This window comes from Phodopus roborovskii, unplaced genomic scaffold, assembly GCF_943737965.1.
Source record: "Phodopus roborovskii unplaced genomic scaffold, PHOROB, whole genome shotgun sequence".
Classification (NCBI taxonomy): Eukaryota; Metazoa; Chordata; class Mammalia; order Rodentia; family Cricetidae; genus Phodopus; species Phodopus roborovskii.
In genome coordinates this window covers 577,588-865,945 of record NW_026125804.1, presented here as the reverse complement: position 1 = coordinate 865,945, position 288,358 = coordinate 577,588, and the positions used below count along the sequence as shown (strand labels likewise).

The 288,358-nt window shown below is 42.4% G+C and overlaps 4 protein-coding genes and 1 long non-coding RNA gene across 15 annotated transcripts in view; 2 read left to right on the top strand and 3 right to left on the bottom strand.

Annotated features, from left to right (window-relative positions):
- The window catches only part of LOC127217697 (uncharacterized), a 13,528-nt gene extending 3,740 nt beyond the window's left edge, over window positions 1-9,788 (top strand). The window contains exon 3 of the long non-coding RNA XR_007834112.1: window positions 9,728-9,788. This is a non-coding gene — a long non-coding RNA (uncharacterized LOC127217697). The remainder of the gene's footprint in view (window positions 1-9,727) is intronic.
- LOC127217696 (60S ribosomal protein L37) lies at window positions 7,999-8,368 on the top strand. Its single transcript, XM_051178707.1, has one exon. The coding sequence runs from the start codon at window positions 8,024-8,026 to the stop codon at window positions 8,315-8,317; it is 294 nt and encodes a 97-aa protein (XP_051034664.1). The 5' UTR covers window positions 7,999-8,023; the 3' UTR covers window positions 8,318-8,368.
- A 39,587-nt stretch (window positions 9,789-49,375) lies between the features above and the next one.
- Window positions 49,376-86,546, bottom strand: Kdm5c (lysine demethylase 5C). Of its 7 annotated transcripts, none has more exons than XM_051178699.1 (26): window positions 86,059-86,545; window positions 82,304-82,381; window positions 79,878-80,000; window positions 79,425-79,595; window positions 77,878-78,012; window positions 74,688-74,811; window positions 74,408-74,589; window positions 72,839-72,997; window positions 71,753-71,872; window positions 71,470-71,628; window positions 66,814-66,995; window positions 66,554-66,716; window positions 60,811-60,930; window positions 60,509-60,703; window positions 56,824-57,005; window positions 56,621-56,745; window positions 56,313-56,460; window positions 55,533-55,638; window positions 54,622-54,980; window positions 53,870-54,008; window positions 53,246-53,425; window positions 52,948-53,085; window positions 52,189-52,770; window positions 51,829-51,907; window positions 51,493-51,692; window positions 49,376-51,207 (listed from the first exon to the last, which is right to left on the bottom strand). In XM_051178699.1, exons 1-26 carry the CDS (start codon window positions 86,206-86,208, stop codon window positions 50,842-50,844), a joined length of 4,665 nt encoding a protein of 1,554 aa, XP_051034656.1. In that variant the 5' UTR covers window positions 86,209-86,545; the 3' UTR covers window positions 49,376-50,841. The 7 variants fall into 7 exon arrangements, with proteins under 7 accessions (XP_051034656.1, XP_051034658.1, XP_051034657.1 ...); XM_051178701.1 differs by having other exon boundaries at window positions 51,838-51,907; XM_051178700.1 differs by having other exon boundaries at window positions 77,878-78,009.
- A 6,560-nt stretch (window positions 86,547-93,106) lies between these two features.
- Iqsec2 (IQ motif and Sec7 domain ArfGEF 2) lies at window positions 93,107-174,591 on the bottom strand. Of its 5 annotated transcripts, XM_051178694.1 has the most exons (16): window positions 173,617-174,591; window positions 151,801-151,830; window positions 138,338-138,433; window positions 116,405-116,666; window positions 115,205-115,606; window positions 109,666-110,561; window positions 107,949-108,110; window positions 107,366-107,488; window positions 106,016-106,182; window positions 102,697-102,836; window positions 101,834-101,959; window positions 99,117-99,216; window positions 97,900-98,061; window positions 95,906-96,079; window positions 95,373-95,422; window positions 93,107-94,785 (listed from the first exon to the last, which is right to left on the bottom strand). In XM_051178694.1, exons 1-16 carry the CDS (start codon window positions 174,321-174,323, stop codon window positions 93,820-93,822), a joined length of 4,563 nt encoding a protein of 1,520 aa, XP_051034651.1. In that variant the 5' UTR covers window positions 174,324-174,591; the 3' UTR covers window positions 93,107-93,819. The 5 variants fall into 5 exon arrangements, with proteins under 5 accessions (XP_051034651.1, XP_051034652.1, XP_051034653.1 ...); XM_051178695.1 differs by lacking the exon at window positions 138,338-138,433 and having other exon boundaries at window positions 173,617-174,590; XM_051178696.1 differs by lacking the exons at window positions 151,801-151,830; window positions 173,617-174,591 and adding an exon at window positions 140,259-140,351.
- Window positions 174,592-243,596: 69,005 nt separating this feature from the next.
- Smc1a (structural maintenance of chromosomes 1A) lies at window positions 243,597-288,131 on the bottom strand. The gene is made up of 25 exons (XM_051178692.1): window positions 287,961-288,131; window positions 281,938-282,126; window positions 281,729-281,841; window positions 278,618-278,821; window positions 278,288-278,526; window positions 276,810-277,068; window positions 276,574-276,714; window positions 275,063-275,145; window positions 274,713-274,920; window positions 270,659-270,844; window positions 270,394-270,573; window positions 270,147-270,293; window positions 269,917-270,054; window positions 268,801-268,917; window positions 268,586-268,692; window positions 264,736-264,877; window positions 259,491-259,636; window positions 259,244-259,397; window positions 258,278-258,388; window positions 247,410-247,566; window positions 246,655-246,809; window positions 246,381-246,532; window positions 244,564-244,633; window positions 244,208-244,318; window positions 243,597-243,860 (listed from the first exon to the last, which is right to left on the bottom strand). The coding sequence occupies exons 1-25, from the start codon at window positions 288,067-288,069 to the stop codon at window positions 243,777-243,779; spliced, it is 3,702 nt and encodes a 1,233-aa protein (XP_051034649.1). The 5' UTR covers window positions 288,070-288,131; the 3' UTR covers window positions 243,597-243,776.
- Window positions 288,132-288,358: the final 227 nt, after the last annotated feature.

Below are 288,358 nucleotides of genomic sequence, written 5' to 3'. Positions count from 1 at the left end.
CCCGATGTATCCCTAGTGAATGAAAAGACTTTGGGATCACATTCCCCATGGAGGGATACTCCCTTAGCCTAGAGGCAGGAGGGAGGGCCTAGACCTTACTCCAAATGACTTGACAGATTTTAATGATCTCTCCTGGAAGGCATCACCCTCCCTGTGGAGTTTGGGTGGGAATGGGATGGGAAGGGGGTTGGGGACCTGTGAGGGAGGGAAGAAGAGAGGAAGGGATAGGGAACTGGGATCAATACATAAAATAAGAAAATATATATATATATATATATATATATATATATATATATATATATATATATATACACACACACACACACACACACACACACACACACACACACTCTTTGACTTGACCAGGGATCTAGTTTTCCTCTGAACATTCTTGCCCACCTTTGCAGTCTCATACTCTACTAGTGAAGAGTGGGAGTAGATATCCTTGATTCTAGTTGCCCTTTCCATGCATTTTCTTTCTTTCCTGTTTAACCCTGTTTTTGTTTTCTGATTATTTTCAGTTCTGGGGAGTGAACCCATGGTCTCTCACATGCTAGACAAACACTCCACCACTGAGCTATTTCCAAGCCCTGTTTTCAGAATTTTTTTAGTATGTTTTTTAGATTTATTCATTTTTATGTGTATGAGTGTTTTGCTTTTCTGTCTATACATGGATAACATGTGTGTGTGGTGTGAGAAATGGTCAGAAGGGAGTATCAGGTTCCCAGATCTGGATTTAAGGATGGTTGTGAGTCACATAAAGGATATGGGAACTGAACCTAGGTCCTCTGAAAGATCAACAGGTGCTCTCAACTTCTGAACCATCTCTTCATCCCTTTGTTTTCATAATTCTAAAAAAGACTTATTTATTTTTTATGTGTTTTTGCCAACATGTGCATGCAGAAGAAGGCATAGTAGCCTCTGGAACAGGAGTTGCAGGGTGGGTTTTAAGAGCAACAAGTGCTCTTAGCCACTGATCCGTCACTCCAGTCTTTGTTTTCAGAATTTTTAAACTTTCAAATGTTTAAACATTTTTGGAAGAGTTCAAGATATGCATAGTCAAATTACCTAAATGTTGAGAAATTATATAACTATAGTTTACTTGTCAAAATTAATAGAGAACAGTTCTTTTAATCTTTCTTGTCTTTCATTACTTTGGTTTTTGCTTTTGTTTTTTAAGACAGAGTCCCTCTCCATATAGCCCTGGCTGTCCTGGAACTCACTCTGTAGACCAGGCTGGCCTCAAACTCACAGAGGTCCACCTGCCTCTGACTCTTGAGTACTGGAACTAAAGATGTGCGCCACCATGCTCAGCTAGCTGACTTTGATATTTTTGAAGTATCCTGGCCAGTTATTTTATAGAATTCAGACTTATGTAAGTTTCATTGTGGTTATATTAGTTTTAAGTCCTGCATTTTGGGCATGAATACCAGAAAAGATGTTATGTGTTCATTATCATCAGGAAGGGCATAATAACATTTTGCCTCAATATTCTTTTTTTTTTTTTTTTTTTTTTTTTTTTGCTTTAACTATTTGTTCACTGTGATGCCTGCCAGGTTTCTTTACTATAGTTACATTCATATGCTGTATCACAGTGTCTTGGTCAAGGACAAAAATATGGCACTGATTCCATAGACACTATGTATGTATAAGTACATTCTGATAAAAATGAACTAACAATGAGTTTCTTAGAACATGTCTCTGCTATTAAGCAACTTAAAACTATACTTACATTGCATTTATTTATCTATCCATTTATTTGTTGTATGTATGGGTACACACAATTGACAGCACATGTGTGGAAAGCAAAGGACAACTCGTGGAAATCACTACTTTCTCTCCTTACCTTATGTGTGATCTGGGGATCAAACTCAAGTTATCAGGTTTGGCAGCAAATACATTTACCTACTATACATTCTTGCTGGCCCCAAATTCTGCGTGCATGCATGCCTGTCTGTGTGTTTGTTGCTAAGGATAGAATCCAGGGATGCTGAGCAATGCCACAAACCTGTAGTTTTTCTTCTGTATAATTGATAAGTGACTTATATTAAACTATCCACTACTCCTCTGTGTTAGTTGGAAATATACATAGCATACAGCTACCCCTGCCACTCTTCATTCCCTGAAGAATTTGACAACATGAACTCTCACTTCCCTCCTTCTCTGCTTGGTTCTGGGCATCTAATCGAGGGCCTTGCACATGCTGGTCAAGAGTCTTTCTACAATGCTAATCACTGTCACCCACTTTTTAAAAATACTCTTCTAGTCTAACTGTAGATGATTTTAATAGTTCCATAGATGGTCTTTCTCATATTCTCATCTCTCAATTCTGTGACCCACTCTCCTATCATCCAGAATGACAATTTCATAACATCTCTCTTCTGAAATCTCTGTGGTTTGGCCTTCATGCTCAGGCTTTATGCTCACCTGAAAATGTAAAGCTATCAGAATAAAATGGCCATCACTCCTGAGGTTGAGGCATGAGAACCATCAGTTCCAGGCAAGACTGGGTTAGAGCAAGATTCTGTCTCATAAAAGAGGAGGAGAGGAGGCCCATCTACCACATATTGTTTGCATTCATTTACCTTGCCTTCTCTATTGTTATGGATTAATCATTTTTGCTCTCATTAAAATCTAATCTTTCCACTTTGTTAAAAAAAAAAAAAGATCCATATTTGCTGTGTGTATTTTTTTCCAAGACAGAGTCTCACTATACAGCTTTGGATGTCCTGGAACTGACAGAGATCCCTCTCTACCTCCCAAACGCTAGAATTAAAAGTGTGTGCCACTACACCCAGCAAAAGCCCCTCTCCTTACCTTCTTGAGGACATTCCTTTGCCCAATTCTCTCTTCTCTGTAAAAGAAGTTATCAATACCAAAATATTCTATTATTGTTTCCCATTTTTCTTTCTGTCTCATGTTTCTGGTGCTGCTGCCTACTTCCATCTTTTTTGTTACAACTTTATTGAGGTCTATTTTACAGACCATAAAAGATACCTTTTTGAAAGGTATTTAGAGGTTGTAGCATATTCGTGATGATATCCAACCATCACCATGATCAGTTTTTGAATGCTTTTATCCTTGTTTCATGCTAAAGATGCTTCATAATCAGTAGTATTTCCTTCCCTGGCCCCCAGTCCTAGGCAAACACTAATACACTTTTGGTCTCTGTCTATAGGTGTGATTTTTTAATTTAAATTTGAAACAAGGTTGTTTTACATGTGAATCCAAGTTCCCTCACCCTCTCACCCTCCCCCCATCACCCCCACCACACCCCAGCCCATCCCCTTTCTGTTCCCTAGGGAGGGTGAGGCCTTCCATGGGGATCTTCAAAGTCTGTCATATCATTTGGAGCAGGGCCAGGTCCTCCCCTATGTGTCTAGGCTGAGAGAGCATCCCTTTATGTGGAATGGGCTCCCAAAGTCCATTCATATGCTAGGGATAAATACTGATCCATTACTAGAGGCCCCATAGACTTCTCAATCCTCCTAACTAACACCCATATTCAGGGGGTCTGGGTCAGTCCTATGCTGATTTCCCAGTTATCAGACTGGAGTCCATGAGCTCCCCCTTGTGTGATTTTATTTTTATGTGCACTGGTGTTTGCCTGCATGTTTGTCTGTGTGAGAGACTCAGATACCCTGGAACTGGAGTTATAGACAGTTGTGAGCTGCCATGTGGGTGCTGAGAATTGAACCCAGGTCCTCTGGAAGAGCAACCAATGCTGAGCCATCTCTCCAGCCCGTATAGGTGATTATTTTAAACATTTTATATGCATGATTCCATGGTCCCAGCTTGTGGGAGGCAGAAACACAGAAACAGGCACATCTGTGTGAGTCCAAGAGCAGCCTGATCAACATAGCAAGCTCTAACCCAGCCAAGTCTACATAGTGACTACCTCAAAAAGAAAAAGAAAAAAAGAAGAAGTGATTCCATGTAATATACTGCACTGGCTTCTTTCACTTAAAAATAATGTTTTTCAGAAACTGGAGAGATGGCACAGTAAAGGGCTTGCCATACAAACACGAGGACCTGAGTTCAACCCCCACAACCCCATATAAAATAGCCAGGCATTGTGATACACACGTGTATTCTGGCCACTGGAAAGGCAAAGGTAGGCTGATCTGTGTGTGGATGTCAATGGCCAGCCAGCCTAGCTTACTTGTTACTCCAAACCAGTGAAAGACTATCTCAAATACAAGCGGAAGAGCACCTAAGGAATGACACACATGATTGACCTTTGACCTCCATGTGTGCATGAACACATATGCACATACACAAAAAAGAATAATTTTTTCCAAGTTCATCCGTGTTTTTGCACATGTTATTTCTTTTTATTACAAAATATTATTTTTAATAATTTACTTAAATTTATTTTATGTGCATTGCTGTGAAGGTGTCATGCTGTGAAGGTGTCAGATCTCCTGGAACTGGAGTAACAAACAGTTGTGAGTTACTATGTGGATGCTGAGAATCGAACCCAGGTCCGCTGGAAGAGAAGCCAGTGCTCCTTTTTTTAAAAAAGATTTATTTATTTATTATGTATGCAATATTCTGCCTACTTGTATGCCTGCGGGTCAGAGGAGGGCACCAGGTCTCATTACAGATGGTTGTGAGCCACCATGTGGTTGCTGGGAATTGAACTCGGGACCTCTGGAAGAGCAGTCAGAGCTCTTAATCTCTGAGCCATCTCTCCAGCCCCCAAAATAATATTCTATTGTATGGACATTCCATGGTTTGTTTATCCACTGGTCAGTTGACAGGCATTTTGGTTGTTTTTATATTCTGCAGGTTTTTCTGGATATCTGTGTGGAAGTGTTTGTGTGAATATGTTTTTTTTTTCTCCTGAATAGAGCTGCTGTATTTAACTTATGACACCTGTATTTAACTTTGTTGAGGAAAAATTGTTTGCACAAATGGCTACACTATTCTACATTCTCACCAACAATGTAAGCATGTGCCAGTTTCTCCACCAGCACGTTTTTTGCCTTTTATTATACACATCCTACCAAATACAAAATAGTATCTCATCATAGTTTTTTATTTCATTTCCTAATAACCAATGCTTTTAAATACCCTCTTGTGCGTTTATTCTCTATTTGTGTATAATCATTCAATCCTTAGTCTTTTAATTGAATTACTATCATCTTTATAGTCTTGAAGTATAATAGGTTTTTGTTTTAGTTTTGGGTTTGGTATCTGAATACAAGATCCTTCTCAAAAATAGGAATTGCAAATACTTTGTCTTCTCTGGGCTGTCCTTTCATTTTCTTCATTGTGTCCTTTTGTTTTTGTTTTTTCAAGACAGGTTTCTCTGTGTAACAGCCCTAGATGTACTGGAACTTGTTTTCTAGAATAGGCTGGCCTCAAACTCAGAGATCCACCTGCCTCTGTCTTTCTGGGTGCTGGGATTAAAGGTTTGTGCTACCACCGCCCAGCTTTATTGTGTTCCTTGATGCACAGAATTTTTACATTTTGATGAAGTCTGATTAATCTATCTTCCATTGGGCTGTTGAGCTTTTGGTGCTGTCCAAGAAGGCATTATCTAAGTCGGTATCCCAAAGATGAATTCCTGTGTTTTCTACTAGGATTTATAACTTTAGCTCCTCATATTTAGGTTGATGACCCATCTGAGTTAATTTTTCTGTTTAGTGTGAAGTAGGGCTCTGTCTTAATCTATTTTGTGTTGCTACAAAAGAGTACTTCACAGTAAGAAGATGCTCACCAAATGTTGTCCCTTGATTTTTTACTTCCTGGTCTCAAGAACTGTGAACAATACATTTCTTTTCTTTGTAACTTACCCAGTTTCAAGCACTCATTATATAGACCCAGCTGGCCTCAAATATATAGATATCTGCCTGCCTCTGGCTCCTGAGTGTTGGGAGTTTTTATTAGAAAGGGGTACTGAACTTTGTCAAGGGCATTTTCTGCATCTATCAAAATGATTGTGTGCCTTTTTTCTTTAACTTATTAGTATGATGTATTACACTTACTGATTTTTATGTGCTGAATCATCTTTGCATTGCTGGAATAAAGTCAGTTTGGTTATGTATATATTCTTCATATGTTCTTGAATTCACTTTGCAGATTTTTTTAATTTTTTCAATTTTTTTGAGAATTTTATATATGAATACTATACTTATATCATCCTCTTCTGACTCTGTTTATAATACCCACTTCCTCTTAAATTCTTGGCCCCTTTTTCTGTATTATTCTTAACATATATGTACGTATGACTATATAAGTACAAGTTGCTGAATCCATTTAGTGTTGTTCAAATGTATGCTTTTAGAAAGGACTGTTATTAGTCTCATAGGTCCTCCTGCCTCTGCCTCCTAAGTGCTGAGATCAAAGACATGCATAATCGCATCCCATTCAGTATGTGTTCTTACCTGCTAAACTATCTCTCCAAACCCTAAAATAAAATCTTTTTAGAAAATTTAAAAATACCAGAAGGTAAAAGATAACCTTCGTCTCTGGAGAAAATGGATTCCTTCTCTCTGCACTGCCTGTAGTGATGGTGGGTGTGGGTGTTGTGAGATTTCCCCCTTTCACGTTGACACATCAACTGGTATTGTCATTTTCTAGTTCTTGTTTACGCAACCATACTGTTGAGATTTCATAGGTGTAGTTCACCTATCATGTTTGTGCACACATGCATTCATGCGTGTATGTATGTACAATCTCACAGCAGACTTGCTGGTCCTCTGCCCCCTCTTACAGAATGGTCCCTGAACCTTAGATATGGGAGTTGTTTCCATTTTGGTGGGTTTGTTTGTTTGTTTGTTTAGAGGGTTTTTTTTTTTGGTTTTGAGGATTTTTGTGTCTGTGTTCATCAAGGATATTGATCTTTAGTTTTTGAGTTTTTTGTTTTTTGTTTGTTTGGGGGTTTTTTTGTTTTTGTTTTTTTTGTTTTTGTTTTTCTTTTTCTTTTTTTGTATTGTGTTTTTATCCATATTGGGTATCAGGATAATATAGGCATTATAAAATGAGTTTAGTTGTGGTCATTCCCTTTATAGTTTATGAAAACAGTTTTGGGGCCATTAATGTTAATTTACTTTAATAGTTAGATAGAATTATCCAGTGAATACATCCAGTTTGGACTGTCTTTGTTAGGAGACTCTTTGTTACTGTTTCAACTTTGTAAGTTATTATGGATCTGTTTGTGTTATTAAATGCCCTTAATTTCATTTTCTTATCATGTGTCTAGAAATTCATCCATTTGTTCTAAAGTTTCCGGGGGGGGGTTGGAATATAATTGTGGTTTGAGAGTGTTTAATCTCTTGTTAGTTTTTAAGACAGGGTCCCTCTGTGTAGCTCTCACTGAACCAGAACTTACTATATAGATCATATGTTCATACATTTACCATTATTATATCTTTGTGGTGGCTTGAATGAGAATGGTCTCCTAGGCTCGTATGTTTAAATGCTTGTTCCCAAGTTGATGGAACTGTTTGGTAAGGATTAGGATGTATGGTCTTGTTGGAGGCTTTGAGGTTTCAAAAGCCCACACCAGGCCCAGACTACCTCCCTCTGCCTGTGAATCAGGATGTAGCTCTCAGCTACTGCTCCGATCATGCTGTTAATGGACTAAACCTCTGAACCTGTAAAGAAGTCCCAATTAAATGCTTTCTTTATTAGAGTTGCCTTGGTCATGTTGACTCTTCACAGCCATAGAACTGTGACTAAGACATTCTTGTTGAATTGTTCCTTTTATTGATATGCAATATCCTTTATTTTTCTAATTTTGATTTGAAATATACTTTATCAAAGTTATAATAACTATGCCAAGAGCTGTAGAGACAGCTCAGTGGTTAAGAGCACTTGCTGCTCTTCCAGAGGACCTGGGTTCAGTTCCCAGCTCAGGTCAGGAGGCTCACAAGTGTTGCTAACTCCAGCTTCAGGGGATCCAACACACTCTCTGGCCTCTACAGGTACCTGTCCCCCATACACACACAAACTCAAACACAGAAAAAAAAAAAAAAAAAGAAGTTTATTCTTTGGCCTCGGCGGCAGAAGCAAGATGACGAAAGGAACGTCATCCTTTGGAAAGCGTCGCAATAAGACGCACACGTTGTGCCGCCGCTGTGGCTCCAAGGCCTACCACCTTCAGAAGTCTACCTGTGGCAAATGTGGCTACCCTGCCAAGCGCAAAAGAAAGTATAACTGGAGTGCCAAGGCTAAGAGGCGAAACACTACCGGGACTGGGCGTATGAGGCACCTAAAGATTGTCTATCGAAGATTCAGACATGGATTCCGTGAAGGGACAACACCTAAACCCAAGAGGGCAGCTGTTGCAGCATCCAGCTCATCTTAAGGATTTCAGTCAGTCATAAAATAAATGTTCTGGTTTCGAAAACAAAAAAAAAAAAAATAACTATGCCAGCTTTTTTCAGCTTCCATTTACTTAACAAATTGACCTTCTTGCTTTGGCTCTCAGTCTGTGAGTGTCTTCTCCAGTGACACCAGATACTTGAATCTTGTTGGGGTTTTTGTTTTATTTTGATTTTAATTCAGTCAGCTAATTCTCTGCTTTTAATTGGAAAGCTAAGATAATTTCTATGTAAGGTTATTTTCTAATTGTTACCATTTTGTTGGGTCTTTTTCTTCTGGCCACTTGTATTATTCTTTGTTCTTTTCTATTTCCCTGGTTATTATTGGGGACTTGCTGGTTGCTGTACTGGCATAGAATTCTTTTCTAGTTCTTTGTTCTCATGAAATTTATTCTCTGCTGTACTTTCATACTTGGCTGTATTTCTTTCTCCTCTGTGTTTAAGATTCTTTTAACATCTCCTGCAAGTTCTGGCACACTGGTTATGAATTGCTTTCGCTTGTGTTTGTTTTGAAATAACCTCCTTTCTATTTCAATTTCAAAAGATAGCTCTGATGGGCAAGTAGTTACTTCCTCTCACAGCCTGAAATACATACATACATTCTTCTGTACTTCCATGCCTTTTAGAGTTGATTAGTGGTTTGATGTTATTTTAATGTATTTCCATTTGTGAGTGAGTTGAGGTTTTTCTTACAGCTTCTTTGTGTTTTGGTTTTGTTATTGTTGTTTTGAGAACAGGTTCTCATGTAACCCAGGCCATCCTTGAACTCCCGAACCTACTTAATCAACTTCCCAAATATTGGGATTTCAGAAATGAGCCACAGCATTCACCTCTAATTTTCTTTAGAAAGGTTTTAGTCATATTAGGTTAAGACTTTTTGTTTTGTTTTGGTTTTTGATTTTTCAAGACAGGGTTTCTCTGTGTAGCCCAGGCTGGTGGAACTCTGTAGACCAGGCTGGCCATGAACTCACAAGGTTCACCTGTCTCTGCCTCCTGAGTGCTGGGATTGAAGGTGTGTACCGCCACCTGCTGGCTCAGCCTACTTTCTTGTAGGACCACCAGCCCTAAGATGACACTGCCCACAGTGAGCTGGGCCCTCCCACATCAATCATTAGTCAAGAAAACTCCCCCCATAAGCCAGTCTGGTGGAAACATTTTCTTAATTGAGGTTCCCTCTTCCCAAATGACTCTAACTTGTGTCAAGTTGACGGAAAACTAACCAGAACAGAGTCCCATGCCCTTTTCTGTCCTCTGTGAACACCTATACACACATGGCATACACTCCCAGGCATGCACACATATACTTAAGTAAAACTAAAGGTAAATATTTATCTGTTTATTTATGTATGTGTATGTGTGTTTCTGGGTGTGGGTTTGTGCTTCTGGTTACAGAGCTTGTGGAGGCCAGAAGAAGGCATTGGATCCCCTGGAGTTGGAGTTAGAGGCAATTGTGAACCAAGCAAGGTCGCTGGAAATTGAATTTGGGGTCCTCTGGAAGAACAGTATGAAGTCTTAACTGCTGAACCATCTCTCCAGCCCCAAAGGTAAATCTTTTTTAAATGCATTTAAAATTATGTTCAATAAATGAAAAAAAAAGAATCCATATTATACAGATGGGTATAAAGATAATTTATAGAAAACTCATGAATTCATCACTCCATGTAAGAGTGGTATTAATGACAGCATGTCCCTGCCTGTCTGCCCCATCAAAATCACCACTTCTAGCCAGGCTTGGTGATACTTGTCTTTAATCTCAGCACTGGAGAGACGAAGATGGGTGAATCTCTGTGAGTTTCAGGCCAACCGGCGCTACATAGTGAGACCCTGTCTTAAAAATAGGTTGCTACTGGGGCTGGAGAGATGGCTCAGAAGTTAAGAACACTGGGGGATGCTCTTCCAGAGGACCTAGGTTCAATTCCCAGCAATGACATGGCAGCTCGCAAATGTTTGTAACTCCAGTACCAGGGAATCTGACACCCACACACAGACAAACATACATGCAGGCAAAACAACAATGCACATAAAAATTTTTTTTAAAAAAAAATCATTAAGCTGGGTGTTGATGGGCACACTATTAAAATATTAAAAACAAAAACAAACAAACCAAAAACATGGGTTGCCACCCCTGAATTTGTGTTTCATGTTATCATGCTATTTTGGATATGCATTTTTTTTCAAATTTGTGGGACTGTTTAACCAGTACATTGCTTATTTGACTTGGTTGTAAGTTTCTGGTAAAATAGTATCATAACTTGTGTGACCTTTTTCTTGGAGAGACATGAATAAATGTTTCTTCATCCCCAGTAGGACACTGTCAATGGACTAAAAAAACTATTCCACCCTCTCTATTTCTTTGTTTTTGTTTTTGAGACGGTTTCTCTGTGTAAAAGCCCTGGCTGTCCTGCAACTAGCTCTATAGACCAGGGTGGACTTGAACTCACAGAGATCCACCTGCCTCTGCTTCACAGTGCTGGGATTAAAGGTGTGTTCCACCACTACCCATCTAGGCAACCATTTTTAAGAGACAAAGTCTCACAGCAGACTTAGTGATCTTTTGACTCTTGCAATCTTTTTGCCCCTTCTTCTGTAATGTTATCTGAACATTAGCAGGAGTTGTGTTGAGGATGTATTCATTGTGGCTGGGTTCCCTATAATCCATTGATATCTGCATTGTGTCCAGAAAAATGAAATTTTCAGGTAAATTAATGGAATTTGAGAAGATTATACTGAGTGAGGTAGCCCAGCCCCACAAACATGTTCTCTTTTATCTACCATTCCTAGCTCCAAATCTTCATATGTGAGTTTATGATATGGAATAAGCAGAGAAACTGAGAAACTATAAAGAAACCACAGGGTAAGGAGGCTATGTGGGGAATGGCAAGATATAGGGGAAATGGGGAGGGGTCCTGTAATTGGGGAGAGGGAAGAAGATCAATAAAGATAGAGGAAAGAGAAAAGTAAAACCAAGGTTATTTGATAAAGCCTTCAGAAATTATAATACACACATACATACATATATATTTAAACAAGTTCTGCCATCTTTGACTGGCAGTGCTCCCCACAAGAGTCATAGACTACCTAACAAAACCCCAGTAGTAGGCATGAGAATCCTCCGTTCCAGTTGTTGGTCAGGGTAGTCCAAACAACTCCAAAAACATATAGACTATTGCTCTTGCTCTTAGTTGCTTCTCAGAGGTTGAAAATAAGTCCATATTGCTGAAGAAACCACACTCTTCAAGACAGGACTTGGATTATTTGAGTTGGGTCTAACCTGAAGGCCTCATTCCTGAGGTCTGGCTTTCATAGTGCCAGAAAGTACTATGTAAGGTGCCAATGGAGGGAAACAGTCAATAGTCTATCCAGCTGTGGTGCCTGTATACCACAAAACTGACCATAATGGTATGATAGACCTAAAGGGACAGTATTCATATCTTGGGAGTAACTCAACAACAGTTGTTTAATTGGACTTAAAACCCCCTCAACACAAGAAAAATAACAACTGTTACTAGAAACCTAGCCAACTTCCTAGGGCTAGGAAGGTCATGAATCTTAGAAGAGAACCTTCTACCACTTTACTAGACCAGCGTAATTCCTAACTACATTCTAAGTAGTTGTCCTGTAGCTCTCATCCCTCAAGGAAACTTCTCTTTGCAACACATGGAGACCATTACAGAAAACACAACTAGGCACAATGAAAAGTTCAACAAACCACTTTCTATACAACTCAGGACCAACTTCCCAGCAGTAGTCCTGCCTACAGTGTACTGGCACACCTCCTCCCACCTCAATCACTACTTAAGAAAATGTACTACAGACTTGCCAACAGCCTGATTTTATGGAGGTTTTTTCTCAATTGAGATTCCCTCTTCCCAGATGTCTCCAATTTATATCAGGTTAACAAATTAGCCAGCACCATCATGGAGAGGAAAGCATGGCAACTGCGCTTGGATTTATTTAGTTCAGGACCTAGCCCATTACCATGCTTCTACCCACATTTAAGATGAGTCTTCTTACCTCAGGTATCTTAATCTAGCTAATCCTGACAGATTTGCCCAGCCTTGACTCTTCAGTGGTTCCACATCCTGTCAAGTTGACAATCAATTAATCACCACAACTCCATCCCTTGTCAACTTGACAGCCAAACATTATCACTTTCAAGTGAATTTTCCACCCCTTGGCCCTAAAGTGTTGTGGACATCTCACAGTGCAAAATGTATTTAAAGTCCCCAATTATCTCTAACAATTTCAACACTGCTAAAAAGTCCAAAATCTAGCCAGGTAATCGTGGTACATGCCTTTAATCCCAGCACTCGGGAGGCAGAGGCAGGTGGATCTCTGTGAGTTCAAGACTTCTTGGTATCACTTTTCTGTGTTAGTTATTTATGACATTGCTGCCATGAAAGCAACCCAAGGAAAGGTTTGTTTTTGTGAAATATAGTATTTTTATTAATTTGCTTAGTATTTCATACATGCATACAATGGCTGGGGGTGTGTTGTTCTTTCTTTCTCTTTCTTCCTTTCTATTGAGAAAGAGGATCTCATTATGTACCCTTGTCTGGTTTGGAATTTACCAGGTAGAACAGGCTGACCTGGAACTCACAGAGACTCACCTCCTACTGCTTCTTGCATGCTAGAATTAAAAGCTGTGCACAACCACACCTGCCCCACATACAATGTATTTCAATCATTTTCACCCACCACTCTTCTTCCTAACTTTTCCCAGGTCCATCTCCATCCAACTTTATATCCTCTGTTTTTAATATCCCACTGATTCCAATTTATACTGCCCATATACTCATGGTTATGGGGCCACCTATTAGAATATGATCAACGTACCCAAGGGGCCACACCCTTCAGGAAAGCTGATCCTCTTTCTTCCAGAAGCCATCAACTGTCAATAGCACCTCCATTAGATGTGAAGGCTCTTGAGCCTTCTTCCTTCCATGCTGGAATGTTGACTGGCATGCTCTTTTGCAATGAATGAAAGGTTCTATTGATTCATACCCTCACCTACTTGATATAATCCCACCTATATATAGTATAAAATACTTCAATATAGACTCAGCATCCTAGTTACCATCCATAACTGATCATATTTTCCGAGTTATTGATCATATTTCCTCTTTTTGCTAAAGAACTATTACTATCTTTCATACATTTGAATCTTTAAAATAAGTTTTATTGATTTGTAGGATTCTTTTGTTTTGGATTCTCATAATATGTCAGGTTGTTGTGTGTTAAATCTTTTCTCTCTGTCTTGGTTAGGGTTTCTGTTGATGTAGTAAAACACCATGACCAACAACAAATGGGGCAGGAAAGGGTTTATTTGGCTTACATTTCCACATTGTAGTTCATCACTGAAGGAAGTCAGGACAGGAACTCAAACAGAACAAGAACCTGGAGGCAGGAGCTGATACAGAAGCCATGGAGGGGTGCTGCTAACTGACTTTCTTCCCCTGGCTTGCTCAGCCTGCTTTCTTATGGAACCCAGGACCACTAGGGCAGGGTGATACCACCCATAATGGCTAGTCTCTGCCCCATAAATGACATGTTAAGAAAATGCCCTACAGACTTGCCTGTAGCCTGAGCTTATGGAGACATTCTCTCAGTTGAGGGTCCCATCTCAAATGACTCTAGCCTCTGCCAAGACATAAAACTAGCCAGCATACTCTTCATTTGTGGCTTTGTGCTTTATTGTGTCTTTCCATGAGCAGATTTTTCCCCCTGTAATGCTAAAGAGTGAAGCCAGAGATCTATAACCTCACCAGGTCTACTAGGTCTACCTACTAGATAGGTAGTACTCTACCCCCAGCTCCAGAAATTGTTTTCTTCAAGTAGTTGAATGAATCAGTCTTTTCTCCATTACAGCCAGAAAATTTCTAGAGTTCCTTGGTCCATGGTCATATATATGAATATACATATTTATTATTTTTCTAATATAAGTTTGACTTTTATACTTAAGTCTTTAATCCAACTGGTGTGGTATAAGGTAGGGAGCTAATTTCATTATTTTCCACATGGATAACCTAGTGGCACTTCTGTCATATATCAAAGCTCCTAGATTAGCTACTTTTCTCATTGCTAGGTTCAAATACATGACAATAAGCAACTTAAAGGATGAAGACTTACTTTAGCTCACAAGTTGGGGATGCAGTCCATCCCGGGAGCTGGAAGCTGTTTGCTCACATCTCAGTGGATCAGGAAACAAGAAAATGTCAGCATTCTGCTGGCTTTTTTTTTCCCTTTTTTTTTTTTTCCCTTTTTTAATTAGTCTGGACTCCAACCCATTGGCAGTGCCACTCACATTCAAAATGGGTCTTCCCTTCTTAGTTAAACATCTCTGGTGTCACTTTCATGACCACAACCAAGAGATGTACCTCACTAATGTTCTAGTCGAGGTAGAATTTAATCTAATAAAGTTAGCAATCGGTATTAGTTATACACTATCTGCATAGGTCTGATTATAGACTCTCTTTACTGTTGATTAACCTTTTGTCCCCAAACCACTATCACACTCCCTAAATTATCCCAGTTTCCTAATAAATATTGGTATTTAATAAAGAAAAAATCTTTCCAGAGTTTTTTCGCCCAGATATTCTTTCTTTGTTTTTATTTTTATTTGAGACAAGCTCTAATTATGTAGCTCTGGCTGGCCTCAAACTCATAGAAATCCACCTGCCTCTGCCTCCCAAGTGCTGGAATTAAAGATGTGTACAACCGTGCCCAACCTTCTTCAAATTTTTTTAAATACACTTCCGAATCCACGTGTTACATTTTATAAGGTTTTGAGAATTACAGTGACTGTATAAATCAGTTTGAAGATAAATTGATGCTTATTAAGTTGAGTCTCCTTAGCTATAAATTTGGTATATCCTTTTACGTTAAATAAATTCTTGCATGCTTTTTTTCCTAAGTGATAGTTTTTTTAAAAAAAGAATTGTATTAAGCCTACAGCACCCAGCATTATTCCCAGGCAATTTCCCATCCAAGTACTAACCAAGCCCAACCCTGCTTAGCTACATTAGACAAAATCAGCCTGTTCAGGGTGGTGTCACTGTTGATGTGTTAGGATTTTTCATATAAAGCCTTTTGTATATTGTATGAGATTAACCCTTCATATTTTGTAGATTTGTTTGCTGTAACAGGTGAACTTTTTAATTCTCATCGTATTAGGTATTAAATCCAAAACCCCATAGTTGTAAACCTAGCTATTCCTTCAACCCAAGATCTTTTCACTTAGTATATTTTATCCACTTTCTAGGTATGTAAAAAGAAATGGATTTTTATTGATAGCATAATCATTCACTGTATAAACTATTATCATTATTGCTGCCACTGTCGTTATGGTTTTTGGAGAGAGTCTTACTATACAATCCAGGTTGGCCTGGAATTTGCTATAAAAAGCCCAAGCTGATCTCAAACTGTGATCCTCTTGTCTCAACACCCCCCCCCCCACCCAAGAATTGGAATTTACAGGTATGCGTCTCTACATTCTACATGTCTACACTTTACATTTTTGTAGTAATTCAAATTGTACAGAAAAGTTGGTAAGTTAGTAAGCAGAGAGTTGCTACAGGAACTTCCTAGACCTTACTGTGGTATTTTTTTTTAACTAAGAGAGCAACATCAATATATCCCTATTAACTAGAGATAAGACTTTTACAAGAATATATCACTGGGTGGTGATGGCACGCGCCTTTAATCCCAGCATTCCAGAGGTGGAGGCAGGTGGATTTCTGTGAGTTAGTAGCAAAACTGGTCAACAAAGCAAGTTTCAGGCCTGCTAAGGCTACACAGAGAAACCCTGTCTCAAAAAAGAAAAAAACTTTGTCAGTTGTCCTACTATTGTCCAGTTCAAAATACCACTTTGTGTATACTTGTCATCATATTTCCATAGTGTTCTCTGACCTAAGACAATTCCTCTATTGGTCCATTTTTTCAATTAGTTTTAGCTTTTGAAATTAAAATAAAATTACATCATTCTCTGTTCCCTTTCCTCCTTCTAACCCTCCCATGTTTCTCCCACCATTGCTCCCTCTTTAATTCATTGCCTCTTTTTCTCTGTTATCCTTACCTGTGCAGATATGTATATGCATAAATACATGAGTACAACCTAGTCAGTCTATTTAGTATTACTTGTATGTATATGATTTCAAGGCTGACCAATTGATATTGGATAACCAATTGGGGGCTCATCCCTGGGGAAGACTATATTCTCCAGCTCTCAGCATTTCTTAGTCATTGTGTAGTTCTTTATTTAGGATGGGGCCCTGTCTGATCTCCCACTTCCATGTTAACAAGTCTATTGGTGTTGTACTTGTTCAGGTCTTATTTAGGCAGCCATGTTAGTTAATGAGACTTTGTGGGTGAAGCCTTCATATGATTTCTGGGTGACACAATCTCACAGCAGGTTTTCTTGTCTTTGGGCTCTTAGAATCTTTTTGCCATGGTGTTCCCTGAGCCCTAGATGTGCAAGTTGTATTGTACACTATCTACTGTGGCTGGGCACTCCATGATCAGGTTTTTTTGGTTGGTTGGTTGTTTTGCATTTGGTATTCAGTTGTGGTTTTCTACAGTGCTCTCCCTGTGCTAGAAAGAGAAGTTTCTTTGATGAGGTATGAGAGCTACACTTATCTGTAGACATAAGGATAAGTATTTAGAATGCAATACGAATTATGCTGGTTTAGTAAAGTGGTAGGAGATTCTCTTGTAAGATCCATAACCTCACTAGCTCCGGAAACTTGGGTAGGTTTTCAGTATCAGGCATGATTTCTCTCTGGTGAGTGGGCCTTAAGTCCAATTAGAAAGCTATTGGTTACGCCAAGATGATGAATACCATTATCACACTTTTAGGGTTATCTTGTCATGCTGTCAGTGTTTCAGTGTTGTGGTTCATAGGCATCACAACTGGGTAGGACTATTGATTGTTTCCCCTCTCTTGGAAGCTTGTATAGTACCTTCCAGTCCTAAGGGAAGCTAGTCATTAGGAAGAAGGCTTTCAGGACAGATCCAGCTCAGATCACACAGATCCTATGTCCAAAGCATAGGTGTCTTTTTTTTTTTCAAGACAGGGTTTCTCTGTAGCTTTGGAGCCTATTCAGGAACGATCTCTCTCTCTCTCTCTCTCTCTCTCTCTCTCTCTCTCTCTCTCTCTCTCTCTCTCTCTCTCCCTCTCTCTCCCTCTCTCTCCCTCCACTAGGCTGTTCTCAAACTCACAGAGATCTGCCTGTCTCTACCTCCCAAGTGTTGGGATTAAAGGCGTGCACCACCACTGCTCAGTTAAGTATAGGTGTTTTTAGCAATAGCAATTTAGCTTCAATCTCTGGGAGGCAACCAAAAATTACACAATTTAAATATTCTCCTCATCACACATGTCAAGGAGTACATGGTATCTACATGGCATGCCTGGTGATGTGAACTATAATCCCTTGGTTAAAGTAGTGGCATGCCTGGTGATGTGAACTATAATCCCTTGGTTAAAGTAGTGTTTGCTGTGTTTCTGCATAGGAAACTTGCCAATTCTTTTCCCTTTTAATATTCTGTTCTTTGGAGGAATCTAATTCACTCTCAAGGAGAGAAGGAGCAATTGAGCTTTAGCCCCTAGAAGAGGGAGTATACGGATGGTGAGGTGGCTCAGAGGTTAAAAGCACTGATTGCTCTTCCAGAGGTCCTGAATTCAATTCCCAGCAACCACATAACTCATAACCATCTGTAATGAGATCCGGTGCCCTCTTCTAGCCTACAGGCATACATGCAGACAGAACACTGTATACATAATAAACAAATAAATCTTTAAAAAAAAAAGAAGAGGGTATATCTATGTATGTGTTACTTGGGATTCTTAATGATTTCTGTCCTATCCTTTATTATTCTGTCACTTGTTTATGTTCATATGAACTTATGCATATTTTTTTAACAATTTGAGTTATAAGTCCAATACACTATTCTTTAGTTTGATACTCAAATAATTACACCTTTGCCCCATGGCAACACTTTCATATTAGCTCCTGTGTCCCTTCGGCATGTTCTCATTCCTACTGGCTGTTTATATGTATGTCTAGTGCCTGTGGGCATATATACCACAAGTATGGAGATGTCCATAAAAGCCACAATATAGGGTGCTGAATCCCCTAGAACTGCAGTTACGGGCTGTTGTGAACCACCTGCTATGGATGCTGAGATCTGAATTTGAGTCCTTTGCAACAGCAGTAAGCACTCTTAACCTCATTCTCGGTTTTTAAGGATTTCTTTGCCTTCTGGTACTACAAGATAATCCAGAGTCATCATGTTGTTTTCCAAGGCAGTCCTTGAATCAGCCATTTCTTCAAAAAGACCTGTTCCCTTTAAGATGTCTTCTTTTGTATTTTGTTTTGTTTTGTTGTTTTTCCAAGGCAGGGTTTCTCTGTGTAGCTTTGGTGCCTGTCCTGGAACTTGCTCAGTAGACCAGACTGGCCTAGAACTCACAGAGATCCACCTTTCTCTGCCTCCCGAGTGCTGGGATTAAAGGCGTGGACCACCACAGCCCAACTTCTTTTATATTTTCTATGTTGACAACCTTGTCAACTATAAATAATGAAAGTTTTTTTTTCCTTTTCAGTTTTTGTGCCTTTAATGTATTTTTCTTGTTTTAATGAGATGTCCAGGACATCTAGTACATTTTTGAATAGAAAGATTATAAAGGCATTCCTCAATTGTATATTTTCGAGGAAACATTAAGTTTTCCTTATTTAGAACAATATTGCTCATCTGATTTGTACAGGTTTCATCAGATTAAACAAATTTCATCCTATTTCTCTATGCTAAGAAGTTTTTATTGTTTTAAACCATGAAGGGGTATTGAACTTTTTTTTTAATCAAATACCTTTTCTGTTTCTTAGAATGAACATATTTTGTCTTTAATAGTCTGATATTGTGGCCCAATAAATTTATAGACTTTTTTCATGCTAGAACAATTTTGCATTATGTTTTTAAGATTTATACATAGGGACTGGAGTAATGGCTCAGTAGTTAAGAGGACAGTTGCTCTTCCAGAAGACTCAGGTTCAATTCTAGCAACCACATGGGGGCTCACAATCACCTATAACTCAGGGAACCAAAATCCCTGTTCTGGCCTCTACAAGCACTAAACAAGCACATGGTGCATATACATGCAAAACTCTAATGAACATAAAATAAAAATTAATTAATTAACGAAGTATGTATGTATGTACACCATGTGCATGCCTGCAGAGGCCAGAAGATGTTTGTTGTATCCTCTGGAACTGGAGTTACAGTTTATAGCTGTCATGCAGGTCCTGGGAATGGAACCTAGGTCCTCTGCAAGAGCAGCAAGTATTCATAACAGTTAAGCCATCTCTCCAGCTCCTCCCCTTTTCACTGTTTTAAGTGAGAAATTTGAAATGTGCTTTCACAGCATGTTTTATATAACATTGTATATTTGAAATGGATATATACAAATACTAACTAAGACTTTGTAATAATGTGTCTATCAAATTTTTAACAGTCACTCACCAACAACAGAAACTTGTAATACCAGGTGATAAGATACTTAAAACCAGTTCTTAAATTGTGAACAGCTAAAATAATGCAAGATTTTCTCTTGTTTCACTGACAAATACATTGTTGGGATTTCAAATCCATTTCATCTCTTTTGTATTAACTATTTCAAAATAATGATAAAGCTCTTATTTGCAGAACCTTCACCATTATTAGAACCACCACCCTGCAGCTAGCTTGGATGTCATTAAAAGGGATCATCAGGAGTACCTGATATTCATGAAGACAGAGTTTCAGGGTCTCTGCCTAGAGCTACACACTTCAGAAGCCCCAACTTGGCTTCCCTGCACCCAACCCCATCCCAGCCAGTTAGAACTTGGTGTTTCTTGGAAACTGCAACACAGACTCCAGACTCCTCCGACTGCTCTACTGGCCCTCTGTCCTCAATGAACAGAAGAACACAGAAGCTGGTTCCTGAAGAGGCCATGCAGATGGCAGAGAGCCTCACTGGCCTTGCTTAGCACTGAGTGCTGAATCTGTGCTCACCACTTGCAGGGATTACAGAGAGCTTTGTGGGCCCAACTCACTAAGGGCCACCCTCTAGGGATCCTTCCAGAGAAGGCTCCACTAAAAAAGAGGTAATTTTCACTGCCCTGAGTCCTACCCGGACATCTCTAGGGCTGCAGAGCTCTGTATCTCTTCACCTGTCTCTAACCCACATCCCCATTGGAAAACTCAATAAACTAGTCTTATTTTTATTCTTTTAGTGAGAAGAGTTTTAAATATTGCTTCAGTCCCTTCGGTGATTATAGTACTACTACTATTTTTGTCTCTTTTGGATACAGTTTTAGATACAGTTTCTTAGGAATTGTTCCATTTTGTCTGTGTTTTCAAATTCACTGACCTAAAGTTCCATTTTGAAGTTCTCTACTATATATAATCTGTAGCAATGTCGCCTTTTTCATTGCTAATACTGGTTATCTGTGCCTTCTCCCTTTTTTTCTTGATCAATCTCACCAGAGGTCTGTCTATTTTATTAGTCTTTACGAAGAACCAACTTTTGGCATTGTTGCTCCTCTCTATTGTGTCTTTGTTCTCTATTTCTTTAATTTCTGCTCTTATCTTTTTTGACCTCCTTCCTTCCACATTTTTTGGATTTATTCTGCTGTTATTCTTCTGATTTCTTAAACTGTATATTAAGCTCGTTCATTTTCAGTCTTTTTCTTTTTCCTGTTTCTGTTTGCTTGCTTTCGAAGTTTGTATTTCTTTGAGACAGGGTCTCACACTATAGCCCAGGCTAACCTCAGATTCATGATAGCCTCCCTGGTGCAGGGATTATAAGCATGGGGCACTGAGCCTAGCTCTCAGCCTTTCCTGTTTTCTCATTTATATATCTAAAAACTACAAGTCTCCTGCTAATGCTACTTTCCTACATGATCATATATGGTAGTAATTTCATTGTTGTTCAGCTCTAGTAACTTCAGCTTATCTATTATCTTACCTCTCTGACAAATTAATTATACAGAAGTATGTTTTTAGTTCCTACATGTTTGGGGGATTTTTAAGTTTGTTCTACTATTGAAATCTATCTTAGGTTCAGATAATGTGGTCTATGTGATAACTGCAATTTATTGAGACTTGTTCTATTGCTTAGTTCATGACTGATCATTGTTTCCTATGTGCTCTATAATGTGTGTTCTCTAATTATAGAATATAGTGATCTAAACGTGTCTATTAGCAACTATCTTATTCAAGTTGTATTTATCTTAACTGGTTGTTTTTGTTATGATCTACCACTAGTTTTTAAAATGAACTCTGACACTGGAGTTATCTGTTTTCTTCTTATAGTTTTCTTTTTTAACGTAAATTAAGAATTGTTATATTTCTGGAAAATGTGTAATATTCCTCCCTATTCCTAATAATAGAGGAATTCTGCTAGATTATCTTGTATTAATGTAACAGCACAAGCTTTTCTTCTTGTTGGGGTTTGTGTGGCATAATTTTCTATCTTTTTACTTTTAAGAATTTTTTACACCTTTGTGTTTTAATTAATTATATCTCTTGAAAACAGCTTATGGCTGGATATTTTTTAAAAAAAATCTAATCTAAGGCTGGGTGCGGTGATGCGCACCTTTAATCCCAGCACTTGGGAGGCTGAGACAGGTGGATCTCTGTGCATTTGAGGCCAGCCTGGTCTAAGTAATGAGTTTCAGGCCAGCCAGAGCTATACACTGAGACCCTGTCTCAAAAAAAATTATCTGATGACCTCTGCCTTTAAAAAATTGGCAAGTTTAGTTTAAACTTGCTGCAGGATGTTTGAACATGTTACTACCATCGCACTTTGGTTTTCCACCACTTTTTGTATATTTAATTTTCTCACCTGCTTTTTTAGTTTCTCACCTGCTCTTAGGTTTTTTTCTTCCTGTTAGGATTTATTTTTCTATTTTTTGATTATCCTTGAAATTCTAGTATGTGTGTTTAACTTACAAAGCTTAAACAATATTTTCAGTGTATCTTGAAGAATGTGAGAGTCTTAGAAACTAGCAATTTTAGTTATTTCTCTCTTGACCACTTGATTTTGTTTGCAAGTATGTAAGTTTATTCCTTAGCTTTTGGGTTTGGTTTTTTTGTTTTATTTGTAATCTCACACTTATGTATTATCAGTACTATTGTATGTAGAGTGGCAGTATTTGTTCTGATTTATATGTGTACATCTTGCATCTCAGACCACCTTAATGCCATCTTCTTTCATTGTGAATACGGTGTTTATTCTGTTAGTTCAGATCTCTTGATATTAAACTCACCAGTCTTTATTGTATGTAAAAAGCTTTATCTTTCTCCTTAGAAGAGTTTGCACAACTTTAAAATACATGTATCCGTTCTCTTTGGCTGTGAGACGTATGCCTTGTTGCCTTTAAAAAGCACACCGTCAGTCTAATTGTGGTTTGCTTTCATTTAGTTTCTGAGTGGGGTGAGCAGGCAGTGCTGTGCTTTCGTTCTAACATGTTTGGATTTATTTTTCTTTATTCATTCTATTTTTGAACTGTGTTTCATGGCTTAATAGAAGCATAGTTTTTATATAATTTCTGGAAACTTCTCAATTATTAGCTTCTGGGTTTTTTTTTTTTTTTTTCTCAGAATCCAGTTGCTCGTATTCATTTACTTTCTAATCTGTCTAGCTAGCCCCAATTAAGTCTCTTGTTGTTTGTTCATCTTTGTGATTACATCTACTATTTATTAAGTATGATTTTTTGTTAAAGTGGTACTTTCTTCTTTCATGAGTATGACATTATAAATATTGTGTAAATCTGAGCTACATAGCACACTGATAATTGCATCTTTATTGTGTAGCACCTGTTACTTTTTCTTTTCTTTTCTTTTTGTTTTTCAGGACAGGGTTTCTCTGTGAAACAGTCCTGGCACTAATTCTTAGTAATTCTACAAGAATTAAAAATTCTTCTTAGAAATGATTTGTGAGATCCAAATCAGATTATGCCTCTATTCTGCTCCAAAATTTCCCATGACCCCCAGTTCCCTCAGTAAAAAAGTCAGAGTCATCTCTATGGCCCAGATGTTCCTACACAGTCTAGCTCCTTCCCCTCCCTGATCTCATTGCTATCAGTCTCTTCTCTAGCTGTGCTGGCCTTTCTCCTATTCCTCAAGCATGCTAAGGACCTTCCATTCAGGACCTTTGTATTTGCTGTTTGTACTCCCTGGAACACCCTTCCTCTCAAATAATTTGATGATTTGACCAAGTATTTCCATTATGTTCAAGTGTTACCTCCCCAGAGAAGTATTTCCTAATCAATATATATAAAATGACCCTATTACTATCCATGTTGTGTCTTATCATTTATGTTAAGTCTTCTACAAAGCACTGATCACTACTTGATATATTTTATATTTATTTATTGTGGTTAGTGTTTGTGTCTACCAAATAGACTGTAAGCACCTCAAAGCAGAAATTTCTATGTTGTTTACTGCTGTGCTGCTAGTGTCAAGAACAATGTGTAATAATATTCAGTGAACATTCAATAAAATATTTGTGGAATAAAGTGAATGAATGACTGACTTTACTATTTAATATGAAAAACATAGACAGAAATACTTAAAGAAGTAAGGTAAGCTAAAGGCCTTTATTGGCACATTAGGGAGCATAAATGCCATTACTCACAAGGGTGGTGGGTAAAAAGGCACATTGAGGACAAGTCTTAGGTTATCCGGAATAGCAAGTTCACAAATGGCAGGATCATGCAAAGCCTTGGGCAGGGGGATTCCCCCAAGACAGGGTTTCTCTGTAACATCCCTGGCTGTCCTGAAAATCACTCTGTAGATCAGGCTGGCCTCGAACTCACAGAGATCCACCTATCTCTGCCTCCCAAGTGCTAAGATTAAAGGCATGCACCCAACAAGCTCTGTATTCTTTGTGACTGAATCTACACTACCTGCTCCTACAAGGTGGATATCGTCATACCCTCCTGTTACTTTGTGCAAACAAAGCTCTCATCTTCCCTTCTCTTGCCTTGTGAAGAACTGCTTCTTGGTTCTCAGGCCAAGCAGATCATTCCCATCAGACTTTATCAGTGGTTCTTGAGAGGAGAGGATAGTGTATAATGTCTGGTCCATAGTAAGTACCATGCTACAGGTAAACACGACAGAAGGCAATTTTCAGCTTAAAAGGATTCCCCTTCCCTATGTCAAGGTAGCAGTAGGCTATGAAGTTTTAGTCCTGATTTTACTCCTGACTCCTTGGGCACTAGGCTAACTTTATCAAAATGCTAATATACACAGTCATGTAGCATGTCACTAGAGACCACTCTTTCCAGGCCAATTCAGTTCAGTAACCATCAGCAAACTGGGTTTACCTGAATAGTTGTACAAAGTTTGACTGACCTCTTACTACATTTTAGGCCTTATGCTCCACACTGACAACACTGAGGTGATAAAACATAATTAAGATATAACCCTAATTTCAGGGTAAACAGTATGGTAACAGGTAATGGACACAGTAGATCAAGAATTGCTACAGAAAACTCGGCCCAGCACAGGATGCCAAGGAGGTTTCTTGGAAGAGATGGCATGTGGACTGAACCTTAAATGAGTAGGAGTATTCTAGTTGGTTAATAAGGGGGAGAAGGGCGTGTAACTCAGGCAAAGGACACATTATGTGCAATGATACATAATTGGAAAACAGTACAGTATGCCAACTGCCTTGCTACAATGACCCTTCACCGTTATTTCTATGAAAGCATGCTTTGATACATACTAAAATTCAGATATGAAAAAGTGTGGTCTCTGGCATGCTAATATGGTAGTTATTAAAAAGTTAATGGCAAACTTTGCCTGACGTGACTGTCCATGAGTTTGTCTATATCAGCCTCTAATTTCTAAGACCTTGGAGTTTATGTGACAGGCATCCTATAGATGCACCCTGGGGCTGTGACAATCCTGGAGGTTACAGTCTCTCCCAGCCCCATGTGTGGAAAGGAATTTCTTGACCCCTGACACTAGCCATGGAATAGAAATTTTTCAGGGAATGGAGTTAGCCTTTCCATCTTGTCCTCAAATATTAGGGTGCATATCCCTTTGAAGCACAAACCCTCATATCAAGGCTGGACAAGGCAACCCAGCAGGAAGAAACGGATCCCAAGAGCAGGCAAAAGAGTCAGAGACACCCTCACTCCCACTGTTAGGAGTCCCACAGGAAGACCAAGTTGCACAACCATAATATAAATGCAGAGAACCTTGCTCATGTTCCCATACAGGCTCCATGATTGTTGTTTCAGTCTCTGTAAGCCCTTAAGAGCCCTGCTTAATTGACTCTGTGGGCCATGTTCCTCTGACCCCTCTGGCTTCTACAGTCCTTCCTTCCCCCTCTTCCATGGGGTTCCCTGAGCTCTGTCTAATGTTTGGCTGTGAATCTCTGCATCTATTCCCATCAGTTGCTGGATGAAGCTTCTCTGATGGTGATTAGACTGGGCACCAATCAATATATAAGAATATCATTAGGAATCATTTCATTGACTTTGGGGGGGCAGTTGTGTGTGGTTCTATTCTAGGTTTCAGGGCTATCATGTCAGACATGGTCTCCCTCTCATGGCATGGGCCTCAAGTTGGACCAGTCATTGGTTGGCCACCATTACCCCAGCACATCTTGTAGACAGAACAAATTGTAGATCAAAGGTTCTAGGGCTGGGTTGACATCCCAGTTCTACCACTGGGAAGCCTTGCCTGATTATAGAAGATGGCTGGTCCAGGTTCCGTATCTCCCATTACTAGGAGTCTTCACTAAGGTCACCTTCACAGATTCCAGGGAGTTTCCACTGCACTAGGTTTACACACACACACCCCAATATCCTCCAATTCCAGTCATCTCTCCCAGTACTCTCTCCCTCCATCACCTCTTTCTCCCGATCCCTCCTGTTCCTATCCCCACCTGCCCCCAGTCTACCTGCAAAATTGTCCTATTTCCCCTTCCCAGGGAGATGCATGTGTTCTCTCCTTGAGCATTCCTTGTTTCTTAGCCAGAGGATAACTTTCAGGGCTTAGTTCTCTCCTATGGCTTACTGGCTTCAAACTCAGGCTTGTGTGGCAAGAGCTTTTACCTGATGAGCCATCTCACCAGCCCTATTATTATTTGGTTTGTGTTTCTTAGAATCAAACTCTAACGCTAAGCAAGCACTCTAACACTGAGCCACCTCTTCAGCCCTTAGTATCTATCCTCCAACAGGAGACAGCAACCTGTGTTAGCCTGAATCCAGAATTCCCAGGTACACAGTTAGTCTTGACCATATGCAACTCCGGCCCACCCCTCCCTCCAGTGCTGAGCAGGAGTAAGTGCAGACAGGCCTTTGTCTCACAGTAGTCACCCATAGACTCTCCTAAGGATAAAAGCTGGCAGTAGGAAGACTACAAAGTAAATCAGAGCAGCCTGTTCTTCACCAACCACACACTTACCCGCTTACCAGAAGACTACTTTCTGTTCCACATACCAGTCCTGCTGGTGGCCTGGCTTGGCTCAGCCATGGATGTATTTCCCCAGACTCTGTATTTCCCCAGACTCGCCTGCCACTGAATTTCCCAAGAAGTAGCTCTTGTACATTTTTAGGGAGCTGAACTTGATGCTGAACCAGATTTGTTGTCTATCCTCCCCTGGGATTCTTCACTTCATCACACCAACAGTGCCCCTTCTGTAACCAAGTAGGTCTGTGCATCCTACCTAAACTAAACAAGGGAGGTACATGACTTTAATCCCAGCATTTGAGAGGCAGAAGCAGTCGAATCTCTGTGAGTTCAAGGCCAACCTTGGTCTAAAAAGCGAGTTCCAGGACAGCCAGGACTGTTACACAGAGAAACCCTGTCTCGAAAAAACAAACAAAATAAAATAAAACAAAACAAACAAAGTGTTATTTAGAGATACATAGATTTGATAAATAAATTTTCATTAAAAGCTCCTGGTCTTAACTGCTGAGCCATCTGTCCAGCCCCACATACTTTTTTAAATAATTAAAATATTTTACTATTACAATTTTTTATTTGTGTGTGCACATGAATGAGGGTCAGAGGAAATCTTCCAGTAATTGCTTCTCTCCTTCCACCATGTGAGTCCCTGGAATTGAATTCAAGTGCTCAGGTTTAATGGTCAGCAACGTTCTTCGCTGAGCCATCTCAGAGAACCTCAGTTTGGTTCCTACACACACCTCAGATGGCTCAGAACTGCCTGTAAGTCCAGCTCCAGAAGATCTCAGGCCCCCTGCTGACCTCCACATACCTGCTCATGCATTCATAAGCCCACCCAGAGACATACACATATATACATAGTTATAAACAATAAGTCACTGGGCATGGTGGTACACACCCAGTATTAGAGAAGCAGAGATGGCAGATCTCTGAGTTTGAGGCTAGCCTAGTCTACATAGCAAGTCTCAGGCTATCCAGGGCTAAATAGTGAGATCCTATTTCAAACAGACAATAAAATTAAAAATAAAACCTTTTTAAAGAAGTATATGAAAAATATTTAGAGAAGAAGGAAAAAATATTGCATATTAGGAGAGAAGGAAGGACTGAATTCAAGTAATAGACTTCAGTTATGAAAGAGGACAGAAAGTTAACTGTTCTTCCAGTTCTGTCAGGATTTTATTTTGATTTGGTAGTGGATAACTGCATAAAATATATTTGATAGTGAAAGTATAAAATCCAGTGTGAAGTTCCTCAGCTTCCATTTCAGATGGCTACTCTGCCTATATAGAACTTCAATGAGTTCTATAGTCTTTGCATCTGGTTGTTGTCAGAGTGTAATCATATTATTATTGTTACTATCATTATTATTTGCAACGTTTAGATAATAAAGTTTAAACTAAACCTTTAAAGATACTCTACATGACCACACATACCGTCAGTGAAATGTAAATTAAGATAATAATGACATACCACTATTACCTACTGAAATAATGAAATCCAAAATGCTTACACCAAATGCTGACAATATGGCACAACCAGAACTCAGGGTATTTATTGTTGGTAGGAATATAAAATAGCAGCATCACTTTGGAAAAGTGCTCCCTAAAGAAATAGCCTCTAACTGTTCACTCCAGCAATATAATTAACTTGTGAGTTCAAAAGTTATATCCACAGAAAAATCTGCACAAAATGCTCATAGCAGCCTTACTCATAATTGTTCAAACTTAGGCTTGATGGCATATACCTTTAATCCTAGCACTCAGGAGATGGAGAAAGAATTACAATTTTGGGGCCAAACTGGGATACATAGCAAGTGTTAAATTGCCTTTAGGTACTGTGTAGTAGCAACGACACAAAATAACCAAAATTTGAAGCAAGAAAAGCATTCTTCAGTAGATAAGTGGATGAAGAAATTATGGTGTATCTATCTAAAAGAGTATTAGTTTTTTGTATTTAAAAAAAGCAGGCTATCTAATCATCAAGAGACATAGAGCAATTTTAAATGCATATTGCTAAGTGGCATCAGATTACTTACTAAATTCTTTTTTATTTTTAATTTTTACATGCCAAATTCTAAATCATGTTGTTCTCAAAAAGAACTATGAGGACAAGAAAAAGATGACAAGGTGAAAGGATTGACCAAGGATTTGGGGGAAGGAAAGATGGATTGCTGGAACACAGAGGAGTTTTAGGGCAATGGACTCACTCTATGATATTATAAATGTGAATATATTAATGTGAGACAGGGTTTCTCTGTGTAGCCTTGGTCATCCTCGAACTCAAGAGATCCTCATGCCTCTGCCTCTGCCTGGCAAGACCAAAATTCTTTTTTTTTTTTTTTACTTGTTTATTTTTGATATAGAGTTTCTCTGTTACTTTGGAGGCTGTCCTGGAGCTCTTTATGTAGATCAGGCTGGTCTTGAACTCACAGAGATCCTCCTGCCTCTGTCTCCCAAGTGCTGGGACTAAAGGTGTGCGCCACCAAAACTCGGCTGAGCCAACTTTTAATGCAAACTATGCACTTGGTTTATATGTCCATGTAGATAAATGGATTTTAAGAAAATGAACCATTGTGAAATGGAGATAATGGTGGAAATTGTGCCTTTGTGTGAACAGTAAATGTATGGAAACTCTGTACTATGTAAAGTTTACACTCAATTTTCTATGAACTCAAAACTGCTTTATTTGCTCATTCGTTTATTTGTTTTCAAACTTTTTTTTTTTTTTTTTTGGTTTTTCGACACAGGGTTTCCCTGTGGTTTTGGAGGCTGCCCTGGAACTAGCTCTTATAGACCAGGCTGGTCTCAAACTCAAAGAGATCCACCCGCCTCTGCCTCCCTAGTGCTGGGACTACAGGTGTGCGCCACAAACGCCCAGTTTTGTTTTCAAACTTTTGAGAGAGGTTCTTGCTGTGGATCTCTGGCTGGCCTCAAACGTATGGTTCTCATACTTTGACCTCCTAAATTCTGGGATTACAGGTGTACATCACCACACCTAACATAAAACTGCTTTTTAAAACAATGTTGATTTAGTCTCTGTAAGCCCCTATTGACTCTGGTTAGCTGATTCTGTGGGTTTCTTGTGGGGCTGTCTCTGGCTCTTTTGCCTACTTTTGGAACCCTTTTCCTCCTACTGAGTGACCCCACCCAGCCTTGATATGAGGGGACGTGCCTAGTCTTATTGCAACCTGACATGTCATGTTTGGTTGATATTCCTAGAAGACGGGTACCCTTTTCCGCAGGGAAATGGAGGAGGAGATCTGGGGAAGAAGGAAGGTTGAGGGAGGGGCTTGGAGGAGAAGAGGGAGGGGAAATGGCAGTCAGGATGGAATATATGAGAGAAGACTAAAAACAAACCAGAGATCAGGGTGATCACTCAGTGGGTAAAGGCTGACAAAATGAGTGCATTCCCTAGGACCTGTATGATGGAAGGTGAGAACCAACCACCACAAGTTGTCCTCTGACTTCCACAGGCTCATTATGACAAGCATACCCACACAAGTGCACACAAAATGAAATGTAACAATAAAAAAATAAAATCTGAATTGGGCGTAGTGGTTCATGCCTGTAATTTCAGCATGGGGCTGAGACTCAAACATTGCCCAGGGTCTAAGGACAGCCCGAGCTAAACAAGACCATCTCAACAAAGCCCAAATCCTAAAGTTTTAAAAGAAATACAAGTGTATTTGTAATAGCAAGAACCTGGAAGCAACCTAGATGCCCCTCAATTGAAGAATGGATAATGAAGATGTGGCACATCTACACAATGGAATACTACTCTGCAGAAAAAAATAATGGAATCTTGAAATTCGCAGGCAAGTGGTTGGCTCTTGAAGAAACCATCCTGAATGAGGTAACCCAGTCACAGAAAGAGGAACACAGTAAGTACTCACTCATATATGGATTTTAGACCTAGAGCAAAGGATCACCAGCCTATAAATCACACCACCAGAGGAACTAGGATACAAGGTGTATTCTAAGAGATTCATATAAAGTCCCTCACAGAACCGGGAAGGGACAAGTCCCCCAGAGCTCAGGTGAAGTGGGGGAGGACAGCGAATGGAGAGAGAAGTAGGAGAAAACGAGGGGGGGGGAAGGAAAACACGTGAGACTAGGAAGATTGAGCCCGGTTAGGAATAGAAGACAGGAAAGAGAGAGAGAGAGACAGAAACAGAGACAGAGAGAGAGAACATAAAAGAGGGAGCCAATATTGGTTTGAAGAGAAAATTGAACACAAAGAGAGGTCTAGATAACTACAAGACTGCTGCCAACTAACGATTTGAGCTTCCGTGGCAAGGCTACCATAAATGCCCTTCCCGGATAGTGAGATCAAGAACTAACTTATCCATGGAGCCCTCATCTAATACCTGTTAGAAACAGGAGCAAACACCCATACATAAACATTGAGTTGAAGTAGAACCCAGATGCAGATGGAGAGGACAAGACCAGGCGGCAGAAACACATAGAGACAGCTGACCTAAACAAGGAGGAGCTAACGGCCACTAGACTGATAGCTGGGAAGCCAGCATGGGACTGACTCAGGCCCCCCTGAATACGGGTCTCAGCCAGAAGGACTGAGCAGCCTAAGGGACCTCAGACAGTGGAGCCAGGATGTATCCCTGGTGCACAAAAGGACCTTGCTAACACATCCCCCATGGAGCAATAACTGCCTTAACCTAGAGACAGGAGAGAAGCCCTAGTCCCTACTTCACATGACCTGTCAGATCTACATGACCCCAACTGGATGGCATTGCCCTACATATGGAATTGGGGTGGGGGGATGGGAGGGGAGGGTGTTTAGAGTGCATGTGAGTGGGCAGAGAGGGTAAAAGGGAGGGAGGGAGAGAGAGGGAACTGGGATCGACATGTAAAATAATAAATTAAAATAAGAAATACAAATGTTTATTTCAAGGAAAGGGTGATAGAATGCAGGTAATATGAAGGGAGAAGGGGGAATAATAGAACAGGGAGGGCTAAGTGGGTGTAGGATGGAAGGGAAGTATAGAAGAGGGTATATAGGGAGGGGTTAATAACATTAAAGACATTTAGAAAAGCCATACCGAGACCTACTACTGTAGAAGTTCCCTAAAATATATACATATGCATATATGAAAGGGATTCGAATGGAGTTATCCTCTAAGAGAGGGACAATACCTCTTCCAGCCCTCCTGTAACAGAGATGCTGGTAGTCCACTAGAAGATTGGTGACCTTATTCCCTGGAATGGACAAAAGCTTAGTTCTAGCTCAACTTGATATGCCACGTTTTGTTGATACCTGGAAGGCCTACCCCTTTCTGAACAGAAACAGAGGAGGAGTGGATGGGGGGCAGAAGGGGTGGGAGGAAGGAACAGGAGGACAGAAGGGAGGGGAAACTGTGGTCAGATTGTAAAATAAACAAATAAATTGAATTAATAATAATTTTAAAAAGAACATCCAGGAAAGAAAAGAACAAGCTGAAGAGGAAAAGAAAGAACCAGCTTTATCCTTTTGGGACCCTAAGGCTCAGAATGCTTTCCTGACATTTCTCTTCACAGCATCTTTCAGGAACAAGAAGTTGCTATCTCAGAGAGCTGGCTCATTTTCATTTCCTTTAGGTGGCTATGTCCTTAACTTATCGATATCCCTCTGACTCTCCTTCAGGTCCCACTCTCAGAGATCAACACTGAATGCTGTCAGGGAAGGGTGCCCTTTCTAACTGCTTTCATGCTGAGGGTGGGACATCTGTCCAAGAGAGAAGGGATTCTTATGAGGAGGGCTCCTGAGGCCCACCCAAGGGGCCATGGTAAGATTCTGGTAGGCTGTGCTTCCTAGACTTCATCTGCAGGACCATCTGGAGGAGCAGAGGGGCTGATGGAGTATAGGCGAGAATGCTAAGGGCCATTATAGTATAGGCCTGAGTAGGGCAATGATTTCCAGGAAAATCCCTCATAGCTATTGGTCCAAGGCTGTTCCCAGGAGTGTTGAATGCAGCATGTGTTTTCAGGCTCCTTGGCAGCTGTTAGAGTGGCTAGAATTACAGTTATGTCCCTTCCAGAGAGGTAGACAGAAAAGAAATTTAACCATCATTTGATTTGTAAGCAAAAATAATGGGGGCTGGCTGGTGATGGTGTGTGCCCCCCTTTTGATTTTTTTTGAGACAGGGTTTCTCTGTGTGATAACCCTAGCTGTCCTGAAATCCCAAGCACTAGGATTAAAAGCATGCATCACCATCACTCAGGAGGCAGAGGCAGGCAGATCTCTGTGAGTTCAAGGCCAGCCTGATGTACAAATCGAGTTGCAGGTCAGCCAATGCTATGTAAAGAAACCCTGTCTTGAAAAAAAAAAGGAAAAAGAAAAAGAAGGGAAGGAAAGAAGGAAGGAAGAAAGAAAAAAGAGAGAAAGGAAGGAAGGAAGGAAGAAAGGAAGAAAGAAAGAAAGAAAGAAAGAAAGAAAGAAAGAAAGAATAGTGGGCTTGTCTTTCCTGATAGGCACTGCACTAATTAACTGAGCCAAAGCCATGATGCCCTATATTTAGGCAGCATTTAGGTATTTAAGACCACACAAGTGGTCAAGATTAATCACTTTTTTATTGTCAAGGCCAATTGAGGGTGTAGCCCTCTGGGGTCACTTGGACTTGAGAGGAAACCTCTTGCTCTTTGAACAAGAGAACAGTAGATTCCTTACAGTTACAGAACAATTTGAGAGCTGTCCCCACAGTCCCCTGGGACCTAGTTGACCTTAAAGACAAGAGGGAAAACATTCTCCATTTTAATCCCTCTGACCACATTAATATAGCTTCCAACTATCACTATTGAATACAGGAGGTCAGTTAAAACAGTTGGAACTTTGAACTACTGTATATTTAGATAAAGCTTAGGCAAAATCCAAACACTTAAATAAACTTTGATTAAACATACACTTTTGTTCTTTAAGCCAGTTCTTGTAATTGTTTCAGAGAGTAGACCAATAACTCAACTGATTTAAGCAGAAGTGTGACATTAATATATTGAACATACCTTATGTAGCTTGCTCAGGCCTTTGTAACTTCCCTAACCTTTACAGCTGTCTTTCCCATTCTGGAGAAGGCATCCAGCCATTTCATGAGACAGAATAACTTTAATGAGTCAAGAGTCAAGAAGCCTAGCCATGATGTGCTTTTGTAGTGCTCCTTAATAAAAGAAAGTTGAATCCAAGCTACATTCATATTACCAGAGTATATACTGTTAGATTACAGGGCTTGGTAAATTCCCAGATAAACCTTATACACAAGACAGTCTACATACAGTACAGACAGTCATCTACCATAACTGCTTTCGATTTGGAATGACCATAAATGGCAGATAAAGAGAGAGCTTTATATTATAAGATAAATAATAGTCACAATGCCTTTTACTCTTTGGCTGTTTTCTGTTCTTTCTCCCTGTCATGGAGTCAGGGATCTAGGCTCACTCAGGAAAGGGGTCTTTGGAGGACATTTTTGAGACAAATATGGTTGGGTTTAAAGTAGTAGTGCTGAATGCCATCTCCAGAGCCCACTTATCAGTGACCTCAAACATCACATGACAATTTACACAAAAGGCATTTGTTCCTCTATAAAACTAAACTCCGTGGTTACACTGAATAGGAGACTTGCTGTTGAATCTAGTGACAACTGGCTAAACCCAGAACACCTGTCCTAACTAAGTGGTTCTCAGCCTTCTGAATGCTGTGACACTTTATTATTAATAGAGTTCCTAATGCCAGTGAGATAGGATTTCTCTGTGCAGCTCTGTAGACCAAGATGTTCTCAAACTAAGAGATCCTCCTGCCTCTGTTTCACAAGTGCTGGGATTAAAGGTGTGTGCCACGTTCTGATAGAGGCTTCCCCAGAAGGCATGGCCCAGATTTTAGAGGTGTGTTTTCCCAGCTAAAATGATTTGGAATAAAGGCATATCTTCATACCTCATTGATCCAGATTAGAAGTGGATCTTCCCACTTCAAATTAAGCAAAAATCCCTCAAAGGTGTGCCCTTCTTTTTTGGGTTTTAGTGAATTACAGATGTAGTCAAGTTGTGAATCAAGATTAGCCATCACATCCTCCCAGGCAAGACTTGGGGTGACCAACTACTTAAAAGCTTGTACCTTGTGACCTTAATGAATTATTCACCAAAGCTAAACAAAATCCCTATAGAGTAAAAATCTCCTTTGATCCTTTTTTTCCTCAAATCTATAATCTGCAAGCAAGTACAATAAGCACTCAGGGTGAATAATTTACCACATGTACCCATAATCTGGAGAATATGGAATGCTCTTTTCCTTAGCCTGTTTATGTTGCAACCAGTGGGAAAAGACAACAAAAGCAGCAGATCCCAGACCACCATGAGGCAGAATCTGCAGCAAGAAGGCATATTCTAGCTCAATTAGAGAAAAACAAACTTAGAGATGCTGGGCAGGAAGAGGCAGCATTAAGATCCAGCAATGCCTTCACCTCCAACTTCCCACCAAAGCGGGCTGGTCCTTTTGTGCTTCTAATGGTTCCCAGAGCAGCTTTCCTGAACTGCTGCAGATTTTGTGAGCTTCCCAGTGATAGAGGCACATGGATGTTGCAATGCTGGGGATCAAACCCAAGGCCTTGCATTAGCTTAGGCAAGCCTTCTACCGCCGAGCCCCAACTACAACCTGACAGCCAACCCTCTTGCTGTTTTCTTCTCCGCTCACCCATGGACTCGGGGACCTCCAAAGCCCAGTATCTTTTGCAAGACCAGCAGAGAGCTTTGCACTACAACAGGGACATGGGGGAGCATAAGGATGTGTGTGGTGTGTGCACATGTCCTTATGCTCCCCATGTAGTACCCTAGCAGTAGCCATGTGGGTTCTGGGCAAACCAGTTAATGCCCTTCATGAGTGCCACCCAATGATTAGTGCCTATACACAGGCAGAAGAACTTGCCCGCCTACCTCACTTGTAATCTCCACCATTTGAATCTCAGGCACTTCCCACCTCAAATTCAAAGCAAGTTTGGTATCCTTTCTTTTTTTTTTTTTAATTTTTTAAAACTTTTACTTATTGATCCCAGTTCCCTCTCCCCCCATCCTCCCATGCACCTCCCACTCCCCCACCACATTCCCCATTCACTCCCCAGGGAGGGTGAGGCCCTCCAGGAGGGATCATCTAAATCTGTAGGGTCATTTGGAGTAGGGACTAGGCCCTCCCTCATGCCTCTAGGTTAAGGGAGTATCCCCCCATGGGGAATGTGCTCCCAAAGTCCTTTTGTGCATCAGGGATACATCCTGGTTCCACCATCAGAGGTCCCTTAGACTGCCCAGGCCTTCTAACTGAGATCCATGTTCAGGGGGTCTGGGTTGGTCCAATTCAGGTTTCCCAGCTATCAGTCTGGGGGGCCATGAGCTCCCCCTTGTTCAGGGAAGGGCATTTAAGGCAGCCTCTCCACTGCTGCTTAGATTGCTAGTTGGGTTCATCCTTGTAGATCTCTGGACATTTCCCTGGTGCCAGTTTTCTCTTCAAACCTACAATGGCTCCCTCTATTATGGTATCTTTTTTCTTGCTCTCTATTCCTCCCCTGACTCAATCTTCCTTCTCCCTCATGTTCTCCTCTCCCCTCCTCTTCACCTCCCTTCTCCTTCTCCTAACTCCCTCTCCACTCACTGCCTCCCCCACTCCCAATATGCTCAAGAGCTATTGTCCCTTTCCCCTTCTGTGGGGGACCATGTATGTCTCTTTTAGGATCCTCCTCATTTCCTAGCTTTTCTGGTGGTGTGAATTGTAGGCTGGTGATCTCTATGTCTAAAACCATATATGAGTGAGTACATACCATGTTCGTCTATTTGTGACTGGGTTACCTTACTCAGGATTGTTTCTTCTAGTTCCATCCATTTGCCACATGGGTGGAGAAAGAGATAATACTAGATTGAGCCCAGCATGTTTTTGTCATTTTAACCATTTTCAATTGTACAACTATGTGGCAATAGTTATATTAAAAAATTTTTGCACCCATCTCTATTATCTAGTTCTAAAACTTTTCATCTCCCCAAACAGAAACTCCTCAAACAGAAACTGCATGTACCAAGCCATCATCCCACCACATTCCGAGTCTCAGGCAAATTTTAATCTACTTTCTGTCTTTGTGAATTTGCAAGCTCAAATAATATCACTTAAACGAAGTCACATTTTTTCCTTTAGTATCTCCATTATTCCATTTAGAATGTTTTCATAGTTTATCTGTGACAGATCCATCTCTCCCCGAAATCCTCAAGTGAGGTGTTAAGCATGTTTAAGCATTATAAAATATTAACAATCCTGTTAGATGCTATTGGAGTTGTTGAGTCCTGTTAAGTCTTCATTGTAAATACCTTTAATGTTTAATGTTTTGTGAATTGTTAACACTTTCAAGATCAAGCTGTTTGAGAGGCCCTTCCTTCCCTTATACCTGGCTATGGCAAAGAGACAGCCAAACTCTTTGGCAGCCATATAATTTACCCTCACCTCAGCCTCTTTGCTTTGAAAACTCCATGGGTGCCTAGAGGAACCTACCTACACTGTAAGCACATCCACTTGCTAGGCAAAGACAACTCCAGCCCCAGAAGACACTGTTCTGTCCAACAGCTTTCAAATAGTTTGTGCTGGTCTTTTTATTATCACAAGCCTTGGTGAACTTCAGCAGTTATCTTCACCCACGCCAGAAAGGGAGCACCTCCTCTAGAGTCTCAAGTAAGATGCCATACACCCTCTGTGCTTGTTGCAAACTGTTTGACTCATTTTTTAAATTATCAGGGAGAAACCTTCATATGCTGTCCCTCTAGGGTTGCAACATTAAAAGTAGTGGTGGGTTTGTTGTTGTTTGCTTGGTTATGGTTGTTGTTTTTGGACCTTTATCATTAAGAAAGTGGTCAAATTAATAGCATGAAGAGGAGACAGTAGAAGGAAGAAGCAGTAGAGTCATGATAGTGGCAAAGTACATGCTGTCTCCATAGCAGCAGTGGTAGCAGCATCAATAGTAGTAACAGGACAGCTGAAAAGGTTCAGAATGGCTTGTGACAAGATGTCAACTGATTAATAATGCATCTATCTTATGATATGTTCCTGAATTCGATTCCACATTCTTCTTTATGCCTGAATAATATTCCAGTATTTGTACATAACATATTTTGTTTCTACATTTACCTGTTGATACACGCATTTTTACCCTTTGGTTATTGTATATAATACTGTAATGAACATTAGTGTATAACTATTTGTGTCACCCTTTTCAGTTATTTTAAGTGCATACTGGGAAGTGGAATTGTTGTCTTATACAGTGGCTGCCTCATTTTATATTCCCACCAACAATCTCTGTATCATCTTCAGTACTTACTATATTCTGGGTTTAAAATTTATTATAGCCAGGCAAGACAAACACATGCTCATAATTCTAGCACTTGGAAGAAGCAAGAAGATCAGATGTTCAAGGCCAACTTGAGCTATATACTGAACTCCTGTCTCAGAAAATAAGAGTAATGTATATTAGAACTAAAAATGTGCCTGTAATCCCAGCATTTGGAAGACTGAGCCAGAAAGATGCAAGTCTAAGGCCAGCCTGGGATACACAGCAAACTCCAGGGCAATCAGAGCTACACATAGAGACTTCATCTCAGAAAAAGTGTGTGTGTGTGTGAGAGAGAGAGAGAGACAGACAGAGACAGAGAGACTAAGAATCTTTTAATGTGCCTCTTGGTATTTTGGAGAAATACTTATTCAAATTGTCTGTCTTTTTAAAAATTAAGATTGTTTTAATTAAAAATGACAAAAAATAAAAAATTGTTAAATCTTTGTGTATGGGTGTTTTGCCAACATGTGTGGCTGTGCATCATGTGCATGCCTGTTTCCTTCAGAGGTTAGAAAAGGGTATCAGATTCCCTGGGACTGGAGGTACAAACAGTTGTGAGCCACTTTGTGGGTGTTGAGGATTGAACATGGATATTCTGGAAGAACAGCCAGCATTCTTAACTGCTGAGCCACCTCTCCAGCCCTATTTTTTTTTTTCACATTTATTTATGCGTATGAGTGTTTTGCCTGTCTGGATGTATGTATGTGCTTCATGTGTGTGCTGGATGCCAGTGGAGGTCAGAAGAGGGCATCAGATCCCCTGGAACTTACAGACAGCTCTGAGCCACCTTGTGGACTCTGAGAACTGAACTCAGGTCCTGTGCAAGAGCAGCCGGTGCTCTCAACCACTGAGCCATCTTTCCAGTCTCCATCTCCTTTTTATTATTGTGTTTACTTATTTTTTGTTTGATTTTGTTTTTTGAGACAGGGTCTTACTGTGTAGCCCTTCCTGGCCTAGAACTTGCTCTGTAAACCAGGCGGGCCTCAAAGTCGGAGATCTACCTGCCTCTGTGTGCCATCAGGCCCTGCATGCCCTTACTTTTGTCCTATGTAGACCAGCCTGGCCTCTAATTTGAGGTCTTATTATTTCTTCTTCCTGAGTACTGGGATTAGTCAAATGCTGCTATGCCCAAATTTTTTGTTCATTTTAAAATTGTAATGTATTTTTGCTGATAAATTCATTTCATACTCTAAACACTAAATTCTTAGCAGATATATGGATTACAAATATATTTGAGGGGCTGAAGAGATGACTCGGTGGTCTTGTGGAGGACTGAAGCTCAGTTCCCAACACCCACATTGGGTGATTCATAGCTGACTGTGACTCCTGCTCCAGGGGGATCAGGCAGTCTCTTCGGGTCTCCAAGTGCACCTACTCAGACACAGAATTAAACATGAAACTTGAGGGCTGGAGAGATGGCTCAGAGGTTAAGAGCACTAGCTGCTGGCAGCCCTTCTAGAGGTCCTGAGTTCAACTCCTAGCAACCACGTGGTGGCTCACAAACCATTTCTAGTGGGATTTGGTGCCCTCTTCTGGCAAGTAGGCATACATGCAGACAGAACACTGTATACATAATTAATGCATAAATAAATCGGGTTTTAATTAATTTTGTTCAAATTAGAAACAATCCAATTTTACATATCAATCCCAGTTCCCTCTCCCTTCCATCCTCCCATGCCCCCCAACAACCCTCCCATCCCATCCCCCATTCACTCCCCAAAATTAAAACAAAAACAAAAACAAAACACTTGCTCAGGTGGTGGTAGCACACACCTTTAATCCCAGCACAGGGGAGGCAGAGACAGGTAGGTGGATCTCTGAGTCTGAAGCCAGCCTGTTTACTGAGTGAATTCCAGGACAGCCTCCAAAGCTAGAGAAACCCTGTCTCAATCCCCTACCCCCCCCAAAAAAAAAAACGTAAAAATCACACACACACACACACACACACACACACACACACACACACACACACGCACGCACACACGCACGTACTTGTGCACTATCCTGTAGGCTGACTTTTCACTTCTTTAACAATGTCCTTTGCTGTACAAACAAATGCTTATGAAGTGCAAGGGTTCTATTTTAGGGTTCTATTTTAGAATCCATTGCATGGTGGCACACAACTTTTATCCCAGCTCTTGGGAGACAGAGGCAGGTAGGTTCATAGATCTCTGTGAGTTTGAGGCCAGTCTTGTCTACATAGTAAGCACCAGGCTAGTCAAGGCTATATAATGAGACCCTCGTTCAAAACAAAAACAAACAAAAATGTATTGCCAAATTTAAGGTCATGACCAACTACATTTCCTCCTGAAGAGATATTTTGGTTTTATATTTTGAATTTACATAATTGATCCATTTTTAGTAAATGATATATGGTGAGAGGTAGGGGATCCAATTTCATTATTTTGCATGTGGAAATCCCCAGGATTGTATGTGAGCGAGGCTATTCTCTTCCTTATTGTATAGTGAGTATACCTTGCCAGAAACTAACTGGCTGGGAGAATTTAGATGAGTTCAAACTCCAGCATCTTTTGCACTTTTTTGAGATTATTTTGGGTGTTTATTGTACTGATCTTTTGCAAGTCCATGGGGATTTGAGAACTGGGTTTTCTATTTCTTTTTAAATTTAATTAACATATTTTTTCATTTATTTTACACACCAACCACAGTTTCCTCCTCTCCTTCCGCCCCTTCCCCATTCCTATCTACCCCCATTTCCCATCCACTTCTCCCTCTCCATTCAGAAAGTCCCATGGACTTGAAAAAAAAGCATGGGACATGAAGTTGAGGTGGGACGGAGCTCCTCCTCACTGCATAAAGGCTGGGTCAGGTAATACAGCATGGGGAATAGATTCCCAAAAGCCAGCTAAGTACCAGGAATAGGTCCTGATCTCACTGCTAGGAGCCTTACAAACAGACCTAGTTATACAGCCATCACACACTTGCAGAGGGCCTAAGTTGGCCCCATACAGGCTTCATAACTGTTGGTCCAGAGTCTATGTGTTCCCATGAGCTTAGGCCAGCTGTCTCTGTGGGTTCCTCTACCATGACACCCCTGATTTGTACCCTCTTTCTTCAGGAGGACTCCTGGAGCTCGACCCAGTGCTTGGCTGTGGATATCTGCATCTGAGTTCATCAGTTACTTGATGAAGGCTCTATGATAATAGTTGGGGTATTCACCATTCTGATTACAGGGGAAGGCCAGTTCAGGCAACCTCTCCACTCTTGCTAGGAGTCTTAGCTGGGGTCATCATTGTGGATTCCTGGAAGTTTCCCTGGTACCAGGTTTCTCCTTAACCCCAAAGTGCCACCCCTCATCAAGACACTATTTCTTAAACAAAGCTGTTTGAATTGTCATAGGGACTGCACTCAATTTGTGGCTCACTTTGGCTAGTATTACATCTTAACATTGTCTTCCAATCCATAAATGAGAGTTTCATTTCTTTAGCCCTTTTAATTTATCCCAGCAACTTTATTTTTCATTTTACATGTCGATCCCAGTTCCCTCTCCCTCCCTCCCTCCCTCCCTGCCCCCTCACATGCACCCTGACCACCCTCCCCTCCCATTCCCCCACCCCAATTCTACATGTAGGGCAATGCCATCCGGTTGGGGTCACATCTAAATCTGTCAAGTCATTTGAAGTAGGGACTAGGACTTCTCTCCTGTCTCTAGGTTAAGGCAGTATCCCTCCATGGGGGATGTGTCTGCAAGGTCCTTTTGTGCACCAGGGATACATCCTGGCTCCACTGTCTGAGGTCCCTTAGACTGCTCAGTCCTTCTAGCTGAGACCCATATTCAGGGGGGCCTGAGTCAGTCCCATGCTGGCTTCCCAGCTATCATTCTGGGGGCCGGTTATCTCCTCCTTGTTCAGGTCAGCTGTCTCTATGTGTTTCTGCAACCTGGTCTTGTCCTCTCCGTCTGCATCTGGATTCTAGTTCGACTCAGTGTTTAGTTATGGGTGTTTGGCTTCTGTTTCAAACAGGTACTAGATGAGGGCTCCATGATGGTGGATAAGTTAGCAACTTTTAAATAGTTTTCAGAATGTGTCTTAGTATTTTATGCGTATTCTGCCTGTGTGTATGCCTGTGCACTTGTATGCCTGGTGCCCTCGGAGGCCAGAAGAGGGCATCAGATCTCCCAGAACTGGAGTTACAGACAGTTGTGAACTGCCTTGTGGGTGTAGAAACTGGATCCTCTGGGAAGAGCAGCCAGTGTTCTTCACCAGAGTCATCTCTCCAGCCCTTACAATTTTTTCAATATCTTCTCCATAATTAAGTGTACTCCTTTATTCTTTCAGATGCTACTGTAAATGGAATTGCTATAAATTTCATTTTGAATCATTAATGTATAAAAACTGATTTGCATGTATTACTCTTGCATCCTGCAACTTTTTGGAATGTATTAGCTGTGCATCTTCCCTGCATCTGAAATGTGTTTTCTGTATGAACTGAAGTGCTCATGTTTTTCCCCTTGTTCTATTAATGTCATGTTCTTACGATGAATCACTATTGCATTTCTAGAGTAAATTTTACTTGTCATGGTTGCTGGATTTGACTGAAGATTTTGTTTATAGTCAATAAAGATGTTCTCTGTAACCATCTTGAGTTATCTTTATGTTTTTGATGTTTATCAATATGGAGATAGACAATAGCAATCCTATATACATTACACATATATGCTAAGTATAATTTATTAGTTGAAGCAGCTATGAGTATCTCTGTTTTCTGGGGGGCGGTTTCATTTGTTTGTTTTTGAGACAGGGTCTCACTGTGTATCTTGCTATCCTGGAATTTTCTATGTAGACCAGGATGAGAGATACATCTGCCTCTGCTTCCTGAGTGCTGGAATTAAAGGTATGTGCTACCATGCCCAGCACTATGAGTATTTCTAAAAGTTGCTTTATTGGTTATCCAAAACTTACACTCAACAAGTTTGTTAATGAGTCATTTTATTGGCCCAAGTTTTTCCAGTTTTCTGGGTACATTATTTAAATATATACAATATACACAGCATAAAAGAAGGGCCCTACTTGGGGGATCATTTCTCCTTCGGGGGTATGTCCACTTTTACATTGCCCATATTCCAGTAGTTGGCCCCACACTCATCCACATCCAGGCAGCACTAATTATAGTCAACTTTTTTTTTTTTTTTTTTTTTTTTTTAAAGATAGGGTTGGAGAGATGGCTCAGCAGTTAAGAGCACTTAGTGCTCTTGCAGAGGACTTGGCTTCATTTCCCAGCACCCATATGACAGCTTACAATTGTTCAATTGTCTGTAACAATGTTTGTAAAATGAAGTTAAGATGCCAAACTTCTGTGGGACAACATAGAGAAACGCAAATGTTTAAGACAAAAAGAAATCTTAGGAGTTGATTAATCATAGTAAATCACTCAATTTACTCACTATATTAACATTCCTTTCACAAGAAGTGTGAAACATACATTACGAAGCATAGTCGAGACTGGCCTGGTAGTCATTAAGTCATTTTCCTCTCCTTGCTGAGGATAAATTCAGACATTTCAGTGTCCCATGCAATTAGGGATGCTTGCCCAGTGTCTGACTTCCTAAAAACCCCTCACTTGGCCATTTCCACTTTCGAATGATTAGGATGTAGATGATAAAGACTACAATGCCATACTTTGAAGGTTTCAGTGGAGACTATAGGATCACCTCCAGAAACAGGTTGAGTTTGGTTTCTATACTAGGTAGCAGAGACATGCAGTAACCAGAATTTATTAATCTGTGTATATTTGTAGTAATGGTTTAGGATGATGTTTCCTAGCAACAAAACTGATGGCAGCCTAAGGGAAGTAAGTCCTACATGTGCTCATCTTTGCTGGCCCAGACTATCATTTTACTTTACCAGTTAGAGTGGGATCAGATTATACATGAAGTTTTGTCCTGAGTCATTTTATTAGCCCAGGAGATTTTTCCAGTTTCTGAATACATTATTTAAATGCACACGATATACATGACATAAAGAAGGATCGTGCTAAGGGAGGAAGAGTCATTTTTTGGTATGGCCACTTGTAGGTTGCTCATGTCCCAATGGCAGCACTAATCATATTGAAGTTTATTTTTTTAATTTTTTTTTTTTGAAGACATGGCTTGAGAGATGGCTCAGCAATTAAGAGCACTTACTCCTCTTACAGGGGACCTGGGTTCCATTCTCAGCACTCACACAGTGGCTCACAACCATCTGTAACTCCAGTTCCAGAGGATCAGATGGCTGACCTCCAAGGGCTCCTGCACACATGTGGTGCACATACATACATACACTAAAGCACACACATGAGCATAAAATTTAAAAAAAAAAGATGTGAAGCTTAGAGGTGGATATATTGGGGGAAGTTTGAGGGAGTAGTGGAAGTGGATATAATCAAAGTATATTGCATACATTTATGAAGTTCTCAAAGAATAAGTAAAAACATATTTTAAAAAAACAAACACAAGGGGCATGGCTGAAAAATAAGCAATGAGTTGAAAGATTAAACTAAGAATTTCTGGGAATTAACTGAAAATAATAAAGAGATTCAACATTTAAAAACTGTCTTTATTATATCTACTTATGTGTGCACACACACGGAGACCAGGACAGCTTGCATGACTTGATTCTCTCTTACCACGTGGATCCCTGGGATTGAAATCAGATCATCAGTCTGAGAAGCACTTTTACCCACCAGGCCATCTCACCGGCCCAAGATACAACATATTTATAAGACAAAACAAAAATGGAGAATAAAACTGCAAGTGGCAAGATCTCAGAAGCAAAGAAAAATAGAAAATATTTTTTGACTGAACGTCTAAGCGTATGACATCAAATAGTAATCTGTGTTAACTGTTCTACCAGGGCCACTAAATTATGTGCAGTTCTGGAAGCCCACGCCTGCTACATTGCCATTCTTTTCTCACCTGAGAAAAGGTCATCCAATTCCTCTTGGGGGTCCCTCAAGGTCAGACAACTAAGTGTTACAACACTCAAGCTTACAGATGCTCTGCTTGACCTGCTGGCATGTGCTAGAAATGCTAGGTTTCAGAGTTACAACTCCACTTTAGGTTGATACTGAAGAAAAGCAAGAAGGAAATCCTCTCAGGAGGAAAAATAGCATCACATAAATGATCAAAAGCATAGAGAGCTGTCAGCTGATTTGTCTGCTGATAGTCAAGGATTTGGAAAGAACAAGATTGGAATGCTGAAAAGACATCTGAGGGAAAGGCCCATGTGGACAGCTGTCCATTTTGGAATGAACACACCTCATGAGACTTTTCAGGAACCACATAAACAAGCACCCCACTACTGAGGAAGATCTCAGAAGAGATATTCCACTCAGTGAATGTGGCCAATCTCTATCCTGTCACCTTTATCCTTACCAACAGGTTACTGAGCAAAGTGACCATGATGGCAGGCATGAGCTCTAAGGGCTGCTCTGAAGGCCAATCTGGTTATAGTTATTGCTGAATGTTCACCATGCCAAAAGAATTCTAAGCACTTTGCCTTGAATGGTAACTGATTACACTACAAGAAGCCACTGGTCCTCCAAAATTCTGTCTGGAAAGAGTAGGAGAAACTCTCAGTTGCAAACATGTACTACTTCTCATAAAAAAGGAAGCCCAGGTGGGACCAAGAGCCCAGAAAGCAAAGCCTAGAGGATGAAAAATCATCTCCAGGTCTTGGAATCAAATCAAGGAACTTCATTTGCCCTGCTGGATTTGACTTGTTACAGACCAGTAGCTCCTGCTTCCAACAGCCACAGGTATACACACATCCTTTCCTTTTTTGATATGGAATGCCTGCATATGCCTTTCTCACCACTACATATTAGGAAGTGTTAGGGATGAGGAACTTGTTTATTTCTAAGTCCCACAGTTCTACCCAGAGAAAAACAGCACTTGAGTTGTATGTAGGGATTATGACCAAAGCAATTCACTCATATTAAGTACCTTAGGGGGGGATGCTGTAATGGGATGTGACTTAAGGAATGAATATATTTTATATATGGAAGAGATATGGATAAGTACCAGAGAATGAACCATGGTGATTCTGCTCTAAGATGACCCCTCAATGAATGACACCCTCTAGCATTTAGTCTTAATTCCTTCCTTCTGAATATAGTCTAGACCTTCCCCTCTTCTCCCTCCTAATGAATATTGTCAATTGCAAAAACCAATGGAATGTCATTTCTGCGATTAGATTATAAAGACTCCTTTCTGTCTCCTGCCCATCTTAATTGATCTCATGAAGCAAGACGTCACGATGTGAGCTGTCCTGTGAAAATATCCACCCCCCCATGCAAGAAACTAAGTGAACCCTGTCCAACAGCCAGCCGGAAACTTAATCCTGCCAGCAGCCAATGACAGAACTTCTAGATCTTTCCCCAAGTAAACTGGAAATGACTGAGGTGCTGTCACCTTGATACTTGTGAATGACCCTAATAAACTCAGCTAAATTGTACCCAGATTTCTAACCCAAGGATATATGAGCCAAATGTTGCTTTGTGGTAGCTTTGGCTTTTTGTTTTTGAGAGAGGGTCCCACAATACAACTCAGCCTAGCTTCAAACTTGGAATCTTCCTGCTCCTACCTCCAAAGGTTTGGCCAAGCTACGGTCTTACAGCAATACATACCTAGCACAGAGAGGCATGGGAATGCTTACTCAGAACCTTAGCCATATGGGCTTTTATTTATCAAGCCAACATTGCTGAGTTCCCAGTTTATTAACAGTAAATTTCCACTATGAACAATATTCTGGTGGTATACCAATTACTTAGAGCCCTTGTGATGTGAAGAATAGAGCTTTAAATTCATAGATTAAGAATTACTTGGAAGGCAGAGGCAGGTAGAGTTCTGTGAGTTTGAGCAAGTTCCAGGACACCCAACACTGCTAACACAGTGAAACCCTGCCTCAAAATACTAAAGAGGGTTAAAGACAAAAAAAAAAAAAAAGAAAGAAAGAAAGAAAAAAGGATGAATGAATCACAACCCCACTGGGTTTTGCCTGGCCCAACCTATTTCCTAGGTGTCTATTCCTTCTGTGCTCACTAAGAACTTTGCCAAGTATCTTACATGGAGCATGACACCCAGGATTTAAGTGCCCAGGGGCAAGGACTCTCTGCTTTGCTTCTCTTGCCACTGTAATTTCTGGTCTTCTAGGACACATGATTAATGTTTCTCCTTCAGGGCTCTGATGACCATGGCCCAGACCCAGGCCCCACTTCCAGAGGTCATCCTGAACCAGTGGACTTCATACAGAAGAAACAGAATTCGCATGGAGTGTAGGGTTGTAACTGTTGCTTGTAGCTGTCCCTTTCTGAACTGACTATGCAAAACTACCACCCCACCTCCAGCCTTGAAGTCTCAGAAGACTCAGGTCTGGTTCTTGCTTTTTTCCTCAAGGAACTCTCAATATAGGAAGTTTCAGGTTGGAGGGGAGAGACTCATTAGACCTAGTGTTTTGGCCATAATTTAAGGCACAGTGGAGGCACTAAAAAGTCAGAGGCAGGAAGAAATGGACAGTTGGGACAAGAGAAGAATTTAGATGCTAGATGTGGTGGCACACAACTTTAATCCCAGCATTCAGGAGACAGAGGCAGGTAGATCTCTGAGTTTGAGGGCAGCCTGGTCTAGAGGGCGAGTTCCAGGATAGTCAGGACTACACAGAGAGAGACCTGTCTCAAAGAGAGGGGAGGAGAGGAGAAGAGGGGAAAGGGAGGGAGAAGAGGCAGGAAAGGGAGAAAGGAATTCTGTCTGCAGTAGAAGCAGTACCTCTTTCCATTCCCTGCATACTCAGGTGCTATCCTGACAGGAGTAGAACTATCTGGTAGGATGTAGCAGCAAGGTGGTTATCTGTAAACTAAATGACTCTGAGGTAAAAATTTCCCGCTCATTTGGTGCTTTCTTGAGGGAGGAGGGAAACAATTGAGAAAAACGCCCCCATCAGATTGGTCTTTAGGCAAGCCCATGGTGCATTTCCTTGATTGATGACTGATACTGGAGGACCCAGCTCACTGTGGGTTGTGCCATCCCTGGGCTGGTGGTCCTGGGTGCTATATGAAAGCAGAATGAGCAAGCTATGATAAACAAGCCAGTAAGTAGCACTCCTCTATGGCTTCTGTGTTGGTTTCTGCCTACTTCCCTGGATGATGGACTACAAGCTGTAAGATGAAATAAATAAACCCTTTCTTCCCCAAGCTGCTTCGCCACAGCAACAGAAACCCTAACTAAGACAGTTTTGCATTGATGATGGCTACATGTACACTACGAAAGGGGCAGAAAGTATATAAGGCAGGAAGTGCCAAGCTGAGAAAGGCTGTCTGAAAATTGGTAAGCAATAGATCCATACCACAAAAGGACCCCTACACCTTGGCCTGATCAGTTCACTAGCTGTGGGTTGTAGGCACCATCTTTTCTTCTTTTGGCTGCTGTTTCTAGTATCTGGCTACTTGGAGTAGAATGGCAGTGAAATGTCAAGACCCAGCTCCTTTGGGTGCTTTTCCCAAGTGTCTCTTCTGCTACCTTCAACTCCCACTGGAAACCATGATTAATTCCAATGGGTGGGCAAAGGACAATCTTTTCCCTTTGATCACAACTTATTTTCAAAATGGACCCAGGGCAGGGGTATTTATTGTTCACTGGTGTTTACTTTTCAACATAGACTAAAAGAGTGGACGAGGCAGGTCTAAGCCATGCTCCCACCAGAGAGCCACCAAAAGAGGGTGAGACATCTCCTAGATTTTTAGCAATCAGAAATCCTGGAAAGGGGAGAAATGGAGCAAAATGGTCCATCTAAATACATAAACTAGGAAGGGCAAACAAAGTAAGAGTGCTGGTGCCCTGCGTTCCTGAGCTTGGGATCAAGACTTGACTTTAGCCTCTAACACCTTATACAACCTTAAGAGGAAAAACCTTGGACAAGTGAGAGATGCCTGGAAGCTAGCTAGTGAGGCAGTGCCTCCAAGCTTTTGCTTCCTCCTCTATTCCCTAGGTAAACTCTCAACATAGAACACTCAGAACCACAAAGAATGCTTCTTGGTCTTTGGAGGGTTATGGTCCCTTTATAAATATGATGCAACTTCGTGGGTCTCATCTGGGGGTAAAATGCATACAGATACCCACAAAAATCATGTATAAACACACTTCAGGAAGACAGCTCTTTCAGGTTCAGAAGGGTGAAAAATCTAACTACTGTAGGACTATTAGTAGGCTTGAAGCTACTATGCCAAGTCAAAGAAGTCAGACACAAAAAGATCATATATTGTATAATTTCATTTATATAAAATGTCCAGAAGAGACAAATGGGAGTGGGGAGGGAACACCTAGGGGAATGTGGGGTTTCTTCTAAGGATCATAAAAACATTCTAATTTTTTTTTTTTTTTTTGCACTGAAGGTTTATTCAATGACTAAAATATACTAAAAGTCACTGAATTTTATACTGAATTGGATGAATTGTATGGTACCCAAATTTCATCTCAATAGAGCAATTTAACAGTAACACAGAAATTACAAATTAACCACACATTCATTGGGGCAGAAAGAAACTAACAGAGAAACATTAAGGATGGTCTAACTCATCAAATTACATATTTAAAACAGCTCAACTTTATAGCATGGAAACTATACTTCAATAAAGCCATGAAGAAAAAGTCCCCCAGAGAATAGGAAAATAAGAGCACAAAGCTAGGGAAAGCTGTTGTGCAAAATCCCAAAAGGGACCAGTGCCCACCAGTCTGAAGACAGGGAAATGGCTTAGGGGGAGGAACAAGATATCTTTTCCAAGGTTAGAGAGAAGCTGGTAAGTTCAGATTCAGAGTCCTAACTCCCTAGACTTGGCCCTGGCACTACTGCTAGCACTAGAGCTGTTCCATTAACAGGCGAGGAAGGTTCTGCTCTCCTTTTGAAGAGAAATGCACTTCAGAAACATGTTTCCAAAAAACATTCCTAAGGGTTTTATTTCTAATGAGGAAAATAATAAAATAAAATTAAAATAGGCTTTAGTTGGAACAAAGTTTGTTTTGCTTTTTTCTCCTTTTGAACAAATTAATTACACACCAACAATCTTCTTTTATTACAGCATGAACCCAGGAGGAGGAGACAGGGGAGGATGGGCAGGAAGGGTTGAGGTGGGTGTGTGGACAAGCACCAAAAGCCTTCAGACCATAGGCAGCCCTATTCAACCCCAATAGAATTCATTTAAAATAAAAAAGTGAGGAAGCTATGTGAAGTTTCCTCCTCCTGGGTGGGACAGTAAGGGGAAGGGAAAAGATGGGGGGGGGGGGAGAAGGGAAGTAAAAAGGAAGCGGGAGGCAAAAATGTGCGCGGGGGGGGGGGGTTAGTGTAGCATGGCCTGACCCAGGGCCGGAACTGGAGAGAAGGGAAAGGTTCCCCAGTTTGTATGTGCCCTGGATTTGTCTCTGGAATGGTGCTGGCCTAGCCCCATTTGATCCCCTGCCCACCTGTCTATCTGCCTCTGGTGTCTGGGAATGCTGGTTAGAGGTTACCAGGGACGCAGGACTCCAGGGGCCGGCCCCCAGGAGCTGAGGTCTGAACAATACCTTGGAGTCAGAATATAAAAGTCACGGTCTTGGGGATGGTGGTGAGGGGGGAAGACTCTCCACCTACCCACCCACCTCCAAGAAGCAGGCTTGATGGTCAGAAAGGATCCTTGAGGCCAAGGAAGGATCTTTGTTGGGGTCTGTGCTAGGCTCAGCCACTGTCACAATTGTTGCCGAGATGGCTGCTGTGGGCAGGACATCAACAGCCGGGAAGTCAGAGTAGAGAAAGGGGCTGAGGTGTCTGAACCAGCCTCTAACACTGGTTCTAAGCCATCCTGGTCCTCCTGGGTGCTAGGACTGCCATTGGAGGGGAAGGGTACAGGAGGGACCTCACCCCCAGTCTCCTCCTCCAGCTCCTCTTCCTCCTGGACTTCTTCAGCTTCTGGTTCTGAGCTCCGTACCCTCTTTGGCTCTAGCTCCTCTCGGGCTGGATCATCAACCTCTCCACCCCGATCCACCTTCCTCCGCCGCCTCCTCTCTAGGGCTCGGCCTCGTGTCCGATTCCCATGGCGCTCTGCCTTCTCCAGCTGTGAACAAGAAAGGCAAAAAAAAAAAAAAGACAAGTTTTTAAAGTGAGGCCTGGTGTCACATGATTGTAATCTCAGCACTTGCAAGGCTAAGGCAGGAAGACCACCATGAGTTCAAGGCCAGCCCAGACTATATATATAAAGTTACCAGGCCAGTCAGGGCTACATAATACCATCCTATCTACCCTCCCCCTCCCAAAACACAAGAACAGGCAAATAGTCAGGGCCTTAGAGTTCCCCGCCTACTTGGCCTGACCTGGTCATGTCATTGACTCCTCTCCTTACCTCCAATAGTGTGTGGACCCTCTCCAAGTCGGGAGGCTGCCCAGCCTGCAGCAGCTGCCAAATGCTATGATTCTCATCTAGGGTCACCTCAAGCAGATCCCCTTCCATCATAAGTTCCTCCAGTGGGATTCGGGTTGCCTCAGGAAGTTCCAACACAGGGCCAGTCAATTGTGGTAATAGTGAGGATAGTAGTTCCAGATCTGGAAGTTGTGGGGATAGGCTGGATTAGAGGCTGTCCTTGGTCTTATCCTATACCACTATAACAGAGCTGAGGACATCAGGGGCCACACTGGTAATATCCATTCAACATCCCACTCACACTACAGCTAGACCTACCTCTCTTACCTGAGCCCTCCTCTGTGGCTACCTTTTCAGGACTGGTCACACTGTCCCCATTCTCCAACAGCCCCTGGACCTATCAAATATCAAGATCAGGAAAAGGCAGGGGGTAACTGAACTGAAGAGCCAGGCCCTAATCTTCCTTCACCCACGCCAAACCTGAAAGACTACCTTCTGGAGGAAGGGCGGACATGGGGTACCAGAGAGAGAGCAGGGTCTAGGAATGTGGATAGATAAAGGATGGAACAAAAAGGCAGGGCCAAAGGAGTTAAAACTGGAGCACAGGGAGAGAGCTGGAGCCTATGTACAGGCTAGGGGACAGAAATTTGAGATTAAGAGCTGGGCTAAGAAGCTCACCTTAGGCATGTTGCCAGCGCCCTCTCCAGCATCTGAAGAGTAAGCAAGGGATTCCTCAGGCTTAGATTCAGCCTGTAGCCTTTGGCGGAGTTCAGCCAGCTGTCCCAACAGAGCAGTCACTTCCTCGGAGGCCAAAACCTGTCTGGCACGGCCTTGCCAGCTAATGGCTCTCTCTGTGAGACACTGTAGAGCCTCACCCTCAGGCAGCCGAACAGGCAGTCTCTGTAGGGCTACCAGCAGCGCCAGGATGGTTTCCAAGCGTGGGCGCCTTGAGCGCATACACAGAGGACACAAGAATTTGGTGTCCCATTCCCACCAGGCCAGCAGTGGGGATGAGGTAAGACTGGGCCTCTGGGAGCCGAGGAGGCGGGGCACTGTCACACACCGCCCATGGAACCAGTCCTGACACAGGTCACACTGCAGAGCTCCCACCCCAGCTGGCACTTGCCCACACACGCAGATAGAGGCTGTAGAGGAGGCTGTGCTCAATGATGCCAGTGGACTTGGCTTGGCTGAGTTGGTGCGACGAAGCTGCAGGATCCCTTCCTTCTCCTTCTGCTCCCCCTCTTTGAAGGCCACGATCTGCCGTGCCCAAGAAAGGGGAAGAATGGAAACAAACTGATTCCTTCATTTTCTGGCCTTAATACCCCACTCCCAAACCAGGAAAACTGAGCTCAAGGAGCAAGTGGTCTGCCCATGGTCACAAAGTTCAGACAATCATCACCAGGCTCTTAACCCATCTGTATCTAAGCTTCTTACCACAGAGCCTGGGTCCCTGAGGTCCTGCGCAGACAGCCCCAACAGCTCTGTGTCAGATTTGTACAACCCCAGCTCCTTCTCCATCCACCGGCTGCGTTTGGTGCTGTCTGAGCCGGCGTCTGCACACGGGCAGAGCACCTGAGGCAGGCAGACAGAGGCAAATGACCAGGCTTCCCTACCTCCCATATCTTCTCCTCCCCTCTCCCATACCCCCTCAAAAACTCTTATTCTTATATAAACTACCTCAAAACAGCCAGTCCAGGCAAAAAGAGGATGTAGGTAAAATACTAGGCCTCACCTCCAATAATGTGTAGCAGGAGTTCTTCTTGAGGAAGGTCTTGGAGGCCTTCTCTCTCCAGGAGTGTGCTGTCAGTACCTGTAGCTCTAGCTGTCTCAGTTCCTCTAGCCCCACAGGGAGGTCCCGACCCACAGCTACCAGGCCCTCCAAGTCATCCAAGCAGGGGTAGTGGTCACCATTCTAAGCACAGGCGAGAGAGAAAAGCAAGATGAATTTGCAATTATCCACTAATTCTCCATGTCTGGACTGAGCAGAAACATTTGATATGTGAAATACCTTCTACCATGCATGACACCTGCATCTACTGATTGGCTCTGTCAGAGCAGCCATCAGTCTTCAGGGATAGCGGATCAAATATGCTTTTGTGGTCTTCCTTTTCTCTCTACTACCTGACCGTTTCCATTCTCATGTTCTACCATCCTTACCCTGACCAGAACCCCACTTCCTTCTGGTCAGCCTCCTAAGTCCCTATCTTAAGAACACTGCTCTATAAACACATTTCGCCTCCTCAAATATCTGCTACCTCACTCCTCTCTCTAGCTATGCAAACACAGGACAACCCTGTATATGATCTCTTCCAGCTACATAGAAGGTCTAGGTGTGGATGGATGGAGAGGTTCTTACTTGGATCTCATCCACATCAGCAATCCACGCCCGGGCCTTAGCCAGAGCCTCCTTGAGAGACTGGATATTGGGCAGGTGAACAGGGATGTTTTCTGCTTCATGGATTATGGCCTCAAGTGTGGCTGGTGGGTGCTTCTGCCTAAAAGCAACAACAAAAGAAGGGGCTGGGGGGAGCAGGCTGGTTTGGCATAGCCTATGGATCAGAGCCCAGCCTGAGCAGTAGCTATACACAGCTAGCTAGGCTCTTGTTATTCCCTCTTGTTATACTTCTGTGATTTTGTGTTGGTAAAGATGGTTGCCAGGCTCTGCTTTCCTCAGATTGCATGCACCCATTATATCCTCTACCATAGCGCTTGCACCTATGTTTGCCACTGTCAGCTTACTAGAAGCTCACATACTAACCACTGTGTATTCTGTGGCTGAAGTCTGTCAGACACCCATGTGTGTGTCATCTTTTTACCTATATCCACCCATTCATTTGTTCCCTGTGCTTTTGAACAAGATACATGTACACACCCACACATACTGTTCTCTGCTTTTCCATCAGCCTACCTCTGCCTCTATGTATACAGACTTAAAAAGAAAAAAAAAAAAAAAAAAAAAAAAAAAAAGAATGAGACAAGAACAAAAGAGCAGAGAAGCTCAATATACTACTTATACAGGGATAGGTGTGATGCCCAAGGCCACCCACAGCTATTCTCCACTAAATTTTGAAGGTAAAGAATGGCAGGGAGGGGAAGGGCCGGACTTACCTGGCCTCCAAGCAGAGGTGGGCTTTCTCTTCCCAGCGTTCAGCGATGGTCAGCAGCTCCTGAAGCTCTGCCTGGGCCTTATCCACAGCAGGGCTAGGGGCTACACTGGCGCCCGCAACCAACAGTCCCCGCATGATGGCCAAGGTACCCCTTCGGGCAGAGGGAGCCAGCGTGCGTTTTACCTCATCCAGCCACCGTGCCTGTTCCACCTGACGCTGGAGCTGCTGGGCTTCAGGTACCTCCACCCCAAGCTGCTGCCCTCTCTCCAACAGGGACTGAAGCAGCCCTGGACTGGAGGGCTGGGAGACCAGGGCCTCACGGGCCTCAGACTGGTAGGCTTCCACCTGTTCCAGAATACCCTACCAAAATACAGGATGAAGAACAAATCCTTCAGCTGAGGCCACTTAAGAGGTCCCACCACATACTCGCTCCAGCACCTCCCAACTCAACCTTCTGAGAAAAGGAAATCTACCATGGACTGAATTCTAAAACAATAGTTCTCTGAACACTTGACTGTTCATAATGATGCCCTGGGGAATGTATTAAAATGCACATTCCTAGGCAGTTTTATACATGATTAACAAAAATTTGTACTTTTACTTTATCTGTTCTCAAAGCACTTAGAGATCCTCTACCCTAAGAAGTACTGTGCTATATAAACCCTCATGCTCATTCTGGGGTCCTCTGTCTTCTCCATTTTTTTGTTTTTATAAACTTCATTCATTGTTTCAAGCCCAACAAACACCCTTATAACCTCCTCTTTTACTTCCTTAAGCAAACTCTCTCTTCATTCAGCATCTTGTACTCATATCCCTGCTACCTGCCCAAGTCCCAAATCTATAACCTTGCTCATACTTCCCACTATTTTCTCACACATGCACTCTGTCTTACCTAAGCCCACCTCTCCTCACCTTGACATCCCCAATCTGGTGCATGGCACAAGGCAGGTTGTTCATCTGGCTCAGAAAAGCCCGTAGCTCTGCCAGGGTCATCTGTAGACCAGCCACCCTGTCGGGGCTATGGAGTTTCATGTGTGAGATTTCAGATTCAAACCCAGGTCCCTCCTTCCATTTGTGCCAAAACCATTCCTCATCATATTTGTTCTACTTTGATCTTATACCTCAATGTTCCCACACTTGCCCAGGCTACAAGTAGAGTTTTTAAATCTAAGATATTCATAGGTTGAAGGGATAGGAGAGAGGGAAACAGTTGGAGGTGATGGAGCTTAAAAACTAGCTTATAAGCCAGATTTTACATTCACCACTGATCAACATGGAGTCAGAGATAGAACCCAGAGCCTCATATACTAGGTAAACATTTAGTTACACTGCCAGCCCTTATACTTTATAATCCACTCTCTACTGCAACTATGTTCAGGTTTCCTTGTATGTGTTCTATTGTAGTCCTTAAACTTTCCACAGTCTACCCTGCCCATAAAATCCCTCAACCTACCTCTCAAATCTTCTAGACACTGATAAAATAAACATTTCTAAGTTTTCTTATGGCTAAGGCTCTCCTCCATGAAAAGCTGCCTGTCTTCCTTGCACTTTGCAGTACTTCCCAGGCCATCTTCCACTTTGCAATTTCCTGCTAATGTTTCATGGACCCAACTGTATTTAGAACCCGCCCGTTGTGACATACTTTTTAGTAGCAACAAGCTATCAGTGCTGCAACACCTCACACCAACATACCCAGCTTCCTGGCCACTGACCAGTCCCAGAGCCCGGGACACACAAGCCTCTGCCTCACTTAGGCAGTTCTTCAATCGCTGTAGCAGCTCACTGTTAGGAAACCTTCGCTCACGGGCCTCAGATTCTAGTGCTCTAAGTTCTTCAAGGCCTGGAGGAAGAATGAGAGCAACAAGGAGTAAGCAGAGGGAAGTAAAGCAAAGAGTAAATGCAGAGGGAAAAATCCAGGAATACAGAAAAAAAAGAGAAGAAAACTTGGCTGTAGAGTCCCTCCAACCCCACCCTCACCATCCTATCCTGCAATTACTCACTGCGCTTGCGCCCATCTTCCACCTCCAGAGCCACTCGTACTTTGTTAGCCCAGGTGTCAAAGGACTCAGCTCGAACTTTCAGTTTATGCAGCATGGCAGGGAGCTCATCCAAGGTGTATCGATACCTGGAAAAGGACCAGAAAAAGCACATTTTAGCCCAAGTTTGCACTCTCCTACTTTCTTCAGGTAGGCCCTACACTTACCGAAGGTACTGCCGGCTACTGGAGCACTTGCAGAGGTCATTGATGTGAGAAAGGCAGACAAGGCCATCTGGACAGTCATAGCAAGCCAGGGCAGATAGGAAACATGTGGTCTTGCACTTTATGCACTGACGTTCATCATCTGGAAGCAGCTCAAAAGCCTCTCGCTCAGCCTCGGTGATACCCTGGGGGCATTCAACCCATACATTATTCAGAACCAGACAGGGTGGCAGAAACCTCCATCTCAGCCATCACAGAAGAACTTAAATCCATGATGACTGTCATGGAGATAGGAAGGTCAAACTTCACATCACATCTGCCCCCTGTCAAGTCCACAATCTCAAAGCAGGGGTCCTGATGGATCACAATTGATCAGATCAAGGTGGACTTCAGGAAGAAAAATTATAAAGAGAAAAATCTGGGTAAGATTCAGATTAGGAGGCAGTCATTGTGGCTTGTAATTTAGCATTCAGAAGGCTAAGGCAGAAGGATTACTGTGAATTCAGTGCCAGCTAGCTGTTGTCTCACAAAACCAAGGACAAGCGAAATGACTCAGCAGGTAAAGGCACTTGTTGCACAAGTCTGGTAATTTGAGTTCAATCCAGAACCCATGTTTTTAGAGAGAAGGGGAAAATAGATTCCCAAAAGTTGTCCTCTGACCTCCACAGGCTCACCACTGCACATGAACCCACCCGATATGAAAACACAAAACATAGTCCGTCATTGGTGGAGCACACCTTTAATTCCAGCATCCAGGAGGCAGAAGCAGGAGGATCTCTGTGAGTTCAAGGCCAGCCTGGTCTATGGAGCTAATTCCAAGACAGGCTCCAAAGCAATACAGAGAAACCCTGTCTCAAATAACAAAAACAAACAAACAAGCAAAAAAAAAAAAAAAAAAAAAAAAAAGAAAGAAAGAAAAAGAAAAGAAAGAAAAAAGAAAGAAAACACAAAACACTTAAAACAAAAATAAACAAAAAAAATTAGAATGAGAACAAAGGAGCTGTAAGTGACAGATAAACAATGTGGACCTAAGCAGCAGAGAGGTGGAAATACAAGGTCTGTCCTAGGAAACAATGCTGGCTTCAGTCATTCAACTGTTCCAGTATGTTCCAGACTCTACTGCTTAGCAAATGGAAACACTGTGCACCAATAGACCTTATAGAAACATAACTGCATAGCTTGTTTTGGTTTTTATTCAAAGAAAAAAAAAAAAACAATCCTTGCCTAAAATGAAGAAAAGCCAAATATGCAAATAGGTTGCAGTCACTGAAAGACAACAATTACGAGCAACTTTAGGAAATTTACCAAGAAATGTTGGCTCCAATAGTTCTGTCTTACAAACCATCTTTAAAAACAAACTGCTACTAATGGGGCTGTGATCACAAAAATTTTTAAATCTTTCCGTTTGCTTCTCTTGTCAGCAGTAACTATCATCCTTGCTCTATCATTCTAAATATTTCAATTAAGGACTTAATACATTAACACTATGAATTAAGAAATACTCAACAAATATTAGTTTCAGTTTTTAGGTAAGAATATGCATCTCATAAGCACATGTCATTTTACTAAAGGATAACAGAGAAAGCCAGAAGCTTGTCAAAGTGAGAATTTGACTGTAGACAATTCTGAATAGAAAGCTAAGGAATGTTGGAAGGGTGAAGCCCTTAGATTTGTTGCTTCAAATCACAGACATGTGTACATACTAAGTCATCTCCATAAAAATACTAAATACACATCATATCTTAAAGCTATCAAGATTAGGGTTTCCAAAACCGATCTCTGAGCTAAGTGCCAAATGTACAAAATTCTATCCAAATGTGAAGGTAATTGTCTTTTCTTCCAATCTTGATTTTGTTTCTTCTCATACTGTTGTACAGCATGGGGCCATCATTTAATAACATAGGGTAAGTACATGATAAAGCCAAGAGATTTACCAACTAATACAACAAATGAGAAGCCCCAGACTTTTAACATTACTATAGCTAACACTCACAGCAAAGTTATAAGTGTGTATCTATGTGAGCATGTTTTAAGACAAGCCTTGCTATGTAACCTGGGCTGGCCAGAAACTTAGGGCAATCCTATTCTCCCTGCTTGCTAAACGCTTAGATTATAGGCATGTACTACCACAGTCAGCCTGTATATGAACTTCAAACTAAAAATGCATCACCCCAAAGAACAAGTCTCTCAGGTTCCCTTAAAACCAGCATTCCTTTGTAATCTTTTCTTTCTTTTGCAATGCTGGGGATGAAACCAATACCTTGCACATCTAAGTAACACTCTTGTCACTAAGCTATAATACTAAACCTCCTACACCATCTCATGGAGGATACTCACTACAGCAGTTCCCTAAACAGGCAGGTATAGCAATAGCCATGCTTAGGGAAAATCTATTGATGTAGGATCACTTTCTATAAGACAACATTATTCTACCCAAGTTGATGGAATATTGGAAATTAAGAAAATAGCTGGGGGTGCTGGAGAAATGGCTCGGCAGTTAAGAGTACTTAAGTGTTGCAGAGAGCCTGGGTTCAGTTCCAACCCACACGACAGCTCATAACAGTCTGTAACTTCAATTCCTGGGGATCTAATACCCATCTTGCATACCACATAGTGCACTCACATATGTGCAGGCAAAATACCCATACACATAAAAAATAAATAGAACTCTCCCCCCCTTTTGAGACAGGATCTTACTATGTAGCCTTGGCTGGCCTGAAACTCACTATTCATAGAGATTGGCCTGCTTATGCCTCTGGAATGCTGGAATTAAAGGTGTGCACCATTACACTCAGTTGTAAATAAATTATAACAACAACAGCAAAATATCTTAAAAAAGAAATTCAAGAAAACAGCTAGGTATAGTGGAGTATACCTATGAATCTCAGGACTAAGGAAATTGTGAAGAAGGATCAAAAAATATCCCATCTCAGTAAGTAAATGAAATAGAATTTTCTAAGAAATATCCTATACTTCATTTTCTTCATGCATTAACTAATAATACTACTAACATTAGCAGCTACTACAATGCAAGGTTAATAATAGATTCTTTTACAAATATCAACTCACTCAAGCTTTACAACCACAATTACAAACACAAGCTTAAGCTGGGTGTGGTGGCCCATGCCTTTGATCCCAGCATTTGGGAGGCAGAGGCAGGCAAATCTCTGGGTTAGAGTACAACCTGGTTTACAGAGCAAGTTATAGAACAGCCAGGGATATTAGCAGAGAAAGTCTGTCTTGAAAACAAACAAAATCAAGCTTAAGAATTTATTGCCATTTTACAGGGTGGGAAAGTGAGATTATCACATTTCAAGTAACTTGATGAAATGACCAAAATGATCAGCAACAGGGGTTTCGTATGCCTGTCACTTTAGTGGGTCATTTGCATAAGGGTAATAGCTGCTATTATCATAGCCTACAATTATTGAACACCAATATCTGTACCTGAAAAGACAAACAGAATTCCATTTTTCAGATGAGGAAGCTTACCCTCAGGTAAACTGACCTGTATAAGGTTGCCAGGCACTGAAGCACTGACAACAGAATGCGGGTTTTCAATTCTGGTATACCTACCTCTTTTCACTACACTCCAAGAATAAAAGCTACATCTATCCCTGGCAGTTACTCTGGTCTTCCCCAACCTTTACCAGGTTAGGATGCCTGGATCAAAAGCACCACCACTCACCTTTTCCAGTAGAGCTTTTCGTAGACGCCGCTCCTCCTGTACCATAATGAACATTTCTTTGTGTACAGCTGCTGCTAGGTTTAGATCCAGCTTCTCTGGACAGGCAGCCATCTTGCAAATAAGCTCCTCATGAGAAAAGACACAGTATCTTCGTAGCCGGCGGTAGTGCTCAATGCACTGGCGCCCAGCAGGCAGCTGTGGACAGGTTCAAAATTGAACTTGTTCAAGCCTGAAGGAAGTGGTATCTTTGCTTCCCCACAAACTTTCTGCTTCTCTTACCGACCACCACACTCCAGACTCACCCAGTCAGCAGTGCAGAAGTTGACTGCCTCAGCGAAGTTATAGCCTTGGTTGAATCCACTGTGGTAAGCACGAGGAAAAGTGATGACAAATTCTCCTGCACACTGGTTTGTTCGAACAACCTAAGGGAGGTAAAAGAGACTAAGACCACTGAGATAAATCAAGGCTTTCTAGTTGCCAGCAATCTGACCTAAAGCAGGGTCCTAAAGGAGACAAAGGAAAGCTTCAAGGAAATGAGTATGACAACAGAATCCCACGCCTCTGTTCTGAAAAGTAATTGAAGTCACAAGAGACAGGAAACATGCATCAAATCACTTCAACTTTTTTGTTACTAGTTTAATAAAATTGTAAGTATCACTTTGTACTAAGATGATGATGATTTTACATTAATATTCATTTGTTTTATTATCAAATACTTCTATGATACCAGTCACAAAAACAGCAAGTGATGTTATTCTTTCTTTTCCTGGGTCCATATTCATCTCTTCTGTTATTTGAATATTAGCCTTAACCATTCTAAATAATATGGATCTGAACCGGGCAGTGGTGGCACACGCCTTTAATCCCAATACCAGGACAGCCAGGGCTACACAAAGAAACCCTGTCTCAAAATAATGATGATGATGATAACAACAACAACAACAAAAATAATAATATGGATCTGAACTATATTAAAAGTAGCATTGTCAGCCAGGCATAGTGGCATGTGAGTTTAATCCCTGCCTTAAAACAACAACAAAAAGTAGCATTGTCTGGCTAGAAAGATGGCTCAACAGTTAAGAATGTTCTTGCAGAGGGACTGAGTTGGATTCCCAACACCCATACTGGTGGCTCGTAACTGCCAATAAGTCCAACTCCAGAGGACAGCACCCACTTTCTCAATTGGCTTAGTTTTCTATACATAAACTAATTTGAGCCTTAACTTTTTTGGTAGAAGGCCAAACACCCTTTCCTATACATTTTTTACCTTTCTGTAAGTCTCTCAGCTTTGTTTTTGGGGTGTTTTGCTTTTGGATATGGGGTGATTACTACATATGTAACCTAGGCTAGCCTTGAACTCACAATCCTACTTCAGCCACTCCAGTGCTGGAACTATAGGTGTGTGTCAACATATCCAGCTTCAAGCAGACTTATCTTTCTCGTGTGCATAGTAACATGAGATCTTATCACTGTATTCAGAATAGCATGTCATTTTAAAACAATTGTTCATTTCTGGAATTTCTTACTAAATATTTTTGAACTACAATTGACCATGGATAACTAAAACCACCAAAAAAAAAAAAAAAAGATATTTGAAGGTATTCTGTTTTCCTTTTAACGTTTACCCCTTCCTGCCTAGCCTATTTCTCCAAGTTGCTTTCTTACTATTTGGTTATTTTTTTTTTCCCCTAGGGTTTTTGTTTCATTTTGATTACTAGATAATTTTCGGTTGCCTGCTTATTTTTAAGAGACCAAAAAATGCTGAATGGAAGCGCCAAGAAAGTACATAGGTGGCAATTATCAACTTGTAAGCTTCAATGAAGGATGAATGATCTGGCTAAACCATTTACTTTGGGAAATTCTAGAGGGTTTTTTTTTTTTTTTTTTTTTTTTTCCCTTACACTACTCAGATTCTCAAATTCCCCTTCCCCCCTAAAAAATACTCACACTTTCTGTCTGTAGTAAAAAAATACTCATACTTTGTGTATGAGTTTTTCCTGCACACACGCACACAAAGTATTTTTAAGATGTCAATTTAAAAAAAAAGAATGTTACCACTGTCTCCTGTTTTTTCCACCTCTATGATTTATCTTTTAAAATCCTTTTTTGTCATTTTATTGGGCTTCAATAAGGAGTGGAAGTAACCATTTATATGTTTGATCTCTTTCTTTCTCTTCCTCCCTCCATTCCTTCCTGGCTGGCCTTGAACTCACAGAGATCCACCAGCCTCTGCCTCCTGAGTACTGGGATTAAAGTTGTGAGCCACCATCACCAGCTGCTTAATTTGTTTCTATAACCAAGAAGTTTCACAAAATGTTTAAAGATGAACATCCAATGCTAGCCAACATGGAGTAAAAGGATTAAGTGCCAGGATAAGAACCAAATTCTTGCAGAAAGGTACTTTCTTTCTTTTGTTTGTTATTATTTATTTACTTGGTGCTAGCAATTAAGGCAATGACCTCTGAGCTATATATACATCTCATTAGCCTGCTAATACATATTCCAGAATAATTTGAGGCAGATCAACATCTAATATAAATCATCCCATTAATAGTGTATCACTATCATTTTCTTCTTCTTAAAGCAGTGAGTTTTGAAACATTTCTTGCTTTTGTTACTGCTATGGCTTCCATCAGCAATTACCAGAATTTTTTTTTTTTTGTTTTGTTTTGTTTTTTAACTTTATTTTATATGCATTTGCATCAGAGCCCCTGGAACTGGAATTACAGACACTCAGTGAGCTGCCATGCCAAGGCTGGGAATTGAACCCGTGTCCTCTGGAAGAGCAGCCAGTGCTCTTAACTGCTGGCCCATCTCTCCAACACTCCAGAAATGTTTTGCAAATAAATAAACGGTGACCACGGCATGCCTTGCCAAAATTCCTCTGGAATAAACTCCTTGATCACATGGATAAAGAAGCCAGGAATCGGGCAAGAAATTCTTAGTATCTTACCAAGGACTGAACATTGGGCACTGACTGTTCATCTTTACAATTGTGAAACTTCTTGGTTAAGGAAACAAATTAACCATATATATACTTTTACAAACCTGGTCCAGATACTCCAGTACTAAATGGCCCAGTCTGGTGTTCTATGATGTCTCTCGATTTATTTTAATTGTTTACTGTTGTCTTCCACTCATGGGTACACACCCAAGGCAGGAATTCTTTATTGCCCATCAGGGTGGTGACCAGTGTCCTTGTACACAGAAAGAACTTCAGCAGTATTTGTTGAATAATCTATTCCCATGGATGGAAAAGCCAAGTTCCAGAGAAGCTCTAGACAGCAGACCTAGGAAAATAATGCTCCTGATTTCCTCTTAAGCCCATTTTGCCAGTGTTACTTTATTGTTTCCTATGTGATGATTAAAAAAAAAAAAAAAAAAAAAAAAAAAAAAAATCTATCTAGATGTGGTGGTACCTGCCTACAATCCCAGCATCTAGAAGGCTGAAGCAGGAGAATCTCAAGTTTGAGGACAGCCTGAACTACCTAACAAGTTTAAGGTTAGCCCAAGCTATTACATACTGCAGTAGTCTCTGAACAACAAAATCAACAAGAAACAGTCATTCTATTTTCTTTTCTTTCTTTCTTTCTTTTTTTTTTTTTTTAAGTTATTCGAGACAGGGTTTCTCTGTATTATTTTGGAGCCTGTCATGGAACTCATTCTGTAGACCAGGCTGGCTTCGAACTCACAGAGATCCACCTGCCTCTGCCTCTCGGGTGCTGGAATTAAAGGCATGCACCACCAATGCCCAGCTGAGTCATTCTATTCTACAGCTACTGAAAAGGAGTAATATGGTTCTTTTCTTCCATCATGTGGGTCCTGGAAATTAAATTCAGGTCTCTAGGCTGGGTGGTTAAGATCCATTAAGCCATTTCACTGACCCAAAAACTGAGCAGTATGAATAAATAACAACAACAAAAATTTAAACCCAAAGAGTGAAATGAATATTATTGGGCCATAACAAGAATGAAGTTCAGATACATGCTGCAACATGGATGAACCTTGAAAACCCACTGAGAGAAGCCTCCCATAAAAGATCAAACAGTATTCTACTTGTATGAACTAGCAAGATAGACAAATCTAGAAGCAGAAAATAAATTGCATGGATGCCTAGTCCTACAGGTTAGACTGGAGAGAGACTGTACATGAGTATAAAGTGTTTTTCTGGGGTGGCAAAATGTTTTTTAAAATTGACTACAGTGAGGACAGCAAACCTCTGTAAGGACACCTAGATTATAAAACTAAATTAGGTGAATTTTACAGAATGTAAACAGCAATAAAGCTGTTTTTAAAAATGACAATGGCAGTCATAAAACCATACTAGAGCAGCACTGTCCAAGAGAAGTATACTAGGCACAAAGGTGCTTAGAAAAAAATGTTCTTCCTTTCCTGGTACTGAGTACTGGAGCCAGGGCCTTGTGAATACTAGACAATGTTCCACCAAGCTGCAGGCCTTGAACTTAGGCTCCTCTTGACTTAGCTTCTCAAACAGCTCAGATTATAGGGTACATAACAAGAAGCCTGGCCACGTGAAAATTCTTTAGTAACCACATTAAAAACGTTAAAAAAAAAGTAAAATAACTTTATTTTTTTATTTATCATCATTTATCATGTGTCATCATCACATTGTGTAGGTGTTATAGAAAAGTATTCATGAGATACTTTACTATGTCTTGAATTCCAATATCCATTTTATACTCAGTACATTTCATCTGGGACTAGACACATTTGAAATGGTCAGTGGCTACACGTGGTTAACAACTATCAAACTGGACACTGCAGTTCTAGAGCATATATAACAGACAAGAGATTATAAAAAAAAAAAAAAAAACCCACAGAAATATAACAAATGTTTAGGATAGAGGGACTAGGGAATGACCTATTTGCCATTTTTTGGAAAGGAGGTGTACTTCTTTAAAAGAAATGACCTATCCCAAAGGGAGCATAGTGGGGGACAGGTGCAACACACACAACATGACATGACACAGACATAAACATAGCTTACTAAACTGTAGCCTGCCAAGTAGGAACATGAAACTCACAGGTGATTTGAATTGAAATGTATACTGCCAATCTAAAGAGCCTAGAGGTACTGAGAATTACACAGTCTATAAGAAGGGCAAGACAAAGGCAGCAGCAAAGCAGCAACTGGTTAAAGAAGCTGGTAAGCCATCAACAAGAAAAATACTGTGGGGCTGGAGAGACAGCTCAGTGGTTAAGAGCACTGGCTGCTCTTCCAGAGGTCCTGGGTTAAAGTCTCAGTAACCACATGGTGGCTCACAACCATCTGTAATGAAATCTGGTGCCCTCTTCTGGCCTGCAGGCATACATGTAGGCAGAGCACTGTATACATAATAAATCAATCAATCTTTTTTTTTTTTTTTTAAATGACTTCTACTTTATGAGCAGAAAAACAGAATACCTTTTTTCATTAAAAACATGACCTCCAATCTGTAGGTAGTATTTGATCATCCAGAATAAGATCCCATTTCCCAGTATTCTTTTTTCTTTCTTGTTTTGGAAAGATAGCACAGTGGGTAAGAGCACTTGCTGCTCTTGCAGAGGATCTGAGTTTGGTTCTCAACATTCACATAGTGACTCATAATAACCATGTATAACTTCTGTTCTAGGGGATTTAACACCATTCTCTGGCCTCCATGGGAACTGCATGCATGTGGTACATATACAGACACTCAAAGACACACATACACACATAAAAATGAATAAAATTAAAAAGAAAAGCAAGACTTTCTAGCCCCGTCCTTCCTCCATTTCCCTTTTCCACTAGCTGGAACCTAGATATGAAAATAAGGCATCCCTAAGGTACTTCCCTCAAACACATGGCCCAGAGAACTCTATCACATTGTATGTTTAATCAACCATGATAACCACGGATCTCAGAGCAATCAGACCTACAGCCTAGTCAAGGAAGAACAGAAATAAGAAAAAGCAATGATAAACCCCAAGTGAAGACTACAAATACTACCACAAAAGTCATCAGTGCATCATTCCTACCCCTTGCTTCTGTTTCTGGGTACTCACCGGCACACCATGGGACATGAGGGTGTTAGGATTCATGAGGGTAACAAGTTGGTGAAGAAGATCAGGCTGACTATCAAAAAGCTCAGGTGTCAGCTTCTTCATCACTTCTTCCAAGTGTTCTGCTGCAAGCGATGGGACCCCATACCAGGTTTTTGGCTCACCCCTGCTCAAGTTAAAAGGGGATACATACAGAATGGTCATATAAAGTTATGTAGAGAGCCCACTGGACTGCCTCCCCAGCTCACCATGGTCCCACTCACCAGTGGAGGTAGTTAATGGAGTAACTCCAGTGATCCTCAATATGCCAGCAGAAGGCTGAGAACACCATGCCCACATAGAGCCAGGGTACCTTCATGCCAGATATATCTGCATTGATGTGGCACAATACAGACTGCTCTAATACAGGCATCACGTTCAGGTTCCAACCACTTGTAGCGTACTCCTGTCAGATCAAGCATTTGTACAGAAGGATGAGGAACAGAGATTCCCCCCCCCCCCCCCCCCCGCTACTAAGGACTGAACCTTGAGCTTCACATATTCAAGGCACTGTTCTACCACTTTAGCCTGAGTCTTTTCTATTTTTATTTTGAGATAGGCCTTGAGCTTATGATCCTCTTGCCTCAATCTCCTGAGTAGCTGGGATTACAGGCCTAAATTACCAAGAGCAGAATTTTTATTTTGTTTTATTTACTGTGTGTGTGTGTGTGTGTGTGTGTACGTACAGTGTATTGTATGTTTTTGTGGGTACATATGTGTGACATGGAGGCCAGAGGTCAACATCAGGTATCTTTCTCTATTATTATCCATGTTAGTTTTTGAGACAGGATCTCTCTCTGATCCCAGAGTTCACCAATTGGCTAAAATGATTCTGCTTACCTCCCTGTCTCTGTCTACCTTCCCTCAGCACTAGAGTAATAGTGACAAGCTATCATACCTGGCTTTTTTATGTGGTTACTAGAGATCCAAACCTGGGTCCTCATGCTTACACAGCACTCACTTTACCAACTAAGCCATCTCCTCAGCCCCATTTTTTAAATTTACAACGGGATCTCAATCTGTAGCCCAAACCAACAAAGTTACAATACTGCCTGAGCCTTTTAAGGGCTGAGAGTGAGTGATCACACTCAACAAGAACTTAAATTTTAAGTTTTTTTTTTTTTTGCTTTTGTATACCATTTGGCATCATACCTAACAATGTATGAGTCTTCTACACTTCTTCCCCCCAAATGCACACATGCAAAATTTCAACCGAAATCACTTTAACTTCAGGAAGCTTATGGATATATATCTACCATAAGGCCTGCTCTGCCAAATGTTTTCAACAAAAGTCCTAGAGATATGATGTGACATATACCTATTAATGCTAGCAATTGGGAGGTTGAAACAAGAGGGCCACAAATTAGAGGCTATCCTGGGCTACACTGAAATACCATGTCAAAAAATAAAATGAAACTGGGCATGACAGTACATGCCTTTAATCCTAGCACTCAGGAGGCAGAGGAAGACAGACCTCTGTAAATTCAAGGCCAGTCTGGTCTACACAGTGAGTTCTAAGCCAGCCAGGGAGATATAATGAAGCCTAATCTCTACAAAACAACACAATAAATAAACAAATAAAACAAAAGAACACTTTCTAATAAATGATGCTGGATAAAAAATTAGGCCCCCATCTCATTTTAACTCTAAACAGGTTAAAACTTCAATCTACGACTTAAAACTATGAATCTACAAAACAAAATGTGGAAAATGCTACAGGACATTGAAATGGGCAACACTTTCTTATACAAAAGTTCAGAAGCACAAGAAACAACAATAAAAAGATAAATGCCATTGCAACAAACTAAACAGCCTATGTATAGCAACGGAAACAAAGGCAAGGTAGGTATAGAGACACATGCTTATAATCCCAGCACTCAGAAGGCTAAGAAGAAAGAGACAGACTGCCACAAGTTTAACAGGAGCTGATGCTGAGAACCAGACCAGGGCTACATAGCAAGATCCTATGACCTCTCCCCACATTAAAAAAAAAAAAAAAGTGAAAAAAGCTAAACAAACAAGCAAACAAAAAAAAAAAAACAATAACAATAACTATTTGCCTAACAGAATATAAACCATGGGAGGGGGGAGCAGATAACCTGATTTTAAAACAGATAATAGGTAGATATAAACGGTTATCAACAATGGAAAGATTCAATAATTGTTAAAATGACATAAAAGCAACAAGAAACTATATGAAAAATGCTCCATCATTAATCATCACAGAAACATAAGCCAAGCCCACAATGAGATATTACCTGACTTTGGTAAAAATGACTCTTATCATAATCACAGTTCTGTGTGATTACTTTTATTTATAACTATTTTATAATAAAGTTTTAGTAAGTAAAAAAAAAAAAGACAAATAGACAAGGGATGAAAAACAGGTGGTAGAATACTTGCCTAGCATGCACAAAAGCCCTGTGTTCAATCTCCAGTATAGCGAAATGATAAACAACAACACTAGCAGTGATATGGAATAAAGGGAAGGCCTGAGTATTGTAGTAAAAATGTAAATCAGGGGGGCTGGAGAAATGGCTCAGTGATTAAGAACACTAGCTGGTCTTCCAAAGGATCTGAATTCAATTCCCAGCAATCACCTGTAATGAAATCTGGTGCCCTCTTCTGGCATGCAGGCATACATGCAGGCAGAATGCTATATATATATAATAAATAAACCTTGAAAAATACATAAATAAATCAGTATAGCCATGCTGAAAAAACAGTATGGAAGTTCTTCAAAACCATGCTGAAAATAAAACTATTATATAATGGGGGCTGAAGAGATGGCTCCATGTTTAAGAGCACTGGCTGCTCTTCCAGGGGTCCTGAATTCAATTCCCAGCAACCACATGGTGGCTCACAACCACCTGTAATGAGATCTGGCATACACAATAAAAATTGAAAAACAAAAACAGAAAAAAAAAAAAAAAAAAAAAAAAACCCAATATCATATAATGTAGCAATTCCACTACAGGTTATATAACCAAGAGAAACAAAATCAGTATGTTGCAAAGCTATCTGTACTACCATGTTTTACTGTAACATGGAGTTTGCTTTTTATTATTTGTTTATTTACAAAACAGCCAAGAAAAGGAAACCAGCCTAAGTTGCCTATCAACCAAAAAAATGAAATATACAAATACATACATACACACACACACACACACACACACAGGAATACTATTCAGCCATTAAAAAGGATGAAATCTTGTTATTTGTGGCAGCATAGATGGAACTGGTGATCACTACATTAAGCAAAATAAGCCAGGCACAGGAAGGCAATGTGGAATATTAAAAAAAAAATTGATTGCTTAGATATTAACAGTAAAAAGCTGGTTCCTAAAAACAGTGGAGTACAAGGGAGAGATACACAGAAAGATTAATGAATACTAAGTTAAAATTAGAAGCAGAAAATTCTAGTATGTTAATGCACAGTTGGATAACTAGAAACAATAATTATATGCTATATATTTCAAAAAACTTTATGAAAGGATTTTAAATGTTTTTTATGATAAAATGTTTTAGAAAATATTTACTGATTACACAATGTATACATGTTTTAGAAACATTGGCCTTGAACTCATAGAGATCCACCTGCCTCTGCCTCCTAAATGCTGGGGTTAAATGTGTGTGCCAATACCACTCCACCCATCAGGATTAATTTTTACTGGGGCTGGAGAGATGGCTCAGCAGTTAAGAGCACTGACTGTTCTTCCAAAGGATCTGGGATTAATTCCCAGCATCCACATGGCAGCTAACAACTGTAACTCCAAGATCAGATACAGGTAAAATACTTATGTATATAAAATAAAAATGTAAAGACTAATCAAAAAAAGATTAAATCTTATTTTTAAGTAAGTGTATGCATATGTGCCCCCTAAGTACCCATGGAGGCCAGAAAAGAATACTGGGTCTCCTAGAGCTCTAGTTATAGGCAGTTGTGGACATTGGGATCAAATTTGGGTCTTTCGTAAAAGCAACAAGTGCTGTTAACTACTGAACCATCTCTCCAACCCATACACACACACACACACACACACACACACACACACACACACACACACACAATTTATTTATTTATTTATTTATCTATCTATCTATTTATTTATTTATTTTAAACAGAGTTTCTCTGTGTATCTTGGGCTATCCTGGAACTCACTCTGTAGACCAGGCTTAGTCTGCCTCCCAAGTACTGGGATTAAAGGCGTATACCACCCACCATGCCTGGATAAATATTAGGGTCTTTTTGGATCTTCAAGGCAGGGTTTCTCTGTGTACCTTGCTCTCAAACTCACAGAGATCCATCTGCCTCTGCCTGAGTGCTGGCATTAAAGGTGTGTGCCACCACTACCTGGCTTATTTTTATGCACCAATTTTTTAAGTTTAAATTAAAACCTAACAAGCCAAAAATAAATAAATAGATAGATAAATAAATAAAAGGAAAAAAAAAGAAAACAAACAAACAACAACAAGACAAAATCCCTGAATCCAAATACATTCTCCCCTCAGTTTAAGCCTGGACTCTCAATTCTACCTGTGTACACAAATCCTACTTACTAAAGACATATGAAACAGCCAAGCACTCCTTAGGTCACTTCATTTACTTTTCACTTAATTCTTATAACAAATTTGCATGGCAGGTATACCCCCATATTACAAATTAGGAAATAGGGCTCAGAGAGAGGAAAAGCATCTTATACATACACACTTCAGATACTACCTCGCCTGTGTTCTTTATATATAGCACTTCACCTAAATCTCAAAGCAACTACTTGAGGCAGGCATAATTATCCAAAAGACACAGTTCTTTCAGACACTAAATGACTTGCCCAAGTTCATAAAGTTGACATATACAACCATGATAATCACCCACTCACCTCCTCCTCTGGGGTTAGGTGTCGCTTACTGTCACTGACAGGGAAACCACTGCCAAATTCTTTGGAATGGATGTCAGCCCCATACTCAACAGTCACATCTTCCTCAATGCTATTCACCAGCCGCCAGAACTCCTTCTCTACAAGTTCTGTGGGTACCATCTGGGGGAACAAAGAAGGTAGATGATCCGAGCTCATTTTATCCTGTCCACATTAAGTCAGGGGAGGTACAGTACCAGTGCCCATAAAAGTAGCCCCAGAACTACCCCAGCCCTCCATCACCTACGTGCACAGGCATGTTGAAGTAGTCAGCTTTAAAGGAGTCAGCCATCTCCCCAAAGCTCTGCAGTGTATATTCCCGGGTAGCTTGCTCAAAGCCAAAGGCTTCAGGGGGCCGCTTACACTCCTAAAACCCAAAGGAGAGAGAACAAGTCATAAAAACAGAGGCAAAGAGAGAATCATCTCAAGTGGAAGGGAAACATGGGATACGAGTAGGGAAGGAGAATAGCCTTCCTTACTTTATAGCTCTACCTTTTCCTTCTTAGCATCTCAACTTAGCACATCTACTCATGCCACATAAGCATTTCTATCACACCTCTGCTCATTGTTAGGGTTTGGATATGAAGTGTCCTCCCGCAACGTTCATGTATTAACGACTTAGTCCCAAGGTGGTGGTGCAAGCCCCTAATTCCAGTTTCTACAAGTTTAAGGCCTGTCTGGGCCACAAAGTGAGTTCAAAATAAAAATAAAAAAGTACTTCCTTAGCATGCTCAAAGCCCTAGGTTCAATGAATAGCTATAGGGTCTATCATAGATAGTTAACCCTATCACTTAAAGCTCATTCTTGACATCTTCCCTAATCACTAGTCTGAATTTTCCTTTAATGTGGGCATGGTACCTCACACCCATAATCCCAGGCTCTGGAAGGCTGAGGAAGGAAGACTGATTGACTGATGTGAGTTAGAGGCCTCCAGTTGTGCTATACAGTGAGACACTACCTCAACAAAACAAACAATAAACCAAACAAGCAAAAAAAAAAAAAAAACAAAAACAAAAACACCCACATTTACTATCTTGTCAATTACTACAACTCAGGGTTTTTAACATCAGTTTTAACATCAGCTTACAAGTCAATACACATAGTTCATCACCACACAGTCCATCTAATCATAATACCCCATAGGTAATCTGGAGTTCCCACAGTACAGGAGTATAAATTACATTTTCTCTTCTTCTTTCAATAAGGCTCTGCAAAGCCTAGACTTACTCTGAAGTCCCAAAACATAATACTACAGCTTAGGTGGGAGGCTCCCCTTAGACTATACAAAGGAAAGCAAGATATCCCATGTGGACTGGGACTGAGGAGGCCTTACCGCCATGACACACTTTGGACACCTCCAGACACCTTTTGGGATCTCAGGCAAAGGAGGGAGCAGGCAAAAGATGTGATAATTGTCATCACAACCATCACACAGCAAAAGTTTGTCATCTTCATCTCCTCGGGAACACATTCGGCACACATATGACTCAATCTGCCAGAGAGAAGCAAAGGGTTATCATATAAGCCCTAGGAAGTCATTAAACACCAGGCCCTTCCCAGACAATATCCTATTCCAGATTCCAAAGAGTTCTCCATTGGAAACCAGAGGTGTTTGCTGGCTTGGTTGTTCATGGCTCCATATAAGCTAATCATTCAAGACCTGGGGTTCAGCTGCATGCATGTACTAGCTCCCTAAGGCAAGTAGACATGAGAGCAATCTTTTTCCTTTTCTCTTTATTTTTCAAGATAGGATTTCTTTCTTTTCTTTTTCTTTTTTTTTTTTTTTTCTTCTTTCATTTATTGTTTTTTAAGACAGGACCTCTTTGTGTATCTTTGGCTGTCCTGAAACTAACTCTGTAGAAAAGGCTGACCTTGAACTTAGAGAGATCTGCCTGCCCCTGAGTGCTGGGACTCAAGGTGTGCATCACCAACGCCCAGCAAGATCAGTTTTACTAGTCTTCAATCTTCCCACTTTAATAATAAGGAACATTGCATCCCATGGCACAGAGATGAAGAAGATCTGGCATCTGCCTTCAAAGGGCACAGTACTCTAGAGTGCTCATAAAAATAGAAAACTGCCATAGCAGCCAATAAGAAATACTGTAGGAACCTAGAGAAAGGAAGCAGCACTCAAAATACTAAGAGATGAGGGAGGACTTCCAGGAAGGAGACCTTTTTTTTTTTTTTTAAGATTATTATGTAAACAGTATTCTGTCTACATATATGCCTACTTGCCAGAAGAGGGCACCAGATCTCACTACAAATGGTTGTGAGCCACCATGTGGCTGCTGGGAATTGAACTTGGGACCCCTAAAAGGGCAGCCAGTGCTCTTAACCTCTAAGCCATCTCTCCAGTCCCCCTGATGGGGACATTTGAAGCTAACTGAAACGTAAAGGGAAGCTTGTGCTTGGCAACTGGAGCAGAGCATAAAGAGAAATTCTTTGAGGCAGAAGAAACCGTATGTGCAAGGAATACAGGATTACAAAAGAAATAAAAGCTTGTCTCTTGAAGAAAGAAAGAAAGAAAGAAAGGTAGTTCAGAATAGCTATAGCAGAGAAGGTAGGCAGTGCTAGACAATGAGGTTAGAGACCAGCAGGAATTGGACCATGCATGATAATGAAGATAATGAGGATTGAAGCCTTTATCCCCAAACACTGGACAACATGAGTCTTCTCTGGACTCTTCTAGCACTTTATGTGGACAGCAGTTGTTTACTCATTCTTGTTCTTTGTTCCAAATTAGCTGGCCTTATTTTCCCCGATTAAGAAGCTACCTGCAGGCAGGGCTCTCTAGATCCACTTTCCTACTTAATGCAACCTAGTCAGTCCAGTGCCATGCTGGAGAAATGCTCACTGAAGGAATGAGAAGCAGAGCTCTAGGAAGTCAGGGCTGGGTCCTTACAAACTGGGCATTGTTGTGGTTCCTTCGCAGCCTCATGGTCATCTTGGTGCAGGGCTCAGGGCTGTGACTCAGTTCCTCCTTGCCTTCTAGGAAGGTCTTGGGCGAGGCTGATTCCATCTTCACATCCCCACCTAATTCCTCCTTTACTACCACAGTGGGGGGGCACTCAAGGCCTTCTTTATCTGTAGGAGAGAAAAGTGATTCCAAATTTAAATCTGAGACATTTACAGTCCTGCCTCCTGCCTCCATATGAAGCCATCCCCAGTATCTTAGGCCTTACCTTTTTTTCTCAGAGTCTTATCCTTAGCCATAAGGCCCAGCCCCATCATTTTGGGGCCTGCCCCATATATCTGTAACTTCTTCAGTTCTGGATTTTTCTCAATATCTTCCTCTGTGGGTTCCGGCTACAAAGAAAACAGGAAATGAGTCAAGACTACAATCTGGAGCAGGTTGCCCAACCCTGAAAGCTCAGACTATTATCTATATGTCTATATACACACACACATACCACTATGTTTGTGGCAAGAACTCATGCACAGATGGGCCAGAGTTTCTTTTTACTAGGAATGAGCCCTAAGTCTTTTCTTAATGGTTCAGAAAGATGAGTCAGCAGGTTAAGTTGCTTGCTTGCCATCAAGTTTGACAACCCAAGCGCTAAATCTCTGGGGCCCAGGTGGTAGAACTCCAGTAAACTGTCCTCTAGCACGTTTGCCAAAGCAGAAATACACAGATATGCACATGTACAAATACATACATACACACAGAAACACACCAAATCTAATAACAAGAATGAAAAACATTTGGGGATTCATGAGGTCCTATATCCAGCCAAGGAGCTATTAGTAGTTGACAGCTGCCAGGGAAAGTAGAGAGGTGACTGGTAGGTCCCTCGTGTCAACACAAGTTTGAACTTGGTGGATTTTTAAAACCATTAATTAATTAATTAAAAAGTATAAAAGGAAGACATGAAGTTGGGAGATGTGATGAAAGTATCCTGGAGGAGACCAAGAGGTGTGTATGATCAAGATACACTGTACACATACATGAAATTTTCAAAGAAATAAATATAAAAATTTTAGAAGCTAGAGAGATGGTTGAATGATTAAGAGCACCCATGCAGGCAGCTCACAATTAATCACCTGTAACTCCAGCTCCCAAGAATCAGACTCTTCCCTCTGGCCTCTGTGGCAATTGAACTCAAACTCATACTTGTCCACAGAAATATATGTGCATATACATAATTTAAAAAGAAATCTAGGGGCTGAAGAGATGGCTCAGTGGTTAAGAACACTGGCTACTCTTCCAGAGACTCAGGTTCAATTCCCAGCACCCATATGGCAGTTCACAATCACCTGTAACTCTAGTGCCAGGGGATCCAACACCCTCTTCTAAAACCCATGAAGACCAGGTACACATATGGTGAATACACATACATGCAGGTAAACATCCATGCACATAAAATGTTTTAAAACTATAAAAAGAGAAAAAAAAATTTAAAGACTTTATAAGAAAACTGAAAACTGAAAAGAAATTAAAGGCAGAATCCCAGTTTTGCCAACTATAAAATAAAAATATTAACTTCTATCTTATAACTTGGGGATAACATATTTTAAGAAGTAGAGTGGTACTCGACCACCTTTTCCAAATAAGTGTAGTAATTCAAAGAAGCTACTCATCCCTTATCCAGTAAGCCTCTCTTTACAGCAAATGGAAACCATCACAGAAAACCACAACTAGACACAATGAAGAGAGATCAATGGATTGTGGGGAGCCTGACTCCAGTGGATAAATCTGTACCACAGCTCTTGCATCTATGGCTCAAAGAGGGATGGAAAGATTCTAAGAGCCAGACCACCAAGAAGTCTGCTGCAAAAAGTCTCTCCTAAAAATGGCTGCAAAAGCCAGGCGTGGTGGTACATGCCTTTAATCCCAGCACTTGGGAGGCAGAGACAGGAGGATCTCTGAGTTCAAAGCCAGCCTGGTCTACAGAGTGAGCTCCATGACACCCTGGGCTACAGAGAAACTCTGTGTCAAAAAAACAAAACAGAAAAGACTAAATAAGCAAGACCAGAACAATGACAATATCAATGGACATGTTAACATGGAAGGGGTGAGAAATTTCATGGTGTCCCATCCCTAGACAAAGAACTACAGGCAAATACTGATTGCTAGAAGAATTAGCTTCTCCCAGAGATAAGCCCCTTTATTTGGTCGCCCAATGCCAAGTGATCAGTTTTGAAATCATATATTTATATGTATATTTGTTGTGTATATGCATGTATATTCACAAAAATATAATCAAAGAAAAAGAGGCTATCAATTTGAGAGGGGACAGGCTTTAAAGAAGGATAACTAGAAGGAGATGGAGGAAGGGGAAGGAAAAAATGATGCAATTAAGTCAATTTCAATTAAAAATATTTTTAAAAATCTAAATAAATAAATGAGTGAGGAAATGAGTAAATAAGGAGTAACATTATTGCTGGGTATAGCAGGTACATGCCTTTAACCCAGCACTTGGAAGGCAGAGGCACGTAGATCTCTGAGAGTTTGAGGACCTCCTGGTCTACATAACAAGTTCTGGGCCAGTCAAAGCCACAAGGTGAAACCCTGTCTCACCCCCACCAAAAAAAAGAAAACACCATTTGACATTAATATGGCCTGCTAAATTAATATCCCTCAATGAGCACATAGTGTATATATTGTTTTCTGTTGTCCCATGCCAAAAAAAAAAAAGAAAAAGGTATGGTATATAATCTTCTCTGACTGAAGGTAGAGTATAGAAATAAGTTGACTTATGACTTCTGGGCTAGAGAGATGGCTCAGTGATTAAGAGCACCGGCTGCTCTTCCACAGGTCCTAATTTCAATTCCCAGCAACTACATGGTGGCTCACAACTATCTGTAATGAGATCTGGTGCCCTCTTCTGGCCTGCAGGCAGAATACCCTATATATAATAACTATTAAACAAACAAAAAAGATGACTTCTACTTTATGAGCAGAAGAAAGGAACAAATCAGGTACACAGGGCAGGCATAAAAAGTATAGTACAGAGCTGGAGAGATGTCTCAGAGTTTAAGAGCACTGGCTGCTCTTCCAGAGATCCTGAGTTCAATTCCCAGCAACCACATGGTGGCTCACAACCATCTGTAATGAGATCTGGTGCCCTCTTCTGGTCTGCAGGGATATAAGCAGACAGAACCCTGTATATATAATAAATAAATAAATCTTAAAATATAAATAAATAAATATATATATAAATATATATATATATATATATATATATATATATATATAGTACAAACAGATCTCCAACTCAACTGGGGTAGTGAAATGATCGATAATGAAGCCAGAGAGAAGCATGCTAATGGTTAAGAGCACAAAAGAAAAGTGTAATAGTGTACAGCTTCAGTCAGCAAGCGGCATGCTTTCTACCCCAAAGCCCCATAAGTGGCAAGAAGAAAAGTACTCACATCAGGCTGTAATCTTTTTGCCCGTCGTCCATAACTGTTGAACTTAGAGGGCTGCACAGACTGTCGGAGGGGGATGCTGTGGGGTTTATATTCCTTGTCTTTCTCCTCATTATCAAATGGACGTGTGTTACACTGCTAGGGATAAGTAAAGAGTAATGATCAGGACATGGAATTTCAACCCTCAACATAAGACCTTCCTTTCACCTTCATACAATAGCCAAAGTTGTGGCCTATACCCCTGTGGCCTATATCCCTGACCAACACCAATAGCCCCCAGTTCAACAGGTCTTTATCACTAACACCTTACATACTTTGGGAATTCCTTCTCCTTTTCTTTTTAACATTTACTTGTTTATGTGTATCTATGTTATGTGTGTGGCATTCACGCCACAGTGACTATGTGAGGGTCAGAGCATGCATTCCAGGTGGAACTGAGGTCACCAGGCTTGGAAGCAAGCACCTTAACCTAATGAGACATCTTCCTGCAATTGATAAGACTTTTTCGTCTTTTTTAGTTCGGACTGAATTCAGGGGTTCTTAAAGATAACTAACTAGATATAGGACCTTGACAATAGACACTATAAAAAAACAAAAACAAAAAAGAATCACTAGGAAAGGGTAATGTCTAGTTTCCCAGTATGTAGCCCATGGAACCAGTCCTACTAAAAGTAGTAGTATGGGGTCTGGAGAGATGGCTGGAGCTGGAAAGGTGGCTCAGAGAGGTACTGGGTGATCTTTCAGAAGTCCTGAGTTCAATTCCCAGCAATGACATGGTGGCTCATAGACAACAATAATGAGATCTGATGCCCTCTTTTGGCATGCAAGCAAAACAACAGTGTACAAATAAAAACTAAATCTTAAAAAAGAAAAGTTAAGAGTAGTAGCTTGTGGTGGTACACACTGGTAATCTTAGCACTTGAGAAAAAGTCAATTAAGAGTTCAAGGCCAAGAGACCAGCGAGATGGTTCAGTGGGTACCTGCTGTCAAGCCTGAGAACCTTAGTTCAATCCCAAGGAATCACATGGTAGAAGAGAATGAAGTACTGAAAATTATCCTCTGACCTCTACATGCATGCAGACACACATCATAAATGTAATTTATAACGTTCAAGGTAGGGATGTGGGGACAAAGCCAGAGTTTGATCCCCAGTACTGCTTAAACTCAGCATGGTGGGTTATGCCTGTAATCTCAGTGGAAGCAGGAAGATCAAGAGTTCAAACTTGTTCTTGCCTACAAAGTTTGAGACCAGCTCAGGCTATAAAAGGACCCTGTTTCAAAAGAAAATAAAAAAGAATCTAAGACAACAAGGGCATGGCAGTTGAACTATCCTACTTATTAGTAGTCACCAAAAAGGAGTTTTAAATTCAGTCTGAGGTACATCGTAAGTGGAAGTGTAATAGCTACATGGTAAATTCTAGGCTAGCCTGCCACATATCAAGACCCCATGCCAAATATAAATAATAGTCTTTTAAATCAAACAAAAAAGTGTGTCAATATGTGCCTGGGAATAAAGACTTTGTTACTCCACCACAGTCTGGCATCCTTACCACAAGGTTGGCTCCAGACTGGTACATTTCATAGGGATAAACAATGCGTTCATAGTGAGAGCGTAGCAGGGAACCTATGTTTTTTCCAGGTGGGTAGTTGAGGCGTTGGGCCACACGGGCCCATCGACGGTCCTTGCAGATAGTTTCATAACCACCTTCTTCCACCACAATCTGAAAGGAAGATCAAGAAGGGACATATTGCACTAGGTGTGTGAACATGCAGAAGCAAGCCTACAGAAAGGGTAAGGAAGACAACTGCAGGCTCTCACTTCATTAAGAGCTCTTCTCCCAATCTCAAACTGCTGCAAGAGGTGGGAAAGCATGTTGGTGTGCTACCAGTCTACCCCTTCCATTATAGCTCAGAGACAAAATATCCAAACCAAAAGGGGTCCTAGAATAGCACAGGTTTACTGAGGTAGGATTGGGGAATATTTGAAAAAAACCTGTTCTTACTTTGCTGAGGCTATAGAGGTCCAAGATCCGCCGCTCTACATTGGGAATCTTTAGAGATGAGCCCTGGATCTCCCAGAATTTGGCAATCTGGTCCAAATAGTTCAGTTTCACCCTTGTCTGGGCCTAAAAAAGAAATGATTCAAAGACACTGGCCACCTCCTACCACCACCCATCCCACCCATGCCCCTACTCCACAGTGTCCCACCTTCTGACTTCCAGTGAAATAAGCTCTGGACTCTAGACAGCGTGTGGCACCCCTGTTCTCTCATCTTGCAGAAGGTCATAATAGTCTTTATACATATTCTCTCTCACTCCCCTGACATGGTTGTTTGTGTATTATTATCTCTTGTACAGATGAAGAAATGGGGCCAGAAGTCACATAACAAGTACTAAGAACTAAATATCAAATAGCTCTAAATATCAAATAGCTCTAAGCTTAGCTTTCTTTCTGCTACTACTGATTTGCTGGATTTAAGCAAATGAGCACTACTCACTGCATCCCCATATGCTTTTATTAGAAAATAATTGCTAGGTGTGGTAGATCACTCCTGTAATCCCAGCACTTGAAAGGTAGAGGCAGGAAGATGAGATCAAGTCTGGCCTCCATTACATAGCAGATTTGAGACCTGCCTGGGTTACACAAGACACTGTCTTAGAAAACTAAAATGGTCCACTTACCCCAGAGACACAGGCTTAATTAAGAGTAGTGAAAGCCCTCTGGAAATTTCAGAATTATAGCTAGGTTCTACATAGGGCTCCAAAAGAGTACATTCATCTCCTTTTGTACCACAAAAATTGTTTTGTAGTAGCTGAATTATGAGAATGGCCTGAAGAATTAAGATGGCATAAACATTACCTGACTAATTCAAGACCTGTTATGGATGAAAGATCCTAGAAACAAAGCTTCCTAAGCTTGCCTAAAATCTCTCTGGCCCAAAGGTTCCCAAAGGTCCTAAGTCTGTAACATCATCATTTGAGACAGATGCACTTTTCTAGTCAGTTCTTTGAGTCCTAGGTAGAAAAGAAGTAAGGTCTAACAACGGTAAGAAATGAACTAAAGTTCCTTGGCAGTGAGAATCCTTAAGGGGCTAAGAACACCTTCTATATGAACCCTTACTTTTCCAAATTTGGCTTCATCCCTGCTCCTCCTTCCCCTCATTAATTAGCATGAACTCTCTAGAAGACCGGCCTTTGTTCAGTGCTAGGTAATACCTGGCCACAGATGTACCAGCCACAGACTTGGTCAGATTTATTTCTCCAAGGAACTCATATTACAACAATTACTCTAATTCTGACTGGAATAATATCTAGACTGAGTTTAGAGCAGTAGTGTTTTTTTTTTGTTGTTTGTTTTGTTTTGTTTTGAGACAGGGTTTCTCTGTATTGCTTTAGAGCTTTGGAGCCTGTCCTGGGACTAGCTCTGTAGACCAGGCTGGCCTCGAACTCACAGAGATCTGCCTGCCTCTGCCTCCCAAGTGCCGGGATCAAAGACATGCACCATCAATGCCCAGCTAGAGCAGTAGTTCTTAATAGGGAATAATTTTGTGCTCCACATTCACCCATACACAACTACCCCATAACTAAAATAAATAAATGAATAAATAAACCTGATCCAAATTGTCAATACTGTCAATGATGAAGAATTCTGGTCTCAAAAACAAGAAAATTTAGGTTATTGGTATCCCAATACTCCCCTAGAATATTTTAAAAGGTTCAATGATACATATTAATGGGGGAGGAGTAGGAAAGGAACATGCACCTAACTTGTATCTTCTATGAAAAATTCCAGGACTTTACCTAAAGTTCCAGCTTCAGGACACCCACTCTCATCATCCCAGAGCATTCTCAAGCTCCAGTGAAAAATAATACCTGTTCTAGGGGCCCAGACTTCCTGTTCAGAAGAAAAGGGAGAGGGAAAAGTCTACCTGCCTGACCCCTGTCCATGTCTCTAACCATTCTAGCCTCTAACCAGACCAGTTCTTGTGTTGATTTTGTTCTTCAACCCCACCATCCACTCTACCAAGTATCGAAGAAGGAAGGTAGGAAGCACAAAGCAATGGATAAATTAGATATATGAGGCCCCACTGAGCTGGTCAAGGAAGGAAGAGATTTCAGCCAGCCACATACAGCTACATTTTGTTGACCCAGGTGGGTAGGCATTGACAGGGAAAATTCCTAAGTAGAAAAGTTTTGTGGGAAAAGAACATGACACAGAAGCAGGTGAATTTCTCTGAATTCAAGACCAGCCTGGTCTACATAGTGAGTTCGAGGACATCCAGGGCTACACAGAGAAACCTTGTATTGAAAAGCCAAATTAAAAAAAAAAGTGATTTGTCCTTACCCTTACACCTCGAGTTTCAAAGCTTCTTTTATGTCCTGGGCACACTTAACTCTCTCCAAACCCCACCACCAGCCACCAAACTCACCTCCAGCTCATTCAACCTCTGGATTCGAGGAGTAAATCTGAAGTTGTCCACTTCCACAGCAAAGGGTGGCTGCCAATCCTAGGAGAATAGAAAGGGGAAAGGAACTTGCGTTATCCCACTTTAATGCAAGGTCAGAGGGCACCTAAAGCAGCTCAGTGTTCCACTAATACTTCCTAAAACTTCTAGACACCTTATACTATCAACCTGGCAAACATCCAAATGGACCCATTCCCAACTTACCCCAGGACTTCTAACAGTTCATAAGAGGCCCTCAGGACCATATGCAAGGCCTCATGTACATGCCCTGGTATACTTCTATGTTTTTCTCAACAGTAAAGTGCTAGGATTTTGAGAAGTATAAAAAACTCAAATAAGTTAACCACAAACCCTCCATCCATATCCCCACATCATCACCCTTCTCTAGGCAAGACACATAGTCCAGGCTCCTGGCAAACCACAAAGGACCTATAGTCAAAAGAACTGGGTTCATGTTGTATCGCTATTAGTTACTAGCTATGAGACCTTCTTCTCTTTCTGAATCTGTTATCTTATCTGTAAGGTGGGCACATGAATTCTGGCCCTGGTTTCCTCACAGGACATTTGATCTCTAAGTCTGATCCCACTAGTGAATACTCATGCAGGATAGCTCAACTCTGCTTCTGGCAGGGATTAACAGTTAAGGCTGTCAATATCTGTTCTCTGACTCAAAGACTCACAGAAGATACTGCAGGGAAGACCAAGGAACATGAATCTGCATCTCTTACTCACTCACCAGGTCTGAAAGGCTTCCTGTGGGTCCTCTCACATATACTTGGCAGGGAAGGAAGTCTGGGAGTGGGAAGCCCAACAGTTGTGGCAAAGAATGCAAGGATTTACAGAGGGGAAGCCAAGAAAAATTAATGAAAGCAAGGAAAGCTTTACCATGCCAAGTTGGAGCTTTCTCTGTCCTACCTATGAAGATTCCCCTTCCCAATAGCCTCATGAATAGTTCCCCAGACAGTCCTCTTTTCCCTGGAACTCTGTTGTATGGGAAGTAGTTAAAAAAAAAAAAAAAAAAAAAAAAAAAAGACCCTAGAATGCTAGGTGTTGGTGGTGCACACCTTCAATCCCAGCACATGGGAAGCAGAGGCAGATGAACTTCTGTGAGTTCGAGGCCAGCCTGGTCTACAGAGCTAGTTCCAAGACAGCCAAGGCTACACAGAAAAACAAAACAAATAAACAAAAAAAAAAAAAAACCCTATAATAACCTAGATCAATGTCTTCATGAGGGAAGTAAGACACAGGGAAGAAATTACATGCTACTTAGCAACAGAGATCACTGGTTCTTTGCACACCAAGCTACCAGCATTCATACACAGGTACATACATATGAAAAGAAGGTAAAGGAATGGGAAAAGAGAAGGCTTTTGAGCTCTTTTGCATACATGTTCTCTCTCTCTCTCTCTCTCTTTCTCTCTCTCTCTCTTAGAAAAGGAGCCCGAGGATTCATATTTGCAAGTACACATGTTCTTCCCCAATCCACAGTAGTAAATAGAAAGCACCTCAAGGTCAAGTAAAGCAGGAAAGAAAAAACAAATTAGGCTAAAATGGTATGGCTTTTAAGCCCAGTGGAGCTCCCCATACCTTCTTACCTTCCACCAGACTACAACACTCCCAATCAGCAGATAACCCAGACATAAAGGTGCTCAAACCCAAAACTCCAGCACCCCTTTTTCCTGTTCAACCAAGCATCTGACAGCAGAATGCAGAAATGAAATCCTAAAGCAGGAGCTATAGGTACAACAGATGGGGAAGGTCCAGTAAACCTCTCATCTACAGTCCCATACCAGTACAATGCTCAGAATAATGGCATTTAGAATATGGTGACAAACAGGATGGCTATCTAATTCAAGAAGTTGTGATGCTCCCACATTGCCCATCCATCTATGCCAAGTGTAGCAGTCATATGCTCTGAAAATTCAAACCCCAAACCACCCCTCTAAAACAAACTCCAATACCTAGTCACACACAGGTTTGCATCCTGGGCCCAAACATTACTTGGGTGAGAAATTCAAGTTCCAAACAGAAGAAAGCCAGATGCTTTAGGGCCTAAAGGTGGTTTGGAGGGGGGGGGGGGGGTTGGGCACACAAAATCATCAAAAACAATAAAAACAGTTCTCTTGGGCTGGAAAGAAGCATGCTATTGGAGCAGGGAAAAGAAGCCTACCATAGGGACAGTCCCCTGTGGTCACACACACCATGAACCTGTCATTCCTTCCCATCCTGGTCCCCCTAATAGTACCTAGATATATATGGCCAACCTTCCCAAAAGCCCAAGGGAGAAAAAAGGAAATTCAGACTTCAATTATCTCCATGTCAGATACGCCTCTCCTGACTACTTCAAGGAATGTTCCTTTAGGCAATCCAGGAGTCTGACCTTTCTGCTGACCTCCTGGCCTGTTACTACCACAGAAAAGCATCTTCAGACACCTGTGGCTAAGCTCCAACAACAAAGAAATTAAAATTAGCTTACCCAACACTTTCTAGACTCTAGGGCCTAAAGGATCCATCTAAAATGAGTCCATGGAAGGGCACCAAAAACAGTAAGTTGGATAAGGAGCACTGTGGCGCTCTCCTCGGGATCCTGAATCACCTCCTCACAAATACATGGTTGCAGGCAATCTCAATCCAGCCTACCGAATCCCATGTGGTCACTAAACATTGATCATCATTTCTCCTCCAGTGTCAGAGAGGCAGTAGCCTCTCCTAGCCTTTGGGAAACTTCTGGTCTAGTCAGGACTAGTACCAAAGATAAGGTCCTTTTTGCTAACATGTGAGATCCAAGGGAGACTTCCATCGATCGCTCCACCCTGTTTCTGAGAACCAAAGAAAGGCTTATCTTATAGGATCACCTACATTCTGGGCCAGAGGTAAAGTAGAAATCTTCGGAAACGGGCATACCACGTGAACTGGTCTAGATTTCTCTATAGGACGTCTGTGGAGACCATGGGCAGGAAAGTTATGACTAAAAAACGGAACAATTTCCCAAACTCATCTGAGAAGCCAAAAAGAGAACCCACTGTGAGAATGATTTCCTGACTGATCCATCAGTCAGGATATTATCATAGATGAAGTGGCCTAACAGGGTGTGAGTAAATATGAGTCAACACACATAAGAGCAAACCAAAGACCACATCAAGCACCTTCAGAGTCACAGTAATTGCCACTTAGCAGAGTGTACTATGTTACCTAGGTTAATCTAATTACTCCCAGCACCCAATTCACAGGCTCAGAGATTACCTTACATGCCCAAGGTCATACACACGCTAACCTTCTAAATAGTTTTAAATTCATGTCTGTCTCCCTTTAAAGATGTAACTTTTCTACTACAGCACACAGTACACCACAGTCTGCCTTAAAGAAAACAATAGTCGTTACTTTGTATAACAGCCTTGATATAGCTGAAACAAAGTAATTAAGAGATGTATTCTTCCGGCCTTCCTTAAACTCTTCCCCAGCCCACTAAGCATCTGCGTATTGTACCAAGAACAATTCTCATGAGCAGAGGGGAGTGGGCTCAAACCCGAAGATCACTTGCATGCCACACAACGAAAGAACCCCAGACCCCAGCGCCCTTTCTCCGATTCACGAGGCATCCCCAAGATCCCAGCCAATCCATCGTCCCACACCTGCTGCCCTCCGCCCGCGCCTTCACCACCGGCTACCCGGATCCACCCACAAGCTCGCCGCTAGCGACCATCAGCTCCCGGCCTTACCGCAGGTGGACGGATCTTGCAAATGCCGGACTTCTCGGCGATGGGTCTGATTTTCGCGATGTAGCCAAGAGGGTCTCGGAACTCGGCCCAGCTAGGCTCGAACACCGGGCACTCCGGCGGCGGTAGGAAATCGTCGGACCCCAGCTCCATGGTGGGCCCGAGGGCTGGGCCAGAGATCGGGAGGGCTCAGACCGCCCTTAAGGACTCATGGCGCCGCCGCTGTCTGGAACCGAGGCACTTCTCGGAGTCTAGGCCCTAAGCAGGACGGCCACCGCCCGTCAACGGCCTGGGGGGCGGGTGCCGTGCTCTAAAAGTCTCAGGCTGAGGCTTCTATTACCGGACCTTAATTCTGCTCCGTTTCTTCCACACCCTACCGCTGCCTCCCAACTATTGCAGCCTTCGCTACTACAGTTAAGTCCCAGTCGCGGCAGGTTTCATCGCCGCCACCGCCATCTTGGTTTGTCAGCGTCTCCTCCCCCCCACCTCTGCACCTCACCACAACAAACCAGATCCTTCCGCGAGGAGTCTCTCCGAGTTTTGTTTACTTTGAGTAAGAATAAACCCTAGGAAGCCTTCATTCCGTAGTTAATAAGATAAATCGGGTGGTATATGCCCCTTACTTGGTGGTGGTTAGTTAAAAGTATTTACAAGACTGAGAGGAAATAGTTCATATCACTGGCGGAAGAACAAGTTTGTAATTTGTTTGCCGGATCCTTTTACCGGATGGACCAACGGTGCACGTTTAAAGGCCAGTGATGCGCATGCGCACTCTCTAAACAAACCGGAAGAGGAGCTAGTGTCCCTAGGTAGTGGGCCCGAGCTGGTGCGCGCCCGTGCGCGCTCTCACACACTCGCGCACGCGCACGCACACACCCTAGATCCCAAGCAGGTTTTCAGCTCCTCCCCAATGTCCTTTGCTTCTTCTCCCAGGTCTTTTCTGTGTGAACCAGGGAAGGCGGCGATTTCGAGGAATCTCCACCCCCTCCCGCTTACCCCCCCCCCACACTGTGTTCCTGCAGCTGGGGGAAGACTAACCAGACTTACTCCTCTGGGGTTTTTGTTGTTGTTTTATTTTATTTTTAAAGGAAAGCAAGAAACTTCCCCACTCCCTAGAGAATGTGGATTTTTAGACGCTTTAGTCCCACTTAGAGTAAAAATATATTGTTTACCCAGCATCATTGGCCATCAGCATTTTAATGAATGCTTTCAGCTTTTCTGTATGTATTGTAACTGCATAAACACTGAGTGTGTGTATACTTTTGTGGCAACCACTGCTACCAAAAAAAATAACCTGGATGTTTACATTTTTGTTTATTCCATGTATATGCACCACAAGTGTGCCTGGAATTGGAGTTATGGATGACTGAGAACCACCATGTGGGTGCTGGAAACGGAATGCAGATCCTCTGAAAGAATAACAAGTGCTCTTAACCACTGAACCATCTCCCCGACCCATTTTTATATTTTAACTATTGAAATGTTTAAGCAACAGTGCATTTCACCAGTGACTTCTGTGTAAAACACCTGTTTGCAAATTTGTGAGCCTGTAGTGTACTGCTTTTCAAACATTTACATACATATATATATATATACATACATATATATATATACATATCTTGTAATTATTGTGGATAGCTGTTGTAATATGCATTTTTGTACCTACTACATGTACATTTACTGTATGCAGGTTCCTTAAGCTGTTTCTCCATAGGTTCATCAGTGGCAACTATCAAACCAGTACTTCAGAGCTGGAGATGTAGCTCTGGTAAACATTTGTCTAGCAAGCCCTGAATCCAACCCATAGCAACACACACACAAAAGGACTTGGGGGGTTGACATATTTCTGTACTTGGGGTTCATCTAAATTATTCCATCAGGTGTGTGTCCACTTCTTGAGTACCTGTGCACCTGCCAATTAAATTTGTCTTCTCCAATCAGACTTAATTAATCTAAGGGACACTCAGTACCTTGCATAGCAAGCAATAAATTTTGAGTAAACAAGAGAAAAATGAATGCATTTTATAACAGACAGCTTATATTGACTGAAAATAATGTAAACTCTTTGCAAACATTTCTTGTAGACTATAAAGCATCTACCATGGCTTGAATGTGTTTGAAGTGGAGGAAGAGTGTTATTCCTCCTCAAGTTAACTGTTCACAATCACATACAGAGACAAACTAAGTGATTCTACTTCAGGAATGAGCTTAGCCTGTTCTAGCAGAAGGAGGGTACACAGCGAGAAGGTCACACCCTGCAGTTGAACAGACCTGCCTTCTCATTTCTCTAAGTCAGCTATTGCCTAGTCCTAGCTGAAAGTGAAATGAGGATGAAAATGCCTGCCTTGTAGAATTGTCCTATAGTACCTGGTACATGGTAGCCCCTCAGTTATTTGGTAGTTGTTGTTTTGTTTGTTTGTTTTGTAGAGTCACCATGCAGTTACAAAGTAAAGCTCACTGCAGTTCACACTGTTGTTGGAGTGTGGTGGCTCCTGCCTACAATCCTAAATCAAGGCAGAAGAACTGACTTTTCAAGCCAACCTGAACTACATAACAAGTTCCAGTCCAGCCTGAGCTTCAAGGGCCTGTCTCAAAACAAAAGAATATTCCTTATGCCAAGCTAACATTTTCCTATTTTTTATTTGTTGTTTGGGGGTTTTGTTTTGTTTTTGAGACTGGTTCTGACTATGTAGCCCTAGCTGGCCTGGAACTCACTACACAAACCAGGCTGGCCTCAAACTCAGAAAGATCCTCCTACCTCATTGGGATTACAGACATGAGCCAACACATCTGGCAACAGCCTTGGGAAAGATGTAAGTCAAGTTTCTGTTCTGTGGAAGAGGAATCATGTTCTAGAAAGATTTAACAACTTGCCAGTGTTGCAGAAGTTGCAGATTTCTGGTCAAACGTTTTTCCTAACATTTGCCCTGCTTAGATAAGTATTTAAGGTAATATTAAGATTCAAGGCTGGGTGGGGGTTGGAGAGATGGCTCAGCAGTTGAGAACACTTGCTGTTCTTGCGGAGATCTGGGTTCTGGTTTCAACACCCACATGGCAGTTCACAATCATCCCCAACTCCACAATTCCAGGGGGATCTGGTGCCCTCTTCTAGCTTTGGAATGCACCAGGCATGCACACAGTGCACATACATACATTCAGGCAAAATACTCATACATGTAAAAAAAAAAAAAAACTTTTAAAAAAAAGGTTCAAGGCAGGTGAGATGGTGTCATAGCATTTCCTGCCAAGCCTAAGGACTTGATTTTGATCCCCAGGGCTCACGTGGTAGAAGGACAGAACTGACTTCTATCCTTTGAGCTCTACATACAGAGTGTGGCACAAACATGCCTACACACAAATAATAAATAAATAAATATGTTTAAAAAAAATTCAGGGCCAGAGAGATGGCTCGGTAAAAGCAATTCCCATTAAACCTGGCAACCTCAGTTTGATTCTGCCAGGGCTCACATGATGGAAGGAAAGAACCAACTCCCACAAGTTGTCCTCTGACCTCAACACATGCAGCTCAATGTGGTACACACACATTTGGAAAGATAAATAATTGTACTAAATTTTTTTATTTAAGGATTCATGTGATTAAAAAAAAAAAAAAAACGCGGAGAGATGACTCAGTGGTTAAAAGCACTGGCTGCTCTTCCAGGGGGCAGGAGTTCAATTTTCAGCACTCACATGGCAGCTCACAACTGTCTAGACCTCCAGTTCCAGGGATCTGACACCTTTACACAAATGCACATAAAATATTTTTTTTAAAGTGGCTCTGTCACTAATCCTGGCACTTAGAAGGCTAAATAAGGAGGATTTTGAGCTTGAGGTGAACCTGAGCTATGTAACAAGATGCTGTCCCGCATAGTGTAATGATGAGTTTGGGCTTGGTTTAGTTTGGGGCTTTCTAAGACAGGGTGTTAAGTGTATCTCAAACTTGCTATGTAACTCAGGTTGCCCTTGAACTCCTAATCTTCCTGCTATACCTCGCACAAGTGCTGTGTTAGGTGCCATTGCATCTGGTTTCTACCCAAATTTCAAGAGATGCCAGGACCCCTAACATGCAGTCCTTGAGAGGGCAACAGGCAAAGCTGTGAGGGTGAAGTTGAAAAGTCTATGGAAGTTGCAAAATCCCAGGAAACTAGTGGTGCTAGGGAAATTGGAGCATCTGCTGAGAAAAGCTTCAGTCAGCCAACAAGGCCAGCCCAAGGAAGGGGCTACAATAGAAGGGCCACAGGGGCAGGGCTTTCCAGACCCTTTGAACGTTACATCATGATACCACATGACCTATACACCAGACATGAAGCTACAGAATGTTTGGTTCATCTGACTGGGTCTTCAGCCTTGCTTTGGTCCTGGCCCTCCCTTCTATATTTTCATTCCATCCTTGTGGAATGAGAATGTTTATTCTGTACTACTACTACTTTGGAATTCTGAATTTATTTTTTAATTTTAAAAATTCCATTCATCAGGCTGGAGAGATGGCTCAGTGGTTAAGAGCACTAACTGCTCTTTCAGAAGACCTGAGTTCAATTCCCAGCACCCACATGGCACCTTAAAACCGTCTGTAACTCCAGGATCCAACACCCTTAAACAGAGTTACATGCAGGCAAAACACCAATGCACATAAAATAAGAATAAATTTTAAAAATTAAAAAATTTCATTCATCAATTAACTGTGTGTGTGTGTGTGTGTGTGAGAGAGAGAGAGAGAGAGAGAGAGAGAGAGAGAGAGAGAGAGGAGAGGGAGAGAGAGAGGGAGGGAGGAGGGGGAGACTTCAGAGATCTTGGCTAGGACAGCCTGTGAAGAACTCGAAACTTTTGCACTGATTTCTGAAAATGACTGAGAACAGCTGACTGTAAGTTTGGCAGGAGGTAGGTATTTCACATGCATCAGTTAACAACTGTCCTGAAAGACTTTTGACTCCATTCTAGAGGTCAAAAACCAGGCTCTGAGGGGTTAGGTGAATTGCTAAAGAAGTATGTGTCCATATCTGAGTGCTAAAGACTAACCATTGCCAAGATACAGCCAACCTCTAGCTGAAGATAGAAAAAAAAATGGGGAGAGGACAAGGAGAGCCTAGCTTAGTTCACCAAGGAAGAAACCAAAACATGCTGTGTGGACTCCATATCTGGGCTCTTCAAACACTCAGGTCCAATCCATGGGAAGGCACCAAATGCTTCCATGGCTCTAGCTGCTGCTCCTGCTATCTATCTTCTTTGGATGGCCTCCCAGCATGCTTTACCAGGAAGAAAACAAAACAAAACAAAACAAAACATTTCCTATTCTTGCAAAGGACTGGAGTTTGATTCCCAGCACCCAAATGGTGGCTCACAACTATCTATAACTCTGAGACTCTGGGGGACCCAACACACTCACTTGCATATGGATACACACATAATACATAATTGAAAATATGTTTTTTTTTTTTTTTTTTTTTGAGACATGGTTTCTCTGTGTAACAGTCCTGGCTGTCCTGGAACTCACTCTGTAGACCAGGCTGACCTCAACTCACAGAGACGTGCCTGCCTCTGCTTCCCGTGTGCTGGCATTAAAGGTGGGTAACACCACCTCTGGGGCAGGAAATACTCTTAATCTCTGAGCCATCGCCAGTCCTTTGCAATGACAGGAAATGTTCTTAATCTCCGAGCCATCTCTCCAGCCTGAATTTTTAAAGAGGCAGTTGTGTCTCTCAGTCTACCAGACTACTGAAACAATGGGCTCCAAAGAAAGGGAAATTTCCCTAGGAATCTCATGCCTTCCCCAGGAAGGAGAATTTGTCTCCAGCACAGAGATTTTACCTAGTTATAAGCATCTTACAGGATGAGACTGAAGCCCAGACAAAGAAGGGTGGTTTGGACCACATCTTGACCTGCACTACTCCCATTTGTCTATCCTTGGCCCTCTATTTAAAACTTCGACCTACCTTCAGGACCCTGAAGACAGACTTGGGGGTTTCTCTAGACCTCTTTGTTTGTCTTCCAATATGGTCACATTGAATAAATCTCTTCTTCATTCTGCTTTCCACTTTTAACTTGGCTCTTTTAATTTGCTTACTGAAGACAAGTGGCTGAACCTGATTTGGAGGTTGTGACATCCAAGTTCGATAGCACAACAATGTGAGGTCATCCCAGGTGGTAAAGTGAAGTGACTAAGGATCATTCCCTGAAACTCTTGTACCTCAGTGAAACCCTCAGGGTGTGTCCTGGACCAACTCCGAAGCCCACACTCTTGCCACTGTCAGGCAGACAACATATGAAATGAGACAGGAAACACATCCTCATCTGCCCTCCCACCCAACCAAAGCATCTTGCCCACCCAGTTGTCTGAATTACCATTAGCATATCACCTCCCTGGACTACTGCCTCTCTCTCCATGGGCTCCACAGGGAAGGGGGCATAAGTAGGAGGCAGAGGCCAGAGGTGAGCACAAGGTCTTTTATGAGGCATCAAATATACATTCTTATATACAAGGTGGGGAAAAAGACAATGCCTGAACCCCCGCTCCTCTCCATACAGTCCCTCCCACCAACACCCTCCCATAACCCCAAGCCCCGGGGACCCTTTGACATAGAGGGTCCATCTGTCTGTTTGTACTGCAGCCCATATTGGACATGGGAGAGGAAGGCAGGGACTGTGAAAGGAGCTGGATGTGTAGGGCAAGAAGAGGAGTTGGGACTTGTAAAAAATATATTTATAATAAATAAACAGGGCTGAGAAAGGGCTGGCGAGGCAGTGGAGATTTTGATGAACAAGAGGGGCTTGGGCATTCTGGCTCACAGCCCCAGCTCTGATGGCTTCAATCTCTGCCTCAGGAAGGACATCTTGGGCTCAGGGTGATCCTCTGGGAGTCTTTCCCCAGGGCTGATGCTGGGTGCCCTGCCCCAGTAAGATATGTGTGGGTGATATCTGTAAAGTGCGTTGTCTTCAGAAATAGGTGGGAAAAGTAGAAGGAATGGGGGGCATGCAATATGGGTGAGGGAGGGCAGTACCCTTCTCATCCCAGACCTAAGCCCCCCGCCACCTCCAAAAAAAAAAAAAAAAAAAAAAAAAAAACTGTCCGGACTTTGATCAGGATAAGAACATTGCAGGGCAAGGCAAGTTCCTGAAGCCAAAGAGGTCTGGGCTGGGGCCTATTAGGAGCGAGGGCACACACAGACTGGCTCAAGAGAGGAAGCAATGCCCTCAGTGGGGGCCAGCACAAGCGGGGTTCCACCCACAGAGTGCACTGACGGTCTGTGTCCTCCAGCAGGCAGAAAGATGCATGGAGGTGTGTGGCTAGGCCCTGAGGTTTGGCCACAGCTCTACAGAGCTCTCTCCCAGCCCCACACAGCCAGAGGAGCTCCAGGGAAGCCTTCACCCCCACAGCTCCAGAAGCCTGCCTTCTCCACCAGCTTGCAAGGAAACTCACATTTGCCCAGAGGTCGGAGGCCACCAACTAGACCTCCAGGGACAAGGAAGAGAAGAGGGAGACGGGAAAGGAGGACAAGGACTGTGGAGAGGCCCTTACCACTTCCCAGCACTGTAGTGCCCTAAGTACAGGCTGCAAGTGGCAAGGGCCCTCCAATCGGAAGGAAACCCCATGACAAAGGCTAGGGGTTGGAAGAAGGGTCTGGAGATGTAGAGGAAGTGGGAAAAAAAAAGGACACTGCTGAGTGTATATATATTTAGAAAAAAAACTGAGGAAGAAGAGAGGGGCAAAGTCCCTCTCCCGTGGATTTCCCCAGACTATCCTGTTCCCAAGTACACTCATCCCATTCCTCAGACCACAGTGCTGATCCGGCTTGGCTTGGCCTTGGGGTTTGCACTGGGTGGATTAGCCGTGCCAGGTGGCCCAGAGGCGTGCAGTGGGCCATGGGGGGAGGTGGGTGGTAGGGGTGAATGTGGGGTGTGAGGTGAGGGTGGGGGCAGGGGTGGGTAGGAGGGGTGAGGTGGGATGGGTGAGTGTGGTGACAGTGGTGACTGGGGGTGGTGAGGGTGGGAATAGGATCCCCCTGGTGGCCGGGACCCAGGGCCCCCAGCTGCACCTGCTGCTGGCATCATCTGTGGGTGGTGACTGAAGATGAAGTGCTTGGGGCCTTGTTTATGGGCAGGAGGGTGCTGTGGAGCAGGGCTGTACAGGGGTAACGGGGATGTGGGCTGGTGCAAGGGGTGGCGGCCATGTGGAGCAAACTGAGGGTGTCCTCCAGCCCCTCGTCTTGGGGCTCTGCCTGGCCGGCCCAAGGTATAATGCTGGGGTCCTGGAACTGGGCCATGGGCATGGAAATGTCGATGTGGCCCCACAGGTGGGGCTGAGGCAGGTGGCGGTGGAATGGAGCCCAGCTGGGGCAAGGGTGGAGGTTGCTGAGGGGGTGGAGGCAGAGGGGGTTGCTGGGGTGGGAGGTAGGGTGGCGGGGCAGGGCCCGGTCCTTGGCAATACTGGGCATGCAGGGCCTGGAGCTTGGACTGCCCGTCAGGTAGCACCCCCATGCCACCATGGCTGTGACCATGGTGGTGGTGGTGATGGTGGTGGTGGGTGGAGGAAGCAGATGAAGACGAGGCAGAGGCCTGGCCTGTTGGCGGTGGTGGCATCTGGAAGGGCCCTTTGCCTCTCTTGCTTCCAAATAGGGAGCCCAGGAAAGATGAGGAGTTCGAAACTGGCCTCTGGCTCTTGTACTCCTCTGGCGGCGGGGGTGGGGGCGGAGGTGGCATCCTCTGGTGAGGGCGTGGACTGCTAATAACAGACCCCTGAAAGGGGGAGGGGGGGAAGTCAGGCCAGTCTAAATATCCTAAACCCCCAACCCTAAACTCCTCCCCTGTCCCTGAAGCTAGAGCAACAGGGATCCCAAAGTAACAGCAAAAACCAAACAGCAGTCCTGTATTTGTGGCCAGCTCTGCCCCCCAGCTCTGTTGCCACGTCCACTACCTCAGTTGAACCTCAGAGGGCAGAGGAAGAATCAGTAGAACCTCCTTCTCCATGACCATTTCTCAGGCCAAGAAAATATTAGGCCTAGACAAGCAGAGTGACTCACTCAGGGTCAAAGAGCAGGATTTGGAGGTTAACGTTTCTTGAGGCCCAAGTCCAAGGGCATCCCTATTTGGAGTTGGTTCTGGGGTTAAGAAGGGACATGGGAGAGTGGAAGACAGACTGAGAGACAGGCAGAGTGAGGACAGACAGAGTTGAGGACAGATGGAGAAAGTGCTTGGCTAGGAGAGGCAGCCATATGGTTCCCAGCACGGAAGAGGGGTAGGCAACAGGTCCCCTCCTCCTCTGGGGCTCCATGGCCAGGGCAGGGCTCATGCAGAAAATGAGTAGGGCAGGAGCGGACACTTACTTCGATGGTGCTGTCCAGCGATCCCACGCTGTTACGCCGCCCCCGCTTCCCTGCACCCACAAGCAAGGAGCCCAGCGTCAGAGCAGCAACCCTCCCTCCCCACCCTGCTGGGCTCCAGAGCTGGGCACCAGGTCTAGGTCCCTCCCAGGGACAGACACCCCATTACCCCTCTCCCCCATTGAAGAGGGGGAGGTAGGGAGGAGAGGTTGAGAAGGAGGAAAGAGAGGAGGAAAATATGGAGGAGAGGCAGTAAAGGAGAGACAGAAGAGGGAAAAGAGGAGAGGGGCTGCGTCTGTGGCCCCACTTTATACTCCCTGGCGGAAACCCTGGGCCCCACCTGTTCTGACCTGGCTACCAGGCCTCCTGTGACAAAGTGCCCAGGGCGCTCTGAATGAAGAGTGAGTGAGTGAGTGAGTGAGTGAGTGTGTGTGTGTGTGTGTGTGTTAGAGGAAGGCTAACAGCCAGTGACAGGAAGCAAAGAGGATACCTGGTCCCGCATCTCCCCAGTCAGGGCAGGGGCCCAGAGCACTTACCTGCATCAGAGAGGTCTCGCAGGGAACTACTGAGTGCACCCCGCTTGAGCCCATCGCCTGCCCCATAAGTGTCCTCCAGACTACTGCGGGCCAGAGTCCCATTCACTGAGTCCTTGGCTCCTCCAGGCTGTGAGGCATTAGGCCGCATCATACCTTTCTGCTTCTCCAGCTCCGCTGGGTAGCAGTGGAGAAAATGGGAAAAGGTCAGGAATAACACTAAGAACTCACCTGATTGACTAACAGCCTTCTCAGTTTTCCTCCCTCCTGTTCCCCAAGCTTCCTGCCCCACTCCTGCCCTTCTAGTAGTACTTTACCCCCTAAACTGCAACTCTATCTTCAAAGCTCCTTGGGTGCCCAGCCTACACTATGCCACCTACCCCTTCTTTTTCTTTCCTCCCTATTAGTATAGATGCCTACTCTTCCTGCTCCCCTTTCTTTACCCTTTTGTAGACAGGCCTCCCTAAATACCCCTTCCTTCCTTCTTTCCTTCCTTCCTAACTTTTTTTTTTTTTTTTTTTTTTTTTTTTTTGAGACAGGGTTTCTCTGTGTAGCTTTGGAGCCTGTCCTGGAACTCAATTCTGTAGACCAGGCTGGCCTCAAACTCATGGAGATCCACCTGCCTCTGCCTCCTGAGTGCTGGGATTAAAGGTGTCCACCACCACTGCCTGGCTTATCCCTGCCCTTTAAACAACAGCTTTGTAACAGATGGCTCACAGTTAGGATGGGAAGGCCCTTCTAGCCTATGGTGAAAGATAGTCCTTTCAAAGTTCACTCAGTTTTCAGATGCCTCGCTTCATAGCAGAGGAGCTCTTGGAACAGCAAGGGCAGGAAATTAATGGAACTCAAACCCTCTATTATGTGCCAGACAGGATGCTGGGGACAGCACACACTTGATCCCTCTCATTCCACATTATGAACACTACATTGCAGAAAAGGAACCTGAGAACTTGAGAAGTCAAGAGTTTGCTCAGGGTCAGACAGTTGAAATGGGTAAAGCAAACATTCTAGAAGCATGTCTATCCTGCTCTCCTGGCCCCCATACCTCCAATGAGGTCAGAGAAACTGGTCTAGTGGGCCTCTCCTTATCTTGATATGGCTTATCTCTTGCCTTACATTCCCCCAGGGGCTCCAGGACTCTACTAAACTGACAGTCTGCATTCCTGAAGATCTATCAAGGAACTGACTACTGCTTTTATTTCTCTGCCTTCTTCCTGTGACTGCTTAGCTTAGAGAAGAGAACACCTGGACAGCATCAGGAAGAATGAGATATAATTGCTGTTTTCCATCATCTATATAGAAAACACTTGGTGTAGGCCCTGGTTATTGAGCTGGGCCTCAGCTCAGAAGCTGATACTGAGGAGAGAAGATAGGGAATAGTATTGTTGGACACCATGGATGCACTGGTCTCTTCTCTCTTCCTATCCTTCATCTTCAACTTCTCTCCTCTCCCCCTTCTCTTTGTGAGAGACTTGCTACATAGCCATGGCTGGCTTGGGAACTTGAAATCTTCCTGCCCTAATTTACACAGTACTGAGATTACAGGTGTGCAACCACTGTGTCTGGCTCCTTGTCAAACTCCGTGAAGGTTTCTTTTATCCCTGTTTCATTTGAACGAAGGGTTCAGAGGGCCACAGAACTCACCCAAGTTTGCCCAGATAACAAATAGCAGACAAGAAGTATGAAGCTACAGTCCTATCTCCTATGCCCTGAGTCTTCTCCCTGATACCATGCAATAGAAGGAAGAGTAGGCTCATGATTAGAGGGTGGGTGTGAAGGCCACAGCATAGACTCTCAATGACTGGAATAATAATCTGAGGTGAGGAAGTAATGGCCCTCTTGTCTCTGAAAGCGTACAGGCAGAAGCTGAAGGGTTCCAAGAATGAAGGATAGGAAGGTTGGGCAAGCTGGCGCTTAACTCAGAAGATAGGATTCTTGGTGTCTGTGGGACATTGTATTGTGACAGGCATAGCTACAGTCATGGCTGTAGTACTCACATTCCACACGGTACTTCTCCATCTCCTGAACTTCAGCAATAGACTCCCGTAGGTCAGAGGTAAAGCGCAGCCTATCTTGGAGGCTAGGAGCATTGAAGATGATGAGGACTTTTCGTTCCCCTCCTGGTACCGCAGACAATAACTTGATTCCAAACTGATAATCTGCAGCAATGAGAGGGGACAGGAGAAGCTGAGTATTTCTTTCTTTTAATTAATTTTATTTATTTTCTTATTTTACATACCAACAACAGTTCCCCCCTCCCTCCTCTCCACCTGTCCCCCCAACCCACCCCCAATCCACTCCTTAGAAAAGGTAAGGCCTCCCATGAGGAGTCAATAAGGCCTGGCACATTAAGTTGAGGCAGGACCAGGCCTCTCCCGTGTGTACCAAGGCTGAGTATGGCATCCTACCATAGGGAATGGGCTCCAAAAGGCTAGCTCATGTACCAGGGATAGATCCTGGTCCCACTGCCAGGAACCCCACAAACAAAACAAGATACACAACTGTCACCCACATGCAAAGGGCCCAGAAGCTGGGTATTTCTGTCAGGTTTGAGGCAAAGTGGCTAAGACAAGAAACTGAGAAATGATACAACCCACTCCCCACTGCTGCCAAGCAGCTCTGAGACAGAATCATCCTAATTTGGCTAGTCTCAAACTCCTGGGCTCAAATAACTTTTCTGTGCCTGCCTCTCAAATACTGTCCTATACATCACCCTGTCAACCCTGGAAATTGGAAATTATTTCAGTAACAGCCAGTTCTGAAATGCCCCTTCTGTGCTCAAGCATCTTTAGTGGTTTCCCTTTGCCCCAAACTCCTGGTAGCCCTGGCAACCTTATCCCACGCTCCAGGATGTAAAGGCAAACAGAATTCTGAACTGCTTTCTAGAAACCTTTCCCTTTGTCCTCATGCCTCTCACAATGACTCTGTTCTCTTGAATGGTAACCAATCATACTCTTGTCAGTTAAAAGCACAGTGTGACTGCCACATCTGTTCACTAAGGAACACATCAAACATTGATGTTTCATGTTCTCCAGGGGCCACACCCAAATCATACTCCACTCCAGACTTCCTTTCATCCTTGGACAAGTAGATACTTTGGAGACTTTAACCCAATCGTACAGGAGTTCAAAGGCTAGAAGCCAGTGTAGATGCAGGATGAGCATGGGCTCTGATACACTCTGGGATACATGCTAGGGTTCAAGAGGGGACTCACATGAATTCTGGAAGAGCTGCATGTGCATTTCCACCAGGGGAAAGGACTGACGGAAGCTGTATGTCACCAAGATCTTCTTCTTCTGGAAAATTTTGGTGACCTTTGGCAAACAAGGGTGGGAAAAAGATAAGAGGCAGGGTTTAGGGTGGGGAATTTCCAAGTGATACCCATTTCTAGTAACCACCTTCCCCACCTATTCCCAGGAACAGACATATGCACATGAACACATATACCCAAAAGGGAGAACTGAAACTTGAGGAACGGAGAGGTGGAGAAAAGTGCAAGTTTGTGACATCATGAGCATACACAAGCATCTGTGATTTTTATTTTTTATTTTTTTTGGTTTTTCGAGACAGGGTTTCACTGTATTGTTTTGGAGCCTGTCCTGGTCCTAGCTTGGTAGACCAGGCTGGCCTTGAACTCACAGAGATTCACCTGCCTCTGCCTCCCAAGTGCTGGGATTAAAGGCGTGTGCCACCAACACCCGGCTGCATCTGTGACTTTTAAAGGAACTAAAAGAATGCTGATCCTAATAGTTCACATAGACTTCTGTTCTGAGCTCCAGGGTGCCGATTCTATACCTTTTCCCTTGTCAGACTCTATAGCAGTTCTGAATATGTGATCCGTGCCTGCTGGCCCGGAGGGCAGGGGGTGTAGTTTCTAGGTTCTCTCACCTCCCCCAACCTCCACCATCCAGAGCTAACTTATAAGAGCAACTTCTGCCCCTACCAACAGGATTAACAACCTGTTAACAATCCAACGTCTTTATCAAGTATTTGGGCATTCTGGATTCTACACTAGCATAAGCTCAGACAATCTGCAAGTGTCTATTTTATTTCATTTATTTGATATGCTGGGGATAAAATCCCAGACCAGACAAATACTCTACCGCTAAACTACAGCCTCATCTTCTACAAATGACTCTTAAAACAAATGTTTGATTTTACATTGGCACATTGCTGCCAAACACTTTTTGGTGCGGTGGTTGGGAAAAGGCCTCCATCTCACAGCCCAGTCTGACCTGTTCCTTTTGCCTCCACCTCCCAAGTGCTTAGATAACAGGGGTTTATCACCACTCCACATTGCAAAAACACATTTTAGGCCCTCTGGATTGTAAGTCCCTGAGAACAAGGACTGAGTCTGGTTTATCTCCATGTACTCACTCAGTAGCTAGCATAGAGCTACACACAGAGGGGTGGCAGTGAAGGAAGGGTATGTTAACAGTGACTCAGCACCTGTGTGGGCCAGGCCCATCTGGTTTAAGGTGTGATTATCTCTTCCCCCTTTTGTAGTGCTGGGAATGGAACCCAGATCTTTGCATTCTACTACTGAACTGTAATGCCAGGCACTGACTTCTTAGTTCATCTTCTTGACAGCTCTAGGAGATAAGGGTTAGCACTATTTCATGAAGCAAGCAACTGAGCTTTGGAGAGGATGCTGAAGCATTTTGCTTCAAGTGGTGATTTTCAACTGGAGAGGATTTTGACCCCTGCTTCCACAGGACACAGAACAACGGCCTAAGAAGATACTGCTTTTTCCCTCCACCTTTTCTTCCCTGAAGAAGATGTTCTCTCCCTCTCCCACCCCTCCTTCTCTTTTTTGCTTTTCTCTGGAGAACACTTTTTTTTTTTTTTTTTTTTTGGTTGAAGGATTGCTGTTGGCTTTTAGTAGGTATCCCAGAGTGGCACTAAAATACTACAATGCACAAGATGGGTTCCTGCAAGAGGGAATTGTCTGTCAAAAAATATTAACAGTGCCAAGTCTGAGAAACCCTAATGTGAAGGACAGAAGACCAAGGAAGGAACAGGATTGTTGTTCTCAAATGCCTGGAGTACTGTCTCAGAACAGAGGTGAATTAGTTGTTCTCTGTAATCCCAACAAGCAGTGGAGAATGTCGAGGAGGAGGGGAACGTTATCAGGGGACAGATGGCAGTGTACCCCTTTAATTCTAGCATTCCAGAGGCAGAGGCAGGTGGATTTATGTAAGTTTGAGTCTAGCCTGATCTACAGAGTGCATTCCAGGATAGCCAGAGATATATAGTGAGACCCTGCATTAGAAAAACAAAACAAAGCCGGGTGGTAGTGGCACATGCCTTTAATCCCGGCACTGGGGAGCAGAGACAGGAGGATCTCTGTGAGTTTGAGACCAGCCTGAAATACAAAGCTATACAGAGAAACCCTGTCTAAAAAAAGAAAAGAAAAGAAAAAAGAAAAACAAAACAAAATGAAAACAAACCCACCAAAAAAAGAAAACCCACAACAATTGTAGCAGTCAGAGCTAAGCCATCTTGAAGAGTGGTTCTTACCCAGGAAATCATGAAAATCCCTTCTGATCCACAGCATCCAACAAATCCCATCACTAAAAGATGTGTATGCTTTGTTGAATCGCTTCCAACATCAAGACAAGTGTAAGGTTCTTGGGGCCACTGATTCACAACCCTCTGTGCTACTTCAGTGGGCAGGGGTATTTCCTACCACTTCCCAGATTATAGGTCTATCATTTCCTCCTGATCCTCACATTGTCTGCCCTTGTGTGGCTGTCACTACATCCTAATGAAGCAAAAGGAGGGGCAGAGAAGGGCTATGCCTTACTGGAGACCATGCTGATGGCATGCTGGAGCACTGTACCATTCACACTCCACATACCATGGTTTGCACTAGAGCCAGACGCTGTGCTGACTACATCCCTCCCATTTCCTTCTGCCCAATGCCCATACCACAAGGAGGTCATTGAAGAGGAAAACCTCCCGCTGATGCAGCCCCAGCCTCTGGGGGCGGTTTGGATCTGGCACCTCATAGAGCTGGCAGCAGCAAACCAGTCGACGATGAGGAAGAGACAGGACCTGGATAGATTTGAAAAATAGGTGTCAGCAAGGCCATCCCATCAGGATCAGGCCTCTAGTACCTTAACAAGGCAAAATGTACACCTGATACAATTCTGTCACCATGACACAAAGAATATAAACAATTTAGTCCTTTAAGCTTTTCTGCCACTTTGTCTTGCTAGCACCTTTTGTCTAAAATGCCTTTCCTGCCCAGCTCTGCATGGCTGTATTTTGCCTCTCAAATCACAATTCCAAAGTTATTTTCCAAGAAATCTTTCTGACTTCCCTTGGGCATTTTTAAATGGCCTCTCCCTGATTTCTGTTCCTCTAAATCAGACCACGAAGCAGAAGTATTATTTGTGTCTTTGCCTTGGAATCTCACTTATCTCTGAGTGCCCCTAAAAACAGAAACTATGTCTAATTCACATCTATGTGTCTGGATTCCAGTAAAATTCTGGGATCAGGGGCAAGGCATCCATAAAGTCTGTTAGCCAAAAATATATCTGTTTCTTAGCAAATATTAGCTTTAATTTCTTTACTTGAGATGGACAGACAAAACCACAGATGAGAAGAAAATATTTATACAGCACCTACTTCAATCTTTGCAATATACTATATACATTTACATGGAGAATCTCCCATGATCCCTAAAGAATATAATATCTTCCACTTCATTTTACAAGTAAGGAGAATCTGGGATTGGGGCAAGGGAGAGTGACTTACCACACAATAGTGTCCGCTCCCCAGGCACTCACCGGTTTCTTGCCAACAATCATGCGCTCCACAGCCTGCACCTGGGACACATGGTCATCATTGGTCCGCAGTTCACGACCTTGGATGCGCTGGTAGATGCCTACCAGGAGGTCTCGGGGGATGTCTTCACCATTGTCAACCCCTACACAAAAAGTGCAACACAGGAATAGTCATGTCAATATGAAGAGTAGGCAGTAGGGGAGGATCTCCATAACATCCCACACCCAGCATGGACCTTAACAAAAACAACAAAACAGCGGGTATTCTTGGCCTTTTAGTTATGAATGGGACAGGGAAGGTGTCTTTCAACAAAACAGCCAATTGGTTTTTTAGCCAGGGTAGGGATTTTGTCTAAACAACTTCTAACACATTGTAATTAAGACAATCGGGTCCAACGTTTTACCTTCTATGTTTTCTTGTTTTGTTTTAAGATCTATCTATCTATCTATCTACCTACCTATCTATTTTTATGCATGTGAGTGTTTTGTCTGCACATATGTTTGTGTACCATGTTGGCCTGCTGTCTCCAGAGGTCAGAGGATGGTACTGGATCCCCTGGAACTGTAGTTACAGACAGTTGTGGGCCACCATATGGGTCCTCTGGGAGAGCAGCCAGTGCTTTTAACTGCTGAGCCATCACTCCAGCTACCCCCACCACTTTTTCTCTTTTTCTTTGTTTCTTTCTTTGTTCCTTTGTTTCTTACTTTCTTTTCCTAAATGCTATGATTAAAGAAGTGTGCCACCACACTAGGCTATCTTTTGCTCTCTTAACTGGGAATATTACTTTACTATCCAGAGTTAGTAAAAACAAATCTGAGGGACTTGGCATGTATACTGATGTAATATTTTCAGAAACTAATCTGGCAGGAGCCTAAATATGCAAACCCATCAATTCCTTTCCAAAGAATCTATCCTAAGGAATTATTTAAAAAATACATGTGAGCTTGATGTCAAAGAATGTTCACTTGGCGCTATTTGTGGAGAAATTCTGAAACAGCTTAATTTCTAACAACAGAGAAGTGGTTAAGTAAAGGATGGTTTTCTATAAACTTGATGTTTACCAAAACATTTCAATAATGTGAGAAAATCCTTGTAGCAAGTTAAGTGAAAAGAGTAAGATAATAAACTACATGAGGGCCAGAAAGATGACTGAGCAGGTAAGGGTGCCTGCTGCTAAGTCTGATGGTTTCAGTTCCATCCCCACAACCTACATAGTAGAAGAAGAGAACCAACTCCTGCAAGCCGCCCTCTGACTACCACATGAACACCATGGGCTGTGTATACTCACACATCACACACACACACACACACACACACACACACACACACACACACACACCAATAGATAAACAAATAAATGTATAAATGTAAGGAAAAATAATTTTTGGCAGTGCTGAACATTAAACCCAGGGGTTTCACGAATATTAAGTACAGTGTGTTGCTGAAATACAGCCTCATGCCCCCACATTCCTAAAATAAACAGGTATTACTTTCATTTGTTTGTTTGCTTATTTATTCAATAACTGGAAGAAATATATTCTCTCTCTCTCACCCCTCCATATCCATAAGAGATTGGTTCCAAGATTCCAAGATCTTCCAGCAATACCCAAATCTCATATTTATATATCTCATATATAAAATAGGACAGTTAAAAACAGTTGCCAAGTGTTGAGGTGTTGGTCTTATAAAATGTGGTGGCTTTTCATATAACCTATATCCATTCTCTTGCTACTTTAAATAATCTGTATATTACTTACAATATCCACTGCAATGTTATTGCTATGCAAACATCGGTTTACTGTATTATTTAGAGATAATGACAAGAAAAAAGTTTGTAATGTTTAGGACAGACACAAGGTGTTTTCCCAGATGTTTACAGTTGGTTGAATTCACTGATGAAGAATGCACAGATATGGAGGACTGACTGTATATATGGTGAGCATATGTATATGGATGAATAAGTAATAGCAAGATTATGGGGAAAAGCTCTGGGTGCCCTCCAATCTAACTTCTTCCTCTTCCTAAGTCTGCCATCTTTCTTCACTCTTGATTGTTTGCTGAATGAAACCCTCTCACCCTTCTCTTTAAGGCCTCTGCTAGGTAAAAGTGACTTCTCCTTTGGAAATACCATACTTCTTCCTTGCACTAGTGCTAAAAGTGCATTCTTCTCCCCACTGCCTTTTCCCCCTTAGTTGCCAGACAGCTTAAAGCTTTCAACTACATAAATTATGACGGTCGGCAACTTTGTCTTGTTCTCCCCATCTCCATTTCCCTTCTTTCTTTTCTTTTGAAATAATCATAATATCTGTGCCATTTTAGTAGGCTGCTCTTTGGTTGAGATCTAGTGCTTGACATCATTACAATAAAACCAAAAGAAAAGATCAAAGTGGCATCATGTGTCTGGCATTGGAGGAACTCAGATAGAGGATCCATCTGACTTTCCCAAGTGTTCATCTATCTATCTATACCATCTTAGCTGTACTCTAAACAACTTCACAGTTTTGTCCGTCTGGGCCCCTGTTGTTCTTTCTGCTAGGTAAGCCCTCCTCTATTTTTAGTCTGTCATCTTCAAGGCTCACCTTAAAATACAAGTGTTCTGGTTGTCTTTTGGCCTCTTTGACATTACTGCTCACTTTCTGTCTTAGTGTGATTATCTAGGCACTACATACATGCCAATCTTTCCCTCAAGCTGGACGAGTTCTAAGAACAGAGACTATAGTGACTCCCCTCCATTGTCCCTGGTTCTCATTTTACTTGGTACACATTTAACATTCAGTAAGTGTCAACTGGCTGACTGGTTGGTTGAATGAATAAACGAATGGAGGGAAAGGTATCAAATGAATCTTTATGGCTGCAAATAGAAAACACAAAGAGAGCCATTATAAGAAATGGATGAAGGAGTAACTGAGTAAAATAGATAAAGAGCCAGGAGTTTTTGCTTTTTTTTTTTTTTTTTTTTTTTTTTTTTTGAGACAGAGTCTCAACTTGAGTCAATACTTAGTAAATAGCTGGTCTGAGAGCCGAGAGTGAATACATGGATAAACAACTGGTTTTGCTTTGCCGTTCTGGAACTCAAACTCAGAGCCTTGCACATGGTAGGTAAGCACTCCGCTACTGAGCTACCCACACAGCCTGGCAAATAACTATTTGAGTGAATTAACAAGTGAACGCCCTGGAGACATCCAGCCATGGGATAAAAGTGACAGCACTGAAGGCTAATTTATAAGGACATCTGGGATCTCTCTCACTCCAGTCCTATCCCCACCCTCATTTCTTTTCTCTGATGATAGGCAAGAAAAATAGACGGGAAATTCTGGTCACCTCTCAGGTTCTTAATGAAGTCATCCAGTTTCATCTTGCGTTCAGCCTTGACACTGGGGCTGTACATGTCGGTATTGAGGAGGATGATGGCAAAAGCAAGGATGAAGATGGTGTCTGGGTTCCGGAATTGGCGTACAAGGGCAGGGTTACAGACACAGTACCGCTGGCTGTGAGACAACAAGGGTCAAGTCTAGACTCAGGTGCCAGCAATCTCCACCTACCCACCATTTTCCCAGGTTTCTATCATAAACCCTTTGCTTCAAGAAACACTCCCTTAATATTTGGAGTCTTCGCTCTTCAGTTTCCCTGATACTACCATGAAAAAGTCATAAATACCTCCTTGGAGCTTTTTCAGGAGACTTATGTACACTGTCTCATGCAGATCATACTACTGCAAGACTGCTATTTTCCTATTTCTTTGGGTATGCAGTGGTGGGGATTGAACCTTGGGCTGTGAGCATGCTAAGCATATGCTCTACCACTGAACCACACCTCCAACCAACTCCCAAGCAGTCCTATTTTACACAGGATGTAACGAAGGCTCAGAGTGGTGAGGTAACTTGCCCAGGCAATAGAGCTGGTAAATGTTAAGGCTGGGATGCAAACAGATTATCTGGCCGCAAAGCAAGTCTTTCTCAGCAATTCCTCCATCTCTCCTATAAATGCTCCCAAGGGGTGGAGCATGACTTAGACCCCACTCGTTTGATCTTCAAAGCATTTACAGCTGAGCATAGATATCATGACATTAGATACACTCAAGTTCAAACCTTGGTTCAGCTAAATTACTCTAATTTCCCTGAACTTCAGATTTGTCATCTACAAAATGGAAATAGCGATAGAAATATCCATCTCATATAATGGTAGCCTTTTTTTTTTTTTTTTTAAGTACTGGGCACAGAAACCAAAGACTCCTAGTCATGCAACAGGCAAATGATCTATCACTGATTTACACATCCAGATCCATGAATGTCACCATTTACTACTGATGTTGTCACTTATTAATATGCCTGCATCTCAACTGCTAGAGCTAGATACTTTATATTCACTACCTTTGAACCTTAAAAATGCCTCTCAAGGTGGGATTTATCATTTCTGCATTTTTGTTTGTTTGGTTAGTTTTGTTTTGTTTCTTTGACACAGGGTCTCTCAATGGAGCACTGGCTGTCCTGGAACTCACTATGTAGACCAGACTGGCCTGCAACTCAGAGATCCTCCTGCCTCTTCCCTCACCACACCTGACCTTCATTTCTGTTTCATGGTGAGAAAATTAAAATGCTCAAAGAAAGCGCCTTGTGGAAATAGGGCCCCAAAGGAGAACAGGGTGGCTTCAGGAGTGGGAAGCAGGCACACCTGAAGGCTTCAATGAGTCGCTCCACTTTCTGAGCCTCACCCTGAACACGAATATGGGATTGGAACTTCCTGAGTGCATCATCCAAATCCATAGAGGAGAAGTCCATTTCATCCACCACACAGCTGAAAAGTAAAGAAGCAGGGTGGGTGTCGGCCTCTTCATTTCTCTACACAAACCACTGACCGACCCACTCCACACAAGCAGCCCAACACTTGCAATGGCATGCTTCCAAGCCTTTGGACCTATAACACCTGAGAACAGAAGGTTTGAGGCTGAAGTAAGAAAACTGAAGGCACATGCTCACTAAGAGTGCTTTCCATTATTCATTTCAGTGATGGGAGACTGAGGCCCAAAGCAAACTATTAGATGAGCATGCCCTGCGGAGAACCACTCTTAGGAGACTTGAGGAATAGGGTCAAGAGAGATAAGACCTTTAGGAGCAGAGGGTTAGGGGAACAAGGAAATCTTTTCATCTTGTTTTGAAAAGTATATCTGAGCAAAAATGACGACTGCCCCCTTCCTCCCTCCTGCCTTCCTTTTCCAGGAATCCCTAGCCCGCCTGCCCCATGTTGGGGTCCTCACTCCAACACATCTCTGTTGAACTGCTTCTGCCGGTTCCCCAGGAATTCCCCTATCATCTGCCGGCTCAGGCCTTTCCGCTCCAGGATGAAGTGAGCCACCCCCACAGGAGTGTCTGACAGGAAACCTCGCTCGATCAAATACTGGATACCCTTCTCCGGCTTCCTGCAGAAAGAGAAGAAGTAGGTGACATAGTTGTTCTTCTAGAACTGTGCCTGGTCCATTTCTAGAACTGATTTGGGGCCCAACTAACCAAGGCTTCAGAGAGCCGAAGATCTCTAATGTGATCCAATTCCTTCAGGGTACAGATAAAAAAAACCACAGCACAAGAAGAAACTACTTGCCCATTGCACAGAGTTTCAAAATTCCAAGGCATCCTCACACTAATTTCCTCTTTTACTGGAGGCATACCACAGGTGAGAGAAAATAAGTATTGAAATGAGAGCCTACTCTCTGCCAAGATAATTCAGCAACAATCATAGTCTTGAGGAAAAGGCTGAGTTCTAGACCAAGACTCCTTCTTAGGACACTCACAACAGGAAGAAGTGGTTAATGTGTTCCATGTCCTACATCCTACCCACCCTCTGTAACTGTTTCTTCAGATGAGGTGCCGCCAATGTTTTCAAAGAGTGCAGTCAATCTGGGTTGGAATTATACCATGTGTAGAACTTTGAATGCCTGAGGACGCCCATAAAACTAGAATTTGGAAGTTTGGGTTTGGATGTCCTAGGAGTTTCAAAGCAATCACTTTCAAACTGTATGGCTTTGACCAGCCTCTTTGACATCTCTGTGTCTTAGTTCCTTATCTCTACAATAAGAACATTACCACCAGCCTTGCTGAGTTATTATGGAAATTAAATATAGGTGGCAGTGTTTAACAAACTATAAAGATGTGAGGCATTACATCAAATCCTTCCCTTATATCTAATATTTTCCAATTACATCTTATGTTTTCTAATTATTTTCTAATCAAATGGCACACTCTCACCCCCATTCCTAAGCACCTGGCACAGGACCAGGCACCTAGAAAGAGCTTAGTCACCATTAGTCACACCAGCCTGCTGCCAAATACACAACTCTACTAACAGACTGATGAAGGAAAAAAAAAACAAAAACAAAAAAAAAAAAAAACCCAAAAAACAAAACTGAAGCCCAAAAAAGAAACATAAGTTACCTAAGGCTAGACAATGACTGAACAAAGGCATATTTGGGGTCGTAGTTTCTGGGTTTTTCTATTCTAAATTGCCTCCTCCCTGAGAAGGGGTTATAGAGACGATAACACCCTGGAAGCCATTTTGCGGGAACATCTTGTCATCTTGCTCAAGAGCATACACACTGAACTCAGGCACATTGAGGGGCCTCTCTATTCTGAAACCCTGTGTTTTCTCCTTTGTTCTTTAGTTTGATTGTCTTTTGAGGCAGGGTCTTACTCTGTAGCCTAGGCTGGCCTGGTGCTCACAACAGAGCCCAGACTGTCTTCTAACTTGTGACAATCCCTTTAACTAAAGTCTACTGAGTGCTAAGTTTTCCAAGCATGAACCATTGCATCCACTTTCTGCCACCCTTCAACTAGTCCCCATCCCTGGCCATCTGGGGAGAAATACCATTTCACCAAATGACAGGATGGCAGAACCAAGGTCACTGCTTGGAGCTAGGTCCTAAAACAAGGTGTCCATGCAGGGTGGGAAGAGGTAAGGAGGCTAGAACTGAGAGCACATACTTATTGAAAAGGTTGAGGCCAATTCTGTAATGCCGCCTCTGTACCACATCATTGTTGAAGGCTGGTGAGTCCCAGCTGTGCCTTGTTTCTCTCTGGTATGTCTGCTTGCACAGGCCAGTGGCTGGAGGTTCCCTCAGGCTATCCCGAGAAGAGGAGCCAGAGCTGCAGTTGATGGTCTCATTGGAGTTGCTGGAGCTCTCAAGGCTCTCATTGTCTCCACCATCAGAGTTCTCACCTGCTGCCTCACATTTCCCCAACCTCCGACCTCCAGCCACACCACTAGGCCCAGTGCCACTATTGGGGGCTGGTGGCAGGGGCCCTGGTGGGGCTGGAGCTGGACCCTCAGGGGCAGGGTAGTGGCGGTGTGGGATTGGGGCCCTGCCTGGCGGCCCCTTGTGCTTCAGGGTCCCATGGGGGCTGCAGCCATCAGCCTCATACACCAGCTGGCGGTGGACAGAGCCGCGATCTGAGCGGTCACTCAGGTCTACAGAACTGTCACTGGGAGGCTCAATGGTAAGGAGGGGAAGGTGCGCAGCCCGGAGCCGGAAATCCCGGCACTCCAAGCACCCAGGACCCCTGCGAGTGCCTTCCTCACGGCTACCATCTTCCCGGGTCCCTGGTGGCATCGGTGGAGGAACTGGTGGGAGGGGAGCTGGTGCCCAGAACTCAGGGCGGGCCTGGGGTGGGGGCTCTGTGCTGGGTAGTCGCTCAGGTGATGGAGGAGGAACTGGGTCATCCAAGTAGAGGGGAAGGTCACTGAAGGATGTGGCTGAGCTGTCCTCTTGGTGTTCCTTTGATTCCCTCTTCTCCAGCTGGGCTGACCCTGGTTCCTCAGACATAGGCCCTGATGGGTGGCAGTTCAGAGCTTCATCGATGGATTCAGCCAGAGACTTAACCTGTACACAGTGAAAGGTGAAAAGGGAAAGGGAGGAATGATGAAGCGAGGAATGGTAGAAGGATCACAAGGAGAGAAGAAGGGAAGGGAAAGCAGGGAAAGAAAGCTTCCTGGTAGCTCAGCCAAGAAAGCAGGTATCTATCTGTATCTTCATCATCCCCCTGTTCATCTGTTCTTTATCTGAAACTCTTCTCTATTTATGTATTTTTGTGTGTATAGGTGTTTCTCCTTGACGTATGTCTATATACCACATGTGCCTGTTACCAGAGGAGGCCAGAAAAGGGTATCAAATCCTTTGAAGTTATAGAGGGTCATGAGCCACCATGTGGTTTCTGGGAATCAAATCTGCCAGTTCTCCAGCCCCTTATTATTCTTATATATGTATGTATATTTTCTCAGAAATAAATGTATTTTCATACAACATATTCTGGTCACAGTTTCTCCTCCCCAACTCCTCCCAGATCCTCTCTAACTACCCAACTCCCTGCCTTCTTCCTCTCTTTAGAAAACAAACAAAAAAACAAACAAACCAGAAAAATAATTTTTTAAAAAAGAAAAAGCACAAGAAACATACATGCATGCATGCATGCGTGCGCGAGCGCGCGCGCGCGCGCACACACACACACACAATCAAAACCCATAAAAACACAAAATCACAAGCCATAATATACAAGCAAAAGGTCAGTTTGACAAAAAATTTCAAACAAAGCAATATGAGACAAGAAGTCTCCAAAAATACCATTGGGTTCATTGTGTGTTGTTCAGTCCCTTATTTTACCAAGAAACCCATAGGTTCTAAATAATTACAAAATACCTCCCAGGGAGTCACTGTGAGTTTACAGAGGCTAGGACTAACAACGACAAGATGCCTTCGAAGACACTCCAGTATGCTTATCTCCATACGACCCAAGTCAAATCCTACCTCCTCCCTGATTCGAGCCACACTCTTACCTCTGTCTTACCATGTCAACTTCCATCCAGGGAAAACCCCAAATCTCAGCTTCCTCCCAGAGCTCTCTGTGTAAATATCTCTTAGGAAATCCATAATATTTACTCTTGAGAATCTGAACTACACCCAGTAACTCTGCCTCCCTGTATACTTAGCTTCTAAACTGGCTCCAAATTATCTCTTCCGACTGGTATTCATAATAATTCTAGATGCCCACTACACCTGAGTTGGGGTGAATGGCCCAGAACACATGGTAGAAGTGAAGATATATCATTTCTGGAATGAGACTGTCAAATACTGCAAATTCTGTCTTGCATACTCCCTTTGACTTGTACTCCTTCACAAGGGAAGCCATGCTGTGAACAGTCCTAAGGGAGAGGAACTACCAAAAAAAGGAGTTAACCTGCCAGCCCAGTGTGTCCTACACAGCTTGACAGCAGCCTCCTGAGAGACCCGGAAGCAGAATCATTCAGCCATGCCCCTCACAGCTTCCTGGCCCTTAGAAACTGCATAATAAATGTTGTTGTGTGTGGTACACACCTGTAATTATAGCGCTCCAGAGGCTCAGCTAAGAGGATTTCAAGTTTGAGGCCAGCCTAGGCTATACAATGCAACTCTGTTCAAAGAAAAATAAAGAAATGAGATTGTTTCTTAAGCTTAGTTCTAATGTCAGGGTTTTTGTTTTCAAATTTATTATTACTGTGTCTGTGAGCACATGATGTGTGGGTGTAGGTACATAAGCCACAACATGTGTGTAAAGGTCAGAGGACAACTTTGCAGCACTGAGTCCTCCCTTTCCACCTTCACATAGGTTTTGGGGATTGAATTCAGGTCACTAGGCTTGCACAGCAAGAGCCTTTAACCCATTGAGCCATCTCACTGGCCCCTAAGGTCAGTTTTAAGTTACTAAATTTTGGGGTAGTTTTCTGTATAGACACAGGTAAAGTATAACATTTCATCACATTGTATTCTCCTAGTCTCTATTCTTCCCTTGAGGAATAGGTACAAGCTCAGTTTCTATTTTAGATCAGCTACTGTTTGACACAGGAAAGATGTTTAATTATCATATAAATGAATGGATGGACAATACAGATCTTCCCTTCATTACTTCTTGCCTTCATTCCATGTTGTTTCTAGCCTCAGAGAAGCCTGCTAGAGCAATGACAGGGTCAGATAACAGTTTATTTAGATCACAGTGATTTCTTCTTCTCTAAAGCTTCATTCATTCAACAATTTCTACCAAGTACCTCCTTAGTTTTAGGAGAAAAAAAATTAACTGTTACCACACACCAGGTGCTTTCATGCATGTTACCTAGTTGGAATGCATCTTCACCAACAGCACTAAAAAGAAAGCTTACTCTCCCTGTTGCTGATCAAAAGATGAAACCATCTGCCCCAGTCATATGGCTGGGAAATGGCACAACTGGGATTTCCACCCAGGGAACCATGCTAAAATATCCTCAGTTTAGAATGACCTCCCACTCTACTCACTGCTGTGCCCATTCCTATCATTCCATGTTTTTGCTGATGTAATCAATGCCCAAACAAACAATGCCCTCTTCAACATCTCTAACTAGCTACATCTTTTCAATCCTCGTAAGGCCTAGTTACAATGCTGTTTTCTTCAAAAAAACTTCTCTGGTCCTCCCAGAATACCTACTGCCATGCACCTATATGTCCTCTATTGTCTACCAGACTGGGAGATCTTGGACAATATGGACCAGAGCACAAGCCTCAGCTCCTCCTTTATGAAATGGTGAAAATAATCTCTGCCTTACAGATCTGTTATGAAGCACACACTGTACCTGGCATCCAGCAGATACACATTATCTGTTAGTAAAGCCTTTATTTGCTATTATATCAAGTTTCAAACAGTGGGAACTTTTTGTTTTCTTATTTGCTCTATATATTCATATTTTTATTGCTTTATTTAGTTTATTGTGTGTGTATACACCCATGTGCATGTGTGTGCACATGTGCTTGTATGTCACAGTACATACGCACAGGTGAAAGGAAAACTTTCAAGAATCATTTTTCAGGGCTGGAGAGTTGTCTCATCTGTTGTTACTTTTTCTAGCCCAAAATTTCAAAGTCCTTCCATAATCCTCCCCAAAAACATGGTCAGGTCTGTCACAGCAACAGCCCATGAACCTTGTACCAATTCCTATTTTAGTTAGGCTTTCTATGGCTGTGATAAAACTATGACCAAATGCAACTTGTTTATTTTATTTTATATCATCCAGGGAAATCAGGCCAGAAACTCAGGTTTGCTCCCCATAGTTGGTTCAGCCTGCTTGCTTTTCCTTTCCTTCCTTCCTTCCTTCCTTCCTTCCTTCCTTCCTTCCTTCCTTCCTTCCTCTTTTTCTTTTGTTTGTTTTGGCTTCATTTTGGCTTTTTGAGACAGGGTTTCTCTTTGTAGCCCTGGCTGTCCTGGAACTCACTCTGAAGGCCAGGCTGGTCTTGAACTCAGAGATCTGCCTGCCTCTGCCTCTATCTCCTGAGTACATGGATTAAAGGCATGTGCCACCACCACCTGGTTCAACCTGCTTTCTTATAGTACCCAGGACCACCAGCCCAGGGGGTGGCACAGCACACAGTGATCTGGACCCTCCCATATTAATCATCAAGACAATGTACCACAGGCTTGCCCATGGGCCAATCTAACATGGGCATTTTCTCAACTAAGGTTTCCTCTTCTAAAATGACTCTGTCAAGCTGACATAAAACTAGCAGCACAATGGTTAAGAGCACTTGTTTGTTACTCTTTCACAGGACCCAAGTTCAGTTCCCAGCACCCATGGGTGGCTTACAATCATTCATAATTCCAGTTTCATGGGATCAGACACCCTCTTTTCAATGCAACAGGTTTTGGGTGTGCACATGGTACACATAACATACACGCAGGCAAAACACCCAAACATATAGAATAAAATAAACAAATCTCTTTATAAATCAGTTTTTATGAACTGGAGAGATGTCTCGGTAGTTAAGAATACATACTGCTCTTGCAAAAGATTTGAGTTTGGTTCCCAGCACCCATATCGGATGCCTTTAACTGCCTTTAACACTAGCTCCAGAGGACCTGACATCCTTTTCTAGCCTCCTTGGGCAACTGTACACACCTGGCATACATGCACTGATACACAACATAAAAATAAAATAATTAAAGTAAATTATCTGTTCTCTCCTTCCATAGTGTGAATTCTGGGAATCAAACTTAGGTCATTAAGCTTGGCAGCAAGTGCCTTCACCCACTGAACCATTTTACTGGCCCTATGTACACATATTCTAACATGCTTACTTTAGCAATGTAGTCCTCCCCCACCCCCCAACAGTGCTGGAGATGAAACAAAGGGCCTGGTACACACTAGGCAAGTGCTTTACTACTAAGCTATATCTCTGCCTTAGGGTTTTTTGTTTGTTTTTTGGTTTGATTTTGGTGTCTTTTTTTTTTAAACCTAGTTGTTCCTAATCCTCCTGTCTCAGTCCTATCAGTGCTTCAATCAGTGCTGTAATTTTTCTCATGTTAACAATTCTCTCTTATCACTCTCAAAGTCTCAATTAAAATCGCTGCTATTTATTGCTATTAAGTGCTCAGGAGTGCAAATTCTTGCAGTTTGGAAAATAAATAAAAAGCAGTAGAAGCAGCCAGAGCCTGGGAATGGAGAAGAAAAGCCCCTTTCAGGGCTCCTGACCTGTTTGGAGAAGGAGTCCTCGAGCTCTGTGATGTCATTAGAAAACTCTCCAGATGTGGTGACTGAACTTCCACCACCGTCGATGCCCCCACCACAGGAGCCTCCATAGGGGAGACCCCGTTCAAGCCGGTGGCTCCGGGCGCCAGCCATGGCACCCTCATCCAGTGAGGCAGGCTTGCCCTCGAAGTATGCAGGGTTCTGTGCTTTTTCGTACTCCTCAAAAGAGAACTGCATTCGCATGTTGGACAAGATGATGCGGCGGGACATGCGGCTCTCTGAAGCTGAGCTGCGCAGTCGCTCAAAGTTCTTATTCATACGATACTGGCGAAAGGCTGTCTGGATGGTCCTGGCAGCCCTGCGGCTCAGGAACGAGCCCCCATACTTCCTCTCCAGCATTTCCACCTGTCAGAGGAACAAGTTCAGAAAGTTGCCAGAGCCTCGTGGCCTTGGTCCTCAACCATACCACACGCAACTCACAACTAACTGCTGGAAGTCATGACAGGCTCTGTGCTCAGTGTTTTCTCTTACAATCCCAAGATGCATACAATCAAAAGAAATAAAAAATGGAAATATATATTATTTAAAATCAGAAAAAGCTTAGAGAAACCAAAATTTAAAAAATGAAAGAAAGGAAACAGTAAATGAAGAGTAGCAGTTGAAGGAGAAAAAGAATCAGAGTAAGAGAAAAGCAGGAAGGAAGGAAAGATGGCAGGGGGTGAGTGAGGGTTCACCAGCAGTCCAAACACCTAGGCATAGCCTTAATTAATGTGTTGATAACTGCCCTTCCAGTCTCTATTTTTCTGCAATCTTGTATATTGTCCTCCCTTCTTTCCTCCCTCCCTCCTTCCCCAAACCCCCTAACACCTCCAGAGAGTGTATTGCCCCATACTGTGAAACTGTTAAATGTGTGTGCCTCCCCCACTTAGATTGCATGTCTTTGAAGGCTGAATGTAGGTCTCGTTCATCTTTTGGACCCCATTATTGGAGTGCAATAATGTTTGCTGAGTGACTACGAGACTCGGTGCATGTGCAGTGGTTGTGAGTAACCTGTACAATGACAGGTCCTGGAGCCAGTCTTCTCCAGTTCCAGCCTTACTGTCCCTTCATGAATACCACCCTCGAGTACCACACCCCAACCCCCCTCCTTTGGCTCTTTCTGCATCCCACTCCCCCTTTTCAACCAGAGTATCTCTTCTGCACCTTCTTGTCCTGCAGGTCTGTGGAGAGTTCATAGCTGTCTGACAGGGCCTTGGAGCGCTTTATCTCCTCCTCCTCCTGCTTCCTCAGGGCGACACTGGCCGGCTGGAGGCGTGCCCTCTGAGCCCAAGGAAGGCCCACCCCAGCAGGGGGGCCACCCATGTGGCTGCTGGTGGGGGGCAGCTGGCTCAGCCGGTAGGGGGGTTGGCTCCCAGGACTATCAACCGCTGTGCTCAGGTCACTGCCTGGGGCATCACCCTCCACACTGTGGGGATGAGATAAAATGAGCCAGGATGTGGCAACAGGAGAGAGGCTTGCTAGGCCCAACTGAGTGAGTACACTAGATCCTGCCCACAACCCCATCACCTCCCATTTCCTCAGATACCTAGGGACCCCAACATTCAAGAGACCCATCAATCTGTCTCCTCACCGCCTACACCTTTCCATTCCTCAAGTGCCCTTGTTATCTTCCATTCCTTCCCTTTGGAGCCCCATCTCCATAACTCTGATCTGAGACACTACTGTTCCCTCAAGGCTGTTTTCTCAGTTCCGTCCTCAGTCCTACCCACCATTCCTCACAATTTGAACCAGTCACAACCCTACACCTAGTCTCCTCCCACTCCTGTCTCTAGCAGCTCCAATCTCAAATCTTCCTTCCCCTGACAGCCTGGTTGACCCCTCCCCAACCTCTTCCCCTCCCAGCTCTATCCCATCATACCCTCCATGCAATGATTTCCCCAGAACTACCTCAGACCAGTTTCCTTCCCAGCCCTGTTTGATGATTACTGTACCCTGCCCATCCAGGTTCTCCCCCCCACCCAGCCAGCCCCCTGTGCCCTGCCCCTGCCCTTAGCAGCCTGGAGTCCAGGCCTGGCCAGTTCCCAGGGTTCCCAGGCTGCTGGTGGTGCTGTTGCTGCTGTTACTGCTGCTTGTTACTGCTGCTGCTGCTGGTGCTGCTGCTGCTGGTGAGAGGGCAGGGTGAAGGCACAGGCTGGGCCACAGTGGGAAGTGCCTCCCATTCAGCATCCTCACAGGTAAAGAGCTGCCCTGCGGGGAAGCTTCCTTTTTCTCCTCATGTCCACCTCTGCTCAGCTGGGGGAGGAGGGCAGGGGATTCTCAAGCAGGAAGGTGGCAGGAGCTGGGTCCCAGGTCTTGCCTGCTGGGGTTACCTAGAGCTGTTGTTCTTCCAGACCTGCTCCCACAGTGCCATGGCAACCAGGCTGCCAGGGAACCCAGGTGGCAGCAGAGCTCCAGGGCATGGTGAGCAGCACAGAGGTGGGGCGAACCAGGAAGGCTGAGGAGTGGAGGAGGTTGTGGGAGAATGGGTGTGGCTGGGGCTAAAAGAATGATTTTTTTTTTTAAATCTGGGGGAAGTAGTATAGGCCACAGGAGCTTCTGGCTAGTAAAAGGATTAAAGGGCCTCTCCTCAGCCTCTATTGGCAGAAGCCAGGGTGCAAGGCAAGGGCAAGTTGGATGGGCGGAAGGGGCTACCTACTAGTGCTTTCTGGGGACTGCCAGCTGTCTGTGCTGGAGGTCGGGGCAGTGGAGCTGGGCTCCGCCCTGGCAGGAACTCTCACTCACTGTTCATCTTCCACACTCCCAAGAACTAGTGAGAAAGAGACTGAAGGACTGCTTTCCACCTAAATTTTTCTTCCTCTTAGACCTCAGAAGCCCCTGATGCCACTACAAGTTAGACCCCACCACAAGCTAGACCCAACACATCAAAGACACTCCTCTTGTCTCCCTGAGGATGGCAAGATCCGGCTCACCAACCTACTCAAACCTCTCCATTACCAGTACACATTTCAAACCCAGCTTTGGTCAACCATCTCCTCTATCCACAAAACATCAACAGCTTTCACTGCCTATAAGTTAGTTCAATTCCCAATCATTCTGGCATTGAAGGCCTCTCCAAGGTACAACAGACAAGGAATGCGTCTAGAACACTTAGTGTTTAGGTACCGTTCTTACCACTTCATACTCAATAACTTGGTTGCTCTTTCTAATAACCCCGTAAGGTTGTTAATTGCCTTCAAACAAAACCCAAAAGTTAGTTACCAACAATACAAGCAGAATTCAAATCCAGGCAGCGGGACTTCAGAGTTCACACTCTTTGTAGACCAGGCTGGCCTGGAACTCAGAGATATCCACCTGCCTCTGGCTCCGCAATGCAGGGTCAAAGGTGTGCACCACCACTGCCTGGTGCACTCTCAATCATTACATAACCCTTACTCTAATTCATTCAGGCCCAGATTCTGTTTTTCTGAAATGTTCCTCAGCCCCTTACCTCCTAAACTGCTCGTATACTACCTTCCACTCTCAATGTCATCCTCATCATTTCTGGTAGTGCAATCTAAGAAATGCCCCACATGCTAGTTCTGTTAAGATTCAAGACCTATGCCCCTACTGAGGGGCCCCCTGAGCCAGAAATTACTGTTGATCTTGCACAGAGCCCCGACCTTTGCACAGGACTCCCTTCTCTGGCACAGATTGGCTTTGGCAAAGAATGCATAACTCTCAGTATCCCAGCATAGGAAGAGAATTTGGTAAACTCCTATCTGGCTGGCAAAGGGCACAGGGCCTAGAGTAGAGTAGGTGCTCCTGGCATGAGGGAGTCAGTGAATGTTCTTGGCGGTTGCTCTAATAAGACTCTCACCCGAATTTATACCACAAACTCCAGTGTTATTTGCAAATCTCTTCTCTACCCTTAGACAGTGAGAACACTGAAACTTACAAATTAGCCCATCTTGCTTTCTCATCAAATCCTGCCACAGCTTCCTATAATTCACTCAACAAACAATAACCAAGCACTTTCTGTGTGTCAAGCACCGGAAATAGAATAAAAAGCAAAGCCACCAAATTATTTCTTCAGGAAGGTGATATTATAGCAAGGAAAACAGACACGAAACAAAGAAAGAAGGAAAGAAAGAGAGGAAGGAAAAAAGAAAAAAGAAGAAAAAAGAGAAGAAGCAAATGCCTATCATTTCAAGACGTGCTAAATATTAAGATGGAAAATAAAGCAGAGTGCAAAAAGGTGCTGTCTTAATCGTGTGTGTGAGTGTGTGTGTATGTGTGTGTGTGTGTGTAAGAGAAAGAGAGAGACAGAGATAGAGACTAGGGCTAGAACTCAGAGAATTATGCAGGCTCAGCAAGTGAGCCCTAAACCCCACTGAGCCATAAACCTGGCCAAATGTGTTGTTATTTTAGATGTGGTGTCCAGGAATCCCAGGGTAGGAAGAATGACATAGAAACAGATCCCTGATGGAAATGAGGGAGTGAGCTGTATAGCTATTTGAGTGTTTAAGGAGAAAAAAAAAAAAAAAAAAAGACAGTATAGCCAGAACATAGCGAGCAAGAGAGAGTAATGAGAGATAAGGCGGGACAGCAGTGAGAGTTGTACTAGTTAGTTTTTGTCAACTCAGCACAAAGGAGAGTCACCTGGAAACAGGGAGCTTCCACTGAGGACTTGCCTCCATCAGGCTGGCTTGTGGGCATATGTGTGGGCATTTTCTTGGTTAATGATTGACATGGGAGGGCCCAGCCCACTGTGGATGGTACCACCCTGGGCAGGTGGTCCTGGGGTATGTAAGAAAGCAGGCAGATCAAGTCACAGACAGAAGGACTGGTTTCTGCTTCCGTTCCTGCCTCCAGGTTTCTGCCCTGAGTTCCTGTTACCTGGAAGTGGAAGATTAAATAAACTCTTTTCTTCCCCAGTCTGCGTGTGGTTTATGTTTTATCACAGCAACAAAAAAAACAAACTAATGCAAGGGACACTGAGCCTATCATAAAGATTTTGGCTTTTGATCTGATTGAGGTGAACATAGAAGGGATGTAACCTAACTTACCATCAATAGAACAGCCTCCTGCTTCCTTACTTGGCCCGAGCCATACACCACACCAAAACCTGGCTATCTGCTCACCCATCAACATTTAGCTGAGGGTGCCCTTCCACACCTGCTTGCCTCCTTCACACAGGTTACCTTACATACATGCCCCTCCTACATGCTACTGTAGAGCTCTCCAGTCACTTCTGGCCTCTGCAACAGGCACTGTTAGCTCCCTTCATAGTGTAAAAAGGTAGAGTTAATATCACTGTAATTCACATAGCTATTAAGTAAGAATGCCAGGATGCAAACTCAAAGATCAGACTGCCCTCTAATGATATTTCTGTGCCTTTCCTACTTCTAGCCCTGTGCTGCTCCAGGCTCTCTACTCTTTGGTAATTCCTCTCTTGAGAACTTGCCCCATTTTGATTGCAAAGGGAACGGTTGCAGGAACTCTAGGGTAGCAGCACAGCCTCCCATTGAAGATACTGGCCAAAAAAAAAAAAAAAAAATGGAGACTGCTTAAAGGGTTGCACCTGCCATCATACATACTGCTGAAGAATCTGGAAGTGTGGAACCCATTAAGTCAGAGCCCCTAAACATTAAAACACATTAGTGACAGGCCAATCACATGGAACCCCCCACACACACTACACACACACACACACACACACACACACACACACACACAGAGAGAGAGAGAGAAAGAGAGAGAGAGAGAGAGAGAGAGAGAGGTATAACATCACAGACACATCCATAGCCACACGGAAGTAGACATGAATACACGTAGACACAAACACACTGCCTGCTGAACTATTCTTTAGGGGGAAATGAGAGCATCCTTTGCCGAGGGGGAAAATAAGCCATGCTACACAAATAACCACAGAACAAAGTGGAAAGTTATCAGGGCTGGGGAATACAGGAAGTGGTGGGGGAGTAAAGGAGAGAGATTCCTTCTGCTTGGGGGTGGCTGAGCAGAATAAAAATAAACTGGCACTTAACTATGCACCTACCCTGTGTCAGGCATTTTCCACACATTATTTAATCTGCATGGCAAACACAAGGGGAGAATTAGGATTCCTGTTTTACAGAGGAAGAAAACCGCTTTAAGAAGGAAACTGACTGACAAAGGTCACAGAGCTACTAACTGGCAGGATGGGGATTCAGACCCAAAGCCTCCTGCTGTCTTGAAGTCTTCCAGGGAGTGGAAGCTTGTGGACTGTGCTTTGCCTAGGAGGAGCTAGGAGAGATGAGATGAGGGGAATCTTGTAAACCAAGGCTGAAAGATAGGGAGAAGCAGGATAGGATGCCTTTTAGGGACTTGAGGCTGGCCTGACCATAACAGAGGGTGAGGCACTGACCCTTCCCAGATGATACTCCTGTTTAGTGTGGGGACGTCTTCTCTCCCTCCTTCTCTTTATTGGTACTGCCCAGAGTCAGGAATTCAGCAGGGAATGGGATCAGAATGCAGTTGCCATGGAAATGAATGGAGACTGTTGCTATGGATACCATAAGATGAGGGCAAGAGGAAAGCAAGGTTGCTGAAACTATCCCCATGACAACTTAGGTTGGAAAGGAAAGGGACTGGAAGTGAGATACAAGAAAACGAGGTGAGGATACGGAGATGGAACCAATGGCTTTAGACTCTAGAGGGAAAAGACTGGGCAAGGAGGTTGGAGCTGACAGAGAGTGGCAGGCGATACCAAGGAACGGCAGCCACTGCCCCTGATAGCTCTTCAGCAAGATGTTTTCACTGCCCAATTCAGTGCCACAGAGAACCCAATCCCAAATTCCGCCTGGATTAGGTAACTGCTAACTTGAGGGCTGACCAGGTAATCAATGGGAAAGCAGATTCTGGGAGCCTGAAGACCTGGCTTGTAATCCTGGATCTGCTCATTTACAACCCTAGAAAAGCATTAGTTGTAACCTATTTACTCTTTTCATTAGGTCTAGCAACTGTGCAACGTCTAGGTTTTCTCCCTGAAGGAGATATAACATAGATGAGAATCTGAGGTACAGAGAGATGAACTCGGTTGCAAAAAGTTTCCTATAAGTAGTGGTGGAGCCAAGACTCAAAAGAAGGGACATCTGAGCACACGAGGTTGGTAAGTATGGCTAAGTGGCAGAGCATTTGCCTAGCATCTCCAGGTTTGGGATTCAAACCCCACTCCCCACACAGAAAAATAAGTCTGCATACAAAATTCATGCTCTTCCCGTGTCCTTCCACTGTGAAGTCCCTGCACGATCCATCTCTCCATTTCTTCCCATAGTGGCATACAAGAAACTAGACATCAGATAAATATTTGTGGAGTGGTAAATGAGGATGTAGGAAAGCCTGAAGTTAGATGGGAAAAGCTCCTGCATTTAAGAACAATGACTCATGGATTTGTACATGAGATCCACAGAGCTGGAGAGAATTTTACAAGCAAGTTTTAAGAACCATCCAATCCCCAGATCCAGGTAAAGCCCAGGAAGTGAAAGTGGCTCTTCCTTGAAAACTTCCCTATCTCCTGGGCAAAAGTTGCACTTTTGAGTTACAAAGATCCACTCCACGCCCTGTAAGGATTCAGGCATTACGCTGGTCTGCCCCTGTCACCTGGCAGAATGCACTCCGGCAGTACCCTGGTCAGCTCAGGGTTCCATGGCTACATAGTCTGCAGGCAGGCACAAAGGATCCCTTTAAAAGGAAGACCCCACCCACCCACCCACTTACATTCTCTTTCCCGCTGTTCTCCTGGGACAGACAGGACTTTTGTTGTCTCCCTCTTCTCTTCTGTCCTCTTTTTACCTTATTTTCTTACCTCCCCCTCAATAAAACTTTCAATATGAATCACATCTACAGGTCTCTGTTTCCCCATCCGCCTGCTGTCCATCATCCGCCCCAGGACTAAGATCCTCAGGGTCCCAATGTGGAACCGGGGACCTGCCACCTGCAGTCCCAACCCACGCTGCCTTATTCCTAACATTTCCGGTCCCAACCCATTATTCTTTATTCCTAACACCCCCATCCCACCCCATTTCCTATTGCCTCTCACTCTGCCCTGTATGTTCCAAAAGGAACAATAAGCTACTTGCAATTCCTCTATAGCAAGCTCATCCATCATCTTTCTGGGCTTTCACTCAGTCTTGCTTTATTTTTCCTGTCCAAAATGTCTTTTCTTCCTTTCACCTTTGGACTTAACTGGCCTAGATGAGCTCATCTTCATTTTGTGTACCCTGAGCAGGCAGCTCTTCCAGCCAAGTCAGTTCTGACTCACTCTCACCCTCCCAGAACCCAACAAGATCAGGTATTGTCTCCTCTGTGTCTCGTGCTCACCCATCTTTTGGTGGCCCTTACACCAGCTAATGCGAGTCTCTTGAAGTATGCATTGCCTACTCTTGATCCCCATATCTGTTTTCCAAGAATAGTCGCCTCACATGATTCACTTTTATAGAGCTACCATGCCCAGATCAGGGCCTAGCATATATCTGTTGCTCAACCACCTTGTTCCTCGAATCTGCAGGTAACATATGTTTGTATGCGTGCAATCACCTGCCTCATAATTGTTACCCTAAGAACCATAGCCCCATGTTTAAAAGTCAACCACATCTCACTGGGTACATACATAGAGATTTCCAGGTACAGAAAGCCAGAATCTCACACAGAAACCTCATATTCTTGGAATTCTTCATGCTGTCTCACACAATCATATTTCCTTATATATACAACAGCTCACACAGTGTCTCAATACCATGAGACTTGTGCAGACACACACACACACACACACACACACACACACACACAGAGAGAGAGAGAGAGAGAGCGAGAAAGAGAGAGAGAGATGCATATTTTTCTCACAACAGATATAAGCCTGCTCCCTTCCCACAGCATAGACCCTGCTTGATCCAGCCAATTCAGTTGCCTGAATAGGAGTTACCATTCTTACAGTTCCCAGGATGATGTCTGTCCTTGACTTGCCCTCTTCCTTCATTCAGGTAACCCCTGCTCGCTTCCATTTCCACCTATAAAACATAGATGATCTGCTTCCCCTAGACACAGGTCGCCTAGACTCACACTCCCTGGGGAGACATTTGAACACAGTAATTAACTCGCCATCCCCAACTTGGCCCTAGAGCACCCCAGTGGCTATTTTTTTCCTGTATGGTCCCTATTCTATTCCCTGTAATGTCTTCTCACCTCTTGCCACCTAATCAAATTTTCCCCAATACTTAAGACCCAATTTTTACCCTTCTTCCTCCAGCAAGCCCTCCTGGATCCAACCATTCCCCACCCACCTTTCCATTTCCTAATATAAATACATGATGGAAGGGGGAGCAAGAATCCATAGAGGCCACTGTCTTCTCTCCCCACAGCACCCTTTAAAGCAGTGGTTCTCAATCTCCCTAATGCTGCAATCCTTTAATGCAGTTAGTTCCTCATGTAGTGGTAACTCCAATCATAAAATTAGTTTCGTTGCTACTTTATAACTGTAACTTTGCTACTGTTATGAATTGTAATGTAATTATCTGTGATTTCCGATGTTCTTAAGTGATCCACAGGCTGCAAACCACTGCTTTTAAGAATCTTCTCTTCCAGCCGGGTCAAGGAAATATTTACAGTCATGTTGGGGAGAGATGGCTTCCTCTCAGAGATCCTAAAGTTACAGCACGAGAACCAAGGAATTCTAATATTAAAATCATCAGAACTTTGACATGGTAGAATTATGAAATCTAAAATCATAGGATTGGGGAATCCAAGTATCATAACACTGTAGAAAGCGAAATCACAGAATTGCATGAAATATGTCCTCAAATCATCCTATTTTCAAAGGTCATAATTACAGCTTCTTCAAATGCTGTAATGCATCTCAGATTCAGAACGTCAGAGCTGGAAGAACTCTGGTGACCCTGGTCAAACCACCCTCCCCATTTTCCAGATGAGTAAACTATATGTATTGCAGAAGTCAAGGGCCACTTCCAAGATTAGCCATTTCAAAGATGCCTCCGGCTACTGCACTGAAGACAGTAACAGGTGTGCTCATGCTGAGAGACATTCACACATTTATTTATTGAATGACTTTTGAGGTGTTGACAATGCCACAAATTAAACTCTACTCTGTCTTCCAGCCCTGGATAGGAAAAAAAGGCAAAGTTCTGGTGGGAATGGAGACAGGGAGATGGGGCGGGGTGGAACATACATCAGACAGAGAGAAGAGATCAGCTTTTATTGATGGAAATTTCTTTATACATAGCAACACACATGCTGAAAGGCCTTTTCCTCCTGATTATGTTTACAGAGCACTATGGGAGTAATAGGGCTTCGGGAGAGGGTATGAGGTGAGGCCTTCAAGCAGTGGAGAAAACAGCAGCTATGGCCACAGCAAGGGAATGAGTGACGGGGAACTAGGCAGGCTGGGTTCCTGCTCCCGTCTGGTCCTCTGAGCCCTAGGCACCCTGCATCTCTGTTTGTGCTCACAGAGGACAGAGGTAGGTCCTTAGGGTGTCATTTGGAGACCTCTCTAGTAGTAACAGGCTCCAGGGTGCCTGGGAAGTGGGGAGGTATGGGTGCAAGAGGGTTCAGGTTTCAAGCTTCAAGCTCCAAGCTCTGTTCTCCCATATTTTAGTAAAATCTAGGGGAGACAGCAGGGGTGGGGAGGAATTCCAAGAAGGAGGTCGGGGAAGAAAGAGCATAATGCTTGCTCATCTGGTTCCTGAAGCAGGGGACAGGGTCCCATGAGGGATCTACAGAGGCAGGGGGCTGGGGACTGGTTAAGGCTTTTGCTTCTGCATAGAAAATGGCCCTTGTCCTCTCAGTTACCGAGAGGAGGGACTACTGCATTCGGAGGCCGGACAGCAGAACTGGTGAGCGTCTTCCTCTTCCTCTTCCTCAGTTTCCTCCTCCTCCTCTTCCCTGGGACCAGGAAGGGCAGGGTAGAGGCCACAGGCAGGGGTGACAGAAAGAGGCAGAGACATTAGTTTGCAGAGAAGGGGAGATACACAAAGGGCCAGAACTGCAAAGTTGGGCTAGGATGGGGGTCCAAATAGGGAAGCCAGTGTGACATTATCCAGGGCCATATCCAACTCAGTCTCCAAGGAGCCCATGGTTGGTCCCCTTGTAGATAGTCCTCCCCAACCCAGACTTAATCTTAGGGTCATCTTCATAGTATAGAAACACAATCTTTGACTCTGACAGGTGCCCAGCCTTCATTTTCCTATAAATAATAGCAACATGTTTTCTGATAGAACTTTTTATGCATCATCTCATCTAACCCCTGCAACAACTCTGCAGAAGCAGCATATTAGAAATGAACTTAACTTCAGGAAAGTTAGATAAACTGACTGAGGCCACACTACTGGGTATAAAATACAGTCAGGATCTGAATCAGCGTTCTCAGAGCTTCAGGTCTCAGACTCAGGCCTTCCAGGTTTTGTGATAGAAATCCATTCTGTCCTTACAGGACAGATATTTATATTTCCTTAAGACTCAAGATCAGCAAAACCAGAAATGATGCTTAGAAATCAAGCATGAAAGTACACAGCATTTGAAGTAAAAAGACCTGCATGGGTTAGGGATATAGCCCAATGGAAGGGCTCTTGCCGATCACATGCAAGGTTCTGGGTTCCACTCCTAGAACCACAAAAAAAGAGGAAAGAAAGACAAGGAAGAAAGGGGAGGGGGGAAAGGAGGGGAGGAAAGGAGAGGAGAGGAGAGGAGAAGGAGAGGAAAGAGAAACCTGGGTTTCCAGGTTCTACATGTGCTTCTATGTTAAGTGCCCTTAGGCATTGTATTGTCCCTCTTGGGAGTTGTTAACCTCATCTGTAAAAAGGGGTTCATGCTGCCAACTCCCAGGACTGTTGCAAGGTCTGGAACATACATTAAATGCCTAGCAAACAAACAAAAATGGAACAAGAGCAATGGGCATTTTGTCAACTGTTTTTCAATCTCTTATCTAAGGGGCCAGACTGCATATGGCAGTCACTGGAGTAGGGCTACAGAGTCATGGAGTGTCTGGATAGACAGTAGCACTAGGAGGGGATTGGATGCTTGGGAAGTGAAAAGGTGGGTTTTCTGGGGACAGCAAAGGAAATGGCAATATCCCATTCCCAGACTCCTCAGTTCAGAGAATGTAGGAAGTATGGAATCCAGGAAAGAAAAGGATCAGGAAGAGAGAAGGAAAGATGACAAGCAGGGGAAGGCACTGTGGTCCACCTGGCAGACAAGCACATGCATGAATACACACACACACATACGTGCACACGCCCTTCTCCAACTTGGAGATCCCTCGGACATACTGTTCCACATACACAGTGAATTAGCAAAATCACATGAACCACCTCTCACACCCTGAACCTTAGTTTCCCACTCCTCCTCTCTACAATGTGATAAAATGCCACAATTTTCAAAGCTGTCATGAGGAAAACATGACAGTCCACTCTCACTGTTCATTCCCTTTTTACCAAGGACAGGCTCCTGTAGTTTCTCCCTCTGATAACCCCTTTCTCTTTCCTTTTTATCCTCCCTAAAGTTGACCTTTCGTCACCAATCTCCTCTGCTCACCTTGGCTCCTCATTGCCTGCTGGATAAAGTTAAGACTCCAAGTTGGTATTGACAGCTCCCTCATCACATGGTCTCAGCTGGCTTTTCTGGACAGATGGACTCAAACAAGCCTAAGATTCAATACCAGCCCCAACACTTACCAGCTTGTTGGGCTGGGATCCATTTCTTTACTAGTCTGGGACTTTCCTTATCTGTAGAACGGGGAAATATCTATCCCATAGTGTATGGTTGGATTAAATGAATCCGCAAATGCTAAGGAATCTACCACAGGAGATGTTTGGTGCCTAACACATGGTCCCATTATTGTGGCTGCCATTGCCAGTGGTATCTACATTGTCAAACTCACTCCTGCCTAACTGTCAACAAACTAGTTCATTATTGCATCTGCATGCCCAGCCTCTTCACTCCTCTATGCCTTTGCTGATTTCAGTCACGCTGATGCTCATGATCAAATGCTGCTTTCCCAGAGCTGTCCTCCATGACTCCCAGGCACAAGGATTCTATGCTTTTACCTGGCTCCGGCATTTATGTGCTTGGTCAGGGCTCTTTGTTGGTTTCTTTGAACTTCCCTGAAGCATTCTTTTCACCAATCTCAATGCACCTATTTGCCCATTACCATCACTACTTTCCCTCTCTGGGAGGAAGAAGGGTCCCTTATACTATTTAAGGCCAGTTTCCACCTAAGCTCTTGGATCTATCCTTGCCCTCTCATGCACAATAACCATTCCTTCTATCTCTCATATTCTTCACTGTTCCCTCTTTGTTGCCTCCTTCCTGTCTCCATTTATAGATGCTCAAGTCTTTCCCATCTGGGAATGAAAACCCTCTACCTGCCTCCACATCTCCCTCTGTCCCTCTTTCTTCTTCACAGCTAAGCTTGAGAAATTTGTCTACACTGGCCATCTCCACTTCAGTACCTCCTACGAGTTCTTCAACCCACTGCAATCTGCCTCTTGCACTCATCACTGCATGGAAAATGTTTTTAGGAAGGTTGCCCAGGACTTCCTGATGGTTAAAGCAATACATTCACTTCTGCCCTGGACTTAACTCCTCCTGGCCACAAGATCTAACACTCTTACCAAGGCCACTTCCTTCCTTGGTGAGCTCACTCACAGTTGATTTTCCTTCTCTGGCCTATCCCTTCACTCCTTCTTGGGCCCATTCTTCAGGTTGGTACCTCTTCCCCAGTTGTTCTCTCATATTCTCTTTCATCTCATTCTCCTTCAGTGATGGCATTCCATTTCATAACTTCAGGTATGGTTCTATCTAGCACAGATCTTTCTGCTGGGTTGTGAGGCCCATCAAGCCTAGTGCTTGTGGGCCAACTCCAACAGGACAACCTGTACAGCCCTCAGCTACCAGGGGGACCTCTCCTACAACCTTATCAGTGAAAGCCTTGCCTCTTATATTTCCCACATCAGTGAACCTGTCAGGCAAGTCCAACCTTTTGACACTTTGACATGATGACATCAACACAGTTTATGCTTGAAAATCATGCAGTCACATTACAAGAAAAAAATACAAATGGTCTCACAATGTTTAAGTAATTTTAAGGTTTGTGTTAGACCGAATTCATAGCTATTATTGACCAAATGTGGCCTCAAGATTGCATATTGGACACACATGCTTGATTCTTCCTGCTTCCTTAGCAAGTCAGTCACTAAAAATTGTTCATTCTACCCCTTAAATAGTGCTAACATTCTGCACGTGGCACCTTATTTTCTACTCCTTGGCCCTTCATTCAACCTTTCTCAGATCACATTGTCCTCCCTACGGTTCTTCAAACACATGCACCTTCTGCCTGGACAGAACTGTGCTTTAGTAAATATTCATGCAATAAATGAATCTATCACCAAGCCTGAAGACTCCAACCTACTGTGAACTACATTTTCAATCATGTTCACCTCCTTCTCCATCTTTCCTTAAGCACCAAGTCTATGACTCTGGTCCTTTCTTTTGCCCAATCACTTCTCAGTCCATCTCCTCTGCTTTATGCTCACTGTCACTTCCTGAGTTTCTCTTCTCTTGGATGACTTTATCAGCCTCTTCCCGATTATCCCTTCCTTCTAAAATGTTAATTTGACGATACTTTCATATTCAAGAACTGCTCAAAGCTCCCCAGATGTCTACTTCTTGGAAAACATAACAAGCCTATATGCCACAGACAACTGCTTGAGGCATGTCTAAACTTTACCCCCTCTTAATATTTCTATTTGCTCTTTCTTACCTCCAAACTGTGTGCACACCATCAGAGTATCCTCCATCATCTATTTTCAGCTCTTGACATGATTATGGATTTTTGCTTGTTTTTTTTTTTTTTTTTTTTTTTTTTTTTCCGGGACAGGGTTTCTCTGTAGCTTTGGAGCCTGTCCAGGAGCTTACTCTGTAGACCAGGCTGGCCTCAAACTCACAAATATCTGCCTGCCTCTGCCTCCCAAGTGCTGGGATTAAAGGCATGCACCACCACCTAGCCTCATTATGGATTTCAAGTAATTAGCTCAGATGTTACTTTGTCTGGCAAACTTTGATTCACTACTTAGAAGTAATCTAGCTCTCTCCCCATCTCTCTTCTCTAATCCACAGGAAAATAAGTGTCTCTGGTGTTACTTGGGATCTTTAAGAACAAGGAATAGGTTGGAAGTTAGTAATTATGTTGAGACCAGGGACTTTGGATGACGGATGAGCAAGGATGGAGGTTCTTGTTTTTTGTACTATTAGCCTGGACTGGTCTCTGGCATTCTGTTAATGTCTACTCATTGCTGTCCTCCTATCCCTCCGCTTCACTGTCTGTAACAGTTTGTATCACTCAGCAACTAAACTGAAGCTCTCTTATTAGCAACTCTCAAAGGATTTCAATTCTGAACTTTGAAAATAAAATGCCTTTAAGTGAATGGTGCCCACCGGAGTCACAAGGTTTTCTGTATCCCTGGCTGAACTTTTAACTCTTTATATAGTCAAAGATGGCTTTCTGACCATCCTGCCTCTACCTCCCAAGTGCTAAGATTACAAGCAGGTCCCACCCTGTCCAGCCACAGTAATTTTTCATACTGACTGGTAATGTGACAGTTCAAAAACACTTTTTTTATTAAATTATACTCCCATTTCAGATTCTTTCACAAGACACTTTGTTACCAACAATTTTGCCTCTCAACCTTTCTGAGGGGATATAAATTCCTATATGCATTTAATGAAAGCCACGAACTATCTTCCTCATAAATTTATGTGCATAGTTATACACGTGTAGCATTTTGATCCAATTTCAGGAGGTTCGTGGGCCTCATGAAGCCTATGCACTCCATTCTTTTGCTCTATCTAAAAACATCCAGTTCTTTTGCATATGTTATTCCTTCTGCCTAGAATGTTCTTCAGTACTTCACCCATCTGGCTAATTCTTACTTATTCTTTAAGACCCAGAACTCAGGGTGAGTTCACCTGTGCCAGCTCCAGACAGGGCTAGAGCCCTCTGAGATCCCATTCTCTACCCTCTACTTTATTGTGTTCTTTTCTGTCATGATCTTCCCACAACTAACTGGGGATTCACGGATGACAACAATAACCTTGCACAGGCAGCACTCTGTAAGTGCCTACCAAAGTTGTTCCAGGTACTTAGTGATATGGATTCTGAATGAATTCATTTGAATGAAATAATATACTCCTTAGTCAATAAAAACCAATGATGATGTTGGTAGTATTCTGTCTTTTTTTTTTTTTAACAGAGAAGAAAGGGTATTGAAAGCTGTGTGAAGTAAGTTTTCAAGTGACAAGAGTTTGGACAGAGACTGCCATGGTTGTCATGGCAAATACTGGCATAGCATGCCTTAATGCTCTGGACTGTGAGATTACAAGGGAACATCAGCAAAAGAAAAGGTCCAAAGCTCTGGACCTGGGTTCTATTCTCCAAGACCACCTCTTATTCTAATTCTCAAATACGTCATGTGAAGGCCAGGCACGTGGTGCTCTCCTTATCATGTATCCTCCACTATCCTAATGTATTATGAACCCCTGTTTCCCCACATGCTGCCTACGATGGTCAGGGCCAGTCTCTGCTTCAGAACCATCTTCACACATGTATCATGCACACACTTTGCTAGTAGGAAAACAAGATCTGAGTACTCTTTTCTCTTCTGTAGTTGACAGTCACCCGCAGTTTCACATGACCATCTCCAATCCTAAAAACAGCCTTGAGTGGTAAGCAGGCATTAGCCTCATGACTAGATTGAGAAGAGGCCCAGAAGTTAAATGAGTTGCCCAAAGTCACAGAAAGTGGAAAATCTTAACTTAAACTGACTCAACTATCTTTTCCCCAATGAGGCCACCATGTTTGGAAGAGTGAAAAAGAAGACATGGCCATTCTTCATAAAGGAGGAGGATGAAAGAAAGGTTTATTTTTCCAACTCATTAAAAATGTCACCTCCTATAGGAAGCCTTCCCTAGATGCCAGATGGAGTTACACGCCTCTATTCTGGCAGCCAGCTCAGCCCAATTCAGTTCCATTCCAAAGTACACTACGTTTCTTTTCTCCCTGAAAGAGTAGACCTCCCAGAAAGTAGGACCAGACACACTCCATTCCAAAAGAGTAGCACGTGCACTTAGCCACTGACTCATCTCTCCAGTCCCAGGAATATATATATTTTATTTAAAGTGTAGATAAAAGTTATTCCCATCACTTTAACAAGTATATAGACCGGCTAAAGGTAAAGGTTATTCATAAATCCTGTCTTTAGTTAAGAGAAGCATACATTATATAACCCTTTAATTAAGAGGTAGTCAAAGGGCTTGAGACATGGTTCAGTGGTTAAGTGCATTGCTTGCTCTTCCAGAGGACCTGGATTTGATTCCCAGAACATTTATCATCTATAACTCTAGTTCCAAAGCATCTGATACCTTTTTCTGGCCTCTATGGGTACCACACATGTATGTGGTATTCAGACATACAAGCAAAGAAAACACCCATTCATATAAAATAATAAAAAATTGTGAAGACTTGGTCAAGGCTGGTGCTCATTCATAAGAGCATGCTTTTGCAGAGGACTTGAGTTCGACTCCTCACACCCAATGTCAGAAGCTCATAACCTCTCAGCTCTCCATCTAAAGCCTCTGGCCTCTAAAGACACCTGCAAGCAGCCTGATCTATGTAGTGAGTTCCAGGACAGCCAGAACTATATAGTGAGACCTTGTCTCAAAAACAAACAACAACAACAAAGATAACTGCACTCATGTGCATACACACACACACACACACACACACACACACACAGAGAGAGAGAGAGAGAGAGAGAGAGAGAGAGAGAGAGAGAGAGAGAGAGAGAACTAAAATTAAAATGGATTTTTTTAAAAGGAGTGATATTCTACAGAGGTATTTAACAAGGAGTTGCACAACAGATTTTATATTTGCAATCTGGATTGGGCATTTTAGAAAAGGTTTCTGCTTGGCCAAGCTTGGCCCTCTCTGTTAGTAAATCCTCAGAAAAATCTTGCTCTGAGGCACGGTTCTCAGTTTGGAAGAATGTGCACATTCACGATTCTCACACTCACGATATACAGCATCACAAGCCTGTGGTGTCAGCACTCAGGCAGCTGAAGCAGGAGAATCAAGAGTTTCAGGCCAGCTGGTACTAATAGCAAAACCCTGTCTTATAAATCCAAAAAGAAAAAGAGAAATTCTCTTAGCAACTGACAAAGTGGCTCTATAAAAGCAATCAAACAAAAACCTGTATTAACCTGTACTCCAATCAATGTATATAAGAGGTTCTATTTTGTCACAATCTTTCTGGTCTTTTAAAATTTTTATACTTAAAAAATGGTGCTTTGTTAGGTTTCACCTACAGTTTATTAACAAGTAGTAAGGTAAGTGCCTATTCATAGTTACTAGATTTTTTTTCATTGTTGAATCATCAAATGGTATTATTTAAGCATTTTAATTTCTTTGAGACAGGCTGTCCTGGAACTCACTATGTAGTATAGGTAGGTCTCAAACCCATACAGTTCCTCTTATCTCAGATTTCTGAACCTACCATGTCCAACCTAATTCTACATTTTAAATGGGTTAAGTATCTTTATCTTACTGACTTCCAGGACACAATATAAATTTAGGGGCAGTAACATTTTATCTGGTATCTATGTAGTAAACTTTCTACTGCCATTTTATGTTTTAACTTTGTATACAATATCCTTCTCCACACAGTTTCAAATGTTAATGAAGAAAAATATTACTCTATTTTATGGCTTCTGGGTTTTGTTGTTGCTTGAGAAGGGATCTGGATCTCACTATGTTGCTCCTGCTATCCTTTAACTCCTGACTTCAAGTAATCCTTCTGCTTCAGCTTCCTTAGTATCTGGGACTACTGGCATGCACCATCACAGCTGTCTTGGCCTCTAGATTTTGTTTTGTTTTGTTTTTTGTTTGTTTGTTTCTAGACAGGGTCTCACTATGTATCCCTGGCTGCCCTAGAACTCACTCTGTAGACCAGGCTTGCTTCGAACTCATAGAGATCTGTCTGCCTCTGCCTCCCAAGTGCTGGGATTAGGGGCATGCACCACTCACTGCACCCAGCATTGTCTTCTTGGTTTGAAAGTCTCACATTGCAAGGCTTACTGTATCTTAATATTATAATTAAAATATTTCAGATTTTCTTCTGGTAATTCTACAACTATATCTTCACATGTGTTACTGGCCTGAAATGTCTTTTTCATCACAAACTAATTTACCATTTCAACATGTGGGTTTGTGCCTGAACTCCCTATTTTGTTCTATTTTATCTTCCTTTATTTCTGTGACGATACAATATTTGTAATTACTGGAGTCTTAAAATTTTTAGATTTATTTATTTTATTATTGTATGTGTCCTGCACATCACATGTACCTATGGAGGTCGGAGAAGGGTATTAGATCACCTAGAACTGGATTTAAGAATGGTTGTGAGCACCATGGGGTTGCTGGGAATTGAACCCAGACCCTCTGCAAGAGCAAGCCGTGTTCTTAACTATTGAGCCCTCTTTCCAGTCCATTAATACACTCTTATGGTTAGGTTTAGATACATCTAATAGGCAAAGCTCCTATATTATTCCTCTTTTCAAAGATTTCTTAATTAATGAACATTTACTCTTTCAAATGAAATTTAAAATGCAATTGCTCAAAACCAAAGAACATATCATTGAATTTTTTATGACAAGTGCATTGAACATTTTGATCAAATTTGGGGAAAATATCATTGCTAACCATATTGAACCATTTCCTCCTTGAATAGAAGACAACCCTTGATGTAGAAAAGTCTTACAGCCCTCAATAAAAATGTATGGCTCTCTCCAAAATATATTTTCTATTTCATGTAAATTTCTAGGGAGTTTGTAGACTTTTTATTACTGTGAAAAGTATATTTTTCTATTACATCTTTTAGTTAGATACTACTGGTATTCAGAAATGCTAATGTTTGGGGAACATATTTGCCCTGTACGTACCTATCACGCTTAGTAGTTTAAAGAAAATTTCATTTTATTCTCTTTGACTAATTAGACAATCATATCATCTTCAAATATGCTAATTATGAGTCATTCTAATATTTACACTACTCATCTATTTTTAAATCCCACTGTTTATAATTGGAATGAAATATACATATGTATGAAATTGCCAAACAACAAATTCAATAAAAGAAATACCACTGTTTAAAGTTTCTAAAAATTATTAATTAAATAATAGTGATAGCAATCATTCTTATTTTGTTCTTGAATAGAATGTATTAAGTGCTTCATTTTTACATTTGATGATTATCTCTGATTTCTGATAAAAAACAAACCTTTTCAAAGTTTTCACTAATTCCTAGATTAATGTATTAGCTATCTTTTGCTGTGCAATAAATTATTCCATTGTAGCAAGAGAATATAGTGTAAATTTATCAGAACATTTTCCAGCATTAAGTTAATTAAATGATCTTTCCTATAAAAGAGAACTATTGCAATAAATTATAATAGCAAAGTTCCTAACATCATCATTATTATTATTTCAATACATATGGGTGTTTTTCTTGCCTGAATGTCTATGTGCGAAGTGCATGCCTGGTGCCTGCATAGACCAGAAGAGAGCATTGCATCTCTTGTAAGTGGGGTTACAGAAATTTATGAGTTGCCAAGTAGGTATGGGTAATTGAACTCATGTCCTCTGGAGGAACAGACAGTATTCTTAACCACTGAGCCATCTCTCTAGCCACCAGGGTTCCTAATGTTAAACAATCCCTGCACTCCTAGGAAGCCTTCATTGTTAGATATTCTCTCTCTTTAAAAGGTTTCATGTAGCCTAGAGTGGGTTCAAACTAGCCATGTAACCAAATCTGACCTTGAGCCCTTCATCATCTGGCCTCTACCTTCCATTCCAAGTGCTGGAATCACAAACCTATGCCACTAAGGCAAGAAAGATATACTTTTAATTCTCTAATGCATTTGATTTAATAATATTCTATTACAACATTTGTTACATCAGGTATGGGGGCACAAGGTTGAAACTCCAGAACTTAGGAGGTAGAGGCAGTAGAAACACAACATGGAGGGCAGCCTAGATGACATAGTGATTTCTAAGTCACCTGAGTAACTTAGTAAGATAAAGGAAAACTGGGCTGGAGACATAGCTCAGTCTAACATGCACAAATGCCCGAATTAAATTCCGTACTGATAGATAACAAATAAGTAAACACATAATTGTGGGGGGGGGGTGTGGACAAAATCCTAGAGCTTTGTGTTTTTCCATTTAGCTTTATCTCCAGCCCTGTTCTGCCTTGTTTTTGAGAAAGGGTCTCTCTACATTGCCCAGGCTGACTTCAAACTCCTAGGCTAATGCAACATTCTTGCTTTAGTCTCTTGAGTATTGGAGACTGTGGGTGTACCAGTGAACACCCAGTTACCTAGCCTTACAACACGAACTGCAAGATGGTTATCTTCTCCTATTTCTGACCTTGCAAGATTTGATGGAACTTTCAGAACCTCCAGAAAAACAACTGGACATGGTATGATTTCTCAAGAGAAAAAAAATTGATCACTTTTTTCATTTTATTCATCTTTTCCATTCTATTCAGGGTTTTTTTGTTGTTGTTGTTTTGTTTTGTTTTTTGTTGTTGTTTTTTGCCCTTTCATAGGTAGTTGCAGTAATTTACATGCTCCTAGAAAAATCACCCAAATAAATTACATTTCATGTTTCTTGGTATAAACACACACACACACACACACACACTGCATTTTCTTATAACTTTTTTAAAAATCTCATCAGAATTTATGATAAATCTCTTTTAAAAAAATCTTATTTTGTTTAATTTTTTTCTTTCCCCCAGTCTTATCTGTTAGAGGATCAAAACTTTTGTTTCCTGTCTCATTGATTTCTAGGTTCAATCTATAGTAATTAGTATATTCTGTTTTCCTCTTTTTGTTCTTTTTCTAGCTTCTTATGTGAAATGATGAGCTCATGTCATTTAACCTGCCTTGATCTCCAATGAAAAGCACTGGGACAGCTGGGACTATAGCTGAGCAATAGTGTTTGCCTAACACTTGTGAAGCCCAAACTTCAATTTCCAGCACCACAAAAATAACTAACTGAAAAAAAGCACTGGAAACTATAGATATTCTTCTAAAGCCCCTATGGACATACCTCATACATAGGTTGTGAAATTTAATGAGCTCCCAAATTAATGTATCATAAATAGTCAATAAATTCCATTCTTACTCCCTTTTAAATGCAAGGTGTTTTGTTTATTTGTTGAGATGGGATCTCACTATGTAGTCCCAACTAGCCTTGAACTCACTATGTGCACCAGACTGGCTTTGAACTCACAGAGTATTGATTGGGACCAAGGTGTAAGGCACCATATTATCGGGTCCCCCCCCCTTTTTTTTTTAATAATTTTTACTTAAATTAAAAGCAATTTTATTTTACATACCAATCCTAGTTCCCTCTTCCTCCTGTCTTCCTACTCCCCCCATCATCCCCCCATCCCACCCCACATCCACTCCTCAGGGAGGGTGAAGTCTTCCATGGGGATCATCAAAGTCGGCCACATTGTTTGGGGCAGGACCTAGTGTATCTAGATTAAGAGAGTGTCCCTCCATAGGGATGGGCCTCCCTTTTTTAAAATGTGGCTGTTAATACTTCCTTTTGTTGAATTTTAATCAGAAATACAAAACAGGATTTCTGATTAACTTGGAAATACTGCTGTCCTCCAAAAATGTAGGCAGATCGTTCCCTCTGCCTAAACATCCTTCCACAGTCTACTCAAACGGCAAACTGCTATTCATACTTCAGAACATCCTTCAAATGCCACATGTTCCAAGATCAACCACTCCCAGCTATGGAGACAGGCCTCCAGGGATGTATTTCTTTTAAAAAGAATAAAGTGCAAATAGATTCCAAAAGTCCTCTTTAGTCTCCAGACCTGATGTCCCAAGATACTCTCCTCAGACATTCAGATAGCCACTCACTCCACAGTCACTCGGGGGACTAAGGGACATGGGGCAGGGGTGGGGGCATCTGGCAATGATGGTGCATGTTGGTTTGGAAGGGGAAAGGATTGGGGGAGGGTTAGGTCTAGCTCTTACCTGCTCTCTGCCAGCCTGCCTGAGGGGGTAAGCTTCATGGAGTCAAGGACCTGAGTAGGACAGCAATACTGGTGTAGAGTATGAGACGCTGTGGACCTGAGAGACAGCAAGAGACAGGGAAAGAGAGACAGAGAAAGAGACAGGGAAGGAGGGAGAGGCAGGGAGGGCAGTGGGGACAAGGTGGGAAGAGTAGGTGGGGGATGGGGAAAGGGAAGGCTAAGAGGAAAGGAAGAGGAGGGAGGAGGGGCAGGAGGGAGGGAAGGAAGATATGATGGGAACAGGGAAGACAGGAAAGGAAGGAGGAAATAAGAGTAAAGGGAGGAAGAGGAAGAGGAAAGAAAGGGAAGGAGAAAAGGAGGGATGGAGGCATGGAAGGAGAAGGGAGGGAGGAAAGGAGGAAGGGGGAGGGAAAAAGATAGGAAGGAAGGAAGGAAGGAAGGAAAAAGAAAAAAACCACAAAGTCAAGAAAGAGAGGACAGCACTCAACCACAAAGAACACAATGACAACAGGGGGCAGTAGAGACAAGAGCCAGGCTTGGGCCTCCTGTGTTCCAGGTGACTCCGTGGGGACCTGGGTCACTGAGAGACGCTGGGACACCACAGCAGGGAAGGGGGAAAGGAGCCCTCCTCACAGCAGACACCACAGGGGGAAGGTAGGAAGGAAAGCAGAGGGGGGTGAAAGAGAAGGAAAAGAGGTATGGGGAGCGCAAGGGCTCCCCGTAGAGAAAACCCCTCCTACGAGGGAGGGGAGGGGCCCCAACGAGGGGCCTGGGGCAGGTTAGGGTAAGGTGGAGCACTTAAGGAGCAGAGGAAAAGACGGAAACCGAAAGAAACAGAGAAAGAGAAAGAGGAGGGGCTAGACAAAAGACACAGAGAGAAGATAGGGAGAGCCAGAGAATGCCAGAGCAGAGCAGGCTGAGGGCAGAGAAGCTGGCAGGATCTCAGTGGTCTTGGTGACAGGATAGGACTCAGAGCTGGGGTCAGAAGGGCAGGCAAGGTAGAGGGCAGGGTGGTTCCGAGGAGTCTTTTGCTTCCAAGGCTGTAACTGGTCCCCACACATCCCAAGGCTGGGCCCACACCCCACCCCTCTGCTGCACCCCACCCCCACCTCCAGTGCACAGTCTAAAGGCACCTCTGGCACCTGCTTGATGTGATTAAAGTCCAGATAATGGCAAGAGGGAAGAGGAGAGACAGTAAGTAGGGGAGCTAAGGGCCTTGTCCCTGTCCTGTCCAAAAGTGTGGTTGCTGGGGGCGGGGGGGGGTCATACCAAGTGGCCAGAGCCACAACAAGCTGAAAGTACAGCCTGCCCCTCCAGGTCAGCCAGTCCCTGCCTCCACAAGTCCCTAAATGAAGATGGTCAGTATTGGCCTTTCAAGAGCGCAAGTAAAAGTCAGAAATGGGGCTGCAGTCCAGCACAGCCGCCCATTCTCTAATGTAGTACAAGTCAGAAGATGCCCACATTTCTACAGAGAATCTTTGCACGTGAAAATTCTTATCTGAAGCTCTAAATAGCCATCATCATCAGAGTGGCTGTTTCTCAAGTACCCTCTATGTGTCAGTCACTGCCTCTGAGCACAGACACCCGCAGGCTGCTGGAATGTTGGCATCAGAATGTCAGTGGCTGGAGCATGCAGGCTGTTGAGTATGCTAGGCTAGCACCAGGGCAGTTACGGAGGTCACCTCTCATAGGCCACGGACTGTACTGCTTGGGGCTCCAAGGTCCTTACCGAGCTGACTTTCAGATGCCCACAGACGCACCCACTCAAGTCTGCTCCCTCTCCTAAACCAAAGGCCTTCAAGAGTACAAAAAAGGGAGCCAGAAACCAGGAAGCCAGAAGTCAGCTGAATCATCAGGTCAGGCAGTGGGGCTAGGCCTGAGCAGGAAGGGAGGGGATCAGGCTAAGTGGCCCAGGTTCCTACCTGCTGCTCCTCCAGGGGGGTTCCATGTGTCTGGCCCTGTCCCCGGGGCAGCCCCCCTCCCTACTCCCTGCCAGTGCCACTATTCCCACCTCCTCTTCCTCAGCCCTTCCCTAGAAGGAGGAGCCCATGGGGAGGGGCCAGGCCAGCTGGGCTGCAGGCCAGACTGCAATTGGAAACTTTGCTCCTTCCTTGCTCTGCAAGGGCTGGGAATCCCACACAAGAGGAAGCAGTTTAAAGAGCTTGCTTATTCCTCACAGCCAAACTTGGGACTGGGCCTCCTATGTGCATCTCCTCTGCTACTATCCCTACAAGTAACTTGTCTCACCCTAAAAAGCTTGTGTCACAAGGCCTATTTGAATACCCTCTGTAGAAAGTTGAGATACAAAGCTTGGTAGTAGTGACAGAACCCCAAGATTAGGGCTTAATTTGCCTATTCCAAAATCTGGAATCTGTAACAGAGGCTTTTCACAAACACCTTTGATTCAGCACATTTACAGACATATGTAGACTGTCCTAGACAGTGACATCAAGTAAAATTCCAATCACTCGGTTTCAGATATGGGAACGTGGCCCTGAATAATATTCTTTATGACTACAGTATTCTCTCAAAACAAACAAACAAACAAAAACAACAAAACAAACACAACAACAAAACAAACAAACAGAAGAACAGGGAGAAAAAGCACAACCGAACACATGCCATTCAAAATCCAGTGGTTGTTCCTCCAGGAAGACTGTGCAGCCTGATTCTACAGGTCCAACAACTGAAACCTGGAGAGGCACACAGTCTTGGCAGGGTTAATACAACAGGGCACAAGTGGGTGTCTGGTGCCTGCCTACCTACCCACTGCACTCTCTACTCTCTACATGGATAGCACCAGAGAAAACAGAATTTGGGGAGTCTGAAAGATGGGCGCGTTCCTAAAAAAGGATCACAGGTCCAGCTCAGAGCATCCTAGACTTTCATGGCCCCAGAGCCCAGGCTCCTGGCTGTTCTGAGCAGAAGGCTCCTGGGGAGGGCCAGGGTGGTCAGTGATCTAGAAGAAATAGGAGCTGACAGGCCACAGGCCAACCTTCCTGCCTCCCTACCAGGACAACTGGTGCATCCGAGGAAAGCCAAGGCTGCTAGGAAGAGAGAGGGCCTCTATAAACCTGGCATCTATGGGACCTCTGAGGCCTCCTCTCTCTCTGCCCATCTCCTATGACTGGGTACTCAAGTTCTGCTTTGTTCACTTTTCTTGGAAACCTCTCCAGTTCCTGCAGTTGCTTTACCTCTGGCCCAGACCTTCTTGTAGGCCTGACAGGGGTTGAGGACAGAAATTGCAGTCCTGGCTGATAATGCATGGCCTCAGGCAAGCCTCAAGAGCCTACACTGTGGAGCCTAGTAGAGTTCAATGTATGTAACCATTTATCTGGGCATATCCCATGTGCTTCAGTTTGGTTCTCTGCAGAAGAGCACGGTGATTCCCTACTCCATAAGTTTGATTTTGTTTGTTTGAAACAGTCTTGCTATGCAGGCCAAGTTTGCCTCAAATTCCTAATTCTCCTACTTCAGTCTTTCAAGTACTGGCATTACAGGTATGTGCCACCCTGCCATGCTCTGTTTACCTCACAGGGTTGTTTGTTCATTTGTTATGCTTTGTTTTGTTTTGTTTTGTTTTGTTTTGTTTTGTTTTGAAACAGGGTCTTGCTACAATAACCTCTGGCTGGCCTACTACTTGTTATGGAGCCCAGACTGACCTCAGACTCACAGCAATCCTCCTGCTTCAGCTCGCTGAGTGCTGGAATTATAGGTATGTGCCACTACACCTGGCTTACCTCACAGGTTCTTGTCAAGATTCCATAAGCTCAAGTATGCACATGATGATAGAAGAGTGGCTGCTTGAATAAGAGAAGCCAACCCTTCCTTCTCCCAGGGGGGATGAGGGTGGGCGGGGGGACCTTCGAGAAGCCCATTTGTTTCAAGACAAGGAAGAATTCTAGGAAAATACCTGTTAGTGAACTGGGGCCTCTGTGTAATTCAGACCTATCTAAGCATGTTACATAAATTTATATGATGACTCACTAAGGGCTGAACGAATTCAGAGTGAGGAGCTTAATCCAGCCACAGGGTACTGGTGAGTCCTTCATTCGACCCATACTGTGGACTAGGCACAGATTCTAAAGGCACTGTATGTACTGGCTTCAGGAAGCTTATGTCTAACTGAGAGGAGACAGATGTTCTGTTCATGTGGAGGCAAGAGGCAGAAAGAACTCAGTGCAGAAGGACCTGAGATGCTACTTCCAGGAACTATCAAGAGGCCAATGTGGCCGAGTGAAAACTTTACCAAGAGATACACATGAGGCTGGAGATGCAGGAAGTATTCAAGCTGGCAAATCTCTGGAGGCCATGATAGGGGTTTCTTACTTATCCTGGGGTTATTTAGGAAGTCTGTAGTTCATGGTGAGACATGGGAGGGAGTATCTCTAAAACCCCTGGAGCTGGATGAAAAGTACTCTCTGGGAAATACTACTTTCTTGCTTTCATCAGCTACTCAGATGGGTGTGTGACTCCAAAGGGTAAAGAGGCTTTGAACATGAGTCCATGCTTTAAATACCTAGTAAATGAGCTAGTAGTGGGACCTGTAGATCCTTCACTGACCTAGCCCCTATCTCCCACTCTCAGCTAATTTGGGTGGTCTTCCTCCATTTTTTTTTTTTTTTTTTGAGGATTTCACCTCGAAGCCCAGTCTGGCCTTAAACTCCTGCTGCCTGCTCCTTCTCAGTACTATGCTTACAGATAAGTACCACATTTCCCACCACACCTGCATCTCACCTGGGCAGACCTACATCTAATTGTCAGGCATGTGCAGCTTCTCCATGCTTCACTTTAACTCATACTCTCCCTGGGTCTCCACAACCACCTCCCCACCTTGTTCTTCAAAAGTCAGCTAGCAGCTGGATGGAAACCTGCCCTGAGCCCACTAGGCAGCTTCACCTCCCTAGTGCCCTTCCATCCTGCTCGTCCCTCAGTCACCTTTGCACAATACAGTTCACGGGTTCATCTCCTTAATTGGGAAATCTGTAAGATAGGTATCTCATTGAGCCCAGTGTCCTCAGCACTTAGCACAGATCCACCTGGTTACATATGTTGGTGGGAGACAATGCACATAGCACGGGAAGCTGCAAGATGGGCCAGAGGACACTAGAGGGCACTGAAGACACTGTAATACAGTGAAAATAATGGCCTGGCCCAGGGCACATTTCCAGGAGTCCAGGAAGCACCCAAGCATGGCTGCCAAGTCCTGCAGCTCCCTAGAAGTGGGTATGACTGACCGGGGCTCCAGTTCCAGCCTCCTAATGTAAACTTCTAATTTCTGGATCCTTGCTCATAACAGTCCATTCCCCCTGCATGTGTAGCTTTAGTTCCTTACAAGTGCAGGAGCCAACCATCCCTCCCACATGTCTGGCCTGTGATACTGTCCTTTTCATTTCACACCACTCCACCCTCCCTCAGACAACTTCTACTCATCCTCCAAGTGTCAGTTTGGACGTCAGCTTGGGTATCTTCTCTGACTCTCAGGCTGGATTAGGCATCCTTCCTTGATGCTCCCACCACACACCACACTTCTCTTATAATTGTGGGTAATTTTGTTTCCTACCTAGACAATGGGGTCCATCACGAGGCCCATCACTCTATTATGCAACATCCAATTAGTCAGCTGGTGTTGGTAGGTACTAGATAAATCACCCTTGAATGAAGGACAAAATGCATGAATGGATGGATAGATTAATGATCTGGGCAAGTCATTTTATCTCCTCTAGATATACGTTTCCTACCCTTAAACCACCCCTACTTGGCAGAATGGCCATGAAAATTGGAGGTAATGTATGGCAAGTGTTCTCTAACACTACCTGAAATTCAACAGATATATTCAGAACCAAAGCAATAATTAATATTTGGAACAATAAAAACAAAGGAAGAAGAGCAGTTGATAGAGACTCTACCTAAGCCTTGGATAATCTGTCACTTCAATTTAACAGTGAAAACAGAATGGTCATATTTATTAGAATAATAGCAGCATCTCTTATGTGCTGGAACGGAACCAGAAGGCCCCAGATGAGGTAGGAAGACTCTAGTTTCAGCCAGAGAATGCTAGGTCAGGGCCAAGTCCAAGGCTATGGGCATTGCCCTCACATCCGAAGACCAGTCATTACTGGCACAGCTGGTTCATAACTCTTTACTAATAGGTGAAAACTTATCTAAGGGGTCATTAATTCCCTCTGTAATTAATGTAAAAACTGCAGGGTTTGTATTAATGGAAAAGTAAGCTCAAGCGTCACGCTGGTAATATTGATAATGTGTGTCTATAATTATATAGTACAAATAACTATAAATTTAGTCACCGAACAAATAAAACAGAAAAATTCCTAAAGCAACCACGAACTTGGTATCAACTGTACCATCAGTAATATTATGTCAGTTGTTCTGAGGCTATGAAAATCACCACAAACTGGTGGCAATGGTAATTTGCACCATGCATTTAAAAGGTGTTTGGGCCTGGACATGGTGGCACATGCCTTTAATCCCAGCACTCAGGAATGCTCTCAATCTGAGTTCAAGACCAGCCTGTTCTACATAGAGAGGGCCAGGCTAGCCAGAGATACATAATGGGACTCTGTCTCACATAACAACAACAAAACACATTTAAAAGGTGTTTTGATTTTAAATAAAGAAAGAGGGTAGCTCAGAAATAAAGCATATGCCTAGCATAATAAAGTCCTGGGTTCAGTACAAGCATCACAAGAAAAAGTGAAAAATGGTTTTAGATAAAATAGTGTGTTTTGATAGAAGAACATGGAACTTGAAAACAGAGAACAAAGGTCACCTGGAAATAAACAGGAACCAAAAACTGGGTGGATGGGCAATCTTAACATCAGAGGTGTCTACACAGAATATCCCCAGGCTCGGATCTCAAATTTTCATTTGTTTGCTTGTTTTTCAAGACAGGGTTTCTCTTTGTAGCCCTGGCTATCCTGGAACTCACTTTATAGACCAGGCTGCCCTTGAACTCAGAGATCCACCTGCCTCTGCCTTCAAAGTACTGGGATTGAAAGTGTGCATCAGCATGCCCAGCTCCTGACCTCACTTTTGTGCACAGAAAAACTCTGCTGAGTACAGAAGAAACACCAAGCTCTAAGTACTTTACCTGTCTACCCTCATCCATTTCCAAGAGACCAGAAATCCACTTTGCTGTCTTCTATTACCAGAAGCTGGACAGGATCTCTGCAGCTAAATGATAGGGACCTTAAGTCCCACAGCTTCCAGGTTTGTGACCCTGCTAGGGTGCACATCAGCAGAGGAAGCCACATAAAAGAATCAGTGGAAAAAAAGATGAGAGGGGTCAGGTGAGCTATGAGGGGTAAAGACAAGACAGAGGCCCAAGAGATGCACAAGTGATCCAAAGAACAGTCTTGGTCCTTGACTTCTGGTCTTGATTTTGGTTGGTGAAAAGCATGGCTATTGTTCGTTTACTAGTCTTAATTCTGTGAGAAGCAACCTCATGATAGATTCCCCCCTCTCTATTCTTGAGCTAGCACAGGTAATATTGTTCCTTGCAACAAAATGTACCCAAACTAAGACAAGTGAAATTTGGGGATACAAGTGCAGGCAGGGCTTGTAGAAGGGAAAATGTAAGGACATTTATGTCAGGAGAAGTGACTGCAATTATTATGGCATTTGTGTTTGTTTGCCCAAAAGCTCCCTCCCTCATTTCTTGACACTTGCTATCACAGCTACACACTACAGACAGACAGTCACACACAGAGACATTCAGTGACACACAGAGACCAATGCAGCAACCACCAGATATGCTTGCATGCAGACACCCTGCCATGCATGGCCTTGAAGCAGCATGCAGTTGCCCCTGCGCTCATCTCACCAGCAGTGACGCAGAGCCTCCCTGACATGCAGCAATACACACCCACACATATGAACACAGTGGTGCCGCCTGTAAGGCTCAGGGCAAGAGTCGAAGCTTAACTGGGCTCTGCATAGCCTCCCTCCCCAGCTGCCAAGTGACTCATCCCTAGGGCTGCTAATTAAAGCCAGGACAGAGGGGACAGAGGCAAGGGGAGGGGAAGAGAGGGAAGGCAAGTTTATTTTGGTGCCAACCAGGCACTCAGCCAGCTTAGGGGTCACCCACTTCCGGGGGCTGGGCCAAGCGGAGGCAAGAGAACCCAGAGAGGAAGGGGAGAAGAGGAACCATCTCTCTGGAGCTTCCAGAATAAAAGTTCCTCCTTTGAGAAAATTACCCAGCTCCCCTTGGTCCTACCTTCTGTCTTGTTATCGGAAGCCAGATCAATCCCTCCAGACTTCTGTTTTTATGCATTATCACATTCTAAAGCTAGCTTATCTTTGTCTGTAGCAACCTTAGACTAAGAGCTCCCCATGGGCAGGGATCCCCAATTACCTCCTTCTGTGTCACCCTCCTCCCAAACAGATTGTCCAACACAGGCCTGCTACTCTGGGAATAAATGTTCTACATGCTTCAGGAAAGCAATGAAGTTAAACCCACGACACTGTGGTGATTATGAATCTGATGATCTAGATTCCCACCTTAATTTTTACCGTGGGGCAAATTATCTTAGCTTTCAAGCCTTAGCATCCTTGTTTGTAAAATAACAACACTAAGATTATAGTGAAGATCAAATGAGAGACTACATGTAAAGTGTCCAGCCATCACTTGGTAGGGCTGCTGTTGCTGCTCAAAAGGAAAAATCACACCTTCACCCCAGGCTATGGGTAGAAGGAATGATACAGAGGCAAGTTCTAAACCTAGGTCCACCACAGGGTACCAGAAGGACCTCAGACAAATCCCAGGAGCTTACTGAATAGTCTTATGTAAAGTGAGGAATCACAATATGTCACCATAAATGTACCTGCCAAGTATCATGGGGAGAGCCCAGCTCTTAGAAGTAGCTCAATAAATTGCAGCAAGAGGGACCTTTGACTCCCGGGAAGACTAGGATGGAGGAAGCAGTCTGGGTGGATGAGGGCCAGGCTTCCCACACTAGACAGGACAGGAATTGCTTCCCCCTCCCAGCCAGGGAGCAGGTTGCAGGAGGTAAGCAACAAGGCTGGAGAACAGGAAGCAGTAGGAACAGAGAGTTGGGCAGGGTGGGCAGCCAGGCAGAGCTGAACAGGAAACATATGAGAGGGAAAAACTGGACACAGCTGGGGCCGCTCTGGGGATTTTGGTAGTATCTCAGATATGTGAATGGGGGGCGGGCAAGGAAAGACTGTAAGGTCTTAGTCATCCTAGGAGGTCAAAACAAGGAAGACTCTTCAAAATTACCTAAACCAAATTCTCAGTGGGACAGATAGGGACACTGAGGCCCAGAGTGGGAGGCCTCCTCTGGGAACAGAGCCAGCCATTGCTCCTCCTCCCACTTCTCCAGACATCAGTGGCTTCTGTTGCCATGGGGATGTCCCTGGCTCAGAGGGTGTCAGTGACTCCCCTACCCTCCCTCCTTCCCTAGCAACAGGCCACCTCCTCTTGCTCTTATCATTGCATGCCTAGCAACCTCAGCCTGTTCCCAGGGGCCATGGAGTTCCAGCCTGACCTCTTACAGCCATGATTGCCTCTGGGACAGCTGGGACTCCCTCATCTTCTGCTGATGGGAAAAATCTAACCTCTCCTGTCTGTCTGTCTTTAAGTTCTACAGTTGTCCACATTTTGCAGCATGATTCTAAATCCTACAGCTACTAGTCATTAATGAGAAGCTGTGGAGCCCAGCTGGTGGAGCCACTGTTTGATGTCGAACACAGCTTTACTTCAACTTCCTCCAACTCAGAGAAGTCAGAGCCACTGTTTCCATTTCATACGAGAGAAGCAAAGGACAAGAGAATTTAAGTGATGACAAAAATCAGACAGCTAGGAAGCAGGCTGTGCTGACAGCTTCATGATCTTTAGCAACAGCTAGTCTTACTCTGGACTTTGGTTAAGGGACATTTAGGTCTGGCAAATTCTGTTGGGTAACAGGAAACCCAGACATCCATCTTTGCCCCGTGCCCCATCACCAGCTGTTCAGATTTAATTCAATACTGAGGGGGTCCTAAAGCGCATGGGCCCTAATGTGTGTGGGGGGGTTGTGTTCTACCTACCCTACTCACCCCTTGCTATTCAGTTTTCATTCTAGCTGAGACTTAGACTTCTTGACATTTCTTCCACTACCCAACTTTTCCACCTACACATGCACCCATGTATGTACACACTTATGAATGCAGGTGCTTCCTGGATAAGGAAACTAGGGTTCTATAAGAGACAAACAGATTTGCCCAGTCAAATAACTGGAAAGCAACCTAGCCCAAAATGGAGCCCTTGGCCTGGATCCAAAGGTTCTACTCCTTTTTTTTTTTAATGCCACAGAGCCTACTTTCCTTAGTTCCTGGTCACTTAGGTGTGTACATAGGACACCTACACCACACCTTAGGATAAATGGTGCCAACACAAAAATTATGAACTTATTTAAAATATCATGAAATTGGTTGTATGTTTGTATGTGTGTATATGGATACACAAAGATGTGTGTGTGTGTGAGAGAGAGAGAAAGAGAGAGAGAGAGAGAGAAAGAGAGAGAGAGAGTAGGCTGGAGGCTGCTAACAGATGTCTTCTTCAATTGCTCTTCTCTAGTTTTGAGACAGAGTCTCTCACTGATTTTTTAGGATTGCTGGCCAGCGAGCTCCAGGGATCTCTGTCTCCCTGGCACTGTGATTACCAGAGCATGCATCACGCTCAGCTTTTTATATGGCTTCTAGGCATCAGCCTGAGGCCCTCACACTTATATAGCATGTCATCTCCCCAGCTGCTACTATGAGATTTTTTGCATTGTTTTGTAAACATCAGTTTACATGGTTCTCATGTGTGAACTTTGTAGATGACAACATCATGTCACATGCTTGAAGAGATCTGTGGCACGTCCTTGACCCAATCAGGGTTCTGACCTTCAGGAGTTGTTCTTTCCTGCCCACATCTATTTCAGTCCAACTGACTGGTCCATGGCTTTAAGCACCTCCCTTGCTTTCCTACTCATGATGACTCTACAACTCCTTATATGAAATCAGTCCTGTGCAGCCCTGCCTGCTTAGATACCATCTACTCCGAAAGCACTCCCTAACTGTAGTGAACTTGAGAAGTTGATGTGGAGACTGAAAGGATCCTCAAAGAGACCCATCCAACTGTGTCCAAACAAAAGGGTCTGCCCACTATTCTGTAAAATTTGGTTTTGTATATGCTATTGCTGTAGGTCCTTCTGCCACCCTATAGCTACCGCTATAGCCTGAGTTTGATCTGCCTGCTGAGTCCTCAATGCTGCTATAGCCTCCTTAAATATGAGCCCAGTATACATACCAGGAAGCAAATCTGAGTAAAATCAACACTAGCTTCAGAGCCAGAGCCTAGGACATGAATAAGAGGAATGCCACTCTACCCATTGATCTTCTTTCCCTGGATGAAGTGCTGACCCCTTGGGCTTTCCTCTTTCTCATTTGTTTTTTTGAGACAGGGTCTCACATACAGCTCTGGCTGTACTGGAACTCACTCTGGAGACCAGGCTGGCCTTGAACTCACAGAGATCCACCTGTCTCTGCCTCTCAAGTGCTGGGATTAAAGGCATGTGCCCACCACTGCCAGGCTCCTTTTCATCATTTGTAAATCAAACATCATAATCCATGCCTAATGCAGCTGCTGTGAGCATTAAAAAGATCATATTTAGAGTGATTAGTATATGAAGAATCAATGGTAATTATTATGATTACTAATATTTGGATGATGGCAAGGATGATCATCAGCTACAAAGCTGTCAAAAAGTCCTATGTGACAGTATAGGCAGGAATCTGGGCTTGGTGCCAAGCAGACTGGAGTTTGAATCCTGGCTTGCTTCCTCAACTGTAAAACACAGACGATAAGGCCATCACAGGTTCCATCCACAGTGTCACTGGGTAGATCAAATAAAACAAATGCTTGACAAGTTCTGTAACTTATAAAGGCCCAACATATGCCATCACGTGACTCATGATTATGGTTATTATTAAACACCATGAGCTAAAGGTTCCAGGAACTCCCTAGCTGGGAGGAGCTGACAACTAGAGATGTGTTCAGTCTGGTTCCTCAACAAGTTAGCAGGCACACCAACTCAGATGCCTATGGGAGGCCTGGGCTTGAGGTCATCCCAGGCTGCCTTTCTCCAAACCCACAGTAAGGACATTGAGATCTATGCCCTTTCTTAGGCAAGTGTCCTCCTAAGTGCTAGAACAAGCTGTGCCTGGCCATGCTCCTTGGCTGCATGCAAGGATTAATTATGTGCCATCACAGACCTCTTGCCCAGACACCAGGGCTGACGATATTCACCACATTCTCACTGATTTACTGCTAGTCTCAGCATGTGTCACATACACACTCCCCCACACACATCCCTCCCCTTGGACCTGGACATCAATGTGTTCACCCAAGACCTCTTGCAGGGGATGCTAGGACAGACTGTACACAGGCAACTTCTGTGGCCAGACCCATGGTCACTAACTTGCATGATTGGAACTGTGCTGTTACATATGGTTGGGCAAGCTGTGCCCACCCAAGGGTTGAGAGCTGAGAGGTAGTGACTGGGGGTTCACATCCCATTTGTGCCAACCCAGAAAGCCCGATGAGCAAGGGTCACAGGAAAGGGACCATATTTCCAATTTACCCATTCAGAAGGAAGAACAGCTCCTGAAGTGAATTGTTTTTTATTATCACCAAGATGTCATACTGATTAGTACAGGTCTGAAGAGCACTGACTGTCCCCACTGTGTGCCTCTGCTGCCTGGGCCCATATCATTTCAAAAGCTATAGTTCCCAGTCCAGATACTAAGACTAAACCACACTCTGAACCCCCCTCCCCATCCCTACATTATCCCTATTTTTAACACTTCTGCCTTCTGTGGGGTTTCTGACAGATGAGGGTCCAGTTTTACTTCTGCTTCCTCGACTGATAACCTTTAAACCTTGCCAAAGCTTGTCAACTTGTTACCGTATTATTTCTCCTTGTACCCTTGTTACCATATATATATATATATTTCTAATGTCTAGAATGTATCACATCTAAAGTCAACCTAAGTCCCATTACTTGAGACTGGCACGATTCAGGATAGAGAGGGAAAATAAGACAAGGTAAGCCCAGCATCCATTGTTCCCTTTTCTCCTGAAAGAAGAAAGTAGAAAATTTCCTGGGTCTGGAGCTGACATCCCAGGCACCAGCTTCTTATGTGCCCCTGCACTGTGTGGCAAAGCTCTCAAGTCCCCTAGGATTGCAAAGACTGAATAACTGTCTTTAATGCCATCATGCCTATGCCTGCCACGTTCCCCCTGCCCTCCCTTCCATTCCACACCCACCTCTAATACCAATGGGGAAAGAACCCTGCCATTGACCCATGCCCATGGATCCCAAAGTAACAACCAGAGAACCCCTCCACCCCAGGCCCAATCCCATCCCCCAAGTACTACTAAAGAAACACGGTACTAACCTGACTGTTCTGGAATTCTCACCATCAGATCTGAAAGAGAAACAGGAAATAAACAACAGTCAATATAGGCTCACCACTCTTTCTCCCTATCCCACCTTGAGGTCCAACATATGTTATGAAAGCACAAACATATGTGTTTCATTCGTGCATGGAAAACAGCAAGTGCAAATTCCATGATGGTGAGTTGCTTAGTCAGTTGGATCAACAGGAAGAAGGACTGGTTGGCTAGGTAAGCAAGCAAAGGGCCACTAGGAGTATGTGAAGTCAAGGAGGTAGTAGCAGTCACCATGAGTGTGGCTTTCCTTTGGGTGTGGCCTGAGAAGCAGCCAGAGATGACCAGGTTCAGACATCGTCTCTGCTACTTACTATCCCTGGGACTTGGGCAAGTTACTTCATCTCCGTGTCTGAACCTCAGTTTCCCTCAGTTCCCCAGCAACACAAGGTTGATTCTCATAGAGCTGTTGGGATGATTAAGCTCTTTGGAACCAGGCAGACAAATGGCAGATATTATTAATAAGACACAAGAGGCTTTGCCAACCGCCTAGTCCGACCTGCTTATTTTCCAGCTGAAGAGAATGAAGCTGAGCGGGTAAATGAGTCAGCGGCTGGGCTCCTTTCTACTATACTGGGCTGCCTTCTTCATTACACAGGGCCCCAGATGCAAGAGAAGGGTGAAAGAGAATGGTGTGAGGGCCAGCTCTGAGGAAGGCCAGGAAACCAAGACCACTGCCCTCCCCTCTCACTCCTCCTCAGGAAGAATTGTGCTGTGCAGGCACATTGTAAGCAGTCACATGGCTATTAAGTGTGCATGTATGTGTGCACATGCACTTGTGTAATGGAGGTTAGGCCAGAGGAGCTATTATACGGGGAGAGAAAGAAGAGAAAGGAGAACCAGGGCCCCTTGGAATGGGAGAGTATGGGAAGTAATCTTCCTCCCTCTTCACAACCACACCTCTGGTCCTCTCCCAGGCTGAACTGCAAAAGGCACAGAGATGAACGCATGAGACTTGTCTTCAGCTGAGAGAGCCAAGATATAATCTTAGTTTTTTTTGGGGGGGTGTTATCGATATGTATGTTGAGGGTAATTTAGAAGAGCATTTGATAACAGAATGATTGCTTGCTGGTGCTCTCCCCCCTCCCCCGAAGGTGGGACAGGCAAGCATTAGGGTGCTGAGTGCTTACTAGACACATTATCCTGAAGACGTCACCTTGCTATGTAGGACCTCAAATTCTCCACTCAGCAAATGAGACAGTATGGGCCAGTGACAAGAAACCCTCCCTTCATGGAATGGCTTTGAGGTTCAAAGTGCATGTTCATTTGATGACAGTGGAACTGATCTGTTGCCTTTTTGTCCCCTTAAAGGTATAGAAAAGCAAGACCACAGTGCACCTTATTACTAAAACTTTCCATTGCACTCTATAGCAACAAGCACAGTTATTATCAGGTATAAAGTCTAAGGAGCCAAACTTAAACGAGTCCCTAGCTACCTACAGAATGGGAGCCAGAACTCTCAGCATCTCTAACACTAATCCCCTGCTCCAGGGAGGCTGATCTACAAACACCCATCTCAAAGCCAGAACACATGTATTCAGTTGCCTATCCCTTAGGTTCTAACCTGGAAAGACAACTACCTACTCAAGAAGTTTAATTTTATCATTATCATCATGAACCATCATTGAGCATCTCCTATGTACCAATCATAGTATTGCTGCTTCCAAAGTATTCCTCTGATGTGCCACAATCCTCAAGATGGCAGTGGGGTTCGAGTAAATGTCCAAGTCCAGATGTAGAGTGTATTAGGCAATTTTTCTCATACTGGACTGATTCTTCCTAGTTTGGGAGGACATAGCCTCATAAGATCCAAACTGGGAGTACATCCCACCTCACGGGTCTATCACTAAGCATTTAATTATATATGGATAATAATAATGCTGGTCAGTTTTTGTTAATTTGATACAAAACTAGACATATTTGGGAAGAGAGAATCTTAATTAAGAAAATGCCTCCATAAAATTGCCCTGTAGGCCAAGTCTATGGGACATTTTCTTGATTAATGATTCATGTGGGAAGGTACAACCTATTGGGGAGGTGCTACTCCTGGTCATGGGATGTATAGGAACACAGGCTGAACAAGCCACAGGGATCAAGCCAGAAAGCACTGTTCCTCTATGGCCTCTGCATCAGTTTCTGCTTTTGAGTTCCTGTCCTGACTTTCTTTAGTGATGGACTGTGATGTAGAAGTGTAAACTAAAATAAACCCTTTCCTCTCCAAAGGGTCATTGTGTTTTATCACATCAATAGAAACTCTAGGACAACAATCATCAATATAGTGCTATCTGGCACTTCTTCAGGGAACAGTACCTTGACCAATGGTCAATCTGCCTCCTACTTCGTGAAGCTGGGCCACCATTCTTCTGGGGGAGAGGATAAAGTGGTAGAAGTTACGATGGTTATGATTTGGTTTCTAACAGGCAGTGTTAACTTTAGTAAGTCTCCTCTCTGGACTTTTGTTCCTCATCTGTAAAATTATGGAGCTGTGTTAGTTGAGTTCTAAGCACCCTTTAGGCTTTAAAATATCTATTTTCTGCCAGGCAGTGATAGCCTGGCACCTTTAATCCGAGCACTTTGGAAGCAGAAGCAGGCAGATCTCTGAGCTCAAGGACAGCCAGGTCTAAAAATAACCCTGTCTCAGAAAAAAAAATTACTTTCTTTAGAATCCCAAAGTTTATTTCTTTTGTCAACTAGAGTCAGCTATCCACATGTGGAGCCAAAGACCCAGGGACCACACCCCACTTTTTTTTTTAACTCAAGTCAGTAGAAGGAAATGTCTGTCTGTCTATTCATCCATCCATATGTATGTATTACGCACACACACATATCAGCCTGTTTGTGTGTCCCCTAATGAGTAGACTTGGATAATAAGGCTACAATTTCAAGCCAGGCGTTGGTAGCACATGCCTTTTGTCCCAGCACTCGGAGGCAGAGGCAGGCAGATCTCTGAGAGTTTAAGGCCAGCCTGGTCTACAGAGCTAGTTCCAGGACAGGCTCCAAAGCAATACAGAGAAACCCTGTCTCGAAAAACAAAACAACAAAGACAGAGTGAGAGAATAGAAAGAAAGGAAGACTACAATTCCTAAAAGTAAGCTTGAGAAATCTCATTGGAGACCCAGATACCTAGAGTATGGTCTAGAAGGGAAGGGGTCCTAATGAGAATGGCACCTTGACTCCATATATACTTGCTGGATGGGGAGGGGTCTTTAAAGTTTGGGACCCAGGCCCATTTCTTGGTACAATTCACCATATTGGGATTTGTACTAAACAGCCCAAGATCCTCCTTCTATGGCTTCCTTAGCTAGATCCTGCTTTGCAGTCCAGAGGGTAGGGATGCTTCATGGGCCAAGGCCTTCAGGATCTGTGACCAGCTTTCACTGCAAACCCCACTAAACAAACACATTGGTTCCCAGGATATCCATTGGGGCATTTCATTCATAGCTCTTTTGGTATACTGATCTTCACTTCTGAACAGCTTTTTTAAAAATTGTGCACTGAATGCATTCTTACATTAGAAAATCTAGGAACCCTTGAAAAAGAAAAGGAGAAAATGTGCGTAATTACATCACAGAGGCAGCGACCACTCTGAATAGTTGTTCTATTCCTCTCACTCTCTGCATTTCTTCATGTAGTAGAAATGATTCTACAATGTATGATTTTTATTGATTTTTCTTACATGTTTCCCCATGTAACTGAATATTCTTCGAGACCATTATTTTGATTTGCCATGATACAGTTAATCACCCTCTGAATGTAGAGAATGGATGCAGCCATATTTTTCCATTACTTTAAATTGTGCTTTGGTAGACTTTCTTTCACACACAGCTTTAAATCAACACATGGCTCTTAGGAAACTAACCTTATATAGGAACAATTGCATTCAGCTTATTACTCTTTCTAGACTGTCATTCCCTCTAGCTATGTCTGGTCTTAGAGTCATTCGTTCATTCATTCACTCCATTAGCACATATTCACTCGGTACTCCTATGACCAGATCCCAAGCTAGGGCTATGGGAAGAAATGAGGCATAGCTCCAGACCACCATAAGATGTGTCAGTCATGCTTGAAATAGGCAATTTCAGAGCACTCTGGTTATGGCTCAGACGGAAGGAAGAAGTGGCTATGAAGGGAGAATAGAGAAGGGTCTCCTTAACCCACCCTATGGACATGAACACAAACTCTTTGAGGATATGGTACCTGCATGAGTCATGAAAGATGAATAAGTACAAGTTAGCTAGAATAAAAAAGAGAATGTTCACATAAACACAATGAGTTGTATGAACTGATTTGTCTCTATTACTTTGGAAATCCCACTAAAATGTGAGTACATAATAATAAAAAAAAAAAAAAAAAAAGACAGAAAGACAAAGTCTAGGATGCTGACCAGATGTAAACTATTTCATTTTCTAGAATCCCTTCAGTGCTCAAGATTTGGAGGCACTGTACACCTCAGAAGGCAGAGTGAGCGATAAAGCTAAAAATAGTGACTCGCAGTGCTGTCCTCAATGCTGTCCAGTCAGATTCTCTCCACCTCCAGCACCATCCAGGCAGCCGGAGGCTTTGGATTTGAGAACACCAGGTGCAGTGGCAGAAGGGGTGAAACAGAGCTAAAAGCAAAGGGATTTTCCGTGGAAAATGTTGGGATCCTAACTTCCTTCTACTCTCCTGCTTCCAGCAGCAAAGTGGGCTGCACACAGATTCTGTGTACCTGTGTAGTGTCATGAGGGCCATTCTCAACACATCGCCATGCAAAGGCACTTAAGGTAGGGCTTCTGTTTTAAGGGTTACTTAGCTTTATTTTGTGTGTACGAATGTTTAGCTGTATGTATGTAAGTGCACTGTGTACATGCCTGGTGTCAGCAGAGGCTAGAAGAGGAGGCTATATTCTCTGGAACTATGGTTATACGTGGTCATCACCTGCCATGCAGGTGCTGAGAACTGAATCTGGGTCCTCTGAAAGAGCAACAGGTGCTCTTAACTGCTGAGCCCCATCTCTCCAGCCCCCAAGTTAGGTATATTTTGTTTTACGTTAAATAAACCTTAATAAAATTCAGTATTTTCCAAGGAAATGCAGTTCTAAGCAGTCAAAGATTACTGGATGATGCAAAACTATGTGAGGGAGACCACCAACCTAGAAGGCAGATGGACAAAGAAAACAAACCAAAGAAGGAATCTGGAAGGAACAGAGACAATGAAGAAATAATCTGGAAAATGGAAAATAGTGAGAGCCAGAAGGAAAACATCCATGGGATTAAAAAATAAAAGGTGAAGAGATATCCTAGGAAACAAAACAACACAATAAAGAGGACGACAGGAGAGAAAGGATGAGAAAATGAGAGCATTAATTGAGGAATTCCTCCACCTAACAATAGGGGTTCCAGAAATAGAAAATGGAGGAAACAGCAGGAAGGAAATGCTCAAAGACACAATAGAAGAATGTTTCCCAGAACTGAAGGAATGAAAGGCCAACAAGATAAACAAAACAAAGACCCACACCCAGATATGCTGCTGTGGTGTTTCAAAACACTGGGGACTAAAGAAAAGATGTTAGATGCTTCTAGAGAAAAAAATTACTGTGTGTAAAGGGTCTTTCCAGAATGTTGTTGGTCATTAGTTTTTCTATAGTCCTTATTCAACATAACTCTCTGAACAAGTGTGGAATAAAAAAGATGATGCTGGTGGTGCTGGTGATGGAAAAGATCGATTCATACTTTCAACTACATATCTGCCTATATTTATTCTTACTTTTCTTTCTTCGTTTTTTGTTTGTTTGTTTTTTGAGACAGGCTTTCTCTGTGTAGTCTTGAGTGTCCTGGAACTTGCTCTGTAAATCAGGCTGGCCTTGAAGTCACAGAGATCCACCTGTCTCTGCCCCCAAGTGCTGGGATTAAAGGCATGTGCCACCACCACCGGGCTCTTGTTCTTATTTTTCTGAGACAAGATTTCAGCTCAGATTGGCCAGAAAATTTTTTTAATGTTTATTTTTTTTCTTTTTAAAGCAATCTTATTTTACATACCAATCCCAGTTTCCGCCCCCTCCAATACTCTCACTCCTCCCACCATCCCCTCATCCCACCTCCATCCACTCCTCAGAGAGGGTGATGGCCTAGAAATCTTGATCCTCCCATTTCTGCCTTCTTAGTGCTAGGATTATAAAATATGCACGTACCACTACACAGGGCTATCACTTTTTAAATGTCATGCTCCAGAACTAACGAGGCAAGGATCACATTTTATTTCTATCTTGAAGAAAACCAAGAGACTTCAACCAGTGACTTAAAGATCAGGCAACAGGGTATGGACTTTGCCTTATAATTGCTGGGAAGCACCAGGGAGGCTTCACCCAAGATATGCCTCCTTTTAATCCTAAACAAGTATTAAGTGATCATAATAAATATAATAAGCACATACTATTGGTATTTAGCATAGCCAAACTTACAATAACCCAAATAATAACAATGGTTCTATTTATTATGTGTTCATAATGATCCAGGGCTCATGATGTCTCCCAAACATCTGTGCAAGGAAGTTGTTCTCATCATACAGAAACAGAAACCGAAGCTCGAAAGATCAATGTGAATTACCCACAATTACTCAGCCAATAAGTGGTGGATACTAGTTTAAAACCTGTATTCGTCTGATTGCTTGGCTTTTGGAGACAGGATTTTGCTATGCAGTGCATGCTTATGGGGGAAGCTTGTGGTTCTTGTGCCTCTGCCTCCTGAGTCAGCATGTGTCATCATACATGCTTACAACAAATGCCTTTCGCTGCCACAACTTCGGCTCCTTTCTGTCACAACAGAGTCAAGAGGCACTTCATCTCCCACACCAGTCTGTAGACTTGACCTACCTTCCTCATTGTCTCCCATCTCCCCTCCACACAAGCATAGCCCCAGGCACTCTATACCATGAACAAGCACTTTTATCTTTTATGTATTTTTTTTTAATTTTAGACTTTTCATTTTATGTGTAGGAAGTGTACCATATGAGTTCCTGGTACCATCAGAGGCCAGAAGAAGAGGTTGGATTCCCTGGACCATGGTTGTGAGCTACCATGTGGGTGCTAGGAATTGAACTCAGGTCCTCTAGAAGAGCAGCCAGTGCTCTTAACCACTGAACCATCTTCCAAGCCCCAGCAAGCACTTTTAGAAGAGACAGAAAAGGGGGCACCCCCAAAAGAAAGTGAGGGCAGATACAGATAGTACAGATGAATGGGGTGGGGCCGGAAAAAGGAACTAGCTCTATTGGCCTTACTTTCTCCCGTCTCTGCTGGAGGTTCAGCCATGATGAGAAAGTGTGGGTGGAAGGGAGAGCAACTAGAGTAAGCCTCCACTCGGCCTCCAGGCCCCTTGCGCTGTATTTGGGAATCATCTCTGGCCCACCTGCTTTCATTGGCCGAGTAAAGAAGATGGGCTGCCCTCCAAGCACTTAGCCAACCCTGAGAGAGCCTGGGTCACAGTGGACCAGAAGCCTATCAAGTCCCAGACAGGGCACCAGGGAGGTGAAGGAGAAGGCTTGAAAACTTCATAAGGATGCAATAGCCAGAATGGAGACAGAGCCCTGGCTCTGCAGCTGAGGCTCCTTGACTAGGTAGAGGAGGTTAAGGAAAGGGAGGTGCCAGGGCTGCTAGAGGAATGCTCACGACACTGGCTGGGACCAACATAGGATCAAAAGGAGGTCATCCCAGCTTGGCTATTGGGAATGTGCAGTTGCTAACAATTTCTAGTTTCCGTCAGTTTTAGCTAGAGCCAAAGCCTGCAACTCAAGAGCCTAAATGTACATCTCCTCTCTCCCTGCAGTAAACAAAAGGAAAGGAATAAGCACATTAAGTATGAACTCATATCAGGAAAGAGAATGGGAGAGGATGACATCATCAGTGAGTAAGAGATTTCAACAAGTTTTTGAAAGAAAAAAAAAATTCAACAGAGGGTTGGGGAGTTGAAGGTGAGCCAACCCTCATAGGGGGCTGCAGCTGAGGAGGGAGCCTTGGCATGTACCATGAAGGGTAGACATTACTGGGTGGTGGTGGATAAACTGACAATATTCAAAATCCTTGCAGCCTAGGGAGATGGCTCAGCATGCGAAGAAGGTACTTGCTATGCAAGCCTAATGACATTTGCTCCCTAGACCTCGCACAGTGGAAGGCGAGAACTGACTCGTGAAACTTGTGTGCTGACTTCCACATGCACACCATGACATGTGTTCATACACATATGCATCACACACACAATAATAATAATAGTAAACAAAACCCTTCCCTCCTTTTCTTTGCCACCCTAAGTGGTGGATTCAGAACATGAGCTGCCTGGCATTCATGCACAGGGGAAATGTCATAGGGCTTGCTGGAGAAAGGACTTAAACTATGAGAGATGCATTAGAGTATCTAATGACATTTTAGTAGCCCCAAATAAACATTTTTATTTTGGCATTTGAAGAACACCCATTTAATGATAATCATCTCCCTGTTGGCTCACCAAATAAAGCCAGAGAGTGCACAAATGATTCTGGACTTACAAACATGTAACTAAGAGTTTCTATTAACTCATTCATAGTCTGTAAAGCAGAAAATAGTAGAGAAAACTATCACAATTTGAGATGGGGAAGGAGTTCAGTGTTAGGAATTCAGTGTCACAAACAAATGAGGTAAAAAAAAATCTTTGTTGTTTTTGTTTTGTGAGACAGGGTTTCTCTATATTGTATTGCTTTGGAGCCTGTCCTGGAACTAGCTCTGTAGACCAGGCTGGCCTCGAACTCACAGAGATCTGCCTGCTTCTGCCTCCCAAGTGCTGGGACTAAAGACTTGGCCACCACCACCTGGCTATTAAAAAAAAATGTAACAAATGTTTTTGGTGATCCTCTCCCTTACTCCCCTCCCCTAACTCTTCCCCATCCTGTTAGTCCTCTTCACATCTCTGGAGCCCTCCTTTAGTTTTCATGTTACATGTATTCTGTTACCTTCTTTTTCTCTTCTCTCCACCTCCTCCCTCAAGACCTCTTTCTCACTCTCCATAGTCCCCTTTTTCATGACCTATACTCGTTCTCATATGTACACACATATATATGCATAGACATGATATGCATAGGAGAGAAAATGTGTGTGGAATCTGCCATTCTGGATCTTCCATACTTTGTATAAATTCGTAATTTCCAGTCCCATCCACTTTCCTGCAAATGTTATGATTCCATATTTTTTACAGCTAAATAAATTCCATGTGTATATGCATCACTTTTTCTTTGCGCATTGATTTGTTGACAGTATGTATAAAAATCTCATAATTAAATCCACTACTTTGAGTACAGATTTTTAAATTAATGAAAATTAAATAGCAATAAAAGAGAGATAAGATTTGAATTTGATAAACGAGGAAATGAGTTTTAAAGCAGGCTACTTAGAAACATGAAGAAACAGGGCAAGTGAGATGGTTCAGAGGTTTGGGGTGCTTGCCACCAAGACTAATGACCTGAACTCAATCCAAAGCAAAGTTGATTCGAAAAAGCTGTCCTTTGGCCTCTAAATGCCACAGTATATGCATATGTATGTTCATGTGTGCGCGCACACACATGCAAAAGTGTAATAACAAAAGAGATAATAAGTTACTACTAGAAAAGCTAAATGATAAAAGTGATCATATCCAGCAATCCAGCAACTGGTCTTGGAGGCTAACATCTATAATTCCAGTACTTAGGAGCTGGAGACAAGAGGATCTGGAGTTCAAGGCCAGCCTCAGCTATATAGCAACTCCAAAACCACCCTGGACTTCATGAGATCCTGCCTGAAAACAACAGCCATGCAGGAGGAGAAGTAGGATAATCTTAGCAAATCTGAGGCCAATTTGATATATGTAGTAAGTTCCAGGCCAACCATGGATACTAAGTGAGACTCTCTCTCTAAAAATGTAAAACTAAACAAAAAACAGCAACAACAAAAAGAAGTGACTACCTCCAGGGGCTAAGAAGCAAGGGGAAAGTCTTTTTATGACAGGTTCTCTCTATGATCCCATCCAGCCCAGTCCCCCAAGAATCCTTCTCCCTTGGTCTCCCAAAAGCAGAGATTACAGACATGTGCCACCATGCCTGGCAAGACAATGGGTTTTTTTTATTCTACAACTCCCTCATATATCATTTGAAAATAAGTGTATGTGCTGCATGATCTAATGTAAACGTAGAAGCTAAAAAGTTAATCTCACAGAAACAGAGAACAGTATAGTGTTTACCAAGTTTGAAAAGAATGAGAAGGTGGTGGAAAAAAGATGGTTTATTGGGTGGGCGCTAGACAGAAGGAATAACTTCTACTGTTTTGTGGTGCAAGAGAACAAAAATAGTTGACAAAAGTAATGGAATATTCCAAATTAGCTGGTAGAGAGGGTTTTAATGTTCTCAATACAAAGAAATAATAAATGTTTGTATATAGGTTAATCACCCTGATCTGATGATCACATAATGTAATCATATATATTAAATAACACATTAAATAAAAATGTATAATTACTGTGTCAATTAAAAATAATATTGTATATACACACTGCCTTGATTCATGCTGATTTGGTTTTGCTGTATGTGAAAGAAGTCTTGACTGTGTTGCTCAGGTTGGTCTTGAAATCCTGTGCTCAAGTGATCCTCCTGCCTCAGCCTTCCAGCTGAGGTGGCTGCTACCTTGACTGACTGGTATAATTTTTAACATTCTAAAATCAAGTCCCTTTCCTTTCATGGGTTCTGTCTTCCACACTGCACATACTGAGCAGAGAGGGTGATGGTTCTGTTGATATGAGGTCCTGCTCTCCAGTGTTTGCCTCTGTGTAGAACAGGAGCAAGAGAGGTTAAGCACAGGGCTAGACACTCTAAAGCAGTGGTTCTCAACATGGGCATCATGACCCCTTTGGGGGGTAGAATGACCCTTTCACAGGAGTTACCTAAGACCTTCAGAAAACATGGATTATAATTCATAACAGTAGCACAATTACAGTTAGGAAGTAGCAACAAAAATAGTTTTATGGTCACCACAACATGAGAAACTGTATTAAAGGGTCACAGCATTAGGGAGACTGAGAGCCACTGCTCTAAACTAATATTTTGGTTCCCTGCAACAATCCACACAGGTGTCTTTTAACCAGATCAACCTGCACCACCTCTGGTCCTCTTCAAATATCACCACTACCATTCCAGCCCCTCCAGCCTTCCATTTACTCAAGTATTCATACCCAGTAATTACTTATACCTGCCTGAGTCACAAAGGATTTAAAGTGGCTTACTCCAAGAGCACAGACAAGGATAGACCAGAAATTGAACCAAAAAATAGGAACTCAGGAAGAGAGCTCAACAAAGATGCTACAGCTATATTTCAACTGGTGGCTGAGGCATAAAGTAAGATACAATGAACTAATGAAAGCTCCATGTTAGCAAAGAGAAAATGCACCATTTTCAGGAAAAGCAAAGCTTGGCCTAGCACTGGATTCTTCAAATCACTGTCCACGGGAGAGTTTAGAAAAAGAACAAAGATGATTGTTTATTGAGTACAAACATCAGAGAGTGCAATTCAAATGATCTCAGTTAATCTTGAGCAGTAGGCATTGTTATTTCATTTTAAAGACCAGGAACTAAAAGCTTATAAAACATAAAATGGCTTCACTGAGGTCATCTAGCACGGCTGAGGCAGCATTTATATTCAAACACAAGTCTGTCTTTATATGAAAATTGAAATGGGGGCAGGGGGTGGCCAGGCCTGAATCTCAAGCCAGAAATTGTCTTTGAGCTGCCTCAGATACATCAAGCAAGTCCTAGCAAGACAAAAACCAGCAGCAAGAAGTTTGGTCCTGAGCTGGTGGAGGGAGAAAAAAAAAAAAAAAAAAAAAAAAAAAAAGGAAAGAAAGAAAGAGTTCCTATCCCAGCTATGAATCAAGCACGTTGGTTTCTGAGGAGCCAAATCAGAGCAGAAGGCCAGTCTACCATTCAAGCAAGAGTCCCTTTAGCTCTTTGTTGCTTCATGCCCAACAAGGCACCCAATCTCTTGGAGTTCTAGTTTTCTTTCTTTCATTTGGGTTTTCTCTAAGTAGAACACAAAAACAATCCTAAGATTTTCGAGCAGGAAGCAGCACGTTGGACAGAAGCAGTTTAGAGCGACTCTTCCAGTCCCAACACTCTTTCCTACACACACTTGCAGGGCCTTAAACAGTCTTCTGCCGATTCTGGTTGCAATCTTCCCACCTGTAAGGAAATCATCTTCAGCTGCATACTTCAGGCCCTTCCAGCTGATCATAAATGGCTGTTGGCTGTTGTTCCTCTGAGCTCCTGCAGTGTGCTGTGTCCCCTTCTATGAGGGCACTTGAAGAGTTTGTTGTCATTCCCCACCCCCACCCCCCACTCAAGTGTGCAGGTCTTCTTTTCCTTTTTCAAATGAAATCTACTCTCCTAACAAATTGTTTTCTTTTTAAAAATTAGTTTCATTGTGTCATTTTTTTTTCTTTCTTTTGTTTTCTTTTTGCTACAGGGCTGCATAGTCCTGGCTGTCCTGGAACTTCCTCTGTAGACCACGCTGGCCTGGAACTCAGAGATCTGTCTGTTTCTGCTTCCTGAGTGTTGGGATTAAAGGCTCATCATATCATTTTCACATATATATTTTTGTTATTCGCTCATATTCACCGCCCTAATGCACCTTCTTACTTTTCTCTCCTCTCTCCATTAGTCTCCTTCTCCCCTCCAAATAGTCTCATTTCTATCATGCCATATATAGCTGTGTATGTGTCTGTTCATGTATGTGTGTTGTATGTGGTCATGCCAAAGGTTGATGCTGAGTATCTTTTAAAACAGCTCTCCTTTTTATCTTTGAGACAGGGTCTCTCACCAAATTTGGAGTTCACTGACTGGTTAGACTGACTAGCTGGCAAGGCCCATAAGTCCTTCTGTCTCCACCTTCCCAGTGCTGGGATTACAGGAGTACACCAGCACACTCAGCTTTTTAGTGTGTGCTCGAAATTCTATCTCAGGTCCTCATGATTGAACAACAAGAATTTTACCCAGAGAGCCATCTCCCTAGCCCACATATATCTATAAAGATATATATATATATATAAAGATATATATATATATATATATGTATATATACATATACATACACATATATAAATGTAGATTCTGCATATGACAAAAACATACAGGATTTGTCTTTCTGAGTCTGGTTTATTTTGCTTAACATGATTTCCAGTTCTATTCATTTTTCTTACAAATGACATTATTAATTCTTTTTAGGGATGAATAAAACTGCACTACACACACACACACACATTTTCTTGATTCATCTGTAAATAGGTGTCTGCACTGCTTTCATATCTTGGCTTTTATATTCATAGGAGTACAGATATATTCATAGAAGTACAGAGCTTACAGTCTCTCATCTAGACTGTTGCATGCACTTCCTCATTAGACATTTTCAAATCTATCTTACAGTCTGCCTTTCTAGGGAGATTGCTCCAAAATGTGACTCTCAATATACCCTGCAATGGGCACCTCTCTCCCTAGTTCCTGATGCTGCCATTCTTATGTCCCCATGATCTAGGCTGACCAATTCTTTAGGACCTCCTCCTCTCTGATGAACCTCTTGCCTCTTATCTGCTGCTCTAGTTTGTTCTGATGACTCAAAATCTTCCTTGTCTTTGCACATACTTCATGTATGGGTATACTTAGGCTGTTACCCCCTCCTTAGTCTCCCATTTGACCCCAATTCCCAACAACCCACTATAGTCTTCTTGCACTTGTTAACTCCAATTTATCCTTTGAGCCTCCATTTAGAGATCCAGGAAGCCTTCCCTGATGGTCTCTAGATACCAATCCTTAGGGCACTTCCTGTCCTTCCCTTTAGCAATACAGCATTGGATACCACTTTGTATTCATCTGTTTCCACAATTGCTTTCTTACCCTGAAGCCAGAACTGTGCAGTGTAAATCACCAAATTCTTACCTGTTAGGGCACAATGTGCAACATGCACTAGACACACAAATATTCACTGCATTTACCTCTCTCAGAATTCTGGGACGTGTCTACTTGGCCACTTCCCTTCCTCCTTCCCTTCATATAGCACACAGCATCATCATCAATAATGTTCATCAATGAATGAACACATACTGTGTGCTGAGATTAGCTATTTCATATTCAATTTGCACAAACACTGCTGAGTTGGGCTACTCAAGAAGTAGCTAACACAGCAGATGTGCAGTTGTGTGAGGCGTCACTTAGGTACTTTGCATCATATATAACAACAATCATTTTTTTCAATGCTGGTAATAAACTAAGTTCCTCCCAAAAGAGGAAACAACTAATGTGCTCACAATTCCTCCTCATGACCAATGTTTATTATTCTTCCGGGAATACAACAGAAAATGAACTAGGGCCTCACACATATTAATCAAGGAATAGCCCCTAATGACAGTAATTCTAACATGGTTATATAGAAGAAAACATTGGTTTGATGCAGATGATCCAGTACGAAATCATAAGGCCTGGATATGCAGTCATCCTAAATCCTTTAAGAAAGCATAAAAGTCACCAGGTGTTGGTGGCACACACCTTTAACCCCAGCACTTGGGAGGCAGGGCAGGCGGATCTCTGTGAGTTTGAGGCCAGCCTTGTCTACAGAGCTAGTTTCAGGACAAGCCCCAAAGCAATATAGAGAAACCCTGTCTTGAAAAACCAAAAAAAAAAAAGCATAAAAGTCATACAGCCTCATTCTAATTCCTATGTGCCAACTAAAACGAAATAAAACCTATAATCTAAAAAATCACATCATGCCATAGAAATGTATCTTGTATGAGGGAAGGGTACCTCTTGGGTGATGGTGGTGATTAATTTTCATCTAATGCATCAGAGGAACAATCCTGAACAGTCATGTAGCACTGGCTAGCCGTCTTTGTTTTGGGTATGATGGAACTGTTTTCCTGTTGTTTGCTACACTTCGCCTCTAGGGGGCAGGGCAGTATCATATTTTCTTTTCTATCCTTAGCTCTCTGCTTTCCATCCTGATCAGGACCTTGATGAATATGAGGAGCAGGCAGGAAAATTTCTGACTGCTCAGGGGCGAGGTAGGGTAGGGGGCATGGGAGTTAGTATGAACCATACATGTTATAAAATACAGTTTTATCCCCATGTCCTACTGAGGGAGAAAAATGAGAGTCTCACATGAAGTCCACATTCCAGAATATCCCAGTTCCCTCAGATTCTCCCAGGTAGTACTCAGGGTTCCCAGGTCCGACAGAGCTTCAGTTACTAAGTATCTGAGATGGGATTCCCGTGTATGTTCTTTCAAGGGTCCAAACAGCTGGACACTTGGTGAGACAGAAGAGAGCAGGAGGAAACTAGACTACTTGGAAAATCATTCTTCCCTCGACAGCCCCCCTCTCAAGAGGAAGTAAGTCATCCATTTATCATTCTCTCCTGTGACTGACGCATATGACCCTGACAGGGAATGAGCCAAGGAGGCCAAGTCTACTCCCCCTCCCAATATGCTGTGCCTGACCTAGTGTTTAGTCTCAATAAACACTGGATGGATACAAAAAAGGAAAAGAACAGAAAAAGGTACCAATAAACAATTCATAACTGGACTTGGGTGAATTGCATACAAGTCTTGTACAGGACTACAGGTTCAACTCAGGAGAGAAGATTTTGCACCAAGAGTTAAGAATGTGGCGTGACATGGACATGGCACCCTAGGGAGATGGAACAATGAGCAGATTAGCCTGATACCTTTAAAGTCACATCTGTCACTGTGTCAACTGGGAGACCGAACACTGGGTGTAAAAAGTAGAAAACTCCTAAGCCAAATGCCTCCAGGGAGGAAGAGGTTTTAAAAAGCAAAGAGAGCCAGGTGGTGGCGCACCTTTAACCCCAGCACTCAGGAGGCAGATCTCTGTGAGTTCAAGGCCAACCTGGTCTACAAGAACTAGTTCCAGGACAGGCTCCAAAACCACACAGAAACCCTGTCTGGGGGGGGGGGAGTAATGAGGGACCTGGCCATTAATTCACAAGGATTTAATCAGACATTTGTATGTCTACTCAGAATTGATTTAGCACCTAACTAAGTACTATGTGATGTCCTTCCAGTTCTTCACTCCTTTGTTGTGCCCCCAGCACCAATCACAGAATCTGGTACATCACATGTACCCAATACATGCCAGTTAAGTCTGACTCTTTTTAAACCAGTGGTCCTAAACCTTCCTAATGCTGAAACTCTTTAATACAGTTCCTAATGTTGTGGTGACCCCCATCCATAAAATTATTTTCATTGCTACTTCATAGCTGTAATTTTGCTACTGTTATGAATCTGATATACAACCTCAACAGGATGGAGACGCACAGGTTGAGAACCACTGTTTTAGAGGTTGTTAGGAGGCAGAGAGAGAGAGACAGACAGACACATACACACATACACACACACACACACACACACAGAGAGAGAGAGGGGGGAGGCTAGACTTTGGACTAGAGAGATGTTTTAGTGGTGAATAGCATTGGTTGCTCTTACAGGGGACCCAGGTTTAATTCCCAGAATCTGTAACTGTGGTCCCAGGAGAGCCGATGCCCTCTCTTGCAGACAAACCACCCCTACAATAAAATTAAAAAGGCTAAACTTCTGCAAATGTCAGGAATAAACTGAGCATCTTGAAGGACTAACAAGTGCTGGAGAGCTGGCTCAGTGGTTACGAGTGCTTGCTGCTCTTCTAGACTAAGACCCAGGTTTGATTCCCAGCAACTCACACAGCAGTTCACAGCTTCAAGTGCCCTCTTTTCGCCTCCCATGGACTTACATGTGGTGCACATACATACATGCAGGAAAAAAAAAAAGCCATACACATAAAATAAAATTAAGTTTTAAAAAGGACCAGCAGAAAAAGATAGGAGAAGTGTCAGGCAATTCAGCCTTAGAAATAATAGTAAGCAACCAAGGAGAAGGAGGGAACAGTATTAGCCAAGTCACAGAGGCCATCAAAAGGCCTGGTGGGCTAATGATGGCAGCATGTGGCCGGGGTGATTCAGGCATGGGGATTTGAAAAAAAAAAAAAAAAAAAAACGAGAGAAGAAGGGAAATCTGTGGACAGAAACAGAAAGACAGTGAAAACAGAGGAGCCAGACTGCAGACATGGCTTGGCTCCAGCTGATTTATCAGAGGCTTGACAGAAAAAGAAGAGTAATCTCTCAGGACACCATGGAAAAAATCAGGAGGTGATTGCAAAAGGGAACCTCCATAGGAGGAAAGCAAGAGTCACGCCTAGAGTTCATGTCTTTAGACCCCACAAATGGAAGGAAATAACAGGGCACTGAGGGATTGGAAGCCAAACAGCTCTGGGTCTCAGGCAGCTGTGTAACTCACTGCTCCTCTCCGATCCCCATTTCCTCATCTGAAAAATGAGGATAACAATAACACCCACCTGGCAAGCATTCTGTGGAAATGAGATAAGAACTAGGGCTGCCGGATGAGTAAGAATGCCAAGAATGCTACAGACCCTGGGTTCCTACTAGCTCTTTTACAGTCCTGCCCCTTATTCACTTAGGGACCTTGGATATGTTACCTGGACTTCCTAGACCTTAGCGTCTTCGTCCGTAAAATGGAGTTGATAACAATTTACATGAAAGGATTCATGTGCAAACAGAAGGAACAGCTACACGAGAAGCACTTAGAATGAACTGCCCAGCACACAGTAAATGCAGTAGAAAAATGTTAGCTATTATTACATAAAGCTGCATAGGGTAGTGTCTACCACACAGAAGGCTGAGACTCACTCAGCACACATATGGCCTCTTCATCAGGCCTTTACTCTGCCCCCAGCAAATGCAAAGGACATAGTTGACAGGGGTGGACAGAGGGGAGAACAGTCAGCCAACACCAAGCCTTGCTCCTGCCACACATCTCAACTGTGATGACACCAAGCAACTGTGCACATTTCTTCACAGCATCTTCCTCTACTGGCCAGGTCCTCAACCAGTGGCCTTGCCTATCTTGGTCCCCCTATCCTCCGAGAAACCCCACCCTTTCTGTTCACTTTATCCTCACTCAGTACTGTGTCTATGGCCTGACTAAGCCTGCAACCCTGTCTTCCTGGCTGGTGGGAAAAGAGCTTTGCAAGTGCCAAGAGCATGGTGTTTGCTCAGCCTGGTGGCCCCTCCTGCTCTGTGAACACAGCCAAGAAATATTTGTGGATGACAACAACCCCATTCTTGCCCCAGATCTAGACAGAGGAGCAAGACTCCTAATTCTCATTAAATTCAACATTATCAGTTTCTCCCACACCAGCATAATGCTCACAACACAGTGGAGGGGGCAATAAATAGTTTCCCTCCTGAAAGGAAGGAGAGGCACCCTAGAAAAAGAACCCAGCATGCCAAGGGAGCCAGATTCCCCCAGAGCCTCTCCCTGAGCTCACTCTAGCTTGCTCTCTCTCGGTAGTCTCAGCCCCTGTAGGGAGCATGCTGACAACCCCACCACCTGCAGCTGATGGTAGTTCAGCAATGATGTGGTAGACCACGCATCACCCTGGGTGTCAAGAACACCAGGCTGGCCTCTCTAGGTTCAGTATCCAAATGTGAGCCAGCTTGCAGGGTGGGTGGGGGCAGAGGACAGACAGTTACCACCATATTGGCTTCAGCCCACCACTGCATACAGCAGAGACGGAGCTAGGCCCATGCAGAAAACGTAGGAACACTGTTCTCTTGAGCACGGGACACTCGGCAGTGGGTCCTAGCCCCTATAAATCATTCTAGGTGTCAGAACTGCAGGGGGAGGGATCAGACCAAGCTTAAACAACAACAAAAAAAATCCCTTAAAATCCTGACAGGAGGCAACAGTTCCACGTAAAATGACAAGCATTGGTCAGAATCATCAACTAGTAATCAAACAACTAAATCCTCATGTACCAGTGAACAGGAGGAGGCAGGGATTCATGTCGCTTTCTGTCACACTAGGAAGACCACACCCAGAGCCTGGCAGAAGATATTCTGGCATCCTGGAACCTGTCCAGAAGAACAGTATGGAAGGATGGGGGAGTTCTGGGTAACTGATACAGACATGGATAGGTGATACCCAAAGCAAAGAAGGCAAAGTTCACAGGAATATGTTGTGTATGTTGTGTTATTAACATGATCTCGGATGGACTTTACTTCTCAGAACCCTCAGTTTCTTATGTTGTGACGAGATGATGGTGACAGATGCACAGGGTGGTTAGGAGAACTGAGTCCTAGGCAGACTGGGTACCCAACAAGCAGTATCTTGACCCAGGCCCTATTTCTCCCCAGTCTGTCCACCAGAGGGAGCCTAGGGCCCACCAGAGCCCAGCCTGTACCAGCTCTGCCTGTCCTCCCCCAATGCAGCAGCCTCAGCTGCTGAACTCCCACCCTGCCTGCCCGCGCTTCCAACAGCAGTCTTCTCACCCACTCCTTACAAACCCAGAACAGGCCTAGCAGGGGAGTCGCTTGCAGCAGCACTGATTACAGCAAGGCTACAGGTTCTCCTGACATCCGGCAATGAGGAAGGTGGGAAAGAGGAAGGTAGCCGTCTTTTCTCCCCCATTGACTTCTCCACTCTTCTAGTTCAAAACCTGGAGATACCTAAGGCTCTCTTGGCTTTTCCTAGTTCAGTACCTCACCAGACCCTGAGGCCAAGACTCTTAGGGAACAAATAATGTGCCTGTAAGAGAGGTAGACTTAGTTTCTAGTGACAGCTCCATTAGCAACTAGTAGCAAAACCTTAATAAGGCTCATTCGACTCGAAACCTCAGTTTCTCCCTCTCTAAAATGGAGTTGCCGATGCTCACTGAGTGGGCTTTATTGTGAAGTCCAAATGAAGTAATCACAGATAGGCAAACACTTTAATATGTAGTTGAGAGATATCCAAAGTGCTATTAAAACCTCCTTATTAGCCCAGTAGGGAATGTGATGCAAGACATTCCAACAACCAACCTGGAAAGTGCACAAAAAAGAAGGAAGGAGTCTGAAGCAGGCCTGCAAGGATGGCAGAAGGGCAAATGGGCTTCCAGCCAGCCAAGACATTCAGACCTATGACTGCAGGATGGAGAATCTGAGAGCAATGGAATGCTGAAATTGAAGAAGATTCAGGTCTTTTCACTGGGCTTAATGCCCGAGTCAGGAACTATATGCTTCTTCCAGCTCTCTCGGACCCCCTCTGGGCCTCAACTGCACCTGTCGGGCCAGCCACCACCCCCAACCCTTGAGGCAATCTACTGCATCACAACTGGCTAGATTGAAAAGTTCTCTTGATTTGATCTCCAGTGTTCCCACTGTTCCAGGATCTGCTCCCTGGAGTCATACACAATGAGGCTGCTCCCTCCATCACAGGCCTGACCCCTGTAGAGAAGTCTGCAACCAGGTTCAAGGACCACAGCGCCCTGTCAAGTCTTTCTCTGGCCCCATTCTGGGGCTGTCCCTCCACCTCAACACTCAGCTGAGGGTGCACTGCAGTGGAGCCCAGCCAAGCCCTGAAGCTGCAGCTGCTGCTCCTGGGGCCCAGCCATCTCAACCCAGCACCCCAGCCTGCTGCCTCACCATGGGGGAGTTGCAGAGAGCTGTCTCCCGGCAGATTTCCTGAGGCAGAAGGCTTCCCCACCCCCAGCCCAGCCTCCAAGAGACACTCCACTAGTTGTGGCACATGGTAGGACCAGCTGAGCAGTGAGAGGAGGGGGAAGCCTGTCCATTTGCTAGAGGACTTCAGACTTGCTCTTTGGTGTGGCTGGGTTAGTAACACCACCATTGAATTTCAGTTGGCAGACTTTGCCATTCAAAGAAATGTAGGGGAAAGGATGGACTGACAGAAGAACGGACTCAGTCAAGGTCACAAAGCTAATCTGCAACAGAGCTGGAGGGGAAACCCAGTTCAGTGTTCTTTCCACTATAGCAGCAAAGCAGTAAGAGAGCCTTTAGGGCATACCTGTGAGCCTTCATGCCCTTGACTCACAGCCTAACACATCTATCCCAACCAGCACACAATGGAATCTATATGGGAAAAGTGGACCCTGCTCATGTCCCATCAACTCAGAAATATTCCTATCATGTCTTAGACACATGTATAGACCCCAGCACCGGAACTGAAGCTGATCCAACAGATGGGAGATCTATGGACTTCCCTTCCTGGTCGGGCTCTTTAAATGGGTGTTGTTTTTCTTGAAGGGTGGAGACCAGCTGGACTTTGAGAAACTAACCAAAGGCCTAGCTTCCATCTTTGCTCTCCCATCTTTGCCACCATCACCCCCACCCCCATGCCACGATGTACTGCAGTTCCCCTCAGAGAGATGTCTCGGCCACCAGAATCCATTCTGGTCCCCACCTGCCTCTAGACAAGATCACCCCCTCCCCAAAAAAGGTGTGTAGGAGTGTTCCTCTCTTCGGGGGCTTTGAGTTGCAACCGCCTCTGTCTAAAAAAATATTTAATCCATCCTCTGGAAAAGATGGAGTGGAAGTGGAAGGAGGTAGTAGGGATTGCTTTAGACTCTAATTGGCCTTGGTTCTGGAGGTTAAAAAAAAGAAGACGAAGAAGAAAAAGAAGAAGAATTAGAAGAAGCAGCAGCCTGCACTCATCTGACCAAACCAGTGTGTGGTGGCTAGGGAAAGCATGTCAGCTGGGTGAGGAGGACCTGGATTCTCCCGATTGGGACAGGAGACGCAGGAAATGGGATCAGGCATGGGCTTCATATACTTTATCTGCCAGCTAAGTTGGAAAGGAATCTAGAGGGAAAGGGAAGGGTGGGGTGGGGGGTTGCAAACACATTCCTTACTTTCTCTGGAGGGTTGTAGCCGGGCTGGTGCTGGTACTGGTGCTGTGACCTCCGCCCGCGCCAGGGCTGGAGCTTCTGGATGCGCCACGGCTCAACTGGCCCCGCTCCCGTGGTGGCCGCTGCCCCACGCCCACCGCAGAGGAATAGCCGGCTTCCTTTTCGCGGCCCGGGTGCGCTGGCCCGGCCTCCCTCCCGCCACGCTCTCTACCCAGGGCTGGGTTCTCGTGGTGCAGGTGGCACTGGGCCACGTCGCGCTCGCGGGCTGTGTAGCCGGTAGTGTCCTGGAGCTGATAGGAGGCTTCTCGTTCCTTGTCCCGATAGATAGCTTCCCGGTTCTGGTAGGCGCCATCCCGGTTCGGGTAACCCACGTCCCGGGACGCCTGGTGGAACTGGCTCTCCCGCAGCTCGCGGTGGTGGAACTGGGTCTCGCGCAGGTTCTGGTACTGGCTCTCGCGGCCAGGACTATCCCGTGCGCCAAGGGGGTCCCGGTGCAGTTCCCCGCGGTGCAGCTGGCTCTCCTCCCGCAGGTCGCGGTTCTCCTGGGTGAGCTGGTCCAACTGGCCCTCCAGCTCTTCGATGCGCCGCCGCTGGGTCTCCAACAGCTGCTGCTGACTCTCAATGATGTTGTTCAGCTCCAGCAGGTACTCCACCGCCCGGTTGGGGCTCTCAGATCCCGGGCCACCCGGGGGCCCGGACCCCGCCTCCATCCTGGCGGCCCAGGGACAGGGGAATGGGCAGGAGAGCCCAGTCCCCGCTCGCTCACGGCGCCACCCTCCCCCGGGCCCAGCCGGGGGAGGGGGCCGGCGGGACGCGAGGGCGCGCACCGGGCTCGGGGGCCCGGGGGCCCTGGGGGGCCCGGGAGACAGCGCTGGGGCCGGCGGCACGGGGCGCAGGAGCTGAGGCTACCGCCGCCGCCGCCGTCACCGCCACCACCACCGCCAGGGCTCGGAAGGACGCGGCCCACGGCGCTCCGCCCGCTGCGGAGTCACTGCGCAGCGCGGCCGCGCGGGACCGCCCCGGCCGCCGGCCCGCCCCCCGCCCCTGCCCCCACCCAGCTCTCCTGACCCGCCCCCGCGCGCCCCACCTGCAGTCGCCACCAGCACCCGAGCTGGACCAGCCCCAAGGTACTGGCACCTCAGCTGGAGGCCAGCCTTAGCTCAGTCTGCAGGAGATAATATCCATTTCAGCAGTCCTGGGGGCTTCACCTAACAGCCTGATGAAGTCCTTCAACCTATTCTAATATGTGCTGGTCCAAGGGGCCCAAGACCCACTCCATCAGAACACCCATCCCGGGCAGTCTCCAGACTCTGCCAACTCAGACTTGTAGCCAACCCCAAACAATATCCCATTCCCTAGCCCAGCTGGCTTCCTGTCTCAAGCGATCTCTTTCCAGCCCCACGACAAACTCTTGATTTTTTTTTTTCATTCCAACTAGTCTGTAGATCATCCCTCCATTCCTGTACTTCTGTGTTTCTCTAGCTCTGTGATCTTATAGCCCACCCAGTCTGTAGTTCCCTATCCCAGGTAGCCCCTGGAATTCTACCCCCACCACAACCACCAGCAGCAGCAACAGCAGCAACAGCACCACCACCACCACCATCACTCACGGAAGTTCATAGGCAATTGACTCCAGCCAGCCTCTAAATTCTCCATCCAAATCAATGCTCAGATTCCAAATCCTACCCAACCCCAGGATTCCCCATGTTAGCCAGTCACTGGGTCTTTTGACCAAGGCAGCCTCAAGATCATCTATTCCAACAAGCCCCCCCCCAGAGTCCCCATCAGAGTCTGAGGATGTCAAAACATCTTTCTTCAACCATCATTTTCTATTCCCCATGGAAATGGTATGTTCGTTCATTCCATCATTGCCATCCAATGAAGTTTTATCTGTTCATCGAGACTTAAATCAAATGTTCAGCATGGGTCTATAATACCTTCATTTGTAAGGTTGAGGCAGGAGAATTGTCAGGAGCTCAGGGCCAACCTGGGCTACATAATGGATTCCACAACATCCTGGGATATAGTATGAGATGCTATCTCAAAAAAAAATCAAAATAACAATAGAAACTTTTACGGCTGGAGAGATAGTTCAGAAGTTAAGCACACTGACTGCTCTTCCAGAGGACCTGAATTCGATTTCTAGCACCCACATGTCAGTTCAAACCATCTGTAACTCCAGTTAAAGGGCGATCTGATACCCTCTTTTGGTCTCTATGGGCACCAGGCACTTTACATAAATGCTATCAAAACACCCATATACATGCAGAAGGAGGACAAGGAAAAGGAGAAGCAGGAGATGGAGACGAGGAAGATGAAGAGAAGGAAGAAAATGAAGAGGAAGAAGAGGAAAAGGAAGAAGGAAGTCTTAAGTCAAATGGCACTTTTCTGAAGCCGTCCCTGATTTTCCCAGTGATAAATGTTCTGTATTTATGCAAAGCTCCTAAAGAAATTGAACAGGAAGGGCAGACTAAAAGGTGCTGAAAAGGTTCAGTGACAATAGAATAGCCAGCTTTCTGACATGAGGTTGGATCCGGAATGGTTTGAAGGCAAGGCAAACACCTTCTCAGCCTATGCAGTAGTCCTCTAGTGTGCTCAGGTGGAAGTACTGGGCTTAAGCTCCAACTGGCTAGGATTGCCTTGATAGAAACAGATACAGAGTGAATGTTCTTGAGCAATCCTTCCACAGGCTGTTGAACAGAAAGTGAAATAAAATTAATGGAAAATAAACACCTCTTTCTTTTTAAGGGCTTATTATTATTAATGTTATTATTATTGTATGTATAATGTGTGTGTGTGTGTGTGTGTGTATACAGATGCCCTTGGAGAGCATTGGATCCCCTAGAGCTGGATATACAGGTGGCTGTGAGAGGTGAATGCTCATATGGGTGCTGGAAAATGAACTTGGGTATTCAGGAAGAAGAACAAGTGCTTTTAGCATCTGAGCCCCTAAACATCAGTTTCTTAAACATGCACAATAGATACCACATCCTTTATAATGGCTAAATCAAAGGTATTTACAATAAAAGATGTTAACATGATATGAAGAAATTGGAACCCTCGTTCATTGCAAGCAGGAATGTAAAATGGAGCCATTGTTTTGTAAAGCAACCTGGCTATCTTTAAAAGGTAAACAAAAAAAAATAGAGGCAACAGTTCTAATTCTGGGTATCTGTCCAAGAGGAAGGAAAATGCACAACTATACAAAAGCCCATGGAATATTCATTGTTGTGTTATAAATAATAATATTCCCCAAATAGAAACAACCAAATAAATTAGTTGATGAATGGATAAACAAAATGTGGTATAATCAAAAATTGAAATATTGGGCTGGAGAGATGGTTTAGCAGATAAGAACACTTGTTCTTGCAGAGAACCTGGGTTTGATTCCCAGCACCAACAAGGCAGCTCACAATCATCCATAAGTCCAGTTCCAGGGGATTCAACACCTCTGGACACCAGACACATACATGTTACACATACATGTAGGTAAAACACCCATACTCATAAAATACATAGATCTAAAATTAAAAACAGAATGTTATTTGTCTATTAAGGAGGCTGACGCAGGAGGATTGTGAATTCCAAGCCAGCCTAGGCTACATAGTGAAATTAAGTTTCAAAACAACAGAAATAATGAAGTATTAACATGTAAAAGATGTGGGTGAGAGGGGAGGTGGGTGGGGACTGGGAGGGGTGAGAACAGGACTGGAAGGAGTGAAGGGAGGGGAAACTGCAGTCGGATGTATTGAAAATGAATACACACACACACACAGGGGGAACTGTAAAAAATATATATACTAAGTGAAATAAACCAGTCACAAAAGACAAATACTGTATGATTCCTTTTATATGAAGTTCTAAAATAGACAACTCTATAGATATGACAAGTAGAGTAGTAGTAGCAGAGGCTGGATAGGCGAGGAAGTAGAAAGGGTCTGCTAATGTGTATGGAACTTTATTGGAGGGGATAAAAAGATCTTTAAAAGCAGATTGTAGTAATCATAGTCCAACATTGCTTGTATACTAAAAGCCATAAAATGGTACTTTTTTTAAAGGGCCAGTTTCTATCTTTAATCCCAGTGCTAGGGGGCAGAGGCAAGCAGATCTCCAGGTTCAAGGTCAGTCAGAACAAGTTTCAGGACAGCTAGGGCTAAACAGAGAAAGTCTGCCTTGAAAAAGAAGGTGGGGGGAGGCAGTTTCATATCATGTGAATTATATCTCAATAAAGCTATTTCAAAAGAAAAGTGTTGTACAAAACTAACACATAACAAGGACAGTTATAATAATAGCACTTATTGCTGCTATGGTGTTTCCCATGTTCTAGATACTATGCTAAACAACTTAAATATATGAGCTTACTTAATCCTCATAACAATGTTATGTGGTAGGTTCTGTTATTACCTCCACTCAATACATAAGGAAAATAAAATGAACACTGAACAATTTGCTAATAGTCACACAGAGGGGTAACCAAAGCACCTATTCAACTACATCCTTTTCACTTGTTTGCACGTTCTCCCAGTGCCTTGTACAAAAGAGGCACTCTGTAAATGTTACTCATATATCTAGTGCATATTTCTATTCCTCCAGCAAACTTTTGTAACGTATTGTCCATATTCCAGGCAATACCTGCATGTTCATCCTTCCCTGCATCTGTCATTCAAATTCCCTCTGGCGTTGGAGGCAGATAGGTACTAAGGTTCATTCACAAAATCCTATGTCTACTATGTATCAAGCATTTCTCTGAACACTAAAGATATAACAATACGTAAGACAGACAACAATCTCCTAGTAATGTCAGAAGCTACACCCATAAAGTCTCATCAACATGACTGCCCAAACATGAGATGAAAAGTACAGCATCAATGGACATGCCAAACCCCACAAGTCCTTGACCCTACACAACTACAGGAAACCGAGGAAAGCTAGGAGTGGAAGAGGTGGCCTACCCAAGGACGAGCACACCAATGAATTGGGTAGTGACAAATGGACATCCCTGAAAACATATATAAAAGTAACATACATGTATACACATGCATATGATAACAATTTTAAAGAAGAGGCCATAAATTTGAAGGAAAACAGGAGGAAGACGCCATGACTTTGAAGGAAAACAGGAAGGGTATATGTGAGGGTTTAGAGGAAGAAAAGGAAAGAAGAAATGCTGTAGTTATACTATAATCTCAAAAAATCTAGAATAAACAAACAACAAGCCCTAATCTTATGGTGCTAACATTCTGGCAGGTTACAGAGAAAAATAAACAGCATATGTAGAACTGTGCTGAATAGGTCCCTCCATAATCCATGTCCACCCAGCAACTGTAAGTAACCTTATTTGGAATTAAAGGTTCCTGCAGATTTAATCAAGTTAAAATAATGTCCCGTGAAATTAGTGTGCTCTAATCCAATAATGATTGTCAACTTGACAGGATTTAGAATCACAACAGAAACAAATTTATGGGAAAGTTTGTGAGGGATTACCTAGATTATTTCAACTGAGGTAGTACTAATCACCCATTGGCTGGCCTCCTGGACTGTCTAAAGATGAGATGAACTGAGCACACGTGTGCATCTCTCTGCTTTCTGACTGTGGGTACAATGTGTCCTGATGTTTCAAGCTCCTGCTGAGTTGACTTCCCTGTAATGATGGACTAGTACCCTCCAAACTGTGAGCCAAAATTAACTTTTCCCCCTTAAATTGCTCTCATCAGGGATTACAGAAACAGGAAAAAGGTAACTAATATATAAAATTGGTACAAAAAGTGGGGCTCTTTTTTATTTCTGCTTTGTAGGGTTGTTTTTGGGGGTTTGTTGTTGTTGCTGTTTGGTTTGAATTTGTTTTTCCTCCTTGGTTTAGTTTTTTTGAGAAAGGATCTCTACATATAATCCTGACTATCCTGGAACTCACAGTGTACTCCAGGCTGGCCTTGAACTCACAGAAATCCACCTGCTTCTGTCTCCCGAGTGCTGGGAGACACCACACCCAGCTGAAGTGGGGCTCTTGCAATGATAAAACTGACTATGGGGGCTTTTGTTATGATAACCTGACTGTGTACTTCTTAGTCCTTTTGGAACTGTTTTGTGGCTGGAATGTTGAAGAGTGTGGTACTTAGGGATAGGAAAACTAACATGCTGGGGATAGGACTTAGTTGGCCTTCTCATGGGCACTTGGAAGGCAAGAGAGTTGAGAGGAATGTGGACAATGAAAGCCCAGTTCATGAGGTTTCAGAGGAGAACAAGGACTCCTGGAAAAGTGGGCTAGGGGCCATTCAAGTGATGTTTTGGTCAAGAATTTGGCTGCATTCTGCCTGTGTCCTAAGAACATGAGTGATGTTTGATTTCAAGGTAATGAACTAACTAGTTTGGTGAAGGAACTTTCAGGACAAAAGGACTATGGCATGGCCACTGTTTATTGTTCTGATCCAGGTCTGCTGGAAGAAAGGAAAAAGTAAAGTAGAAAGATCAAAAGTGTGTATTTTAGTGAGGAAAAGAGTGTAAGTAAATTTAACCTTATAGACAAGGCAGGTTTGAAAGTAGCTACTCTTTAAGAGTAGACTCTTAAAGAGACTAGCATCATTAAAGATTGGGGACAGTAAGAATGATGTCATGAAGATAGAACAATGCCCATCAGAGGCTCTGACTTATAAAGATACAAATTCATTTGAAGGAAGAAAGTCGAAAATGAAAGTATTCCCAGCTCCTGAAAGGCAGCAGCCTAAGGAACTGTTTCTCAGTGGTCAGCACACAGAAGTTGATACAGCTGTGGTCCAAGCGGGTGATCTGGCAGCAGAACCTAGTGGTAGCATCCATGCATTAAGTTGAAAGCAAGATTGAAGAGGTTTCAGAGAACCTCAGAGGGCAGACAATGTGGGCAGGGAGACCCTGAGAGGCTATTGCATGAAGCTGAAAAGCTAGTCTAAGTTGCAATGGAGATCCTAGGATGTTGGAAGTGCCAAAACCATGAGGCATCGGGTGGACTCAACCCAAAAGAGAGGCTATATGTTCTGCAAAACTAGAGAAGCAGAGCTACCTAAGCCATTTAGAGTCTGAATGATTCCATCTGGAACCCCAGATGTGAAATGTGGAGCTTCAAAGTTTGCTATCATCTCTGCTGGGTTTTTGGTCTTACTTTAGTCCAGTCATTCCATGTTATACCCCCATTCTTCTCTTTTGGAATGTGAACATTTATTCTGTGCCATTATATATGTTGGAAGTGGGTAACTTATTTTCTGATGTTATAGGGACTCACAGTTAAGAGATTGCCTTGAGTCTCAGATGAGACTTGGATCTTTTTTTTTTTTTTTATTTTTAGGGCTTATTTTTATTTTATGTGTATGAGTGCTTTGCTTTCATGTATGTATGTGTACTACATGCATGCCTGGCACCTGCAATGGCCAGAAGACAGTACCAGAACTTCTGGATGGTGGTGAATTACCATGTGGACGCTGGAAAATAACCCAGGTCCTATGCAAGAGCATTAAATGCTCTTACCTGCTGAGCCATCTCTCTCAAGAGCTGACTTTGGACTTTCAAGAAGTGTTTGGATTATTAAACAGTGTGAAGAGTTTTTAATTTTGATTTGGTGTGTTTTGCATTATGAGACAGTGTAAGTCTATGGATAAAAGGGGTAGAGGATTAATGGCTTACGTCTCATGTAGACAAGGAATGACTGTTGCTAATGATTATCAATTCAATAAGACTCAAAACCACTGTGATAAATCTCTGGGAATGTTTATCAGAGATTGTGGTTATTAGATTAATCGAGGTGGGAAGGGAAGACATATACCCCACAAATGTGGATAGCACTGTACCATGGGCTGGGGTCCTGGACCAAATACAACTAAGGAAGAGAAGTGAATGAACAAGACTTCGTGTGCCATGGGGGGTGAGGAAGAGGCAGAAAAACACAAGTATTTTGGGAACTATGCATTGAAGGGGAAATGAGAGACGTGTGTGTGTGTGTGTGTGTGTGTGTGTGTGTGTGTGTGTGTGTGTGTACATAAGTGTTGTAAGGGAGAATGGATGGGAAAACATTGCCTGATTAGCTTGAAAATTCTATTGCCAAGCTAAAGAATTTGGACCTTCTCTTGGGGCAATGAAAAGTTTTTACAGATGTTAGGTGAGTACCCACATGGGTATTGTAGGCAGCAAACATGCCACACTACAAGATGTCTTCAGTATTGGTTTGTTATTGTTGTTTAGCATAAACCATGGTACTATATCTCTTTTTTCCTGCCACCTCCCAGAGTCATTTCCCAGAAGTCTCTGTAACTAGTGAGGCTGTTCCAATTCTCCTTATCCAAGGAACACCTTTGCCAAAGAATGTGTGCTAGAGGAGGAAAGAGCCCCCCAAACCACTTCTCACCACTGCCAGGATCCAGTCAATAAGAACTTGTCGTGATGTTGAGAGCCATGAAACATTTTCCTCAGATGGTGGCATCTGTTCAAATTGGGTCTTGTCTACTAGATTCTCACAGCTCTGTCTATGCACAGACCTTCTCCTACACCTGTTAGCTGCCAAGTACAAAAATGGGAATATCAAGATTAAAAGAAAATCAGGCTCTTGGGATGTCTCTCAATGGTAGAGCATGCTCTTAGCACGTGCAAGTCTCCAGGCTTGCCAGTCATGGCAGTGTACACCTTTAATCCAGCACTCGGAAGGCAGTGCCAGCTTGGTCTACAGAGTGAGATTCCCAACTTAAAAAAAAAAAAAAAAACTTTCCCTCAAGCAACTCATTTTCAAGGCAAAGACACTGAGAATCAAAGAGCACCTAATTGCTACGGCCAGTGACCACTAGTCTACTAGACTACTACTTAGTGTTTTTCTTGAGCTATTTCCTGGAGTTTGCTGTTCCAAAGAGACACGAAGCATCAGAATTCAGAGAGCAGAAAGGTAGGAAAGGGACCATTTGTGTGGAACTCAGAAAGAAAGAGAGAAAAGGACTACGCTTTTCTCTTGGGTATCCTTACAGAGATAGCGGTGCTTAAAACTAAGACAGCTCTTAGCTAATTAATTAACTACGCTGCCAGCCCCCTTCCCCCTAGTGGGGATGGGGTGATATGTAACCAAAGTATTTGTCAGCCTCTAACAACTGCGGAGAGCAAGCCTAATAGGCTGCTGTGGAATTTCGTTTTAGGAGAAATTTTCTCTCTGAAGATGATTTGTAAGCTTGATCCTGTCAGAACATAAAACCACATAACCCGTCGTGTTTCCAATTTTGTCCTAGCTGCCATAAAACTTTGAGCCAAATTCAGAGTCCAATTATAATCCAGTTCATTTTAGGTACCTGGCAACATCTATTTGTGCTTCCTTTCCTTAGTCTCTGGTCTGTTTTCCTCTACATTTTTATCTCCAATTGTCTTTCTTTCATGTTATAAACTGAGGAGTCGCCTAATATCCTCTTTAAAGTAGGCGAGATATAAATCCACATAAACTAAACTATATTTACAGATGCTAGGGGGATTTAAAACAATGAAGAACATTTGAAGAAACAGATGATATTTGGCCTAAAGGAAAGCAGGCTTCTAAGGACATGATTACTGTCTTCAAATATCCAGTAGGCTACCAGGAGAGTAATGTAGTAGAATTATTCTGCATAGCTCCAAAATGCACAGCCAGAAGTAATGGATGAAAATTACCAGGAGACAGAGCCCAGAGGAAGAAACCTTGTCCAGGGAGGCTCAATCAACAAGGAGAGTTCACTGTCAGCGGAGGCCTTCAAATAGTGACTGGATGGTGTCATTTGGAGGGTCTGTTGCAACAGAGAATGGAAACATATTAGATCGGATGGTTTTCAAGTCCCTTTACAGCCCTAACATGTACAAGACATCATCATAGCTGTAAGTTAGAAGACAGGAGGGAAAAGAGAAAGGTGTGGAGGGAGAAAGAGAAAGAAGGAAAGACTCACCAAATACTGGGATATTCCAGCCAAAATGAACCTTGGCCACTTCAGAGAAACTCAAAAGTGGAATAACGGGCTATAAACAGAACCCAAGTCTACACTAACCCAGTCCTTGTCCATGTGATTCTTATAGGGGGAAAGAAACTGAAAAGCCCTTTTCATTGTTCGTGCCACCATAGGTTGTTATTCAAAGAAGAATAAGCCAAGGCTGTTAAAAGTTTAAAGGGACCTTAGATATCATGTGATTCAAATCTCAGAGAGAGGTGGTTGAAGTGGCTCATGTCTGTAATTCCAGCATCTGAAGTATTACAAGTTCGAAGCCAGCTTGGGCTTATATAATGAGCCGTGTGTGAGTGTGTGTGTGTGTGTGTGTGAGAGAGAGAGAGAGAGAGAGAGAGAGAGAGAGAGAGAGAGAGAGAGAGGAATGGAAGAGAGTACACTTCACCTCACAAAGAGCTGCTCAGGGGCAAATCACTTTTTCCATCTTTCAATCCTTCAACACAGCTTGGTGTTGGATCCTTGCATATGGTGGGTACACAATTAGTAGTTGGGACATTGAACTAAGCAGAATTGTCCCAAAGGGCTGAAACTAGAAGTTGGGCCTTCTAATATGATCTTTGATGCTTCCTATGTCAAAATACCATTCAGTTCCAGTCAGAAAAGCAAATTCTCCCATCTCTGTGTCAGAAGCCTGGAGCCCTATAAAAATAGCTATGAGATACGCTGTGCCCTCAAGAAGCAAATGCTTTGCCTATGGCCTGCACATTTGCTATTCCCACTTTTGCATACCTCCTGCCTGTTTATCCTTCAGAACTGAGTTCATCAGCAGCCCTTTCTCTCATTCTCAAAGCAGGCAGATCCCTCTGATAGATGCTCTCTGTGAGTTCTTTTCCTTGCCCAGCACAACAAGCTTGTAATTGCATACAGACGTGTGCAGTTCTTTGTTGCTTACCATCTGCCTTCTTTTTTGAACCGTTAGCATCCCAAGGGTAGGTATTCCTCTGTGTATTGTTGCAATCCCTACTCAAGGCCATAGGTATAGTAAAAATCCTAGTGATTCCCATCTGTTGAATGGCTGAATCAATACTCTAATGTGTTAAAGTATGTAGATAGATGTATCATAATTATAGTTTAGTGTGATAAAGGATATATGATAGCATATAAAAATTACTTCCTTAGGAAGAAGATAGTCAGTTTGGGATCAATGGGGCTGGTCTAGGATGACCTCAGAAATGTACATGCCGCCAGGAAACCATAGGGAGAACAGCACAGCTTTGTGAAAGTGCCTCTTCAGACAAACCCAGATACATTTCAGAATTCTTTATTTTTTCATTTTCCCAAGAAGCAGACTGTTCTGTTAGACTGCGATAAACTGCGCAAATTGGCAATCAGACACAGAGGATGCTCAGAGACTCCGAAGTAGTAGCTTGCTCTATGCCTTAGCATTCTCATCTCTAGGAGCAAGACTGAGAATAATAGTTGGTTCTGGATTCAGGAGACCATTCTTCAACTTTTGGCTAGGGTAAGACCTACTGTCAGGGAGAAGAGTGTTGCCCTCTGGTGGTAATAATAATGATAATGATGATCAAATGCTCGTTAGTGGGTATGATCTTTGCTATAATGATCAACCTTTGCAGTTTTCCCATAATTATTTTTGATCACTGAAGACCCCATATCCCATGAAGGCTCTGAATGCCAGTTAAACCGGGACATTTGGCCATACTACCCCCCCCACAATGTTCAACATACTCTGCATATACATAATCTCACTAGATAACGCAAAACTCCCAAGGCTAGGAATCAAGATTCAGTTTGGACAGAGCCTTCAAGACCAGCCTATTTTCCAGATGAGGAAACAAAGTCTGAAAGAATGGAAGAAATTTCTGTGTTTGATATCGTGCTACAAATGAACAGTAGAACCCAGAATAGCACCTAAGCTGCAGACCAACAAACAGCCTCACGTTCTTTGCACTTCCTCAGCTACTTGTCAGTTTGTGAAGCTCTCTGATCTTCTAAGAGGTCTTTCCCAGGTCACCTGCTCTGCTCCTTCAGCCTTCGAATCCCCCCCCCCCCATTTAAAAGTTGGTGCTGTTTTTTACCTTCTAAATGTGGAATGAGGGAAATATTTCCCAGGGAGATAAGCCAAGAAGAAGAGGTACTGCCCACAAGCTTGCCCTGACAGACCACTTTGTCCTCATAAGCTCCACCTCCCTTTGCTTCCACCCCCTCCCCCTCCCATCTTTTTTAAAGGTTATTTTTTTCTTTTTCTCAGCCCCGCCCCAACTCTCATCCCCAGAAATACTGGAGAGGAGAGCAACCTTAGTTTAGGGCAGTCTCAGGTTTGTCCAGTGGCCCGAGGAAGGGCATCTAGCACCGAAGGCAAAGGAGAGATGGGGAGGGAGGAGTCTGTCTGCAATCTCCAGGTGGGATGGAATTGAGACTCAAGAGCTGAGAAGAGGTAAGGAGGCATCACTGGGAAAGCAGCCACCTTGCCCGACTTCCTTACCCTAGCAAATCTGTCACGAGAGAAGTCCTAGTTTTCTGACCGCCTAAATTTACATGTTCTTCTTTGTTCCTTTGGTCCCTGGCAAGGACCCCCCCCCCCACCCAAATCAGCTCCTGCCTCTCCCCTCCACTGAGACAAATTTGCAAACTCCCACATCTCTGTGGAAACGGCAGAGAGCAGGAGAGAAGAAAAAAGGAGAAAAATCCACCCACATGCCAACAAACTGGAAAAAAAATAACCCAGGCCTTGTCTCACTCAGCTGTTGGCTTGCCTCTCCCTCCCACTGTGGCGGCTGCTCCTGCCTCCTGGACAGAGACCTGGATCTGTTCAGCTCCCTTTCCTATTCCAAGCAGGCTTTTGTCAATATCCCCTGACTCCAACCCCACCCCAGCTACCAGTGTGAGAGCCCTGGATTCCAGGAGCAGGAGTGTAGGAAAGACAAATAGCAGAGCCACCAAGAGCTTGTAGCAGGCTGTGGACTCCGTGCTCCCAAAGCACACAGGGACTTTCTTCTTGTCCCACAAAAAATAAGTCAAGGAGATGGGTCCCTACTCACAAGCTCTCCCTGCCAGGCCTCTTCACCCCTCCTCGCCATCCTTTCCAAGCTCTCTTTTCGGTCTGATTTCATGTGTTCTCATGTTTTCGTGCCCTCTCGTTTCTTCACCTTCTCTCTGAGTTCTGGGTACCATTTAGAAAACAAAACAGAACAGAACAAAACAAAATGGAGTGTGTTGCTAGGAAAGGAGCGATCTGGAAACCTTCTCCATCAGGAACTATTGAGGAAAGTGGGAATGCCTGTGGGGATGAGATAACGAACTCAGAGAAGCAAGGGAAGACAGACTCGCAAAGCACTTTTGGGTTAACCTTACCCAGATGAGGTGGCCCCGAAGGAGAGTTATTATATGGACAACTCACCACCCTCCCCCCCACACACACACACACTCCAGGGAGCAGAAGGAATATTGAGTGAGAGACGTGAGGCAAGAGATTTAAACGGCACCTTTCTTTCTTCTTTCCAAATTCCTGTTCTTGCTATTTCATTCCCTTGTCTTACTGTGTGGGATCTCTAGAATGTGGAGATTCTACTGTAACTACAGCTAATAAAAGAGATAAAATGGGCATCTTCTTTATTTAACTAAAGGAAGAAGAGTTCCATGTTTTATCATTGCATATGATGCTTGCTATAGGATTTTGAAGTACTTTTTAAAAATCAGAGTAAGGAAATTTCCTCTTATTCTTAGTAGCTAAGAAGTTTAATTGTTATGAACATGGGTTATCTTATTGAATATTACATTCCATAGCATCTTTCATAATGACCATATTTTAATTATTTTCTCCTTTATACACATATTTAAGAATGAGCTTAGGGATGGCAACATGGTTCAGTGGGTAAAGGCACTTGCTGCCAAGCCTGAGAGGCTGAGTTTGATCCCTTGGTCCCACATGGGGTAAGGAGAGAACCAATTCCCATAAGTTGTCCACTGACCTCCACATGCATGCTGTGACAACAGATATCTCTTCAAAAAAATTAACGAAAAAGGAATGAACTCAAAAGAAATACATAACTTATAATACACAGACTAATTCTAAAGATGCACTGTCTAACTTAGGGGCAAAAGTCACTGGGAATAAAATGAAAATGTTCAAATACAGTGCAGCCATAGCCAGGCACAGTGGCTCATACATGTAATCCTGGAAGAAGGATTATGTGCATTCAAGCGTAGCTTTGGCTACATAGGGAGTTCTGGGCCATCCTGGGATACAGAGGGAGACTCTGTGTCAAAACAACAACAAATTATAAGTCACAGAAAAACCCAAGCAATCTGTAGAAATCCCCAAACAATCTATATTTAAAAATCAAAATAAAATGAAATCTCCAGAAACTAGTGATGGAGTATAGCATGATTATAACACAAAGTCAAAATGCAAAAATCAACTGTTTCTTACATACCAGCAATAAACAATTAGAATTCGAAATTTTAAGGCAGCAAAACTATTTTCAATGGCATCAATGAAATACTTATATATAACTACAATAATAGAATAGATATAGGATCTTAGTGTACAAAACAAAACTTGATGTAAAAATCTAAATAAAAAATTAATTATTCTGTGTTTATGGATAAGCAGATTACATATTGTGAAGATCCATCCTTCCCAACTTAATACTTAGATATAATGTCATTCCAGCCAAATTACCAGCAAGCTTACATTGTGGGTGTAGATAAAGTGATTCTACAGTCGATGTAGAAAGGCCAAAGACCTGGTTCAACTACAACACTACTTAAGAAAGACAAAATTGACAGGGTGGTGGTGGCACACAACTTTAATCCCAGAGGCAGGCAGATCTCTGTGAGTTAGTGGACAGCCAGAGCTGTTACACAGAAATACCCTGTCTTGGAAAAACAAAAAAACAAAAAAAGAAAGAAAGAGACAAAATTGGAGAGTTTTCAAGGTAGCCACAGTAGCACAGAAGTGAGTTACAGTATACAGAGGAGCTAAAGAGGAATGTGCACATAGATCAATAGAGCAGACTAGAACAAATTCTGAGATACATACAACAGAGCTTAACTGGGAATAGGAGCTGAAAAAAATCAAGTCAAGATCTTATACATAAACTAGATGAAGGTTGCTGATACGGTCTCACATTTCTCATTTCCTTTTTCAAACAAGCTTCTTGTCATATGGTCCATACAAGTGAGCAATGGGGGATGCATCAAATACAAATTTCCTTCATGAAATAGAATATGTCAAGTTCTCCCCCCCCTTCACTATAACTTCATTTTAGAATTGGTGTAACTCTCCCTAGCTACACAGGAGGCTAAGACAGAATCACAAGTTCAAGGCCTACCTGGGATACAGAACAAGCAATCTTAGCAAGATACAGAACAAACAATCTTAGCAACTTAGTAAGACTCTGTCTCAAGGTAGAAAGTAAAAGGCAGACTTAGGTGTGCTGTTTAGTAACAGAGAGTTTTCCTTGCATGCGTGAAACCCTGGAGTCAATCATGAGAAAGAGAGGGAGAGAAGTTGGGGGCACAGGAAATAGACAAAAATGGGAGTTTGAGGAAGGTCCTGCTAGAAAGCTTAACTTTTCTTCCAAAGTTGAAGGTTTGTTCTTCTCCCTCTGGTGCTAGGGAGTGAACTCAGGGCTGTGTGCTTGATAACTAAACACCTGACCACTAAGCTAGATCCTCAAGCCTCAAATTGTAAGAATTAATAAAAGACTATGGTGGAGAATGTGCCTGAGTGGTAGAGTGCTTGCCTGATACGTATGGGGCCTCTGGGCACCATCTCCAGCATCATAGAAGTAAACACTGTAAGATATATGTTTCCTTGACTTGCCCACATAATTCTTGATGCTAGGGGTCTCTCTTATTATGGATGCTATACCTCCAAACCAAAACCTTACTCCCTTTTCCTGCTCTGTGGAGGGGATGCCAGAGACCCTGTTAGTGGGAGCTGATAAGGAAGGTAAGTGCTGTCCTGATTTATGGCCATACCACCCTGTATATTCCTCACCCCATCACCTCAAAAGCTAAGCAGGATGGGGCATGGCTAGTACTATGAGGTATAGTGGTGCATTCATTTGACTCCAGTACTTGGGAGGCAGGCAGCTTGCTGAAAGATGAAGGCCAGTCTAGGATATATAATAAGTTCAAGACCAATCTGGAATACATAGTGAAACCCCATCTAAAAGGAATAGGAGGAGGAGGGAAGAAGAAGGAAAGAATAGTTCCAGGGCTGAGATGGCTCAGTGATTAAGAGCACTGGCTGCTCTTCCAGAGGACCTGGGTTCAGTTCCCAGGATCCATATGGTAGCTCTTAATCCTCTGTAACTCCAGTTCTAGGGGACCTGATGCCCTCTTCTAGCCTCCATACAAACTTCATACACATGGTACATGAACATATATGCAGGCAAGACTATTCACATACATAACATAAAAGTCTTTTTAAAAAAGAGAAAAGTTCCTAGCTTTGTTTTGCTAAAGATCTCTTTGCCCTATAATTTGTGTGTTAATGAAGCATGAGGCAGAATTTGAAAAAAAGGGGGGGGGAGAATAAACTGAAAGGGAAAAGGAGAAGGCTGATGGGGGAGGAAACAGAATGATCTGTTCATAGAAAGGCCAGGATCTGGAGCAACCTTGCACAAAATGTATCCAACACTTTGGTCCTTGACCTCAGCAAAATCTCCCGACTTGCAATTGTAAGACAAAGGGAAAGCTGTTATACAGGGAAATAACACATGTAGAGTGTTTGCCTTGTCAGAACAAATAGGTGAATAAGTAAAAATGAATCAATTCAGAGAGAGCTGTTTCTTAACTTTTTGTTGAGTTACTCATTTGTCTGAGAATGTGGTAAAGGCTCCAGCCTGCACATCGTCCCCAGAAAAATTGCAAATCACACAGCACACCAACTTTTGCCTATAATTCAGCATATTTTAGTGTGTTCTGAGCCATCCAGTCCATGAACACCTGTGTAGGATCTCTGAGTTAGAGAATATAGAGATTTGCACTATCTGCATGAATGCCAAGTGCAGTGGTAAATGCCTGTAGTTCCAGCTTCAAGAAACGGAGGCAGGAGGAACAATTGAATTCGGGAATTTGAGATTAGCCTGTGGGACCATAGCAGGGACCCATTTAAATAAAAAGAAACAGAGCAGCATGGCCAATAAATGGATTACATTTTTATACAGTCTGCTTAGTTAAAGAGACAGCTAGATGGATGATGGAATTTTTCACCGAGAAGGAGAACACCATACAGGAATAGGTGTCTGCAGAAAAAATATTGAATGGCCAGATATGTCTTCTCTGCCTTTGGGAAGACGTCCATGAGATGGATGTAGGATCTGGTGTCCAAGAAAGACATGTAGGCTACAGAACTGGGAGCTACAGAGCTGGGAACCATCTTGCAGGTGATTAGTAACTACAGAGGAGTGGATGGATCACCTGCAAATTGAGTCACTGAGTATACAGATGGGCAATGTAGGACTACATATAAAACAGAACTCTGACAAAATCTGCAGCAACCTACCTAGGAAATTTACTGTTTACTTATGGTAAACAGCCTAGGAAGCATATATATATATATATATATATATATATATATATATATATATATATAATTTTACATATCAATCCCAGTTCCCTCTCCCTCCCTCATTCCCTCCTGTGCCCCCCAACCCCCCTCCCATCCCATCCCCCCCACTCCACAGGGAGGGTTATGCCTTCCAGGACTGATCATCAAAATCTGTCAAGTCGTTTGGAGTAGGGACTAGGCTCTCCCTCCTGCCTCTAGGTTGAGTATCCCTCCATGGGGAATGTGCTCCCAAAGTCCTTTCATGCACCATGGATACAACATCTTAACAAGTGAGAATTGTAAGAAGTTAGGTGGTATCTGGGTGTTGGTGGCACACACCTTTAATCTCAGCACTCGGGAGGCAGAGGCAGAGACAGAGGAATGTCTGTGAGTTCAAGGCCAGCCTGATCTACAGAGCTAGTTCCAGGGCAGCCTCCTAAACAGTACAGAGAAACCCTGTCTCAGAAAACAAAAAACCAAAAAAAAAAAAAAAAAAAAAAAAAGTTAGGTGTTAGCAACCTTCTAGGCAGCTAAATAAATGAAATAAATGACTTCCATGACAACAGACCCTAAATGATTAGGACTTGATTTAAAAAAAAAAACATGATACTTTCCCAAGTTCCAAGTTTTTGCACCCCTTTCAACTTAGAACTAACAACAACAGAAAGGCAAATATATACCCCTAATTGATCACATACGATACCCTGCTTCTAGCTGCTGATGGCTTCCCAGGGCAAACAGTCTCTAATCAAGGCACATCTAAAGAAAATCGTTTCTTTTCTACTTTGAACCTTTCTTCCTCTACCTGCCTCTGAGTCTCTACCAAAACAAAATGGTGATGGATTTCCTTGCTGTAGCAAGCTCTAAATAATAGCTTTTACTAGTCTCATTTGGCTTGTCTCTACCCTCCCCCTCCCCCTCCCCCCACCCAAGAGTGAGAAAAGGGCTTGAACATAGCTTTAGCAAACAAAAACATTTAATAAAGGGACAGAGAAAGAAGGATCTATAAAAGTGACTGAGATGTAGGGGCCGAGGAATAAAGAGCAAACCCAGGAAGAGTGTATGTCACCAAAACCACATGGGGGGAGTGGTCTACGGTGCCAAATATTACACAAAACAAACTCTGAATCAACCAGATTTAGAAACAAGACCATTGGCAGTCTTGCAGAGAGCAGTTTCCATGGAGTAGTGGGCGTGGATAGCAAATTACAATGGGCTAAGAAGGAAAAAGTCGAAGGCAAAATGAAAAGGGGTTAAGAAGTGACAGAGGAAAAAAGATTAAAAAGTGAAGGGGAGGCGAGGAGGTGGGATGGTAGTGCTAACACCGTTCTCAAGCTGTTAGTCCCTGACAGGGAGGAGAGGAATAGGGAAGAAACTAGGGAGCAGTGAACCCTGAGCAGTGCTTTTGTTTGTATGGGCTTTTATGGAAACAGAATTACTTAGCATAAACTTCATGTGACTTAAGTACATACTTAAATTACTTTTACTTCACAAAATTGTGTGATCATCACAACACCCTCCCCCCTTTTTGACATAGGAGTTGTTCATGCTGGCCTGAACTCCTGGGGTCAAGCAATCTTCCTGCTTCAGTATCCTGAATGGCTGGAACTAAAGGCATAAACCACCATCCCCAAGCCCAATCTAATTTTTAAGCATTTCTATTTTCTCCAAAATATCACTCATGCCCATTTAGTTGCCTCCTATCCCCACCCTCACCCCAGTCAATTGCTTATCTACTTTCTGTTACTATGTATTTGTGTTTCATGCAAAGTTTCTATAAATGGGGGTTGTGCCTGAGTTTTTTGACTGAGCACACTGTTTTTGAGGTTCATATATGCTGTACCATGTATCACTGCTCTATTTCTGAGTAACATGACTTAACCAAGTTTTGTTTATGCATTCACCCGTTGTTAGAAAATTGGACAGTTTCTACCTTTTGGCTAGTTTGAGCAAAAACACTATAAGGCATCCGAATATAATTTTCTTGTACTCACTAAAGTTTTCATTTGTCTTGGTTATCTAGAGGTACAATTGTGGAATCATGTGGTAAATTATGACTAGATTCTTAATGGTTTTGGAGGCAATGCTTTGAAAGTTTTCAGATTTCGTTTTTTCATTGGGATGCATGTGGAGATCAAAGGGCAACTTTTGGGGTTAGTTCTCTTCTCAGTTGGGTTACAGGGATTGAACTTGGGTCATCAGGCTTGCAACAAAATCTTTATCCACTGAGCCATCTCTGTGACCCAGACATTGCTTTCATTTGTTGATTAAAGGTCCCGAAATGGTATGATTTAGTGTGCAAACATCACCCCTTCGTAGTTCTAAATTACTTTCATCACTTCAAAAGGGAACTCCTATACTTCCTCAGTTAGCAGTCATTCTTTACTGCTCCCTAACCCCAGCCTATATGCAGCTACTAGTCTGCTTTGTGTGTATGTATATGCATTTACTTTGTGTAGCTCTTCATATAAATATAACCATAGACTAGGTGATCTGTTGTGTCAGGGTTCTTTTGGTTGGCACTGTGTTTCCAAGTTTCATCTACATTGTAGTACATATAAGTATTTCATCTCATTTTATGGCTGAAAGTATTAAATTGTACTGCATGTATCCCATTTAATTTATTCATTCATTAATTTATGGCCATTTGTGCGTTTTCCAATTTTTGTTATTGTAAATAACTCTTCTATGCATGTTTGTGTATGTATACTTGAATTCTTGTCCCCAGTTGCTTTGAGTACATGCCTAAGAGTGGAATTACTGGCTTATATGGTAATTCTATGTTTACCCTTCAAAAAGAACTATCAAACAATTTTTTCTCAGGGGCTTCCCAATTTTGAATCTGTGTGAGCAATGTACAAAGATTCGAGTTGCCAACACTTACCTTTTAAAAAATCATACATACCTTAGTAGGTTTGAGGTGAAGGTGACTTGATTTGCATTTCCCTAATGGCTAATGATACTATGAATGCCTTTGTTTCTTTGTTGAGTCAGGATTTCTGTGTAGCTGTCTTAGTTAGGGTTTGTGTTGCTGTAAAGAGACACCATGACCACAGTAACTCTTATAAGGAAAACATTTAATTGGGGTGGCTTGTTTATAGTTTCAGAGGCTCACTCCATTATCATCGTGGTGGGGAGCATGTGGTGTTCAGGAAGACATGGTGCTGGCTACATCTTGATGAGAAGGCAACAGGAAGTGGGCTGTGACACCAAGCAAAGCTTAAGCAAAAAAGACCTCAAAGCCCACACCTATTTCCTCCAACAAGGTCATGCCTCCTAATAGTGCAACTCTCTTTAGGACTGTAGGGGCCAAATACATTCAAACTACAATAGTAGCTATAGCTTGTTTGGAATTCAGTAGATAGACTAGGCTGGCCTCAAACTCACAGAGACCTGCCTGCCTTTGCTTTCTACATGCTGGGATTAAAGGCATACGTTATCACATTCAGCTATGAATTTACTTCTTCAGGTACTCCACGGCCATTTCTATGTATTCATTTTCTGTTCAAGTCCTTTGTCCATTTTTCAGTTGGATTGTGTATCATATTGCTACTGAGTTTTTATTTATGTATTCTGGCTTTGGGTCCCTTATAAGACATACTACTCATAGTTTGCAGGTTGTTTTGTGGTTTGGAAAGGGTAGTGGTGGGGGATCAAACCCAGGCACTTGGGAATTCTAGACAAGTGTTCCACCACTGAACCATATCACAAGCCCCTTGACGGTTTCCTAATGAAGCCTCTAGCACACAAAATATTTCTTCCTTCCATTCCCTGGGGACTCTACAGGGCCAATTACATGATCCTGCCTTCAACTTGGAATGCTAAAGAATAATGCAAAAGTGTGCAGGGTCATTTAATGATTTTTCAAGGCAACTACTGAAGTTGACAATTTGATATAGTTAAGCATGATGGCATACACATAAAATCTTAGCACTCAGGAGGTTGATACATAATCATGAATTTAAGGGCAGTTTGAGCAACAAAATGAGACCTGGTCTCGAAACAAAATCCATGGGATAGCAAGGTCCAAAGCTGTATGTGCAAGTGTTATGTTGTTTATGGGTGAGAAAGAATTATCCTATTAATCCATGCTCTTCTTAGGTTTACATCATGCCATGCCTGGTTTATGATCTGGCCTTTTTCTCCAGGACTCTCATGGATCATATGGATTACTGGACATTTCTGTTAGTTGTAGGCTGGCTTAAGCTTAGTAAACTGAACGAAGTCTTGAAATAATTTCACACATACAGATCCTTCCCTCCTAACTTCAGGGTCTTCTCCACAGTCCAGACTGGTCTTAAACTCAAGATCTCCCTAATCCAGCCTCCTGAATGCTAGGATTATAGGCAATCACTATCATAGCTAGTCAAATATATTTCTTGTTTATGCAAGATTTACTGTAGGTCTAGCAGCTTTTTTAGTATAGTTCCTTTCTAAGTGGTAACACAGAGGTGCAGGCAGATGAATGTTCCACCATCTTTGTGGCTGAATCATCTAGCTTTTATGGTTGTCAGTCACAATTGAGGAAAAGAGAGTAGGTGGATTGAGTACCAGCTATTAAATGAACAACACATTGGCCAGAACCAGTCACATGGCTTCACCAAAGAAAGTTTACTAAGTAGTAAATGCTTCTGCCACACCTACTAACACTTCTAATTCCAATAACTTCAGTCTCAATAATAAAATTGCAGTACTTCCGATTGCATTTTCTGTTACAGTTACCCACAGACATCGCTAACACAACTGCAAAATAGATTTATGACTAGTAAAGGATATGGGGACAAGGATATTTGAGTCAACTTTTTTTTCTGACAAAGTGATAACGTGTTAAAAATTGACTGTTATACAAATATTTAATGAAGAAAATGAAAATCTTTTATAATCTCATACCCCAAGATGACTATTATTCATAATTTGTCACATATTCTTTCTATTTTCTATGCTATACAAACAAAATACTTATATATATATTTACTACATTTGTATATATATATATATATATATATATATATATATATATATACATATAGTATTTTTGCAAGTGCCTTGTTTACTTGCTACTGAGTATGAATACACCATAATTTACTTGAGCAATTCTCTATCAATGAATAATCAGCTTCTGATTTTTAGTGTGGGCATTATGCAAATATTTTCCCAAGTTATCCCTTGATTTCACTTAGAAAGTTATTTAACAATGTTTAACTTTACATGGTTAGATTTATCTACCTTGTATTGTAAACTTAAAAAAAGTGAGGAGAAATCTATGTATGGGATAACGCTTGTGTACAAAAGCAGAGAGTAAGAAAATATATCTACCTAAAGAAACAATGGGGTGAAGGAGTACTCGGTTGCTAGAGTGCATACCTTGCAAGCACGACAACCTGAATTCAATCCTCAGAGCCCACACTAAAAATGGCAGGTATGGTAGCCTACACTTTTAATCCCAGAATCCCTGAGACTCACTGAACAGCTAATCTAGCCTATTCGATAATTTTTTTTGTTTTTTGTTTGTGTTTTGTTTTGTTTTTGAGACAGGGTTTCTCTGTATAATCTTGACTGTCCTAGAACTCACTCTATAGACCAGGTTAGCCCTGAACTCACAGAGATCCACCTGCCTCTGCCACACAAGTGCTGGGACTAAAGGCATGTGCCACCACTGCCTGGCTAATTGATGAGTTCTGAACCAATGAAGGAAGTGGATGACCCTCCTGAGGTTTTTCTGTTGTCTCCAAGCACATGTATACATACTAACATGTACATATGTAAGTCCAATAGAAAAAGAAGGAAAGACTACACCAAAAGTTAATAAAAAATAGTTGCTATATAGAATTCAAGTGGAACAGCTGGGTGAGGACAGATTGCTGACAATAATTCCCAGGGTACACTTTACATACAGTTTCAATTTTTTAACTATTTGTATTAGTTTCCTAGCTCTGGTATAACAACTTACCACAACCATGGCTAAAATAACATACTCAAGGATCAGTGAGCTGGCTTAACAAGTAAAAACATTTGCCACCAAATCTAACAACCTGAGTTCATTCCTTGGGATCCACATGATCAAAGAGAGAACTCGTTCCTACAAATTGTCCTCTGCCCTTCACATGTGCAGCACATATGCACACACACACTAAATAAGTCAATGGAAAAAAAATGCACCCAGCATGCAGAAGGCCATTGTTTCAATCCCAATTTTTTGAGGTCAGAAATCTGAAATGGGTGTTACAAGACCAAAAGCAAAGGACATGTTCTTTAGTGCCAAGGGAAGTATTCTTGTTTTCTTTTCTTTCTTTCTCTTTTTCTTTCTTTCTTTCATTATTCATTTTTTGGGGGGGTTGGCAACTATTGGTTTTTATTTATACATTGTAACTGTATATATTTATGGAGTGTAATATATTTTTCTTATTTTACATATCAATCCCAGTTCCCTCTTCCTTCCATCCTCCCATGCCCCCGACCCGCCCCCCTGATCCCATTCCCCACCTACTCCACAGGGAGGGTGGTGCCTTCCAGGAGGGATCAACAAAATCTGTCAAGTCATTTGGAGTAGGGACTAGGCCCTCCCTCTTGCCTCTAGGTTAAGGGAGTATCCCTCCATGGGGAATGTGCTCCCAAAGTCCTTTTGTGCACCAGGGATACATCCTGGTTTAACTGTCAGAGGTCCCTTAGACTGTCCAGGCCTTCTAACTGAAACCCATGTTCAGGGGGTCTGAAGACAGTCCAATGATGGATTCCCAGCTATCAGTCTGGGGGGGGGGTTCATGAGCTTCCCCTTGTTCAGGTCAACTGTCTCCATGGGTTTCTGTAGCCTGGTCTTGTCCTCCTTCTCTGCATCTGGATTCCAGTTCGGCTCAGTGTTTAGCTGTGGGTGTTTACTTTTGTTTCCATCAGCTACTAAATGAGGGCTCTATGATGGTGGATAAGTTAGTCATCAATCTCATTATCAGGGAAGGGCATTTAAGGTAACCTTTCCATTGTTGCCCAGATTTTTAGTTGGGGTCATCCTTGTAGGTCTCTGGACATTTCTCTAGAGTCAGAGTCAGTTTTCTCTTCAAACCTATAATGGCTCCCTCTAGTATGGTCTTTTTTTTTTTTTTTTTTTTTTTTTTTTTTTTGTGCTCTTGTCTATCTGTCCCCCGACTCAATCTTTTTCTCCTCTCCTCCCCTTCTTTTTCTCCTAATGCCCTCTCCACTCACTGCCCCCTCCCAACATGCTCAGGAGATCTTGTTCCTTTCCCTTTCTGTGAGGGACCTTGTAGGAATCTCTTAGGTTCCTCCTTGTATCCTAGTTTCTCTGTCGGCGTGAATTATAGGCTGGTGATCCTTTGCTCTATGTCTAAAATCCATATATGAGTGAGTACATACCATGTCTCTCTTTTTGTGACTGGATTACCTCACTCAGGATGGTTTCTTCAAGTTCCATCCATTTGCCTTCGAATTTCAAGATTCCATTGTTTTTTTTTTTCCCACTGAGTAGTATTCCATTGTGTAAATGTGCCACATCTTCTTTATCCATTCTTCAGTTGAGGGGCATATAGGTTGCTTCCAGGTTCTTGCTATTACAAATAATGCTGCTAGAAACATAGTTGAGCACATGTCTTTGTTGCATGGATGGGATGTGGATCATTTGGGTATATGCCTAAGAGTGGGATTGCCAGATCCTGTGATAGACTGATTCCCATTTTCCTGAGGAACCGCCATACTGATCTCCAAAATGGCTGTACAAATTTGCACTCCCACCAGCAGTGGAGGAGTGTTCCAAGGGAAGTATTCTTTCCTTGTCATTTCAAACTTCTAAAGGCTTCCCACATTCCTTGGCTTATGACCACTTCTTGCAAAGTCAGAAGACTTTGTTTCTCTCCGTTCCCCTCCTGTCTCCTCTCTCATTTTTGTAAGAAATTGCTACACTTCTCTGACTTTCCTCCCTTATAATTAATTATATTGATCCTACCTAGTCAATCCAGAGTCGTATTCCTATTATCAAGATCCTTAATTTGGCATCTACATCTACATGTGCTATAGTCTAAGCATATATGTTCTCACAAAATTTGTGTTGATTTCTAACCCACATGGTGTTAGTATAAAGAAGCTTTAAGGCCTTTTGGAGGCTCAACCTTTGTGAATGGGATTAGTGATGCTATAAAAGAGGCCTGAGAAATCTTGTTAGTTCCTTTCTGTTCACTAATCATGTGAGTATGATTTTAAAAAAGTGTCATATATCAAGAACAGACTGTCATTAAGGCACTGGATCTGCCAGTGCCTTGATATCAGACTTTTCAGCCTTCGGACATATGAGCATTGTTTACAAAGTGCCCATTTAGCCTATGAACTAAAACAGTGACAAACATGGCTCATTATACACAAGGATGCAGTAATGGTATATACACCTTGGCAGTAACCAATAGCTGTCTAATTGGACTAAAGGCCTGCTCAATAAGAAGGAAATCACACCTGTTACTAGAAACCTACTCAATTACCTTGAGATAATGAGATCATGGCTCCTGAAGGAGAACATATTATCACCATTTTACTAAACCAGCATAATTCATATCTACATTTTAAATATTTATCCTTATACTCATAGATAAGTGTAAGTGTCATACCTCATCAAAGAAACATTTCCTTGCAACAGATGGAGAACATCAGAGAAAACCACAACCAATCAAATTCAGAGTTGTGAAGCTCATTCCCAACTGATATCTACAACACAACTCATTTGCATGAGGAGGTGGAAAGACTGTAAGAACAGGAAGTCTACTGTGAGATTGTGTCCCCTAGAAATGTCAGAGAAGCTACATCCATGAAGTCTCAACAATATGGCTGCCTAGACATGACCTTCACAAAGACAACACTAATAGACATGCTACCATGGACTGGGAAAAGCTCATGGGGCCTTAACCCTAAACAAAGAACTACGGGCAACTAAGGACTGCTGAGCAGGAGAAACAGTCTTCCCCAGGGAAGAACCTCCAAACTGGTTGACTAATACTGGTTTGCCTTGAAATCACATATATACAAGAAACATTATACAGATTGAGCATGCTGCATTTATACATTTATGGGTGTGTGTGTATGTGTGTGTGTGTGTGTGTGTGTGTGTACTAAAGAAATAGAGGCCATGAGTTTGAAAGAGAGCAAGAGAATACATGGGGATGACTGGAAGAAGGAAAAAGAAGGGGAAATGATGCAATTATATTCTAATTTTTAAAAAATTAAAAAAATATTCATCTAAAGCAGCTGTTCTCAACCTGTTCTTCATGATGTCTATAGGGGGCACATATCAGCTATCCTGCATATCAGATATTTACATTATAATTCATAACAGTAGCAAAATCACAGTCATGAAGTAGCAATGAAATAATTTTATGGCTGGAGTTACCACAGCATAAGGAACTATATTAAAGAGTCACAGCATTAGGAAGGTTGAGAATTACTGGTCTAAACATGTTCTTACAGTATCTGAATTGGTTAAGAAGCAATATAAAGTATGTATTTTCAAGTTATTGGGAATGATGTGAACAATCTTGGAAGGTAATTTTTTTTTTAGCATTCCACACTATATAAATAAATTACCTAGTCAATGAAATAACAAAAAAGTATGCTGCAAACATCATCTTTTCCTTTAGAGTTTCTGGGTTTTGAGTCAAATGAAAAGTCCTTTCCCATTCTAGGGTTGCATGAAAAAAATAATAAATAAAAGGGGTTCAAACTTCAAGCTAAAGATTAGAAAAACAGAGTAGCGTGCCACTAGCTCTTATCACTACTCCAGGCTGCCTCTCCTCAGTGTGGCTGGAGAATCCTGAGACTGAATGTCTTCCTATCCTCAATGAGGCCTTGCTCTTGTCTTATATACCTCCCTAATGTTGGGATTACAGGCATGTGATCCCAGGTGCTGAGATCATCTTTGTGTGAGCTGTTTCTCTTTAGGGCTGGATCAATCTTGTAAAAATTTGGGTGGTCTTGAACTCAGAGATCCAACTATCTCTTAATCCTGAGTTTTAGGATTAAAGGTATGGACCATCACCTCCTATCTTCTGGCTTCTGGGATTAAAGGAGTGTGCCTAGTTCTGTGGTTTGTGGCTGGCTTTCTGAATCCTCAGGCAAACTTTAATACATCATAAATATACCACACATCTATTCATACTTTCTTTTAAAACTTTGAGCACTGTTGTAACTAATAATAGTGACATTAATTTTTATTGGGGTATAATTTACATAATATGAATCGCTCAGATCTTAGTGAAAAGTTCAATCAGTTTCAATAAAAACATGAACCCATCATAACCAACATCTCTATCAAGATACATAATATTTCCATCCTCCTACTGACCCTTTAAAATCAGTCTTCTTTCCAAGGTTTTGTTATTCTGGAAAATACAAAAATTGAGTCATACATAATGTGCTTTCAGGTGTGTGTGTGGTGGGGGTCGGGCTTCATTCAGTCAGCATAATGACTCCGAGATTCATTTCAGTTGTTGTTTGCATCAGGAATCTATACCACTCTTGCTGAGCAGTCCCCTCCTGTGTTCCTGTTTGTCTTAATTTGCTTATCCATTCACCTGGTGAGCATTTGGGGTTTCCATTTCCCCCTTTTCAATAAAATATAAGTGTTTAAAAAACATTTTAAATTAATTATTTTGTTTCTATAAATGTGTGTGAGCCCACATGAGTTTGTGCGCACCATGGACAGAGGCCAGAAGAGGATGGTCTATCTCCTGGAACTGTTACAGGTGCTTTTGAACTAACATGCAGGTTCTGAGAACTGAACCTGGGTCCTCAGCAAGAGCAGTAAGTGCTCATAAGTGCTGAGCCATGTCTCCAGCTCCTAATATTTATACCTTTTTGATTACTTGGAATTTATTTGGATATAAGCAATAAGATGGAGATATAACTTTATTTTTGTCAAATCACAAGGGAATTGAACAATTCATCTTTTCACAAATAAATTTGTCATTGTTAATATGCTAAATTCTTCATGAACCTAATTTTTAAGCGCATTCTGCAGTATTCCATTAATCTAGTTTTCAGTTTTGAACCAGTAGCACTATATTTTAACTCCTACAGCCTCACAATTTCTTTCATTAAGTGCTAAGACTGGTGGTTACTCATTACTCATTAGTCATCCCAGAATTTTCCTTGTTATTTCTGGATCTTTATTTTTCTAAAGGGATACAATTTATATATGCAAGATCACTTTAAACTTATTTTAATTTCATGAAGTGTATGACTCTATTTGAAGAGTATTAACATTTTTATAAATGTTGAACATTTCCCACATTTTTATTTTATTACAGTATTTATCTATTTATTATATTTCGTGTGTGTATGTGTGTGTGTATGCAGGTGCCACAGTGGTGGCACCTTGCAGTGGTGGACAATTTTCAGGAGTTGGTTTTCTCCTTTCATTGTGTACTGGGGACTGTGCTCAGATTGTTAAATGTGATGGCAAGTGCCTTTACCTGCCGAGCCGTCTCGACAGCCCTAAGCACATATTTTATAGCCTATAAGGGAGCCCCCTAACTGTACAGTAAATTTTCCAGAAAGATACAATGACAAGGTTTATATGGAAATGAAGAAATTAAAGTATGGCTCTAGGGAGAGGAAACACAGAATTGTATGAAATATAGGACAGAACAGAGCAGAGGAAATTACTGTATTAATGGTGGTTACTTCATTAGTTATCTATTGCTGAGTAGCAGCCACAAATTTAGTGGTTTAGAACCACAACCTTATTTGTCTCATATTTTCTATGGGTCAGGAATCTAAGCACAATTAACTCAAGTCATCTGCTTCAGGGCCTCACAAGGCCACAATAACGGTGTTAGAGTAAAGGTCCATACCTAAGATCACATGGTTATTGGCAAAATTTCAATCCTTCTCCAGTGACTGTTGGACTGAGAACCCCCTCAATTCCTGGTCTTCAATTCCTTGACACATGACCTCTCTAACATGGCAACTTGTTTCATGAAAGCCAGCAGAGGGACTAGAAGTGTAAATCACAGGTAAAGCAATTGATGGAATGTGTGCAGGGCAGGGCCCTGGGTTTGATATCCATTAACACACACACACACACACACACACACCAAAGTAATGAATCATTGTTTAGCAAGATAGGTCTCAATCCTAGGTAATCTAAACACTTAAATTAAATCCCATCACCTTTGTCATATACATATACATGGATTGTACACAAGTCTGTATTGCAACTGACACCCAAAGGGGGGATTACACAAGAACATCAATAGGGAAAGTAAGAATCATGGAGGGTCATCCTAAAGCCTACTTACTTATCACAATTACTAAGAAATATAAGGATCAGTAAATTTAGAATCATTTGATAATTCAAAATTTGCCAAAGGAATTTCCTAGAGTCCCCTGATACATGGAAAAAAAAATAAAGGTTTCTCAATACAAATTTTAATTTCTTTGGAGTCTTTTTTGTTTGTTTGTTTGTTTTTGTTTTTTGAGACAGGGTTTCTCTGTGTAGCCCTGGCTGTCCTATAACTTCCTCTGTAGACCAGGCTGACCTCAAATTCAGACATCTACCTGCCTCTCTTGTACTGAGATTAAAGGCATGTATCATCACTGTCTGGCATTCTTCATCTTTCTTTCCTTACTTCATTTTATCTTTTAAATTTTATGTATTTATTTTACATCCTGGCCACAGTTTCCCCCAGCCCCTCTGTTCCCACCTCCAATCCACTCCCATTCCATTTCTGTTCAACCAAATATGGCATATCAAGTTGAAGTAAGACTAAGTACCTCCTCATGTATTAAGGCTGGGCAAGGCGACCCAATATGAGGAGTAGGGTCCCAAGAGTTAGCAAAAGAATCAGAGACAGTCCCTGTGTCCTCTGCCAGGAGTCCCACAAGAAGACCAAGCTACACAAGTGTCACGTATATGCAGATGGCCTAGCTCAGTCCCATGCAGGCTCCCTGATTGTTCAGTCTCTGTGAGCCCTTTGAGCCCAGGTTAGTTGATCATGTGAGTTTTCTTGTGGTACCCTTGGACCCTCTGGCTCCTACAATCCTTCCTCCTCCTCTTCTGCAGGATTCCCCAAACTCTGCCTAATGTTTGTATGTTTGGTCTGTATCTGTTTCCATCAGTTGTTGCTTCAAGCCTCTCTAATGACAATTGAGTTCAGGCTACATATCTGGTATTGCTAGAAGTCTTTGCTGGGGTCATCCTTGTAGATTCCTAGGAGATCCCTTTGCACAAGGTTTTTTTACTTGACCCTGAAATGCACCCTGCTGTCCTTCTAACTTGATCACTCATGTTCCCATCCCCACCCATCCTCATCCCAATCACGGAATCTCTTCTATTTCCCCTTCCCATGAACCATCCTTGTTATCTAGTCTCTCTAGGGCCGTGGATTGGAGCATATTTATCCTTTAATGAGTACTTAACATGTTTGTTTTTCTCAGTCTGGGTTACCTCACTCAGGATATTTTTTCTAGTTCCATTTGCATTTGAATTTCCTGGTATCCTTGTTTTTAACAGCTGAGTAATGCTCTATTTCTTTATCTATTCTTCAGGTGAGGGGCATCGAGGTTGCTTCCAGGTTATGACTATTACAAATAAAGCTGCTATGAATATAGTTGGTCAAATGTCCTTGTGGTATGATTGAGCATCCTTTTGGTATAATGGGTATCCTTTGTGTAGATTGTTTTCTGAGAAACCGCCACACTGACTTCCACAGCAGTTGTACAAGTTTGCACTCCCACCAGCAATGGAGGAGTGTTCCTCTTGCTGCACATCCTCTCTAGCATGAGCTATCATTTGTGGTTTTATTTTTTATTTTAGCCATTCTGACAGGTATAAGATGGAATCTCAGAGTCATTTTGATTTGCATTTCCCTGGTGGTTAAGGATGTTGAACATCTCCTTAAATGCTTCTTGGCCATTTGAGGTTCTTCTGCTGAGAATTCATTGTTTAGATCTGTACCCCATTTTTAATTGGATTACTTGATATTTTGATGTCCATTTTCTTGAGTTCTTCATATATTTTGGAGATCAGCCCTCTATCAGATGTGGGATTGGTGAAAGATCTTTTCCCATTCTGTAGGCTGCCATTTTCTCCTATTGATGGTGTCCTTTGCCTTAAAAAAAAACTTTCCAATTTCATGAAGTCCCATTTATTAATTGCCAATCTCAGTGTCTGTGCTACTGGTGTTCTATTCAGGGAGTTGTCTCCTGTGCCAATGTGTTCAGGGCTACTTCTCACTTTCTCCTCTATCAGGTTCAGTGTATCTGGGTTTATGTTGATGTCTTTGGTCCACTTGAACTTGAGTGTTGTGCAGGATGATAGATATGAATCTATTTGCATTCTTCTGCATGCCAATATCCAGTTGCACCAGCACCATTTATTAGAAGATGCTTTCTTTTTTTCCATTGTATAAATCCTAGTGTCATTATCCTCAGATGCTATGATAGTATACATAAGTGACCCCCAAAACTCTACCAGGGAACTCCTACATCTGATAAATGCCTTTAGTCAAGAGGCTGGATACAAAATTAACAAAAAAAAATCAGTAGCCCTTCTATATACAAGTGATAAATGGGCTGAAAAAGAAATCAGAGAATCAACATCCTTTACAATAACCTCAAATAATATAAAATATTTTGGTGTAATTCTAACCAAACAAGTAAAACCTGTATGACAAGAACTTTAAATCTTTGAGGAAAGAAATGGAAGGTGTCAATAGATGGCATGCCATGCTCATGAATCAATAGGATTAACATGTAAAATGGCCATCATACCAAAAGCCATCTACAGATTCATGCAATCCCCATTAAAATCCAAGCACAATTCTTTCCAGACCTTGAAAGAACAATACTCAACTTCATATGGATAGCTAAAACAATCCTGTACAATAAAGAAACTTCTGGAGGCATCACCATCTCTGATTTCAAGCTCTCGTGTAGAACCTATAGTAATAAAAATCACATGGTGTTGGCATAAAAACAGGCAGGTGGATCAATGGAATCGAATTGAAGACCCTGACATAAATCCATACACCTGCAGATACCTGATTTTCAACAAAGAACCACAATTATACTTCCTTTTCTTTATTGAGACAAAGTCATGTAGCTCAGGCTGGCCTCCATCTCCCTAGCGACCTGATCCTCTACCTCCCTAGTACTGAGATTGCACCACAGTCAGCTTTCTTTGATTTTTTTGAGACAAGGTCTCATTATCTAGCCTCGGCTGACCTAGAATTCACTTTATAGTCCAGATCATCCTCAAACTCCCTATCCTCTCTAATGTACATTAGTGAATTGCCATATGCTGTTTGTTTGAGTCCACTAGGAAGCAAACTTTGAAATTGGGACTGTCCACAACCCAATTCAAACTAAAGCATGCTTGTCTCAAAGTTGTCCTCAAACTTCACTTGATTGAGGATGGGCTCCTCTGCCCAACTCCGTGACAGAGAGGGGCAACTACAGCAGAACAGACAAAGAGTTATAACATACTGTGTCCTTGCCAGGTGGTGGTGGCATAGAACTTTAATTCCAGAACTAAGGCAGAAGTAGTGGAATCTCTCTGAGTTCGAGGACAGCATGGTCTATAGATCAAGTTCCAGGACAGCCAGGACTACACAGTACTGTGCCCTTAAAACAGCTAGAGGGTAAAGTGTTTCTAACAGATGTAACTATTATTCATCCCATGGAATTGGTATTAACGCACTGACACTAGAAAAGTGAGGCTGCAATGTCAGCCATGGACACTTCTATCATTGGAAGTGCAGCTATGGAAAGAAGGCACAATGAGGAGCTTCAATTGACTGCCTCAATGTATGCAGTCAGTTTCTGCTGGATGTCATGAGCCAATTTGGTGATACTATCTCTTTCTGTTGCTATTTAGTCTTTTGTTTTGGCTTTGGTTTTTCTTGGAAGCCTTACCCCCTAGGAATCTCTTTATGGTAAAGGCCAGCTGAGTGTCTTAGAGGGGCTTCCTCAGTTGATCTCTACTGGATGTTTTGAGTACTTAATTTGATGATATTTTGTTATCTATCCATCAATCATTTGCTATCTATTCTTTTATTTTGGCTTGTTATATACTTAATAAACGACATTCAAACCTGAAATTATGGCTGTCATAGATCATTCTCTGTACCATACAGAACATCTTCCTATATCCACTTTCTGAGTACTGGGATTACAGGCATGTGCCACTGCATTCAGCTCAATTTTAATTTCAATGAAAAGTATAATCTTTGGAAAAAGAGGCTCCAGGCTCATATGGCCAGATAAATAGTGACCACATCCATTTGTGTAACATTTCAGAGCTTACAAATCTGCTTTCCAGTCATGTTTTAATTTGATTTCCTTAACAAACATATGATGTAGCCAGGCAGTAAAACTAATGTTTAAAGAAAATATATAGCTATCTCAGATCTTACAACCAGTAGGTGGCCAAACTAGCATGGCAACATCAAGTTTACAGTTTGCAGCTTATTGCACTAGAGTGTTTTCTCCAAACACCAGAGATTCATTGGTTTCCCCCTATAGTAGGTAGGGTCTTCCACATCTTACCTTTCTGAGTTCTTTTTTTTTTTCCCATTTGTTCATTTCACACCCTGACTACAACCTCCTCCCTCATCTCCTTCCACTTCCGCCTCTCCCCTCCCCTCCACCCCCTAATCCACCCCTCCTCTGTCTTCACTCAGAAAAGGGCAGGCCCCCAATGGGTGTCAACAAAGCATGGCATATAAGGTTGAGGTAGGACTAAGCTCCTCCCCTTGTATTTAGGTTGGGCAAGGCAAGCCAGCATGAGGAATAGGTAGGTTCCCAAAAGCCAGTCAAAGCTCTGGAGATGGGACTCACTCCCACTGCTCTGAGTCCCCCAAATAGACCAAATTATGTAGCTCAGTTTTTCTGAGTTTTTCTCCTGGCTCAGTTATAACTAGCTAATGAGGCTGGTCTCACCCTATCTTCCAGAATTCCCATAGGGAATCAGGATGTTTATAAGGCTCCTAGCACACTGTATGGAACTCAGCAACTTCTCCTTAAATGAAAGCTACTCGGTGTTAGTATACTTTCAAGTGTTATAGCCCAACTTTATTGCCAATCACTTCAGGTGCCCCCTCTTCATATTGATCTCTATAGTAATGTCACCAGGTATAAGTTGCTTTTAGAAGATATCAAAACAGGAAGACACTATCAATCTCCCAACACTTCCAACAAAGTGCATTTATCTGTCAGCAGTATGGTTTCAGAGTTCCTTCCCAAATTTTTTTTAAAAAAAAAGCAGACTTTAAAATATTATATAATAAATGCCAAGTGTCCAATTCTTTGTTTCTAAATGTCATTATCTGGCCAAAACAGCTAGGCTTCTTAGAAAGTTGACTATTTCCAGGGCTAAGGAAATGAAAATGTAAGAGGTCTGGAACATCTTCTGGTGTGAGAAAATAAAGAACAGTTCAAAGAAAGATGAAGTAACAAAGACTAAAAGCATGCATGAACCAGCTTATGTGGAGTGGTAGTTAAATTTGTCTATCAACTTGATTAGACTGACAGATGCTAGAAAACCGGTAAATCACCACTCCAGGTATGTGTTTCCAGAGAAGGTCAGCAAACTGAATGAGGAAGGCCAGCTCTAAATAAGATCAAGTATCATCTAATTAGATAAGGACCAAAGTGGAATGGAAAGGAAGAGGGAAAAAATTCTTTATCTCTCCAGTTCTTCCTTCTAGAATGGACATGTTTTCTGCCACTACTGCCCTTGGATATTGCATCCCAGGTACTTTGAACTCCAAGTACCAGCATATGTCTATATACTGGTGGGTTCTTGGTTCTTTGGTCTGGGATAAGGTTGAATGGCTGTATCATGAGCATTTTGTTTTTAGGCTTTCCACTCTGCTACTCAAATATGACTGCTTTTCAGCTTCAATGGTGTTGTCAGTCAATTTCATTAAAACCCATATATGTGTTTTATTGGTATTTTTTTCCCATGGAGGAACCTGACTAATACAAAATGGTTCCTTGTAGTTGAATACTGGACATTTGAATGTTAATATAAAGAATGACTCGGGCAGTGGTGGCGCTCGCCTTTAATCCAGGCATTCAAAGGCAGAGGCAGGAAGATCTTGTGAGTTTGAGGCCAGCCTGCTCTACAGAGTGAGTTCCAGGTCAGTGAGGACTACACAGAGAAACTCTGTCACAAAAATAATGATACTAATATGCTATAACTTGTTGAGTACTATATGTCTATATATATTCAGAAATATCTCCATATATTCATACACACACACACACACACACACACACACACACACACACAGGGGTAATGATAATTCTCCCCTACATTAGAAAAAACAATGTTAAAAGAATGATAGCATTTGAAAATCACCATTTGACAATCCCAGTAATGATAATTGTCTCAGGTGAATATGGAAACAAGCAGGTTCAAGTCTGAGTAAAGACATAATTACAGTAAGTGTGACACATCTTTCCACAAGATACTATTAAGGACAGTAACTTTACTTTGGAGAAATATGGAAGGCATTCTTTACCCATGTGATCACCATTAGTTAAACAAATAGATATTATATGCTTCCTTATACTATGTACTAAAAAAGACACATCATCACTCCTGTGATCTTCTGACCAAAATGCATAATCTGAATATAATGATGAAAATTACTAGAAAAACTCAAATTGAGGGATAGTCTAAAAATAACTAGTCTGTACTCTTGAAAAATGTCAGTGCCTTGAAACACAAAGAAAGACTGAAGAATTCTGCCATACTGAGGCTAAAGAGATGTAATAACTAAATACACAGAATTCAGAGGATTCTATTGCTATAAGGAACATTGCTGTGGGCTAGAGAGAGCTCATTATTTGCCGTACAAGCATGATAACCCAAGTTCAATCTCTAGCACCCATGTAGAAAGCATGTCCTTGTAATTCTAGTACTGGGAGTGGAGACACAAGGGTCCCTTGATTTCACTGGCCACTCAGCCTACCCTAATGAAAGACTGCACCTCAAGAAAGAAGGTGGATGGATCCTGAGGAACAGCAATGGGTTTAACGTTTAGCATCCACATACCTGTACACTTGCACATATACATGCATATGAGCACACACACAAGGCAAGGATGCCAGTTTTCATCGCTCCTGTTTAACATCACACCATAAACCAAGAGGATAAGGAAAGGAAATATGCAGATTGGGACAGAAGAGATAAATGAAACTCTCTGTCAGAAGATATTATCTATGTTAAAAATTTAAGCCTCTCATAACTAATAAGGAATTGTGGCAAATTTGCAAGATAACAAAGTTGGCTAGAAAAGCCAACTGCTTTGTCATATAGCAGCAAGAACAGGTGGGATTTGAAACTTTAAAAGACACAGTATTATCCATGTTAGCATCCTAATAAAAATATTACAAGATCTGTATGAAGAAAGATACAATTCTCCAATTATAGAAATCAAAGTCAAACAAATAAAAAGATATTCCATGCATACATATAGGAATAAATATCAAGAAGTAGGCTCTATATGCCTCAGTCTAAAGCAGTGGTTCTGAACCTGTGGGTCATGACCTTTTTGGGGGTTACATATTAGATATCCTGCATATCAGATATTTACATTACAATTTATAACAGTAGCAAAATAACAGTTATGAAGTAATAACGAAATAATCTTATGGTTGGGGGTCACCACAACTGTATTAAAGTGTCCCAGCATTAGGAAGGTTGAGAATCATTGATCTAGAGATTTGATGCAATCCTAAACAAAATCCCCACAAAATTCCCCAAATATGTAGGACATCAACAAAGTGTTTCCGAGGCTTCCCTTAAAAGATAAAGGACCTAGAATAACCAAAATGATACTGAAAGGGGGGATAAAAAGGACTGATGTTACCTAACATCAAGACTTACTCTAATGCTGTAATAAACTAGACAATATGGTAGTGGTGAAGGAATTGATAACTATATCAGTAAAATATAATAAAAAACATGGAAGTGGGCACAGACCTAATCAATTATCTGAACAAAGGAGCAAAGGTAATTCAATGGAGAAAAGATGATGTTTTGAACAAATGTGTCTGGGACAACTGGACATCTACATTTATCTAGATAGACCTTACATTCTTCACAAAGTAGCTCAAATAGATAATAAGCCTTAACATAAAATGCACATTTATAAAATTCCTAAAAGGTAACAGATAAAACACAGGTAACCTTATCTTTAGCAATGCCTTTTTTTTTTTTTTCTGAGACAGGGTTTCTCTGTGTAACAGTCCTGGCTGTCCTGGAACTAGTTCTGTAGACCAGGCCGGCCTCAAACTCACAGAGATCTGCCTATCTCTGCTTCCTAAGTGTTGGGACTAAAGTCATGCACCACCACCACTCAGCAGCGATGGCTTTTTAGATCTAACGTTGCACAGACACTGTATGAATGAAAACACTCAGTAAGTTGTGTTTTGTGAAAATAAACATTTTTTTTCCCTGCTGAAGACACTGTTAGGAGAAAGCAAACACAAGCCAAGTAATAGGAGAAAATATCTCCAAAACACTTGTCTAATACAGGAAGGCCTGGTATTCAAAACATGCAATGAACTTTTTTGGTGCTGGGAACCAAACTAGGGTGCCACACCAAGTATGGACTCCACCACAGAGATACATTTCCCAAAAAACAAAGAACCTTACTTTTTTTTTTTTTTTTTTGGTTTTTCAAGACAGAGTTTTTTTGTGTTGTCATGGCTGTCTAGGAAACCCCTTTGTTGACCAGGCTATCCTTGAACTCAGAGAGATCACCTGCCTCTGCCTCCCAAGTGCTGGGATTAAAAGTTTATACCACAGCCACCTGGCAACAAAGAACCTTTCAAAGACAACAAGGAAACAAATCAGCTTTAAAATGGGCAAAATTTCTGAAGAGATCCTCAGCAAAGAAAATATAGAGACAACAAAGAGGGATATTAAAAGATGTTCAACATCATGTGTCATTAGGAAATTGAAAATTAAAATTATTATCAACACACACTTATTAGAGATGTTGCATTCCAAACACTGACAACATCAAATGCTGATGAGGATGTGAAAACAGGAATTCATTAAGTGCTAATGGGAGTGCAAAACAGAACAATCATTTCAAGATGTAGTTTAAGAATTTCTTGCAAAGATAAACATCATCTTCCCACAGAATCTAATAGCTGTATTTCTGGGTATTCACCCAAATGACTTAAAAATAAATCCATACAAAAATCTGCATATAAACATTTATAACAGCTTTTTCGTAATTGCCCATAATTGGAAACAACCAAAATGTACTTCAGCAGGTGAGGTAATACAATAATCCATACAATAAAATACTAATTCAACAATAAAAAGAAATGGCTGGCTAAATCATGAAAAGGCATGAGTTGGGAGATGTCATTCTGTAAATGTTTCTCGTATTGGTTAATGAATAAAGCACTGTTGGCCAATAGGAAAGCAAGATAGGTGGGACTAGGAGAAAAGCAAAATTCCAGTAGAGGGAGGAGGAGATTCAGCATGTAGGATGGGGAGAGCAGAACCCTGGCCCCTCTCTCCGGTAAGATAAGACCACGTGAAATTATTTAGGTTAATAGAAATGAGTTAATATTTAAGACAGAGCTAGGCAATAAGAAATGTTAGTAACAGGCCAACAGCTTTATATCTAATACAGAATCTCTGTGTGTTATTTGAGGCTGGCACAGGTGTCCAGGCTGGCGTGAAAACCTGCTCGTACCAGGCATGGATAAACCTTAAAGGTGTGGGGCCGGCATTTAAGAGCATTGACTGCTCTTCCAGAAAACCCGGGTTCAATTCCCGACATCCACATGGCAACTCACAACTGTCTGTAACTCTAGTTCCAGAGGCCCCAAACCCATGGCCAAACACCAATGCACATAAAAAAAATTGAAAAAGAAAGCCCTAAAGATGTATTGTAAAGTGAAGGAGGTCAATCTAAGATGACTACATACTATATGATTCCAACTATATGACACTCTGGAAAAGGCAAAACTATGGTGACAACAACAACAACAAAAAGATCAGTGGTTGTTAAGTAGAGTAGTCCATGCCCTTAATTTTAATGTTTGAGAGTTGAGAAGTTGAAGCAGGAAGCTGCAAAATTCCAGGCCAACCTGGGCTCCATAGCAAGACCTTATCTTTAAAAAATTTGTGAAGCTAGACATTGGTGGCACAGGCCTTTAATCCCAGCACTTGGGAGGCAGAGGCAGGCAAATCTCTGTAAATTCAAGCCCAGCTTGGCCTACAGAGCTATTTCCAGGATATGTTCCAAAACAATACAGAGAAACCCTGTCTCAAACAAAACAAAACAAAAAAAAAAATGTTATTAGGGCTGGTGAGATGCCTCAAGAGGTGACAGTTCAGCTGTAAAACCCTGGTTACCAGAGTTTTGATCCCTGGAATCCCCCACATAAAGGTGGAAGTATAGAACCAACTATAAGGAGTTGTCTTCTGAACTCTAAACACATACACCAAACATCATCATCATGACAATAAATTTTTAATTAGTGATTATTGAAGGTTGGAGGAGAAGGGGCTAATAGAGCAGATAATTTTTATTATATTTTTATTATTTAAAACAATTTTTAACTTTAAATAAATTTTGATCATATTTTCCCCTCCCCAAGTCCTTCTTCATCCTTGCACCCTCCCTACCCACACAACTTTTAAGTTCTTACCCAAAAAACAAACAAAAGAATCTACCCCCAAAAAAGACAAAACGAAACACCAACTATAACCAAATAAAAGCACACAGAAAAACTGTGGAATCCGTTATATGTTGGTCAACTACTCCTGAACATGAGGCCTGTCCTGGAGTGGTTGACATACCCAGTGTCATTCATTCCATTGGGGAAACTGATTTTCCCTTTTCCAGCAGGTATAAATGAAAAGTTCAGTTATTAACGTTTACCCTAGTAGCTAGGTTTTCATTCATTCACTCATTCATTCATTTTAAAAATATAACTAAATAAAATATTGCAAGACAGAACAAAAACCATCACATCAAAAGTGAGCAAGACAAACCAACAGAAGGAAAAGAGCCCAATCAAAGGCACAAGAATCAAAGACCCACTTGTTTGCACACTCTCGAGTCTCATAAAAACACTAAACTAGAAGCCATAACATATACAGAGAGGGCTAGGACAGATCTGTGCAGGCCCTGTACATGCTGCTTCAGTCTCTGTGAGTTCATATGAGCTTTGCTCATGTTTATTTAGGGGGCCTTATTCTCCTGGTGTTCTCCATACCCTCTAGCTCTTATATTCTTTCTGCCTCCTCTTCTACGAGGTTCCCTGAGCTCTGAGTGGAGGAATTGATGGAGACATACCATTTTGACCTGAGTGTTCCAAGGACCCTCACTCTTTGAGCACTATCTGACTATGGGTCTCTATATTTGTTTCCATGTGTTACAGGAGGAAGCTTTGAGCACAGAGGATTCTTTTTCAAGACAGAGTTTCTCTGTGTAACAGCTCTGGCAGTCCTGGAACTTACTTTGTAGAACAGGCTGGCCTTGAACTCACAGAGATCCACCTGACTCTGCCTCTGCCTCCTGTGTGCTGGGACTAAAGGCATGCACCACCAACACACAGCAAGCACAGAGAATTTTTAAGGCAGTGAAATTATTGTGTATAAAACCAAAGAAGATTTATGCCATACATTTTCAAAACTCGTAGAATGAACGAGGCATGGCGGTTGACAATTCTAGTAACAGCACACAGCAACAGACTGGAGCAGTTAAAACCCTTCCTTGATAAGATAGTGAGACTCTAACTTTAAAAAAAAAGTTGTGGGATATACAGTAGGCTAGGATGAGAGTATATGTGAACTTTGAACTTTGTAGTTTCAACTCATTTTTTTGTAAATATGAAATTTCTCTGAAAATAAATGTATACTTACATATATGCATATGTACACACACACCACATATCACACATACATGTAGTACTAGAGCTTGAACACAATTCTTCACACTCACCAGGCAAGCTCACTGCCATTGACACAGAAGCTATGTTCTCAGCAATTACATGTAATTTTAAAAATGAATAAAGTACTACTATATGTTACAATGTGGATGAACCTTGGAAATGTGCTAAGTGAAAAGAAGGTGCCATGGGAGGTCATATTCTATATTGTTCTATTTTATATGAAATGTTTAAAAAAAAGTCACACCTATAGAGACAGAAAGTAAACTAACGGTTACATCTGGGTAAAGGAATGAGGGTATTGATGGGTGATATCTGTGGGGTATAGGACAGCTTTAAGAAAATATCCTAAAACATATTGTAAGTGATGGTTGAACTACTGTATAAATATACTAAGAGCCATTATATTCTATACTGTAAACAGTAATTTGTATGGTTCATGAATTATATCTCAATAAAGCTATTTAAGAACCATAGACTAACTGAATCCCCAGTATCAGGTATGAGAAACCTCTTTTTGAATTATTGGTCAGGGAAGTCCAAGGGACTCCCTAAACAAAATGGGCTATGGATTTTGCCCTTGGTTGTTGCCCAGAAGTTGAAGGTAATTCACTATTGCTGAAGAAACCACACACTTTGGATACAGGACATGGTACAATCCAGCTGGATCTGACCCAATAGCATCTTCCCTGAAGAATAGCTTTCATAACACGAGAAGTTGCTATGCAAGCAGCCAAGAGAAGAAAGTAATAGACAGTCCTACCCAGCTGCAATAGCTATGAACCACAGCAATGATCAACATGGCAAGAGATTCCCTAAAGGTGAAACAGTGGTACTCACATTTTGGTGGTGACTAACAGCTGTCTGATTGCACAACTGGAGGGAAATCATATCTGGTACTAGAAACTGTTGTGTGACAAAACTTTCCTGGGAAGAGGAAACAAACTTGTCTACTCATCCCAGATAGAGAACCCAGCAGAGACCAAACTATGGGTACAATCAAAGTTCAACTTGGTGAACCAATGAGTTTTATTGAGGAATGTGGGTGTTAAGGTTTCTACTGCTGTGATGAAACAAGTTGAGAAAAAAAAAGCAAATTGGGAAAGAAAAGGTTTATTCTGCTTACACTTTCACATCACAGTTCATCATCACAGCAAGTCAGGACAGGAACTCAAACAGGTCAGGATCCTAGAGGCAGGAGCTGATGCAGAGGCCATGCAGGGATGTTGCTTACTGGCTTGCTTCCCATGGCTTGCTCAACCTGCTTTCTTATATTTTAGGTTGTGAACCTAGCCTTTCATGGCTGAGCCATCTCACCAGCCCTCAACCTGCTTTCTTATAGAACATAAGACCGCATGCCCAGGAATGGCACCACCCACAATTGGTGTGGTGGGCACCACCCACAATAGTAATCCCCTATTGATTACTAATTGAGAAAATGCCACACAGTCAGATCTTATGGAGATATTTTCTCAATTGAGGTTCCCTACATTCAGATAACTCTAGCTTGTGTCAAGTTGACATAAATCTAGCCAGCATAATAGGGGAGGAGTTACTTACAGGAGTAGAAATTACCCACTGACAACTACATCATCAAGTCCCACCCACACATGGGTGACAGTTCACAAAAATTTGAAAACCTGGAGCTCACTGCACAGCCTTCAGGTAGCTCAACAGGTTGACGTATGTCCCTTCCAAGTGACTCAGTAGGTGTAAACCTCTTCCAGGCAGCTGGGCAGCCAATCTGCTCTGGGTCTTTGCAGTTTTTCTCCACTGAGTCTTTTTGACACTCAGCTGGTCTTAGGGTCTTCTGTGCAGTTCAGTTTGTTTTCCCTCTGAGATTCTCAGCTTTTGTTGTTTACTCTGGTAGGGAGGGACCTAGTGAATCTGATCAGTTTCAGGGAGTTCTTGACACTTTCTTTGTAGTTGTCTGCCTCCCTGTTTAGGGAGATTCCATACAGAATGGAATGTTTTGATCTCAGAGGAAACTGTTAGACAACAGAAACCCAGCCAACTACCTCCGGCTAGTGAGGTGTTGAATCTTAGAAGAGAACCTCCTATCACCGCTTTACTAGACCAGCGTAATTCCTAACTGCATTCTAAATAGTTGTCCTTTTACTCACAGCAAAGTGTAGCTCTCATTCCTCATCAAGGAAACTTCCTTTTACAAGACACAGAGACTGCTACAGGAAAACCACAACTGGTCAGAATGCAAAGAATAGCTAATGGTTGGGTTCCCAGATCCAATAGACAGAAACATCCACAAAGCAACTCCTGCACCTAAGGATCAGGGAACATCATGGATGACAGTAGAAAGACTGTACAACCCAGAAGGTCAGGACATCTGCTGTGACATTATATCTTCTAGCTATAACAGGGAAGCTATACACATAAAATCTCAGCAATTTGGTTGGAAAAAAACCTGAACAACCCCAACAGTGGTTAGCATCCTGATGTAGATGAAGAGATACAAGCAACTAACAACTGAAAAAAAAAAAGATGTAGAATTTGCCAGGATGAAATCACATACATACAAGCATCAATAAACAACTCAGCAGGTTGTATTTACATACATGTGTACCAACAATAATTAGCGAAAAAGAAGCCATGAATTTGAGAAGGAATTGGGGAGGACATGAGAGGGGTTGGAAGGAGAAGATGGAAGGGGGAAATGATGTCATATTTTAATTAAAATTTTTTTAAGAACCTACAAGCTAAGTGGTGACTCACACTTGTAATCCTAGCACTCTGGGGGCTGAAGCAGGATGATTACAGTAAATTTGAGGCCAGCTTGCGGCCAGCCAGTGCTGCATAGTGAATTTCTGTTCAAAAACAGGTATGCTAACAAAAAAAAAAATCAAAGAACTCCTTATGTATACCCAAGCACACAAGCAAGTGTCCTCAGTCTGGTTCCCAGAACCTATAAATGCAACTGGATTCCATACTATGGTTCCCACATCTTCAGTTTCAACTAAGAATTAAAAATATTTTTTCAAACTATTTCTGTACTGTACATATAAAATTTTTTCCTTGTCATTGTTCTCTAAATAACAGACTATAATAACTATTTACATAGCATTTACATTATATTAGGTATTATAATCTAGACATAACTTAAAGTATATGGGAGGATTGTGTAGGCTATTATGCAAATACTACATCATTTTACATAAGGTACTTGCATGTCTGTGGGTTTTGGTATCCAAGGAGAGTCCTGGAACTAGTTCCCATTGGCTACTGAGGGATGACTGTGTAGGCTTAGACTATCTACATAACAGCCACACAAGGAAGTGCTAACAGTGGATGGAGATCCTTAGGATAAAGCTGGGAAACTGAGCATGAAAAGCTAAGGCACTTATTTTTCACTGAATGCCTTCTTGTGCCAATCAAAGACTTTTCTCTTCTGCATTAATTACATACTCTAAATACTACTGTTTCCAAAAAGCCTACACTGGTTTTCCTAACTTCTCTTAAACAACGATCTCTATACTATCTCCCAAAATAAAGCCCTAAATGTGGCCAAACAAATCTAAAGAAAGCAAGAAAAATCCAGGTGTGGTAATGTGCGCCCTAATTCCAGCATTTGGGAGATGAAGGCTGCCTTCAAACTCCCAGTCTCCACAACCTTCTACCAAATGCTGGATTATAAGCATTCAGCAACATGCCTGACCTATGTCTCCTGCTTTAATTCACCCTATTTATTTTATTATCTATTCTCCTGCATAGTGTCCCTACATTCCATTCCCCTCCTAATCCCTTAAAAGAGAAACATTAAAGTGTTTTGGTTTAGATCTAACTAATTAATTAATTAATTGTGCATGCTTGTGCATGTGCCAGCGGAGGTCAGAGGAGTGTTGGATCCCCTGGGGCTGGAGTTACAGGTGGCTGTGAGCTGTCTAATGTGAGTGCTGGAAAGCAAACTCCAGTACTCTACAAGAGCAATTGCACACTCTTAACCTATAAGCCATCTCTCAAGCACTTTAAAGTGATTTTATTGTTTTGAAATAAAGTCTTATATAATCCAGGCTGGCTTCTAACTTACTGTGTATCCAAAGCTAAAGTTTAACTCCTGATCCCCCATGTCTTCACTTCTTAAGTGCTAGGGTTATAAGCATGCACCTCCATGCCCAGATGAATTTTCCTTTTAGTACCATAAAATGTGGATATATGTATATTCATGCACACATATATGAATATATACCTAGGTTGTCCAAAAGGAATATTGTGAGAAACCAGAACAATGTGGAAAGTAACTTCAAGTTGGTCAGAGTTAGTTTTGCCATGTTTTTCTTTAGTTATTTGGTTCTGGTACGTTATCAGCATTTTTCAGTACCTGTTCCCTTAGCTACAAGGATGTACTGGTGTATTTGAACACTTGGTCTCTAGCTGATGGAGCAGTTGGGGATGTTTGGATGTGCAACCTTACTAGAGGAAGTACTTCACTGGGTGTGGGCTTTGAGATAAAAAACCTTGTGGCACTTCCAGTTTGTCTCTCTTTGCTTCATGTTTGTGCATGAAGATATGAGCTCTCAGCGTTCCGCTTCTGCTGCCATGGCTCCCTGCCATGCTTGGTTCTTATCTTTCTGGAACCATAAGCCCAAAAAACTTTCCCTTTCTTCTATAAGTTGCTTTTAGTCACGGTGCATTATCACAGCAATAGAAGGGGCAGGTAAAATAATAGAACTTAGTTTTACATGTTCAGTGCCTCTTTAGTTATTAGTTGATTTGGATTCCTGAGCCATCATACCCTGGATCAGATGACCCAAGACACACCTCTTTCCAGATCAACCAGGCCATTGGAGTAGTGGAAAGATTGTCAGGTACCAGGTGACACCACCCAGGTTATCTTGAGTAGGAACAGGCACTCATGAAACTGGATGCAAATTTCACTGGTCCTCAAATCATTTGCATATTTGGATTCATTCAGTGACTATTCGTTGACCATTCCCCTGGGAAAACTCAAGTCCTGAGCTTTAGTAGAAACAGGGTCATTGCCTCAAGGAGCTTTCAATTTGATGGGCTGTTGAGCCCCAGACATTAGAACTGTGCTGTGTAGAGAGCTTGTGGGACCTTGAGAACCCAAAGAATAGAACCTGATCCCACTGAGAAATCAAAGTAGGCTGCTGGATGAAATTACATTTGGACAGCTGAGTTCACTGGGTTGGGAGAGTCAGTGTAAAGAGCCTTTAATTTAAAAAAAATGTTGTAAAGATACTTAGAATAGAAAAGGTCTGAAACATTGCAGGAATAATTTGTTAGTTCAGTGGTGTGAGCCCAAAAATGGCAAAGGATGAGTCTTGGCATGTGACAAAAGACAAAGTTATGGTTGGCCTTAACTACCAAAGAAGGAGCTAGAACTTCATCCTGTGGCAAATGAGGTATTATACAAGGAAAGAATGCATTGGCTTTGTGCCAATGTCCTCACATTGCTAGTGTACAGTATATTAATCTAAAAATGGACAGTCTAGAAGCTAGGGTGTAGAATTAGTGTCATTTCTGTGAGGGACATTACAACTAGATCAGGGCAGTGGCAGAGTCTGAGTGGTAGATTTGACAAACAGAAGGAAACCAGCTGGACCTATTGGGATCAGCTATGAGGAGACAGGAATTTGTGTTGCACATAAGACAGAGAACAGAGAGTAGGGTATGCTGCACAAGTGTAAGCAGAAAGATGAGCACCAGAGGAACTCTGAGCTCGGGCTGTGGAATAGGACAGGCAGAAAGATCCTTCCGGAGGAGGAGGGATTCAGGCTAAGACACACTGTGTGACTTTGGGCCAGTCACCTTGTATTTTTCTGGTCCTTTGGGTTTCCACCTGCTAAATCAGAAGGCAAATTGTGAGGACTGCATTACATAAGAGGATGCTGAGGGCTGGCAAGATGGCTCAGCACATACATGTGCCACCACCAAGCCTGATGATGACAGGAGAGAATCAAGTCCAGCAACTGTCCTCTGAACTCCACGTGTGTTCCATGGCACACATGCAACCTCTCTCTCTCTCTCTCTCTCTCTCTCTCTCTCTCTCTCTCTCTCTCTCTCTCTCTTTCAAAAGAAAGAATGCTCAGGATTCAGGGGGTGCAATGACAGCAAATCTCCATTGCACACTTGACTGGATTTGGAGTCACCTAGGAGACACACCTCTGGGTTTATGTGTGAGGGCATTTCCAGAAAGGAGTAACTGAAGAGGGGAAGCTGCACCCTGAATGTGTGTATACCTTCCTATGGGATGGAGTTCTAGACTGAATAAAAATGGAGAAAGGAGAAAGACAGCTGGAATATCAGCATGCATCTTTCCTGGATCATTACTGTGGATGCAATGTAACTCACCACCTCATGCTTATGCCACGATGCCTTCCATACCATGATGGACTGTACCCTCATAGTGTGAGGCAGAATAAACCCTCACATCTTAAGCTATTTTTGTGTTTTTACCACAGCAATGAAAAAAGGGGCTAATACAGATATCCCTGCATTCAAAAGAAGAGGTTATATGGAAGGGGATATATGACCAGAACACGTGTTGGAGGCCATCAAAGGCCAAGGCAGAGGAACCAATATTACCATGGGAGGCTCTATATTGGCAGTCAGCATAGATGCCTAAGAGATCAGTCTCAATCTCAGGATTGCTGTGCAGTGCCCAGTCTGTTGTAAACCACTCTGCATCTTAGTTTCCCATATGAAAAAGACAGGTGTGTGTGTGTGTGTGTGTGTGTGTGTGGTGTGGTGTGTACGGGGTAGATAAATTGTTCTCAAGGGCTTATTCCAGGTGCTTCAGTTCTATGGCATGGAGTGCTTTTAAAAGGGGAGTGGGGAGGTTAGTACTCTCTCTATCCCTGACTTGCTTTATGGCCTTTAGCCAGCTGCTGGACCTCTCTCAGCCTATTTTCACATCTGAAATATCAGGAGATTGGGGAGGAGAGGCCCCAACATCCAATGATTCTCCCTAGACGACGCTCACACTCATCTGCAGCTGAAAAGCTTTGGGCAAATCACAGGAAAGTGAGACACTGGTCACAGATGAACCCCTTTCCAAATCTTCTGTCTTCTCCCACTGCCCTCCCCGCCCCACTGTCAGGAGCTTGCAGCACTGGCTCGCTTGCCAAACTTGTTGCCATGACAACGGGTTACAAATAACTCAGATGCAGGCAAAGATTTTAACCCAAGAGCTGCTGGGCCAAGTGCTTCTTGTTCCTTTCCCAGACCAGACTAAGGGAACAATGCCACAAATTCTTTAGGATCAATTCATTCTCCTGCTGACAAGCCTGCCTAGGTTCCCCAGTGTCACAAGAATAAGACCTGGCATTCCAGGTCCTCTGAAAACCCAATTCAATTCTTTCCAATCTTATTTCCCACTCGCCCCCATTAAGAAATGATCGCTCCTATTTTTGACACCTGCTGTCTGACAAGCCTGGTGTTGGATGCTTTATATGCAATATCTATGAAAATTTCCCCCAAACTTCTATTAGGTGGAAACTATTATCCCACCTGAGACTCTATGCTGCCTGAGACATTTTGTATGTTACAAAGGTAAGAACTGAGGTTCACAGATATACGGATGTCAGAGGTGGAATTCAAATGCAAATCCATAAGATTCCCAAACCCAGATATTTTGTCTTGCTCATGGTTCACACATGTAGGTTTACATACTTGGAATATACAGATAAATTGTGGGCAGGTAAAACTCTAGAAGGATGACACCGAGAGATTGAGAGTTCAAAGCCAGCCTAGACAATTTAGTGAGATACTGCTTCAAAAGAAGGAGGAGGAGGTGGAGGAAGAGAAGGTATATTGGGCATGATAGTATACTCCTTCACTCTTTTAATCCCTGCACTCCAGAGGCAGAGGCAGGTGGATCTCTTGTGAGTTCAAAGTCAGTCTGGATTATATATCGAGTTCCAGGACAGACAAAGCTACAAAGTGAGGGCCTGTCTCAAAATATCTAAAATATATATATGGGGAGGGTACCTAAAAATTTTGCTGTTCTTCCAAAGTATTCATGCTCAATTCCTAGCACTCACATGGTGATTTACAACTGTCTGTAACTCCAGTTTCAGGGGATCAGACACCCTCTTCTGGCCTTCATGAGCACCGGGCATGCATGCAGTATACTTGCATACATGGAGAAAAAACATTCATACACATAAAATAAAAATAAATAAAATTTAAGATGTGATGAGTTTATCTGATCTAATCTCTAAAGCTCCAGAAAACAAAAATAGAGAAATCAAGGATAGAAGATCACACCTCAGATTTCTGGCTACAAACCAGTACAGATCAAGTACAGATCAAGGATAGAAACCACAACTCCAAAGTTCCCATTATTGGGGAAAAGCATTATTGGGGAAAAGTTTCAACAGTGTTCAGGCAAGCAGGATGTGGTTTAGAGGAGTGGTAATTGAGAATCATGGCAGGGAAAGACATGGACCAATAAGAAGAGAGCTGATCTACCCTGCCACATCCAATAGGACAAAAAGGTTCCCTGACAGTGGGAGCCAGATGTCAAGTCCCAAGCAGGATAATTTAAAGTATTTGATGTAGTGGGATGGGGTGGCCAAGTGGTTAAAGCGCTGGACCATAGATATTTGTTGGAGCTGTTGATAGTCCTGCACTTTCCCTTTATGGTAATCTCATGACCCTGGGTAGACATGACAAGACTCAGTACCTACACTCCAGCAAAGGCATCCACTAGCTATACTGAAAGGACCCCTAATAGATTTTGTAGGTCCCCACTGAATCACCTTAAAGGGAGCTCTACTGGTAGACCTGACAGACCACTGCCACATGCACTGTGCCTCAAACCAATCCACTGTTTTTACTGAAGAGAGAGAGAGAGTAAGTGTCTAACTTATTGAGATATATCAACTAATGTTGCTTCAAATTGCTCAGATAGTATAAACACATTATGAAGAATTACAGTGAGTCATTAGTTAAAAGTCTTTTCAGAGCTGGAGACTTGGCTCAGAGTTAAGAGCATGTCCTGTTCTTCCAGTTCTCAAGTTCAATTCCCAGCACCAGCACCCACATCAGGTGGTTCAGAACCATCTGTAACTCAAGCTCCAGGGAATTCAACACTCTGGCCTTTGAAGGTCCATATACCAACCCCCATATACACATACACATAGTTAAAAATAATAAAAAATAAATAAATATAAAAAGTCCTTTCAGTTTCAAGTAACAAAAATCTTGACTGACAATGGCTTACACGTGACTTACACACATACAGCTTAATTTGTTTATTTCATGGGTTCATCTGCATGACCAAGAAATGAAGTCCTTCTAACATTTCTATATATCTTCATGCTCAGGCTCATCTCTTTATGGTCCCAAGATGGCTGTTATGTGTCTAGGCCACATGCTTATATTCAAATCATGAGGAAGGGGACAGAATCTATCACATTGTTCTATGTTCCTTTGCTCAGGAAATCAATAAGTTTTACAGAAAGTCCCGAGAAAATAACATGTTGGTCATAGGCAAGTCATATAGCCATTTTTAGCTGCAAAGGAAGCTAATAGAGTACCTAGCTCTTCAGTCTCTGAATGGCAGCTGGTAGGGAGGATGGGATTGGGCATTGTAAGTGACAGAAAAATGGCCAAACCAAGTAACATGTTAAAAATAGTTACTTCTAGATTGCAGTGGAAGTAAATGGGACAAGACAGTGTTAGATTTTATTTTGTATCTTTTAGCAATACTTTGCTTTTTTGAAACTATGTGTATTGTCTAGAAAGATGGTTCAGCAGTTAGGAACAGTTGATGTTCTTATAGAGGCCCTGTGTTCAGTTCCCTGCACACACATAATAGTTCATAACTCTCTGGAGCTCCAGCTCCCAGGGATCTTACACCCTCTTCCAGCCTCCACAGTACCAGACACATAAACGGTGCACATACATACATACATACATACATACATACATACATACATACATACATACAGGCAAAATACTCATATACATAAAATATAAATAAATAAATCTTAAAACAAACAAACAAAAAAACAACAGATAGCTGGCTGTGGTGGCACATACCTTTAATCACAGCATTTGGGAGGCAGAGGCAGGCAGATCTCTGTGTGTTCAAGGCCAGCCTGGTCTACAGAGTGAGTTCCAGGACAGCCATAGATACATAGTGAGACCCTATCTAAAAACACCAAAAGATGATGATGATAATGATGATGATAAACCTTGTGTGTTTCAGGAGTCCAATGCCCTCTTCTGGTCACAATAGGCACTGCATACATGTGGGGTGCAGACATATATGCAGGCATAGACACTCACACAAGTAAAAGGAAAGTAGTAAATCTTAAACAAAAACCCAAAACACTCCAAAAAAATCCCAACAACAACAAAAAAGCCACGTGCATTGGATTACTTTGATTTAATATATATATATATATATATATATAGAGAGAGAGAGAGAGAGAGAGAGAGAGAGAGAGTGGGGGAGAGCAGGAGGAGAGAAAAGAGGGGGAACTGGGATTGGAATGCAAAAAATAAATTAATAAAAAACCAAAAAAGAGCTTCTTCTACTTCGGGAAAACACCAAATGGCAGATGACGCCGGTGCAGCGGGAGGGCCTGGAGGACCTGGGGGCCCAGGATTAGGAGGCTGCGGTGGCTTCCACGGAGGCTTCAGCAGTGGTCTCAGGGGCCATGGTCGCCGAAGACAAGGAGTGGATCCCCGTCACCAAGCTGGGCCGCCTGGTATAGGACATGAAGAACAAGTCCCTGGAGGAGATCTATCTACCTTTTCTCTCTGCCCATTAAGGAATCCCAGATTATTGACTTTTTCTTGGGGGCATCTCTAAAGATCATGCCAATACAGAAACAGACAAGGGCTGGCCAGCGGACCAGGTTCAAGGCTTTTGTCGCTATTGAGGACTACAACGGTCATGTTGGTCTTGGTGTTAAATGCTCCAAGGAGGTAGCCACAGCTATCCGAGGGGTCATCATCTTGGCCAAACTTTCCATTGTCCCTGTGAGGAGAGGCTACTGGGGGAACAAGACTGGCAAGCCCCACACTGTTCCATGCAAAGTGGCAGACCACTGTGGCTCTGTGTTGGTGCGACTCATCCCTGCCCCCAGAGGCACTGGCATCGTCTCTGCTCCTTTGCCCAAGAAGCTACTGATGATGGCCGGTATTGATGACTGCTACACATCAGCCAGGGGCTGCATTGCCACCCTGGGCAACTTTGCCAAGGCCACCTTTGATGCCATCTCTAAGACCTACAGCTACCTGACCCCTGACCTCTGGAAAGAGACTGTGTTCACCAAGTCTCCTTATCAGGAATTCACTGACCATCTTGTGAAAGCCCATACCAGAGTCTCTGTTCAGAGGACCCAGGCTCCAGCTGTTGCCACCACATAAGGGGTTTTACAGAAGAAAAATAAAGTGAATTAAGTCTATTAAAAAATAAAAGCAAAAAGAAAAAGAAACATATATAGTATAGGTTTTCTAATGAAGAAAAACATTTAAGAACTAAAAGTTGAACTGTTTCTATGTCCCTAGAGCAATGGATGTCAATTCATCATGGAAGGAAACTTCGCAGAACAGGCCCTTCCCTTAGACTGAGTCATCACCTGTGAGTCAGGGAAAAGTGTGCTGTTGTTGCTAGTGTAAATATGGTCAGTGCAAATCTGTGTGCTTCTGTATAGAAGTTTCAAGAGTTGACTGTGGGCAACAGTCCCTAATCAGTATCATATTAGCTCTAGCAGCCCTGGCAGCTCTCTTCCCTTCTCTATGAAATGACAGTTCAAATCTGTTACATATATGATCCACTGATTTAAAATGCTTTCTGGCCTGTTTGCTGGGCATGTAGTTCAGTTGGTTAAGACCTGCTTAGCAAGCATGAATTTCTGGGAGCTCTGCACAGAACCAGGCATAGGTATTTTGTCTGCCTGTAAGACTGTACACCATGTGCATGCAATGCCTGAGATGGCCAGAGAGGGCACTGGATCCCCAGGACACATTATTATTTCATGTGTATGAGTTTACATTTATGAAGAAGAATATCTTCGTTTTATGCTTATGGCTCTCTTTCCTCATACATGTTTGTGGTGGCTTGAAAACGAATGGCCCTATAAACTCATATATTTGCATGCTTAGTCCCTGGTTTGGAAGGATTAGGAAATGGGGCCTTGTTGGAGGAGGTGTGTCACTGGATGTGGGCTTTGAGGTTTCATAAGCCCACTGCCAGGCCCCAGAAGGTAGAGGTAAGCAGATCTCTGAGTTTGATGCCAGCCTAGTCTATAGAACTAGTTCTGGAACAGCCAGGGCTATGCAGAGAAATCCTGTCTAAAAATATATTTTTTTTTCTTGACTATCATCTTCTATTTAGCACCAAGACTTTAGTAAAGTTCTTTTAAACATACAGACATACACAGAAGATGTTGTACCTATTTTCAAAATAATGAAAGTATTCTCTGTATAAAGCACCATTGGGTTAACAGAGGCTGGAAAGTGGGGAAGTATGTGAAAAGGATGAATGAACATATACAATGATTCAGGAGAGTAACAGGGATAACTTCCAGTGTTCTATAGATAGTGTGGGCACTATGGATAACAGCATTCAGTTGTATGTTTAAAAGTTGCTAGTAAGAGATATTGAATGTTCCTAACACAAAGAAATGATAAATGTACATGTAGTGTTTCTGCACACTATATACTAAGAATTTCTGTACAGAAATATGTACAATGATTACGTATCAATTAGAAATATTTTGGACTCGAAAAGCAAGGGAAAGAGAACAGACAGAGGATATTCATCAGTCAAGCAGCAGGGGTTCTACAAAGAACAGGAAAGGAGAAAATTACCTAAAAAAATCCTGCAATTTCTCAGCATAGAGGAACTTGAGTCTTCAGACAAAGACGGTCCATCAGTACAGCAGGTGACCAGAAAAATAGATGAAAAAAAGCATGCATGTGGACATATTATTGTGACATTTCAAAAAACAAAAAAACAGGAATAGATTTTTTTAAAGCCTTTAAGCTCCTAGAAGTGGGGAAAACAGGTCACAATCAAAAGTATGAAAATAATATTACCATATGACTTTTAAGCAGCATCTGTGTTTTAAAAAGTAATACTTTCAAAAGTCAGAGAAATTATTTCATACACAGAATTCTAGAGCCAAAGTGTAACTGAAATGTGAAGGTAAATGTAACAACTACATTTTTAGATGCTCAAAGATCCCTAAATCGACCTTTCTTAAGTTACTTTAAAGCAGGATGATGGTGGAGATCTCTGTGAGTTCAAGGCCAGACTGGTGTACAGAGCAAGTTCCAAGACAGCCAGAGCAACACAGAAACCCTGTCTTTAACAACAAAACAAAAGTTACTTCAAGATGTCTCCAATAAAATGCAGGATTCTTCAATCAGTCAGGAATCTTGGATATAAATACCAGAAACAGAATTCAGCAGAGTTAAGGAGGAAAAGGGGGCTTGTTGTAACACCAGCATCATGATGTAAGTCTAAAGAATCTGGCTGAGACAATAGGACAGGAATTAGGAAGGCCTGGCAGGAGGAATCACAGCTAAGGTCCTAACTGGGGAGAAAGTAGCCCTTGGTACTGCTTCTCACAGTGTGTGTGATGTTAGCATCTCACACCATAGCAAATGAACTCTGTATCCCCATGTCTGCTGTGGACTTCAGTTTCCTTAATCATTACTGGCAAGTCATGACACATCCATCACTCCAGTGAAGGCTGCCCTCCCTTTCTCATATTATTTTCCCTATCATTCTCATTTTTTGCTCATGTTGGTGAGTCTCTCTAGTAGCTTAACTGTCCTTTCTCAGGTTTATTTGGATATATGCATATCTGTGGAAGTATACACTGTAATATATACACTTACATAAATGATATCTTGGTATAAATCTGATTCTGTTTCTTTTTTCTTTCAACACTAAGTTTGGGTAGCTATGTGTCCATGTTATTATATGTAAATCTAGCTACTATTTTTGTCTTATACCTTTCCATCCTATGAAAACTCTATAGTTTGCTTATCTAGTCCCATTAGGATGGACACCTCAGGTGATTCTAAGTCCTCACTACCTCAGAAACTGATACAACAGACAAGCTCAATCCTTAGGACTGATGTGACAATGTCTCAGAATATTTGCCCAGGATGTGGACTTCTAGGTCATACAATGTTTCCACAAGGGACAACCCAATAGCTCTGCAGAATAACTGAGCCAGTCCTCAGTAAACCAACAGCTGTTTTTTCCGCACATCTTCATCAGCATCTAAGACTACGGAGAACTTTCACACTGCTACCACCACAGGAGTAATTTCCCACTGCTAATTTCATTTCTCTAATTATTAGCAGAGTTAAAAATCTCAACAGCTGCAAATTTCCTATTGTATACATTACTATCTAAATCCTATGTCTATGTATCTGCTGCGCTGACAACCTTCGTTTTCATTTTCTTTGTTTTCATTATTTTTGCATTTGTTTAGACACAAACCCTCACTCTGTAACCCAGGCTGGCCTTGAACTCATGGAGATCACCCTACTTCAGCCTCCAGAGTGCTGGGATTACAGGATGTACCATCTGGCTTTATTTGTATGCTGATTAATCCTCTGTCAAGTTTTACACACTACAAATACATTTTCCAGTCTATTATTATCCTACTTTGTATATTCCTGGCTCCTCTGTGTTGCTGGCACTAGAGTCAAATTTATGAATATAATATTCTGGGTTTGTTGACTGGACCATCTCTGAACCAGTCATCACTGTGACTGGGGGATGAAATTACTTTGGCCAGTATACCTATGAAGACCAGTACCTAGATCTGGTGCTGGGGTCAATCCAACTTCTATAGTTGTTATAAAGTGGGCTGGCAACTAGCCCCAGGTTCCACCTGTCTCTACTTTCAGATGGAATGTGGAAAATAACCACAATATCCATTATAAATGTGTGAACTGAGAAAGTGAAAGCTATGGGGTCCAAGAAACAGTTTGTCCAACCTAGAAGAGCAATGGAGAGACATCCCAGGATGGCAGCTGTGCAGCAGCCCTATAAAGCAGCCATCCACACAGGAGCAGAAAGAAGAAAGACCCCAGGAGGAACGTTTTCTACAGAAAAGGGAGAGGGGCTTCAAATCACTTTCATGCTTTCCTTGGGAATTTGGAATAACTTAATAAGGTTCTAAAATCAGACAATGAAAACAAAAGAAAGCAATTAGAAATGCTAGGCTGTTGTGAAATGTCCTCTGCCAAAGTTAGTAATCCACAACTCTTCAATTTAGCCGCAGGCAGATTTTTTTTGGATGAGGACATAAAACAACCACATTCTTCACCAAAATATCACAAGATCATACTAGGCCACATACTAATATTCTTTTCCTCTGAAACGTATTGAGCCAGGCCCCCACAGTTCAAATCACCCTCAGCACCACTGTCTTCCATGATCCTACTAGTTTGGCCCATTAAGCCCTATTTAAAGCATTGAACTGATTTTCTAGTTCAAAGTCCCAAAGTGTTCCATATTCCTCAAAACAAAACATGATGAAGCCAATCCCAACAATACACCAGTCCCTGCTACCAGCTTTTGTCGTAGTTAGGGTTTCTATTGCTGTGAAGAGACACAATGACAATAGCAACTCTTATAAAAGGAAAACATTTCATTCGGGCTGATTTACAGTTCAGAGGTTTAGTCCATTATTGTCATGGCGGGAAACATGGTGTCAAGCAGACTGACATGATGTGAGAGAGACAACTGAGAGTTCTACATCCAGTTTGGCAAGCAGCAGGAAGAGAGAGTAGACACTAGGTGTGGCTTGAGCATCTGAGACCTCAAAGTCCACCCACAGTGACACACTTCTTCCAGCAAGTTTACACCTCCTAATAGTACCACTGTGCCCTTTGAGGCTATGGGGGCCATTTCCATTCAAAGCACCACAGAGAGTCTTCTCTGATTATGGCTAAGAGTCCATTGCTACATTAAATCAGAAAAGAAGCACAGATCACAAGGTTGTCTTTGAGAAAAGACCACAAATGAAATAAATGTTCCAAAATAAGCAGAGTAACTGGTAGAGAACTTATAAGCAAATGAGTAGCACAGTGATAAGGCTCTAAATCTGTTTTCACCTTAGATATTTCAGACCATTTATCAGATAATAATTGCTCTATTTTAACAAAACACCACAAAAGAAAATTGTGGTCCTACTCCCACTACACTAACAAAGGCCAACGGGGAGTTCAGATTTTCATTCTCACTGGATAATGTGTTACCCTTCTCTTCCCACTGGGGTGGGAAAGCTAGACCTCCCATTCCTACCTAGCAATGAGAAGCCTCTGGAAGGAGTATCCAATGGAGACTGAATGGAGACCCTGAATATTTCTATACCCACTAAATTAATGAGACAGGGTCTCTTCTTCCATGCTAATAATAGTGTCTGACAATGGAAGCTAAAACAGAATACTGAAATAAGATTCAGTGACTCATAACATAGTAGCTGAGATACCAGATCTCAAATGACAATCACTCACCACACCAAGAACCAGGAACACCTCAACTTGAATGAGAAAAACAAAATAAAACAATAGACACTAACACCAAGATGACAGAGATGTTAAACTCATCTGAAAAATTTTCAAGGACAAGGAGTTACCACAGTAATACCTCAGCAATTAGGAATAGTCTTAAAACAAATCAAAAATTAGAAAGTGAGTTACTGAGATGGGTCAGCAGGTAAAAGCACATGATGCCAAGCCTGATGACCTGGGTTTGATTCCAAAGGCCCATATAGTGGAAGGAGAGTACTGATTTCCATAAGTTATCCTCTGAACTCCATATGTACACTGTGGAACCCACACAGAATAAATAATTTAATATAATTTTAATTAGCAACTGTTAGCAAAGAAATAAAAATATATAAGGAAAAATTATGGAAACTTTAGAACTAAAAAATATAAAACCCCAAATAAAAGCTTCAATGGATATGACAATAACAAAAATAGAGGGGATAGAATAAGGAATTAAGGTAAAGACAGAAACACAGATGTTTCCTAATTTGGAAAAGAGACAGAAAATAGACTTGGAAAAAAATGAGAACACTGTATCCTTGGGGTTCTGAAAGAAAAGGAGAAAAGGTGATATAAACTGTGATGTTTAAAGCAGTCAGACTCACAACTAATCAGACACCATCAAGATAGGGTATTAGAGCTGAGCAGTGGTGGCACATGCCCAGCACTAGGGAGGCAGAGGTAGGCGGATCTCTGTGAGTTAGAGGACTGGTCTACAGAGCTAGTTCCAGGACAGGCTCCAAAACAATACAGAGAAACCCTGTCTCAAAAAACCAAACACCAAACAAAGAAAAACCAACTGATACAACTGGGTTTTAGAAAAGAGTGGAGAGAGCTGCTTATAGGGACACACACACTGGTAGTTCCAAAGTTTGGGAGAGTAGGAGAGTCACTTGGTTCAGAAATCCAAAACCACCCTGGGCAATATTATAAGAGATGTCTCCCTCACCCATCCTCTACATAACGGAGCAGTGTCTTCAATGTTGCCTGGGAAAATAAGAAATCTCAAACTTTATAGCCAAGTATCACGATAAAGGTATTTTCAGATAAGTAAAGTGAGACTTTTCCAATAAGAAGCAGCGCTCACATATCAGTAGCAACCAACAGCTATCTAACTGGACTTCAGTACCACTCTACAGGAGAGAAACCATGCCTGGTACTGGAAACTGAGCCAGATTCTCCAGGCTAATGTGGTCATGTACCCTAGAGAAGAATCTACTACCACCACTTTGGTAGACCAGTGTAATCCCTTACTATATTCTGAATCTTATCCTTATACCCACAGGTAAGTGTAGCTACCACCCCTCATCAAAGAAGCATCTCTCCACAGCAAATGGAGACCATCACAGAAAACCACAACTGGACACAATGCAGAGACCAATAGTCCATGGGGAGACCAGCCCAAAAAAATACACCTCATCACAGCTCCTGCATCTATGGCTTGGGGAACATCATGAGGAACAAGAGGGGGTGGAAAGCCTTTAAGAACCAGAACACCAGGAAGTCTGCTGTGAAACAGTTCTAGAAATGGCTGTCTTAAACAAACGGAAACAATGGCAAGATCAATAGAGATGTTAATGTAGGAAAGGTGTCTTAGTTAGGTATTATAACAGGGTTTCTATTGCTGTGAATAGACACCATGACCATAGCAAGCCTTACAAAGGAAAACGTTAAATTGGGGTAGCTTGCTTACAGTTTCAGAGTCCACTATCATTGTGGCAAGGAACATGGCAGTGTGCAGGCAGACGTGGTACTGGAGAGGCAGCCAAGTGTCCTCCATTGACGTGGACCACATGGTGACCATTGCTGCTTGACTAAGTTCCAGCAATTTGCTTTGTTGACCACACTTCTCCAGCACCTTTTTACTTTTAGTTTTAATGCTTCTCACTATTAATGTCTTTCCTTTTGGAAATTTTTGTATGGGCTTTGGTAAAGGATTAAAATGTGTACAAAGATGCCTCTCTAAACAAAATAATTCTCTAATCCAAAATAATTGGATAAAACCCCTGTCAATGTGGTACCAGGAATTCCAATGTACCCTCCTAATTACACCAAGAACAAAAAAAGTTAGAGATTTACTAGACACACTTGATCCCAAGGGTGAGATGCCTACAATTCAGATCCAGAGATAGAGACCATTAAAGTCAAGAGTTCAGTTAATAAATATAGAATGGTATGGTTTAATGGTAGAATGGTAAGCCTTCAAATCATGTCCAGACAAACATCAAAAATGGACTCCTTAAGTTGTATTTATATATTTTGTGCACACACATATATAATAATGATGAAGAAAAAGAGGCTAACAGCTTAAGTGGAGGCATGGGAGGCTCACTGAGAGGGACTAAAGGGAGGAGGAAAAGTAATGTAATTCTAATTTAATTGAAAACAACAACAATGATAAAACAAAAGAATTCTATTTTCTATACAACCTTTCTGAGAAAGCTATTTGAGAATGTGATCCATTGAAACAATGGGGAAACAAGCAAACAAAACCCAAACCCTGAGATCTAATAAATGATAGACATAACCACGGAAAGCAGTAAAGAGAGATTCCAAACTGGCAATCCATGTTTGAAAAAGGAATAAAGGTCCCTAGAAAAAAAGGTTTCAAGGGGAGGATGGAGACAAAAAACAGACTTGGTGGGATTTTTTTTAATGTATAATGCTTAATGCAGTGGAGATTCTGAAAAGAAAAAGAAGGGAATATGTGATAAAGCAATGAAGTGAAAGAAGAAAGATTAGAAGCCAGGAAAAAGAAAACTTGCTACAAAGCAAAAATGTATTAAAATATATTAGTTGGTCCTAAAGAAAGACTATTTGGTCACATCAATAGCTACATATTGCTCTTAATTTCTAGAATCATATTTTAGACAAAACACCAAAAGCATAAATAGCAATCATCATTACAAAGCAGAATTTAATATGCTACCATCACTTTGCTAGGACCAATTTTGGTAATATAAAAGCACAGATGAGAAGATGTGGTGTTGGTGGCGGCAGCCATGCCATAGAGCAGGAAGAGTAGGTATCCCAAGTCATTCTCAGCTTCAAAACAAGTTTGAGGCCAGCATGGGTAACATGAGACACTGTCTCAAAACTAAATAAAACACACACACACACACACAGAGAGAGAGAGAGAGAGAGAGAGAGAGAGAGAGAGAGAGAGAGAGAGAGAGACTAAATAAAAACAATAAAATAGAGTGCCTTCAAGATGGCTGAACAGATAAAGGCTCTTGACTCAAAGCCTGAAGACTTGAGTTCAATCTCTGGAATCCACATGGAAGGAGAGAACTGTATCCTGCAAATTATCCTCTGGCCACACATGGACTGTGGTATGTGTCATAAATAATATTTTAAAAATTTAAGTCTCAAAATATAGAAATAGCTATATTACAGAAGTTGGAAGGTCAATAGGGAAGATGCTAAAAGAGAGAATATTTTCTTATTTAACAAAGCTTCGATCAACAAATATTGTCACAAGCTAGGTATGATGGCACATGTTTGCAATCCCAGCACTTGAGAGGTAGAAGCAGGAGGATCAGGGGTTCAAGGCCAGTGTCAAAGATATATATAGTGAGCTCAAAGCCATCATCAGCAACAAACAATGGGAAGGGAAATACGATCTCTAGTTCATAGAAAAACAAAATTTAGAATGCTATCCAACAGTAAAATGAAATTATACTAGAAATAAGAAAGATAAAAATTGAACTTGGTGTGAATGATCTAAACTCATTTGTCAAAGAATTCCAACGTGTATTGTCTGAAATTGTTATAAATGTCCAGACAGGGTTTTGGAGAGATGGCTCAGTGGTTAAGAGCACTTGCTACTCTTGCAGAGAGCCTGAGTTTGACTCCCAAAACCCAGACATCTCACAATCACATTTAACTGTAATTTCAGGGGATCTAATGTCCTATTCTGGCTTCCATGAGTACCCACACACACATATTTGTACACAGAGAAACACACAAATACATATGAATTAAAATTAAAATATTGCTTTAAATTTTTTCTCACAGTACGTTAGGTATGGAGTTAATAATCAGAAGAAAAAAAAAACCTCAAGTTATGTACCAAAAGTAAGAGTGGGTGGGGCAGTAGACTCTTGCTTATGGAAATAAGGCCTTCTATGCTGACTTGAGTTTTCTTCTTGTTGTTTTGAGACAGGGTTTCTCTGTGTAATAGTCCTGGCTGCCCTGGAACTAGCATTGTAGAGCAGGCTGGCCTCAAACTCACAGAGAGCCAAATGTCTCTGCCTCCCAAGTACTGGAATTAAAGGTGTGCCTGATTTGAGTTTTCTAAACTATGTGCCTGAATTAACTAATTTTTAAATGAACATTTAATAAACAAAACAAACAAACAGCCAGGCAGTGGCAGCACATCATTAATCCCAGCAATCTGGAGGCAGAGACAGGTGGCTCTCTGGGAGTTCAAGGCCAGACTGGTGGTCTACAGTGTGAGTTCCAGGACAGCCAGGACACAGAGAAACCCTGTCTTGAAAGACCCCCCTCCACCACACACACACACAAAACCAATTTGAAAGCACAAAGGATAGTCCTGCCCATGAGTCTTCTCTGCTCCCACCCCCATTCCTTGTCCCTCAAGACTTCATGTAATAGTTTGGAAAACTTTTCAGTCTGTCTTAAATGCAGCCCCTGCTCCAGTCAAACTGTTTTTATTGTTATCTTCTTACCTATTTCCCAAGCTCATTTTCCTTCTTGATTTTCACTATTTAGAATTGTCCATATTCTTAAACTTTTTTTATTTGTTTTGGTGTTTTGCCTGCCTGTACGTCTGAGTGTCAGATCTTGGAGTTACAGTTGTGAGCTACCATGTGGGTGCTGGGAATTGAACCCAGATCCTCTGGAAGAGCAGTCAGAGCTCTTAATTACTGAGCCATCTCTCCAGCCCCTGTTCTTAAACTCTTAACTGAACTCCTACCTTAAGAAGAAGGAGGAGGAGGAAGAGGAAGAGAAAAAGAATAATCATCATCATCATCTTGGCCTCTAGCAGAACAACTTTCTCACACCTCAAGGGTTCCCATGAGTCCTTAGGACTCTAATGACGCCATTCAAGTACACATTATTTAGGCCAGTGCTTTATCCCCCAATATTTTTTATTAATTTTATTTTTATTATTTATTTTTATTTTTTGGTTTTTCCAGACAGGGTTTCTCTGTGTAGCCCTGACGGTCTTGGAATTCACACTATAGACCAGGCTGGCCTTGAACTCTCAGAGATCCACCTGTCTCTGCCTCCCCGAGTGCTGGGATTAAAGGTGTGTCACCACCACCTGGCCACCCCCAATCTTCTTTAACACTAGCTGCTGCTAAGATTCCAAATGTCTGTCACTTTCCTGTTTCAGACCCTCCTACAGCTTCTCCATTGTTATAAGATCAAAGCTAAGCTTGATTGCATGGCTTCTACCAGTTTTACCATGGCATGGACAAATAGGAATTACTCCCCCAAACTCATATATACTTACACATTCTCTGATTAGGCACTCTTCATAATGTTCTTCTGTTCCTTCACAGATAGCAAGCACTAACTCCTCTTTCCAGACTCAGTTTAAGTACACCCTCTTCTATAAAGGTGTTACTGAGCAATTCCTCCAACCCACCAGACTCCAGGGAGAAAGAACCACCCAGTGCTTTCTCTAAGCTTACCCTGCCCCATCTAGACTTCTGTTATATCATCTGCTACATTTAGTGCACTTCTCTGAGTCACTACTTAAACTGTGAATTTCTGGAGGCCGGAAAACTCAGAGTCTAGTTAAGGGCCTGATATGCCGAAAGGAATTCAATATATGCTTGTAGAGCAGATGAATGGAAAAATGGATGCAAGAAATAATGAACGAGTAAACATTCATATTGATGCACAGACTAATAAGTAACACAATGAATTAGACAAATGAGAAAAAAATCAACAAGGAAATGAGTGAAAAGCACATGAGAAAATGAGGGCATGAGGGAAAGTAACAATTCTCACCTCCGTGTCTTGCATCAAACTCACCAGGAAGAACTTCCCCGGTCTTCACACATCTAAATTGCACATGTGTTAACCTCTTAGGTTATAAGAAACACAGACACACTTCGCATTAACGATAGGTGCTTAAAGCATCCACAGGGAAATGAGACAGGAAGGGCTTCACAGACAAACTCGAAAATGGCTTTTGCTCCAAAGCAGCTCTAGAGTCTGGCTTATCTTGTCACCCCCTCAGTTGAGGCATCTGTTGCTCCTTTCTCTAGTGCCTCCCAAAATGGTGACTCAACTACTTTCTGGCTGTATTTATACTCCTCCTACTGTTACTGACTAACTTCTTTCTGCTCCCCTGTCTGTAGCCCATGGCTTTCACTGCCTCGCCACTTCTAGGACTACTTTCTGCTCCTGTTTTATGGCTCTTGGGACTTTGGCATCTATTAATCCAATCATTCTTTTAACTTTCACTTGTCAGTACCTCTGCTGCTCCTCCTATTCCCATTGCTTTGTACCACAAGGTTCAAGCTACCAGGTAGTTCCTCTTGCAGTCTCATCACTTCTGCTGGCCTGTGGGTCTTGTGTATGTATTCAGGCCTTCTGCTGCTTCATGGATTTTACATAATCAGTTTGTCTTGTGGCTCCAGCTACATCATGGCTATTGTTTTTATGGCTTCTGCTACCTTTGGCCAGCCCTATGAACTCATGATACAAATATCTCACAGCTTACAGTTTTTGGAGATTTTTTTAATGTTATGTATATGAGTGCCTGCATGTATATATGTACACCATGTGTATGCCCGGTGCCCATAGAGGCCAGAAGAGGGCATCAATATTCCCTGCAACTGGAGTTACAGGCTACCACCAGGGTATTGGGTACCAAACCTGAATTCTTTTCTAGAGCAGCCTTTGCTTTTAAGTGCTGAGTCATCTCACCAGCCCTATGATTTATGGTTTCTACAGTTTTGCTATTGCTGTGTAGTTTCCGGCCTTAGTGAATTCTAATTGTTCCCTTATTTTGAATACCAGATTCAACTTCCCAGAAATGTCTATTTTATGCATATATGCCATTAGATACACCACCCACATAAGATGGAACCCCCCAAAAGATGGAATCCTTAAACCAGTCCACTTAGGCTATTAACCAGCCCAGAAATGTGTTTTTTTATTCTATCCCAGTCCAGTCATCTGTAGTTAGGCCTGTGAAGTCACATTGTACAGAATGTGGCAACTTACCTTAGAAGAAGCAAGGCCAAGTTGTGTTGTTTTTTGTTTGTTTGTTGTTTTTGATGGTAGTATAATTGGCAAGCATTGTTTGCCCTACTTATACACCAACCTTCAAAGCTCAGTCTGAGCCCCACCTTCCTTACAATTTCTACCTGTCCTGATTGGAACCTGGGCTCCATTTATGGCTCTGATACTTCCTAGTACTAGGATCTTTGGGAAATTAATTTCTCTCCAAGGGCCTTAGGAATTAACAGTCTTTATGCTCTTTTGTAGGTTCGGTATACTGGGTACCTCTTCATATGCTATTTGATAAAGGACACGTCTTACTGGAGGGGGGAATCAAAAGTATTTTAAGGAAAGAGGGAATTGTCCTGGCTTAGAGGCATCTCAATATACATAGAAGGTGCTCAGCCAAAATTTATTGAACTGGGTGGGTGAATCAGTGACTGGGGGATGCAGGGAAATTATACAGTACACAGAATGCTTGAGGGATGAGTTCCAGGTGCTGAGGAAGCTAAAAGAGGATTCTGATTCAGAGATAGATGAGGAAAGGGCAAGTGGGATGGAGTAGGAATTCATATACATCCCCGGTCACCAACCACACCAATACTCAAGTCAAGAAAAGTACATCCCTTTGAAACTTCATGTGCCTGGATGTTTTGCCTGCATATTTGTCTGTGTGCCACATGCACACGTGGTGCTCACAGAGGCCAGAAACTAGAATTACAGTTTTCAGTGACATATAGGTACTGGGAATCAAACACTCATCCTCTGGAAGAGCAGCTAGTACTCTGAGCTGCTGAGCCCCTCAGTTCTCATCACATTCAACCCATTTCCACTGTCCTTGTCTATAGTAGACAGCCTGTCCTTTTCATAGTTCCTAATCTCTATCCTCTTCTTCAAAAATGTACTCATTCATGCATTCATCCACTTGAAATTTTACCAGGTGACTTTTGTATCAGAGGCTGGGCTTTCTGCAGGGAATATGCCAGTAAACAAGCTCTCTCCAAGCCCGCCCTTGTGGTTTGGTGTATTTGCTTGAGACAAAGAAACCATTTGTAAAATGCTGGCTGAAAAGGAAACTGCAGCCATAGGTGTGGAAAACATGAAGATCTAACCCAATTCATCCCCATCCAGGTTGTCTTGTGTCTTTAGCTCTGGAGTGTCTTCTGCTTAAAATTGGTTTCAGAGCTTCCCCACTCCATTCTTCAAGTTGCATGACCCTAGTCATTTGGTAAGCACTTGAGGCTGACGGCTTACCCCACATGCTCAAATGGAAGATTTGGAAGTTGGAATCCACGGGTGGCCTGTTTCTTGGGTACAGCAAGTATGGGAACTATAATGTCCCCTAGCCCAAATTCTAGCCAGATGGCAAAAGCAGTTAAGAGCACTGTCTGCTTGTCTAGAGGCCCCAGGTTTGTTCCCTAGCACCCACATGTTGGCTCATAACTCTAGGGGGTCCAATGCCTTCTTCTGGTTTCTGTGGGCATGCACACAGTGCATAGGCAGGTAAAACACTCATAAGTTAAAAATTCACATTAAACATTTTAACATTTGGTTCCTGATTACCTTTAGCATTTCTTGCTGCTTTTCCCGCCCCTGCAATCCTTATGCTTCAGTGCTCCTTAATTGCTGTTTCTGGCCTCCAGCTCTTCATACATACCGTTGCCGCTGCCTGGAATTTCCTTCTACTGGAACTAGTGAATCCCATTCAAGTGTTAGCTCAGGCATCACCTCCTGGGCTGGAAAATGTCTTCTTTGAATCTCTTTTAACATTCTTCCTATGCTTCTGACAGAGCTGATCACCCCAGGGTGCTTATGAATTGGCTTCCAACTAGTGACTTAACTACTCAATGGTGGAATAAATATTTGACTCATCTTTATATTCTAGGTGTGCAATACTAAGATTTCCAGAATGAAATGTCTGATTAAAAGAAGATACTAGTGTGAAAAGCACTCAATTCCTTAGGTAATTGGACCAACTAGCTCCTTCTAAGGCATGGGGATTCTCCTTGGGTTCAGCTTCCTTTAAAACACCCCAAGGTGACCATCAGAAAGCAGTGGGCATGAAGCAAGGAGCTCTAATTGGGAGCCTAGGCTCTATCACTAATCCATTCGAATCTTACCTCCCTGATCCTGAGGACTTTGAAGCTCCTCTAAAGCACTTGTGTTCCAGTGTACCAGGGCCATAGTCTAAGGCATCTCATGTAATCCTCTCTATCCCGTAACAGAGAGGGTTAGTTACCTGGGTTATTATCCACACCTACTGAATCATATTTCCAGAGGTGGGACCAGAGTAATTTATTTTTGAAAAGCTCCACATCCTTTGGAATGTGGGGGTGTAGAAGGTAACTGCTGATTTTCATTACAAGCCCTTCTGTACTATTTTAATTTTACATATTTTTATATATCTTTTATCTTTAAGTGGGGGGAGGGCGGTAGGTGTCACAAATGATTCTGATGTATAGCCAAGGCTGTTAACCCCTTTGCAATGGAAAAGCACTGTAATGAATAAAAGAAAATCAAACCTGGGTTCAAGCTCAGTGTTATCTGGGGTTTTTAACCCCTTGTGGGGGAGGGTCAGTTTCTTTGTCTTTAAGGCACAGAAAATAGCAAGTGCTATCTTTAAGAATCTGTATTGAATCAGGTGGTGGTAGCATATGCCTTTAATCCCAGTGCTCAGGAGGCAGAGGCAGAAAGATTTCTATGAGTTCAAGGCCAGCCTGGTCTATATAGAGTAAGTTCCAGGACAGCCAGAGCTACACAGTAAAACCCTGTCTCAAAGCAAACATACAAACAAAAAGGAACTGGGGCTCCTCAGTAACTTGTCCAAGTTTCTATAGCTGGGATTAGAACTGAGTCTGGTCTTCAAATTGTGCCAGCATTTGCCAAATGATGGCACATGGGCCAGTGATGGTGTTATGTCTTTGGGTAAACATAAGCTTTTTAGTCATGCCTTTTAGTATGTATTAGAAAACACAATTATCACATTATCACAATTATCACCTGTGATTTTTTTTCTTTTTTTGGGGGGGAGGGGGTTCGAAATAGCATTTCTTTGGAACCTGTCCTGGAACTCGCTCTGTAGATCAGGCTGGCCTTGAACTCATGGAGATCTGCCTGTCTCTGATGGGATGAAAGGGGTGCATCACCAACGCCTGGCTAAACCCGTGATTTCTTGATTTTTGTATACTTGTATGGGCATACATGGAGGTCAGAGAATTTGCAGGTCTCACCTTTCACCATGTGGGTCCCAGGGATCCAAGTCAGGATGTCAGACTTGGCAACTGGTGCCTTTACCAACCAAACCATGTCATCAACTCACAGTATATTTTCTTAAAAAGGAGAGAGTTGTGTTCTCCCTGTGTGATTAGAACTTCTGGGTAAAACTATGGTGGAGGCAGTGCCTCACACCGTGAATACCAATGAACAATCAGTCCCAATTAAACTGCTATAACCCTTGAGACAGAGCGGTAACCTTACCGCTCAATCCCCTTGCCTCAGATTCCCAAGTGCTAGGATTAAAGGCATGTGTCACTGGGGTCTGTAGTTAAGAGCACTTACTGCTCTTCCAGAGGACCCGAGTTCAGTTACCAGCACCCATGCTGGGCAGCTCTGTGAACTGCCTGTAACTCCAGCTTCAGGGGATCTGATGCACACACTACACATAGAAATAAATCTTGGGGGAGGAAAGGTGCACATGACACAACATCCAGTCTGACTTAATTTTCAAAAGTAAACAACAAAAGCAATATAGAGATTTAGGATAAAACAAACGTGATGACCTTTGTGACTAAGCAAAGGCTAAACTCATCACACAAGACTGCACAACAGCATAGTCACTATAGCTAATGAGGTTAGTTCCCAACCACATCTTAACATGTTAAGCTGACAAGTGGCCTACTAGACTTAGATCCTAACAACCCAAGTACAGTTATCATGCATGACTGAAACTACTGGCTTCCTCAGGCTCTGTATTACATCAGATATATCCTATTCATGCCCTGGCCCTTTCTCGGTAACCAAAGGATCCAGCACCTTCCAAAGGTGGCAGTTCCTTCTGTTCCTTACAACAAGGGTCAGAAGCCCTTCTAGGCCCATGAATTGTATTCAGAAGGGCTAGTATCTAGTGGTGCTCCACACATGGATCAGGTTTTTAGTGAGAGCCTGACATCATTAAATCCTATGAGGTAGGTAAATGTTAGCCTCATCTTACAAATGAGAGAACCAGGACAAAGAAAGGTCAAATGATTTGCTCAGCAACAATTAGTATGTGTTAAAAAATGGAAGCAGACCTGTAACTGTCTATCCCCAGAGAATCCTCTACTCTTAGTCTCTGACTCTTACCAATTTGTCAAGGCTGGCTCAAATGTGAGCTTTTCAACAAAGCATGGAAGTGATGATCCTCTTATCCAGGTACTTGTCATATTTGACTAATTGGTTACCTTACCATTTCCTTACCATTAAGAGATGGTCCCTAAAGTGGGTGGTGGCAGCACACACATGTAATCCCAGCACTTGGGAGGCAGAGGCAGGTGGTTCTGTGAGTTCGAGGCCAGCCTAGTCTAGAGAAGTTCCAGGACAGCCACAGCTGTTACAGAGAGAAACTGTCTTGAAAAAAACAAAACAAAACAAAACAAAAAGAGAGATGATCCCTGATTCAACTCAGTATTCTAAACATAGACCTAAACAAATCAAGGCTGTCCATTATTTGTCAGATGAATACACAAATGAAAGAGTACACAAAAGAGTAAATAAGACTGCCTAAAACCCCTATGAGGTCCTGGGTACTTTTGCCCATCTGGTGTACTCTCATCCTGTGCTCCCTTGGAATAAAATTCAGATTATGCTCCTTTAAAACAGGTATCCAATATTTATTTTGCAAACAAATATATATGCACACAGGTAATCACACATGGACATATACATGGGGGTATAATGTCCAGAGAATCCATGATAATAGGTGATGAGAGAGATCCAGGAGATGGACAGATGGGCAGTTCTGGGATCCAGACAAGAGGGCAGAATTCCTGCTATTGTTCATTGGGGTTGGGGTTGGCATCTGGGTACTTGGTGAGGTCGAAGGTCAGGACTTTGCTGATCACACAGTCCCCTTGCTGAAGAAGGGGGTAAAATGTCAGGAGAGAATTAAGAAAGCCCAGGACCAGGGATGAAACACTGCCCCCCTATGTATCTGCTCAAAGGCCAGGCAATGGTTCTTTTTGGATATGAGACAAAGTGTTCAAGTCCAGTGCCTTCTTTCTTTACCTGCCTCTACACTTTCCTCCTGCCTCCTCTGCCTGGCTGCCTCTGCCAAGATGGGCTGGCTAAACATTCAGGGCTGGGCTCTACCAAACCCACATGGCTGCTCAGGACCCAGTTCCCTACACTCCTCCACCCTTCTACTTTTGACTTGGGGAGATGAGCAGGAAGATGACTGGCTCCTGAGCCTAGTTCACCCTACCTCAGGATAGACTCCAATGAGGCTTTCAGCCTTGGTGTAGAATTCCTCCTTGAGAGAGATGACAATGGCCTGGAAGTTGCAAGTTGACTGCTCCTTGATGTAATTTGCCACCTGAGGGAGGGGTATTTAGCAAGGCTCAAGACTTAACACTCCCATTTTCCAGTCAAAGTAAGTAGGTGGGGGTAGAGAGTAGGAGAGACTAAGAAAAGGATATTGGTCATCAAAATGGGGATGACCCAATCTTCCTGGCCCATGGAATAGGCAGCAGAAATATCTAGGCCAGTCAGGAATTGCTCTCTGAAACTCAGCCCCAATTTGGGGGCTTCCCTCCTATACCTTAGCTTTCTTGCACTCACCTTGCCAATGTTGGTGTTATCCAAGGCAGCATCGATTTCATCCAGGACGAAGAAGGGGGCTGGCTTATAGCTGGGAGGGAATGAATAGGTGAGCTGATACTAAAAAAGGAGGGCAGCAACAACAGTCCCACAGCCAGAATAGGGAAACTGCACTTAGAGACCAAATAACCCAAGTCTTAAAATTACAATGGTCTAAGGCTACAGAAACCCACAGAGACAGCTGACCTGAACAAGGGGGAGCTAATGGACCCCCAGACTGATAGCTGGGAAACCTGAATTGGACCGACTCAGACCCCCTGAACATGGGTCTCAGTTAGAAGGCCTGGGCAGTCTAAGGGACTTCTGACAGTGGAACCAGGATGTATCCCTGGAGCACAAAAGGACTTTGGGAGCACATTCCCCATGGAGGGATACTCCCTTAACCTAGAGGCGGGAGGGAGGGCCTAGTCCCTACTCCAAATGACTTGACAAATTTAGATGACCCCTCCTGGAAGGCATCACCCTCCCTGTGAAGTGGAGGGGGGGATGAGATGGGAAGGGGGGTTAGGGGGCATGGGAGGGAGGGAAGGAGGGAAAGGGAACTGGGGAACTGCGATTGATGTTAAATAATAATAATAATAATAATATGTAAAAATAATAAATTAAAAAAGAATTAATGGTTATAGAAATTCCCTTCTTACATGAAGAAAATGCTCTAAACTTGGTTATGGTAATGATGGCAAAAATCTGAACTTCGGAGCCACTAGATTGTATACTTTTAGTGAGTGACTTGTCTGGCATGTGAATTGTTATCTCAATAAAGCTGTTTTTTAAAAAAAAAAAAAAAAAGAAAAAAAATTAGAGTAGTCTAGGCCCCTGAATTCCCTCCCCATTATCTGGCTCTGTGTGTCACTATCCCCCTAGGACCACGAAAAACAGGGCTTCTCTCAGTAACTTCCATTTTATCTCAACATATATCATACTCTGACATGCCTCCTTGCCTCCATACATGCAAGCAGGTTCAGCCTAGAATGTTTGCTGGGTTCCTTAGCTAACTTTTCTTTTAAAAAAATTATTTTATGTGTATGAGTACTTTTCTTGAGTGTATATATATGTACCATGTCCATACCAGATGCTTACGAAAATCACAAGAGGGCATTGGATCCCCTGAGCCAACATGGTTCTAACAAATGAGCAACCTCTCCTGCCCCCAAAGGCTACTCATGTTTTTTGTTTTTTCCTTGCTTATCACTTACCTTTAAAAACCTTCCCTGGCCCATCCACACACTGAAGGTTAGGTGTCCCTTTTCTGTGTATACAAACTACCCACACTACTATCTGTTTATATGTATGTGTCTGGCTTCCTCTAGACTGTGAGCTCTTTAGCCCAGAGACCATGTCTGACTCACCTGTCCCCAAGCTCTCAAATGCTAAGTTGTAGGAGTTCATATTTAATTAAGTACTACTGGCCTGGGATTGGGGGGGGGGTCAATGTATGCCAGAGGTCAAAGAGGTCTTCCCAGAGGAAGGGCAGGAGAAATAAGAGTTATGTCAAGCTAGATACATACAGAAAAAGCTTATTAGCCAGCAACCATGTGAGGAAAAGCCTAGAAATAGAACTAAGCACATGTAGGAACCAGGAGAATAGGCTGAGTTGATGAGGGTAAGATGGGGAAGACAGGTCCAAAAAAAACCAAGGCAGGTGTGCTATAGTAGATAGGGAGACATGATATAATGCAAATACCAAAACACCTTCACCTATGCAGATCTCTGCATATCCTTGGGTCCCAGAGCCTCTGGTTGCCTCAGCTCTGTCTCCCTATGGGGCAGAGCCTTACCTGTGGATGGCAAAAAGCAAGGCCAGAGCTGCAACTGTCTTCTCCCCGCCTGACAAATTGTCCATAGGCCGGAAGCGCTTGCCAGGAGCTACACAATTATAGTTGATGCCATCCAAATAGGGCTCTTCAGGATTCTCGGGGCCCAGGAATGCCTAGGGGAAGATAAGAGGGGGTGAGGACCTAGATGTGTGGATGGGCATGGTGATGAGAAGAGGGAAGAGCAACTGAGAAAGAATGGTAGGTATGAGCTGGTTGCACAAGGGGTCCAGTCTACCTGGGCACTGCTGTTTCGAGACAAAGCCTTATAGATCTCATCAATGTTGGTAGCCACAGATTCAAAACAAGCATTGAATCGGTCAAATCGCTCCTTCTTAATCTGTTCAAATGCCTGTTTGGCCTTCTTTGCTCGCTTTCGTGCTGCCTCAAACTCTGCCAGGAAAAAAAAGAGAGAGAAAGAGAGAGCAGGTAATGATCTCTTAGTGCCACGGGTTCTGCCAGGGTTGAGAACCACACCCTGCTAAGAATGACCTGTAAATGAAAATTCTATTGACAACCTACAGAGGGAGAGGAATGCCTGAGGAGAGCCCCATAAGGATCAGTATCCAGTAAGTTGGTCATCACACAGACTAGTCCTAGAGCCACACAAACATGGATTCCTCCACACTACCAGCTATCTTAACACCAGCCTTTGCTCCCCAGAAAGCAAGTAGATAACCCCCACTGTTTAGGGTACCCAGCAATTTTAAGTATGAAAAATCAGGAGTTGGTGTGATAGGTCGGGTGTTGGTGGCACACACCTTTAATTCCTGCTCTCAGGAGACAGAGGCAGCTGGATCTCTGTGAGTTCGAGAACAGCCTGGTCTGTCTACACAGCTAGTTCCAGGCCACCCAGGGCAACACAGAGAAACCCCATCTTGAAAAACCAAAGCCAAACAAAACAAAACCCAGGAGTTGGTGCAATATACCAGTCCACCATTACCATACCTTAAATCTTCTGCTCTCATCTAAAGCCAGAAAGGCCAGTCTTACCATCTGAGGTCTCCTGGAACTTGTCTCGGACACTCTCCAGCTTTTCCATGGCCTTCATGTTGGGGGCAGCAATGCGCTGAAGTACACTCTGCTGCTCATTGAGCTTTTGCTGTAGTGTGTTCATCTCTTGCTTGATTTCCTCCTCCGCCTGTGCATCCTGTAACCCCATACCCAGCAACAGTAAAGAACACCTGACCCCAAGTCCAGACCACCTGAGAGGTGAATGGAACTTGGGGATCTGCTCTTATGCAGAAGGCAAGTTCTTCTCCAGTTTGGTGGCTTTCACAAAATCTAGCTTAAAGTAACTGTCCCAACAGTCACTGAAAATTTTTAGGTGAATGTGGCTTTCTCACCTTTAATTCTTCCTCCAGATACTGCCAACCCATTTGTCTCTGGAGGAACATCTGCTAGTGGCCCTCTCTGGCTTAGCCCAATCCATGAGGCAGCACCACTCCAGGGTGACCTAAAGCTCCTCACAGGCCTCCAACTTAGAGCTCCACAATAACTAAGGCAACTCCTACTTTCCTCTTAAATCATTGTATCCAAGCAAATGCCACTCAGTTTTGGTATGGAGCCCCTTACAGGTACTGTAAATGCATGCTTGAATTTGTGCCTCACTGCCACTTTTATTTAATAACTACTTTAACTGAATGTCCACCAAGAGCTGTTCCTGTATTTACAGAATTAAAGGAGGTAACAGAGAAACACAGCTAAGTAAACAGTAGAATAGTGCAAGATGAATGTAAAGGACAGTGAGAAACAGTGCTGAATCAGCACACAAGAATGGAACCTGATTCAGACTCTGCAGTCATGGAAAGCATCTGGGCGTGTATGTAAGTTAAAACCTACAGGACAAAAAGTAAAAGATGAAAGAAAGAGTAGACATAGTTTTTTGTTTGTGTGTGTGTGTGTGTGTGTGTGTGTGTGTGTGTGTGTGTGTGTGTGTGTGTATCCAGCTAAACATCACAGTGAGGAGTTGGAGAAGAGATTCCTCACTAGTAATTCATTGAATTAAAAGCAATTCAGGAATAATCAACTTTAAAAGCCACCTCCTTTAAAGACTCAATATGGCACTACTAACAATTTGTGTGCTTACATGCTCATGCACTCACAGAAGTATGCTGGTGAGGCACAAAGGAAGAGAAGAAACTACACAGATAAGCAAAGGACAGATTACAAAAGGCCATACAAAACATACAATTTTATCTCAAAGGAGGCCAACGTGATTTAAAGGGAGAGCAGGAAATGAATATATTTACATTCTAGAAAACCCTTTTGGAAACAGAGAAGAGTCCTGGTATCCTTGAAACTAGAAGACAGTGTTAACTCTCCCAGAAATAAAGTTACAGAGAGCTGTGAACAATCACGTGAGTGCTAGGAACTGAACTTGGGTCTACTGCAAATACAGTAAGTGCTCTTAATTTTTAAATCATGTTTCTAGCTCCAAAATTTATGTTCAAATAGTCTACAAAATCTAAATGAAGAAAACAAAAAATCTAAATGAGTGGTTAATTTCTAAATGTACATGACACATAATGAACAATGAACCAGACACAGTAATTAAAACACCACAGAGAAAAGCTCAGGATCAGATGGACCTAACATTAAGTTTTATCAAACTTTATTTTATATTGGGGGGGTGTTAGGGTCTCACCGGCTATCCTCGAACTCACAGAGTTACACTAGTCTCTGCCTCCCAAGTGCTGAGATTGAAGGCATATGCCACCACACCTGGCAAACTTTAAAGGAAACTCTAATATCAATACCTATTAAAACTGTTCCACAAAATAGAAAAGGAAGGATCATTATCAATTTCATTCTTTGAAGTCAGCCAGCATTACCCTAATGCCAGAATCAGGTAAAGATAATGACAAAAGAAAACTATAGACTCAATGTCCCCAATGAACACAGACACAGAAATTTTCAGAAAAATACTTACAAATTGAAATAAAAAAAAAAAACATAGCAAGATCACACATCATGACCAAGTAGGTTTCATCCCAAGGATGCAAGGCTAGTTCAATGTATGCAACCATGAACTCACAACAATTATGATTACCTGAGCCACACAAGACAGTCCTTGTCAATAATCAGTGATGGAAGAGAAAGGTGCTTTGTTACTCATGGGACCATGACCCTTATTGCTTATTGAGTTTCTGACAGAGGTAAAATAATTTTCTCCAGTTATTTACCCAGTGCTGAGACCACCAAGCTTGACCAGGTAGCTCCAAATCTATTCATTTGGACAGCCCCAGTTAATTACCAAGTCACAAAATAGGCAGACATGAACATGAGAGACTTGTACTGAAGTGGGGGTGGGTAGACAGGGCAGTAGAGAGATGGGAGAGTGTGTGTGTGTGGTAAGTATGCATTATGTACATGTGTGAAATTGCATACAATGTACTTTGATCATATTCACCCCCATTCTTCCCCTTCCTCCTTTTAGATCAATGGTTTTTAACCTGTGGGTCATGATCCCTTTGGGAGTTGAATAACATTTTCACAGGGTTCACCTAAGATTATCAGAAAACACGGATATTTACATTATGATTCATAACAGTAGCTAAACTACAGTTAGGAAATAGCAATGAAAATAATTTTTATGGTTGAGGGTCAGCACAACATGAGAAACTATTTTTTTAAAGGGTCAAAGCATTAGCAAGGTTGAGAACCACTGTCCTAGATCCACCTCTACTCCTTCATCCCTCAATTTCCTGTTGTTTTATAAATTTAAAATTTGCATACAGTATTTTTTTCATATTCTTCTTCCCCCCAACATTTTTCTACCCAGCCAACTCCATGTTCTTTCTCTCAAAATAAGTACCCCCCACCACCACCAAACCCCACTGAGTTCAGTATGTTTATTGAGTGTGAGGCCATCCACTGGAACATGGTCCATCTTTCAAATTTATGTTTCTGTAAAGAAAACTAACTCTCAATCAGACTTTATCAACTATTAACAGCCCTTTAGCTAGATGTGGGGACTCCTGAGCCTTTCATGCTGGAATGTGTTTTTTATTTTTTAATTATGTGTATGATCCTGTGTATGGTTTTGTATACATGAATGCTGGTACTCAGTGGAGGACAGAGGTTTCAGGTCCCCTGGAGCTCTAATTACAGGGGGTTGAGCTGCCTGAAATAGGTGCTAGGAATCAAACTCAGGGCCTCAGCAAGAGCAATGCATGTTCTTAACTGCTGTGCCATCTCTTTAGCTGACCATACTAGAATGCTGACTGGCTTGATCTTATGCAGAAGAACCACAGCTGCTGTGTGTGCCTGTGCGCATGCGCATGTGAGCATAAGTACCCAGGGAAGCCAAGTGTCAGATCTCCCTACAGCTGGCATTAGAAGCTTGTGAGCCACTCAACATAGGTGCTGGAAATCAAACTTCAGTCCTGTACAAGAATAGTATGCACTCTTAATTGCTGAACCATCCTTCTAGCTATCCATATAAATAATCTTAAGGACAGAAATACATGACCATCTCTTTATAGATGGAGACAAGGCATTTAACACAATTCAACATGCTTTCAAGATAAAAGTCCTGGAGAAATTAGGAACAATGGAACATATCTAAAACAATAAATGTTATATATGACAAACCTATGGCCAACATTATAATAAGTAGTGAAAAACTGAAAATATTTCCTCTAAATTTTGGAATGAGACAAGGAATTCTCTACACTCTTGTCCAATACTGCGCTAAAATTCTTGCTAGAACCATAAAGATAAAAAGTCCTAAAAAGGATAAATATAGTAAACAAGTGAAATTACTCACATTCACAGATGTGTATTCTGCTCTTGACTATATACACTCTACCAGAAAACACTTACATTTAATGAACACTTTTAGTAAAGTAGCAAGATACAAAAATCAACATATAAAAATTAGAAGCTCTCATACTCATATATACCAACAACAAACTTCCTGAGAGAGAAATTAGGAAAAAGCATCCCATGCACAATAGCTTCCCCCCCAAAACACAGCACCTAGGAATAATGATGTAAAGACCTATACAATGAAAACTTTAAGGCACTTTAAAAAACAAATTAAAGAAGATACCAAATGACAGAGAGACTTCCCATGCTCATGGACTAGCAGAAAATGTTGTGAAATGGTTTTATTACCAAAGTAACCTACAGATTCAATGCAATTCCCATCAAAATTCCAATGCCATACTTCACAGAGCTAGAAAAAAAATATCTAAAAAGTAATACAAAAACAAACAGCTAAATCAATCCTAAGTAGATAGAACATTGCTGGAGGTATCAGAATACTTGACTTAAAATTGTATTACACCCCTAGCTAAGGAGCTATTGGCAGTCGATAGCTGCTGGAAGAGGGGACAGTCAGTTTTCTCTAAGGGTGTGGCCACTAGTAGGCCACAGATCCAAGAATACAGAGGCAGCACGGACTTGATTTGATGGGTCTATTAAAAAGTAGGAGGAAGATGAAGATGACACCAAGTTGGCTGGGTAGGGAAGGAGGACTGGATCTGAGAAGACTGAGGAGAGGGGGACAATATGATCAAAATATACTACATGACATTTTCTAACATTAAGGGAAAAATATATCATACAGCAATAAAAACAACCTAGTGGCAGCTCAAAAACACCTAGTGGCAGACCAAAAGAACAAGAAATAAACTCACAGCTATGGCCAACTAATTTTTGACAAAAGCATCAAGAATATATACTGGAAAACCTTTTACCCCAAATAAAAACCATGAAATCTCCACAGGAGGTTATAAAGCCTCCTAGCCAGGTGGTGGTGGTGCATCCTTTTAATCCCAGTACTTAGGAGGCAGAGGTAGGTGGATCTCTGTGACTTTCAGGACAGCCGGAAAAAAAAAAAAAAATACAACTAAAGTTACAGGTATAAACGAGAACTTTTAGAAAAGGACTGAAATGACATAGAAAACAGTCCCAAGAACCAATAAAAAATAAATGGGACTTGAAACTTAAAAAGAAAATTCTACACAGCAAGAGAAACCACCAGCAGAACAAACAACCTACACAGTGGGAGAAATCTTTGCCAGGGAAGCCTCAGACAGGGGACTGCTATCTAGAATATATAAAGAATTACATAAAACAAACACCCATGCCACAAAATTGCCAGTCAATAAAAGGGTTAATTAAATGAATAGATAATTCTTAAAAGAAGAAACACGAATGGCCAATATTTCAAAAGGCCCAGCAAGATGGCTCAGTGGATAGGGTACTTGTTACTAAACTTGAGTTCAAACTCCAGAAGCCATAAGCTGAAAGGAAAGACCTGACTCAAGAAGGCTGTCCTCTGACCTCCACGTGTGTGCCTTGTGCCTGAATATGCATACACAATAAATAAATGTAACTATATATATTAAATGTTTACTACTGTTAGCCAGCTGGAAAATGCAAATTAAAAGCACTCTGACATTCCATCTCACCCTCAGTCAGAATGATTATGATCAAGAAAACAAGTAACAATAAATTCTGGTGAAGCTGTAAGAAAAGAGCAGACCTTATTCACTGCTACGAGGAGTGTAAACATTGCCATTAAGGAAATCAATATGGCCCCTTAAAAAATTAAAGATAGCTGGGTGTGGTAGGGGACACTTAATTCTAGCACCTCTGAGTTTGAGGCCAGCTTGATCTACATTTTGAACTCCAGGAAAGCAAGGGCTACACAGAGAGACTTTCTCAAACTAGCCCATCCCAAATAAATAAGTAAACAAAAAATAGCACTAACTGACTGAGAAAGCTATATTATCCAAAGGACTCTAGAATCTGCCACAGAGATACTTGCACATTCATGTTTACTATCACACTATTCAAAATTGCAGGGGAATAGGGCCAGATTAGATGTCCAAACAGAAGAATAGGTAATGAAAATATGGGATGTATCAACACAGTTTTAGTCAGCGGTTAAGAAAAATGAAATTATGAAAATTTCAGGAAAATGGATGGAGTGGAAAGTATTATATTAAGTGAGGTGTCCCAGTTTCAGAAGGACAAAGATTCCACATTTGTAATGTTTGTACTTGTGTAAATAAGGGGTGTTGAGATTGAGTATGTATAGATTATAAAACTAAAAAGGAAACCACAAAAAGTATTAAGAAAGGGAGCTTAGAGGACGGTAACGTGATACAAAAGTGGAAAGGAGGGTGGGAGGACACAAGGTAGGGAGGAGAGATGAGGAGAAAGGGGGAAAACAAAAACAAATCTTGTTAGAAAAATGCCACAATGGGGAAAAAAAGCCTACACTGAAAAGTCATAGCCATGTTGAACAACAAACAATTTACAGAAAAAAAGAAAATAAAATCCTGTTTGAAGATCTCTACAAACTGCTGTGGAATAGGCTTTTAAGTAAAACTTAAGAGTATATAATAGATTACAATTATCTAAAAGGAAGTGAGAATATGAATGTAATTGCATAAAAACATATTTGTAAAAGGGCAATATAAAAACTAATTAAAAAGTGACCTACTTATGAAGAGAAGGGGACAGAAATAGAAGCCAGAATTCTCCTCATGTACAGCTTTATACTTTTGCTTTTAAAACCATTATGACCCTGCATAGTTTGAAAACAAAACTAAATAGAAATATGAGAAATGTTAGGTAAGAAAAATCATTGAGGAACAAGATGTTCACAAGATGATAAAGCACCACTCTAAAGATTCCTTGCTAATTAATGAAAAAGGCAAAAGTGTATGCTTAGCCCTGAGGAACCTGGCAACTGACATTTGTAACTATGGGATTAAACTCAGCACCATTAGTTAATAATGGACAAATCCTGATAGGAGTACCCCAAGGTGAAATACAACATAAAACACACTACCTCTGCATCCTGAGTGCTCCAATTACAGGGGTGTGCCCTCACACCTACCTCTAGTGTTGAACTATCTTAATATCTGTACTTTCTTCATAGGGTTCAGGAAAAGAAAGAAAAAGAAAAACCATGTGTGCATGTAGTTTAGAGTGAAAGCCAGGGAGAAAACTGAGATAAGAGAAAGCAAATATGACAAAATTGCGTCAGTAAGTTGCCTCAGACTGACAACCTAAGTTTGGTCCCTGAGACTTACTTACATGGTGGAAGGAGAAAATGGACTCCAAAAAGCTGTACTTTGACTTCACACTCAATGCTGTGGTACTATACATCATAGACACACATAAAGCACTATTTAAAGTGGAGGGGAGAATAATTAGAGATATAAACCTAAGGATAATGATGTTAAACTAAAAATTTCAATTTTAATTAGAAGTATCAATATAAACTTTGTAATAATTGTATTTTTCCTTCAAATCTTCTTAAGAATTATAGAGACATTAAGCAGTCAGGTGCCTTAAGCACTCTAGTGTCCAGATGGTAGTTACTAAATAGTAGCATTTCCCAATGAATAAAAGAATCAAGAGCTTCTCAGGGAAATGGCTCATTCCTGGTCTAAGGTAAAAAATATAGAGGATGAGCCTACACATATTAGGAACTAAGGAAGAAAAACAAAGACTACAAAAGGCTATGTCAAGATGAAGCAGAAGCCAACCTAAATGCATTCCCACTGGCTAAAGACAGCACCAAGATTAAGCACAACAGACTGAATATTACATATGTACTTAAATCTCATAAACCCACAATGATAGAAAACAACTTGGTGGACAAGCGCTGAGAATGCCAAGGAAGCAATTCATAACTATGTGAACTAATGATGAATGAAGAAAAATCAAACTGCCTTTCCTGTATTAATGTGTCTTCTCCATCTCGTTTCTCTGCTATCTATGGGTTCAAGTTAGATACACACATTTTGATGGGCTGACTGGTTTCTCAGTGTGTACCAGTGTCTCTTTGGCTCTTTTCTTTGCTCTACTAGGGACTGAACCAAGGGTACTGTGCAACAGTTAAGCATTCTATTGCTGAGTAATAGCCCTAGCCCTCTCTGGCCTTTGGAATTTCCCAGCCAGCTACTCAAGAGAAAGGTAGAAAAACTGCTTGAGTCCATGAGTTTGAGGCCAGCCTGGGCAAAAGATGAGACTGCCTCAAAACATAGTAAATAAAAAGAAAGTAAATTTGGCATAGATTAAATTTGGGCAATTGCATTTGTTCCTTATTTTACTGGTTCCTCTAGTACCATTGTTTCTCACACAATCAGGTCTGGGGTGCCAACCAAAAAACGACTGACAATATCCTTAAAAAAAAAAAATTCTGTCTGCACGGGCTGGAGAGATGGGGTTCATCAGTTAAGAACACTTGTTGCTCTTGGAGAGGACCTGGTTTTGTTCCCAGCACCCACGTGGTGGCTCGCAATTGTCTGTAACTCCAGTCTGAAGGGATCCAATGACCTCCTGTGACCCTCCACAGGCAGTGGGCATGGTACACACCCATACAAGCACATAAAATAATTATATCTTAAATAATTATGACTGTCACTGAATATGTAATTTTTTCTTGTCATCATTCCCTAAATAAGATATAGTAATTGTTTACATTGCAATAGACATTACAACCAAGCTAGAGATAATTTAAAGTATTAGGAAGCCGGGTGTAACGGCACCTGCCTTTAATTCTATAACTTGGGAGGCAGAGGATCTCTGAGTTCAAGGCCAGCCTTGAACATAGAGAGTTCCAGAACATTCAGGGTTATGTAGTAAGATCCTGTCTCAATAAATAAATGAATGAATAATAAAGTATGCAGGAGAATATGTTGAAAGCTAGAGCATTAAACACTAGACTTGAGTGTGGAGGAGAGTCCCTAGAACTAGTCTGAGAGCAAGTGCAAGGAACTGTGTCATGACAGCAAATATCTACTGATATGATGCAAAAAGAAGTTACAATTCTACAGTACCACATATGCTACATTCTCACTGCCACAACCAAGAACTCAAACTCTACATTTATTTACCAGTTTATAGGAAATATGGGGAATGAAGAACATGACTAAATAATATCACAGAGCTAAAAATCAGCCAATATAATCCAGAGCGCAGGAGATCCTATAGGACCAATGCCATGGTTTTTTCCACAAATAAATATGAGAGAGGAGGGGTGGAGGGAAGGAGGGAGGGAGGGAGGAAAGGAGGGAAGGAGAAAGGAAGGGAGGGAGGGAGGAAGAGAGGAAGGGAGGGAGGGAGACATATGAAAGTTACAGATTAGCAGAAACCAATCTTAACACACGGACTGCATTTCGTCCCAGTTAGTTTTTTGCCAACTTGATATCATCCAGAGTTATCTTGGAAGAGGAACCTCAATTGAGAAAATGCCTCCATTAGATTACCTGTAGGCAAGTGTGATGCAGTGCCACCCTGGGCAAGCGGTGCTGGTGGTATTAGAAAGCAGGATCAGCAAGCCATGAAGAGCAAGCCAGTAAGCAGCACCCCTCCATGACCTCTGCATCAGCTCCTGCCTCCAGGTCCCTGCTCGTCTTTGAATTCCTTCCTTGGATTCCTTCAGTGATGGACTGTGTGATGGTTTGAATGTAAATGGCCTCCATAATCTCATAGGGAGTGGCACTATTAGGAGGTGTGGTTTTGTTAAAGACTGCATCACTGTGGGGGTGGGCTCTGAGGTTTCCTATGCTCAGGATACTGCCCAATCTCTCAGTTGACTCCCTGTTGCCTGCAAGATATTGGACACTGAGCTACTATTCCAGCACCATGTCTGCCTGCACACTACCGTGCTCCCTATCATGATGATAATGGACTGAAACTCTGAACTGTAAATGAGCCCCCCTAATTAAATGTTTTCTTTGTAAGAGTTGCTATGGTCATGGTGTCTCTTCATAGTAACAGCAGCCCTAAGACAGACTGGGACTAGGATAAAGCTAAACAAATCCTTTCCTCTCTGACTTGTTTTTGATTAGTATTTTATCACAGCAATAGAAAAGCAAACGAAAACACACTTGAATCCTGACTTGGACACAGACAATGCAAAAACGTTTACTGAATATTAGAGAGAAAAAAGTAATGCTATTTTACTGTGTATGATAGTATAGTATGTTTTCTTAAGAGCCCTCATATTCTGTAGATACATGCTGAGGTAATCATGAACATAACAATGCTTCAAAGGCTTTAAAATAGTTCCACGCTGGGGGTTATAAAAAACAAGATTGACCATATGTTACTAACTGCTGAAGATAGATGACTGGTGCCTGTTATTCATTATACCTTTTTCCTTCTATATATATTTAAATTATACATACATTTTTTTTTAAAAAAAAATCAGATTCCCCTGGACATAATAATGAGGAATAGACTACAAAGTGGGAAACATTTTGGAGATTAGTTCCTATAGGAACCTGCATGAAGTGGCCTGCACTGGAGAGATGATGCAGCAACAGCAAGCAAGCAAGCAAGCAAGACAGAATACTCAATGTATTTAAGAGGCAAAATTGATAGGACTTGGTAATTAGTCAATCATGCGGAGTAAGTGGAGGGGAAAAGTCAAAGACGAAGCTTAGATTTTTGTTTCTGAGCATGTGAAAGGCACTGAAGGGGAAGATCTGAGGAAGAAAGCTGGAGTTGGAGGTAAACTGTGGGACCAAGTGTAAACATGCCAGCTGAGATGAGGACAGCGAAGAAGATAATCACAATGCCAAGGGAAGGCAGTACCTGGGGCAGTAGCTAAGACCTACCTGTTTACTGCACAGGTTTGTTTTTTAAATTCTCTGGGCACCTGGACTTAGGCTAGTACAACAAACAAACAAACAAACAAACATACATACATACATACGCACGCACGCACGCACGGGCAACTGAGGGTGCAAGAGGCTCCCAACTCAGTTATCTTTCCCTAGCCAGCTCTTTCCCTTTTAGCCACAGACTTCATATGCCCCAAACAGGTTAAACTTTCTTGGACACTTGAGAAGATGCCAATGCCTCCCAGCCAGAGTTCTTACCTTCAGATCCTCACACAGGTCACCGTAGTCAATCTCGATAAGGGCCTCTCGAGCATAGATACTGGATGTTCTCTGGGAACCACTCACTGACTCCTCTCCCTGGGAGCTACCCTGAAATGTTGAGGTGGAGGGAGAGGCAGATGGAGCAGACTGGCCATTTGTATCCCTCTAGATATTAGGGGTTCCTTTGAAGCTTTCAGTGTCTTTGAGGAAGAACCTTGCTAGATAGCACTGAGGCAGAGGCCAACAGGAAGATCCAATTTCAAACTGGGCTCTTCCTCTCATCAAATTTTTGCATTGCTAATGTGAGGAGAATGCCAGCTAGCAGAGCTATACTTAAGATTAGGAATGGTTATATCATGGCCTACCAGGATCTGGAATACTAGTGTTCAAAATATTTTACTGAATGAAACTGAAAGGCTATGTGAGAAGAGTCCCTCAGTTACAATTCTCCACTCCTCACTCCCATCTTTCACTTCCAATCGATAAAATACCTCAGCTCCTCTGACGTAGCTCCCTCTCCTCCACCTAAACTTTCTTACCTCTGCATTGCTGATGTCCCCTACCCAACCCTCTTCTGGCCAACCTCCCTCATTGCAGCTAAGTCAAGTCTCAGGTCCTTCAGTTCCCCATCTTCCTCTGTTTTTGACTAATGTTCCTCAGCTCTCGTTCCTACCAATGTTCAGTATTTAACAGAGCTAAAAGCTCAAGTCCTAAGGATTAATTAATGAATCACTCCATTGTCTTTCTGACCACTCACTAGCTTGCAACTCTCCTCTCAAGTCAACAAAGCCTGACTTCACTACCTCCACCTTGCCAAATCTCTTCTGCATCCATCTTTACATCCCTCACAACTCTCTGCCTGTGGTCCTATCTTTTGTCTGTCTTTCACCACCATTTTTCATCTCCCATCACTGACTGGTTAGTTGTTCACAGATCACTCCCATCATCCACCATAATACTCACTTCTTCCTGACTAATATCATCCATGGTGCCCTTTGACAGTGGCAATTTGATGTCCTGCATCTTACAGGCCTGTAGCAGGTTGTGGCGGTCACTGCGCTTCTGTTCAAGCTTGGTCTCTATGGCTGTCACCTCCTTCTGTAAATGAGTCATTTCTCTAAAAAAGGTCCAAGCAGCTATGTTAAGAACCCAATTTGGAAAGCTGCCTGCTTTACCTACTTCCACCCATCCCAAACTGGAATCCACTTACTTGTTGGCACCGCCAAGCTTCTTGCGAATCTCTTCCATCTCATGATTCTTGTCATTCACTTCTGACTTTTTGGCCAGGTGCTGATTCTTAAGGTCTTGTAGCTGAGCCATGGTCTCATCTATTATCTTCATATGTCTTTGCTCCTCCTGGTCCCAGCAGGGGAATAAGGCAAGAAGCAAAACGATTCAGCTTGGAACTTTCTCCTTTTGCGCCCACCCACCCACCTTGCAAAAAGGCAATTCGTTGGAGATGTATGTCAATGATATCTGCTTTCAAACAACCCCTCAGACTTCTTTTACCATTCCCTAAATCATCTGGTTGCTTCCCCAACTACAAGTATGTAAATATTCTAGCATATTTCCTCACTTTACAACCACTTTAGGGTTGAAATCAATGGTTTTTTCTTTCTTTCTTTCTTTCTTTCTTTCTTTTCTTTTTTTGAGACAGCTGGCTGTGCTGGAACTCACTCTGTAGACCAGGCTGGCCTCAAACTCACAGATATCCACATGCCTCTGCCTCCCCATTGCTGGGATTAAAGGCATGTGCCAATACCACCTGGCTCAATGTTTTATTTTTAAAGTATTTTTCCAAATCAAAATTTTGTTACACATAGCATAATATCTGTATTTATTTTTCTTTTAGGTATGTGGGGTGTATATACATATTTACTCATATGCGTGTAGATGATATGCCACAAGTTTACATCAAGTGTCTTCCACAATCTATATTCTTTATATGTGCTTTATTTTTAATTATGTTTATGTGTGTTGAATATGTTCACGTGAGTGCAGGTACTCAAGGAGGCCTAAGTCATTCGATGCCTCAGAGCTGAAGTTACCGACAACTGGGAGCCGGGTGCTGGGAAACAAATTCAGGACCTCTAAAACTGAGCAGTATGAACTTTTTGGGGTGTTTTTATGTTTTGTTTTGTAGCCTTGGCTGGCCTCAAACTCAGATATCCACCTTCCTCTGCCTTCTGAGTGCTGGGATTAAAGGCATGCACCACCACCGCCTCACCAGTATACACTCTTTAATGCCAATCCAAAATCTCTCAAGCCTTTCCACCTTATTTTTTAAGACAAAGTCTCTCAGCAAGCCTGGCACTCATCAATTATTCTAGATTATCTATCTCGCAAGTCAAGGGATTGATCCTCTTGTCTCTGTCTCCCCAGCATGGGACAACAATATCATACTCAGCTTTTTAGGTTAATGCTGGGGATCTGAACTCACACTGTATAGCCAGCTCTTTCCAAATGGATCATCTCCCTAGTCATCAACATTTGTATATTTAAACTTATACTGGCAATATAGTATTTTCTTAATAGACACTAACCTGAGATTACCACTAGAAAGAACAAGAAGACTAGGATTGAGAGTTGGTCAATAAAATAAGAATTGCAGTCTTCCTTTAAATGTTCTGGTTTAAAATCTTTTTTTAAAAAAAATTTTACTTGTATGTGTGATTGTATGTCACATATGTATAGTTATCAGAAGAAAACATCAGACCTCCCTAGAGCTGAAGTTAGACAGTTGTAAATCACCTGATGTGGGCACTGAAAACTGAGCCTGGATCAAGTAGGCGAGCAGTACACATTCTTAACTGCTGGGCTATCTCCCCAGCCCACGTTTTAATTTTTTCAAAGAAAATCCTTCCTTCCTTCCTTATTTGCTCCCTTCCACCCTTCCTCCCTCCCTCTTCCCCTCCCCCTTTAATCTTTTAAAATATTATAATATGGGAGACATGTTGGGCTGGTAGAGTGTTTGCTTCTTATGCACAAAGCCAAGGATTTGATCCCTGGCACTACATGAAACTGTATAACGCTACATGCCTATTAATTCCAGCATGTGGAAGCTATGTATTGAGTTTGAGGCTAGCATAGGCTACATGAGGCATCACAAAAAAAAAAAAAGAAGAAAAGAAAAACAAAATACTTGGAGCCTGTCCTGGAACCAGCTCTTGTAGACCAGACTGAACTCAAACTCACAGAGACTCGCCTGCCTCTGCCTCCCAAGTGCTGGGGCTATAGGCATTCACCACTACCTCCCAGCTAATCAGAGTTCTTTGATAGTCAGCCTTCAATATACACAAATTTTTGTATCCATGGGTTTTGTATCCATAGTACAAAAAGCTGTACTATGCTAGGTGTGAAGGTGCACATCTTTAGTCCCAGAACTCAGGAGGCCGAGGCAACTAGGCCTCTGAGTTTGAGGCCAGCCTGATCTACATAGAGCTCCAACCATCCAGGGATACATAATGAAACATGTTAACTTTTGTTTTTTAATGTATTGATTGTGAAGCTATTTTTGTCATCCACTAAATCATAAAGTATAACAACTAGTTACATTGCATTAGCTATAATACAGAGGTGATTTAAAGCATTCAAGAGGATGTACATATTTTACAGAAAAACAATGCACCATTTTATACAGGAGACTGGCATTCTTCTGCTGTAAGAATCAAACAAAGGCATACTATTCTGATATCTTTCTGCTAACCTATTCAAAATCAAGTAAAAAGTCACATAACTACACTATCTTGGAGCATCCTAATCTGCAAGTGTATATAAGTTTCCAGTAACACTATTCCAGATCACTAAGGGTTAATGAAGAAATACACAAGGAAGCCAGGAGGTGGTGGCACATGCCTTTAGTCCCAGCACTTGGGAGGCAGAGGCAGGTAGATCTCTGTGTGAGCTCGAGGCCAGCCTGGTCTACTAAGCAAGTTCTAGGACAGCCTCCAAGGCTATAAAGAAATCCTGTTTCAGAAAAGCAAAAAGGAAGGAAGGAAGGAAGGAAGGAAGGAAGGAAGGAAGGAAGGAAGGAAGGAAGGAAGGAAGGAAGGAAGGAAAGAAAAAGACACAAGGAACAAATATAGGCAGATACAAAAGTCAAGTGATATATTCAAACCAAGAGAACCAAATCACTTCAGGAAGGAATGCTATACAGAACAAGGGTTTCACAATAATTTAAAGAGAAAGAAGACAAGAAAAGCCACCACACAAAACACAGCAACACAGGCATGCCAAACAGCATGACTGCAGCAGGCACTAGCATAGTCATACCATGAGATGACTGTGTGTCACTAAAACATCATCTGTTGCACTGAATTTCTGTGGCTAATCTGAATTTAGGGTCAGGACACTTGGAGCTATGCCTCTGATGGTACTTGCCAGCCCGTTCTTTCACAGCTGCTCCCTGCTCCTCAACCTTTGTGGGCTCCCAGAAATCCTTAACCCCCACCAGCATGTTTCAAGATAAGTCTGAGAAAGCTGTTGAGGGTATTATACACCTCAAGATAAGGGAGCAGATGATGGAATGCTGTTCACCTACAGCCACTACAAACAAGCAACTGGGGGCAATATAAACACACAACAACTCAAAGGCAAGGCTAAACTTAGACCTCAAAGGCAAGGCTAAACAGAATCAGTAGAACTGCTAAGAAAAACTCATAAAAGCTTATGTTGACAAAGTAGAAAAGCTAAAGAAAAAAAAAATGAGTATTAAGAGATTACATTTGGTTGCCAGCCAGGCATTAACCTATACTGATCCAGTTTCTTGTTTTTATCAAATACTGGATGTATGAAATAATGAAAATACCCAATGGCGCACTCAGCTGGTCGGTGAGACCATATGCTGATCAAAAATACGAAAATAATCAGTCAAGCCAGTCCCTCAAGGTTTTTAGGATAGAGTTCTAAGAGATTAGAGGTTGAGACAATTACTGACCTTCTCCAAATCATTTTTCTCTAGCATCTATTAAAAGTACAAGTTACCCTTTTCAAAAATCCAAATTTTGCCGGTTGGTAGTGGCATATGCGTTTAATCCCAGCAGAGGCAGGTGGATCTCTGCAAGTTGGAGGCCAGCCTGGTCTTCACAGCAAGAACCAGGACAGCTTCCAGCACTACAGAGAAACCCTGTCTTGAAAAACCAAACCAAAAACATAAATTACAAATTCTGTTAGTATTTAATTCATAAGGTTTGTCTTGGCTCTTGGTTAGGCACTATAAACACACAAACACTTTTTTTTTTTTTTTTTTTTTTTGAGACAGCCCTGGTTGTCTTGGAACTTACTATTTAGACCAGGCTAGCATTGAACTAAGAGATTTTCCTGCCTCTGCCTGGGATTAAAGATTTGTGTCACCACATCCAGCACAGTCATTTTTATATTTAAGTAATAATAGGATTTAAGCAGCCCCAGCTCTCTTAGAAAATACTTTTGCTTTAAATGACATCTGTATGTTACTAAAGTTTAAAGACCACTAAATTATATAAGTACATAATGCCACATAATTTTCTAAATTCCTACTTTCCAAGGGGCACTGGGTAGTCACCAACTTGGAACTACAAATAATGTTTATAATAAACATCAATGTGCTTGCACAAAGCTTTGCCAGCACTCTGGATTACCTCCTCAGGTACTACTGAGTTACGGTGCATAAATACATTCTGAAGCTTTGTGGTACGTGTTAGAATGTTATGTAAGAATATTGGTCTCCTGTGCCAAGAGGTAATGAGAAGTGTTTTTGATTTGTTTTTTTTTTTTTTTAATTTTTGGATCATGTGAGGCTAGAGAGATGACTCAGTGGTTAAGTGGGTGTACTCTCTTCAAAAGACCTGAGTTCAGTTCTTAGCACCGACACCAGACAGCTCAAAACACTATCTGTAACTCCAGCTCCAAAGAGATCCAACATCTCAGACCTCTGAGGATACCAACACACACATGGGCATAACCTGACACACATGTATACATAACCACATAGAGACAGACATATACATGCAATGTAAAAATAAAAGCTTTTAGATAATGTGGACCAGGAAAGAGATGGCTCAGCAGTTAAGAGGGCACACTGCTGTTTGAGAAGAACCAAGTTTAATTCTCACTCTCCCACATTAGGCAGCTCACAGCTGCTTAAAAATCCAGTTCTAGGATATCCAAGGCCTCGGGCCTCCATGGGCACCTGAACTCATGTGCCATACAGCCAACACAGACATAAACCCACAAATCTTAAAGTGATAGAAAATAAAGTACACCCAATGCCACTTTAATTTGTATTTCTTTGTTCTTGGGAAAAACTACGTATGTTTAAGGGCTATTTCAGTCTTTTGGAATGTTTATGTCACATACTCCCCTATTAAGGTCTTGGTGTTTTTTATTAAATGAAAAGTATATAAATTACAGACATCATACTTGTGTGCATCATATCTATTCCAATTTTCCCATCTTTTGACTTTCTCCTTCCTTACCTTCTTAAGCTTTTCTATCTCATTCTCATCCTTTTTCACTGTCTGCTCCCACATGTGTACTTTGTCCTGATCTTCCTTCAGCTGGTTCTTTTCAAAATCCAGTTGGATACCCAAGCGAGTCTTCTGATTCTCGAATTCCAAGCTGTAGAAAGAAAGAGGACCTAGACTTAGCCCTCAGGGCCTGAGGCTTCACCCACACACGTACACCAAACTGTGCCCAGAAGCTGGAACTCTTATACTAAAGACAGAGGAATCTAAGCCAAATTCTATCTATCCCCCCCTTCAAACACTAGAGACTCTGGCACCTTCCGAATTTACTAGGAGACATAAAAAAGAAATAAAAGGTTCATCTAAAACCATCGATTATGAGTTTTATTTATCAAGTTTCTATGTATTTTATGCAGATTATCTCTATTTCTGTACTCAACAACTCCCATAACTAGGCATTAATACCCTTACTTTACACAGGAAACTTAGGCTAAGAGGTTAAAAAAAATTTTTTTGGCAAAGGCCACAAAGCTAACAGCTAAGTAAATATCACATATTTGCTGGAATCCACTGGAATCCAAGTCTAATAAGCAGAACCCATGCTCTTTCCTATGTCATCACTGTAGTATAATATAGTGAGTGGGCTTATAAAGCTAGTATCCTGATTCTTCCATCTGCATGTAGTGCAACCTTAGTTATCTATACTGCAGATTCCTCATCTGTCATTGAGTTAATATGTAAAAATAATCATTCAGTATATTTTAGCCATCATCAATGTGAGGAATATTGGCTGTATCAGTTCACTTTGACCCAAAGATTTTGAGTCTTTCTAGCATCCTGAGCTCTATCCCAAGATTTTAGAAGCTCCTGAGGGGCAGAGCTTTGTCAGTGTAAGATGAAGAAAACATTGAATTCCTGCTGTTTTGCTATTTACCTCTTCAGAAACTCAAAGTACTTTAACAGTATATAGACACTAGCAGCCAAGCAGGGCTAGCTTCCAATTGCCCCACCAATCCTCAATATAGTTGTGATAGATGTTGCCAGACGTCATGCTAGCAGCTTAAACCTATTAGTCACTATAATCCAAAAGGAATGTAATTAACTCTACAATTTTGAGGTATGTAATTTTTAGGCCAATCTCCTATGTATGACTCATAAAGCCCTTGGTGATCCGGCCCCTACTGACCTTTCCACCTCCCCTGCCTTCCTCCTGACCCAGTTTTTATGTTCCAGGCATTCAAAACTACTTAGTATTCAGAACAAGGCATGCTCTGTCACATCTCTAAGCATGTTGTTCTTACTGGCTGGAACTCCTTTTTGTCCCTGCTTGGCTGGCTAAATCCTACTCACTCCTCAAATCTCTAATTCACCACTCCTTGTTCTTTTAATGCCTTTCCTGATAGCTCAGGGCAGGTTCTAAGTTTCTGGAACATATTGCTGTTTGAATTTCAGATGAGCTGCACTACTCAAATGTCATAGTTGATAACCAGATTTGCCATTACTCTCTATGCAAGACCCTTCCCTTATCTCCTTTATTCACTCTCTGATTTCTACTCCCATTATCTATCCTTCGTGTGGACACACATCTCAAAGTGATACACATCCTGGGCTAGGGAGACAGCTCGGTCGTTACAAGCATTTTGTTCCTCCAGAAGACCTGAATTCAGTTCCCAGAACACAAACCAAGTGACCCACAACCTGTAATGCCAATTTCCAGGGAATCTGATGCCATCTTCTGGCTCTTGGGAGCACTAGCACATGCATGGCATATTCTCATTCTCTCTCTCTCTTTGGAACTAACATATACAATGACATTCTCTCTATCTGAAGGCCTGTCCCTGATTACTCATTCTCTCTCTCTCTCCCCCATCTCTCTCTCTCTCTCTCATACACACACACACACACACACACACACACACACACACACACACACAAATAAAAATAAGTCTTAAAATGCACATCCTTTCAAAACATCACTGTTTTAAAATTTATACAAATGCACTATATCATCTTATTTATTTTTCCATCCATAACAGATTTGTAAGTTATCCATGTTACTGCCTATAGATCTATTCTTGTTTGAACTGCTCTACAGTACTTCAAGTCTATGTTTATCCCAACAGTGGCAATATAGATGGCCACTAACAACTCAATAATACAGATTATGCCCAAATGAACAACCCTCAAATGTGTCTCTTTCTGATCCTATAAGATTCTCTGGTACATACACCTTCAGAGTGAGTAAGTATGTATGTATAACTCCAATACTAAAGAAGACATCTATTTTCAGCAAATACTACTACTACTACTACATTATTTTAATTGGCATTTCTCGGATGAAGAAATCAAACAATTCCTACAGTTTGCAGAGATTCAAATTCTTCTTTCTTTGACCATTTTTTAAATTAGGTTTCTTGTTTGTCTTCTTGAAATTTTCTTCTTTATTGACCAACCATTCCGTCCTGAAATTCATCATCTACTTTTTGCTCAAGAACTCTGTAAGTTCACTGAGAGAAAAACAAAGCAACAGATTCTATTTTATATCCTTCAAACCTAGCTTGCAGTAGGAAAGCAATAGATATTTACTGTAGAAATGGTGGTACTAACGGCTGAATCTCAGGGCCTCATACATGCTATTCTAAAGGCAAGTGCTCTACCACTGAATAACAATTTCAGCACTTTTTTTTTTAAACTGTATTCAAGGCTGGCCTTGGACTTGGAATCCTGAGTAGCTGTGATTATAGGCATATACCACTAGATGTCTGCCTCTAGATGACCTCTTAACTGAGACCCAAGATCCAGGGCTTGACCTCCTTCAGTAGTGACTATTATCATGTCCATCTGCCTAACCTCCACTTCCCTTAACTCCTCCAATATCTAGCATAAGAAAATCCAGTACAAAGTAGATATTTAAAAGGCTTTAGTAAGTGAAGCCTAATGACACATGCGTATTATCCTAGCATTGAAAAGGTTGAGGCAGGATTGTTGAGTTCTAAGCCAGCCTGGGCTACACAGTAAGTACCAGACCAACCAGGGTTCCAAGCAAGACTATCTGAAGCGACCAAATCCAAAAAAGTATTGAATGAATGAATGAGTGCACATATGCCGCAAATAAACTAAAATGAGGGGGCCTGCAATGCAAGGGGAGACTGCACCTTAAAAACCAAAGACAAATACAGTATAATAATGTAACATAATATAATATACAATAAAATGAGGGAGGGGGGGCTTGCTTCTTTTCTGGTTACACGCCCAACCTGGAACTTCTTTTCATTTCTAACCTCTAATACACAAGGATAATAGCAAAACAAAAGATAGTGTTTATTGCTCTTTGTAGGTGCTGTTTATTATGCTGAGTAATTAACAAAGATTATTTATTTCATCTAGGGGCTAGAGAGACAGCTCAGAGGTTAAGAGCACTGGCTGCTCTTTCAGAGGTCCTGAGTTCTATTCCCAGCAACAACATGGTGGCTCACAACCATCTGTAATGAAATCTGGTGTCCTCTTCTGGTCTACAGGCATACATGCAAGCAGAGCACTGTATACATAATAAAATAAATCTTTAAAAAAAGATTATTTCATCAAATCCTCCCCCAATGCCACAAGATAGGCACCATTATCTCATTTTATAAAAACTATTGTTCGAGGTAATGATTTTAATCCAGGTAAACCAGATTTAAAGCTGGCACTTTTACCCACTATCCTGGCATACTATCTACTTGATTTCACTGTTCTTTCAGGCCTCCCTACAATAAGTTTGCATGCTTCTAGGAACTGGTCACTGCCCTAGGACACACATGACTCTCAAGGATGTCAGGCTGCAGGCATGCATCCCAGTATCTTATAACAATCTTTCACTTACCGCTTCTTGGCAATCTCATTCTGCCGCTTCACCTTTTCTTCCTCAAATTCTCGGATGTTGCGCACACCAATCTCCCGACAAAACTCTTCAAACACCTCATCTTCCACCTGAGGGAAACGTCAGGGAGGACAGAGGAATTATTATTAGTTAAAGTCCTACTTCGAAACCTAGTCTTGTCCTGGTAAGTATGTTGGCATGGCCCACCCTCTACCAACCTGGTTCATCTTCTCCTTCAAGTCTTTCATTTCCCTTTCTCGGCTCTGGATGATTCTCTTAATATCATTAATGCGAGGCCCGAAGTTGGCTAGCTCACTCTCCAGCTTAGACTTCTCCTATAGACAACAGGTTGAAAGACAAGAGACTAGAATCTGTGGAGGAAAAGAACTTCCTTGCCAGTACCAGCGCCATGGTTAGCAACTGAGAAAGTCTGATTTAGTTCTAAAACCTTTAATCCATAAGACTGGGCACACAGTAAACATCATTAGTTGTAGGTTCACAATCCTGTATCGATAACCCAAGTCAAATACAGCTTACAAGTTGGACTGTTTTTTCAGAAGAAGGTGAATCTAGGTATTATGTAATACCTCGAGCTTGGGTAAACTGGGAAAATGTAGAATTACCAAAGAACACACTAATATACCCAAACCCACAGACATTGAAATTCTTATAACTCACTGTGTTTCCCTTGAGATGTGATCCTACTACAAAGCTCAGAGTGGCCTTAAATTCTTAAATTCTCTAATCTTCCACATGTATTGGAATCATAGGCATATGTCACTAAACTGGCCCTATTGCTCACTCTCAATTGACTTTTGTTTGTTTATTAGACATGGTTTTTCTGTAGCTTTGGAACCTGTCTTAGAACTTGCTCTGTAGATTAGGCTGGCTTTGAACTCACAGAGCTCTGCCTCCCTCTGCCTCCTGAGTGCTGGGATTAAAGGTATGTACCACCCCCCATCCAGCTCAATTGACTATTAGAAGTTCCAATATTTATTGAATGAACTGCATTAATAATAGTACCTACCATTTACTGAGTGCCTACTGTTCTAAGAACTTTATAGATATTAATTAACTCATTCCATCTTTGCAATAAACATACAAAATAGACAATAATTTCCATTTGGTAGATGAAGATGAGAAAATTGACAAAGAAGTTAAATGAGTTGCTTAACAGACAAAATACATCTGACAGAAGATCTGGATCCCCCCACTCCATCCCAATGTCAGACTCTGCTATTCTATGTTGAACAGAATGGAAGCAAAGTGGATAATCCCACATCCTCAATGCAACCTGGCGGCCTTGGAGAACATGGCTGAAGACCAGGCCCTACCTGGAGGTTCAGGGCAAGATGCCTTGTCTTGGTCTGTTCTAAGTCACTCTGTGAGTACTTCAGCCTCATTTGTAGTCCATGGGCCTGAGACTGCACCTGACGCAGTTCTGCCTCTTTTCGTTTCGCCTTCATTTGCTCCTAAAGAGGACAAGAAAAAAGGGCCATGTGGTAAGCGGCCAACCTGAGCCCAGGAACCCAACTCTGAAGGATCGCTGCTACTTGTCACTTACTTTTAGCTCCTCTGTCAAGCGTTCTTTTTTTTCTTTCAGTTTGTCTACTGCTTTCTCATCCCAGCGCCGTGCCTTTGCCTTGAGATCACTGGCTCCACCAGAGATAACTCCTGACTTCTGGAAAAGGGTTCCATCCAGTGCCACTGTCTATACACAGCAGAGATAAGAGGAGGAGGAGGAGATGGTGAAACTAGGAATCTCCAATATTGTACCTGTCCAGCTCCAACCTGGAAAAAGGTGGCCATACCTTGTGGCGTTGGTGCCCTCCAAAGGCAATGCGTCTGGCATCCTCCACATTGTCACAAACAAGGGCATTGCCACAAGCATACTGCAGAGCTTTTTTGATGTGAGGTGGTTCATATCGAATCACATCAATCACTAGCTTGGCCCCCTTCAGCTCCCGGAGTTTTTCATCTGTAGGTTTTACCTGTATGAAGAAATCTTATTAATATAAAGAAAGCCAAGGTGAGGGGTCCCTCAACACTGCCTTGACTGCCCCCCACAAGCCTTACCTCCAGGTAGTCAAGTGGCAAGAAGGTCTCAGGCTCTCCACGTTGCTCTTTGATATACTGAATACAATCCCTACCTGTCTTCTCTGAGTCTACAATAATAGCATCCATGTTCTTTCCTAAAACCTTAGTCACAGCAATCTGATACTTCTTTTGTGTAGGCTGGCAGAGGTCAATGAGGCGGCCATACTGAGTAAAGAAGGAAAAACATAAGGCTTAGGAATCCCAATTATTAGTTCACAAAGAAGGGCAAGATAAAAATCTGTATAAGGAACAATTAATGCATCTATGCTGCTTATTTGTGAAGCCAGTCCTCTATTTTTGCACCTGTATAATACCATTAAAATGGGAATGGATTGGGGGGAGGCCCTTGTTAGACTTCTATGGCTAGAAGCAATTTAGACCAGTACAGTGATCAATTCTAATGTTCCTTCCAAAGACAGAAGTTTGGTTAAAGGAGGATTAAAGACTGAATAAACATGTTACATGATGGAAGACCCAATTAACACCTCAGAAATAGCTCAGAGAAAGAAATCACATTGTTTCTAGCATCAATTATATCGGAGGTTTAAAAGGTGAAGCTACAGGTTTTCTTCTGGATTCAGATAAGATCGACTGAAAGGCCACAAGCCTTAACAGCCTCACCCTAGAAGACATTTTTGAATGATACACTAGTTAATTTTTCTGTTTTTGAAACATGGTCTCATTATTTTTAGCAGGGACTAACCTGGACTTCCCTATGTAGCCCAGGTTGGCTTCGAACTCATGATCTTCCTGCCTGTCTCCCAATTGTTGATATTAAAGATATACACCATGGCACCCAGCTTTCTACTGGTTACTTATTAACTGATAACTGAATGGCATTATAGTGATGTCAGTGTATCTTTTTAAATTTTTTAATGATTCCTTTTTATTTTTAATGGTGTTTTTGTCTGCATGTATGTCTGTGTGATTGTTGGAGCCCCTAAAACTGGAGTTAGAGACAGCTGTGAGCTGCCATGTGGGTGCTGGGAATTGAACCAGGGTTCTCTCAAAGAACAGCCAGCACTCTTAACCTGTGAGCCATCTTTCCAGATCTGCCAGTGTATCTTTTGACCTTATGGTTGTTTTGATGTAACAGATTTGTGTTCAAAGACCAAGGGAGGACTATTATATTATGGCACATACATTTAGCCACAGACTGAGGTTCCTGACACAGTTTCAAAAACCAAAGTCATAATGAGTTGACTGATCACTGACTACTACTAGGTAACTTTCCTGTGAGAACTAGTAATTACAGAGACCAAAGCAGGATTAGAAGAGCGGGCCTTCTAGCCCCTGTCCCACACCTAAGAGGAAAAGATGACTAAAAGTTAAGTTGATCATCAATAGCCAATTATTTAATCTGTGGAGTAGAGAAATGAATTAAAGAGTGCTTGCTGCTCTTGCAGATAACCTGAACTCAGTTCCAAGTATTCATGCCAGGTGGCTCACAACCACGTGTAACTCCAGCTCCAAAGGACCTGATACCTTCTTTTGGCTTCCAAATGGAAACACAGATACAGACACCCCACAATTAAAATTAAAATATGAAGAGAAAACACAAACAACCAAAAAACATCAAAAGTTCTATATTCGTGTTGAGTGTGGCTATTCATTCCTTTACTCCCAGAACTCAGGAGGCAGAGGCAGGCAGGTCTTTCTGAATTCAAGAACAACTTGATCTACATAATGAGTTCCAGGCCAGCCAGGAGTATATAGTGAGACCTTGCCTCAAAAATTGATTGATTGATTAATTGATTGATTGATTGATTGACTCAAGGAGCTTCTAGACAACTCATAAGGAGGCTTGGCAGGTGAGGACACTTGTCTGATGACATGAGTTCAATTCCTGGAACACACATTATGTAAGGAGAGAACTGATTTCTGCAAATTGTTCTCTGATCTTCATGTATGCACAGACAGACAGAGAGAATAAATGTGTTTCCCTGAAAACCACGAGAAGCTCTAGCAAATTAACCAATGGAGTAGGTCATGGAAACTCAATTTTCAATCAGATGGTCAGAACCACAAGTCACAGGCTACGCTTGCAGTTGTAATCTGAAGTGAAAGGCCATCTTTTGGGACTGAGTCCTTAACCATAGGTTAAGGACTACCTCCAGATAGTGTCAGAATTGGATTATAAGACACACAGCTAGAGTCTATTGGAGAACTTTTGGTGTGTGGGGAACTCCTGCATATACACATCTGGTATCAGAATTGAAGTGCTATATTTATTGGCTGTTTGAGAGCAGGAAGAGCACTTTGCTTTGATCCCATCTCATAGAGCAGACCCCATGCAATATAGGAAAAGCCTACACTGGCTCCAAAGCCACGGTGACAGCTTCAGGCAGTACTATCTGACATATCTACATAAAATAGGACATGGTAGCACACTGCCCATGATCTTAATGGCTCCTATGGGGATATGGGACGTGGAGGCAAAAGAATCCAAGGACGCTTGTGGGCCAGTTACCCTGGAATAGACAGCAGAAAAACAACTTCGATGCTTCAGAGAGATGCCTCAGTGCTTAAGAGCATCACCTATGTGGTGGCTCACAATCACTCATAACTGTAGTTCCAGGGGACTGATGACTTCTGAACACTGCAGGCAACATGCATGCATGTGGTGTACATAATACATGAAGACAAAGCAATCATGCACAAAAATCTTAAAAAGAAAAAAAAAAAAAAAAACCCAACATGAGACCCTGTCTCAAACAAGCTGGATCACTGCCTGCCATGGCACATGTACTCACAAATACTCACATTAACCTTATTTTTATTACTTGTAATTATGTGTGTTTGCATGCATGTGCACATGCCCTCAAAGAGAAAGGCAATGGATCGCCGGAAGCTGTAGTTACAGGCAACTATGAGCCACCTGTTATGTTAGGGCCTCTGAAGGGGCAGCAAGTGCTCTTAATCACTAAGCCACCTCTCTAGCTCCCAGTAAATAACATTTTTAAATTGGGGTGGGGGGGAAAGTCAGGATAAATTGAGCATGAACAGCAGAGCAGTGGTGGTGCACCCCTTTAATCCCAGCACTCAGGAGGCTGAGGAAGGCAGATCTCTGTGAGTTTGAGGCCAATCTGGTCTACAGAGCGAGTTCCAGGACAGCCTCCAAAGCTACACAGAGAAACCTTGTCTCAAAAAACCAAAAAAAGCAAAAACAAAACAAAACAAACACACACACACACACCCCACACTGAACATGAACATCAGTTCTCTCACAAGCTATGCTTTTCTTTAATTTACATTTTAATTTATCTTATTTGTATGTGTTTTGTCTACACATGTGGGTCAGAAGAGGGTGTCAGATTCCCTGAAACTAAAGTTACAGAGATTGCGAATCACCTCATGGGTGCTGGAAAACAAACTCAGGAAGAGTGGACAATGGTCTTTACTCTGAACCATCTCACCGATCCAAGTTATGTTTGTTTGGTTAGACATTTTAGATGAGTTTCCATTTTCCCAGAATTAAAAGTAGGACTAGCTACCCCGTCTTCACAGAGTGTTCTACAGCAGTCGCCTCCCCACTGGCACGCCCTCTGGAAGGGAGGAGGAGCCGCATGAGACTTAGTTTCATGTCTGGGAAAGTGGAAACGTGTAAGTTTCTAGAAGAACTTCCTCAGCTTTATAGAAGTAGACAGTTGCTGGAGGAGGAGACCCTGACAGCTGCAGAAATAAGAGATTCTTAACTGCTGAGCTGTCTGAAAGCCAGGCCAAGAGCTCCAACTTTTGTGAGTTGTCACCTGCCATTGTAGTGGGCTTTTTGGTGACATGGCTGCTTTTTTGAGTCATTCCTCTCTTTTAAGTCACCCCTCACTCATACTCCTGTTATTAATCCCAGTTTAAAAAAAAAAAAACTCACTAATTCACCATGTTGGACTTTAGTGCAACCAATACTTAGTTCTGCTGTGAGTAGATATGTGTGTATCATATCTCCCCATAGAAAACCTATCACACAACACAGAGTGACTGAGAAGTTGACAGTGAGACTGAATACATGCTCAGACACAGTTCCCTCCAGTCTTACCACAGAACCAGGGTAGAGACGCTTGATGCTTTCCATTATTTCTGCCTTTCGCTGCTGGCGACTGCTCTCCTGCCGGTCAATTCGCGCATCTCCCAATTGCTCCATCACCTGGTTCAGCTCCTTATTGATCTCATCAATACGACGCTTGGCCATCTCCACTTCCTCTGTCAATTCTCCCTCCAGCTTCTTCTGCTCCTCTAGGGACTGCCTGCAAAGTAAGAAAATACAAATTAGCCTATCTTGTGAGATAATATCTGTGACTGAAGGGCTCTAGTAGACCTGCCTGAAGAAGAGCAGGAAAGTCACACAAGAGATGTGGAAAGAGAAGAGAGGACTGCAGAGACACATACTTGCTAGTGGTGATATATTCTTCCAGCTTCTCAATCCGTTTCTGATTCTCTTCAATCTCCCGAAGCTTTTGCTTGATCTTGGCCTAAGCAATAATTCCATTACAAGAGGGTGAGCCAGGTATCCCAAGCCCATGTGGGCTTACATCCCTACTGACCCCACTCATCCCAAATTCCAACTCCAACACAATCTATCACTAATGCAGGAGGCCTACTAAAAAATCAGAGGGGTTAAGAACATTACAAGAAAATCCCAGAATCAACTAACCTGGGCTCATAGGAGCTCACAGAGCCTGAATCAACAACCAGGGAGACTGCATGGGACCGACCTAAGCCCTCCACATGTATATGACAGTTGTGTAGCCTGCTACAATTGCAGGACTCCTAACATAGGGAACAAGGACTGTCTCTCACTGTTTTTTGGGACTCTTCATACTGGGTCACTTTGCCCAACCTTAATATATGGGGAGGTGCAACTTGATATGCCATGTTTTGTTGATATCCATGGGAGGCATGCCCCTTCCTCAACAGAAATGGAGGAGTGGATTGGGAGGGAGGGAGGGATGGGAGAAGAGGAGGAACTTTGTATATTAAAAAAAAAAAGCAGAAACACATACAAAGTCCAGTCTACTGATAGATGGGGTTTCCAGGAGTTCTAAAATTTCTCAAAGGAGCCAGGCGGTGGTGGCACACGCCTTTAATCCCAACACTTGGGAGGCAGAAGCAGGCAGATCTCTGTGGATTCAAGGCTAGCCTGGTCTGCAACGCTACACAGAGAAACCCTGTCTTGGGGGAAAAAAAAATCTCCCAAAGGTATTATACCCAGCCCAAGTTTCCTCACCAATCTAAGGCTCAAATATAAGCCAAGTAAAGCTTCACAGACCTCTCTGACCTTGCTGTCTCATCTGTAAGATATAAATAATTCCCACTTCATAGAATACAAAGTACTTAAAACAGGGTATGTATTAATACTAATGCCAACAGTGTTCTCTTAAACATTTAAAATAAGTGTTTAGCTGAATGCATAGAACATTATAGGCTCTTAGGATAACATAAGAACTTTCTATCATTATTACTGATACTAGAGTAGCAATAAGTGAAGTGTATGTGGTAACAGTGTGAGCTTTAGAGCCAGCCTTCCCAGGTTCATATCGATACTAAGCCTGCAGCTAAGTAATTATGGGATTACTATTATTATTAAGCAGATTACTTCACCACTGTGATAGTTTCCTTGTTCAGAAAGCGAGGATAATAGTAACTATCCCCTAAAAGCAAACATAAATGAAGAACTTAAGTACGTGAATATACATAAAGCATAGTGCTTAACACACAGCCGCCTGACAGATATAAACTTCTGTTGTTATTAAGACTATCATTATCTCCTTATTTAGGGATTATCACCCCTGATCTTTTTGCTTGTTGTTGATGCTGCAAACTGAATTCAGGGTAAATATGCTGAGCACACACTGCCACAGAGCAACACCCCCACACCTCATCTTTTATTTTTTGCCTACCTCTGTCTCTACTTTCTTCCGCTCTTCCAGATCTAGACGGTCCTGGTCAGCTTTCTGGTCTCTATTAAACTTCTCCAGCTCTTGAGCCAAAGTGGCTGCTCTCTTGCTAGCTTCTTCTTTCAGTCGGTGGTATTTCTTTACCTGTGTTAATTAAGAACAGGAAAAGAACAGAGGTTACTAAGTCAGCATATGTTTAAGTCACTGATCTTTACACCAGTAAGCCTTTCAAGACTCACCTGATTCTCCTCCAGGGTCAAGTCTCTGCCCTGACTCTGACTCTCCTCCTCCATCCGTTCTTCAAACTCTTGTCGGGCCTTCTCCACTGACAACATCTCCTTCTCCAGCTCATCCATGTCACCTTTACGTTTCTTGTAATGCTTCTGAGCATTTTGGAGAGACTTCTTGGCTGCTTCAAGTTTCTTGATTTTGTGGGAAGTATTCTCTTTGGCTTTGATATACTGTGGTCGCTTTTGATTCAATTCTGAGTCCTTTTCCCTTTTGCCACAGGGAAAAGAGCCAGTTAGCCCTGCAGAAGGGAGGCTCCCAGGCTTTTGATCCCAAAAGAGGGACCTATGTATTCCCAGCCAACTTCATGGAAATACCTTAAAGAACAAGGGCCTAATGCCTTACAGATCCTCAAAAACAAACAAAACAACAACAAAAAGAAAGACCCAGGAGGATGCAGTTTGAGTACATCTTGTTGGTATTCAGGCATCTGTACTGGCCTGTCCTTGGGGTTTTGACAAGACACACCCTCAGCTGCAACCACTGAGAGCACCACCTGTGCATATTCATTCACTATGATTCCTTTTAAAAGGGCCCTACTCACCTCCCATCTTCCTCTCTCTTTTTCCCCCTCTTTCCTTTCTCCTCTCCTGTGGCCCTGTCTCCTGACACTGGTCTCCCCTCTTCCCTTTCCCTAATAAAAAACCCCTCTGCTTGAACCCTGTCACATGGCATCTTTCTCTCATGCACCACTTTTCTTAAATTACAGCAACCATCATCCTGGCATTCTGGTCACTCCAAAAGACAAAATTCCCCTGCATCAACCCTTGAAACACTTTGGGGTTCTTCATGGCAATAGATTTCACTGAACCCTGATAAATGTCAAAACAGAGCCCTGTAAAGTTGAAGCCAACCTTAAGTCTCTCATTAAAAACTTCCACAAATACCCTAGATCTACTGAATTGCCTTCATCTGATCAAATCACTCACATCTCTGTCGTTTAAGCTTCTAGGTAGTGTTTCTCTTCTAGGATGCCCCTTTTGTTCATCTAACAGCTTACACTTTCTACTGCTTCTCTTACCTGCTAACCTGTCAATTATATTCTTTCCTAATTCTTTGTATCACATACATACACACGTTAGTGTGTGTACTAACTGGTGTGTCCATATGCAGAGATTAGAGGACAACTTGTGGGACTCAGTTCTCTCCTCCATCATATGGATCCCAGTGATCTAACTAAAGTCATTAGGCTTGGCCTCAAGCACCTTTACTCAATGAACTATGTCAAGGCTGAGCTACCTTATTGCCAAGTTCTTAGGGACTAAGTTCCCAATATTCTATTCTATTAACTGAAAGTCAAGAAACATGCCTGGTCAAGGGGAAGAAAAACAAATTAGTACAAATAGTAGATTCTAAGCTCAAAGGATCCCATGAAAATAGCACATCTGCTTAGTTTCCCATAAGTTACAGGCCCAGAAGTGCCTCTTACTTGATCTCCTTCTCAATCTGCTGCTGTTCCCGCATCATTTTGCCCAGCTCTTTCTTCTTCTCCTTCAGCTCATCCTCTACCTTGTCCATCCGCTTCTTGTCCTTCTCAATCTCCTTGTTCTTAGAGGCCAGTTCCTTGTTAAGCTTCTCAATCTCCACTTCATTATGGTAAAGCTTAAACAGCTGCAACTGTACCTGAGCTCGTACCACCTCATCCTTCAGGCGCTGGTAGCGGTCCGCCTATGCAAACAGAAATGGGGACAGGGCTATGTCAGTGAGGCACTGCCTTTATTTCGGTCTCTTGGATCTAAGAGGCAGCCAAGCCACCAACCTCTTCTTTCTCTTGTTTGGCCTCCTTGCGTTCAGCTGCAATGTTTTTCTTGCGATGATAATTAAACTGAGTGTCCTCTTCAGCCTTCACCATTTCTTTCTTTCGCTTGTCATATTCTTGTGCTAATTCCCCAGAGCGACTAATTTCTTCAAACAGAGCTGTCCTCTCCTTGGGGTTCTTCATGGCAATAGACTCCACTGCACCCTGATAAAGGTCAAAACACTGTCCCATTTAGACCTCTGCTAGCTCAATTCACTCTGCCCATTTCAAAAGTTTATCGACCCTCCTCTCCCCAATTTGTGTCACATTTGAAGAGGACAGAGTATTAAAGGTCAATATGTACTCCACCCCTGGACTATATTCCCTGCCCTTTGTTTACTTTTCTTATTGTGAGACAGGATCTCACTAAGTTGTCTAGGCTGAGTTTGAACATCCTCTGTAGCCCAGGCAAACCTTAAATGTAAAATTGTCTTGCTTTAGGTGGGAGTATGGGCCTATGCCACCAGGTCAGCCATATTGGGCTTTAATGACACATTCTCTGCCTCTGAACACAAAGAGACAAGCACAAAGGTAACACAGTGGTATATTGTATACAACGAATAAAGCAGCCCAGAAAATTCAAGCTCTCGGCAAAAATTTAGGTAGGGAATTCTATTTGGGAAGGTCTTACACAGGGGACATCTATGCTGACTTTGGAATATATGGGAAAAGTAACGGAAGGAAGGAAGGAAGGAAGGAAGGAAGGAAGGAAGGAAGGAAGGAAGGAAGGACTTGGGATAGCACATGAGAGACACTGAGTTTCGTTCCTAGTACCTCAAATACCTCTCCCTCTCTCTCTCTCCTTCCCTCCCTCCCTCCCTCTCTCTCTCTCTCTCTGTCTCTCTCCCTCCCTCCCTCTTCCAGAAAAGGTTATCCCAAGGCATGCATGCCAAAACAACAAATGAATTTGAACAAGTGGTTTAACTGGGTTATAGTACAAAACTGAGGAAAAGACTACTTACTAGAAAACAAGGCTACTAAGGTAGGAAAGAATCAAATGATAGTGTTTTGTGAACAATAGGCTTGGAAGTTTGTTTTATCACCCCAAGACAATTGTTCTCAAACTTTATCTTCACAATAATAACCTCGACCTTGGTATAACACAAACCGTGCCCAAAGTCTCTTCAGCTCATCTCTCTAGAATGCAGCCTAAGAATGTGCATTTGTAACATATTCCCAAGTGGTGCTGATACCGCTGGTCTAGGGACTAGAATTTAAGAACAATCATCCTAAGACAAAAAGGAATCACTGAACTGCTTTACAGAAAGACAGAGAAAAAAGGCTTGTGTCCTTATTAGACTAACCCAACTGAGGGTGAAATTGAAAGAGGCCAGAACGGAATTAGGAAGCCCTCTAAAGAATGTGCTATATTAGTCTAGGGTAGACACACAAACTTGGAGATGGAGATAAATCAGGCCTAGTTGGGACAGGAAAGGCCAACAAACAGCAAATAACCAATAATGATTTAAAAACACCCAAAGGGAGCTGAATAGGTGGTTCAACAGTTAAGAGCACTAGAAGCTCCTCCTTCCAGAGGATCCAGTTTAATTCCCAGCACCCACATGGCAGCTGACAACCAACTACAACTCTACTCCCAGGGAATCAAACATGCTCTTCTGGTTTCCATGGCATGCAAGCAAAACACTCACACATATAAAATAAAAATATGTTTTAAATGCCCACAGTCTAGGCATGGTGGCACATGCCTTTAATTCCTGGGCTCAGGAGGCCAGCCAGGGCTACACAGTGAGACCCTATCTTTAAAAAAAGAAAAAGAGCCGGGCAGTGGTGGCCCATACCTTTGATCCCAGCACTTGGGAGGCAGAAGCAGGCTGCTGATCTCTGTTAATTCAAGGCCAGCCTGGTCTACAGACAGAGTTCCAGGACAGCCTCCATAGACACTGAGAAAATCTGTCTCAAAAAACAAAACAAACAAAAAAAGCCCACAGAAAAAAAGCTCACTGTCACTGTCACATTACTAAAGTAATACAGTTTCCAGCTGGCTTCTAAATACTCCTCCATATACCGGCAAGCAGGTACAAGTTTTACGTTTCATCAAAGAAGACTCATTTTCCAACAGAGACAATTAGAGAGATCTACAACTGGTCAAAATGCAGAAAGTAAGTAACTATAGGGTGCCTAGCCCCAAATGTATAATACAGCCCCTACATCTACGGTTCAGGACACACCTCAGAAGTGGGGGCAGAAAGATTATAGGAGCCTGAGGGTCTACAACAGTTTCTTCCTGTATGATAGTTTCTTCCTGACAAGATGACAGGACAAAGATGGTATTCCCAAGAACTCTTTTAACAATATGGCTGTTGGCACAAGACCAATGAACACACCAATATGGATAGAAGAAACTTTCAAACTCTGATAGCTGCTAAGAGAGGACAAACCATTTGCCTCACTACCTACCTCATCCCAACAAGAGCAAGACCTCAGCCCTAAACATACAAATAAGGACAAATACTAACCAGACTCAGTAGAGGTATGTTCGTAAATAGGTAAAACAAATATAAGGGCTATAATAATGGCCCAGTGGTTAAGAGTATTTGCTGTTCTTGCAGAGAACTCTGATTTAGTTTTCATCAACTACATGATGGCTCACAACCATCTGTAACTCCAATTCTAGGGGGTCTGGTGCTGCCTTCTGTACTGTGGGCACCAGGCACACCACACATATGGTACACACACGTACATACATACAAGCAAAACACCCATACATATAAAATGAATATCTTTAAAAAAAATCTATCACCTATCTACCTACCTACCTACCTACCTACCTATGAGGTCATAAATTCCAGAGGAGGTGTTTAAGGAGAAACAGGAGTTGGAGGGGAAAGAGGGAATGTGGAAACGATGCAATTACATTGTACAAAAATCTTCAAATAAAAATTTTTAAGGATAAAAAATAAAAGTAATTTGTTGAGCATGGTGGTGCATTCCTTTAATCCTATCATTCAGAAAGCAGAGGCAGGTGGTTCTCTGTGAGTTTGAAGCCAGCCTGGTCTACACAGAGAGTTCCAGGGCAGCCTGTTTTTTTTTTTTTTTTTTTAAATAGCCCACCTGGAAGACAAGGAAGTTACGAGCTTTGATGAGAATGCCCAACTTCTCTAGCTCTTCACTGTATTCATGTAGCTGGACAACTTTGTTGTTGATCTTGTACTCAGAAGAGCCCCCTACAAGATAATGAATGAATTAGCAAGGGTCAGGTGGTCCTCCCATCCTAGCAATGAGTCTATCTGCTTCCTTGGACTCTGATCAGCCTTACCCACCTACAATGACACGGGCAAAAGTGCGGTCCTCAGCTCCCTCCTCAGAGTAGACCATGCTCACAAAGGCTCGGTTAGCAGCTGGCTTGCCCACAGGTGCTCCATGTATCAGGTCCCGCAGAGTCTTTACCCGCAAGTTGCTGGTTTTCTCACCAAGCACAAAGCTAATGGCATCCATGAGATTTGACTTACCTAAGGGAGAATGGACAGAGCAGAAGAGGGAACATTAGAAAGAAGGGAAGGGGAAAGGAAATAAAGGACATTTGAGAATAGAAATGTTTTCTTTTTTATTTTATTTTCTAATGTCAGACTAATGGAAAACAGAAAATAAACTCTGTTGTCAGAAAACTGGGTCAATGACTTAGGGAAAACAGTTCCATTGCAGTTATTACTTATAGTAGCCAGAAACTAAAACCCCATGTAAAAAAACAGGTATTCATAGAATGGATTGCTCTACAACTTTTAATATGATATAATACATATTACTTTTACCCTGTAAACCCAGTAGCTTGACCTCAAACAAGCAAAAATAAAAGCAGGCTGGACCAAAAGGCAAGACATGAGAATACTAGAGATTTGTTGCACAAGAAATGTGAATATATTTAACACTGTTAAACTATACACTTAAAAGTGGTTAAGTTAGCTGGGCAGTGGTGGTGGACACACACCTTTGATCCCAGCACTTGGGAGGCAGGAACAGGTGGATCTCTTCGAGACCAGCCTGGTCTACAGAGTTGAGTTCCAGGACAGGCAAAGCTACAGAGAAACCCTGTCTCAAAAAAATAAAACAAAACAACAAACAAACATCTATTTGTATCAGGAGTATAACTAGGAGATAGGGCTTTACTAGCACACACAAGGCCCTGGTTCATCCCCATTACTAAATAAAGGCAATATCTAAAATGGAAGGGCTGAGAGAACCATTCAGAATATAGGATATTACTGAAATTTATATGCAAATAGAATATGGATGTTACTATAGGTTAATATTTTATTTTATTTTATGAAAAATATATCTACATAGTCCAGGCTGGCTTTACAATCACAAGCTTCTTGCCTCAGCCTCCTAAATGCTAGGATTACAAGTGCATGATACCCCACCCAACTTGAGAGCATGAACTATTAGACTCTGTTTCCAAAGAAGAAACATGAACATTTTGGGAAGCAATTAGGGAGGTTTGAATATATATTAAATAAACTGAGCAACTATAGAAGCTTGCTTGAAGCTTAAAGGAAAACTAGCTAAATAATGATGCAAAAAAATTTCCTTTGTTGTAATAATGAAGTAGTAAGGCAGGATAATGATTTTCTATGAATGATGAAGCACTTGAAGGTGACCTGTTCTTAAGTCTTTAATTTATTTTCAAATGTTTAAGTGAGTGAGAGAGAGAAAAAGAGGAAAGACTGTATTATATAGATCAGGCTGTCCTGGAACTAAGAGATCCACCTGCCTCTGCCTCCTGAGTGCTGGGATTAAAGTCCTACATGTTTGTCAATGTTCATAATACAATACTTGGAAAGAAGCAAAGGAATAAGAAAACCTATGAACAGGCTGGTGAGATGGCTCTGCAGACTAAGATACCTGCCACCAAGCCAGATAATCTAAGTTTGATTCCCCAGCACTCACATAGAGAAAAAAAAGAACTGACTCCTGCAAAATTGCTCTCTGACCTCCACACATGCACCAAGCCACACAAGCAAAAGGATCTGAGTTTGAACTCTTAGCATCCACTTAGAAAGCTGGGTGCAGTGCTATATGCCCAAAATGTTAGCATTGAGAAAGTGGAGACAGGATACTTTGGGCTTACTTGCCAGGCAATATAGCCCAGTTGTTGAACTCCATGCCAATAAGAGAGCCCATCACAAAAAATAAACTGGAGTTGATCGGTGGCGGAGAAGCACACTATTAGTCCAGCACTCAGAGGGCAGATCTCTAAGTTCAAGGCCAGCCTGATCTATATTATAGTGGGAGTTCCAGGACAGGCAGGACTGTTACAGAGAGAAACACTGTCTTGAAATAAAGAAATAAATAAAGTGGAGTTATCAAAAAAAGATACTAACATCAACCTCTGATACAAACACACACAATAAATGTTTCAAAAATACTTAAGTAAAAACATTAAAGAGGAAACCTGGTATGTTTCTGAGTCTGCTCAGATATGTACCACTGAACCACATACTTGGAAAACTTTCTTTTTGAAATCACTCAGTCCAGTCTCTTGATCAAACAAGGGAAAAAGGGAGAAACTTACCCAAACAAACTTAAGTAGCAAAACCTGTACTAAGTTTTTGTTATTTTTCATACAGGGTCCTGCTATGTAACCCTGGTCCTCACTTCACAGCCCAGGTTGACCTGGAACTCATAGCAATCTTCTTGCCCTAACCACACAAGTGCTGAGACTATGGGTGTGTGCCATCACATCTAGCAAGTACCAGGTTCTCAAACTTTTAAAATGTATGCTACCAAAATTATATCATTAGTATACTATTTTTATACAGAGCTTCTTTCAAATATCCAATCTGTGTGTATGTGCATGCATGTGGAGGCCAGAGGTTGATGGTGGGTGTCTTTTTTGAATAACTGTTCAACCTGTTTTTTTGAAGTAAGATCTCTCTTGGCCTAGAAGCTCACTAACTGGGCTATAATAGCTGGCCAGCAAGCCCCAAGTATCCTCCTGTCTCTACCTCCTCAGTTCTGGATTATGAGTATATACCAAAACACCCAGTTTGCTTGCTTTTTTTTTTATTTTTGTAGACCAGGCTGGTCTACAAAGAGAGATTTGCCTGCCTCTGCCTCCCGAGTGCTGGGATTAAAGGTATGCGCCACCACCACCAGGCTCACACCCAGCTTTCTAAGTAGGTGCTGAGAATCCAAACTCAGGTCCTCATGCTTCTGTGGCAAGCACTTTATAGACTGGGCTATCTCCACAGCCTTCTCTTTCATCTGACAACATCCTGAGCTCTTTTTAATACTTGTTAAAATACCAATGCAGAATCAGCTCTCTTCTTAAAAATACTACATCACATGATTCATGCAATTTTGTGATTCATGTTCACATTAATTACCCAATTTAGCTTATCCAAAAGTCTTAGGAAACAGGCATTTCCTCTACTTTAAAGAGGAAGCAACCTAGTCATTCCTCAAGTTAAACGTGTCAATGAGTTCTTTACTTCAACTGACAGGGTGATAAAACAGTCCCCCTACAACATCCAGCTCCAAGATCCTTGCTCATTGTCCTTTATTTTGTTATTGCTTGTTAAACACCTTAAAAAATAAACCTCGTGAAGCTAGGGATGTGACCCAGCTGAGTGTGTCCTTATCTAGCATGCACAAGGCCTTTAATTCAAACCCAAACACTCTACTACACCAGGTGGGAGTGGACACCTGTAATTCTAGCACTCTAGAGATGGAAGCAGGAAGATAAGAAGGTCATCCTTGAACTAATTAAGAGTTTGAGACCAGTCAGGAATGAGATCCTATCTCAACAAATGAACAACAATAAAAACACAAGATCAACTTGGTGTTCAACAATCAGCAGATCTGCAGAACTTAGAAGGCAGAAACAAATGGATCTCAAGGCCAGCCTGGTCTACAGATCAGTTCCAGGATAGCCAGGGTTGTTAGACAGAGAAACCGTCCATGGATGGATGGATGAATAAGTGACAGATCTATTGTTACACAGTCTAGTTTCAACTGCATTGCCAGTTGCAGCAGAACTAGCACAACATAAATTGGAATTCATCTTTCAAGCACCATTTCCATTTGTTGAGCTTCTTCCTTGATTTTCAAAGATAACACCTTACAACTACAAGCCTTTTACTCACAACTCTTCAGTGTTGTAAATATTTTTTCTAATGTGCTTCGTGAACACTAATAAAATCTCACTAACAAAACATCTCAAGAAATGGCTTCCTGAGGACAATCATACACTAGTGATGAAGATACAAACAGAGGTACTATAAATTTGTGACAGAAAATAAAGTTTGTGCTGGTGCATGCCTTTAATCCCAGCACTCAGGAGGTAAAGTTAGGTGAATCTCTGTGAGTTTGAGGCTAGCCTGGTCTACAGAGCTAGTTTCAGGACAGACTCCAAAGCTGCCTCAAAAAAACAAAAAGGGGGAGGGAAGGAGGGAGGGAGGAAGTAAGTCAGTGTGCCAGAGAAAAAGAACAATTTATAGAGTGGGAACCAAGGGTCAAGGGATGTTTCACAGAGCCAAACTTTGAAAGATACACAGAAGGAAGATATGGTAGAACACATCCAGCACTTGGGGTGGGGTGGGGGATTGGAAGCCATAAGGTATGTTCTCAAAAAAAAAAAATAATAGAGAGGGTAAGGACTCAGGCCAAGGGCCTTTTCAAAATAGCTGAATTACAAATGTAACAATGCTGAGGAAACTGAATTTCAACAAAGGGGTACAACAACAATACCCCAAGAAACTTTGTGGAACTCAAAGCATCAACCCTCTAGGTCTGTGGGGTTTTTGTCTGTTTTGTTTTGTTTTGTTTCAAGACAGGGTTTCTCTGTGTAACCTAACGGTCCTGGCTGTCCTGGAACTCACTCTGTAGACCAGGCTGGCCTTGAACTCAGAGATCCTCCTGCCTCTGCTTCCCTGTGTCACCATCACCTGGTGCCAGTGGTTTTTAAACCATGTTGGGGAAGGAAGTAACCTGTCATCACTGCTATATCAGGATGCTGGCATTGTATGGCGACAGACATTTTTTGATGGTCATTTCTGGAGAATGGAAGTGCTGTCATTTAAAGGGGAGAAGCCAGGAATACAGCTAAGCATTCAACAATGCACAGGACTAACCCCACAGGGAAGTGTGTGGCTTAAGTGCCAGTGCTGGGAAACATTGATCCAAGCAGAGAACAAAACACAGGCAAGAGTCCAGTGAAGGTATTCGCTATGAGCTACTTTAAGGCAAGGCTGGCCTACCGAGTTAGAAAATGAGTAAACTAGAACATCTCTGGAGTGGCGCAACACAGCCAAGATTTCCAACTGACATTTCCAGGGATAGGTCAGAGGAACTCACGAGCTATAAAATATTACGATATTAATTGATAATATGTTTATATGTTTATTACGTGATATATAATTAGTAATGTTAAGATATTTTAGGATATTAAGATATGATTATTAAGATATTACGATAGCAAGTTTAAGTCTGGAAAAGTAGGCTGACCTACTACCGAAGTCAATTTGAGCTATCAACTTTAACACCTTTTTTTACAGAGCATTTATAATGGCGTAAATATTACATTTTATACTTTTATTTTCTTTCTCCTCTAAAGTAAGTTTCCTGGAATCATGGACTTGGCCTATTTTCCGCATAAACTTAACTGATAAAACCGAAAACACTTAACAAATTTGGCAAGCAAACAACTTCAGGCTCATTACCGCCACTAGTACGAAAGGGGCAAATCGAGACATCTTTTAGGTGTGTAGGGGGTGAGAAACGGAATCCCACTCTGCTGGGATGAGTACTGGGTATAAAATTCCAAAAGTGCCACAAGGGAAGAGAGGGAAAAAGGAATTGGAGCGTTCCAGTTAGAGGCGCGGGTGGGAGGGGGACCGGCTAAAACAGAAAGTATACTACTTGGGACCGAACGCCAAGACAGACACAACATCCCCAAAATTTCCCAGATGTGTCGAACTTAAGACCAGGAACGAGGTACAATACAGAGCAGAAAGGAGCCACCGGCCAAACAAACTGTCAGCAAGTTCCAGGAAAGCCTCTTTTGGCGGGAGGGGTTGTGGGCGAGGCAATGCACAGTTCCGCCCATACCATTCTGGCTACAGAGGGGTCTGCACGAAACTCAGCCAACTGACATTTGGGAATGGGATCTCGAGCTGATCGCATGGCAGAAAGGGGAGAGAGTTCGAGTCGAATCCCCCCCAAGAGGAGCAAGGAACATTTTAGGGTTCTAACGTCTCAAGTTGCATGGGATAGGTTGCACTATTCTGGAGATGGACTGGGGGACCGGATCGCGACGCCAACAGGGCCGCAGCCGGATTTGTCTCACCAGAGCCATTGGGTCCAATGATGGCGGTAAACCTCTGAAATGGTCCGATAATCTGTCGACCCTTGTACGATTTAAAGTTCTCGATCTCAATCAGCTTCAGAAACCCCATAGCAGCGGCGCTACCGTAGGCGAGGCCGCAGATTACTAGTAGGAACACAGGTTAGCCCGCGCGGGAAATACCGCGGTGCAAGCCGGGTGTACGGTAAACCTCGCGATAATAAGTAACAGGCCAATCAGGATTTCCGGGTTCCGGGGCTAGCGGGCAGTCACTTCCGCCTGAAATAGAGCTTGTGTCGCCAGTCGCGTGCGTGCGTGCGTGCTTGGACCCCGCCCCCCTTTGTAGTTGCTCCGCAACAATCGAAGCGGTAGCGGACTAAGCTGAGGGAGCGTTAGTCCCC

Coding starts and splice junctions, on each gene's coding strand:
- Smc1a (XM_051178692.1), bottom strand. CDS start 288,069: ATGGGGTTTCTGAAGCTGATTGAGATCGAGAACTTTAAATCGTACAAG. Junction 276,715..276,809: donor TGACCCTGGAGGAGAATCAG/GTGAGTCTTGAA, acceptor TAATTAACACAG/GTAAAGAAATACCACCGACT. Junction 244,319..244,563: donor ATAACACCAACATTGGCAAG/GTGAGTGCAAGA, acceptor CCCCTCCCTCAG/GTGGCAAATTACATCAAGGA.
- Kdm5c (XM_051178699.1), bottom strand. CDS start 86,208: ATGGAGCTGGGGTCCGACGATTTCCTACCGCCGCCGGAGTGCCCGGTG. Junction 55,639..56,312: donor GTCAGTGGCCAGGAAGCTGG/GTATGTTGGTGT, acceptor GAAACTCCATAG/CCCCGACAGGGTGGCTGGTC. Junction 54,009..54,621: donor CACCTCTGCTTGGAGGCCAG/GTAAGTCCGGCC, acceptor TGTTGCTTTTAG/GCAGAAGCACCCACCAGCCA.
- LOC127217696 (XM_051178707.1), top strand. CDS start 8,024: ATGACGAAAGGAACGTCATCCTTTGGAAAGCGTCGCAATAAGACGCAC.
- Iqsec2 (XM_051178694.1), bottom strand. CDS start 174,323: ATGGAGGCGGGGTCCGGGCCCCCGGGTGGCCCGGGATCTGAGAGCCCC. Junction 116,667..138,337: donor GGCAGGCTGGCAGAGAGCAG/GTAAGAGCTAGA, acceptor TCATCCCCACAG/TGTGGAGGGTGATGCCCCAG. Junction 95,423..95,905: donor GCGAGACCTCTCTGATGCAG/GTAAGTGCTCTG, acceptor TTGTGGGTGCAG/GGAAGCGGGGGCGGCGTAAC.